The sequence below is a fragment of the Equus quagga genome, chromosome 5 (genome assembly GCF_021613505.1).
Source record: "Equus quagga isolate Etosha38 chromosome 5, UCLA_HA_Equagga_1.0, whole genome shotgun sequence".
NCBI lineage: Eukaryota > Metazoa > Chordata > Mammalia > Perissodactyla > Equidae > Equus > Equus quagga.
In genome coordinates, this window is record NC_060271.1 from 27,063,299 (window position 1) to 27,351,656 (window position 288,358).

Here is a 288,358-nt window from a genome sequence, read left to right on the forward strand (position 1 = left end):
CCAATCTTTCAAAAATAAAAAAAATTAAAAAAAAAATAAACTCCTAAAAGGGCCAGGGAGTGCATGCGGAGAGGAACACAGGTTAAGGCAAGCATGTGAAGTTCCAGCTTATTAGCTTTTAAAAAGTATATGAGCCTCTGTCCTGTTTGACTGCTGCGCTTGGGTGCGGGTGTCAGACAGCAGATCCTGACGCGGACACTCCTGCAGTGAGAGGCCAGTCGCCATTGTCCTCTGCCATCCACACCATTCCTGAGCCGTACAGCTACTTCATCTCACTGACCCTCCGAAGGAGCACATGCAGAGGAGGCCTGGGCCGCTTTCGACGCGTTGTCCCTGGCCACTTACCCATGAGTGAAGCAGAGCCAGACTGAACTCGGTCTCGAGCTTTTCTCAGTAGCTCACGCTTCTTTGCTGCATCTCATCACAGCCTGACTCTGGTTAGATCAGTGGGTTCCCAACCCTGGCTCAACATCCGGGTCATCCGGAGCAGGGCTTGTTTGTGGTTTTTGATATAGATCCTTGCCTCCTGATACATTCGGTCTGGGCTCGGGCCTAGGAATCTTTATTTTTTTGAACCCTTCCCAGCGATTCTGAGAGCAAGGCTTAGGAACCAGGGTTGGAATGGAAGCACTGTGGTGGGTTCAAGATGTGCCATCTCTGCCTGCGCCCACTCTGTTCTCTCTGGATTCTTCAGGCCCGGAGGAACCATGGTGACCTACGGGGGGATGGCCAAGCAGCCTGTCATAGCCTCTGTGGTAAGCTGGTGGGGGAGACAGGCCTGGGGACAGGGGCACGGACACCACAGTTGTCTAAACGCAGGTGGTGCCCTGTCCCTGGGAGAGAATCTGTACCTTAAGCGGTGCCTCAGAGCCCCACTATGTCCTTCCTGTATCCACAGAGCCTATTCATTTTTAAGGATGTCAAACTGCGGGGCTTTTGGTTGTCCCAGTGGAAGAAGGACCACAGTCCAGGTGAGTGGACAATGGCCTCATTGCCTAGGGTCACACAAGAGGGCAGCGGCTATGAATGGCTGCAGAAGTGACCAGCCACTCTGAGGCCTGGAGAGGTAACTGGGTCTCCAACTTCACAACAGGTTAAAGGAAAATAGCCTCCAGCCATAACTGTAATCAGCAAAGTTATCGGACTAAAGTGAGTGGGTCCCTGGGGGCACAGCATTGAACAAGGCAGCCACTGCCCCTGCCCTGAGAGCTGACAGTGGGGAAGACTGCCATGGAAGACAGCCAAGTAAAGAGAACAGACTCTGGAGCCAGCTTGCCTGGGTTCCAATCCTCCCTCCACCATTACTGGTTAGAGGTTCTGCCGAGCCTAGCTGTGAGACCTGGGCAAGGTCATAGTAGTTTAAGCTGTTGTTAGCCTTGTTTGACAGAGGAGAGACTGAGGGCCAGAGTGCTCGGGTCACTTGCCCAGAGTCGCCCACCTAGGCAGTGGTGCAGCCAGGCTGTGAACAGTTAGTCTCTCTGACTCCGAACCTGAGCCAGTACACTATTCTTCCTCTCCTGGAGGACTGGCTCCCCAGAGTGTGACCCACCCCACCAAACTGAGACTGAAGAATGACATGGAGTTATCCAACCGGAGGGGAGGACAGTCGTGGTGTGAGTAGGATGTTTCAGGCAGAAAAACTAGCATGTCCAAAGGCCCATCATAGGGAGTGGGGAGCCGGACAGATGGGCTGTGACCAGATTATGAAAGGCCTTATAAACCTTTTTAAGGAATTCAGATTCTATCTGAAAGGCAATTGGGGAGCTATTGGAGTGTTTTAAGTAGGGGATATGATTAAATTTGAATGTTGAGTGAATTTATGTCCATGAAAAAACACTTCTCAGCTAAGGCCTTCACTTCTCATTTTCCCGTACCATATTGGGTCCTTAGTGGGAGGGGCTCTGGGAGGAGATGTTGGCAGCCTCAACTCTTGGGGTTCTCAGGAGTCCTGGGCTCTCAGGGAGAGCTCCTTCCCCTGAGCTAAGCTCCTCTGTTCCGTATCAGCAGGTGTGCCAGGCACACCCACCTCCCCCCAGTGCCTCATCCGGCTTCTCTGCCTCAAAGTAACCCTGCCCCTCCCACCACTCAGGACTCCCCGTCACACCCCAGCAGGTTCTATAGGTCTAAGCCAGCATAGTGCCCCCTCTGCCTGCCCATCATCTCCTGGGGCCGCCCCCATGCTCCTCTGTCCCCACCATGGCTCTCACTGTCCTGAACACAGGCAGGGACCAGGCTGTCTCCCAGCCACCCTCCGGGCTCTTGAGGGTTTCCTGGCGCTCAGCGCCAGCTCCTGATGGCAGAGGTGGCCCGTGTGCCATCTTGCTGAGCCCTGCTGCTGCTCCCGTCTGACCTCCTTTGACCTCCCACAGAGCAGTTCCAGGGGCTGATCCTCACGCTGTGCGATCTCATCCGCCAAGGCCAGCTCATGGCCCCCATCTGCTCTGAGCTCCCGCTGCAGGACTACCAGCGTGCCTTGGAAACCGCGATGCAGCCCTTCGTATCTTCCAAGCAGATTCTCACCATGGGATAAGGCCAGAGGAGCCAGAGCCAAGTGGGTGTGAGATGGATCAGCAGGACTGGTTTCGGGCCCCTCAGTCAGGGCCCTCAGCCTTCCCCAGGCTGCTCCTCTCCTCACTGTCACTTCCGACCAGAAGAACTGTGAAGCCAGCCAAGGCTTTTCCCAGGGCCAGCCTCAGGGTATCTAATAAAGTCTGAACTTCCTAAAAACAAACAAACAAAAACCAATAGAAGTCATCCCTGTCGGAAAGAACCAGCCCTAGAAGCCCCCTCCTTGCCTCTCCTCCATTTATCCCCCAGCTAAGGCCACCCTGAAAGCAAAGCCCGGATGGGCGCTGGCAGGTACAAAAGCCAGAAAGATGCAGTCTCTGCCCTCAAGCTGTCCACGCCCACAGAGGAGTCAAAAGGAAGGTGTGACGCGTTCTCAGTGACGTGCAGCTCAATCTGGGGCAGGGAGGATGGACTGCGTGGAAGAGTGAGTGCCAGGCTGAGGAACCGAGCAAATGGGGTCTCCAGTGGCTGGACCACCTCGTGGAACGTCCATTCTAACTGAGGAGACAGACCTTACACCAGTGGTTCTCAGCCTGAGCTCACTTTTCCCCAAGGGGACATTTGACACTGTCTGGAGACATTTTTGGTTGTCATAACTGAGGGTGCTACTGGCCTCTAGTGGGTAGAGGTCAGTAATGCTGCTAAAACATCCTGTGCGCAGGGCAGCCTCCCTCAACAAAGGATTAGCCAGCCCCAGATGTCCATAGTGCCACGGCTGAGAAACCCTGCGTTAAACCAGGAATCCAGAACAGTTAGCGTAGTGAGTAGTGCGCTAAAGAAGACACGCGTGGAGTGCTGAGAGAGCGTGCCTAAGGTTTTGTCCCAGACCTGGGGTCAGGCTGCCTTCCTGAGGTGAAGCCCAGAAGCAGGCCCTGAAGACTGAGCTTTATTCAGACAAAGGAAAGAGTTTGACATTGGGTGACTTTTTGGTGTTCCCCTCATGACCCACTCACCCAAAGCAAAGGACTGGAGCTTTGTGTCTCCATGTCCTGGCCCTCTGTCATTCAGGGAGTGCCGAGTGTGTGCCGGAGGCTAGGGATGCCCTGAGGGATGTGGCCCTTAGCCTAATGCAGGGGACAGACCCATGCAGTATGCTGATGAAGCTGCTGATACGAGGTGTTCAGAGGGCCGTGGGACACAGCAGCTCTGCCTGAGGGTTTAAGGAAGGCTTTCCCGAGGAAGTGTCATCACAGCAAATCTTGAAGGCCGAGCAGAAAAAGGTGTACCAAGCAAAGCCGACAACACGAGTGCAAGTTTGCAGGCCTGAGAGCCTGGCACCGCTGCCTAAGATGTGAGGGGAGTGTGAGGACTGAGGTGGGAGCAGTGGGCAAGGTCAGAGCAGGAAGGGTCACAAAGTCAGGACTCACTCTTAAGACCTGGGGAGGCACTGAGGGCTTTTAAGCAGTGGAGTGATGTGGAAAAACTGCCTTGGAAGGCCAGGGGACACCCAGGTTTAGTTGCAGGCAGACATGTTCACGGCTCCCAGCATGATCCTCTTGCCTTTGGGAGCATATTGTGAGTCCTCTGGAGAAAAGGACTCGGCTTCAGCCTGGGGTTGCAGAAGGGCTGCAGGTGCCCGCTGAGTAAGATCTGCCATCTTGTGCACCTGGGCTCTGGATCAGCCCCAACTTGCCTAAGTTCTCTCCCAGGTCCTCTATCCTTGAGGTTAGTGGGATGGATGGTTTGCACAGATGGTCAATGTGGGCAAGTGAAAAACGCCTGCGGGGGTCAGGGAAGCTACCCAAAGGCTACAGGAGTGAAAATTGAGATTAGGTTCCTCAGGGAAGGCCCACAATGCTGGGCTTAGGGGGAGTGATGAGCCTGCGGCCATGGAGAGGGAGCAGGCCCCGGGGACCGACTCAAGAGGCCGACAGGATAACACCATGGTTAGAGACCTCGGAGAGGGGCGTGCATGATGCCCTGAGAACAATACCTCTGGGGGTCTGGAGGTGACATCTGGGCTGGGCTTTAAAGGCTGATTATCCTTCTCTCAGGCAGGAGAGGGAGACGAGCATTACAGACTTAAGGGACCAGACTAAGCAAAGTTATAGAGGCAGGACATTTAGGTTAGAATCTTCTCATTTTCCCCAAATATCCATTCTCTGCCTAAGAATTAAAACCGACAACTTTCAAGTGGGCACATGGTTGGCTGGAATAAACACTGTCCCTGCCTCCCTTGCAGCAGGCAAGGTGGTCCCTTGTGATGCAAGCAGAGGTGGCGGGTGCCAGTCTCTCCGGAGCCTCTTTAAAATATACCTGGCATCTATCCCGTACCCTCTTCCCTTTCCACCTTCCTCCTGGCTGGGATACAGCACGATTCCTGGAATTTGCACTCCCCTCTTTGACCAGGTTAAGAATGAGACAACAATAGATCAAAGGAGCCTGGGTCCCTGACACCCAGAAGCCCCGACTGCCCACCTCAGGCCTTCACAAATAAGTTTTACCTGAGAAATAAGCTCTATGTTACTTAAGCCCCTAGTATTTGGGCTTTCTCTGAACCTAATCATAATTAATACATATTCATGATTTAATTTATATTGAAATCAAGTCAATCAATCTGAAGCTGAAAAAGTGAATTGTGACAATTTGTGATTCCCAGCCAAGGAATTTGGACTTGATCCTGTTGGCAGTAAGGAACAAAAGATTTCTGAGCCAGATCAGAACTGCTTTGGAAAAATCCCTCTGGCAACAGGATGGGGGACAATTTGGAGAAGGGAAGCACAAAAGAAAAAGATAAAATCAGAAATTCCCAGGCTTCTGAATTTCAGAGATGTAAAATCCCCCTAAGTTTTAAAGACTAACATAGGGATTATCAGCATTTAAGAGACCAGCAGAGGAAAGGAGACTGAGGAAAAACCATGTCAAAGAGAATCTGACTTAAAATGGATCACCAGGTCCAGCCCCATGGTTTAAGTTCATGCACTCCACTTCGGTGGCCCAGGGTCCACAGGTTTGGATCCCAGGTGGGGACCTAGCACCACTCATCAAGCCACACTGTGGCGGCATCCCACATAAAAGAGGAAGATTGACACCAGATGTTAGCTTCCTCACCGAAAAAAAAAAAAAAATCATGGACAAGTACAGGAGATTGTTTTTAATTTTCAGGCTGAGTAATCTGTGTGTGTAGTTGGGGCAGCTCTTCTGGCCCACTAAGTAAACAATATGCTTTTTAAATGGCTAAAGGAGGAAGCTTTGGCTCCAGGAGACTAAAAGCAAACAAACAGGCACCACCTCCTAAACCAAAGCTTGGGCGCACCTGAAGCCCCAAGGCATTGTGACTCTGGCTCTCCCTGTTGTCTTCTGGGAGCATATACCCTGCAACTCCCTACAGCCACTGCCATAATATTGATGACTGTCTTGTGTCTTGGGAGATGAGATCGTTAAGCCTCCTTTCCTCAGGGAAAGACTGAGGCCCAGAAGAAAAAGGTTCTTGTGTTAACCTGTGTGTGCCAGGCATCCCTGTCCTTCTGCCTAGAAGCTCTCAGCAGCACCCACCAGCCCCATGCTTATGGCAGGTGCCTTGTCCTCAGTAGGGCACCAGGCCCAGCCACAGCAGCTGGAAATGGTGGAGAAGAGAGACAATCCTAGCACAGCATCTCCCTGGATCTGAAGGCAGGAATATCCTGAGAAGATAGCAGGGCTGACCTAAAGGTAAGTGGGAAGGAGACGGTGGCCCCCCTGAAAGGAAAGAAAGCTTTCCCTTGTCCCTAACCCTTTGCAGTGTACAAGCACTTTCACATGCATCTTCATTTGATTTTTACAACCTCTCTGTAACACTGAGATGTTGATATCACAGCTTTACAGAAGAGGAGGATGCTGAGAGAGGTGAAGTGAGTTGTTCAAGGTCACACAGCAGGCAGAAGAGCTGGCACCAGAAGCCAGGCCCCCTGACCCTGTCTAGTCACCATACCAGTCAGTCCCAATTCTTTTGGTCCCACAGTTGGCCTTCAGCTCCCTCTTTTCTCAGGACTCCTTGATTTTGTTCATTGATAATTGACATGCCAATCAGAAGAGAGTTCGAATTTCCCTGAGTCTATGTTTCATGCAGATGCATGAAAACAAAGAATCAAGAGACCATTGAAGGAATCCAGGTTGAGAGATCATTCGTTTATTCATTCAGTAAATATTCTGAACATCCACTATGTGAAAAGTACTATCGTCAGTGCTAGGGATACAGCAGGAGACAACAAACATGGCCCCTGATAAGAGGGAGCTTACATTTTGGTCGAGGAGAAAGACAGTGAACAAGTGTTTAAATAAACAAGGCAATTACAGAGTGCAATAAGTGCTGTGAAAGAAAAAATACAGTGATATCATAGTGCCAGGGGGTACCTGAGATAAGACAGGCAAGGAAGATGTGAGGCCTGAATGAGAAGGAGCCAGCCATATTCCAGGCAGAGGGAGCAGCACGTTTAAAAGCCCTGATGTGTGAACAATATGATGAGGCCTGAACTAGCTGAGTGGGAGTGAAGTGAATGGGTCTGTGAGTGCTTACAAGGAAGAACCAACAGGACAGACTGAACGTGGTGGCTGAAGGTTGAACTTCAGCACCTTGCTGGATGGAGGTACCACTCCCTGAGTTAGGGGACTCCAGGGGAGGAACAGGTTTTGGAGACAGGCATTTCCCCTGTGGGGCTCTCTTTCTCATCGGCACAATAGGTTGAGCAGATAACATGACAGGCAAGGTTGATGCTAGTTCTTAAGAATATTATGATCCTCACACCTTACTAAATTCCAAATGGATTAAAAAAAAAAAAACCTCAGAGTGAGGAAGGCCTTTCAAACTGTAACACAAAATCCAGAATCAAAGAAAAATAAAGGATGGATAAATTTGATCCCATAAATATCTAATGTTTTTATATAGCAAAAAACACTCTAGGCAAAATCAAAAGTCAACAAACTGGGACAAAATATTTGCAACTCATTTGACAGAGCTGATTTCCCTAATATATAGCGAGCTCCTATGAATCAATAAGAAAAACGGGCAAAAGATATAAAAGGACACAGAAAGTAAAATGTGTCTCTTAAACATAAAATGAGGCTCACTCCACTCAAGAAAATTGCAAAATACACTAGCGTGAGATACATTTTTCCGATACCAGATTGACAAAGATCATAAAGTTTGATAACAGTATTGATAAGGAGATGGGGAAACGGTACTTATAGAGAAGTGAGCAATATCTATCAAAACCACACATTCCCACACCCTTTGACCCAACTATCCTCCTTCTAGGAATAGATCCTACATATATGTATATACAAAGTTACTTACTGCAGCCCTTATAACAAAAGGTTTGATCCTGTCTCATGTCCTTCACTAGGTCACTGATTAAATACATTACTGTGTATAAAATGGTATATTATGAGCCATAAAAATAGTCCTGAGGCAGCTCCTTCTGTACTCTGATGGAATAATTTTCAAACTATAGTAAGTATAGAACTGTGCGTATAGTACACTACTATTTGCTTTCTATGTGTAAAATACCTCGGAAAGGACATTTAAGAAGCTGATACACTGTTTGCCTCTGAGGAGGGAAACTAGGCGACCAGAGGGCAGAGATGAGAAGTCTTTTCACCGTATATCACTTGAAGCAGTTAATGAATTATCCTTTCAAAATATAATTTAAAAAATAAGAACAGCAAAGAAACAAAACTCCTTTGTGGCTTCAAGTCAATCGGGTTACTGAGAAGGGAACCAATATTATTTATTGAGTGCCGACCCCGTTCCAAGCACTTCCACATCCACTACCCCAGTTCGTCACTGAGATGGGATGAATTACTGGATTCTAATTTTGCAAGTTAGAAAATAGGTTAGATTGGTCAAGTAATTTACTCAGTGTCACGCCTAGTCTAGCTCCAAAGCTTCAGCCTTGTCCACTTCCCACGTTGCTTGTACTGAAGCACAGTGTCCGATTTTTAAAATAATATCGGCATCACTTATTGGGCACTTGCACAAAGTACGAAGTGCTTTACGTACCTATTTTCAACTCTCAAGACAGCTCTGGCAGGTTGGAATCACTATCCCCCTTTTACAGTGAAGACAAACGAGGCTCAGAGAGGTGGCGCGTAAGGAGCCCAAGGTCAGGGAGGCACAGACGGTTAGAGCCCAGATTTAGTTCCAAAGCGGCTGCTCTAACGGCGAAACCACTCCCGGTTCAAAGGACAGAAGCACGGACGCTCGCTGGGCGGGGGAGGCGCGCGCACTTCCGGGGGGCGGGGCGAAGCCGGCGGCGGCGCAGGGCTGCCCGGGCCCGGCCACGGCGAACTCGCGAGAGGATGTGCCGAGCACCGGACGGCCCCCGCGCCGCCTGAGCCGCCTGTCGATCAGCTGGCCCCGCCCCGCGCCGGCGCGCCCCCGGGCAAGCCCCGCCCCCACCCTTGGCCGGGCGGGAAGCGAACGCGCGCTCCCTCCCGTTACCCTCCGCCTGCGGGAAGGGCGGGGGAGGCGGAGGCGCGCGCTCGTGAGCTGCGTGCTCGTGTACGTCGCCGGGGTTCGGCTGCGTCCGTCCCGCCGTCCGCCCGTTGCCGCCGCCGCCGTCGCCGTCGCCGCCGCGCTCTCGCTTCGCCGGCCGCCGCCTAAGGGGGCTGGGGCCGGGCCAAGCCGCCGTTGCCGGGATGCCGCGGGTGTACATCGGCCGCCTGAGCTACCAGGCCCGGGAGCGCGATGTGGAGCGCTTCTTTAAGGGCTACGGGAAGATCCTGGAGGTGGATCTGAAGAACGGGTGAGGAGGGCGGAAGAGGCCGGCCGGGTGGGGACAGCGCCCCGGCGGTGGCGGGGAGGCCGCGGGGACGGGAGAGGGGCGCCTGCCCCGCACGGAGCTGCACCGGCCTGCTCCGGCTCCGCCATAGTCGCGGCGCCTCGGGGGCGCGGGTAGGCCCGGTCCCCACTGCGCCTGCGCGGGTGGGGGTGGTGGAGGGATAATGGGAGCGGTGGGGAGGATCCGAGTGGGACGGGGAGAAGGAAAACCCGAGTGGGATCGGTGTTCCGGGCGGGAGGGCACAGCCCCGGGGCGCCGGGGAGGCCTGGGTTTTCCTTCTCAGGCCCCGGCAGAGGGGCCTGGTTCGTCTCCGGCTGGAGACCGACCTTTCCCGCCCTGAGGGCAGCTGGAAATAAACAGGATTTCCTGCTCCCTTTTCCCCTCTTCCCTAGTCTAATGGATCAGACGGTCACCACGCATCTTTCCCGGGGACAGGAGCTCTGGAGGGAGGCCCTTTTTTTGACTTGCCATGTGCCACCCTTTTTTTGGGCGGGAGACTCCGGTTTGAGTAGTCTAGTGACAGTTTCGAAAGTATCGTCTTGCCTTCACCCTTCCCGTTGCAAGGGTAAATTAAAGTCTTAACTCGTTATCTTTAAGACTCCGTGCAGAGTTTCCACGCTGTGGTTTCCGATCTCAGAACTTGCCAAAAAATTGCTTTGTCGTTGTAGAATGTGTTAGAGAATTGTGGCCACTCTGGCTAATATCTGCGTCGACTGGTTAACGAGACGGAGACTCACAACTCGAAATTGCTAATTTACTGCCTCCCCGGGAATGGGCTGTTACTTGTATTCCTGAGCTGCTTTGGCGACGCAGGGCCAGCAAGGGCTACATGTTTCAGGGAAAACGAAAGAGATGAGGAGTCAGGCCTGGAGAAGATACTCAACGGGGAAAACTCTGAAAACCAGGCGATGTTAGGTAGGCCTTCAAAGACATGGGTGTGAAAATTAAAAGGAGTAGGAGGGACATTTAGGGTACTAAACCTGGGATGTTAGAGGAGCTCTTGGCTTATTTAAGAAACAAGACCAACTTTGCAACAGGTCTGATACGGCTGCAGTTTACTCCCAGTGTAATACTAGCAACTAACACTTGAGAAGTTATGAAAGATATTTAAGTAGTTGCACATTTGAGAAAAATTGGTGGCTACCATATATTCAGATTGTTGGTTGGGTTAAAAAGTCATTTCAAATTGACCATTCGGAAGAATCACCTTCTTACTAAGGAAAGTGTCCTCAATAAAGTGTTATGAATACTGATTTCTTCTAGAGTAAAAGGCTTGGAAAATTACTCATTTTGTGCAATAGAGCTTTCGGTTCTTAAGGAATTTACTAGATAAAACGCGGGGGGTTGTTATTGTGATGTATACCATATATCTGAGAGATCAAGTTAAAACTCCCAATTTTCTTCAGAGCCCGACTAAGTTGTCAGAATAACTAAATTTTGTGGGGAAAGCATGGATTTTGAAGCCAGACAAGCCTGGGTCAAATCCTAACTTTTTACCACTTATTATCTGTGGGCAAGTAACTTCTTTAAGTTTCCTCATCCACAAGGAAAAGGAAGATTGGAGATAATGGCTCACGGCTATAAATGAGGGCTATAATCAGAGGGATTTGAGCGTAATCATTAGGAGACAGCTTTTGCTTGATAACATGAAGCGTATTTGATGAAGTCTGTTTTCCACAGTTACTCAAGTGATAGCAGAAGATGAAGAATTGGGGAGGAGGCAGAAAACTCTGCTCTTGAGTAAATTAAGTGTTTACGGTCATAACATGTACACTTTGAGTTAAGAAATGCTTGCTCTCTCTTTAAACTCAAACAAGTAAAACTTGGAATGGTTTGTTTGAAAAGATTTGTTTGAAATGAGCTTTGAAAAATGGATTGACTGAGGCTTGAAATGCAGAAAGAGAAGTGTTTGGGAATAGTGTATGTCATAACTGAGGAGGAGGAGGGGTCCAATAAGGGACAGTTCTGAGAAATAATAAACAATCGAGCTTGGACTGAATCTCATGAAGGATCTAGAAATTTAACAACATAAACCAGAAACAAGAAGTAGAAGATTTTACATTAAACACTCAAAATCATAGATGGGAATTCAAAGGCTCTGGGGGGAGTAATTGAGCAACCTGACAAACGATGAGATAAGAGGACAAATGCTTGCAGGACCCTAAATACCTGGGTCTCCTGTAGGGAGCTATTCATACTTTACATTTCTGCTGCTAAACCATGATATGTGTGGCATCTGTGATTGAAAGTCAAGGTTGAAATGAGGAATGGGAAGTCATTTCAGGGATTTGAAGGCAGGGATGACAGTCACCAAATGGGCACACCTCCTGGCAGCATTCAGAAATCATTGCAGAGGAAAATGACTTCTGAGCAAAGGACCAATGTATAGATGTATTTCAAGCAGGAATTGACTGAGGTAGATGCCACCAGTGTGAAGGAGTCTGAAAGGAAGGAGTTGGCACAAAAGGAAAAGATGGCATAGTTTAGCAACATGTAAGCTTATAGACCTGGAAACTAAAAGGCACAGTAGATCTCCCTGAAAAGCATTTTTGAACATATCTAGACTGTGATTATTAGTAATTGAAACTCAAAAGCAGATTTTGGACAGACACAGCTTTGAAGAATTGTTGAAGCGTTCAGATTTGTTCAAGTGAGGTGTATCAGTAGACAGATAAGCTGAAGGATTGGGAGTAAAGTTCAGGATTATTAAAATAGTCATGAGGTGCTTAGTGGTGTAATAGAAAGTTTACCAAATGAGGAAGCAGATGAGCTCTCCAAAGGAGATTTAGGGTCCAGGAGAGGATTTTATGGACCCTCTTGGTGTTTGGAGAAGACCTACGTATGTAGTAGTTCATTGCCTGCCATTTTATTGTACCCAGCGGCCCTAATCCGGATGGCCTTTGTCTTAGAGAACTCCTAGAAAGATGGTTCAGTTTGGGACCATAAACAGGATGTGGATCTCCCAGGACCATATAGACCACTCCAGATCCCCTCAGGGCCTGTTACATTTGTACCTGCCACGCTACCTCCAGCAAGAGCCCTCCAGCAAGAGCCGCTGCGGGACTAGGAGGCCCAGGGTATCAGCAGTACCTGTTGACAGCCTCGCACCTCTATGGTAACTTTGCTGCCTTTGATTGTTTGTGACTTCTCTGGGCTTTCTTTTATGTTAATAAGTCACTTTCTTCATGTAAAATGTAGACGATTTTTCATGCAGTAGTTTCTCTTACCACAAAAGCTTGTGCTTTCAGTCATGAATCTTTATATCTTAACTTTTCCGTATTTTAGTTAATAAAATTTATCAGTTATATCCTAGGATTATTTTACTTGGCTAGTAGCTGGACAGGTGAACCCCCAAATCATTGAGGGTTTTTTGGTTGGTTTTGTTTTTAGTTGGTTAAAGACATGAATTAAAACTCTGCAGGGAAACATGGCTATAAGTTTCAGAACCTGTGTTTCATATTATGGTGAAATTGTGACCAGCCAGAATTTTCAAGGGAGGTCTAGTCTGTTTAATTGGATTTTCATGATATCTAAGTATTACCAGGAAGTTTTTGTTTTCACCGTTGTTAAAAATTCCTTCGAGTAGAAGATACCTTAGTTAATTTTTTAAATATGTTACTCTCCTTGAGTCAAGTGGTTGTTTGATTTGTCCCCGATCTCTGTAGGGTATTGTCAGGCCTTAGATACTGAGATGAATCTCTGCCAACCCCAGAACATACACAGGAATTTTCTCTTTTGACTGAATCCTTCATGGGAGCTTATTTTTTTTCTTGTCTTTTCTTTTAAAAGAGCCAGGAAGGAAATATAATTAGTTTTTTGTTCCAAGTTATTGGTTTCTGGTTAATTGACTGTTAGTTTATTTATTTATTTTTTGTGTGTGAAGAAGATTCACCCTGAGGTGACATCCATTGCCAATTTTCCTCTACTTTGTGCTATGTGGGGTATGTGGGATACCTCCACAGCATGGCTGACGAGTGGAGTAGGTCCACACCTGGGATCCAAACCTGAGAACCCGGGCCCCTAAAGGGGAGCGTGCAGCACTTTAACCACTTGGCCACAGAGCCTGCCCCCTGTTAGTTTATTCTTAATCGTGTGAGAAATTCCCTTCCTCCACCACCAGACAGCAGCTAAATGCTTTATCATTTTTCTGGAATGCTACAACTAATGGACGACAGCAATGACTCTCCCTTGGAGGACCCCAGCACATTTTTGTTCATGGCCCTCAAAAATAATGTCACATTTGAACCAACCACATATACCAAGGCTTTGAATCTATGTTGGGAAAAGTAAGGCATTTGGTTCTGGGTTAATTTTATTATTTTCTAAGAAGAGATTAAAACATAGTTTTGTTTAAAGGAGCATTTGAACAATCTGTTCAGTGCATAGTTACAGACCCATTAATTCATATAACACTTCAAAATAGCGTGTATTTATTTCTGATATAAAAATTTTCTGTATTTTAAGTTTTTTTAAACATAGACGAAAGGAAATCATGCAGAGATGACACTGTCTGCATTTTGAGACTTCCTTTTTGTACACACACACGCACAAGCGCATGCACTTCTTATGCCTGCCCTGCTTAGGATCATACTGTACATTCTGTTTTGTAGCTTTGCTATTCCTGCCTGACAGCCTGGTCCTTTTCTTTGTCATGAAGTGTTCTACTGCTACCTGATTCTTGATGGCTGCGTAGTATTCCCGTGTGTAAATGCTGTTTAAGGCACATAATTAAAACTGTTGTAAGACATGTAGGTCATCTTCAGTTTTTTGTTATTTTATGCATTTATAACACCGTAACAAATATCCTTTCTGTAAATCTTTGTGGATATTTCTAATTATTACCTTAGGGCAGATTCCTGAAATTGGACTTTTGGAGTCAAAGTACTTACATGTTTTTAAGGCTTTTGCTACCTGTTGGTTTCCATAACTCTAGACAAATAGTATTTATTTATATTTTCACCTGCCATGTTTGAGTGCCTATTTTTCTGAACTCTCAGCTACCCTTTATTACATTTTTTTAATATTATATTTTTTAATTAGAATGTTTAAAATTGTTTATGAGGGAAGTTATCTTGCAGTCTTTAAGGCTCATGCATGTAGCCTACTAAGCGTAAGAGAGTCAAGAACTTTTTCAAAAAATAACTTTTTGACTGGTTAGGAAATAAATACAGGTTCATTGTAGATAATTTAGAAAACACTAAAAACCTAAAGTAGAAAAGAAGTGTCAAGAATCCTTTTAACATAGGCAAGGTCTATGCAATTTTATGTACCACTTTTTCTACTTAATTTTTCTCATGTATTTTTTCTCTCATGTTAAAATCTTTCTCATACACTTCATTTTAATGGCTGTATAAAATCCACTGTATGGCTATATTGTGATTTATGTAACCATTCCTCCCAGGTTGTCTCTAAATTCTCGCTGTTAAAAATAACCTTGTGTTGGTTTCATGTGCATAAAACTTTCGTTTTTATCATTCTTAGGACACGTTCTATGAAGTAAAATTCATGTGTCACAGCAGGAATGAACTTTTTCAGGGCTCTCAATGCATGTAGCCAAATAGCTTTCAGGAAAGCTGCACCCGTCACCCTTGTACCAGCAGTGAATGAGCCTGCTGGTCATGGCAGCCTCCCCAGCGTTGAGTGTCTCTGTTGTTTAAAAGCTTTGCTCATTTACCAGGTGAAAATGGTTTCATGGGTTTTAACCAGGAACTTTTTCTTAAACAAGTAAGAAATTGTGAGAAATAGGACTATGGGTTAAGTAGTTTTTCTATCCTTGTTTTATTAGTAGTATAACTATTACAAATGTGACCAAGGTGTTTTTCTACTGAAGTCTCTTTAAAGTCAACCTACCTCAAAAAATTTTAAGTATGTTACTTTTTTTTCCTAAGACATAGGTAATTTTTTAAATTTCTGCCGTTTGGAAAAATCAGTGAGTGCCAAGAGACAATAAAATACTGCGATTTTGAGCAGATGTTACTGGCATAAATTGCCCTGGCTTGAGACTTCCATTCCTTGGTCCTGATTTCCCAGTCAATTTGTGATTGAATAAACAATACCTGTAATTATTTGGTCAAGTCATTTTAAACCCGTGTTCCTCAGTTTAATGTCTTGCCCCTCCCTTCCTCATTGAGTTACTGTTTGAATAAAAGTGCCATGCGAAGTATTTGTTTCTTCTTAAAAGATATTCACAGGATGGAGGCTAGACAAAATATGGTTTGGGTTCCCAGTATTTTCGGCTGCTTCCAGGTAATCTAACTAGAAAATTGTACTTTGAGCTCCTCAGAAGAAAGGTGCTCCATGCATCTGAGAGAATACTTTTGGGGGTGGTATTTAGAGATTTGTAAAGACTGAAATTTTAAAACTTTGGAAAATATTGACAGTGTGCATTTGGATGATTTGTTTTTCAACTGAGTATATCAAAGTGTTGTCTCTAGTTTGTACTGATGGGGAAACTGAGGCATGGGGCGACTAAGTGACTGGCCCAAGGTTACAAAATGAGTTATGGCCAATTCCAGAAACTGAAGATCTTTGTTATTCACATGCCAGATACAGCATGAGCGGTGTCAGTCAAAGCTTCTCTCATGCTGTTTCCTTCCAGGTGGTTCAGTCTTACCCTTTTGGGACTTGCCTCCAAGGGTGAGAAGGTAGTTCAAGTCCCACGGCCTGTTCAGTCTTGAGTGTTTCTGCAGAGGCTTCCAACAAGCTGACGAGTTACTGCCAAAAGTGAGACAGGTGGTACGTTGGCCCTGAACGGAGACTGCTAGCGATTCTCCTCCTCGGGCTACTCTTTGAAGAGCTGTTAAGGTGGTGTCAGCTTTGTCACGGCTGACCAGGGTAGGATTTGTGCAAGTAAGTGATCTCTGTCCTGATATGATTGCTGGGGCTGTCTGCTCTCGGAGTACCCCCAAGGTGAGGGATCAGATTGTGCTCTGAATTTATATGCCCATACTTTGAGGAAATGCCCTACATGACCTTTCAGATGTATTGAGGTGAAAATCTAGAGGTCTCTGAGCTGCAGATGATACCTAAAGAAGCACTTAAAGGATACTGGCTATCCCTCCACCACAGCCCATGTCTTTAGGCCTGGATGCCTGAAAGGAGGGGATGGCGGGTGCTTTGTAAACAGACCTCCAAGACCTAGAGAAAGGGGTGAGACTGAAGGAGGGAGGTTTGCATTTAGCCTTCAGGAATAAAAGAAGCAAGTAGGAGGCTCAGGCCCAGGAGTCAGGAACCACAGACCGGAACCGCTGACTTTGAGAAGAGTTACTGCATGTGGATGAAATGAAGCTGTTGATTCATTAATGTTAAAAGAATTTGAATAATTTGTTAAAATATGAAGTGGCCAATTTCAAGGGAAGGGCATCCCAAGAAATAGCATAAAGAGTAGCATCTTTAACCAAAATAAAAATAAAAAAGAAACTGACTGCAGCCCACAGACTGTGGGGGGGGAGGTTATAAGGGACTTGAGAACAGCCAAGATGGCCCCAGAGGCATAACCACTAAAAGGCTTTAACACCTGCCACCCCACTGGTAGTATCATTTTAGAGGTAAGTACGAACCAGTTTTGTTTGTAGCTTTGGTGTGGAATCAGGTAGTGCTGTCTGCTGAGTGTAAACTTTTATTTCATTAAGTACGGGTAGCAGATTACGGTAATTCTATCTTATGTCCCAAGAGTTTTATTCTAAATTGGTAATATGACTTTCATCTCCTGAGTTTTTTTAATTGTTTTTAATTTGTGACTGAGTCTTCATGAACTTTACTGTGTCATCAGGGAATGGTTGACCTTCTTTTCTTGTGAGACCTTTTAATTTCATTTACCCTTAAGATTGATAAGTGTCAGAAAATTGAAATGGACACAGGTGTGATTGTGTTTGTGACCTTTAAGGAAAGAAACCTTTGGCTTTCAAATGTCAAAGTAATACATTTAGTTATGACAGGGAGGTTGTGATAGTTTGATCCACAAACTCTTTGCAAGTATATCACTTTCTGAGGGTGGTCCCATTTTGTAGGGTAGAAATAAGATGGCAGCCTAGTAAAAGTGAAATAGCTTAGCAACCTTAGTTCCTTTTTGAAACAGTTTTGGATAGTTGAAACAAATGGACATCTAGATAGGCCCATAGAACAATTACAAAGTAAGACTAAATTTGAGTTTAATACAGACTCTTCTCTATCTCCTGCTATTCTGGAGGAATTTTGTTTTATCACTTAGTTTTTAGAATAATGATTTTTTCTGTTCTATTTTCCTCACCCCAATATGTGAATGTTCCTTTAGAGATGGACTGGTATTTTCTTAATGATTTATCTTTTTCTCTTTTCCTAGACTGATGTTAAAATGTTGATAGTTAATTTATAGGGTTGGTTCCACTAATAGTTTAGAGAGTAAATGTTCACAACTTATTAATATTAGTACACATTAGATGCAGAAATGATCTTTCTTACCATTTAATATTTCTCATAAGATGTTAATATTCACGTGGGCATTTGTGTTAATGCACATAATTTGATGACACTGATTTTCTGTGCTCCTGGAGCTTATGTTTCTCAAACAGTGTTTGCTCTTACGGACCATTTCTTTCCACTGGTGTTTACGAGGCAATAGAACATGGTGGGGGAATGTGGATTTTAGGTTAGGGTTTGAAGAATCCCAAGTGTTGGGTAACCTTGGCAAGTTACTTAACTGCTCTAAATCTTAGTTTCTTCTATGAGCTAACAGTAAACCTCAGAGTTGTGAGAGTTATTGCAAAGGAATTTGAAGAAGGAAAGAATCCTGGTGGGCTAGAGTAGTCATGTTAATAGTAGTTTGGAATTAAATCAGATCTTAAATGCTTATCATCTGCAAAGTACTTTTCTGGTTGCTGCTCTAATCCTTGTATAGTTGAAAGTCTGTAAACCTTATAGTATTCTTTGATTTCTGGTCATTTTTTTCCCCCACCATCCATGCTTTTATGATCTAGTCACCATTCCTTACAAAACTAATTGAATGCATTCTTAATACATAATATTGTCAATATCCATTCATATCCACCATCTCTAGGCTCAGCTCTCCATCATCTCTATGGTAGTGTAATTTTTGCTGAGCCTTAAAAACCAAAAAAAGATTCCAGGGGTTGATATGGGACCTCCAGGATGGGGATTGCACAGAATAATCTTATTTCTCCTCTATTCTTCTAGTCTGTTATGTTCTGAACCCACACATGTTTTCGGAAGGACCAGATGGCTGACACTGGCTAATGGGAACCAAAAGACAAGAGTGAATGTAACCTGGTTGTCACATATCCCAAGCTTAGAGGTGCTTCACCCTGCCCCAAGATCAGTTTGTATTTTCTCTGGAGTCTTTACCCCACTAGATCAAAAAACTTTAGTACAACCCGGTTTTTCTGAAGTTAGATTATCAAGTCAGGCAGCAGCATTTGTTGAATGAAAAGAGTTGTCCTTGGACTATAGGAGAGAAGAAGCATCTGCCTTTACAGAGGCGGTGCGACCTTGTAGTTAAGAGCTTGTGTTTTGGAGTCAGGTGGATGTGGGATCAAATTCAGCTATACCCACTTAAGAGCTCCTTGACAGTGAGCAAGTTGCTTAGCCTCTCCAAGCCTCAGTCTTCTCATTTATAAAATGGAAATAATAATGATAATAGTACACTCTTCACATATGTTATGAGGAATAATGAAGTGTTATGGATAATTATTTGCTATGTGCCAGGCACTATGCTAATATTAGCCTTTGTTATTACTATTAAAGAGCTGATAATCAAATGAGAGAATAAACACAAAGAAAAAAGAACGTGGCTTGAAAGGCCACAAAAACATCATGAAACCATGTAATTGAGTAGAAGTGCTCAAGCTAAAAAAAATGCTAAAATGATTGGCGTCAGGCAGGTTTCTGAGACTTCGTGAGAGAGAAATCCTCAAGAATATGGAAGAAGATTGACGTGATTCACCTTGTGCATTCAAGTCATTCCAGCTTTAGAGAGTGAGACAAACAAAGAGATTTAGGAGTCATTCTAGACCTCTGAGCAAGAGAATGATAGAGCAGCGGACTTTCCCTACTACATGTAAAGAGACAGGGGGAGTAAATACAAATAGCCATATCCTAGAATTAAGTAAATTGATCAAGCAGGAGGAGCCAGCCCTGAGCCCAGCAGAATGAGAAAACTGTAGAACTAGACTGGGCAGCTAGAGTGGAATGGTCAAAGGTGGTTGGGAGTGAATTAGATGGTCAGGGATCCAGAAGAGAGAAGTCATGAGGTAGGTTTTCTTCTTTGAAGGTGGGGAAAGATCAAGTGCAGACTGAGCTGTGGCCAACGTTTGCAGACCAGGAATCCATACTAGCTCTAATCAGAGAGCTCTTGGTGTGCGGGAACTGCCAGTGTGCCGACGTGAAAAGAGCCCCAGACTGGGTACTGGTGAGCCCTGGAGTCGCACCCCAGCTCTGCCACTCAGTGAGCACGGGTAAGTCATCCACCTTCTCCGGGTGGCCTTGATGGCCCTCCCTCCTCTGAGGCTAAAGAAAGAGAGGCCAGAATGCCCAGAGCCACTCCTTCCTGTCTCAGGATAGGAAAGGGTCTCAGGAACCTACTTCACATGGTAGGAGTTCCTAGTTGTGGGTTATAAACAACCCACTGTTACTGGGAAAGTCAAATTACAACCATAATCAGTGACCCAGAGCAGTGACTGTGGCGCTGGTTAATTCTACGTGGAGGGCCAGACCACTGCCTCCCCTGGGATGTCGCAGACCTTTGGAATTGGGAGAAGTTACAGTTCTCGCTCACAAGCTTTTCTGAGTTGGCCTCACCTGAGCACTTAGAGAGTGGGTTGCGGAAGTGTCTTCCTGCAGTTTTCCAAGCACTTTATGCAGACAGCAAGAATTACTGTGTTTTATTACTATCCTGTCCTAACTTTTTTCACCTCATAACACCAAGTTGGCTGAAGCGTAGGACAAACACTGAGTGCTTTGAAAGAAAGCTGTTTGATTCCTGTTCACTGAATGCCATTTCTTTCAGGGTAGATTTAAGGGTTCTGCCCTTAAAGTACAGTGCTATTAACCCTAATTTGAGGGTTCAAGCCACCCCATGGGTTAACTTCAACAGATGAAAATTTTTCCTTGGCTACAGCAACATCCCTAATCCTGACCATCCATGGAGAGGTTCGGTTCTTACAAGGAAAATGAGTGAATGTGGGAATGGCTCACCACATTGGGAAAACAAAACTCACATCCTGCTGATGGTTGGCTGAGGACTGTCATGTCCACATTCAAAGAAAAGCATGTGGCACAGTTTTAGGACAAAGGTGAGCAGAGATCCACTGTGGAAAGGGGCAAATTTTTCTTATAGAGAGAACATCCAAGGCCTGCCCCTCGGTAAGCAGTGTTGGTGGGTGACCGCAGGCACACGCATGGAGGCTTGCTTTCCCTTGCTCCTGTATCCACTCCCCATCCGTTAGCTGGTATTGGACACCCCCTGAGCCATGCCCTGCCCAGTTAGCCACTGATCAGTATACCTCCAGAGCAGGTCGCGCTCATCGTTTTTCAGAGAGGACTTTTCTCCCGTCTCCCTGTTCAGTGAAGATGTTTGGAATGACCCTAAGCCTTTCCAAGAGGGGTAAGATAAACTCCACATCCTCTTCAGTAGAACGTCCAGAGTGGTATTTGGGACCATTGGGGTGGGTTATTAGGATGAGGGAAAGCCTATTTAGCAACAGCACAAGCTCAGATGATAATTCTTGGGGAAAAGTGTGATTAACATTTCTAAAATTGAAGTCTTGGAGTACTTTAGTTTTAAAAACATGTCATCCCCGTTCTAGCATTTCAGAGTTCTGACTGATAGTCCGAGCAGTACATGAGATGTGGAATGAGGAACCCCCAAGTGTTGGCCCTGGCGGAAGAATGGACTAAAGTTCAGAACAGCCCACATAATTCAGTGTAGCTTTTGTTTGTGGTGTCCAGTTACCTGTCTATACTTGGCAAAAGTCCACGGTACCCACCTTTTTAGGGAGAAAATGGTGGAAACTCCTCTCCCATCATTTTTTGACTAAATTGGTCAGGATAAATTGTGACCCAGAGGAAGAGAATTTAGGAAAGGGCGATAGCAGAGAAACATTGAAGAAAGTAGTTTTTCTTTTAATTGGAAAGTATTGTACGTCTAATAGTTTGGCCGTGCTTTTTATTCTTTCACATAGGCATAGGCATAGGGGAGAAGGGTTGAAAGACGTGACGTCTGGGAGTCAAGCAAGAGGGGGTATATAGGAGGGGTTTTTGTTTTTGTTGTTATCAGTCCGTGCCACAGAGGGATTTCTTAGTTTGTCTTAGATTCATTCTCCTGAATTTCTTTATCTTCTTCATTTTCATACTAGAATTACTGAAAGATGGGTGTTTTTAATAGAGTACAGGAGGAAGGGTGTCTGCAGCTAGAGTTAAGAAATTTATGTGTTGGGTTGTGTTCGTGAGGCTTTATTCACAGGTCACACAAGAGATATATACACATGCCAACACATAGCGTGTATACATGCTTGTGTGTATTTCATATCCCTCGTTAATTTGACAAAAGATTCAAAAGGAGAGTATTTTGTGGGAAAAGAGATTAGTTTCATATTATTTGCTACAAAGAGATGTTAAGATCAACTTAGAAAGATTCTCTGATGTTAGTTACTAGGAAGAGCTTTACTTTCTTGAAGGCACTAAAATTTAATTCAGAGACAGTTAAAATGTTTAAATAAAACTAAAATTGGGACCCATACAGTAGTATTTTAGATGTTAAAAATTAAAATTACCCGTGTCTGTCACTGTTGTATATCTCTGGTGCTATCGTATTGGTTTAACTTGTCCCATCATTAGGCTAGAAGAAGACTAATTTTAACATTTCTCTGTACTACTGATGTTAGGAGAAGCCTTCGAGATAGGTAGTGTAGCTTCCGCATTTCACAGATAAACTGACACCCAGAGAGATGAAGTGATTTCAATGTGCTTTTCAGAGTTGGTTTGTAACAGAACCAGGACTGCAGCCCAGACCGACTGATGCTGCTCGGATCTTAATAGTCACAAGTTTGAGTTACAAGCCAGGAGTTCTACCACTGGCTTTGAGTAACGGCTCTGCTGTTTCATTATGCAAGTTTTTAACACTGCGCCTCAGTTTCCTCATCTGTAAAATGGGGATAATAGTACCTCACTCTTGGGTATTGTGAATATTAAAGAAAATAACATTGTCTAGTATATAGAGATTACTTAATAAATGTTAAGTAACACTTTACTGTTATTGTCTGGTCTTCCTGCCTTATTTGGGGAACCCATTCACTCTACTTATTGAATGAAAGTCATTCTTTCAGTAAAACAGATCTAAATAAATAGTAATCTGGCAGAAGCGGCCACACTGATCTGGTCTGTACTTTGCTCTCAGAACAGAAGTCCCTATCAGGTGTGGTTTGTGGTGCAGAGGATATTTGATTTACTCTTCCAAACCCACCCAACATGCCAGTGGCAGAGAGAAGTGACAGTCTGGTGCCTGATTTAATCCTTGCACTGGACTTTGACGTTAAAATGTTCCAAGTAGATTTTGTGGCTTTTCACGGAGTAGTAGGCAGGATTTTTCTGTGAAATAAATTTGATCTCAACTCAACTATTTTAGTAAGTAACTTGGATATCACAAAAATGTGGCTACTAAGTGACCTGCTTGTTGGGACTTTTTAGATGTAAATATTAGGGAAGGACTGTAGGGGCCATTTCCCTCTAATAACACAAATTGGTCCCTACAACTCATGGAGGAATTTTATTGGCAAGATATACCTTGCTTCAGCCTCAGCTGCAAAGAAAGGCCGGTCTGTCTGAGCATTAATTTTTGTTTTTAAATAATTGTGCCTTCCACTTAACAGATTGGCATTACTCTCCCTCAAAGGTCAGAATGAGTTCTGCATGCAAGCCTTGGAATGGAATGAGCATGCACAGGATGATATTTGAGTCTGGGAGAATGCATTACCACAATAGGTCTGACATAAGCATCACTTGTTATTAACAGAAGTTTGGCTTTCTATTGCAGATGACTTGCAGAGCTTAGGGTCTTGCATTCTCTGACCCTCGAGTAGTTGTAAACCCTAATTATTTTGAAGAAAGCTGTTTGGATGTCCCTGTGAATTATTTGTTTAATCTTCAGGAGTCTATCTTGTCTTTCTGAAATCCCATCAGATGAGTTAGGGCCATTGAATGGTGCCGAGCCAGTGCGTAACTCTTAGAGGCAAGCGGAGGCCGTTTCATCATGCCCATGTTGAATGTTTTCTCTCATCCCTCTCTGCTTGGCATTAGGCTCTCATATGGTGCCAAGGGCAGTGATGCTATGGCAAAACAGACCTATGACCAGTCTAGACAATTAAACTAAGGCAGTTACTTTTCAGGGTGGGGGAGTATTTTATGATCTATTTAGAAAGTAGTTAGATTTAATTTTTTTATTTGCTTTTTACTTTTTTTCCTCTGAAAATGATAGTATAGCTTTCCTGATGACCCACTCTATTTAGGAGAGGAAAAAGCAGTTGCCATAAATTATCTCTTATAGATTTATAGTGACTGTAAAGCACTTTTTAACATAGTAAGTCAGTGATTTGGAGAGGCTTTGCTTGCTTTGTCTAACATGACATCATGTTCAAAATCATTCTTAGTAAGCTACTTAGCAGTTCCAGCCTATGGAAGCATGTTTTAAAGACTTCATAGTCCATAAATTGAGCCAGGTGGCTTCTGAATTGTGCTCCTGCAAAACATTTCCCATTAAACAACTGGGTGTGTCTGTGTTAGATTTTTTTAATGGAGTTGAGGTTCAGTGACTCTTAAAGTTTGAATGCCACTTATAGACATCTCAGCATAAAAAATCCTCCAAAGTTGTTAGCTGTACATTGTCACCTTGAGAGACTTTTGTTTGAAAGGAACTTAGTTTAGTAAAGAAAAAATTCTGAAATTCTGAGTTCTCACTTAATGTGTTGCTGAGCGCAGCATTACATGTTAAAGGATGGAATCGTTTTGGTCAGACTGGATGAACTTCTGGCAAGTCTCATCAGCTGTTTTTAGTTCCAGTGTGGTTAGACACAGAGGAACGCTAGTCAGTGTTGCCTGCGTACACAGCTTTGTTAGGGTTTGAAGACATTGCTTGTAACTTTCCTTTGTGATTAAGTATGATCATTAAGATGGTTTTGGTTTTTAAATACAGGCAGTGGTCACAGAGCTAGACTTTTCACAGCTGTGTTAGACCAAACTAAAAGTTTATTGATAACATAGTTTATAGGGTGTTTGTTTAACCTTGCTTATAAATATCTTACAAATTTTGCACTTTAGTTTTATAGGTTGTACGGTTTAACAGGCATTAATAGGAATTTTGGGGGATTTGTTTTCTTTCAGATATGGGTTAAACCACCAAACCTCCTTGCTGGGGAATTCCTAGCAGTATGTACAGAAGTTTGTACAGTTGTTGATAGATTTTAGGGAATTCTACCCTACCTAAAACCTCATGGAAATGAATTTGTAATATCTTGAGGAAGTAAATAGCTCCAAATTAATTTCACTGATAATTTCTAGAACAGTTAATTGACTTGTGACTAATTTGTTTAGGTAGAGAAACAGGAACTTTAAAAATTTTTTTTCTTTCACAGAGGAGATTTAAGGTACTGTGATTTTTTTTTTTTAACCTGGTATTTTATTCCAAACATTATTTAACAGTTAAGACACAGTACCTGAATGTAGGTTTATTGTTTTCTAAGATATCACTTTTGGGCTGAAATTAAAAAAGATGAGTTTTTATGTGATTCGAAAGAGCAAATATTCAATCTTGTAGGATTATATATTTTGATACCTTATACCAAGCATCCCTGTGGAGGTCTTTCCAGTTGCCACCAACTACTTAGGGAACGAAAGAAATGATCTCTATATTTAGCAAGCCTCCTACTAGAGAGACAGGAGTCGCCCTATCCTCTTGCATTACCTCTCGGCACAAAGGAAAGTGGTTTCAGCTAAAGGGAAGAGAAAGTTGACCCTTAGTTTGCACAACCCACCTAACCTTTGCTAAGCATGAACCTCATTGCTTTCTCTTTAATGTTAGTACAGCTGGATGTCAGAGTGGTGCCAACCAGGATTTGGTTTGCTCTCTCCTAGATACGGGTTTGTGGAGTTTGATGATCTGCGTGATGCAGATGATGCTGTTTATGAACTGAATGGCAAAGACCTTTGTGGTGAGCGAGTAATTGTTGAGCATGCCCGAGGCCCACGTCGAGATGGCAGTTACGGTTCTGGACGCAGTAAGCATTTAAAGGGCATTTGTATCAATGACATGCCTTTGTTATTAAATGTTAATTTTTAAAGTAACTAATTGTTACATTGAAATGTATTGATATTTAAGCCGTTTGTTTTATAAATTATGTATCTTTTTAAATGTAAAATTGCAAATATCTTTGTTTAATTTTAATTAAATTAATGACATAATTTTCTTGTTTTAATACTTTATAATTATGTTTAATGATGTGTATTTGTGTTGTTTTTTTTCCTCTGTAATGCAATTGTTTAACATAGATTTAACAAAGACCTCAATGTTTTAATTAAAAGAATCCTTTGAGGCTAAGATGACTGCCTGTTCCATTTGCTGACCTTGGGTTACCTTTCCATGCGTGGCTCTTTGAACCATTGTGGCCCTTGGCTGACCAAAAACAGGAAGCCATGTGACGACCGCAACCTTTCCCCATTAGACCTGGGTGGTGAGGATCCCAAGGGTTAGACACAGATGAGATTAAACTGAAATAGGTGCCTGAAAATCTTTTTTTCACATAAAATATTCACAAAAACTTTAATCACTGTGAGTAACACCAGTAACTGATTTAATAATTCGGTTACTTATTTCTAAATTGTTAATAGTTTTTAATTTATGCATGTTAATTTTAAATGTAAATATTAATATATATACTTACAACTTTGTAAATTAAATTTTCATGTTTAGTTGATGGCTTTTTTAAAAAAAAATCTAGAAGTAAGGGTGGGGATAGAGTTAAAATATATGTGGTATTTGGGGGGGCGGTAAATGGTATATTTAAGGGAAATGTATGCTGTATCATTTTTTCCTTTTCCTCCATTGAAATAAGCTTATCCCTTTGAACTTTCCAAAGGTGGATATGGTTATAGAAGAAGTGGCCGAGATAAATATGGCCCTCCTACCCGCACAGAATACAGACTTATTGTGGAGAATTTGTCAAGTCGGTGCAGCTGGCAAGACCTAAAGGTTTGGGCCCCATTAACCTTCTGGGATAAGGTTGGGCAGGAGTCGAGGTTGGGAAAGAAGTAATTTTATGCAGGCCCAGGCATACACGGAATGTAGTGGTATTATATGTTTGAAAGCTTTCCCAAAGTATTCAGAAATTCTCCAGTTAAAGGTTCCATAGCAGTACAGAAGGCATCACAGTCTCACTCCTGTCCATTATGGGACCATCGCTCTGAGGACAACCTATGTTATGTGACATTTTCCTCTGTAGAGAATGCTGTGGAGAGATGCCAGTGTACTTTCACCAATAAAAGGAAAGGTTGCAACCACTGTTGTTTCCTGCCACATTGGTTGTAATATGCAAGTTTTTGTTGGCTTCCAGTGTAGATACTCATTGGTGAAAATGGACTATAGGGAAGAAAAGCTAATTGTGTAGTGTCTTAACCTGGCTGGTCTTTAGGAGGACAAATGTAAAGGAAAATTCAGACTTTTCCCAGCTCACTTCTCTTTTTAGTCCGTGATTACTCAAGTCATCTCTAGCAAAATGAGTGAGTGTGTTTAGGGTCAGCAAAAAGCAGTTAGGAATCCTTTACATTCATATAGTTTTAACTTATCAAAGCATTTTTATTTCTTTTTTCTTTTTTAAAATTTACTCCAAGCAGTCTTCAGATAACAAGGTGAGATTCAGAAAAAGTTAGCTCACACAGTTCTTAAGCAGAAGAGCTGGGACTAGGGATAAGCTGGCATTTTTTCTAGTGCATTGTGTTGGTTGTCAGCACATAGCAGCCCCTTACTGAGTGTCTGCCAGCAAGATTACACTCACTGAAGGAAGGACTCCTGTATTCTGAGTCCTTTCCACCCAAATGTTGAGTAGAAACTGGAAAGACTTTGAAATTTTTGGTTAAAATGGAGCCTAGCCAGTATCCTCAGTTGGTTTTATACTTCTGTACCTTTGGTCGTTTCAGTCTTAGGAGAGCAGATTTCCCGGTAAGTCAAGGCAGCCTTAAGGGCAGGGCCCTGGAGTCCACCTGCCTGGATTGAGTCCCTGCTCAGTGATTTTACTCTGGCAAGTTACTTTCCTCTTGTGCTTCATAATCCTCAACTATAAAATGGGACTGATGATCATTTCTACTCAAGGTTATTGTGAGAACTGAATACATTTTTATTAAAAAGAAAAGCCTAGAATGGGGGCCGGCCAGGTGGCACAATGGTTAGGTTCACTTGCTCCGCTTTGGTGGCCCGGGGTTCACCAGTTCAGATCTCGGGCACAGACCTACGCACTGCTTATCAAGCCATGCTGTGGCAGGCGTCCCACATGTAAAGTAGAGGAAGATAGGCACAGATGTTAGCTCAGGGCCAATCTTCCTCAAAGAAAAAAGAAAGCCTAGAATGGTTTCTGGCACAATGAATGCTAGCTGTTAATGAAAAGAATGCAAAATAAAGCAAATTTAGGGATATTGTTAGTTTTTAACGTGTAAATTCATGACACCCAATGATGATGGCATTGAGATGAAATTTTTATAGTAGTATACCTCTGGTGGCATTGAGAATTGGTAGTTTCACCCATGGTGTGGGGTAGTATTAATAATTCAGGTTCTGAAGTCTGACTGCTTATGTTCAGACCCCAGCACGTTCACTTACTACCTGAGTGACCTTGAGCAGTTTACTTAACATCTCTGTATTTCACTTCTCTCTTCTGTAAAGTGGAGATAATGATTGTGTCTACCTTTTGTGGTTATAATTAGGACTAAATTAGTTAAATCACACCTGTCATGTAACAGACACTCAATATGTTAGCTGCTGCTGTTATTGATTTGGAAGTATGGCAGTATAAACAAAAGTGGTAACAACCAGAGTTATCATGTCTCAGCTTGCCCAGGACGGTCCCAGTCTTGGCATAACTTAATATATCCTTATTCACTCCCAAATATATCCCACTTTGGAGGATAAATTATGTGGGCTCCCTGCCTTTTACCCGGAATCCCCATTCCTGCAAATAATTCAACTGAAGTAAAGAAATTTTTGTATGAAAATATTCATTGCCGGATTGTGAATAATAGCAGAAGACCATATATAATCTGAAAGTTCCAACAATTGGGAAATCCTCAGAAAAAGTATTGGGCACACTCATTATGAAGATTATTATTTGTTAACACATGTAAACATTTTTTGATGCAATGAGCAAAGATATAGTATCAAATGGCGTATGTTCGATGTTTCTAACTTTGTAAAACGTGGGAAGGAAAGCAATAACAACAATGAACTGCTACTGAATATTCATTTAATCATTCCACAAATATGTACTGAGTGTATATCATATATTAAAGAAGTATGGAGAAATTGGCCATAAGTCTCTCTTTTAAATTTATCCAAATTGCATTTTCTTTTCAAACACTGGTCCTATCTCCTCTTCTTTCTATATCCCTTCAGTATTTATCCAGTGTGTCAGTGGTGTTCTCTCGTTGGATTGTGTTAAGTCCTCAAAGAGAGTGAGGAAAGAGGCTTATTGTAGTGATGGGACACACTTCGTCACATCACTGCAGCCAAAGCTGGACACTGCTATTCTGTTGCCTTTTTGTCTTTCATTTGTTCTGCAGAGATAATGTGAAAACAATTTTAGATAAAATTGGGCTACTAATTTCATAATCTGTCTTTGGGTTTGTTTATATTTTACCTTTGGTATTTGTCAGTATATGTTTTCAAACATGGATTTATAATGAAATCTAAAAGACCTGACTTAAATGTAGTGACGTGAGTTTCTAAAGCTTCTATAAGTAAAGAATTTGCCACTATAAAATTGAGGAAATGATAGTTAACTAAAAATTTTTATATTCACACATCACTTTAAAAGAACAGTTAAATATTCATTTGTTGTCTCTACCACCTGCTTAATGCCTGAGGCTTTAAAGAAGTGGTTGGTGTGGAGATGGAAATATTTAACAGTAGACTTCATTGTGGTGAAAGCCATCATTCTTCCTAAAGGAAAGGAAGAACTTTCATTATGATGATGGTGTCAGATATTTTAGAAGAATGTGTCTTAACTTATTTGGGGATTTTTTTTTTCTTTAGGATTATATGCGTCAGGCGGGAGAAGTGACGTATGCAGATGCTCACAAGGGTCGCAAAAATGAAGGGGTGATTGAATTTGTGTCTTATTCTGATATGAAAAGAGCTTTGGAAAAGTTAGATGGAACTGAAGTCAATGGCAGAAAAATCAGATTAGTTGAAGACAAGCCCGGTTCTAGACGACGCCGGTCCTACTCCAGGAGCCGGAGTCACTCGAGGTACTGTTGATGTCTTTGTGTGTTGGCACTCACAGTAAATTCATTAATGAATACACAGACAGTCCGTTTTCCTTCTCCTCTTGGATTCTCAGTACCATGGTTCCATCTGGTTCAACAACTTGGAACTTTGAACTGAGCATTTATTTGTAAAACTCTTGAACTCTTATGTCATAAGTACAAATAGAAGTAAAGGCCTTTCTCTGAGGCAGGTCTCAGTGACCTGCTTTTGCGTTTATTCCTGGGTCCCCCAGATCACACCGTTACTGGGGGCAAACATGGCCACTGGTCCAGCTACTCAAGAGTGGAGGTTTTGTCTTATTCGGCAGCTATTCTGCAAACTGGCCAGGCACTATGTGAACAAGACAAATATGGCCCATGCCCTCATGAAACTCAGTCTAGTGGAGGAGAAAACAGGCGCTGAGCAAATAATTACCGTTGTGTTAAGTGTGTGAAAGGAAAGGTACACAGCACAAGTAGGCTGGAGAGCTGGCAAAGGCTTCCTGAGGGACATGTCATGGAAGCTGCGCCCTCAAGGATAAGTTGGAGACAGTGGGCAGAGAATGGATAAGTACCTTTCTAGCAGAGAGAACAGCTTTTTTTGAAGGCCTCCAGGGAGGAAAGAGGGAGGCAGGAGGAGAGTGGCTTGAGATGAGGCAGAGAAGGGCTGGATCCTGCTGAGCCAAAGCCAGGGAAGGGCTTTAAGCAGTGGGAAGTCATTAGAGACTTGGAAGCATTTTAGATTTTACTGTTTTTTAACTTTTTATTCTGGAAAATTTCAAGTATATAAGCATTAGAGAAAATAGTTTAATGAACTCTGAACCCCCTCATGCCTGTCACCCCTCCAGCTTCAGTCCTTTTCATTTCGCCAGTCTTGTTTCATCACCCTTCCTGCTGCGTTGTTTTAAGGCAAGTCTGGACACCCTGTCGCTCTACCTGTAAATACTTCAGTGTGTGTCTCTAACTTTTTAAGTGACATTATGGTGCTGTTAGCAAAATTGTTGTCACAGTTCCCCAGTGGCCTCAGATGTGTACTTTTGCAGTTGGTTTGTTCATATTAGGATCCCAACTAGGTCTACACATTATGATTGGATGATTGTCTCTTAATTTTCCTTTTAATCACTGATACATCCTTCTTCACTCTTTTTATTTTCCACACATTTAGTTGTTGAAGACACAGTGATCTGTTTTGAAGATGTTTCTGTAATTGGTTTGCTGACTGCATCCCTGTGATGATGTTTAGCACACCCCTTTATCCTGTCCCCCATATTTCCTGTAAACTCATAGTCGGATGCTGAGGCATTTAGAGTAAGGGAAGTCTTTTCACAGGTCCTCTTCCTAAGTGGTACTTTGTACTTCCTGCTGCATCGCTTATGTGGTGTCTGCGTGTCCCACTTTGAGTGATGATAACATGCATCAGAGTGTTCAGGAGTTGTCAGCCTGAGTCGTCCCTTATAAAGTTCTGCATCAACATTCCACCTAATACTTTTGGCATTTGTTGGTCATCATTACCTGGAGCCATTCATTAGTGGTTGCAAAATGGTGACTTTCTAATTTTCTCATTCTTTCTGTATTTAAAGGCTGTAATTCTATAAAAGATCATTTCCTTCATCCATTCTTTGCTACCTTAAAATGTAATTTTTATAGGAAATGCAAAATAAAAATTTGATACTTTTATTACCAACTTTCAGAATATTAAGTGTGCCCTAGCAATCCCCAAAGGTGGTGATGACTCTTGGATGTTACATATGTAATGTTTGATCAATTGCAGTCATAAATTTTTTATGCTCAAATAATTGTTCTTTGGTCATTGGAAGCCCATCAGGTTGGCTCCTCTGTCTTCAAAATCTTTTGTCTTTGTTTGTTTTCTGTTTGAATGGGCTTTACTAGATATCTCGCCAGACTTTTTATTATTATCATTTTTAAACATAAAAGTAGAAGGAATAGTCCACCTGTATACCTCCTTCTAATTCAACACTTGTTAGCATTTTGCTGCCTTCTGCATCTTTTTCTATGTATGTATGTATGCATGTATATTTATACACATACCCTCTACATTTATTTTGTTGTAGCACTTAAAATGACACTTCACCCCTCAATACTTCAGCATATGTCTCCAGAAATGAGGATGAACACACTTCCATTTTCTAAACTAAGAACATTAACAGTGATTCCATGAAGTCATCTAATGTCCAGGCCATTTTCAGATTTCCCCAATTGTTCCGTGGATGTCTTTATAGCTGCATTTTTCCCCCACAGGAGCCAGTGCAGTCATGCATTGCAAGGCATTGTTAGGTCTCTTCAGTCTGAAGCAGCCCCTCCTACCCTCTTCCCTCCATGACATTTACTTTTCCTAGTTTTATTGTGTTTGGTTTTTCTTTAATATGCTCCTACATTCTGAATTTGTCTCCTCTCAGTATCATTGAACTTGTACTTCTGCTGAACTTCGTGTAAACCGGAAGTTAGATCTAGAGAGGTATGAATGAGATACAGATTAAACATTTTTGGCAAGAGTCCTTTCATAGATGATCATGCCCAGAAATCTTTGAAAGTTTCCCTCCCTCTGTCACGATGAGATGTTCTAGTCCCATCTTGTGCATTTCTTGCCCTACACCTGGAATTAGTTGTTTCCCCCAGGACCCCTGTTTGGTTTTGGTAGGAAATGATACAGAGAGTCCACAGTGTTGGCTTATTAAAGACTTTTTTAAGCTTGAAGTGTATCTTTTTAGAATGGCTGTCTGTTCACAGTGAGGTGAATAGATGAGTAAAGGGCAAAAGTGTGTGCAGGAAGGCTGGTCAGGGGGCTCTTGTGGGACCTGGAGAGAGACCCTGGTGGCTTTCTCAGGAGGGCGGCAGCAGAAACAAGCAGACGGGGAGATAAGAGGCAGAATCTGAGTGTTTAAGAGGATGAGGGAGAGAGGAGTCAAGGATGGCTGTGTTTTCTCATATGAGGAATGGGGTAAATAACAGTGGCATTGGTTGAACTAAGGAAGGAACCCAGCGAAAAGAGCTGGTCTAGGGGAAAGTGGGTCAGGACTGGAGATGCTCAGAGTCTTAGGCAAGCCATCCAGGTGGAATGTTTGCAGGTGACTGGATCTGGGCCTAGAGCACAGAGGAGAGTTCTCTTCCAACTTTGTACGTGGATGCAGCCAGCGCCCTACATATTTTTTGAATGAAAAAAAGTCTTAGTTGATTCTATTCAGCTAGCCTTTTGTCGGCAGATACTAAAGAAATATATTGTCCCCCTAGGTCTCGCTCTCGAAGCAGACATTCTCGCAAGAGCAGAAGCCGAAGCGGCAGCAGCAAAAGCAGTCATTCTAAGAGTAGATCCCGGTCCAGGTAGGTCTTCCGGGTGTAACTGAGGAGGTCGGCAGGTAACACCGTCCCATTCCCACTTTGGTTTTAATCATGTTACCAGTCTTCCCTCACCCCCGTCTTTCTGGCTCTGGACTGGAATTGTGGGGGTTCAGAAAGCAATCATTGTGCAGTGCAAGCCCTGCATTCGATTGTGGGGCAAAAGCTCCACATCCTTTGGTCATCTCATGATTAGCATGAAGTCTGAGGTCTCATGTGACGTAACGTCCCTGTCTCTCTTCAGGTCAGGCTCCCATTCCCGGAGCAAGAGCCGCAGCCGCAGCCAGAGCCGGAGCCGGAGCAAGAAGGAGAAAAGCAGGAGCCCCAGCAAGGATGACAAGAGCCGCAGCCGCAGCCGCAGCGTGGACAAGCGCCGCAGCAAGAGCAAAGACCAAGCCGAAGAGAAGGTCCAGAACAGCGACAACACTGGGAAATCCAAGAGCCGGAGTCCCAGCAGGCATAAAAGCAAGAGTAAAAGTAGAAGCAGGAGTCAGGAGAGGAGAGTGGAGGAGGAGAAGCGGGGGAGTGTGAGCAGGAGTCGGAGCAAGGAGAAGAGCCGGAGTCAGGAGAAAAGCCTGCACAAGAGCCGGAGCAGAAGCAGGAGCAAAGGCGGCAGCAGGAGCAGAAGCAGGAGTCGCAGCAAAAGCAAGGATAAGAGGAAGGGAAGGAAGAGAAGCAGGGAGGAGAGCCGCAGCCGGAGCCGCAGCCACAGCAAGAGTGAGAGGAGCAGAAAACGGGGCGGCAAGCGAGACAGCAAGTCCGGCAGCAGCAAAAAGAAGAAGAAGGAAGACACCGACCGCTCCCAGTCCCGATCGCGATCCCGCTCGGCGTCCAAGGAGCGAGAACATGCCAAGTCCGAGTCCGGCCAGAGGGAAGGCCGAGGGGAGAGCGAGGATGCTGGCGCCAATCCGGAGACCCGGTCCAGGTCGAGGTCCAATTCCAAATCAAAACCAAACCTTCCATCGGAATCACGCTCCAGGTCAAAGTCTGCTTCCAAACCCCGATCTCGGTCCAGGTCCCGATCCAGGTCTGCGTCCAGGCCGCCCTCCCGCTCCAGGTCCAGGTCCCACTCGAGGTCCTGAGTGGCCACGCGCGCAGCTGGGACTCCCGAGCAGTCTTTTGTACGTGTGTGGTAGCCGTAGCACAATGATCGAAGTAGAACATATGGCACTGCTGTACATTTTTAACTCCCCTAATGGTGTGTCTACAGTTGTTAAATCTAAGTGCTTCCTCTCCGTAAAGCCTCCTGGCACCAGGCCTTCCTGCTCGACTGAAAACAATCTTCTCTTTGAAACCCCCTTACTCATGGCCCACAGTAGAATATCCAGAATGCCTTGGCTTTCAGGCCTGGCCTTTCCTACAGGGAGCTCAGTTCCTGGACGGCTTTAAGGCTGCAATGATGACATAGGTAGGTATGGTGAGTTCAACCATTTTTGCCCTTGAATTGATGCCCTTTGATGTATGCCATTTAGTGAAAGTGCTAAGTCTTAAGTTTCCTACCACTTTGGTTTCATATTTTTGGACTTAACAAAGTTGTGAATAGCACAGTCGAGGAAAATTGATACCTGCAGTAACCCATAGGAAATAAACTGTAGAGTTCCATATTCTGGTATTGTGATTATATTGTTTTATATTAAAAAAGAAAAGAAAAGAATTTTTTTTAATTTTATTTTTCCCCGTCTTGCAAAGTATAGTGACCCCTGTTTCCATTAAATTTGAATAAAGACTATTTTTGCTTGACAAAATTTCATGGTGCTTGAATCGAAGTTGCATTTCCTGATCTATCTTGATATCTCTTTTCTTAGCATAGAAAGTTGAGTGTGTAATGACTGTTTTATTCCTTGAGGTCACCCATGGGTAGGAAGTCAACACTTTCCTAAAGGATTTTTCTCACCCAAGAGAATAAGGCAAGTTTTTAGGAATTTACAGTCCATCCTCTCAAGAAGCTTATGGCCAAGCAGATGAGAAATGAGTCACTTTCGGAACTCAGAGCATCACCAGGTGAGTTCTTCATGAACATAGTGTTCTTTCTTCTGTGCTGTCTGTTGAACTTCTTGCCATGAATCCAAGGGAGCATCCCTCATCACCTTAGGATTTGGACTAAGCAAAAGCCAGGAAGAGAAACTATGCTGGATTACCTCTGCCTCACTCCTTCCCAGCAATACTGGTCTGGCCTGCCTCTATAGGAGGCACCAGATACATGGTGGCTCAGTCTGGTCTCCACCCTTGAGGGACCATGGAGAGGCATCAAGGCAGGGAGGAAGCCGGCGGGCCTACATTACATGCTGTGGCAAGCTTGGGAGGGGAGAGAGCCACTTTCCAGACTGCTTCCTGTGCATGTACTGGGGACTGCTCCTAGATTTAAAATACTGTCCTGTCTCCTCCTATAAACCATACCTTATAGGACATATTGGGGAGACAAGATCAGAATGTTTCTTGCTCTCCTATAGTTTGCAGTCTGGTTGAAAATGATAAACACCATGAGGGTAGAGTGGGCATTGAGAGAAGGGAGTTGTAACTTTATCTGGGTTCAGAGACAGCACATAGGCTGAACCTTTGGAGATGTGGGGGTTGGGGAGGCATTCCTGTTGAAAAAAACATCTGCAAGCAAAGCCATGGAGTTGGGAAAGCACTGGGCAGGGTGCCCAGGGAACGTGGAGTTTGATAATGGGGAATAAGAGAGGCAAGTTTGGCAAGAGGGATTGGGTCATAGAGGGTTTTAAATGCCAGGAGGGGGAATTGGCCTTTGTCTTGTAAGCAGTGGGGAACACAAAATATTTGAACAGGAGGGTACGGGTCCTAGAGCTGTGCTGCTGAAGATGGATCTGACAGTAGTGGGAGAGGTCGGGTGCAGTAGGACCAGCGATTCCGGGAGTGCGACAGTGGCAGGCGATGTGGGGCTTGAACAAAGGCAGCGACAGCAAGGACAGAAGAGGGGTCGCCTGGCCTAGGGAAAGGAGCTGTCAGAGGTCACCCAAGATGGTGAGGCCTTTCCGAGGGATGAGGAAGATGAAGGTGAGTGAGCCTGGTTTTGGAAACACAGAACTTCAGGAACAGACAGCAGCTAAACCAAGGAACCTCACTCAGGCCCCTTAGATCTTTCCCTTCATTCTTGTGTCGTCTTGACAAGATGACTCCACCCAGAATTCCCACTGCCTTGGATCTCATGTCGATCTCCAGAATTCAGCATCCCCTAACTTTATCCCTGTAAGGATGGGGACATTTCTTTGGGTGTATTTTCCTTTCTTTCACAAGTTTTACATTTTTTAAGCCCCGTTTTAAAAAATTCACCTCAATTTATCTCTAACACAGCAACTTTTGTTTTACCAAATTCTCTTCCAAGCTTGTTCCTATTCATTCATATTCTAACATAGTTATGTCATGTTTATGTAATTTAATAAACTTTGTCATTTACCATGAGCATTGGAAGTTGTCACTTAAATGTTTCAGGCACATTAAAACCAAATGAATGTATTAGCACGTGTGATCCTTAAGTAGAATGGTAGGGCAATTTCATGTGTGCCTGCAAGGGATTTGCAGTCTTTTTGCAGCAGTTTTTAAATCCACTTCTATTTGCAGTCATGCATCGGGTAACAACGGATACATTCTGAGAAATGCATCATTAGGCTATTTCGTCATCATGCGAACGTCACAGAGTGTACTAACACAAACCTAGATGGTACAGCCTGTTACACACCTAGGCTATACGGTACTGATCTTAGGGGACCACAGTTGTATGTCTGGTTTGTTGTTGACCAAAATGTCCTTATGCAACTGTACTTAGATTCATAATGAAAAGGAAGAGGTAAAAAAAAAATTTAATAAGGAAAGATGAACACTCATCTGTTGAGTTCCAAATATGCACCAAGGGTTAGTGCTTTCGTATACATTTTTCATTTTGCTCTCACACCACCACCCTGGGATCAGTATCGTTAGGCTCAGTAGCAGGTAAGGAGATTGCAGCACGATATCTACCCACCCCCAACAGTGTTAGGTTAATATGTGAGCACCTTCTATAGGCCAAGCACTGTTCTAAGGCACCAGGAATAGAGTATGAGCAAGACAGACGAGGCCCGTCTTCTCATGGAACATACACGTTACTTTTAAGGCAGATTAAAGGACTTGGCCCATAAGGGTATCAGTACCAAGTGCTTGCCTTGGGCTAGATGTTGGGCTGATTGGTGTTCACTGGCAAATCACTGCAAGGAAGTCTCCTGCCGCCTTACTGTAGAAACAGGTCTTTTGGGGTTTTTTTGAGGAAGGTTAGCCCTGAGCTAACTGCTGCCAATCCTCCTCTTTTTGCTGAGGAACAGTGGCCCTGAGCTAACGTCTCTGCCCATCTTCCTCTACTTTATATGTGGGACGCCTACCACAGCATGGCTTGCCAAGCAGTGCCATGTCCACACCCGGGATCTGAACCAGTGAACCCTGGGCCGCCAAGGCAGCACATGGGCACGTAACCACTGCCCCATTGGGCCAGCCCCAAAAAGGTTTCTAAATGCAGTGCTTATTCTAGACTGCACTATTTTTCCTAGACAAGTTGAGCCAGAGGACGGCAATACCTTTGAGGCTAATGTGGAGTAATGCCTGCCCCTCCCCTCCCACCCACTGGGGCCCAATGGAGGAAGGACCTTGGGAAGCTGAAAGAGGAATGCCCTAAATCTGATTCATTTGCCTGCAGCATCTACTGAGCTAGGTGGTTTTATGTACCTTACTACACAGTCCCATTTTAAAAGATGAAGACAAGCTCAGAGAGGTGAAGTGATTTGCCCAATGTAGCACAGCTAGTGACAAAGCTAGGATTCATCTCTAGATTTCTCTGGTTCTCCTCCCTTGTAAAATATCACTTGTGATACAGTTACAGGAAAACATTTGCTGGAAATCACAACAGCTAGAGTTTGAACTCAGTTTCAAGTCAAGCAGGATTTCTACAAAACTGAATCTGCTTTCCTTAAACAAAAGTTTCTCAGTTGCTGCAGGATGATGCCACTAGCCCACTGCTCTGAATATGAATTGCTCCATCATTTGATCAAGACTCAGGCCTGCCTGGAAGAGCCCATTTGGCCAAGCCCAGTCGTCATGCCACATCCTAGATGCCAAGGAGTGAAGAGAAGGAAGATGGTTGATTTTAGCTTGTACAGTGGGAAACGGTGCATTAATGCCCACAAAAATGCACTCAATAGGGAATTTCCCAAAAATAGGAAGCAGCCAGAGATGCAAAGGTGCACTAGAATTCACCTCTTTGGATGCTCAAAGTCCACACGTACCCTCCTTTCCATACTTAACCTTCATCTCCTCCTCCTGTCAAAAAAAGTAGAAAACAGAAATGGTAAGAAAGAACAAGGGTTACGAATAGAAAACAGTAACAAATGTGATGGGTATTATTCAGACCCTATCAATAATCACTGCAAATGTCAATGATCTAAGTAATTAGACAAAGAGTGTCAGCAGATTAAAAAACAAGACCCAACTATATGTTTTTAAATATTGAGATATTAAAAGTAAAGAGGGAGACATATCGTGGTAACACTAATCAAAAGAAAGGTGAGATAGCTATATTTTTAGACAGGACAGACTTCAGAGCAAGGGAGATTATCAGGAATAAAGAGGGGCATTACATAAAGAGATCAATTCTCTGAGAAGATATAACAATCTTTAATGTGTATGCACCTAACAACAAAGTATCAAATACACGAGGCCAAAATTGATAGAACTGCAAGGAGAAAGAGGCAAAGCCACTATGAGAGTTGGAGACTTCAACAGCCCTATATCAGTAATTGACAGATCCAGCAGACAGGAAATTAGTAAGGACGTAGTTGAACCGAACAGTGCCATCAATGAACTGAATCTAATTGACATTTGTATAAAGTACTTCATCTAGCAGAATACCCATGCTTCTCAAGCTTACATGGAACATTCACCAGGACAGACCACATTCTGGGCCGTAAACACACCTTACGAAATTTAAAAGGATAGAAATGCTATGTATGCTCTCAGACCACAATAGAGTTAAACTAGAAATCAAAAACAGATAACTGGAAAATCCCAAAATACCTGGAAATTAAACAACACTTCTAAATAACACAAGTTGAGGAAATCATCTCCTCAAGAGAGACATTTTGAGCCAAATGAAAATACAACTTAAAATTTGTGGGGTACAGCAAAAGCAGTCCTTAGAGGGAAATTTATAGCATTAAAATGCATCCATTAGAAAAAAGAAAAGTCTAAAATCAATAATCTAAGCTTCTGCCTCAGGAAACTAGAAAAAGAAGAGCAAATTAAATCCAAAATAAGCAAAAGAAAAGAAATAAAAATCAGAACAGAAATCAATGAAATTGAAAACAGGAAGTCAATAGAGAAGATAATGAAACCAAAAGCTGATACTTTGAGAAAAGTTATAAACTTCTGGCTAAGCTAACCAATAAAAACAAAGAAGACACAACTTACTAATATCAGAAGTGAAAGGGGCCATCACAGTTCTCATGGACATTAAAAAGAATAATAAAGGGATATAATGAACAACTATATCCCCACAATTTGATAATTTAGATGAAATGGAATAATTCCTTGGAAAACACAATCTACCAAAACTAACAGGGAGAGAAAAGAAATCTGAATAGGCCTAAAGAAATGTAATCAATAATTAATAACCTTCAAAAACAGAAAGCACCAGGCCCAGATGTTAATTCTACCAAATATTTAAGGAAGAAATTATACCAATTCTCAATCTTCTCCAGAAAATAAAAGCAGAGGGAATACCTCCTAACTCATTTTATGAGACCAGCATTACCCCAACACCAAACCAGGCAAAGACTATGCAAGAAAGGAAAACTACAGACCAATATTCATGAACATAGATACAAAAACCCTCCCCGAAATATTAGCAAATAGAATCCAATGATGTATAAAAAGAATTATATACCACAATCAAGTGGAATTTACCCCAGGTACACAAAACTAGTTCAACATTCAAAAATCAATTAATGTAATCTATCACATGAACAGGCTAAAGAATAAAAATGACACGAGCATATCAATAGATGCAAAGAAAGCATTTAAGGAAAATCCAACACTCAATCATGATAAAAACTCTCAGCAAACTAGGAAGAGAAGGCAACTTCCTCAACTTGATAAGGAATCAACAAAAACCCACAGCTCACATCATACTTAATAGTGAGAAACTAGATGCTTTCCCCATAAGAGCAGCAGTATGGCCAAGATATCCCCTGTCACCACTCATATTCAACATCGTACTGGAAGTCCCAGCTAATGCAATAAGACAAGAAAAGGAAATAAAAGACACACAGATTGGGAAAGAAGAAATAAAACTCTATTCACAAATGACATTATCATCTTTGTGGAAAATCCCAAAGAATCAACAGAAGAACTAAAAACAGTAAGAAATTATAGCAAGTTTTCAAGATATGAATAATATACAAAAGTCAATTGCTTTTCTCTGTACAGTAATGAACATTAGAATTTGAAATTAAAAACAGTACCATTTACATTAGCACCAATAAAAATGAAATACTTAGGTATAAAAGTAACAAAATATGTACAAGACCTCTGCTGAAAGAAATCAAAGATCTACATAAATGGAGAGAGATTCCACGTTCATGATAGGAAGGCTCAACATTGTTAAAATGTCAGTTCTTTCCACCTGGAACCATAGATGCAGTGCAATCCCACCAAGTGATTTTGTGGCTGTCAACAAACTGATTTTAGAGTTTATGTAGAAAGCCAAAAAAATATCCAGTATAGCTAATACAATATTGAAAGAGAACAAAGTCAGAGGACTGACACTGCTCAACTTCAAGACTTACCATAAACTTCAGTAAAGACAGAGTCGTGTTGGCTAAAAGAATAGACAAAAGAGATCAATGGAACAAAATAGCCCAGAAATAGACCCACACAAATATAGTCAACTGACTTGCAGAGGAGCAAAGGCAATTCAATATAGAAGGGATGGTCTTTTCAACAGGTGGCACAGGAAAAAGGAATCTAGACACAGATCTTATGCCTTTCATAAATATTAACTCAAAAGGATCATAGACCTTAATGTAATACACAAAGTTACTACAAGATAAGATAGAAAATCTAGGTAACCTTGGATTTGGCAATGACTTTTTAGATATAACACCAACAGTACAATCCAGGAAAGAAAAATTGATAAGCTGGACTTTATTAAAATTAAAAACTGTGAAAGGCACTGTTAAAAAAAACAAGTGACAGAATAGGAGAAAATATTTTTAAAACATATCCAGCATAGGACTTGCATCCAAAATATACAAAGAGGTCTTAAAACTCAACAATAACAAAACAAACAACCCAATTCAAAAATAGGCAAATGATCTGAACAGACACCTCATCAAAGAAGATATACAGATGGCAAATAATCATATGAAAAGACACTCAATCTCATATGTCATTACAGAATTGCAAATTAAGAAAACAATGAGAGACCACTAAACACCTATTAGAATCACCAAAATCCAAAACACTGAGAACACCAAATGCTGGGGAGGATGTGGAACCACAGGAACTCATTCACTACCGATGGGAATGCAAAATGGTACAGCCCCTTTGGGAGACAGCTGGGTAGTTTCTTACAAAGCTAAACATTCTCTTCCCATCCAGCCATCATGTCCTTGGTATTTACTCAAATGAACTGAAAACATGTCCACACAAAAACCTGCACATGAATGTTTAATAGCAGCTTTATTCATAATTGTCGAAACTTGGAAGCAACCAAGATGTCCTTCAATAAGTGAATGGATAAATTGTGGTACAACCTCACGAGGGCATCTTACTCAGTGATAAGCAGAAATGAGTTAGCAAGCCACTAAAAGACATGGAGGAGCCTTAAAGGCATATTCCCAGCGAAAGAAGCCAATCTGAAAAGGCTACACACCTAGAGACTCCAACTGTAGGATATTCTGGAAAGGCAAAACTATGGAGACAGTAAAAAGATCAGGGGTTCAGGGGGAGGGAGCGAGGGACTGGGTGAGGCACAGGGGACCTTTAGGGCAGGGACACTATTCTGTATGATACTGTGATGGTGGATACATGACGTTATGTATTTGTCAAAACCCAGAGAACAGCACAATACAAAGTGTGAAGCCTAATGTAAACTGTGGACTTGAGTTAATACTGCATCAGTGTCCTTTCATCAGTTGTAACAAATGTCCCACAGCAACGCAAGATGCTAATCATGGGGGAAGAGGAGGTGAGGGGGTATATGGGAACTCTGTACTTTCCCTTTAAACCTGCAAAGTCTATTAATATTTTCTAAGTGCAGGGAGTCAACCTAATGTCTCCCTGGCATCTGCAAAAATCCCTCAGGTAATTTCTGATCTTCTGGTCCTTTGAGTAATGCCATCTTGACATTCTGCAACTTATATACTAAATTAGGGATCAGTAAACTCAGCCCATGGGCCAGATTCAGTCTACTGCCTTATTGTTATACTGCCCTTGAGCTAAGAATAGTTTTTACATTTTTTAATGGTTGAAAAAATAAAAAAATTTCATCATACACAAAAGTTATACAAAATTCACATTTCAGTGCCCACTCTTGGCACACAGCCATGTTCATTCTTACGGTAGCAGAGTTGACTCATTGTAACAAAAATGGAACAGCTCTCAAGTTCTAAAATACTTAACTACGTGGATGTTTTTCCGGCAGAAGAGTTGTTATAGTTGTGTGTGGCTTTTGGGGGGGCGGGGGGGGGGGGGGGGGGGGGGGGGGGGTGGGCAATGAGGAAGATTGGCCCTGAGCCAGTCCATGCCAGTCCTCCTCTATTTTGTATGTGTTTGCCGTCACAGCATGGCTTGATGAGTGGTATGCAGGTGCACACCTGGAATCCGAACTGGTGAACCCCGGACCGAAGTGGAGCCGGCAAACGTGACTTCTACGCCACCAGTCGGCCCCTGTGTGCCGTTTGTTAAAGAAAAAGACTGCCACGTCCTGTACTAAATGGTAAATTTAACCACAGCCTATATACAATAATGAGGAAAAATGAAAGGAAAAGAAAATCATTTAAAATATATCGAATGGATACATGACATATCCAGAAAGTAAACGCAGGTAGGGGCTACTGTCCTATTTTGTTATAAGAGGTCAGAAGGCCTTGCCTGACTTTATGCTTCCCTCCTCCACAGGTTAATTTTAATGACATACGTAGCTAATACCTATTGAAGCGGATTTTTAAAAAGGAGGAGAAGGTTCTGCGGGCTCCTGCTGTGGAGTAGAGAACAGTCACGCTCCTCGTGCGCGGGGACTGCCTGTCGCTCTCCGTGGAAGCTGGAGGACGGCTCGGGCAACGGGCAAGCGCCCAGGCATTTCCAGAGGGCCGGGCAGGGGCAGCGCGGCCAGGCCGGGGCAGCAGCTTCCGCCCGGCTGCAGAGGGAGGACCTAGTTCCCCGGCTCGGGCGCAGGGCACGCGGCCCTGCCTCCCCCAGATGCTCTCCAGTGAGGACGCCCCCAGCGCAGAAGCGGGAGGTGGGTGAGGGCCGTCAAACACTGACAAGTGTCTGCTACACTTTTGCAAAATATGGGGTCACGTCCTGAGCAGGATTCAGAGGTGAGCCAGACGTGGAACTTGTCTTCAGAGAGCTTTATCCTTAATGCTGAAACCCAAATAGACAAAGTAACCCATGCGTGGCGCAGGAACGTGCTATCCGAGGCAAAAGTCCGGGGTCTGCCCTGCGGCCTGTCCGTTTCAGCACGGAGGCGCCCGGCGACCCGCCGAAGAGCAGCGCCAGCGCCTGCACGACCGAGCCAGACCCACCACGAGCGCGCCGGCCGCGCCGGGCACCAAACGGCACGGCCTGGAAGGCCCTCGGCAGCCTTGTTTGTAACAGCCAGACCTAGAAACATCCCCGAAGCCTCCAGCAGTCGACCGGCTAAGTTGTGAACGGCTAAGTTGTGGCACGTTCCTGTAACCGAGTCCTCTGCAGGTGGAAGCGAACGAGCCACCGCGCCAGGAAGCCGCAGGGGGGCACCTCGCAAACATGACGCCGGACACGAAGGAGCAGAGACTCCCTCCACAATCGCACACTTTGAAAGCAGGCCACACTAAACGGCAGCTGTTGAGAGGTGCGACCCGTGTGTACTTTGGGACGGAGGGAGAGGTGGCAATGGGAAAGGCAGGCGGGCCGCTGGGGGTGCTGGCTGTGGTCTGCTCCTTGCCTGGTGGGGGTTACCTGGGAGATGGCCGAGTTGGGCCTCCGGGTTTTACGCCCTTTCCTGGAGGGGTGTTACCTTCACAGCGAAAGAGCAGTGCCAACAGGCAAGGAGATTTCACCAGATCCCATCGGGAGCAGAATTCCTTTTTTCACAGGATAGAATACTTAACCTTAATTCACACTTTCCAGGAAGCCCTGGTGTTTCTTAGAGAGTCTATTAAGAACCCCGGGATATTCCTAAAGAAATGCAAATTAGAGCCACCACCAGGTATCGCATTAACCTGGCTTCTGTTAGGAAACGCAGCGCCGCCCGGCGGTGATGCTGAACGGCGCCGCCACCAGGCCGCTCTGGCCGGAAATCACCCAGAACTGCGAGGGCGATGTGGCGCCGCCCGGCCGGGTCACCCGCTCCCAGCGTTCATCCCGAGGTGACAACCCAAACCAGGAAAAGAGCTCCGAGTTCAAAGCTGTTTATAGCGGCGTTATTTATCACAGGAAAAACGATAGACGCCATCCAAGCCAGGCTCCTGAGTCCTCTCGGGGCCGAGTGGATGCGCGATGCCCTCCTCCATTCCTGACTTTATTTCTATAAAAAATCTTATAAAGGTTTAGACACCAAATATTGCTTAGTGGATCCCCTTTACTGGGAAGACTCAAATGACTTGAGAAATGAAAAAATCACGCCCGCAGACCTCAGTGACTCTGAGGGGCTGTTCTTCCCATCGGTCAGCTACCATTCAAGCCATCGGTAGACTGTCGATCTTCTAGTCATCTTAATGTTTTCCCTCAAGCATCTCTTGGCAAGACATTTGAAAACTTTCTTGGAGCATCATCAGTAATTCTTCTAAACCAGAAATTTGTGCGGACCCAATAACGTCACTGATGCAGGGGGAGCACCCCCACGCAGGGCATCTTAGCCTAACGACTGGAGGTGCCGGTGTCCCTGGGAAGAAACTGCCAGGACCTGCAACGTCTGAGGACATTTTCTCCTCATCTCTTTGGCTGTCTCTTCTTACTAGAATATGACTGGGGACATACAGTTTCTGGAAAATATCAGTAGGAGACCAAGTGAAGTGTCCAATACTGTGTTCCCACCATGCACCAGGCAGGTGGAGGGCGCTTCACACACGTCAAGTCACCTGGTCCTCAGAACACCCTCCTAAGGTCAGCGTGTTGTCCGAACTTGACAGATGAGGAAATGAGAGATTCTAGGAAGGGTGTGACTCTCACTACCTTGCTGTGTGACCTTGGACAAGTTACTTAAACTCTGGGCCATGGTTTTCTCATCTGTAAAATGGGGATAATAATTCATACCACTACCTCCCAACTCTGTGGAGAAGTTTTGGAGTCAGACAGATCTGGCCTGGCGTCCTGACACTGCCCCACACTCTGTGTGACTTCAGGGGGGTCATTTCACCCCTGAACCTGGAAACAGGAAATAGCTCAGTACCTGCTTCACCAGCAGATGAGGGCCATGCTCACCAGGGCCTGGCTTAGACCGCCCAGCGAGCAGTGGTCCCCTCGGCGCTCCTTTCTCCACCAGGGCTGCCTCCTGGCGTCCCCGCCTCCCTGCTTGGAGCTTTGACACTGGGCGGGGGTTGGGGGGTGACACCGCATTGGGAAGCGCGCCGCAGTCTGCCTGTCCCCTGTCCACCGGTCTGTAAAAGGAGCAGCAGAGCGGCACGGAGCGGACGCCTCTGGGTCTGCAGATCTCTGCGTGTCCCAGCCTCTGGAGCGAAGGAAGGAGGAGAGGGCACTCCCCGGCCTCCTGTCGCCTTCGCAATGGCGAAACGGTCATCACAAACGTCGGAGGACAAGCGGCCTGTCTGAGAACAAGCGAACTCGCACAGGCCTGGGCCGGCGGCCCGCGCTGGGGCCGGGGAGGGGCACACAGAGCCCGGGCAGGCGAGCCGGACCCGGGTTTGGGTTCCGATCAGGCCGCCCTGGGCCAGCCCAGCTCCGCCAGCTGCCCCTGCGCGTCCCCGAGCCCGCGTCCCGTCCGCAGGGCAGGGATGCGCCAGCGCCGCCCGCCCTGGGCCGCCAGGAGGATGACAGGGGACCCGTCGGAGCAGCGCCCCCAGGGGCTCCCACGCCGCCCCCCGGCCCGGCTTCGCCCCGCGCTGCGCAGCCACGAAGTTTTGGCTCCTCCCTCCCTGCCCCGACCTCCCCGAGTGGAGTCCTTTCCGCCGCGGCCCCTGCGGTTTGCAGGGCAGCTCCCCCGTGAGCTCCGACGGCCGCTGCCCGGGGCTCCGGGGAGGCCCCACGGGGGCATCGCGTGCGGAGCGGGCGGAGAGGCGGCGTGGGCCGCTCCCCTGCGGGCGGCGGGCGGCGGGCGGCGCGCGAGGCGGGGCCCGCGGGGGCAGGTGCGCGGCCTCGCCGCCAGGGGGCGCCAACGCTCCCCCGCTCCGCCGCTGTGTCTCCCGCGTGCTTCCCGCCGCCCCCTGCCCCAGGCCTGGTACCAAGCCCCCGCACAGCTCAGAGGCAGGGGGTTACCCCTAGAACTGGAGTTCTGCCTTACCGAGGCCGGGGAGGGTGAAATGCGGTGACTTGACCCATCATCAAGCTGTGCGACTTTGGGCATGTCTCTCATCCTCTCTGGGCCTCCTTACGTCCTTGGCAGTTTACAAAGCACTTTATTCAAGATCTCTGGAAACTGGCATTTGACCCGTGTCATTGTCAGAACCGGGACCGGCCCAAGTTTGGGGGCGGGGGATTAGAAACTGGACCGCATGATGTGAGAGCCTGAGAGTTGCTCTCTGCAGGACCGATGACTGATAGGTAGATGGACAGACAGAGACCCCACAGGCCCCTGGCTTCTCTTGGCACAATCAAGGGGTAGGAGGATGGCTGCCTGGGCATGCGCCAACTCCAGGGCTCCCTTGGCCCAGGGGGCCTGCCCTGGAGGATTCTCACCTTGAATCTGAGGCTCCAGAGGGGCCAGCCTCTGCCCCCTATCCCCACCCGTGGCGTGGTGCCCAGAGCCTCATCAGCACTGTGATTTGTCACCAATGGAGGTGCCACATCCCGTGGTATTTGTGGCAAGGACTCCTGGTTGTCTCTCAGTATCCGTTTCCCAGCCTCCCTCAGAGCTCTGGTGGCTGCATGACCCGGTTCTGACCAATGGGAAAGGAGCACTCTGGGTGTGTGCATGGGCTGTTGTGCCTTTAAAAGGGGTGGGAGGAGCACTCTCCTTTCCACTCCACTCTCCCTGGCTGGTCCACAAACTCGGGGAGGGGAATAGTGAGCATCTTCAACCCCAGAGACAAGGCAGGTCCACACCTTAGGGGTGGCAGAGCCACAAGATGGAAGGAGCCTGGGTCCCTAACTCTGGGGGCCTCCCTGTTGACTCTGGACAGCTAATGCTCCACCTGTAATGAGAAGGAGAAATACAGTTCTGTCTTGCTTAAAGCCACTGCTATTATTATTAGTTTTGAGGAAGATTAGCCCTGAGCTAACATCTGCTGCCAATCCTCCTCTTTTTGCTGAGGAAGACTGGCCCTGAGCTAACATCTGTGCCCATCTTCCTCTACTTTATATGTGGGATGCCTACCACAGCATGGCGTGCCAAGCAGTGTGTAGGTCTGCACCTGGGAACTGGCAAACCCCAGGCCACTGAAGTGGAATGTGCGAACTTAACCTCTGCGCCACCAGCCAGCCCCAAAGCCACTGTTCTTAAATTCTCCTCTGGCAGCATCAGCGGAGTCCATCATTCTGTCACTGAAATAAAACAGTCATGTGATTAGCTGCAATTTAACAGGTGCTTACCACGTGCCAGGTGAGTCTGCCAGCTCTCACTGGGGCGCACTGCAGTAACAGATCACCCTATCTCAGTGGTTTACAACAAACACAGATGTCCAGCTGGTGTTACACGTTGTGCTGTGGGTTGGCCGCAGCCCTGCCCCATTCTAAGGCTCGCCTCTCCGCACAGTGGTGCAATTTTCCTGATTGACAGGGCAAGGGGAAACAGGCAGGCAGGATTTCCTCAATGGAGGTTTTCTTTCCCGTGGTTCCTGCTCTGAGCACACCCAGAGGAGTGGAGGGCAAGCAGATCTTCACAGGGAACCTCCAGCTGCAGTCCCTTGCCGGGCACACCTGGCATAGCTGAGGCCATAGGTGGCAGGCCTGTGCCCACAGTCACACTTCTGGCCAGCAGCCCTACTCCAAGCTGTTGGTGGGAGATCGCCCAGCTCCCAACATTCTGCCCCTGCCCCCAAAGCTGGCAGTCACTTGTGGGGACCTGCCGCCCTCTCCAGGGCTTCTGAGAGAATCTACATGCCCACCCCCACCCCTGTGGACCTCCTGACCCCATCCTCTCCCTCGAGTTCCCAAGCTGATTGGACCAGGGATAGCCATCTGATCCAAGCTGAGCCAATCGCAATGTCGAAGAAATTGCAAAAGGACCCAGAGATGATGGAGAAGATCAGAGCTGAGTTCACAGCAGCACAGACAACAGCGCCGACAGCGGCAGCTAAGGTTTCCTGGCAGCCTTCCAGGCGGCCCTGCGAGCTCTTCACGGGCACGGAATCCTCACGACCCTGTGAGACGGGGAATTGGCGTGTAGTCAGGTGAAGAAACCAAGGCTCAGAGAGGTGAAGTGACTGTGCTGCGATTATTTGGGCCCGCACGTGGCCGAGTATGTCCCTCGGGATTCACCCCTTGGCCAGGGTGTTCAAGACTCTTCAGGACCTGCTGCCAAGTGCTCCCCTGCCCCGTCCCCTGCCGTTCCCCCGACCTCCCTTCAAAGGACTCGTCATTCCTTCCCTTCACGCCTGCTGCCTCTGCACTTCAGCAACCTCTGCCTGAAATTCTCTTCAAACCTCCACTCAAATGCCCCCTCTTCCAGGAAGCCCTCTCTCTTCCTCTCCTCCTATACAGGTGCCCCGCCCTCAGCACTCAGCACAGCCCAGCGTGGCACTCCCTGTGTGTGTCCCTCTTCCGTGCAGATTGGCCTCCTTAAAGGTAGGACCAGCTTCAAGTGGGACCCAGGGGTCTCTGCTGAGCCCTCTCACGCGCTATTCCACTTCACGCTCCCAACACTCCTTGGAGCGGTGTCTTCCATCACATCTCCATTTTACAGAGAATGAAAGGAAGGCTCAGGAAGACACACTGATCTCTGTGGGTCACACAGCCAGTAAGTGGTCAGGCCACAATTCAAGCTTCAGTCTCTGACTCCTAAGGCTCTTATCTAAATCACTTCCTTCTCCATCTTTCCTCATTCCTGCCCCCGAAAGAAGAGTTGAGGAGGGTCCCAGGGGACGGGGGTAGGGATAAAGCAAGGGAACTGGGAAGGGTCAGGGTGGGAGGTGGCCAGAGCAGTAGGCTTCAGGGGCAGAACCAGAGGACCTGGGAGGTAGTCAACTGCTGCTTAGAGATCCTTTTTCCCGTGGCCACCAGGGGCCCCATCTCCCTCTGCAGCTGGTAAGTTTCCCCAGCCCTACCTGCCCCTGGTCCTGCCCCTGGTCGGCTTGGAGCCCCACATCGAGCACTTGCTCTCAAGTGCTCCCAGAGGAACAACTCCAGGTGCCATGCTAACAGTTTATAAAGTCCTTCCCCGGGTACATATGGATCGGGCCACTCCCCTGCTTCAAAACCTCCCATGGCTCCCAGGGGACTGAGCCCCAATCCTCAGCCTGGTGTTTGACGTGCTCTGCAATTGAGCCCTGACCCCTTTCATCTTGTCCCCTGCACCCCTCTAGCACCTGACCCCACATCCGTGCCTCCAGGCTGTCTGCATGCTGTTCCTGCTGGCTGGAACACCCTCCCCCTCTGCAGCCTGAGACCCAGCAGGAATGCCCCCTCCTCCATGAAGTCCTTCCTGCTGCCTGCCCCCTACACAGAGTCAGCTGTTGCTTCATCAGCTTTGGTGGATGGGTTGGTTCACCCCAACCCCTGAAGCATCTGGATGGGGCCCAGGGCTCGCTCCTCTCCGGTCCCCAACAGCTAGCCCAGAGGGCGTGGTTAAAGAGATACAATCATGAGCCTCAATTTCACAGTTTAGAGGCAAGGAAACTGAGAAGCAAGAACCAGCCAAAGGCCAGAAGACCCGGGCCCCACCAGGCGTCCCATCCTCATCGTGGCCCTTTGAAGTTGTGCTGCCATTGTCCCCATTCTGTGGAAGAGGAAACAGACATAAAGAGGCAAACTGACTTGCCCACAGTCCCAGGCCTAGTGGGAGGTAGCGTAGCATCGTGGCTAAAACCCGCCGCTACCCCTGGCTCTGCTGCTGACCGGCGTGTGACCACCGGCAAGCCTGACCTCGCTGAACCTGTTTTGCATGGGCGACATGGGTGACAGTGGCACCTCACTCGCAAGGTTGTTTGCACAGTTGAGAGGGTAACAGGCATGAAGGACCTGGGAGCCAGAGGGAGCTCGAAGGGCAGTGACTTCCTGTGGTCATCCCTCTGCCTGGGGATTCCGGTGGAGGCCAGCTGTGCCCTGTCCCCAGGAGGGTCTCATCTCCTTGACCTCCCCAGTGTTACCCAGCTCTGCCTCCTCCTCTTCTCTGGGCTTCGGAGAGCAGTGGCGACGGGGAACTCACTCTCCCTAAGGGCTTTGCCCGGGGCCCAGAGGCACCCGCAAGAAGCCCAGTCACTGAACTCAGAGCTTCCACGGGGTGGGAGGAGACGGATTTGGGGTTCACATCCCAGAATCCTCCAAGGGCCTGGGCCCCACGGGGCCCCTGTGACTGTGGGGCTGGAAGCCCAGCTCTGCCATTCACAAGCTGGGTCACCCTGGTCAAGTCACTGCCCCTCTCTGGGCATTGGTTTCTGCCCCTATAGAGTGGGGCACTGGGACTGGGGTTCTGGATTCCCCTTGCAGATCCCCTCTTACTGCATCGGCCCATAGTCCTTCCTGTGAAGGACACAGTACTGACAGGAGCTGCGAGGAAGCGCTGGGAGGTGCTCAAGGTCACCCAGAGAATGACTGAGCAGCAGCATCAAAGTGCCGTCTCAGAGCCACGCTCTCCCTCTGAACCAGCTCCTGGATTCGCAGGGGAGGTGTAGTCTGGCGGGCGGGAGCCGCCCTGGCACAGGGCTGTGTCCTCTGAGTGCCCCGGGGTGGCCCAGACCCAGCCAGCCCTGTTGTTCCTCAAGCAGAGAGGACAGAAGACAACGTCCCAGGCCCTGCAGTTCTGTGACCCTGGGGTGGGGCTGTGACATGCATGACAGCTACTCCCTCCCCTTGGTGGCTTCTAGAGAGGACATGGAGCCTCAAGTAGGCAGGGACCTCGGGGTCACCGTGTCCAGTTCTCAGCCTTCACAGAGAAGCCTGGGGGAGAAACATTGGCCACTCTGGTCCCCAGGAGACAGCTCATCCAGGCCCCTTCTGGTTCAGAAGTGAAGGAGTCCAGGTCACGTGGAGGCCAGCGCAGATTCCGGAGGGAATCCGTGTCCCAGTATTGAGGCCAAAGGCTGCCCACACAACCTCACACCCACAGGGCCAAACCAAGAGGGTGGAGGACATCCCCCTGTGGAGGGGGAGGGCACTAATTGGTCTGGCTGTGTGTCTATGAGCAGGTCTCTTTGCCTCTCTGAGCCACAGTTTTCTCATCTGTAAATTGGGCATAATATTGACCTTCTAGAGCTCTCAAGAGAATTAAATGGGGTCATATCCAGGAAAGGGGACCTATCTCCCCCCCAACCCACCCCACATGACCCCAGGGAAGGTTTCTACAGCCCCCAAAGCCTGCCCTCTGTGCCTGAACCCCACGGTGCGAGGAGGGGAGGGCTGCTTGGTGCGCCTTCACTTTGTGCAGATGCTGAACTCTTAAGCATTATTCCCCCTTTTTACAGATGGGAAGACTGACACAGAGAGCGACATCCTTTGTCTCCTGCATCTGTGCCGGGGCCCGGGTGGGGGACACAGAGTCCAGTCGAGGGCCAGGGCTCAGGGGTGAGCAAGACAGACGCAGTCCTCCCCTGAGTTCACCTCCGGGGTGACACAGACAGGAAATAGACTCAGTTCCCGCGAGCGCAGAGCTGCCGAGGGAGGCTCCTGTGAGGGCGTGTAACGGAGGGGCTGACCCGGCCTGGGGACAAGAAGACCCAGAGAAGGTCTGAGTGATGACCGGGAGCCAAGGGGACCACCAGGGGAGTAGGCGCTCCCGACAGGAAGGCAGGCGGGCGCCAGGCCCCGGAGGCCAGGCCGGAGCAGAAGATTTGGGGACGGAAATGAGTTCAGCCGCCCAGGAGGGAGGAGGGTGAGAGGGGTGGGGTCGGTGTGTGGAAATGAGCAGGGATTTTAAACCGCATTTGACAAGAGTGGGAGCCGCTGAGGGTTTTAAGCAGAGCGTGAGGGATGGGTTCAGGTTCAGTGTTGAAAGATGCCTGGTGTTCTGCAGAACAGCCTGGAGCAGAACAGCGGCCCTGGAGCAGGGAGAAGGCGAGGATTCGAGATCCAAAGAGCAGGGTGCACAGGGCTGGGTGGATTGGCTGGAGGGGGAGTGGAAGGAGCCGAAGGTGACCTCTGGTGTAGTCGGCCTTGGGTGGGGGGCGGGGCAGTGGGACCCTTCACAGAGCGGGGAAACCGGAGGAGGAGCAGGGCCCAGAGAGACTTCCCGGGGAGGCGTCTGGTTGCTCAAAGTGAGGTCAGGCTTGTGGGGCCAGGCAAGGGGAGCCCCAACATCTGGGGAGAACAGAGGGGCCGGGGAGGGGGAAAGCCGGGAGGGGCAGGCAGGAGGAGCAAGTGGTGGGGGCCTGCGGAGGTGGAGGAGCAAGGACAAGGACGTGGAGACTGTGCAGGCTTTGGTCTCTAGAGTTGGGGACCCCAGAAGAGCAACGAGCAGGAGAGGGACCGGTGTGGGCGGGGCGTTGAGCCAGCGGCAGGAGAGAACGCGATGAGGGCGGAGGTGGGGTCAGTGTGTGGGGAGTGGATCAAGTGTAGGGTCGATGCGGCGGCGGGGGGTTGGGAGGTTCCAGCAAAGGAGATGGGGGAAGCAGGAGCGGGTAGGAGGCAGGAAGGAGGCCGCTGCCTCAGTGGAGCGCAGAGAACAGCCCAGATGCGGAGCGAGGCTTTCTCTTCCGAGCCCAGGCCGCGGGAGCCTTCAGTCCCACGCGGGCGGCAGGAGGCGACCGTGGCCTCGCTCTCGGCCCCACCCACTGGCCTCCTCGGGGACGCCAGTATCCTCAGGGTCTACCCAGCGAAGGAAGTTCGGCCCCGGGTGGCCTTGGTTGCTCTCGAGGATGCCTGGTCTCCGGGGGCCGGGAGAGGGGCTCCCGGGGGCGCCGATGTCATCCCCAGTCTCCTGGGCCGAGCCAGAGGGCCGAGCCTGGGTTCGAGGCCGGCCTGTGCTGTGCAGCTCCGAGACCCGGCTCGGCCACGCGACGCGAGGCGGGGTGGCCCAGACCGGCGACTTCCTCGAGTTCCTCCGCCCCTCGCGGGGCGCACAGCCTGGTCTCATTACCGCCCATCCCCCTCCCCTCGCGCCCCGCGCGCCGGGGGGTCTCTGCGGCCGGGGGAGGGGCGGGGTATAATCAATCCCAGGCCGGAAATTCCTCCCGAGGGGCCCGGCTGGGCTGCGGGAGCTAGGGGCCCCGCGGAACCTGGCAATCCGCCCGCACCACCCCTCCCCCTCTGAGCCCGCCCCCCGCATCATGGAAACTGGGCCGCCAGCCGACCCCCTCGCTCCGCTCCACATTCTTGCCTCTGGGGGCGGGCGGGGCGCGGGGGCTGGGCCGCCTCACGGCCCTGGGGACCCTCCTCTAGATTTGGGACCAGCCCCGCCTCCCACTCCAGATCGGGCGCATCTCCTTAGGAGAGGTCAGGGAGCCGGGCAGAGCCCGCCACGCTGCATCTGATTCACTCTGCTCCGAGAGCCGGGCCCGGCCCTACCCCCCGCCCAGCCCTCCGGATTACTATTCATAGAGCGCTCGCCGGGTCAGCCCGGGCTGCGCCCTGTGTTGCGTGTCTTGCCCCCACGCCAGATCTTCGCCTCTCAGCATCTTGCAAGGCAGACACCATTATGCCCATTTTACAGGTGAAGGCAGTGAGGCTCAGACGGGAAGGGCTGGGGGGTCTGGCGGAGCAGAACCTGGGGCCGCCGCCTCCGAGCAGCTTCCCGGACGGCGCTGGGCATCAGGGGCTCTCGGACGCCCCCGCGAGTCCTCTGTCGGGAGCCTGGGCTGTGAGCTGGGAGAGGCGGGGCAGGGCGCGCGGCCTTCGAATCCAGTCTGCACGCGCAGGCTGCGGAGCCGGCCAGGGGCTCTCGGGCTCGGGGTCTCAGTCTCCCCAGGTGGGAAGAAGGCGCCTTCCCAGGCCTTTGCGGACGACGGAAGCCGGGGACTCGGGACCCCGGGTCCTCCGAGTCACCAGGCGCGCACGCGGCGCTTGCCTGCGCCCCTCAGATCTGAGCTGCCGCCTTCTTCCCGCGGCGGGGCCTGGCGGGGCGCGGGCCACACGGTCCCCGGGCCCCGGGAGGGCGGGGCGGCGCGGGGCGGGGCCGGGCGGGGCGGGGCCGGGGGCTGCGACTCGGTGGAGACCGCGGCAGTGCCGGGAGCCGCGGCCGGCGCGCTCGGCCCGCGACCCAACCACGCGCGGCGGCACCAGGTGAGCGGACCCGGGGCCCCGGGGCTCGCCACCCACTTTCCCCAACTTTTCGTTTGGCCCCTCCCTCAGGAAAGGCCCCGGGGGCGGGAGCCCGACCCTCTCCCTCCCGGGGACCGAAGTGTGGACGCGGGCGGAGGCGGGACGCCGGAGGGCAGGGGACCCGACCCAGAGCAGCTTCCCGCGGCCTGGGACCTTCGGACTGTCTCCAAGTTTCTGCCTCCCTGGGGTCCCCAGCGTCGACTCACGCCTTCCACGGTTTAGGGGTCTCAGAGCGTGTCCCCATTCCTCTGCCCGCCTCGGCCCCCTTCCCGCAGGGTGACCTTTCCGGAGTTGGGGCTGGGGCGCCAGCTCCGGCCTGGGGCGGGGTGGTCACTCCTCCGGTTTCGGGCTGGGGAGAAGGCTGCATACGCGGAGGCCGGGGTTGCGAGCCTCGCTTCCTCCCGGACGCTCCGTGGCGGTGCCGAGACGCGCCTGGCGCTGGGCTGGGGTCCTGGTGGAGCGCGCGCCGTGTGTGGCAGGGTGACCAGGCGGCCCCTCCGCCTCTCTGGCCGCAGCTCCCGTCTCTAACAGCCAGGCCTTGGGTGCGGTGGACGCTGCAGCTCCATCTAGGCCTCGGCCTTCACGCTCCCGTCGGAGGCAGGGATGGGGTGTCCTGCTTTGCGCCTCAGGGTGCGGATGGGAGCGAGAGGGGCAGCAGGGCCTCCTCCCTGGGGCCTCGGCGGCGGGTCCCAGCGCGGAGCTGTCTGGAAAGCAGACTGGGGGGCGAGGACGCGCCCCTGGACAGCCAGGTCCTCCCTCCTCTCCCGCGGCCCGTTTCCTCCCACACCCTCTCTTCCGTGGGGCCAACCACACGCGGCCCGGCTCCGCCCGCCTCGGCCGCGATCCGGTCCTCAGGCCGCAGGCCGGGCCGCACCAGCAGCCGGGAGGGGCCGAGCCGGGTGGCCTGAGGGGCAGGGCGGTGTGGCTTTGGCCGGGACGCGGGCCACTGGGGCCTCGGGCGGAGGAGGCCGGAAAGGAGGCCAGGCGGCGGGAAAGGGGGATGATTCATCCCGAGGAGCCCGAATTGGAAACGCTGCAACCTGCGAACAGCCTTGCCCGGGCCGACGGGAGAGCCAGGAGGCGAGTTCGCCCGGCAAGGCCCTGCGCCCAGGACTGGCAGTCCCCGGCCTCCTGCCCTGGCCACAGCCCGGCCGATGGGGGAGAGGGAGGCCTCTTCGCGGAGTTTAAAGAAATCCTGGGCAGTCTGTCTCTCTGGTCACGGTCAGAGCGGTCTTCCCGGAGTCTAGCTCAAGTCTCTCCTGCTGCAGCTTCAGGGCTGATTGAGGCGGTCTGGAAGGAGGGGCGGGCAGGAGGCGGCTGGAGTCGGTGACACCCCCTCCTTCCTACGCTGCGGTAGGTAAAGCGCAGTAGGGGGGAGGTGGGGCCCGCGAGCGACCCCAGCGGCCCCGGGCGGTCTGAGCGCCCCCCTCCCTCCTTCAGTACGGTGCAGCCACGTGCGGGGGTGAGGTCGGGCCCGGGCGGGACTTACCCTGGAGACGCCGTTGCCGGGGCCCCCGCACCTCCCGAGGCTCGGGATCCGCGGGCTGGCGAAGAGGGCGCAGGCGGCCGGAGCCCCGCAGCCGAGGATGCGCCAGGGCGCAGCCCGCGCCCCCCTCCCTCCGCTCCGCCCGCCGGCCCGGCCAACTCGGGCTTCTGCCGCGCGTCCCTGGCTCGGAGCTCCGCTGCGGAAAACCCGAGCGGGGGCGGCTCCCCGCCTCGCAGCCCGGGAAAATCCGCGGGTGGCCGCCAGGGATCTCCAAGCGTCCTGGGCGAGGCAGCTGGATCTTCCCTCCCGGATTTGGGCCCCCGACCTGGCGCTGCGACCCTAGGCCCGTCGGTTCAGCCCCTGCCTCCCATCTTCTCTCCGCAGAGCGCCCAGACGACGGCGGGATGACGGCTGGGAGCCCCGGAGACTGCGGGGAGGTGCGGAGGAGCCCCGAGGGCCGCGTCTCTCGCCTGGGCCGCCGCCTGGGCCGCCGCAGGCGCCCGCGCTCCCCGCCCGAGCCTCTGCGGGTGCGGGCGCGACTCCGGCTGCGCTCGCCGTCGGGGGCGTTCGCGGCGCTGGGCGCGCTCGTGGTCCTGGTGGGCATGGGCATCGCGGTGGCCGGCTACTGGCCGCATCGCGCCGGGGCCCCAGGGCCCAGGGCTGCCAATGCCAGCGCGCCCCCGCTGAGCGAGCAGCGGCGCGAGGGTCGCGGCGCCGGCCGGGCCCACGGCCCGCACGAGCGGCTGCGGCTCCTGGGGCCGGTGGTCATGGGCGTTGGCCTCTTCGTGTTCATCTGCGCCAACACGCTGCTCTACGAGAACCGCGACTTGGAGACGCGACGGCTTCGCCAGGGGGTGCTGCGGGCTCAGGCGCTCCGGCCCCCCGACGGCCCCGCCTGGGACTGCGCCCTCCTCCCCAGCCCCGGCCCCAGGACTCCCCGAGCCATAGGCTGCGCAGAGCCAGAAAGTTGGGATCTGTCCCCGCGTCGGGGTACCTCACCCGTCCCGTCGGTGCGGAGCCTGCGTTCAGAGCCTGCCAATCCTCGCCTGGGGTTACCTGCCCTGCTCAGCAGTTACCCGTTGAAGGGCCCGGGGCTGCCCCCGCCCTGGGGTCCACGGACCCAGACTGGCCATGTGATTATCACCGTCCAGCCCTCTGGTTCCTGCATCGAACATTCCAAGTCTCTGGATCTGGGCCTTGGGGACCTCCTGCTTGGGGCCCCAGCAGCTCGGGACTGTGCTCACAGAAGCTGGCCACGGCTGGACCGCCTCAGTCTGGGGGGTTATGCCAAGTTGGGAGGAGGAGGTGACTTGGGGGCCCGGGTTTGAGGAGCAGGGGACAGCCTGCTGTGAGGCTGCAGCATGGACCGTGGTAACAGGACCAGGAGTCCCACTGTGTAGTCGATGCTTCACTCACATCGCAGATTGAGGATGGATGCCCTGACCCCGCAGCTGCTAAGGCGTCCTGACTTGCATGTCGGCAGAGAAGTGCCAACTGCACGAGGGTTCAATAAGCTGGAGAGAATGTCTTTTAATGTGGAGTTTGGAGACCACCATGACTCGGCCTCAGGGATCCTTCAGCCTCCAAAAGTGGCCTTAACCCTGGACAGGTGCCTGAGGGGGCTGGAGGCCCAGGCCAGGGTGACTGGGAGATGCACCTGGTGTGTTGGCAAACCCCAAATGGTGGGCAAGGACCCCTAAGACTCGGAAGGTAGGTTGGGATGTGGCAGGCTGGGACAGGCTCCCTCCACGGTGGCACTGGTGATGGGGTTTGGGCCTCCGGGAAGATGGGCAAGGGGGTAGAGTTGAGACCCTCCACTGCCATCTGGGATGGGACCCAGGCTTTAACTCCCACCACCTCAGCCCCTTTCCTCTGTCAGCCACGCAGGGTACATGCCACTAGTGCTACACGACTGCCAACGCCTTCCTACTGAAGGCCGGGCCCCTCCCAAACAGGTCTGAGAAGCCCCCTTCTCCCCTTTGTTGTGGCCTGTGCTGCAGAATTGCCTTCCACTTGGCAAGAAGCATTTGCCAGTTCTCGGAAATCCTTTTATACAACGGATCCGCATTTTGGCTGATGTGGATAGCTTACTTTAGAAAATGGCTTGAATTAGGATCTCCCCTCCCTTGTTTAATTTTCCCCAGTTGCTGGTAGGGAAAGAGAACTTTAAAAGTCAATCCTCACAGATTCAGTCCATTATTTTTTTTTTAAGTTTATTGAAAAATGCAATACAAGAAGCAAGACCAACACATAACTAAACACTACAACCACTTGTCTTACTACAAAGGCCAGAACAGCAGACTAATTATTGCCTATTTAATCTAAGGATTTTGCCAATTTGATTCTGCTGCCATAATTCCTATTTTGTCAAGAGATGTAAACAACTACTTGATATGATTCATAATTTTTAAAAAATTTACAAAGCTCCTTCATTTTTGTCATCAAAATAATACATTTGAGAGATTTGTAAAAACAGCCGGCCTGGGGCTGAGGGCCTTGGTGTTGGTCAGGCCATAGCTCTGGCTCCACTTCCCAGGGTGACTGTTGTCCCCTCCCCCCCCAGCTGCCCTGCGGAACCCACGGTGGGGGGCCTGGGGAGGGGGCCGAGATGCCGGGCAGGTCCCCTGCAGCCAGGCTCTGTGGGCCCTCAGCTTACAAATGCAGGTCCTGCTGGGTGGGTGGGTGGGGGGCAGAGACCTCACGTGGCTTGGAGGAAGTCTTTCATTCTCAAGGGAAACAGAAATAAAACTGCAGCAAGAGTTGTCACTGTGGTGTGTCTGAGTCACTTTAGGAAAACTGCTGCCGAGTCCCTGACCCTGGAAATGAGACTCTCCTCCCCTCATCCCCCTTTCCACCTGGACAGTCTATTCTCACACACGCACACTCAACTGCAGGGAGAAAACATCCAAACAACCGCCACGCCGCAGATCTGTTCCCGGAGAGGGAAGACAGCGGACCAGGCCGGGAAGGGCAGCCCCTTTGCTCGCTGGTCCAGACCAGGGCTGCTCAGCGCCACGAGGTAGACGAGAGGACCTGGGGCAGTTTCCAGACAAGGCAGCAGAGAGCAGTGCACTGAGCTGGTGACAGAGCTGAGGGGGCTCAGGCCCGGGGTTTGTGGTCCTGCGCCCGGAAGCTGCCACGCCCCTCTAGCTAGCACAGAGTATGTCCGAGTTCTCCCGCACGCGCACGCGCTTGCCCTCCTCCTTTCCCCCAGCCTCTGCCCTCTGCGGGGTTCAGCTGTGGGAGCCGCAGTGGCTCTCAGCGGGACTGCTGGCCTTTGGAAAGCAAGCTCACGTTACATGCCTGTTTGATGTGAGCCTGACCTCTGACCTCACCGCCACTCCTGGCCACACAACCCAGGCCTGGGCACCACCCAGAAAGCCCCACCATTTCAGACCCTAGGCCCACAGGCCGCAAGTCCGTTCCTAAGAGAGGACAATCCCCTTTCCCCCAAGCCTGTCACAGATCCCACCTGAACTCTTCCCGTCCCTGCCTATTGGTTAGGAACAGTCTCAAGAAAGTACTAGAAGAAAAACGCACACACTTGAAATAGTTCAAACGAACGGAGTTTGTCTAAACAAAACTCAGGCAGCAGCGACTCGGGATGGGTGCCGCTGGCTCGCTGCGTGGGAGCTGGGGAGCGGAGGCTGTCGGCTTCTCTTGGTTCCCTGCCCTGAGCCCCAGCGCCAGCTGACACTGACCCACTGTCTCTCTCATGAAGTGCACTTCTGTCCTAGGAACAGGATTCTAAGAACTTCCAGGAAGATCTGTGTGAGGGCAGCAAGCTGGAGGAAGAGGGCAGCCCCACTGAATAAAAAGGGCTCCCAATCTTTACCCGGAATGGTGGGATCAGGGACAGCAGTCCTCATTTTCAAAACCAAACCAAAAAAAAAAAAAACAAAACCCAAAACCCACCACAAAAATCAAGCCTACAGAACCTGACAGACCTCCGGTGGTGAGTGGGAATGAGCAGAGCTGGTACTTGTACCCCTTGTCACGTGGGGCTTTGTGCCAAGGATGGCCCCTAAAAGCCAGCTGCCTTGCTCCAGAACGGTGTCTGTAGGCAGGTGCCGGTGAGAAGAAAGGGCGAGAACACAAGCTCCTCTCGGAACCACGTTCCCGAGCGCCCCAGGATTAAAGAAAGAGGCCCAGGGCTGGTCTCCTGGAGACACTTCTTAGCAGGATCTGACTGAGGTGAACCCCACCATCCCGTGTGAGGTGCACGTTCCCAGAACTAGAAAACCTTTTTAAAAAACTCATTAACTTTCCTTGCCCAAAATACCACTAAAAATGTGCCATTAGAGCTTTTGGCCAAAAGTGCCTATTTTCCCGTGAGTTTTGGTCTCCTGAGATGGGAGGTGGGGAGCACTCAAGAGCCTCTGCTTCCGAGGAGGTAAAGGGGAGGGCGGGCAGGACGGCGAAGGCCACCGATATGGTCAAACATTCACAGTATCAGATCTATCTGAAGCAGCTTCTTACGTCTTTGATCTCAAGAAGCTCCAGAAAGAAAGAACAGGGAGGAGGAAGGAAAAACAATACTACATTCTCAGCAGAGGTCTCTGCCTCACCAAAACCACCCTCAACAGAGGGACAGGGGCAGTTTCCTGGGGTCTGTGGGTCAGGGCAGCCGCCCTGCCTGACGTGGGAGAGTCACGTCGCTGGCTCTGAGAAAGGGCTGGTGTGAGAAGTTCTGCTTCCATCCCAAGGGCACACACAAGAGGTGGCACGGGGGAGCCTCGTTAAGCTGGCTTTGGCCCCAACCCAGCTGACAGAGTCTTGGGAGGATTTCTCGAAGAATTCTGTGGACCCTGTCAGTATCTGGGTTGGAAAGAAACGGGGAGAGGCTAGGCTGAGGAGGATACTAACCACCCGATAAAAAACAAAAAGATCTTTAAAAACTGTCCACAGAGTGAAAGGCTGAACAATTTCTGGTATCACAATATAGAAAAGGTATTCAAAAGAATCACTGATATCTAGAAGATTCTCTCAGTATAAACTCCAAATAGAAAATGAAATTAATTTCCTAGTGATTTAGAATAATCTGGAAAGTCTGAAGTCTGACTATTGCAGGTTAGCTTCTTCATCGTTTTGCTGGTTTTCTCTCGGATGGGACACAGGCGGGGAGTTGGGGGAGGATAGTTCCTAGAGGGAAGAAAGAGGCAAAAATTTTTAAATCCTGCAACAAGGACAGCTACCCAGTCCCACTGCTAAGTTCTTGTGGCCACAAGTGACAATCAGGGCCTGTGCAGTTTTACAGGGCCCAGTCCTACATGGTGACTGATGGCTTCTTCAGGTCGCTTGTGAACGACCTTCAGGCACGAATTTATCTGGATCCCTGGCTCCCAAAACGCAGCTACCCTGCTTCCAGCTCTCTACTCTGGCTCCAGAGCTGCAGCCGTTTCTCCCATCCCCCTACCCCCCATTCCCAGAGAGCCCGGCCCACTCTTGGTTTGGTCCCCCCCTCCGGCCCTCCCAGGTTCAGGTCAGAGATGCCGGTGAGGGCAGAGAGCAGAGGGAAGAGGGGGAGGGAACGTAGAGAAGCAGGAGGATGCCGGAAGATCCAGGGGGTGTGTGGGAGTTTACACCCACATTTGGGGGAAGCCCCCGACCCCCAGCGGGCACTGCAAGGGCGGGAGGACACGAGGAGACCGAGCTGCACAGTCGCAGCCAGATACTAACAACCTCCCCATCACCCGCATCAGCCTCTCCGCGCCTGCACGGTGCTGTGCCCCCAGTCTAGGCGACGGCTCCTGGAGAGGCCAGGGTCCCGTCCAGTGCTTGCTGAGGCAGGGACAGTGAGCACCCCCCACCCCGGCAGGAACAGCTCGTACCTGAGCTCACTCCTCAGAGATTTCGGTCTCCTGGTGGACGACCACCTTGGTCACTGACATGTCTGGGTGCTGCTCCTTCGCCTCCTTGATGGCCTGCACGAGGACCTGAGGAAGGCAGAAACAAAGCCCACCGGGCAAGGAAGGCGGGGGTCACAGGACATCATCTCTCTGGCAAACTCAACCCTTTGGTCTGCAGTACCAGAGCAGCACTGGGGCCAAGCGAAGCTGAATGACCTTACCCACCGTGTCCTGCCTCGGGAGGCTCCTGGGCCGGAACACAGAGACAGGGAAGGTGGGAGCTGTCTTCGAGGAATCAGAGAGGGACTTGAGGGGTGAGAGCTGCACCTGCCTGCACAGGGCTGGGAGGATTCACTCAAGAAGTGAGTCTAAAGGGCCAAGCACAATCTGTGTTCAAGAGAAGGTAACCGGGAAGTTCAGGACAGGGGAGGAGAGTAAAGCAGGGTCCTACAAAAGGAAGAGACTAAAGTAGAGACGAGAAAGGAACGAAGAGTGGGAAGACCTGTTATACACCATGCACTGGCCTGAGCACATTACCTATTATTATTCACTTAATTTTCACAACAACCCAAGGAATTAGGGTAGTATCATTATTTCCATTTTGTTTGTTTGTTTGTTTTGAGGAAGATTAGCCCTGAGCTCACATCTGCTGCCAATCCTCCTCTTTTTGCTGAGGAAGACTGGCCCTGAGCTAACATCCGTGCCCATCTTCCTCTACTTTATACGTAGGACGGCTGCCACAGCATGGCTTGCCACACGATGCTATGTCTGCACCCGAGATCCCAAATGGCAAACCCCGGGCCGCCGAAGTGGAATGTGCAAACTTAACTGCTGTGCCACCGGGCTGGCCCCCATTATTTCTGTTTTATAGACAAGGAAACTGAGGTTCAGTGGTTAAAGTGCTTAATGTTTCACAGCTAGCAGTAATGCAACAGGGATTTTCACTTAAGTCCGTCAGACTTTCCTCTTTACCACACTGTCTTTCAGTTTTGGGGGGGCATCTGTTTTAGCATCTGGAGGAGTTTTGATCATTTTAGAAAAGCAAGAGGGAGCAGAGGGAAAGTCAAAGAAGAGCAATGATACCACTACTCTCCCTGGGCTGCACATCTCTGAGCCTAAAGCTCAGAGCACCCCAAGGAGGAGAGCTCCACACAGTCTTTGGGGGATGGTGGCATGGGGCTTCTCAGAGACAGGCCCCCTATCAAGAAGGACTCTAGCTGGATCTGACCAGCTGACTGTGGACCCTGGCTCTTAAGAACCATTCCCTAGGAGGGACAAGGGAAGAAGGGAAATTCCTCTTTTGGTCTCTTGACTACGTGAAAGCCATGCTCCGTGCTCATCCTCCCTGATCCTGTGCTCAGCTCACCTGCTCACGCTTCAAGGCCCAGCCTGAGCCGCCCCTTTCGTTAATGTGGCCCACACCTCTCTCTCTCTGAAGCCTGTACCCCACTACCTCTCCTGAGCAGTCCTTCTTAAAGTGCCTCCCTCCCCATCCAGACTGCACCATATCTCATCGTTCCACGGATCCCTCCGTACCTAGGAGACCTGAGGGACACTGGAGCATCTGTCTGAGCTGTCAAGTGTGCTTGTCCCTTTGTCACAACAACTCTGAAAGAAACCTATGATTGTCTTTATTTTACAGATGGTCAAACTATAGCTCAAGAAGTAAAATAACTTGCTCAAGGGCAAGTCGCCAGCAAGTTGCAGAGTCAGGATTCAACCCCGGTCTGTCTCACTCCAAACCCAAAACCCCTTCCCAGCCCGCCGCTCTTGCCGTCCAGCACTGACAGCACACAGCAGGGGCTCTAATCACACCGCGTCGCGTGGGTGGGTGCTGGCTGGTGATGCAGCAGGACCCACTGAGCCGGGCAAACCGGCTGCAAGGGCTTCCGCCTGGTCTTCGCAGCCCTGTTGCGGGGCCCCTGAGCCGGGCATCCTCAGCTGTGAGCCTCAGCCCTGCTCCCGAGGCCCTCCCAGCACTGCAGCTTACTCTGACTTTCTTTTTTTAAGGCACTCGGCACATCAGCATAAAGGCCACAGAATTACTGCTCCAGCACTGCTGTCAATGATTCCAGAAGCATTTGCATGCAGCCTCTTCCACCCCCTCTTCTCTGCAGCCTCACTGTTCTAACCTCACCCAGCAGAGAGAGAATTGGGAACATTAATCCTGACCTTATTATTTGCTAATTGCTTGTAGCACACAATTAGCACCTAATTAATATAAAAACATAGAATTTTAGCACTCAGAAGGACCCAGCAATTATCTAGATCAACCTACTCTCTTTTCAGAGGGGAAAAAAAATTCAGAGGTAAAGTGATTTGTCCAAGGTCACACGGCAAGTTAGTGATGGATCGAGGACAGAAGTCAAGTTCCAAGTCTCCTGACTTCCACACCATCCCACTGTGCTCCGTCTAGGTGTCTCCTCAGCTCCGACAGCCCCGAGGGCAGACAGCACAGCTTCCTGTGTTTGATGTCTCCCGCTGTCTCGAGCACAGATTTACGTGCACAACAGCCCCTGCAGAGCCACAGTGCCAACCACTTGGAGCCCACCATGTGCCACACGCCGTCATCCCACATCTCACTTGATTCTCACAAAAACCTTGAGAGGAAGATGCTCTAATGCCCATCTTGTAGACAAGGAACTGGAGGCCCAGAGAGTTAAGAGCTAGTCTATGGTAAGAACGAGAATTTGAACCCAAGTCTCTGAGCCTAAAGCCCGTGTTCTTTCCATTTCATTTCCTTGCTTCCTCAGTCTGCGGCCCCCACCCCACAGGCCTCTGAGGTCTGATTCCTGTTGTCCTTCTCGATTAAGAGCTAGAGTAGCCGAGGGGGCTCTTTGGAGATGAAGCTGGCAGAGGCGTCTTGCAAGCCGACTCCTGCACCCATCAATCTTCCTGCCCACAGAGCCCTCCCGTGCCAGAGTGCCCTCAGCCTTCCCACCTGATCATGGTCGATGTCGGCATCTCCGGTGATCACAATTCTCTTTTCAATCCGGGTCTCTGAGATCCCACCTTTTACAGTCTGAAACCAAAGGGAGGGGGTCATATGAGAAAGAAAGAAAAAAAACGGGAAACAACAAGAGATTATTGTGAAAGCTCCACTCCACATTTTAATCTGCTGCTGGGTACCGGAGAGGATAGCTTTCTCACCCACTTGTCCAGTCTTGGCTGGACCTGCTAAAATGAGCATGCCTCTAGCCCCTTGGATTGCCAAGAAAATTTTTTTTTTTTTGAGGAAGATCAGCCCTGAGCTAACATCTGCTGCCAATCCTCCTCTTTTTGCTGAGGAAGACTGGCCCTGAGCCAACATCGGTGCCCATCTTCCTCTACTTTATATGTGGGACGCCTGCCACAGCATGGTTTGCCAAACGGTGCCATGTCCGCACCCAGGATCCGAACCGGTGAACCCCGGGCCACCGAGAAGCGGAACATGTACACTTAACCCCTAAAATCTTTAATAAGCTAAAACAGAAAGTCACAATTCTCTATTTATCTACTTTTCCCTTCTTCTTCCTCCCAAACACCATGGAAATTCAGTGAGTGAACAAAAGATAGGTGGGGTTTTTTTTGCCCTTTTCCTATATATTTTATTTGATTGTTTGCAAGAGGAAAACAATCAGAAGACTATGAACACAAATGTCATAGAGATTGAAATGAGGCTCTTTGTTTTAAAGCATTTTCCTATTATTGATGTCAAGAGATTGTCAAATGAGCCCCTCGGGTGGGCAGGTTTCCCTGCTTGCAGCTGAGGAAAACCACGGTCCAGACACATTAAGTAACTGACTTGCAGTCGCCTGTGTGTTGACGAAGAGCCTGGTCAGGAATCGAGATTTCTCACTTACAAGAAAACGCATTTGCCTATAGAGTTACAGCAAATATGGATTGTCCCTGATTTTCTGGGAGTAGTTCCAATTTTATATACTTTGTCCTTCTTGCTCCTATAAACAATATTCTAACAATTCCAATATTTCGGCCCCTAAACTATAGTTCCCATGGCCTTGACCCTTATGATATGACATAAAAATTCTTTGTCAGACCTTGAGTTCTGATTTTTGGCTTGGAAAATACGGTTTGATAATAATACCAACAATACCTGCCCTTAAACTGACTTTTTAAACTTACCTCCACAGCCAGATAGGGGACTCCCTGACCAGAGACTGATAACATGTAAAGAGAACAAGCACATGCGGCTTCCTGAGATGACTGAGTGGGCGGGGTCACTCCCAGGCTGACTGCTGGGGAAAGCAGCAGGGCCTTTCCAGAGGGACACTGGGACAATTTGGCTCAGAGGGATGGAGTGGAAAACCCTTGCTTATGGACTGGGGTCATTTTTGCAGAGAGGCAGCAAGCTTGGCATGCCGCTAGATTCTAGAAGGACGTTCTGGCTGGTCTGTTACCTTGGTAATTTGAGTTGTGGTGGTGCTGCTTGTGGTCTCAGATGTGATGGTCTGTGCACTCAGCAAGACTCCCGGGTCCAGGTCCCCATTGCTGTCATCAGTCTGCAGAAGGAAACACAACCCTTCATCATTTCTCTCAGGAAGCCCGTGGGCAAATGTTGCAGGATGCAACTGTGCTCTTCGGCCGTACATTCTAAAGCAAAACCTGATTCCCTTACAGGGGTCTCTTAATTAACAAATAAAACAAATCCCCTTCTAAAACAGTTGGATGGGCCCAGTTTCCTTAGCATTGGGTCAGGGATAGATGTGGACTGGAAAAAGGGGGCAGGAGAGTAGCCACAGGTTCCACAAGAGTGTCAATAACTAGGCACATGTGTACAGCATTTTATAGTTCACAAATGGCTTTCAAAACATCATCTTTTTTGATGCTCACACAAGTCCTACGAAATAAATAGGAAGGGCAGGGACTTCTTAGCACTCCTAGGTAAGACTCACGCTCAGAGAAGGTGAATGATTTGCCCAAGGACTCAAAACTAACAAGTGGGAGTTGTCCTCTCTACACGTCTGGAGCTCTTTACATATCACCCAAGGCAGGAAAGGTGTAAACTCTTAGTTGCTAAAGCACAGGTAGGTTCTGAATCATAGGGTAGAACTTTCCAGAAAGGACCAGGAAAGGTCCTTGCTGGGGCTTAAGGGGCCAAGGAATCTCAGGCTATCTTCTCTGAAGATTGAGATGGGAGACTGGAGCAGAGCAAACGAGGGAGGAAATATCCCTTTAGGGCACAGTGGAAGGAAATATATCTATCTCAATGACATTTCTGACAACAAAACTCTTATTGAAATGGATGCTCTTGATCATAGCAGGGGCTGACAAGTATTTAAAATGCCAGGCTATGCAACAAATCTGTACAGTTACAGAGAACAAGGGCTGGAGCTACTTCTTGTTTCTCTGGACTTCACCATATTAAAACAAACATATTATGACCAGGCTTAGAAATAACATTAGCAAAAGGAAAGAGAGACAGTTGGCAGGGGCCAAACTCAAACTAAGGAACACTTATCAGCAACCATGTGGGCCATCAGGAGACTCAGAGCTGCTATAACCTCAGGACCAAGGTGGGAACAAACAAGAACAGGAGGACGGATATCTCATTGTAGTTTTGATTTCTACAGGGTTCTTTATGAAAATATAATTGCAGTTCTCTAATCCCCTCTGAGTCGGTGTACAGTATCTGTGTCTACATATTACTTATACCATATTGCACTGTGCTTTTTCATTTACCAATTTATCACATAGATTATTCCCAAAAAGCTGTTTTCTGGTATTTACTTTTTTAAAAAATTATCGTATTGAGGTCATATTGGCTTGTAACGTTGTGTCCATCTCAGGCGCACATTGTTATCTTTCAGTTTCTGTGTAGACTGCATCGTGTTCACCACCAACAGTCTAGTTTCATCCGTCGCTGTTCACGTGTCTCCTTACCCCTTTTACCCTCCCCCTACTCCAGAAGCTTTTTTAATAGCTGCATAGACTTCCCTTAATTGGAGGTACCATAATTTATTTAACCTGTTCCCTCTTGATGGCCATTTAAGGCTGCTTCCATGGAAGTGACAACTTAGATTGAAATGCATGTCCTGAAATGCACATTTTATCTGCATTACTTCATTTATTCCACACAACAACCTTATTAGGTAGAACTATTATTAGGCCCATTTTACAAGTGAGGAAGCGGAGGCACAGAGCGCTTCAGGACCTTGACTGCACACTAGCAAGTGATGAAGCAGCTCCAAACCCAGGAAATCTGAGTCCGAAATCAACACTTTTCCCCACCACATACTCCACTGTCTAGCATCAAAAATAAGAAGTAATTTGTATCTTGGCGACCTGTTTAAGCCTGATTAAAATGAAACAAAGACGGATGTACAACCATATAATATACTAACAGCTACCATTTTTGAGTAGCTGCTATGTGCCAGGCAAATATTATCTTTATCTCAATACCTTTATAAATACATTTTTCAGAAGAGAAAACTAAGCCTCAAAGAGGTTACGTGACTTGCCAAAGGTCACAAACTAGCGACTACTGGGATTAAGATCCAAGTCCCCCTAACTCCAAAGCCCACAGGCTTCATCGAGCCCATTACGCTGCTTCCATCTTTCTTACATGTTAGGAGATTCAAAAATGACTGCCTCCTTTTCCCTTGTCTGTAAGGGCTACACTCAAACCACGCGGGCTTCTGCGGATAGGGCGGCCCTAATGACTTCTGTGCACATGCTGAAAAACTTCAAAATGGAGTACAGGAAATGGCAGTCTCCCGCCCACTCCTGACCACAGACCTGCAGCCCCTGTCTCCTGCATCAGAGGCCACACTGGTTTTTGTTTTCTGAGTCCCCATTCAGAGATAGTACATTCATATACAAGCTTCTGCAGACACAGCTGTACATACATCCCTCTTCCCTCCCATAAACAGTAGCATACCATTTATACCATATTGCACTGCGCTTTTTCATTTACCAGTTTATCATACAGATTATTCCCACCAGAAGCTTTTCTCAATAGCTGCACAGAATTCCCTTAATCGGATGTACCATAATTTATTTAACTTGTTCCATATCGATAGACGGGTTGTTTCCATGGTAGTGACAACTTAAAGGGTTCCCTCCCATATGCAAATAACTCTTTCCTACATCCTCTAATAGTGTGCACAATCTTAAAGCGATTTCCTCTTCCTTCTTTTTCAGGCCCCTTCACTGCCAAGTCCTGTTCATTCATTCCTGTCTCTCTTGACACAGCTCTTTTTTCTCATTTCCTCAGGCTACACTTCGGTTCTTTACAAGCATCTCCCAGACGCACTCTAGCCTTATTCTTGCCTCCAGGCATCCCCTACTTTAATGTATTCAGCACCCATCTTCCAAAATCATTGCTTTAGTTACGTCACTTTATCACCACTGCTAAAAAACTGTAAGCAACCTCTCATTATTTACTAAACTCAAATTCCACACTCTAGCGCAGCAGGGAGAGAAAGGGGAAGCATACGAACATGAACTGAATGAACGTCTGTGAAAGCGCCAAGTGCTTTACAGACATCATTTCACCGATCCTCCCCCAGATCTCGCAGTGGTGGGAGTATCATGCCCCTTTTTACAGCCGAGGACCCAGGGGCTTAGAGAGATCAGCGATTTGTTTCAACTTCTCCAGCCAGTACATGGTTGACCTAGGATACACATTTTATTGGTCTAATTGCAAAGCACATGCTTTTAACTGGCATGCTACACTATTTCCTACCGGGAGAGATCACCCAGTTAGTGGTGATGTGAGGAGCAACTGAAAGGACTCAGGTGAAATCACCCAGCCAGAGCTGCACGTGGCTGCCTCCTTCCCGTCTTGCAGGCTTCAGCCAAAACGCCATCTCCTCAGAGTGGATTTTCCTGACTATTCTAGCCCCAAGGTAGCAACCTTTCACATAATCCCATTTTGTCTAACTCTTTACCCTATTTTAGTTTCCTTTTCTGTTTTGTCTTTGTTGAGGGAAGATTTGCCCTGAGCTAACATCTGCTGCCAACATTCCTCTTTTTGTATGTGAGCTGCCACCACAGCATGGCCATTAACAGAAGAGTGATGTAGGTCTGCGCCCGGGCACCAAACCTGGGCCGCCAAAGCGGAGCGCGCCGAACTTGACCACCAGGCCACTGGGGCTGGCCCCTATTTTAGTGTCTTAGTAGCACTTACAACTCTCTGAAATGTATACATTTGTTTATGTGTTTTATGGCCCATCTCTCCCGACGAGAATGTAAGTTCCAGGGGGCAGGGCCTGTGTCTGCCTTGTACACTGCTGAGGCCAAATATATAAATACTCAACAAACACTTGTTGCAGGAATGAATTAACAGCTCAGTTTATACAGGGAAAGGTTTTCTTACTTTTGGCTTCTGTGAATAAAAAAAGAAAAAAAAAAATTCAACATAAGCAACCCCAGCTCATTCGAATTACCAACAAGAAGGAGAAATTTTACTGAAAGTGGGAGGTAAACACAAATTTTAAATCCTTGAATTCTTATGTGATTTTAAACTTAATTTAATTGTAATAAATTGATTATAATTATCACATCTGTGATTAGTTATGCTTTCGGGCATGGTGCTCAAGCTGATTCCATACAGTACTGTATCTTATATAATCTTCACAACCAAATCATGAGGTAGATACAAACATCACGTGGGGTGGAGATAGGGCATCAAGGCTCAGAGAGGTTCAATTACTGCTTAAGTTAGTAAATGGAGGAGCCAGGACCTGAACTCAGGCTTGCTTGGCCCAAAACCCATGTTCTGAATCACTATACTAGACCTAACTGAATTGGGTGGACATAAGCAATCAGATCCAAGAGAACTTTGCTCTTAATAAAGTATTCTGGGACACCCGTAAAAAGAACTGCCCCAGGAAAGCCTAGCATTATTTGCAGCAAATGATTAGAAACCTTGTGAAGAAAGGGTATTTATTGCATTTACTTCAGTCTTCGGTTCTGAAACATCAAACTGTGTCCTACCTGGGCAGCCTCGTAGGTGATGGTCTTGGTCTCAGTGTGGACAATAGGGACATCTTTGGTTGGGATTTCACTTTTCACAGCATTGGCAGTATCTGAGATGGTGACGGTCTGAGTCTTCACCAGGGGAGGCTGTGAAGCAGAAATGCAATAGAGTTACCGGAGTCTTCTGAAGGCTGTGGAGAACTAATCTGACATTGATCTGATCAAAGTGATAGCTCTAATCAAGCAAAGCCCAGCTCAATCTTTGCCCAAGACTTGGACACTATTCCAAAGCCGGACAAGGTGTCAGCTCAGGAGGGATATTAAAGCACCGCATTACTGTAATCGCTTTCATATGCTTAATGGAAAGCGAAAAGACCACACAGTTATGATCAGTGATATAAAACACTTCAGACTGACCTTCAGAATTTGCATATAAAACTACTTGCCAAATAGCAGTCATTTTTGTTTGTCCTTGTGACTGTACCAATATAATTAAGAAAATCAGCCGCATTTCCTCTACTAAGTACAAATGGTACAGGGAACAGTAGTGGCATTGGAAGGCATTACCTTGGAATTCATTAACTTCTTTCAAATCAATGTCAGAAATTCACTTTGGAGTAATTGAGAAGAAACAGTATTTGGAAAACTGGAAAGAAAATAATCAGTTCTACCACCACCTGGTGATTAATTTCAGAATGAACGTTAGTGGAATATCAAAGGCCTCTTGTCCATCAGCTCACCTTCCCCAACACTATAAAATCACCCTAAAACTACCATTTGATTGTGATAAAGTTAATGGCCATCCACCTCAGCACAGGAGATTAGTGCCTACGATTAGGCAAGCCCCGGTGAGTGGGGTCAGCGGGAGTGGTGGGCTGAACTATGTGGCTACGATACATAAAGAATTATTTGGGGCCTGAAATCTCATAAAAAAATCAGTTACCCTTTTGACTAAGCATTTGAATTGTTTGAGCACGGCCTCAGAACACTGAAGGCTTCTCAACACAGAAGTCTCAGAAACTCACCTCTTCACACAGCCCACACTTGAGCAAGGAAAAGAGGAACACACACCAGCTTTATAAAGACAAACAGCTGGAGTTTATCCCCAAGAGTTTTGTTACGTCATCAGGGGAGGAAGCATTTCTAGCCACGGAGTTAACTCCTCTGAATAAACGTCTTTGTAGTAACCCAGGGCTTCAGTTTTTATTCTGTGATTTTGAACAAAGCAGAGAGGCTACTGGCCTCACCACCACCACCACCTCCTCCACAGACCAGATTCTGGCCCTCTCCCAAAGCGAGTCAGTAGACCCATGTCACTGAATCAGTTACTACCTGGAAACTTCGAATGAGGGTGGGGAACTGGTTACCCACACGGGAGTCAAGAAACGATCCATTTTGCTTTCCAAGTGGCTCTCTTGGTGTAACATGTTCTTCACTACTCTCTGCCTTTTTTCCACCAAGTTGCCGCTGAGAGGAAGCTGGTGACACTGAGAACTCTAAGGCACTGGCCTGATCCTCTACTCCCACACATTCCCCACTGGGGCCTCTGGGTATTTCCTTAATATCAAGACAGCCAGCTGCCCCCTGCTCCTTCTCTTCTGTCTCCTTGCTGCTTATGGAGAGGGAGCCAAAGTCAAAGCTTTGTGGAGACTCCGACGGGGCGGTCATTTGGCTCTTGCTAGGAATTACTGAATGCTTGGGGCCCTCCCAGTCTGAGTCAGGGTTGGTAGATGGCCCCTTTGTCACAGCAGCCACCTCCTCTGTGTGAATGCCATTTATATTCTACAAATGAATGAACACATACAAAAGCAAGAAGATTAGGAATAAGTGGGACATATAGGGAAGTCTGAGAACAAACAATGATTTTTTTTTAAATAATTTTTTCTTTTTGAGGAAGATTAGCCCTGAGCTAACATCCGCTACCACTCCTCCTCTTTTTGCTGAGGAAGACTGGCCCTGAGCTAACATTCGTGCCCATCTTCCTCTACTTTTATATGTGAGATGCCTACCACAGCATGGCTTGCCAAGCAGTGCCATGTCCGCACCCGGGATCTGAACCGGCAAACCCTGGGCCCCGAAGCGGAATGTGCACACTTAACCGCTGTGCCACCAGGCTGGCCCCCCAACAATGATTTTTAAGAGGCCTCAAAAATATTAATACTAATATAAACCAGGAATCTTAGCTCCTAACCTGGTCAAAAGGAAGAAGTGCTGTTCACTAAACATGTTAGCAGCTTAAGCAGTTCCAACCTCCTCTTGGTCATATTGTTACAACATCGTTAATCTGAGAAATAATTTCGCTGTGCCTCACACAGTACCAAGCACTTCGTATGACTACGGTCTTCCCCATATAACACACAGTCTTCACACTTAAAGGAGTTATTTTGCCATTCCTAATACCTAACTTATTACTATGCACCGGGCACAATGCAATTTGAGTCAATCAAAACATATTCTTGAGGAAGCCTGATCAGGTTGACAAATGTTTCATTTCTCTAAGCCATATGTATCATCCTACTAGCCCCTAAGGGAGAAGCTAAAATTTAGACTTCGGTTGGTGGGGGTATAGAAGCTGAGTACATCCAGCACAGACTTAATCCAATCATTGTCGTGGAATTAAATGTAAGAGAAAAATAGTGAAACATCTCTTTGTAAACAGAATAAAAGTGATCCAGCAGCTGAGATGTATTTCTTCACAGATGAATGACATGCTATCGCCAACTCTTAACAGAAATAAATCCTGGAAATACAGACAGTTCCCTCCTGGGCTAAATGCCTCACACCACAGGAAAAACAGATCTAAAATAAGTATTTCCAAGAGAATGTGGTTGAGAGCATAATATCACAGTAGACGGACCTAAGGTGCTGTAGGCGGGAGAAGGAAGGGATTCACACTAGTAGGAAAAGAGGATGAACCATTTGAAAAATGAACAATCTAACAGAAGTCAAATGTCAAGAAAAGTAACAAGTGCATGTACTCACCAGAAAGCTGTAAATAAGCCCACTCGGGCCTGAAATTTGGGGAAGACCAATTTACCACATTACATACCACACAAGAACTTAATAACAGAAAGGGCTTCTTTTGAAAAGGTGCTCCTGGAGTAAATGACACATGCTTGGACCAGCTTACTCATTTTAGTACTCAAATCATGTTATATGTATCATATTTTTAAAAATCACAGCTGCTCCTTAACTTGTAAATCAGCCTACACTGTGATCAATCTAAACCAGTCCTCTATTAAGGCAAGAAAAGATGCACAGCACTCAAAAACTTCAGGCCAACTTTACTTCTAAGCCATCTTGAAACAGTCAACTAAAGAGCATCTCAAAGTGGCATCAGCTGAATTCAGATTAGGCAGGTCTCTCACTGATTGATTATGAAATTACTTAGGATATGAAAAAGGGAATTGAGAGATGACAACAGAAACTGTCTGCACATGTATCAGAGATACATAAAATATTCTTGCTAAGGGTATATGAATTTCTTCATATTTAAAATGAGACTAATACCTGGTTTGACTCAGGGTTCTGAAGATCAAATACAATATTATTGTAAATATAATACAGTAATTCACACTTTGTAAATTCTTAAGTACTACATGGATTCACTGAATTCAACCAACATTACGTGACCACCTATAATATGCTAGGCCTGGGGGACACCAGAATGAATCTGTTATTTATTAACACCCTGTACTACTTTGTAGGGGGCTTATTGCACCATTTCGAGTCAGACAAGCTGTTACAGAGCTGTCCAAAAATAGGTCAGCTGGTAATAAACAACTAGGCTTTCTCAGATTGTGATATGCAGCTCCAGCACTGTGAACAGCATATCCAAACCCAGTCACGTGGAGAGGAACTTCATGGCTTCTCCAAATAATTTTGTCCCAGCTGAGAAGGCTGATTAATATCCAGGAACATACCTAAGATAATCACGTAAGAGCCCATTTTATACCAGTCTGCTCAAGGGATAGGCGGTGGTCTGTCATCAAGAAACCGTTTGTGAATTACACATTGCTTAGGCCAGCATCGTCTGGCCCAAAGCTGCCTACTGCTGAGGAAAATTAGAGAGATCAATCATTTGTTTCAAAGCATGTACAGAGGAGACCAAAAGTAAAAGCTGTAGCCACAGTAATATCAATTCAACAAATACCTACTGATCACCTAATATGCGTTAGTCATTGGAAATAAAAGGAAAACTGATCACAGTTGGGTTGGATTACCATTTATAGCACTCCCACATATCAACCTCTCCAGTTGGCTCTGTTGTCCAGATCTCCTGGAAAAGACAGCCAACAACTTACTGGACATCCTCACAGGCATATGGAATGCAATATGCCCCAAACTAAACTCATCTCTGCTGCTGCCTGGACCCGCCACCGGAACTTCCTCCCTCAATTCTATTATATTGGTAAATGGCACCATCATCCACCCAGTCTTCCAAGCCAGAATCCTGAGGATCATCTTCAATGTCTTCCTTACACTCATCCATCACCCCCTGTAGATTTATATCATTAGGTCATTTCTGTTCTACTTTAATATCTCCCTTGTGTATCTGCTTGTCTCTGTTACCACATTTACTATCTTCATTCAGGCTCTTATAATGCCTTACCTAGGTTACTAATACTCTAAACAGCTTTTCTTCTTTCCTTTCTTCCTTCCGTCTCATCTCAAACCTTCCTTGAATGCATCCTCTATTCTGTTGCTAAAGTATTTCTTTTCTTTTCTTTTCTTTTTGAGGAAGATTAGCCCTGAGCTAACTGCTGCCAATCCTCCTCTTTTTCTGAGGAAGAGTGGCCCTGAGCGGACATCTGTGCCCATCTTCCTCTACTTTATATGTGGGATGCCTGCCACAGCATGGCTTGCTAAGTGGTGCCACGTATGCACCCCGGATCCAAACCAGCGAACCCCGGGCCACCAAAGCGGAACGTGTGAACTTAACTGCTGCGCCACCGGGCTGGCCCCTAAAGTATTTATTTCTAAAATGAAACACTGAAAATTCCTCTTTGCAGCTGGAAACTTCAGTGGTTCTTCATTGCCTTCTGCTTAAAGCTCAGATCCTTTAGTAACACATAGAAAATACTGTAAAATTTGACTCCTACCTCCCTCTCCAGCTTCACCCTGCTCCACCTCCACATACATCTTTCTCTTCATTAATTCAAAACTATTTGCAGTTGCTAGAACAGCGCATGCTTTCTTTTGCCTCCACACCTTTGTAAATATTGTCAATATTGCTCCTTCTGTCTGCAAGTCCATGCTCAGCTCAAGTGTCAGTTCTTCTGGAAATTTTCCCTGGCTGTCTAAAGCATGTTTAGATACCATTCCTCTTTTGTTCCCGTTGTACCCTGTTATTATTGGTTCAGTCATCTGTCTTTTCCATTAGACTATGAGTTCCTTGGGAGATAAGGACTTACCACGTGCTCGGTATCTCTCTTGTACAGTTTTTGACATGTAATAGATATTTAGTAAAAACTTGTTGAAAGTATACTAAATAAATCCAGGTGACCTGAGAACTGCTGTGCCTTGTGCTACTCACAAACTGAAAAGACATGTTTACAAAGAACATAACAAGTGGCCCACTTGACCAGATCCATCGTCTAGCCCAGCATTTTATCTCCTACAGCAGTAAGATAAGAGAAAAACGAACACTATTGCTGGTTCACCACGTGCCAGGTATCGTGCTGGTCACGTTAACATGTTTCTCATTTATTTTTTCACAACCACACTATGACGTAGTCACTATCTCTATTTTATAGATGAAGAAACAAAGAGGTTAAGCAACTTAGAGGTAGTAGGTGATGGAGTCAGGGTTTAAACTCAAGTTGGTCCCTGGTTCTAAAGCCCATTTCTTCCCACAGCAACAGAAAGTATTTCAGGTAAGATCAAAGGACATGCCCTATTATGGTTAAAAGAATATACACCAAAGCTGACTATACTTTTGAGAGGTACAAAGATTGTCCAAAATCCTCTTAGCAGAGTCTGATTTTAGTGACCAACACTATACTTTTAGAGATAAGGAGAAGGCTGTAAAGCCAGAAGAGAAAATTGAGGCAAAAAGAAGATACAAGGGGTCGGCCCAGTGGTGTAGCGGTTAAGTTCCTGCTCCACTTCAGCAGTCCGGGATTTGCGGGGTTGGATTCCAGCACAGACCTACACACAGTTCATCAAGCAGCACTGTGGCAGCGTCCCACATACAAATAGAGAAAGATTGGCACAGATGTTAGCTCAGCGACAGTTTTCCTCAAGCAAAAAGAGGAAGGTTGGCAACAGATGTTAGCTCATGGCCCCTTTTCCTCACCAAGAAAAAAAAAAAAAAAAAGAAGATATAAAATCTCCATGACTTAAAACACCAAAAATTTGGCATATAATGGCAGTGAGGAATTTTAACTGACAGTGATGTGCCTTTAGCTATGACCATCAGCAAGGGCCATTGGATTCTGTAAGACTCTGCAGAGCTGCACATACCAAACTGGCCTGGAAACTTTAAAGGGATCTTCTCAGGGATATGAATAAATATATGACTCTGTCTGAACGATCCACAGTGACAGACAAAAGTAAGACTTAATGTGATTCCAAAGTGTTAATTCAGATGTCGCTTGTGTGGACTGATGGAGCATCTATAAGGAGAAAGATGCTACAATAGAAAGACCAGTTGCCTGTATAAAGTACTGCAGGGCTATCTAGTTGGATCCAAGAATATGAGAAGAAAGAATGTTTTGGAAATATTTAATTGAGCAGGAACACTATTTGATTGAAAATTCTCAACTTTACTTAAAAAGTCAATGGTTCCTGCTAAGTATGATAATTCAGTATTTTCTTTGGGGGAGAAAACAAAGGATTTTTTTCTAAAGACTTTCTCTTGAAAACTATTTATTCAAAGGGATTATGTCACAGGGTCATCAAACTCTGTGTATGTATGTGCCTTTGTGAGTTACAAATTTCCTCTCCCTTGACTTAAGAGATTCCAGATATCATTAAGAGAAGGATATGGGTGTTTTACAGGCATTTTACTGCCACTCCCATTAAATGTAATCCAGAGTCTTTTTCTTTTCAGGTTATTTTTAAAACAGGCATTTATATATTTGAAGATACTATAAAAAGAACCACAGTTATGCTTACAAGACTATCTTATCCTATTAGCACCACAACGAAAATAAATCTTGAAAATCTTTCTAAAATGTTGCTACATAAACAAGAGCCATGTTTTCTGGAGGACATATGTAGTAATTTTCCCCACACACATTTGATCACTTGTTCCTTGCTTAGTGAAGACCAATTTTACCTCTGGGTGGCAATGGAAAAACAATTCCTTTCTCTGTTAAAAGAAAGCAAGCACTGCTATATTGTCTCACTTTATCTTTCTATATATTAAAATCCTGGGCAGGTGGATAAGGACCAGGTAAAGAACAGCAGCATCGCTGCCAACCTTCATGTGATTTCAGGGATGTACTTTCATCTCAGGACCACGATTAGATGACAGAAGGAGGGAAGAAGGCAAAAATGCTAACTTCAAAGACTAAACTCTCTTCCTGATAATGTGCTATGTTTCATTTCTTATCCATTTAAAAATTATATTTTCCTATGTGTACAATTATACACAAGCCAGCCCTGGTGCTCTAGTGGTTAAGATTCAGTGTTCTCACTGCCACTGCCCGGGCCTGTTTCTCAGTCAGGGAACCACACCACCCACTTATCGGTTGTCATACTGTGGTGGCTTCGTGTTGCTGTGATGCTGAAAGCTATGCCACCGGTATTTCAAATACCAGCAGGGTCACCCATGGTGGACAGGTTTCAGCAGAGCTTCCAGACAAGGACAGACTAGGAGGAAGGACCTGGCCACCCACTTCTAAAAAAATTGGCCATGAAAACCCTATGCATAGCAGTGGAGCATTGTCTGATACAGCGCCAGAAGGTGAGAGGTTGGCACAAAAAGACCTGGCAGGGTTCCACTCTGCTGTCCACAGCGTCGGTAGGAGTCAGGATCAACTCGATGGCACTAACAACAAAATAACCATACACATGAAAAGACCATAAGGTATACTAAAATATCAGCAGTGGTGGGATTGCAAATAATTTAATTTCTTTCTTTATGTTTTTCTGTATTTCCTAACCTTTCTAAAATGAATATGCATTACTTTTGTAATGAAAAAATGTTATTAAATTATTTTCTTATGCAAGCTTTTTTATCTGGTTTCATAATGAAATGCTCTGTAAAATCTGAAGAGTCTGGTAAATAATTTATGAAGGAAGAGCTGATAAATCCTTAATATCCTCCAAGCCTTTAAAAACAGTTAAAAATAAACCTTAATAGTTTCCTAAAAGAAAAAGTAGTTAATGATAAGAAATGTCAGTAACTGGTAAACAGTATAAAAATTGTCTTTTATAAGGAGAATATAATATAAAACCTTAATAATTTAGCAAGTGGATTTTGAAAGTCAAAGTTGATGGTGGACTTAATATATCTGGGCAGAAAAGAAATAGTTCAAATTTATAGTGTAGCTTTATTACATTTTGTTTAGTGTTTTCTGATTTAGAGATGGCAGGAATATTCTCAGGAATGTGAATAAAAATATGGTTGTATCTGTGATTTAATTCATTAGTAAATTTTCTTATTAGACACCTGCCTTTGAAACAGTAAAGACACAAAGAAAATTATCACTCTTTTGCCAAAGTCATGATAGCAACTAGGAATATAAAATATTAAAGATCAAAGTATCCCAAAACTTCATCTGAACAATACCTCTAGATTAGTGATACTTAATATAGACCAACACTATCATACTTCACATCAGAATAACAAATACATATATATATATATATTTTTTTTCTTTTTGCTGAGTGCCCTACACCTCAGACTGAGATCTTATTTTATTGAAATCAGTATAAGACATTGGAATGAAATGACCAAATTCAATAAACAGCTGTTTAATTGCCATCTCAGGAGGGAAACTTCTTTTAGGTGATTTTGGAATAAATGAAAGAAAGAAATGATCCAATCTCCAGGGTACTTAGATTTAGTTGAATGAAGATATTGACAATGATACGTACAGATGGCAGTTAAGTATGTTTACATAATAAATTCAGGGTCATATGGTGGTTGCGGCAATGGGGGAACCTTGGGGAGAAGGCAAACTTTTATCAGAGCTGGTCTCTAAGCTTAATGACAGTGTCTATTATTTTTGTGCATTCTCAGGTATTATAATGTTACACTAAGCACTGAAATAAGCCAGTCAGCAATGCTCCTGAGTCCACCACAAGCAAAATTAGACAGCTGATGGAATAATTTTGAAAGAAAGAAGAAAACAGAATCATGTCAGTTATAAAGCTAACTTCTAATGACAGCCTTGGAATCCATATGTTTAAGTTTTAACAAAAATGTTTTTCCCTCATATTCTATTCAATGTTTTCAAAGATCTATCTTTAGAATACATGTGAAAAGTTTACCTCCACATATATGCATGTTCAAACAGACATTATAGACAAATTAATAAATAAGGGTTTTCTTACTTTCTGAAATTATACAAGATGAATTTTAAGAGAGGGCCATTAACAGGCTAAGGCGACATTTTAGTCTATCAAACTGACTAAATTAAGTAGGAAACAGAAATGATGATTGCAAAAGAACTTTCATAGTCCAGCCAGGCCAAAACACAAATTCTCTCAGGAAATTGCATAAATATCCTGGCCCAACTCACTTTACCAACACCATCTTAAATAGCCTCAAAAACCCTATCCCAAATGAGCAAGAATTTCATATTTATATAAATATACTTAGGGGCTCAAGCACAGAATACCAAAAATACTTTTTTTGATGAAGAACAAATAATTATTAGAGTTACAAAATGTCATTTGGTTTGATGACGAGATGTTCTTGGTTTGTTTTCTTTCAAATACCAATCTAATTTTCTTCTGACCTTGTGCCTGAGGTTTGATTTAATTAACGGGAATTTAAACTATTGATCTATCTAAATATCCCCAATAAATACGTAAAGGAAACTACTAACTAATTTCTTCTAAAAAGTTCAGATCTTTTTATTGAATGATTTTAATACCAGGAATCAGATTATCCCTGGGGCCAAACAAAAGCCCTGAGACCTTCTGTCTCAACAAGAGGCAAGGCCTCATTTCTCATCCTCATCTTCTGGTTCCTAATGACTGAGAGAGATCCTATTTCAGGTTCTGGGGCATTCTGCATGACTCAATGTGGGATTTAAGACAAGTTAAAAGGAGCCCAGTATTAATAAATCAATTCATCAGTGGCTTTAGGATCTTAGAGAACCATTTTTAATACCTAGTTTTATAAATCATTAGGGTCTCATAAATCCCAACATTCTCTTTAGTTCACTCTGTAACTTTCACCACACTGCCATCTGGGGACTCAGTGACTCAGGAGACAGCTGTGGCATAATGGAACGTCACTGGACTGAAACATCAAAGACCTGGGTTCCAGCTCCAGTCCTCTCCCTTAAAACCTGCTAGTTCTGAGGCAGGCCTCCGAAACTCTCGGAGACTCAGTCTCACCATATAAAGCAAGAACATCACTGCCTACCTGATGTGGCTAACGTGAGGGTTAACTGTGTAGGGTGTTCAAAATGAAGTGCTAGGCAAATACCAGATATTATTTGTCTTTGTACTATATTTCTTAAACTATTACTTTTTGTAAAGAAACATGAACCAGAGCAATAAAAACCTCTAGTCCCTACATGGAAGCGTTTCTTGAGCACCTGAAGTGAGCCAACCCTATGGATTTAAGTAAGGTTGGTCTTCCTTTCAGCTTAGCAAGTTCCGGGCCAGGTCCTCATTATATTTTAGAGAACATCACCAGGGAGAACTCTGAAGAAAGAAATTGTGATAGAAGATAAGAATTAAAATAGGTACACCATGAGAATATTTAATAAATGTTCCTGAGCCAAGATCCTCATGAAGAACACTGGATAGGCCATTTTTAATAGTTTTATGTTACTACCCACAGATTTTGCTTCCTGAACTTTCTAAATTTTCTATAAAAAAGAGAGTCTGAGATTTAGCATAGTACGTCTGTAGTCACTTTACACAATGGAACCCTAAAGCCACCACATCTACTAACCTCTCATTGGTTTTCACATTCTCTTCGTTCTATTTTGCCATTCTACCAAGCAAACCGAGAGTCAGGATGTAACTTGTACATCCTTGTAAATAATACTGCCGTTACTCTATAACGTCACCATCACCATTACAATGACTCCGTGGCCCGCTGAAACGCAAATACCTCAGGGAAAGTTAATACTAATACTAACACTAATACACTAAAATGCTTTTATCAGTGTTTCTGTACGTCAGAAAAAGAGGGTTGGGAAATTCATTAGATTTTTTAATAAGATTTATATAATTAAAAAAATAAGTTTTGATAGGAAAAAGGGAGTGAACAGGAGGTAGCAGCGGGCTTGAGGGGGAGGGGTGCGCACAGACACACATACACCCACAGAGCACATTACCCTTGCTTTGCAAACCCAGTAAGAAACGCTTTGCACTGCAAATGCCCACAGAACCAGCAGGAATCGAGGTTATCTTGCTAAGCACAGAAGGAAGATGCCCAGCAGAAGAGTCCAGCTCCTGGTCCTTAACTAAAGTAAACAATAAATATTACAGTCACTTAAACTATCAACAGTGTATTTAAATAACACCCCCAAATGGTCTGCAACATGCAAACTAAAAATCCTGATAAGATCAATTAATTGCGAGTGCTTTGTTTCTACATTCTTCTCTGCTACATGGCAAGTTTATGTCTCAGCAAAGAATGGCTTTAAATGCCTTAGGGAAAAGCTCTAAAAAACAAAAGTCTTCATATGTTAATATATTATCAATATTTGTAATATTATTCCTATTTTGAAAAATTAATATCAGTGTTTCCCTTGGTTGTATAATAATGTAGGAACATTAACCTGGTGATTTTTATTTTTAATTTGTTAACACAAATGCTTTTAAATGGGCACTTGCAATAAAAGATAAATCAGATGTGGTAATGGCTTCTTTTGTAAAAGCCATGTGTAAACAGCACATAAAGATGACAAGTCAAGCAGCAGTAGCCCATTCTTCAGCCAAAAAAGGAAACAAATGAAGAAAGAACAAAAATTACCAAAAAAGAAAAACACCCCCTGCCCCCCGTCCCCAAAAACCTCATAAATAATAGTTTTGGTACACTTTGGGCGGAAAACTCAGGCCAACAGGCGGTTTGAAAAAAGACATTAGAATCACAAACACTCAAGATGGGGATAAACTAACAACAGGAAAACCATGTGGCCAGCAAAAGATGATCTAAAAATTCTATCTTTCCTATCTAGGGTGTCACTCTTTATCATGCAATACATTTCTCTTCATTCTAAGTTTTCTCTCTTGGCTATACCCCCACCTCACTTTTTCTTTCTTTTTTTTTTTTTAATAAAGTTTGTATGCTATCGGCCCCTAAGTAGAAATACATCCTGGTGGTGCTCACTAGCTTCTCCACGAAACTTGAATCATTTTCATGGTCCAGTGTTATTCTCTGGCATATAAAGATGACTTCAGGATAAAGGAGCTTTAGGAAGAGGTTGATTTTTATTAAATTATAGTTAGTAAAATTGCTTATTATAAGAAAATTACTCCATAGTGCATCCTTTCACAAATGCCAGCAAATGAAATTTGCCAAAGCAATTATCCTTCAAACATAGTTTTTATAATTTCCTAAATAGTACTGTTATTAGATTATCCCCAGAATAGGTGAATGTAAAAGCAAACAGCTTCAAAATCTGTGCCTGATGCAAAATTTTAACTATTAGGTAATAGAAAATTTTGCCTTAACACTGCACTCACCAGCAAGGACTCCACAGATGAAATGAGTGTTCTCAAACCTAAACAGAGCTATAGAGGTCAAAGTAATTGAGCAAATATTAAAGGATAACTAAACATGTCTAGGAGACAGAAGCCTTTGGCCGGTCAATTTTATTTCACTATATTAAGAAGGGTTGAGGTGGAGAGATGGAGACGAAGGAGCCATAAGCAGTACAAAAACTCTGATCATTTAGTATGGAACATAATTAAATATATTTGGCAGGACTTCCCAGAAGTCCCAATTCCAAAAATGATTAAAGCCACAATAAGCATTTAAGAAAAATATTATGCCTCCATCTGATATCTAAAAACCAGCAGCTTGATTCCACAGAACTAAATATAACAGACAACTATTATTAGATACTAAGTAACTGTCTTCTCTTCCTGAAAAATCTTGTAATAATGAAAATGGCTTTGCATGTTAACATTTTCAACATATTCCTAAAAGGAACGTGGCTTTGGAGAAAGACTCCAAAATTTTCATATTACTTAGATGTGACCACAAGGTACATACTTTGAGCTGGTAAACAGACCACTTCCAAATATGTAGTGTTGGTTTTATGTCATCACCTGGATAATACAATAGAAACTAGAACTGTGCGAGTAAGATAAGAGAGGAGGGTTACCCAAGGTGAAGTAAGAGATAAAGTGGTATACCTTCTGTGAATTCCACATTACAGGAGCAAGCTCTCCTCACACCCACATAGCCACACCCACTCCACTCTTCACTCTTCAATATGATCAGAGTGGCAACACTGGAGGGTTAATAACCACTAATTTGTAGAGTGCTTTTTTAAAAAAACAAAGCCAAAGACATATTCAGCATATTAAAAATACTTCTAACAGATGTGACAATTACATGTGTTGTAGTGACTGATTAAGTTGGTTAGAAAAAAGCTATTTTTAAAACTTGGTATAAATAAGTCAAATGAGTTCCAAGCTGATTTAAAACATTAATATTCTGAGAGCTGAACACTTGCCAATAGGTCATCTCTGTTTTAGGACTGAGCAAAAGACAATCACTGGGCCACAGAGAAGAGTGAAAACATGGAACAACAAGAGAACTTTTCTAGAAGACCGGCTGACAGTACCTCTTGTTGATCCGCTGACGCAGAGGTTCCTTTTCCTTTTTTTGGTAGTGGCTCTGTTTATGCACAACATTAGTGGCTCCTATTTCCTTAATGACTAGTATCAACCAGAATCAGATTTGCAATAAGATTTATTCATGATAAATTTACATATTAACAGAGCAAATAATATGAGAAAAATATCAAAGACAATGTTCCAAAGAGAAGTTCTTAGCAGATTTCTTTAGGCTTATACACCTTGCCGAACTGCTAATGGAAGAACAATTTATTCAACCGAGCATCAGGGCTGAAGGATCCTGGACCAGGAAACTGAAAGGAACACAGGTTTAGGGACTTACTAGAAAGCACTCCCAAAGCTATAGAGATCAAGAAATCCTTCTGAACACAGCCACATCAAGCAGGGAGCAAAGACCCTCCCAAAAGAATATAACTTTATTTTATTCTGGCTTATTGGTAAATACCACCCAAATAGGCCCTGAATTGGGGAATTCTTCTCAGACAAATCTCTATTTTGAAAGAGGAACCCTTCTAAAATGTTTTCCTTAGATACCCAACCTCAAATATATCCAACTACTGGAAACATTAAGGTGTACCAAAAGTTCAGAGTGAAAATCATTTCACTTTCTTTACCATGTTCCCTAGATAGCTCTAAAACTTGGCTAAAGAGAAGATGAATGTGGGAATTGTTTCTTTATTCCTTAGGGGAAAATGGAGGCAGACCCTTCAAAACCAAACAGAACAAAAGGGTTAGCTGGATTCATCAATGACTATGTTAGGACACAGTAAACATAGAACAATTTGGAAAACTGACGAGGGCAGGGGTGCTGTGGTGGTTACAGATACTTCAGATGTACCCTGACCGCCAGATAGCCAGAAACAAATGCCTTGTCTGTTGTTTTCCATTTCTAATCATAAACAAGACCAAAAATACTTCAACACTGAATGAAGATGCTAAGACACAGCTACAGCTCTTCAAAACAGGACAAAGGCAGAAAATGTCATCAATCAGAGCTCTGGTTCTTAGACCTATATCAGGGGTCAGCAAACTACAGCCAGCAGGCCAAATCCAGCCCTCTCCTTGTTTTCGTATGGCTATGAGCCACATTTTTAAATGGTTGGGGAAAAAAATAGAATAGTATTTAGTGACACACAAACTTATACGAAATTCAAATTCCAGTGTCCATAAATAAAGTTTAATTGGAACACATTCACGTTCATTTGTTTATTTATTGAGTATGCTGCTTTTGCTCCACAATGGCAAAGCTGAGTTATGACAGAGACTACATGGCCTGTAGAGCCTAAAATATTTATCTGGTCCTTTACAGAAAGTTTGCCAACCCCTGGTCTATCTGATACACAAAACTCTTATATCACAGGAGTTTGATAGGTCTGGTGTTTTCATATCACGTAAAACACAGGACAAATGTATCAAAGTGCTCTCTGTGTTGTACTTTAGATAAATACAAATTGTCAAATAACAGGTTCCCCTTACGATATCACACTCCAAGATGAATTTATACATACAGACAAGCACCCCAGTCTCAATAATATGTTCTACAGTGAAAATAGTTGATTATTACCTGTGGTAAATGGATAAAAGCTTTTAGTTGAACCAAATAACAAGACATTAACAAGAGAGACTGACACCTACCATAGAGTCATACACGTAGATTCTTTGAATAAACCAGGGACCATACTACAGGATTAACAAGAGAGACGGTGACTTCTGGGCCATTTTTGGGTTTTTGGGCTACCTGCAGGTACTGAGTGGGCATATGGTAATTAACTTGGCACAAATTTGTGTCCTAATACAAGAGATTGTAAGTGAAAAGTTAGAGTTTATTCATAACCATCTGTGACTAATCATTTAATTCAATTTAATAAATATTAATTATTTATTATATATCTGAGATACAAAGGTGATAGACTGGCAAACAGAGATGAGTAAAACAAGGCCTCTCACCTTTGAGAATTTCACGGTTTTGAGAAGACAGGCACAAACTAAAAGAGACGGATTACCAACATTTCAAATTTTTAATGTCACTTTTTCTGGTGGGGATCTAAAGTTTGCATAATTTTATCATATCATACCAGTATAAATCAAATCACTTGGGTATGCTAAAGTATGTAAAGGTTAGTCAGGCTATCAAAGAAGGCGAGCAAACTTAGAATGCAGGCTCTGGTGGTGTGCTTCTTCAAAATATAATAGTGATGCTACCTTGTCAACAGATTCTGGGCTACAAGAAGTTTCCAAACATACAAAACTATCCCACCCCGACTCTTTTATCTAAAAAAAAAAATTCCAAGTACCTGTGTTATCTATGAAGAAGCTGGGATTTCCAGGAATTTCAAAATGTTCTTTTAGAGAGGGTAAGTCAATGAGTAGGGACATAAAGCTGAATAAACCATAGGAAAGCAATATGGGCAATAGAGCCAGAATAAAGAAAAAGAGCTGATAAAACAAGGAAAGGTAGAAAAAGAAAGGAAGAAAGCGGAAGGATAACATGCTAGGAGGAAGACTGAGACAGATCTGAATATTAGATGATAAGGTATCTGAGGGCAAGAATTGTGACTAATTCCAACTGTGAGAATTACTTTTAACTATGTGAAGAGCTTATAATGTGGAAAATAGAAAATTCTTCAGAATGCCTTCGTTCAGGACCAAGAAGTAAAAGCTATAGGGAAACAGATTTTGACTTAATATAAGAATGATTTCTATATAAAAATCAGTGATGTCCAAAGATGAGACGTGTTGTATCTTGGGAGATATTTAATCACAGGCTGGGACACCACTTGGTCTCTAAATCTCTAACTGATACCGTACAAAAGAATCAAGCATTGGAGGGAGAGGAGTTGGATGAGGGGCCTGTCCGATTCTAAATTTCTGATAACGCTGACTCTTTGCATCGCTGTAATACAATGCCCTAGTGGGCAGTGAACAAATGAATCGATAGCAGGAACCATGTTTTTCCCTTAATTCTTATTCTGTTTTGTTGAAATAAGATCCTGCACATCTGAAGACTTTTCCTTAAAGAGACAGTAGAGGAGAAAATGAGAGACTAAACTGTATCCTTTATTGTTTTTGGGGGACCTGAAGAGATGGTTGGGACTTTCTGCCTCCCCGCCTCCTTCATCTTTGAAATGTTACATTTATTCTATTATTTACCCCAAACAGGATTTTTGACTACGATAAAGGGGGAAGCTACCCCCTAGGATATCAATCACAAAAGATTAGAAAAGCATTCCTAAAGCAGATGTTTCTTCAACAATCTGTCATCTATATATTTAGTTAGGTTATTAAAGTTATTTAGTGTTTAGCCTGTATATCTGATCTGTGGGAGTAATAAATTCCTTTGTCTTCTTTTTGCCTTTCAAGTTCTAGTATGACAGGAATTTCGTTTACAAAATGAAATAGTCCATGAATTTGTAACTGTTGATCATAGCCACCCCTCTTCCTTCCAGCCTAGCTTTATATGGGTTCCTCGCCCTAACCATACCTTCTCCACCATTCCTAGGTCTGCATCAATGTGTTTCTTTTCGTGTCATGTTCTGCTGCAGTAGAAAAGGAGATCCTGAGGCATGAGGGTAACAGCAGCAGGCATGAGAGCAGGCTCACTGATACTACCGCCCAGTGTGGAGGAGGCAGATAGAGCATCCCACAGGCCATGCATCATAGAGAAGACTAAGGAGTTGGCTCTGTTTCTGGTACCCAAATTACAACAACAGGGGTAGTTTGAGTGCAATGAAAAAAATGAAATTTCTATGTATGATAGAAATTATATAATGGTCTTTCTCAATGCAGGAGAGAATGTTGTAAAAGTCTGGAATTTTATCATGTCTGTGAAGAACAGAAGGGAAGAACTCTGTAGAGAAGTTCTATATATCTTTAATATATTCCATACCCTTGACCAAAAAAAAAGCAATAATGAGAAAGTGTCTCATATTCTTTTTGAGTTTTCTGTCTTCCTTTTGCAAATAGGTGATCACTGGGTAAAGCCCAAGCACAAATTTTGATTGGTAATGCCTTCTAAATCACAACCAAACCTCTAATGCCTAGTGTGTCCTACATGCTTATCTGTAGGAAGTTACAGAAGTGACTTAGGAATGTAGGAAAAAGTGAATCGGCTTCTACCCACAGAAATATCAGAGTAAAATTTACAATAATATTTAATAGAAAGAAATGTACTAGGATCTAGGATGACTACTGGAAATCTAACCCACAGTTAATCCCAGTCTAATTTTAGTCAACAGAGTCAAAATCTTCTCCCTTCAAAACTTTTACCAAAGATGTAAACACGTAGTAAAACTGACCTATGAAAACGGAATCTCCTTCATATTCCAAGTGTTAGCATAAGAAAATGGCTAAAAGATAGGTCCAAAATATAGATGCTGGGTTTCTTTTCAAATATGGTCCACCCTAAGTATAAGATGAATTGCTTAAGAGGATGACGAATCTGGAAAGACATTTTTTAACTTTACCAGTTTTAAGTGCTTGGTCAAAGGAGTAGATGGAAATAAACACAGCTATTTAATTGCTTACTTTCACATAAAAAATTCCAAGAAGTTAATCTGTGTTTTTTTGTTTTTTAATTTCCATCTTCCCAGTCCCCAAAGGACCAAGAATGGAATGACAGCCAGAGCTTCTGGCTCCTGGAACAGGCTACAGAGTCATTCTCACGAGGTAGGTTTGTCTCTACATTACTAGGTGGAATTCTGGGCACCAAGTAGTTAAGTGAACTTCTCAGAGAAACGACTAATAGCAAAACCAAGGCAAACACCCAAGACTTTTTACTGGTCTGTATTGATACCTGTAGAAGATATTGTTTTTTATTTATCAACCTGCCATTAAGAAGCTGAACCAGGGTAAAACCGATACACAGTTATTTGGACCTGTCTCTGGTGTTGAGAATGGAATGAGACGAGAGAAGGAAATCAAGATTATTCCAGCTTTATGTTACAGACATTGGCAGCATTAAGTTTAGGTCGTACAAAGGTATAACATCCAGTATTTTTCCACTGATAACTCTGATGGGTATATCTTTTGAGTCTGCACTGGCCCGCTTAGTCCAATACGAAGGCTTGGCCCTTTTCTTCTCAACCATTCTTACCCTATTAATAGAAAAAAGGGCCTCTCCTCTGACCATCAGTAAAGATTTCTGAGAACTCCTGCCACACTTCAGAAAACTGAAAGGATTGCTGGCTTACTCTAGACTCTTAACGGACTTGGAATAACTCTAATACAAAGGGAAACAAAATTCAAGGTGAAGTTTTACAATAATAATTAATAAAAAGCTATGTACAAGGATGAAAACTGGAAATATGACCTGAAAGTTATAAAAGTATCAATAAAATTCTAAGATTATTTCCTTTTTAGTCCCTTGAAAAAATTTTAAAAGATTCTAACCAATGCTATAGTTCTGTATTTCATAAGGAAAGCTCTTGCATCTCTATTTCATAGATAAAGGGGAGTACTTATGATGATCACTTTCTGTGTTAGAGAATAACTTTGTAATATTTCAGGTTGATTTGAGGCCTCTCTCTTCTTATTATGAGTGAATCAATAAATATGCTTAATTACAAAATATGTGTTATAAACAGACATAGCCTGTGACATGAAAGATACACAATTATACCAGATTTTAAAATTTAACCCGCTCTTTGCTTCTTTTCCCGTTTTTTTGGAAAGCCTATGATGACAGAGTAGCAGTTGTCAGGAAACACCAGAGAATTATTTCTACATGTCTCCAGAGAGAAGAGAACAATAGTGGTTGGTGTTGAAGGACAAAAGATTCTTGGCTTTACTCTTCTCTTTTTTTTTTGCTCTAAGAAGCCATCATCTTAAAAACAAAAATTCTTGTTTACAGGTTTCATCAACTGAAAAGCATTGAGAAGTAAAACAAAGTACAATAATCTCAGTTTGATAACCTTATGAACTCAGATTTCGAAACCAATATTTGAGACAACATTAACCAAATTATCCACATTGGTACATTCAAGTGCCAGAAACAGCAAGCCTCATGCAAAATTTCATTAATATTGAGGTAAGAAACAACAGATTAGGCATTCAAGTTGTGTTGTGAAGAGAGAGCACACTCATATTTACTTCACGAAGCCTTAAAAATCAACATGCAAACAGAGGACACATACTTGTCACAACAGAACTTTAGCTCACAAGGCCATGGACTAAAAACAATTGATTTCAACACAAATGTAAGGATAAACAGGTCTGAAGTCTATCAGGAAAACAAAATACATCGATACATATTTTAAGCTATTAAATGGCTAAATATTGCTTTTAGCAATATAATTACTCAAGTTATAAAGAGGTAACACAGTATTTTAATTCAGGGAAGGGGATGTTTATGTACAGATCTTGAATAACTCTGTATTCCAGGACTTTTAAAGATGGGCAGAGCAGTCTGGGAAATTCAGCCCTGGCTGGAGGCTAAGGGGCACCAGCACCATTTTACTTAAACCATCAACATTCTACCTGTGAAAAGATGGTGTTCAACCTTTGCATATCTCTTCTATACATTAGGCAGGATAAAGTTGTTTGTCCTATACATCTCAGATATACACATAAGAAGGCCACAGAAGTCAAAAGCCCTTTTCCAAAAAAGGCCTTTGTATAGACTTGTTTGATATCTCAAGAAAAGGAGTGGTTATGGATACATAGATTAAAATGTATCATTTTAAGGCTTTTGAAAGGATAGCAAGTTCAATTTTTTTCTTAAACTACAGAGCCCATGCCACACAAATGACTATAGAAGATTAGGAAAATATCCCATCAAATTTTTCTACAGAGTATCTTGCTTTGTGTGAAACATTGGAGAGGAGGGCACAGCAACAGTGAAGAATAAGAACATGCAGGATAGAAGAGTTAAAGCTTTTGGGGAAAGTACCAACCTGCCATATGCTTAAATCTAAATGCGTTAAACTTCAGCAAGGAAAGCTGGCTTGGGCAATCCATTGCTACTCCTTTGTAGCCCACGATACACATTCTACAAAGAGACATTTTATTGACAGAAAAGTGATCACAAGAGCTCCTCTAGGACAGTGAACTATCACGATCAGAGGGCATCACACAGGAGGTAACACAGCAGAAGCCAACGACAAAAGTTCAAGGGTTTTAGTCTTGACGTTTCAGATGAGCACCCTGTTTTCCGATCACAGAAAGACCAACCACCAAATAGCCAACACAAGAACCACAAGAAAAGACATCATAAAAGGAATACGAGGATATGGAAAAGTACTAGAGTAGAGGTGGCACTTTTTGAGAGACTTGTGATCCTCGGGGATTGGAATAGAAACCTTGGGAAGAATTTCTTCATTTTCTTGCTGGGGCAAGGCTCTTTCAGTAGATCTCTCTTGCCTTTTAATTTTCTCTTCATCCTGCACTAACAGAGCACGTTCCTGTGTCTGCTTTCACGGTAGAAGATCAAGAAAGACAGAGAAAGATGAACAAAATGACAGATGGAAAATGCTCAAAAATGATACTTGGGGATGTGCAAAGGATTTGGGAAGATCTTTTGGATGCTCTTTTTTTCCTTTACTTTGACAATTTATCCTGGCAAAGTTTCTGTAACACACACAGTAGAGTACTCAATGGATAATCTGTTGAATGAATGAACATTAGAAGTCCTGAAAGTTCAAGGAATCACTGGACTTCCTTAGTTACAGTATTTACTCCTCCTTCAAGTATATTCACCCATGACTTTTGGGTCATTTTTGATTGCTTCGGTGCTGCCAATTATTCTTACATCAATTGGGCAAAGCCAATAATGAAGCATTCTTCTTGCCATCAGAAAAGTTACTTTTATTACAAATAGAATGGCAGAATATAAAAAGTTACCCTAATATCTCTTCATGTAGACTTTAAAAACTGCAACAGTTCATTCAGTATGGCAATTAGCTTTTGCTCGTGGGAATAAAAATCTTAACCCTGTACATTTTAAAGATTGCAAAAGAAAAACAAAAGTATAAAAGGTTTATGTGCCACCAAGGTCTACCAAAAAAAAAACCCCAAACCCACAAATCTCAACAATAACAAACTCCTTCCCCTTCTCTCTCAGAATCACGTTTAAAAATAATAATGACCATCATAAAGGTTTTTATATCACATTAAGCAAATATTTTTGACACTTTTAAGGAAAGCTATTTTTTTTTCCAATTGTCCAATTGAGAAGCTTTTCTCCCCCCACGATTTCTGTACTCTGCCATCCAGTCATAACAGATGTTACTATGAAAGGAAAAACTTGGCTCTAAGTTCTCTCAGTTGAGCCAGCCTTCTCTGATCAGTCTGGAAGTTCAGCACTGGTTCTTTGCACACCCCTAAGTGATACGTATCAGGGAGAAAGTAGCTGGGGGACTGGTCAGCAAAAAAGAAAAAAAGGAAAAGAAAGGATGCAAAATTATAATGATTTTTAAAAGAAAATAAAAGGGAGAAGAAAGACAACATAAAAAGAATAGGGTACAATTAAATTCGTTTTCTCTCCGAATACATATTTACATCTTCATGCAGCTTTTCAACCAGCCATGCGCCGAAATAAGCAAATTGAAAGCTGCAAAAGCTGCAGCAGTGAAAATGTTCTGTGTTAGGTCAGAAGGCGGTGAGTGTGAATTTACTAGGATAGCCAAAAGAAAAAAAAAAGTACTCAGCAGCTGCTGTTCAGTTCTGGGGGTATTATCTGCTTAAGTGCCATGACAAGAGCAAATTCTGATCGAGAAGCACAAGTCATAACGGCAGCTTTACCTCTGGCCCACCAACCTTTCTTTCCGAGGGAAGGACAGAGGTTTTCTTCACCTGGTCATACACAAATTATATACAATTCAGTTGCCTTGAAATGCAAGAACAATGCTGTCAAAGGTGGAAGAGGTATCCCCAGAGAACAGAAATATTGTCCTAATTATTAAGGAAGTGAGATATGCCAGAAAGGGGAATTATCCCATATAAAAAAGTTATCACAGTATGGTTCTTACTTATCCCATCATGCATTTCGAGGGATAATACACCTAAACATAGAGCTAAAGTTGCTTAAGTACTCCCCACTGATCTAATTTAATTTATAAAAAGTCATTTCTGTAAAGTCCACAAAATGACATAGCCATTCCCCAAGCCAGCCCTGAGATGGTTTCTGAAGGGTTTCTATTAAGATATTTTCTGGAAATGGAGACCGATTCAAATTTACCAAACCTCATCCAAGAGAGTACTAAGTTACTTTTTCAAAGTAGTTGAGCATCTTTTATTATTTGCACAAAGTCAAAAAGAAAACTTCTATAAAACATGCAGGTATGGTACGCAGATAGGGTTACCGAGGAGAGGGAGCAACAAGGCATTTTCTCATGGAGCCACAAACTCACAGGAAACAGAATCACTGTCTCAGTTCAGGGTCCATTCTCTGGGTTTAGAATAGAAAACTAATGTCCATTCACAGCAGGGAATGGAGGCTGAGAAGACAGTGAGGAGGAGCAACTGCATCCTATCATCCCTGGGAACTATTTACCGCCCGTCATTCAGGAATTCTCCAGTCTCGGTAAAACTGGTTCAACTCTTATTTGGAGAATCGTTAGCCAATTTTAATCACATTTTGAAAAAATATAAAAAATACAAAAGTTTGAGAACGAACTTTTATTATCTTCTCCAGTTCCAGAAACTAAACAATAAGTTGGATAATTTACTCTGAATTCTGAATATAAAAACAAGGGTTTTTTTAACTTATTAAGACACCACTTTCCCTTTCTTAACTAGAACAGCTACTGCCTTGGGGGAAAAACAAGCATATAATTTTAAAACCAGTACAATCACTCAGTGAGTCACTGTGACTATTTATTTAAATCTTTTACGTATAGGCTAAAGATTAAGTAAATAATTTTAAAATATACGCTTAAGGTAACTTTTAATATATTCTCATTACACAGATTCATTTATTCAGGTGTAGGATTTCTAAAACAGGTAATGACAACAACAATAGAAAAAGGAGAGCCTCTGAAAGCCATCTCTGGCTTCCTCTAATTGTGACTATCTCACAAAACAGTGTATTAAAAGTTTGATGTTATTCATAAAAATAAAATAAATCATCAATACTTTTTCTAAAATTGAAATCCAATCATTAATACTTAGGGTCTTGCGTTCTCTGGCTTAGGGGCCTTCTTGGTTTATTACATAATTGTGGTCAACCATTCCAGACATTTCCAAGTCGTGCAAACGTTCAAATAAAGTTTTTAAAAAATGCTTATCCCTTTCCAATTTTGACCTTACTAAATTTAGTCAACTCTCTGGTCCTTGAAGGCACAGTTTGAACATAAAGTTCCATTGGCTTATGGTCAATTTGTAAACACACACTAGCCAGAAGCACGCAGCTGCAGACAGTTCTCAGAGTCTGGTCAGCTCTGTACCTCTGACTGGCCCCCACAATTGGAGGGGGTAGTCCATATGACTTAAAAAACGAGTGTTTGATTAGGAATGCCTTAAAGCTGCAATGAATTGGTGAGGCACTGAAGTTAAACTTCAGCTCTAAACTTTCTCTCAGATACAGAATATTAACATACAGACACATCTATTTCACACATTCTCACAACTGGTCACATGGACCAAATACTCACTCCTTCTCCTGTGGGGATTTGGCCATTGATGTTAGGTGTTCGGAATGGGGAGTGAGTGGATAAGCGTTTATCCCATTCACTAGGCCGTGGTTCTGGTACAGATTCCATGAAATTCTTTTTCAGCTCACTGATGCTGGCATGATGTTTTTTGATCTCTTCTTGACTCTTGTCTAAATCCTATAGTTGAAAGGACAAAGATGCAAAACGATAAATGCTCAGGGAAAAAAACACACCAAGGGATGCCCATCACAGACTATGGGCACTGGTAGAAAACACACCACATCCAGGATAGATATTACTAATCCATAAATTGCATTCAAGTTGTAAATATACAACATGGTATATTTGCTTGCTTTTTTTTTAAATGAGGTGCTTTTCTTGGAAGCAGTAAAGCATCATAACCCCATAGCTCTTAGCAGTTAGATGACTTACAAAGGGCTCACTCCTTAATTTTACACCTCTTCTTTCCGTTATGACGCAGCGCTAGATCTCCGGCTCCTCATCCCAAGAAGGTAGTCCCACAACACAATTAGCCTCAGCTTAATATGAACTGATTTAGGCTCAGCTCAGGCAGGATGGAGATAGCAACAGATAAGGAGAAACTGTTAAATGCAGGACACAGTGAAAGATTCAACTCCCACCACTGGCTGCTTTGGCGAGTTGCAAGTAAGGTGTCCTTCTATATCTGCTTGGATGTAGTTTTGCTTCCCTACGACTAGGTGGCTGTTGGCTTTTGGTAAACAAGAATAGCCCTTTCTTCACAAAAATTTATTTCTGAAATTCCTTGCTCAAGCCTCCGGAGCAGACTGTTACCATCTCTGAATAACTACTCAGGGGTATGTGACACAATGGCTTTTTTCGTTGCCAATACTATTCACACAAACTAAAAGTCTTACGCTTTCCAGGTTCTAACAGCTTCACTTCGTCTCTTAGTACAATTCAAAATAGGGACCTTCTGCCAGTACCCTTCAGTGCCCTGGGAGTGATTTATCAAGACTTTGTCAAATACCTTATATATCTCCTTGACAATTTAAAATAACTCAACTGTTCCAGCAGATTTGAATACTGGACAACTAAGGGTAAGCTCTTCAAGAGGATATTCCAGAGAGAAATGATCAAAACTAAGGTTAATAAAGCTAGAAACAATATGAGAAATAATATTCAGGTTCATGTAACAGGAAGCATATAACAACTTTCAAAAGGGAGACTTGGCCAGAAATAATCTGGGAACTACAACTTGAAGACAAAAACTCAAGTATTTTTTGTCCAAGATACTGCTCTGAAAAAACTCAAAAGATCTATGCTTGAGATCAAAACATGTGGGAGCTCCTCACTTGATGACTGCTAAAATTTCTGTGTTTATTATATATCAAGGCAGCTCTGTATCCAAGAAAAGCATAATACTAAATATAGCTCCAAATATGCTGTGTGAATTTTTGGACTAGCCTTTCTTTTTTTTGGCTCCATGACAAACAGCCTCATTTTGAAAAAAAAAAGTTGGAACCCCTTTAAAAAAAATAATTTGTTTAAGAAGTTTTTCCTGGTGCAATATAGGCTTCAACTAAAGAAAATTCTTCAAAAGCAATGTCCAAGGGAAAACAGCATAGGAAAAAGAATCAGTGAGGCCCATGACACAGTTTTGGTTCTGGAGATATTCATTCAGAAAATTCATTTAGGGGCCGGCCTGGTGGCGTAGCGGTTAAGTGCGCACATTCAGCTTCTCGGCAGCCCGGGGTTTGCCGGTTTGGATCCTGGGTGCAGACATGGCACCACTTGGCAAAAGCCATGCTGTGGTAGGCATCCCACATATAAAGTAGAGGAAGATGGGCACGGATGTTAGGTCAGGGCCAGTCTTCCTCAGCAAAAAGAGGGGGATTGGCAGCAGATAGCTCAGGGCTAACCTTCCTCAAAAAAAAAAAAGAAAATTCATTTAATAGTCTATTCTTTTTGTTTTTGCAAGACTGAACCACGTATATTTGCTTTGAGATCAGTCAAAGAGAAAACTAATCCCAAGAGGGCAATCCTGTAGCTCCCTCATAGGGTACCTCTTGCTTGCTAGGCTGAAATGTGAGGATAGCTCACGAGTATGGGTTTCACTATGGGGGAAATAACAGTTTGCACTTTTGTTCTAGCTGAAAACAAGAAAAGCGTGTTTACTAGCTAAAGAAAAGCATGAACAAGCTTAGTCAAAGACTCAGTAGTAGGCTGAGTAACTGACACCCACCAGGCGTGTAAGCCTTGTGACCCAGCTTCCGACAAAATTAAATCTGCTTGGGCCGAGAACAACTTAACACAGTTGGGAGAGTTAAAAGTATGAACGGAGCAAGACAAAAATGAGCAAGAGATTCTATGGTAAAACCATAACTCTCGGGGTTAGCCTCTTACTATGAGAGGCCAGTGATTTGTTACTCTTCTTGCCTAGCTTTTGATTGGCTTGGAACCTGAGAAAATAAATGTTTCAATAAAATCAGTAGCTTCTGAGGGAGCTTTCTCCATCCTTCTTAGCTGGCTCTGCTGGAAACCTGTAGGGGCACAGAGTAAAATTAAGATCTCAAAGGGACCTATTCTAAATAGAATTTGTCATAGACACTTGCTACAGGTTCTCCTTGGGAGCTAGAGGAGGAGGCGGCAGATCTAAAAATGAACTCGATCTTATTTGTGCCAGAACAAAGCATTAGTGGGGGTGGGGTAGGAGTAGAGGGAGGAAGGAATGCTTAAAAAAAAAAAAAAACCTGCTAGAGTGACAGATAATTTGAGAGAACTTCCTTAGGGGAAAAATAAAACACCTTTTTACAGTAACTAGAGAATGATGGTTAGCCAAATTGCTTTGGCTGTTTTCACGTTAGACACTTTTTGATGCCTATCATCTTATAATTTTAGCAGCAACCAAATCAAACACTTCATTAAATATAAAATATTCTCAAAAGGTAGTTAGTAGTTTTAATTTTCAAATACACGCTTATTTAGAAATCCCCTCTCATGGCTGTCAATGAAATGCTGGGAAAAAAACACATCACACACAGGGACTCTGTGAGTCTCAGAAGCCATAACACACCTCATGGAACAATGACAAATATATGATTGGTACTGCAGATTCCAGTTAAGAGGGAGCACTAAAGATGGACTGGCCAAGACATAGGCACGTTTGGAATTGGGAGATGCTACACTGCTGAGGACAAGGAGATCAACTGACATTTGTTATTCTTCCTAATCTCAGAAGCAGAAACTTTCAGGTCTAGTTTCAGTTCTGGCTAAGGCAACGAGATCTAGTTGCCAAGTGTGACATATCCTAGGGCCTAGCCTTGGAAAACTTCATGTTACAAGAGGAAAATGTATATAAAGCACTGGTATCATATCCACCACAGAGTATATGATTAATGAAGGCTGGCTATAATCTTTACTACTTTTATTAAACTACCTTATACACAGCAGGCACTCAAAATATGCGTATTGACAAAGAATAAGATGAGGTTAAGTAATTGTTAGAGGCCATTTTATTAAACCAGAGATCTATCTTAAAAAGGCTTCTTCAAACTTCCAGTTTAATAATGTTTACCACATTTAATATATGTTCACGTTTCAGGTCTCAGCTAAAATGTTACCTCTTCAGAGAGAACTTCTCTGTCTATCTTATTCAGAGTGGATCCCTTTTGTTAGCAAAGCATACTGTTTATTTCCTTCACAGCTTTTATAACAACTTGTAATCACTTTATTGCTATTTGTTTACTTATTTATTGTGTCTCTCCTCCCCACTTCCCCCACTGTAAGCTTCCTGAAGGTAAGAACCATGTTTATCACCTCCCTATATATTTATATTTCCTTTATATTTAAGTTAGATTCCTGATGTCAGAGTTTACACCCATTTCCTGTGCTCTGTCTTGGGTGGAACGGCAAAATAATTAGGTCATCAGCTTCTATATAAGAGTTCTTCTGATGTGTTAACTAACATGGACCCATATTTTCCACACAGAATAATTTCAGTTTCCTTTATTTTTCTTCATAAAGTTCCTCCAATCTTCTAATTAGATTTATCTTTACCTCTCCAATGTGGAGTCCAAAACTAGATAAAGTATAGTAATATAGGTCCAGTAAAAATCTGAACAATATTGAATATAATGGGAAAATGACCTTACAATTCCTATAGCAGACAGTATGTAGCTATTTCTAAGTGGGAAAAAAAGTTTGGGTTAATAGAGTTAGAAAGACCCTAACTCAAATCCTAGCTTTAACAATTTATCAGCTCTGTGACCATAGGGAAATTACTTAATTTCTCTAAGCCTCAACTATCTCATCTTTAAATAATAATCCCACATTCACAGGCCTGTTCTTAACGATTAAACTATCTCATATCACACTAACTACTCATTAAATGCTAGGCTCCCTTCTTTCCTACCTGTACTTACCTTTTTTTCCCCTGCCTGTTGTTCTGTCATTTTCTGGTATCCTCAAAATTTAAAGTCCATTTTGAATTGTGATCATTTCTCCTACACTCTCTTGGTTCAGAAGATGAAAAAATTGTGCAAATTTGATGTTTGGGACATATAGCAGTTTATACTCTTGGAAAATTCAAGGAACTTTTAACAGTGATGTAGAACATTCTAGAAGCGGGTAAAACAATGGAACCACGAGAGGCAGAGGCGTCCCAATCATATATTTTTTAGATAAGTATGAGAGATGGAAACTAAAAAGCGTCAGGAGAGATGGCTGCGTATCTTCATGTTTACCAACATGCAAAAGCATTTTAAACCTAAATTCTCCCATGCAATGGCATGCAAAACCAAATGCAGCATAGAAAGAAAGGAGGATCAGCAAAGAATGCAGAAGGTTACAGGCAACCAACTGAAATAAGCTTCAAGTTCATACAAACCTCCAACATTAAATTGCTATGTCTGATATAAATGTTTTCACCATCTAGTCTCTCTCTCTTTTTCTGTGAAAATGAAAGAGGGAAAAACAGAAAAGCATAAAAAATTAAAGTGTTGTTCTTGCGGGAAAAACTGCAAATTGGCAAACCAAAAAAAAAAAGAAAATTAAACGTCCACAATGCAGCATATGCCAACATAAAATGGTCACAGAACCACAAGGACACACAGAGAATACGATTACCACTAGAAAACGGATGACGTTGTTCGTGAACAACGGAGGAATGTGATGATGTTAATTAAACAGACAGTGCTCCCGGCTCCATTGGCTTCTTTCAGAACAAGCTGTTTTATGCTCATTTTTGGAATTGAGCTGTTTGAGGGTTATCTTAAAATGCATGCCTTTAAGAAGCTCTGAAACTCCATGTTCCATGGAGTAATGTTTTAAAACATTATTTAACTTTTTGGACATATTTCATACATAGTAATACTGCAGTATATATATCTCTAATACCTTTCAGAAGAAAGATCTAAGGGTTTTATACATGATCAGTCAGTAATCTATTCAGTAAGAACTGATTCATGGCACTCTATAGTTGGGAAGAATGACGCAGAGCAGCCAAATACATATAAAACATTGTCAAAGATTCCAAGAATATGGTGCCATTGTCAAATATTGTTTATAAAGTTTAAACAAAAAGGATAGATTTGGCCTTCACTAATTATTTCATGGCGTTTAAAAAGATGTTTTCCTAATGGAAAGTTTAATGACATTTTTCAATATATAGCATAGGATTATAATTTCTTTGGTATACATGTATGTGTGTATATGCATATACACATGCATACATATATATATATCTGCTACTTGAAAGTAGTCTTTGATTAAGAGAAATCAATGGACAGAATGGGTCACTGTCTTTTTAATGCACTGTAAAGGTCAGCATGGGTGATGGTGATGTAATTTTGGGAAAGGGAAAATGGCTAACCTTCCTCATTCTTATCAGATCTTCAGTTTTTTCTGCAAGCTTCTGTTTTGCCATTATTTAAAAAAGAAAGAAAAATGATAAAATATTGGCTCATTGAAGTTTGTTGGAACCTTCATTTTATAATTTTTTTTAAGGAGAGGGGAGTGGGGGAGGAGAAAAAATTGAGGCGGGGAGGGGAAAAGGAACAAGTGGTCTGTTGGCACAAACCTGTGTTTGGTCACCATTTGAGGTGGGTACTGTGACCTCGATGTGGGTTTTTTCCACCTACATTTAAGAAATAAAGTGGTAAAAACATTTTAGGTTAGTAGGTTTCTATGAATAGCTTTGTTTCCAGATAAGCCGCATCTTTAAGCTGGTTGTGAAATAAGCCGTATGTAATCATCACAATGCAGTCTTATGCGGCTATCACAGGGAAGGGGAGTACTTTCAACAGCAATCTGTTAGTTCACCATCACATTTTCAAGGCTGAAGAGGTAATATGGACAGCCGAAGGATCAAAAAAAGAAAATTAATTATTCTATTGATGGAAAAAAACATTTTCATACTTATTTATTAAAAAGTACATACTAAAAATAATTATTTAGGCTGAAGTAAGCCATATGTTTTTGTTTTGCTTTTTTTTAAATGATCTATAAGTACTTTAAATAACATTTAAAAACAAATTTACAAGTGAAGATATCAATGTTTGACATACATGATAGTTAGAAACAAAAAGAAAGGCTTTACAGTTAAAGCACACACATAATAAACCACATATGACACCAAGCAGATAAATACAAAAAATTTGTTAGTTGATCAAGATATTTAAGGAGGCAGTTTCACTCTTGAGTTTATTAGACAACAAAACATCAAAATAAACTCAATCCAAGTTGTTACTGACACATGCAATTACTTCCAAGGTTGATTTATAAATAAGCACACACAGGGTTCAGGGGCAACATTCAACACGCCGTAACCTTCTGTCTAGGGAGTTGGAGCTCATGTGTTTGGTAAACAGACTAGATTCATCCTTAATAGTAGGAAGAGAATAACTAAGCTCTCCTGGCTAGCTTTGAAATACCTGTAGTAATAGTCATTTTATGTACTCAAAATGGAGTAAGTATAAATAAAAAAATCCCAAGCAGACTATTAAAAGGAAGCATAACAGAATGAGTAATGCCTCAAGCAATGGATATTTCAAAAGTAGCAAAGTTTTTATTAAGGGTCAAATCAATCACTTTGTATCATAAATGTCTTTCCAGAAGCTCCTCAATCTGTGGTTTTGACATATTCTTTTCCATCACAGTTGGCAGCATTACCTCGGAGTACAATGTCACTGTGCTCTCTAGAGCTGAATGTAAAGAGCCAAACCAAAGATAACACCAAACTTTGTGACACCGTCAAATCATAAGCACAAGCAGCTGCAGCACTATTAACCACCAGGGGCAATTAACAGTTTGGGTCATTTCTACTCTGAATCCCATATACTTGCTGTGTGGCCACTGGCAAGTTATTTCAGCTTAAGTTTTAAGGTTTTTATTGATAAAATGGAGATAATATCTTCACAGAGTTGTGAATGCTTAGCAAATGATAGATTTTAATTATTCTGTAAAGCTTAAATTACTCGTTTAAGTGAATAATGACTTTTTGCTTTGGGTTCTTAGCAATCCAACAGCAAGAAACTGAGAGCCTCTACTTCAGTCTGAGAGTGGAGGCCAGCAGCAACAGTCACGTTGTGTACGCTGCTACAGAGAACATTACATGAGATAAAGGTGTATCTGCGGGAGAGGCGCTATCTCCACACCTGAAAAACAGATTGCTCGAATGACTCAAGACGCCATAAAACTATCTCTACTTGGGACCAAATTAGTGCTAGAAAATGAAACTTACACAGTTACGAGGCTGCTTTATCACTACTGTTGCTTTATATAACAAATATGGGTTCAGGTAAATTCCATAATTACTTTCTAACTGCTACAAATAAAATCAACTCAGCCACCCTTAATTCTGTCACTACCATTACAGTAATAAAAGGTTATTAGAGGTGGCTCTCAGTCTGACCTCAACACAAGTATCTCAAAACATACATTTATACAGAATTAATTGGCAAGAAGATCCCCTACTGGCACTTAAATGGGGAGCATATACCGGGAAGTGATCTCTCCACTCTGCCAAGGTCCCAAAAGCAAAGGGAACCTATCCTCGAACTTACTTGTGTTGGCCTTATGGGCAAAAGGACAAGTAAGTTAGCAGAAAATCAAAGGACTCATAACCACTCAATAAGATGCCTTGCCAACTCCACTAATCCAGCATTTTCCAGTTAGTATAAAAAATGGAGGGATAGTCCAGTCAGGTGAGTTTTCCCTCAGGTAAAAACTGAGGTAGTCTAACACTAAAAAGACACTGTTGATACTGCACTTATTGACCAAGGTCATACACATTTGGCTAGGTACAAAAAATGAAAACACCATTTACTCAATTTTTTCTTCTCTCTGGACTCAAGTTGGTCTCAAAGGACAGTAAAAACTGCATGTCACATTGAACCGTTTTTTTTTTTTTAATACAGTCAAAACAGAGCCAGATTGGCCACTGCTCTAGATAAACTAGATATTGAACTGGCTCCAAAGAACAGGATTAATCCATCTGCCAAGGTGAGAGCACTTTATAAGGTCTTATTTGGTTTTACATTTCTTAACAGACATATAAAAATGTAATTTTTCTTATAAAAACTGCTTCTATTAATTCCTGTTGTTAACGGTGAGACTTGTATTTGCTTCAATAAATCTGAACTAATACCTCAACTCCATCACTGCTTAAATGTGTTTAAAAAGCCTATCAACACACAAAAGATCAGTCCAGTTACTCTTACCCCTGGGAAATCTGCTTATTAAATTGGTGATTTTTCTTTTCTTTTTGAGGAAGATTAGCCCTGAGCTAACATCTGCTGCCTATCCTCCTCTTTTTGCTGAGGAAGACTGGCCCTGAGCTAACATCCATGCCTGTCTTCCTCTACTTTATATGTGGGATGCCTGCCACAGCATGGTGTGCCAAGCGGTGCCATGTCCGCACCCGGGATTCGAACTGATAAACCCCGGGCTCCAAAGCGGAACGTGTGAACTTAACCAATGCGCCACTGGGCTGGCCCCTAAACCGGTGATTTTCCAATAACATTCAGTGACTGTGGGTACAGTCAACTCAGAGCTGTAAGCAACTAAGCAGCATAACCTCTCCTACATAATGGATCTTCCCCTTTTTGTAACGCTATTTAAGATTTGAACAACCACGTAGATGTGCTTTATGTAACACTTGGATATTCTTTGAATATGTTGCACATATATTCATCTTAGGAAATCAAATTATATTTTAATCATACCAGCAGAGTTTATTGCTAAAAAGGAATGTGGAGATTCCTCCTGGATGAGTAAAAATTATTTTTAAAAGTAGGTGATCACAGAGCTGCTGTGCTGTATTAGCCTCATTTTTTCAGATATAAGTTGGGTAAAGGCGTGTGTCACCTGAAAACTTCTGGGATAGCCTACAGTCTTCATGACACAATTCTAGGACAATATTTTACAGGTTCATGGGAGATTCCTTCTTTCAGAGCGAGGAAGAAACAACTTGGTTAGGATTCTACAAGAACCAATGCTTTGAAAGCGCCCTGGTCAAAGAGTTAACGCCTCTCAATGAGAAAGTGAATTAGCTACATATCTGGACTCATGACACACCTTCTGCACTTCCGTGGGCTCCGGCTCAGCCTGCTCAGGCGGCACTTCTTCTCCTTTCACTTCAGCCTCCGCTGTTTCCTTCTGTGCTTTAGAAACCCCTGCTTTTTTGACAGGTGCACCTTCTGTGACCTGACTTTGAGCAATGGCTGGCGCAGAGGTGGGCCGGGGACTTCGGTCTGCTGAATGGACAGCTGCTGCTATGCGAGAAAGGGGAAAGGGAAGAATAAGTGAGGGCAAGGGTCACTGTACCACTTCAAAGTCACCAAGCGAACCAACTGTGAATCCAGGACACGTGCGAGTGTTCACAGTGTCCAGCGGGCTGTCACATAGAAGGCAAAAAATAAATCATTAGTGCTCTGCCAAGTAACTGATGGCAATAAGAAAGCTAAAATATCTTCAACAGAAAAGCTAAATGTGCTGACGATCACATCCCATAAGGGAGGAGGGGCATCAAAATAAGAAAAGAAATTGAAAATTCATTTTATTTAAGTTAGCAAGATTGTTTAACCTTGTAATCTGTTAGTTTCAAGAACCTGCAATGTAGTCTACAGAGAAAAAAGGAAGGGTCAATTAAATCTCATTTTTCCCATGAAGCCTTTTTGAAATAAAGATCCATTCATTTATAGGTGATTTCAGGAACCTAAAACTATATTTTAAAAAAAAGAATTAAGTTTGATTTTTTCTGTGAAGCCTCCTTGGAATGGTTACAGAATAACTTGATAAATGAATCTCCTGACAAGACACGTACGCTTTCTGATGCTTGTTTAAGGGCAAATCTTTGAACCAGACTCTTTCCTTTCCAATAAGTCATTTGATTAAAATACTATGAATTCAAAACCTTTGGTCTTTAGCTCTTAAAAAAACCAACAACCACCTTTTGAGTTCTGTCCTACCCTCTCCCAGAGTCTTATCAATTTGTATTATAGCTCCTATTCTCTAATATATTTAGGGCAGTGGTTCTCAAGCAGGGGTGATTTTGCCGCCCACAGAACATATGGCAATTTCTGGAGACATTTTTTGGTTGTCATAACCGGGAAGAGAAGTGGGAGGGGGTACTGGCATCTAGTGTGTACAGGCCAAGGTTGCTGAGGTTAGAAACTTCGATTTAGGGAAAAAGCTATATATGGACTGTTTTAGAGAGAACACACAATATAGGCTAATGGCAAAAGTGTGATGTCGTCACGGAGTTAAGAGCTGTTTTGGTTTGGACTATTGGGCACCTAAGTTTCAGATGGCTTACTTCAAAACAATCACTCATACTCTTTTTGTGATTTTTATCTTCATTCTTTCAGGGACTAAATGAAAACATCTATACATTTTGTAGTAAAACCTCACTTATCTGGTATGTATAAGAATGCAATGTGTTTCCACATGATTTAATATTTCTAATAACAGATCATTACCCTTTCATGTACTGAGACTTTAATTTTAATTATTTTGCATAGAATTCTTTACTTTTTTTTTTTGAGGAAGAGTAGCCCTGAGCTAACATCTGCCACCAATCCTCCTCTTTTTGCTGAGGAAGATTAGCACTGAGCTACCATCCGTGCCCATCTTCCTCTACTCTATATGTGGGTCGTCTGCCTCAGCATGGTTTGGTAAGTGGCACGCAGGTCCACACCTGGGATCCGAACCGGTGAGCCCTGGGCCACCAAAGCGGAACACACAAACTTAACTACTATGCCACCAGGCCGGCCCCTCTCCACAATTTTTATGACACACTTTCCTGCCTTCTTAAACTGAGTACACTGAATTTAATTTATCTGAATAAATTTAGATTAAAAAGCAGTAAGGATTAGGTAAAACAAAGGAAATCCATGAATGAGAATCCATGAATGAGATAAAAAAATTGAAATTCACAACTACTTCATACACAACACCACCAAGAAAGAAACGCTTGTTACTCTGTAACGATCTTCAGTGAAAGAAATCATTCCTCAGAGGATACATAAGAAAAACATCAGAAACACAAGAATCTACTTTATCTTTCAATGACAACTCTGTGGCCTCTTGCAAGTGCCTGCTACTCATGAGTGCTCTAGGCCAGTCAATGCAAGAACGACAGACGGCAGACCAAATCTAACACAGGAGAATGTGACAAAATATTTTGTTCACAGTTGTGTAAAAGTATCATTATACATGTCTATTCACACCTCCTCTCAAAGAATTAATTCAACTCTGCCTGCCTGGCGTCACAGAAACATAGCCCATGCTTTCACCATGTGTTATTTTGCCACTTGCATTTGGTCTTAATCCAATACTACTAATATTGCAAGCCAACGATTTATGTCTTCAGCATTCCTGCCCTGGCAATCTGTACTGCATGTGGAAAAGTAGGTATGAGTGTGGAAACCGGCGGATAGAAACAGGCAAAAAAAATTTCATCATCTGTAAAACATGGAAATATTAACTCTAAAGGATAGTTGGGGAAGGCACACTCAACAGATATAAAAATACTTTACAAACCCTAAATATTAATAACTTTTAATGTCATACCTAAGTCCTTGTATTTCTTATGTTATGGGTTAATATTATTTCAAGAGTATGTTGGGCAAAATTAATTATGCACACATTGACACGTAATTCAAGTGAAAGATGTCACCTGGGAGCTGTGGAGAGAGGCAAATGTCTTTCCTTTTCTCAATAAGAAGACAACAAACTATGGATCACAACAGAGAATCATGGTAGTGACCGTGGTGGTTGTTTTTTTAAACAGCTTTATTGAGATATAATTCACCTACTACACAATTCAACGACTTAGAGTGTATAATTCAATGCTTTTGAGTATATTCGCAGTGCTGGGGGTAGTGATTACTTTTTAAGATGTTTTGGCTCTTCAGTTTTATGAATCCATTTGTTAGCTGTTACAAGATTTGGGCACATATACAGAGAATACTCAACTTGAAAAATTCGATTATTTCCCATTTCTGAAGGTCTAGACAAAGAAAAGTGCTGGTTGTGATACTCTTATGGACCCATTAACTCCAGGATTATATTGCTCTTGTCTGAAAACAACAGAATCTTAGTTATATAGTAGAGCAGTAAAGAGTAAAACTCAAAACCATCATATTGAGTAAAAGGAGACAAATTCTAGTTCAAGGTCTTTTACTTAGTAGCACAATTTCTGCTAGTGTGGTACAGGTACAATAGGTATGTGATAGATCAGTGGTTCCATTATCAGAGGGCCCACATGAATCATCTGTGGATACTGAAAAACAAACCAACCAACCCAGCTGACGCTCGGGTCCACCACAGACAGACGAGGTCTCTAAGAGGGAGTCTTGGGCATCTGTTTTGTTTTAAAGCTCCAGAGATGATACGGAAGCATTCCCCTGGCAAAAACCACTGCAACTGCTACTCACCGAATAGAGGAACTGCCTGGTTGTGTGAATCTAGCAAGTTACATCATTTTTTTGGCGCCCCAGTTTCCTCACTAGTAAAACAAGAATTTCTAAATGCTTCTTGGTCACTAGGTTGTTGGTACTAAATAGGAATATACGGAAATGGTTTGAAAAGCAAAAAGTGCAACAAAAATAAAAGCTGAAAAATCCTTCTCATTATTATTAGCTATCCTTGTGACTTGCCACTTTATTGTATAAACTGGGATCTGAACCAGTTTTAGTTCCTCAGCTGGTAAAGCAGATGCTCTGAGCACCAGATATAACAGAAGAGAAAGAGAATGTTCATTTGCATCATTAAAGTGAGGCCCCTTATAAAGCAATTCTTGCAAAAGTTTCCCTAATACACTATCTCTAGCTTACAGCCTTATATTAATTTTTAAAAGGGGGGGGCTTAATAAGGAAAAGACTCTTTATTAAGAAGAATGGAGGGGCCGGCCTTGTGGCATAGGGGTTAAGTTCAGTGCGCTCCACTTCAGCAGCCCAGGTTCATGGGTTCGTGGGTTCATAGCCCAGGTGTGGACCTACACCACTCATCAGCCATGCTGTGGTGGCATCCCACATACAAAGTAGAGGAAGACTCCCACACATGTTAGCTCAGGGCTAATCTTCTTCAAGCAAAAAGAGAGCAAGATTGGCAACAGATCTTAGTTCAGGGTGAATCTTCCTCAGCAAAAAAAAAAAAAAAAAAGAAGAAGAAGAAGAATGGAGAAATACCTAGGAAAAGAAGAGAAAAAGTTTCCATAGACATGTTTACAATTCTTATACTGAGAATATAACAGAGAAAAAGAAGACATTTGAAAACAGAACTATAAAAAAATTTATCCTACAAAAAATTTATCCTACTCAGTTTGCATGCAATGCAGATACTTAAAAGATAATATATGTAAAATGTTTAGAACAGTGCCTGGAACATACTAACTACTCAATGAATATTGACTATTAATACTTTTATTCACCCTCTTCTGCAAAAAAAGAAGTCATCATGGAGAAGAGTAAAAACCACGGGTCTGAGAGAACAGTCCTAGATTCTCCTTCCACTTCTGTCGCTGACTAACAATGTGACCTTACGCAAGTCACTTAAATTCTAAGGTCATGTTGTAAGAAATAAATCAATTACCAATGGGTATCCATTTCAAGATATTAGAAAAAGAACAGTTCAATAAAAGCATAAAGAAAATAATAAAGATATTAGCTGGTTTAAATTTAAAAATATACAATAGGGAAAAACAACAAAACCAAAAGTTGGTTCTTTGAAAAGATTGATAAGATTAATAAACGTGTAGCAAGACTGCCCAAGAAAAAAAGCGGCACAACTTACCAATATAGGAACACAAATGGGGAAATTGCTATAGATCTTATAGATGTTAAAAAGATACCCAACTTTATGTCAATAAAGCTGAAAATTTACATGGAATGGATATTTCCTAGAAAAACACAATTACCAAAACTGAAACAAGAACTAGAACATGTTAATACTCCTTTATCCAACAAAGGCATTGAATCTGTAAGTAAAGAACCCTCCCACAAAGAGATCTCTAGGACCATATGGCTTTATTGGCGAATTCTTCCAAACATTAAGAGGAAATAATACCAATCTTATGCACTCTTCCCGAGGGCAGAGAAAGAGGAAATCCTTCTCAACTTATTTTATGAGGCCAGCATATACTTGATACCAAAACCCGACCACAGCATTACAAGAAAGGAAAATTACAGGCCTCTCTCTCCTATGGAAATAGTTGTAAAAATCCTATGATATAATAAGAAGGACATATTATGATCAAAGTGAGTTTATTCGAAAAATGCAGTTGGTTTAACAACTGAAAGTCAATCTACTTCTATACAATTAGGTGGCTGGAATAAAATACTTTCAGCTTTTTCCCAGGTCCTGTGACACTAATGGTGATGCCGCTAAAGCCCTTCTTCCTCTAGAGTTGTCTTAGATGCTTCAGCTCTGGAATCTCAAGCATTCCTACAGCATTTTGAAGAGAAATTTTGGAGATTTCCCCTCCTAGGAACATGGTCAATAGGCAGAGACATCAAGATTTTTAGAAGTCTTGAACTGGGAGGTTTCTACAGCTAGAAGAATAGAGACTGTCAAGATGTGATTTCTGTAAGTAATGTAAGTGTCTCTATAAATAAAGCTTTCTCATTTGTTCAAGGTACCAAAGCTCGTTAACACTTGAATCTTTGGTTATTTTTGTTATTAGAAAGAAAGGATCTTGGGGCCAGCCCCGTGGTCGACTGGTTAAGTTCGTGCGCTCCGCTCTGATGGCCCAGGGTTCGGAGCCTGGGCGCAGACATGGCACCGCTCATCAGGCGATGTTGAGGCGGTGTCCCATGTGCCACAACTAGAAGGACCACAACTAAAAAAATATACAATTAAATACTGGGGGGATTTGGGGAGAAAAAGCAGAGGAAAAAAAAAAAGAAAGAAAGAAAGGCTCCATCAGGCATTGTACCTGTATAATGATGAGATTCCATTTAGTGGAAAAAGCCACAGGATAGGGTATCAGACAGACCCAGGTTTTTGTCCTAGCTTTGCAACTTACTATCTGTGAGATCTTGAACAAGTCGCTTAAACTTTGCAATCTCGTTTCCTCACTGAAAAATGGGGATAAAAATAATAGCTGTCCGAGACTAAGGTAAACTGGAGGTAGGGTAACTCACTGGACGAGGAAGGAAACTCTTGATAGTGTTATATGAAGACGGCAGACATGAGGATTGAGCGGTCACACCTCAAACTTAACATGCCCAAAACAGAAGGCTTGATTTTCCATATCCCCAACTCGGCTCAATCAAGCCTAGGAATAAACTTTGTTTTCCTTTTCCTTACCATCTCCAACATTCAGTTTAGAGTAATTCTGTCAGCTCTACTTCCAAAATAGATCCCTGACCACTTTTCCTTGTTTTCATTGCCAATACTCAAGTCCAAGCTGTCGTGATCTCTTACTCAGATCCCACAACAGACTTTCCCAAGCTGGTGCTTCACTCCCCATTCAGTGGAGCAGTCACCCAGCAGCCAGGGTGATCTTTTAAAGACGGAAACCAGATTATATCACATCCTCTAATACCTTCCCCTGCAATTAAAATAAAATCTAAACTCTTTACTGTGGCCTACAAGGCCTTACACAACCTGGCCTCTGCCCGCTTCTCTGACTTCACTTATTTTTCACTCTTCTCCCCTTTATTCACTAGGACCTACACTTGTGCTGCCCCGTATGGAAGCCATTAGCCACATGTGGCTATTTAAAGTAAAAGTAAAATTTAGTTCCTCAGTTATATAACCACATTTCAAGTTCATAATGGCCACACGTGGCTACTGACTACCAAACTGGACATCACAAAATAGAAGATTTCCATCAGCACAGAAAGTTCTATGGGACGGCATTGACTAGACACATGCCAAGCTCATTCCTACTTGTAGGTCTTTGCACTTGCTATTCCCTCTTTGAAAATGCTCTTCCTCCAGCTTTTGGGATGGCTGGGACTTTCTCATAATTCAGATCTCAGTTCAAATAAAGCTCCTCAAAGGAACCTTCTAAATTTAGGCTGGACCACTCAATCTGAAAGAGCTCCCCAATCTCCGCCATCCCCAGACACTCTCTATCCCGTTACTCTGTTGTATGTTCTTCACAGCACTTACCACTATCTGAAATTGTTTTGTTTTGTTTTCTGTTTCCACCCATAGACTGTAAGCCCTGTGACGGCAGGGACCATGGTGGTATGTTCAGGGCTGTATCTCCAGTGACTAGAACAACACCCGACACAAAGCAAGTGTCAAATAAATTGCTGAACCAAATAATAAGTGAGTAAGTCTCTGAAAGAACATGAGTTTTGGAGTTAAACCAACCTGTACTCCAATCCACTTACCAGTTATCATATCTTAGGAAAAGTTATTTAGTCTCTGAGCCTAATTCCTAGTGTTGTCATGAAGACTAAATAAAACAAAAGTCTGCAATCTGCCTTGTACTGTTATTACGGAAACAGCCCCGTCTAACCCAGGACAGTAGAGACACACCAGAAAGAAAGCAGCACGACTCACAGTATGGAAGCACAAAAGCCCCACTGCTTCAATAATCCCTTTTCCAAGTGTGGTGGATCTATTTCTGACTCTTCCACTGAGCTAGGTATTTCTGACATACGCCCTTGTGACGCAACTAAACAAAATACGGCAGCATGGTTCTGGATGATACAAAACAAAGTAATAAGGCTGTAGTCAGAATATTAACAGTATCTTAATGATAGCTAATACTTTGGGGTCACTTATTAAGTACTAACTATTGTGCTAAACATCATCAACCTTGATCTAGTTACTGCTCTCTCTGAACCTCAGTTCTTCTTTCCTTAAGATGATTCCACTAAATTAGACAATTAGGAAGATCCATTTCATTTTAACACTCAGATTGTTTCATTTGGCTCTCTTATAGAAAAGCATACTTCCTTTATCTCTTTCTAAAGAGTTAGGATCACAAGAAATCAATATTCAATACAAACCTCCATCAAGGCTCCGGGATGCCCGTTTGCTTGCTGTACGCTCAAAGTGTGGGGCAGGCCTGTCAATCAGAGCACTAGCTTGCCTGGTTTGAGCCTGAGTTCGGCCACTGTATCGAAATTTGGATCCCAGTGCAAGAAATTTGCTTTTAGGAATGGTGTCTGTAGATGTCAGCCTAGGAGAAAAAAAATATATAATAATCAGATATTATATATATATTATTTCTCTCTAATGAGACCATGAGATTAAAAACAAAGAACTAAAAAATGTTTCACAATTCTTATAGTTTCCTTATAGTTACTAAAGCAGATTTCCAGTCAAGTGATCATTATTTTAATTTATGTCATTTCTCAAAGCAACATGTATAATTTACATGTGACCTATATTAATATCTTACATCTCTATAGATAGGGCCTTATGGTTTTCAAAATGCTTTTATAGCACTGTAATATTTTCACTACATCCCTGTGATATTTCCACCATTTTATAGATACAGGACACTGAACCTCAAAAAAGAAGTTACTTGCTTAAGATCACATAACTGTTAAGAGGCTGGGCAGTAACAGAGTCCAAGCCCAGAGTTCTTTTCCTCTCTACTAAAATAATAATTTTGTCAAATGCACTCCAACTCAATTAAGGCCTGGGAACCTATTTAATGGGTTATTTGGTGTATTTTCAACTCAGTTAGGGACCCCATCTTCTTTCTATGCAGTACCCTGTACTCCCTTTTGTCACAGCATTGACTACACTGAATTGAAACTATTTATGCGCTGGTCTCTACTACAAGACTCTCTAAGGGTAAAGGATAAAGACTATGACTTATTCATCTTTGTGTTTCTGCTTCTGGCACAGCGCCTGGCATGAATTTGGCACTCAATAAACGTTTGCTGAATAAATACATAAATTGCTACATCAAACGCTACCAAAAAGAGAGCATTTTTCCCTCTGGGATGGTTTATTTTAATTCAGCAAATATTTACTTTCTTTTATGTAATGAAGTATTACATGTTAATATATCCTCTTATTTTGATGCAATGGATTTAAATATGCTATGCTACAAGGAAATACATTGGCTGTAGGTGAAATCTATACCATAGAGATTAAATACTCAAAAAAACTCTTTTTCACTCTTCCTTACCCATTTTTAAAACCTGATTTTCTTGGTTTAATTTTAAGGAAGAGGATGATGAAAGCATAAAAAATTATCTTAATGCCAATAATTAAGATTCTTTAATTGAGTATAAAGTGTACCCTCATGTTTTATTTTGAAATAAGAATTGAAATGCTATCTTCCCTGACATGTCTTCCTGTTCACTGTGCTATAGTGCTAAGTATGACACGAAAATACGAATAGAAGGAAAAGATACTATGGTTCTCTCTCTTGAGAGCCACTCATAACGAGTCAAGTTTATTTATGAATGACATGACATGAGGTCTGGGATTTGCTTCAAAATAAACTAGGAAGTAGTGGGAAGGAGTGGGTGGGGATACAGATGAAACAAGATTGGCCTTGGGGTGATAATTATTGAAGCTGGGTGATAGGTACAAGGGGGATTCATCATACTAGTCTTTACTGTTGCTATGTATGCAATTTTCTATAATAAATACATTGTCTTTTTTTTGAGGAAGATTAGCCCTGAACTAACATCTGCTGCCAATCCTCCTCTTTTTGCTGAGGAAGACTGGCCCTGAGCTAACATCCGTGCCCATCTTCCTCTACTTTATATGTGGGACGCCTGCCACAGCATGGCTTGCTAAGCGGTGCCATGTCCGCACCCGAGATCAGAACCGGCGAATCCCAGGCCGTGGAAGCTGAACATGTGACCTTAACCACTGTGCCACCCATAAAGACATTTTCTTAAAAAGGCAAGTCAACAATAACTAGCTGGCTCTCCTTTTAATATAAGTAATCACTTATCTAAGGTCTGTCTTCTCTGTGAGACTGTACAGGGATTAGAACTATCTTGGGGTAGAGTCCCAAAGCCTAGTACAGTGCCTACACAAAGAGTGAGAACACAGAAAATGCTTGGTAAGTGAATACAAGGGGTTAATAAGGTGGCCTTCTGAAAGGCAGAGGAAATGAAACTTTCTTTTGTTTTCTGATCATCTGATACAACTGGGCATCAAAAATGGTCCTCTGTGTTCCCCTTCTGGGGTTGATCAGAGCCACGATGACAACCAGCTTCATATCTTTAACTTCCAGCATAAAAGCCCCAGAGAAAGTTGCTAAGCACTGCTTAGCGAAATTCCACGTGGAGGTAAGTCAGGGATCCCCCTCCTTGTAGGACTGATTTTAGCTCCAGGTAGGGCAATCACAGAGCCCCTAGGAAACACAGGTTCCTATTCCTCCTGCCTCTCTTCCTTCTACCGTACACAGAAAGGTGCTCTGGGAATGTTGAGGCACGTTTTTCAACCCAAAAGAGGAGAACCAGATTCACTGTGTCTTGCTTAAGATGATCTCACCTGAGCTAAATAAAAGACTGTCAGCCATACAAAGAAGAGAACTTCAATAACAGCCTTAAAATAGAAACATGCATAACTAATTTGTCCTTGAAAAATACTTAAGTGAGAACAATACCTGAAAAATGTGTGATGCTCTACACAGACTTTCCATAATTTCTTAGCTGCTCGGTAACTGGGAAGTTTGAATCCGATGGTACTTTCATACTGTTCTTGCTATAAAAACACAAATAAACATGGGACGTGAAGTATTATTCAACTACAGTGATACAGTACCACCGAAATATGGTGCTATAGAAGGAGCCATTGTGAATAAAAAGAATGTTACTAGTTTAAGCACATAAAATATCATTTGAAATTTCTTCCCACTTATCAAAAGAAATTTACTCACTGAAGATGGCTTTTTCCACAACAAGGAAGCCAGGGAATGCATCTTATATTATTTATGTGTCTTATTTTATTCAGAAACACACACACACTGTACATTTTTCTGAGCCACAATTAAGTCACCTTTTGATTGTCCAGACACTTCTCTTCCTTAGCCACTCTCTGCATTTGCGACACTAGACTACTCAGTGATCAGGGAATGGGATAGCAGACGATTCTTCCCACCAATCAATATTATTATGCAATCATTTTTAGTATTAGGAACTAAAGGTTTGGGCTCAAACCAGATTCTTGAATTATTAAATGTATTTTCATTTTTTTCTTTGATTGATCACTAACTTATCTATATACATCTTTGACTGAAGCAAACTACATCCTGCCAGGGCTGCTGGGAACACCGTGCTGCCAGTCTCTTGCCTCTCTGTTTCTGTCTTACGTACATTTTATAAGACGGAAAGGAAACTGACATTTATTTCTAGTGCCTATTATTGCCAATAATACTATGATTGACAGTTATCATCTATATTTTTTACAGATGAAGAAACTGAGGTCAGAGAAGTTAAGTGCTCAGTCTCACAGCTATTAAGTGGCAGAACCAGAATTTCAGTTTCCACTACATCATGCTACTTCTAAATCATCTGCCGTAGTCAGAAAACTACACACCTCAAAATCCTGTTATTCCTGACTGCTTTTTTAAATAGGAATTCTGCATTTTTAGTATATATTATATAGCTGACATTTAAAGAAACCAAGGACTCCCCATTATCATATTTATTAATATTTGCATATATATATTTCTTTTTGGCCTTCCTACATTAAAACGTAAGATTGTTGAGTGATGGCCTCTTTTCTTCACTGTTATATTCCTAGCCCCTAGAATGGTGCCCTGCACAGAGAAAGCCCTCAATAAACATTTGTTGGCTGAATGACTCTTGGATTTGAAACTCTGAGGGAAGACCGATTGCTCTGAGCTCGGCACAGGTAAATAAATAAATGCTTCATTGATAATCCTTATCCAAGATTTTTAAGGCTGCACATCCAGTATTTGCATGCTCAGATAACAAGCCATTTTTCACCAGCAGATGGTGATATATACACAAAAAAGCCACTTCCCTTTAGCGTGGTGCTTTCTTATTCAGAGCTTTCACAGCTGTCATCTCATTTAATCTTCAAATCAGTGATGACAGAGGAGGTGTTACCTCACTCGAATGATAAGGAAGCTGAGCTTAGATTTGTCCAGACTCTTCTGCTTAGTAGATGGCAGAGTAGGTGCTAGAATACTTTTTTTTTAAAAATTTAATTCCTATTTAATTTTACACTGTGCCATAACGGCTCTTTAATATACCAGTTAAATTTGGCTAGCATTAGTACATCCTGAAACTTGACCACCAACTAATCACTGAGTTATCTGGTACAAAGTTGAACATCCAACCTTATTAAAAATCTAGAAGTTGACCTTAGGACACATTCTCAGTAACTACTAGAAGTTACACATACAAATAAATTTTAATTATATTAGGTAAAAAATTGGTGGTGCAAAACATGAGTAATCCAACCCCACAATTTAAAAATCTTGTGCTATTTAATTTAAAAATATTTTTCCATCAAGATTTTACCTGAAGTCAATAAGAACAAGTTTATCAATCCAATTTTCACTTTTGGTCATTATATTTTTACTTACCTAAAAAAAAATGTCCAGAAGACCAGTAGTAAGGAATAGAAGAAGCAATCACAAGACTGATTCATTTAGAAAACAGAACTATCAGCTCCTGAATAATTAGCTACAGAGAGACCTCTTAGATGATTAACAAGGAAACAGAAAGGAAGAGATGTTTTAGATATGGTCTGTATTTGATCCAGGGGGAAAGAAACTCAATCCTGTACCTCTCCAGGCCGAATCTTGATGAAAAAGCTGCTACGTTTGTAAGAAATCTTCAGCACTTTGGGCCAAGGAAAGCGGTTAATTCTCAGCTTATCTTTGTAAACCAGAAGGCCACTAGAGCAGACACCCAGGATGATATCCACCCCCTCCAAGTCCTGAAAAAGGAAAGTGTTAGCATTTCAGTCTTGAACAAAGTACTCACCACACTGTCAACTATTATTACATAATCTGAAGATATCAACAGCCAAAAAGAACTTACAGAACACACAATGAAAAATAAAGCTTACCCTAACAATTATAACCCACGGGACTATTCAGTCTACGTAAAAATGTTCTTACTACACAACATTTAAAAAAAATCAATGCTATTACCTATCACGAATGTCTTAAAAACGTCCAAATCAGACTCAGTAATTCTATTTCTGTAATCTATTCCAAGGAAACAATTCAAATCTCAGAAAAAGCTTTATACGCGAAAATGTTCCGAGTGCTATAAGAGTGAAAAACTGGATATAACCTAAGTATCTAAGCGTTAGCATTAAATCTTTGTCCATTCATATGGTGAAATACAATGTGACCATTAAAATAGTTATAAAGAATTTGGGAGATAAATGGGAAAATAATTGTGTTGTAATATTAAATAAAATAAAGCAGGATAAAATTGCATATACAACTTAATCCCAGCAATATAAAAAATACATAAAAGATGAGTATACCAAAATGTTAATAATGGCATTCTTTAGGTGGCATAATTATGAGCAATTTTGTTTTGGTGAGGAAGATTGTTGCCAAGTTAACATCTGTTGCTAACTTCCTCTTTTTGCTTGAGGAAGATTGTTGCTGAGCTAACATCTGTGCCAATCTTCCTCTATTTTGTATGTGGGACGCTGCCACATCATGGCCTGACGAGTGGTATGTAGGTCCGTGCCCAGGATCCGAACCCACAAACACCAGGGCACCAAAGCAGAGTGCACAAACTTAACCACTATACCACCAGGCCAGCCCCAAGTAATTCTTCATTTTAGTTTTCTACATTTTCAAATTATAATAAACATGTATTATCTTTTTTAAAAAAATTTAAATATCACAAAACTAATATATATGTAAAAAATTCCAACAATACAGCAAGGATATAAAAAAAAGAGTAAAATTCTTTCTCCTCCCCCCACACTTCTTAACAGTAACCAGTAATAATTTGATAATTTCTAGATTATCCTATTTTCTAGGCACATACAAATATGTGTGGATAATATCCATATATATATATATATATATGTATCACCTTTATAATCAGGAAAACAACTATAAAAAAACTGCAATTCAGTCCTTGTGGGTGGAAACTGCATCTTAATCATTTCTATATCACCCCAAATACCATCTATTATCAACAACATGCTCTGTAAGTGCTTACATTGAGTTTGTTACCTACTCATATTATTATTCATAACTTATTATGGCAAATATCAGTAAATCCTTTGCCTCTGATTTACAAAAATCTTGATTTATGTAGCTTGATAAATTAAAGAATTTCAAGGTATTTTAGCAACAACATACATTAGGCTTAAACCTGTAACCATTACTATCAATCACTTCATTATTAGTGACTCTGAGGGAATATCTGCTTTTCTCTTGTCCAAGAAACACGGACATCCACATATCTAAGCCACTGAAGGCACCAACCGCTATAAGGAGCAATACAACCGCTACCACCACCGCCACCCCTTGAAGCCACTATAAAACGTCGCCGGGCTTGTACCTCATCTATCTTTACCACAGTCCTCCTAAAACTGAGCCTCTGCATCCTCTGAAAAGGCTTTCCTTAATAATCCAAAGAGAGACACTAATCTACTTTTACCGTGCCCATCTGTATATGAAAATTCTAGGGTAAACATTCATGTTCTCATTTTCGTCTCCAGTTCCAAAATACTCACACCTATCACTATCATAACCAGCAAACAATTACTACGGCAGCTCTGGTTTCATGTTTAAGTCAGCAGACCATATGACTTCCTGGAGGCCAGGGCTTAGGGCTCTGTATACTACCAAATGTACACGCACAATTATAATTCTTGTTTTTCTATAATAAAGTGGTCATCCCTCCAAAATTCATGATAAGTATAGAATTTGACTCTATTCCTGTATAAACTCTGTATGAGAGAATCTCAGATTCTTATAATTACTGATGTTAAGTATATTAAATTACAAATATCCCCAGATCAAGAAGGAATAGTAAGATAAAATAAAGCCATGTTTACATGCCTCTTTATTAAAGAAATTTTAAAAATTAAATATATAACATTAACCATCTATGTCTATAATTCAAGGAGAACAAGTCTCACCTGAGTTAATCTCTACAGATGACTATTTACTCAGATAAGTAATCAAAACTCAGTCCAATGCTTCTAGACTACTACTTTTCCCAAAATGAGTACAGAGAAACATATTAGTGCCTATATGTGTTATGTACAAGCACAACAGAGAAATAATTACATACAGCTCCAATTCAGTGACTGCACAATTGAGAATTTCCCAGAAGATGCCCTCTTGAGTTCTTAAAGCCTATGGGTACAGTTACATCGCTCTCTTAATTATATGTTTTGGAGAAACAATTTGCTTTACAACATTTGAGAAAGGAACATGCTGCCTGACTTCTTCATTCATTCCTGATAATTACTGAATCGACACCAGCCTCCAGCAGAAATAGAGAAGCAAGACCTAACAATTTCAGTTCTGGAAATACACCCGATCTGATCTTCCTACCATCTACTTTAGAGATTCATAGAAATTACAGTACTCAGCCCAAAACAATCCAGAGCAACATCTTAAGAAAAACCACTAACATACAATGAAATTTTATCAGAATTAATAGAGTCTAGATAGAGAAGAAACTTCAGATATCAGGTATTCAGGTTGGGAAAAGTCTGAAAGGTCATTTAAGTCCTATCACCCACAAGATGTTTGAATGTCCTTTTCTAAATTCCTACCAAGTGATTATTTTGCCTGTCCTAGAATACCTCCAGCAGAGAGCTCACCGCCTTCTCAGGTAGCCCGTCTCATCTTTGAATAGCTCTGACTATTAGACAACTTGTTGAATTGAGCTGAACAGTATTTCCCTCCACTTTCCATTTTATTGGCTCTAGTTTTATATCTTGGAGACATAGTAAAATCTCCGCTTCACATACCAATCCTTTAAATACACGAAGACAGATACTACGTTTTCCCTAAACTGTCTCTTCAGTGGGCTAAGTATCTCTGCTCCTTTGCCTGTTTCTCATGGGACGTGGTTTTGACGCCCCTCATCATGCGTCCTAGTTAAGTTCCTCTAAGTGAACCTCAGATCATCCCCTGAGCCCCTTCCCTCACAAACTCCTCAACCTCCCCAGCCATTTCAGCAGCTGAAGACGAGAGAAGTCAAGCAACTTCCCTTAAGCATTCATTCTATTAGGTGGTATTAAGCAGAACTAGGATTAAAACTCAAATTTCCAATTCCCTAACCCAGTGGTTCCCAAATGAGCCACTGCGTTTGATCCCGTGTGCATTAGAATCACCCAGAGAGCCTGTTACAACAGATGGCTGGGCTCCACCCACAGAGTTCCTGACTCAGTAAGTCTGGGATGGGGCCTGAAATGCGCATTTCTAACAAGTTCCTAGATGATGCTAAAGGCTGGTTCAGACACCACACTTTGAGAAGCACTACTTTAGGCCAATGGTTCTCAGATTCAAGCATGAATGAGAATCATCTGGGATGTTCATTAAATCTTGAGATTTACTCTCGCCTCCAAAGTAATTCAGTAAATCTGGGAGGAGCCTGGGAATCTGCATATTTAATAAACACCCAGGTGATTCCAATGCAGGTGATGTGGCTGTGAAACATGCCTTGCTGCCACTCTATACTTTCAAAAGTACCTGCATTTTAGGAAAATATCAGTTCTTTCACTCTAGGTGCTATATCTTTTGATTCTTACAGTGGCTTGGATGTGAAACTTCATTCTGATGGCAGAATTGCAAAGGGACAATTCAATTTATACACTGGATCCTCTTGATTGCGTCAATTGATCAACTTAAAATTCTTTTTTTCTCTTTAAAGATTTTTTATTTTTCCTTTTTCTCCCCAAAGCCCCCCAGTACATAGTTGTATATTTTTAGTTGTGGGTCCTTCTAGTTGCGGCATGTGGGACATCGCCTCAGCATGGCCTGATGAGCAGTGCCAAGTCCATGCCCAGCATCCGAACCAGCGAAACCCTGTGCCTCCCAAGCAGAGCGTGCCAACTTAACCACTCGGCCACAGGGCTGGTCTCTCTTTTTTTCTTTTTAAATTGGAGCAGGCAAACTGTAAATTCTTTCCCAGTTCTTTCACTTTATATTTCTTTGTCCCTACATGAGCCTTACATGCTCAGTCTTTTTTTTTTTTTTAGAAAGAGTGGCCTTGAGCTAACATATGTTGCTAATCTTCCTCTTACCCCTCAACCGCCCCACGAAACCCCAGTACATAGTTGTATATACTAGTTGTACATCCTTCTAGTTCTTCTATGTGGGATGCTGCCTCAGCATGGCTTAATGAGTGGTATGTAGGTCTGCGCCCAGAATCCACATGGGTGAACCCCAGGCTGCTGAAGCAGAGCATGTGAACTTAACCACTAGAACACCGGGCCATCCCCAGACTTAAAATTCTAACAAGAGCTACTCTCTGTTTTGAATGTTTTATAATACCCCAGATAAAGGTTGATAATAAGTATTATATGACACAGGTTCCACACATGCATATTAATAAAGGCCAAAGTTATCATTACCTTTGCTTTGTGAAGGTCAACGCCATACATAGACAACTTTTTGGCATTCTCAAGAAATTCCAGGTCGGCCTGAGCTGGAGTCATGGACCTTTGATAAAATGAAAATAAAAAACTCCTTCAGCGTCACAGTCTCAACATTTACAATAATAACATTTGTATATTAAAAGTACTTTATATAAACACATAAACATACATATACCAAAATGTATTTAGATCTATTTCATAGTCCTGAAAGTAGAATGTTACAAAGAACTCATCACTATCTGTGTCTAAATAACTGAAATACGCCTTAGAAAAGAGATTGGAGAAACAAGTCACCAAAAAGCTGTCCGAAGAAAGTTTTTAAAAAATCCCATCAGTTTCCTTAGAGCTGCCTCCTGCCGCCATCAGTTCTGCCCCTCCCACTCCCCAGCCTTTTTCTCCAACTCACATAAACTCCTCCCACTGATTCTTCTTGCCAACGAGGTGACCAGATTAAATCCTCTGGGGGCATGGTACAATTTACAATATCCCCTTAGCCGCCTTTTTCTCTCCATACCCCTGAATTGAGTTATTATGGAAATTAAACAGGAGGGCAGCTGAAGTTACTTAACTGGAGACTCTTAATGGGGGCAGGCTTGATGAAAAGAAAATCTCTGGTAACAGATGGTGTCCTGCCCACTGATCTAAATAAAATAAATTGGTTAATGGAAGCATGTAGATAATAGGGCTGCTTTCTCTGTTATTAAGATGTCTTCATTACTAGGCATATAATGAATTAGATTTGTTTGAAAACAACCAGTCTCATTGTCTAAACACTCACTGTGATGGTCTTTCCTTCTCCTTTATAACTTTCCTCTTTTGAAAAGTGCTCATGAACTGTTCTGTTAAGCTTTGAAAAAAAAGATATGACTCCTAGAGCTGCACTTATTCAGACCAATCCAATATAACTTCATAGTAACAATAATGCAGCCACACCCTCAAAGAAAATCCATGTAACTGCCTAGTTCCCGTAAGATTTTCCCGTAAGATTGCCTCAAGCTACACAAAGCAGCGGTGGCCTATTCACTTAACAGGAGGAAGTCTCTTGCAAACCCATCTGTCTTTATGCTCATTAAAAAGAACAAAGGGTTCCGTGGAACAACCACCAAAAACGAAAAAAAAAACATCTCAGGAGAGAGGCTGAAGATTTGTTAACAACTCAGTCTCCCTGAATAAACTTCTTTTCACAAGTGCTAAACCATTATAGCTGAGTTCTATTTATTAATGGATCTGAAATTGAACCCTAAAAAAAGAGAATGGAAAAATTAACACATATGCAAGTCTGCATACTCAAGTCATTAAAAACATCTCAGAAAAGTTCTGTAGTTTTTTTTCCCCATATAAGTTATACACTTTTCTAGTTAAGGTTACTCCCAGTTATTTTTTGTTTGTTGTTGTTATTATTATTGATGGCTGGAATTTTAGGATTTTGAAGCTGGAATGGAGCTTGAAGATTGCAGAGTCCAACACTCTCATTTCGCTGATGAAGAAACAGGTCATGGGCAAGTTAGGACTTCGTTTAAGGCAGCAGGCTTTAGTCGAGACTATGTCACATCACTGCAGCTGGAATCCTGGCTCCTGCCCTTAAGACCTGGTGTCTCCCTCAGTCTCCTAACTATAAAGTAAGCATCATAATAATACCCACTTCTAGATACCAGGATAGGCAATGACTTTTTTGTCTTTGCTGAATGAATGCATGTGACTAGTAGGATAAAATGAGATAACGGTTGTGAAACTGCTTTGTAAAATATAAATTTTTGTTGTTATCGCAACCTTAGGTTTCTGATGGTACAGCAGTATATCTATATGGAGCTCACAAAAGAGAAATAATTTTGATCACTTGAATTTGAAGACAAATTTTAAAACATTAAATGAAGCAATATGATAGAATCTTCCCCGGGGCCAACCCAGTGGTATAGTAGCTGAGTTTGCGTGCTCTGCTTCAGAGGCCCAGGGTTCAGAGGTTCAGATCCCGGGCCTGCACCTACGTACTGCTCATTAAGTCATGCTGTGGCAGCATCCTACATACAGAATAGAGGAAGACTGGCACAGATGTTAGCTCAAGAACAATCTTCCTCAACGAAAAAGAGGAAGATTGGCAGCAGATGTTAGCTCAGGGCCAATCTTCCTCACCAAAATGAAAAAAAACAAAACCCACCTTCCCCACACTCACTCCTCCAACTCTAAGGGACATTAATGGGGTCAATTTGAATATAGATTTACATTTCAAACTGTAGTTAAATGCTTTTCTAAGTGAGCATGCTTTAAGCATATATTAAGAAGAGATCTTTAATTTTAAAACTATGGCTTTCTTTGTTAGCTTTTTTTTTTTTTAAAGACTGGCACCTGAGCTAACAACTGTTGCCAATCTTTTTTTTTCTGCTTTATCTCCCCAAATCCCCCCTGGTACATAGTTGTATATCTTAGTTGCAGGTCCTTCTAGTTGTGGTATGTGGGCCGCTGCCTCAACACGGCCTGATGAGCACTGCCATGTCCGCACCCAGGATCCGAACTAGCGAAACCCCGGGCCGCCGCAGCAGAGTGCGTGAACTTAACCACTCGGCCACAGGGCCGGCCCCTCCTTGTTAGTCTACGATAATTTATATTTGGGGTTTAGCTGATACCTGCACTTAAAATTTTTTATATAATTTTAAAATTTTTGAAACACACAAACTTAAAAGTTACCTGCAATACAAAAATTTTTTCCTGAACCACTTGGGAGTAAATTGTCAACCTGATGACCCAGCACTTCCAAAGACTTTGGTGTGTAATTCCTACAAACAAGGACATTCTCTTACACCACCTCAATACAACTGCCAAACCAGGAGATAAGCATTCACACATTACTGTCATCTAATCCTCAGACCTCATTCAGCTTTAGCCAGTTGTTTCAAAATGTTCTGTACGGCAGAGGCACCCAGTTCAGCATCAGGATTTTCACTTAGTTCCTGTCTCTTTCGTCTTCTACAGTCTGGAACAGTTCTTTAATCTTTCTTTGACTTTCATAATCTTGACCTTTTGAAGATTACAGGCCAGTTATTCTATAGAATGTCCTTCAATCTGGGCCTGTGTGATGTTTCTCCATGAGTTACTTCAGGTTATGCACCTTTGACAGGAGTATCATAGAAGTAGCCCTGTGTTCTCCTGCGTCCTATCAGGTGGTACACGATTTCAATTTGTCCCTTCACAGATGATGTTAATTTTGATTACTGATGTCTGCCAGGCTTCTCCTCTGCGAAATTCCTCTTCACCGCTTTGTAATTAATAAACATTTTGTGGGAATGTATTTTGAAACCTTTTGAATATCCTACTCCTTGTCAAACTTTCAATTTATTCATTTATATGAGTATGGACTCATGGATTCTCATTTTGTTCAATGCAATATAATAAATTATTTTCCTTTTTTATTCTAGTGCCTAAATTGTCCCAGATTTGCTCAGTGAGGGCCTCTCCAAGCTGGATTCTGTGTCCTTCTGACCAATTCTCATCATTTTTTGACACCTCCTCTGGCACAATGTAGAATTAGAGTGTGTGAGTACGTATATATCTGTGTGCCTACCTATTTATATCTATCTATCAGAAATCACGAGTCCACACTGAAACCTCCCGTTCTGATGCAATACCACAGAGATCATTTTATTTCTCTCTCTCCTTAATTTGTATCTCCTTTTACTGACAGCGAGAAACTTGGCTCTAATTATCCTTGAAATATTGACTAATTTGATCAACTCCCTGTATATAACTCTCATCACTGCCACTGATCCCTCTCCCACGTGGATGCCCTCACCCACGTGGACTCTGAATCCCTCAGGCTGGGCTGCTCCCCACACATGGATGTCCTCCTTACCTCTCTCAGGTTCTGACTCCTGGTGTTAGGCCACCCCCTCTATGGACATCTTCTTCACCCTGCTCAGCCTTCAACACCCTGTGTCAAGTACCACCCCCTATGGGTGCCCTCTACCCTCTGCAGGCCTTACCCCAAGTGGATGCCCTTCCCACTCTGCTCTGCCTCTGATAACTACCATCACACACCCACACATGACTACCTGCTTCATCCTATCTGAGCTCTGACTCTTCATGCCAGGCTGGCCCCCCACCCATGCACACTCTCTCCACCCTCTGTAGGCCCCAGTGTCCGCTGCCAGTCTGCCCCTCTGCCGTGAATGACTATCTGGCTCTACCTCACCTAATGACTTTAGAACAAAATCGTTTCAGGAAGCTTTCTCTGATTATAGAAATCATACACATTCATTGTATAAAATTTGGAAAATATCTTTAAGAGCATAGGAAATAAAAGAAAATCTCCCATAATCCCACCACCCATAGACATTTGTGCATGTAAGTATAACATATATTTTACAAATTTAATATCACAAACTAACTTATTTTCAACTTAAATTTTAAAGATCATGGTTTTTCCTAAATTTTCCAAGACTCTTGAAAGTAATAGCAAACCAGCTGGGAAGAGATTAGATACCTCTAAACCACGAGTACTGTCTTGGATTTATTCAGTACCACCTAATAATTTACGACTTGAAAGTAGTGCAGCTTACAAAAGAACCCAGCCAGGGAGCCTCGTTGCTGGTTAACTCTTGCTCATTAAAAAGAGAAGTTATAACAAAGTTTCCCGTGTTTATTTTGAGCAAGTGGGGTCAGGATATAGATCCATTCAGTCAGTTCCAGTGTTACGTGACAGCCTTTTAATAACATTTAGTTGCATCTCCTAATTAAGGACTGTGATTTCAAATAATTAAGTGGGGGAGTACTGAAACGTTTACATACCTTCCTAGTACCCAAAAATGGAGGGCAGTTAATTTGAAAGCTTGATTTGCTAGTGTAAATGTAAAGTGTTAATTATAGCTTCAAAGTCTCTGTCTGGGCAAAGGGCCATTACTAAGGCTTCCACGTACGTAGGCCGTCTTCTGTTTATCTGAGGACCAGGGTGGTATTTGCTTGTACTTTTCAACGCAGAGTGAAACGCTTCTGCCTAAGCAGAAGTTTCTTTGGATTGGCTAACATGCCATGTTGTTGAACATAATTAAAATTTCCACGTGGCTTTCTATTTGTGTGGGTTGCCAATCTCTACAAAAAGGAGCAAGTAAATTCCAGGATGACAGACTTCTAAATTTTCTAGTCATGGAGATCCATTATTACTCAATTTCTATCCATATCCCTAACAACATCAACTGGACCATATCCCTCTGTCCTCTGAGATTGTTTCACTTATTTGGGTTTAAATTCTAAGTTCCAAAGAGTGGTTCTCTAAACCCAGACTCACATTCATCACTTGTAAAATGAGGATAAGAATTTATTTTATTTTTTTTAGTGAGGAAGATTCACCCCGAGCTAACATCCATTGCCGATCTTCCTTCATTTTTTTTTTTTTTTTTTGCCTTGAGGAAGATTAGCCCTGAGCTAACATCTGTGGCAACCTCCTCTATTTTTCGAACTAGGATGCCTCCACAGTGTGGCTGATGAGTGGAGTAGGTCTGCACCCCAGATCCAAACCCATGAATCTGGGCTGCTGAAGTGGAGCGTGTGGAACCTTAACCACTTAGCCACAGGGCCGGCCCCAAGAATTATTATTATCCTAGCAAACATCTGAATTCTCAATATATAATAATCATTGTGCTAAGCACTTTACATGAATTTTCTGATTTAACAGTCACAAAATTCACATTATCACCCTTATTTTTCAGATGAAAAAATTGAAGCTTGGAGAGCTTAAGTAATTTACTAAGAGTCATAAAGTTAATAAGGAATATCTGAATTCAAAGTAAGATAGGCTGACTCCAGAGCCTATGCCTTTGTCTTATTGCCTAGCTCACTGGTTCTTAAATTTTTCGACCTAAGGATCCCAGCACTCTTTAAAATTACTGAGGACCCCAAAGAGCTTTTCTTTATGAGGGTTTTTTTCTACCAATATTTACCATATTAGAAATTAAAACTAAGAACACTTTAAAATATTTATTAAATCCTTGAAGAATAACAATCATAAACTCATATTTTAACATGAATAACTTTTTGTGTGAAACATAATATTTTCCTAAAAGGTAGTTAAAAAGTGACATTGTTTTACAAATTTATAAATTTCTTTAATGTCTGGCTTAGAAGACAGCTGGGTTCTCCTATCTGCCGCTGCATTCGATCTGCTGTAGCACGTTGATTTGGTTGTAGTATATGAAGAAACCTGATCTCACACAGATACACAGATGGAAAGGGGAAGATGGATGATCAAAAATATTTTTCTTTGATACTACACCAAAACTCAATAATGACAGTTTCTTAAATGTTAGCTGCACTGTGAAATCTGAAAACATACCAATGAACTTTTTGTACCATGTTACATTAAAATCCATTGATCTATCTTGCGTTCTGAGTGGACCTTTTTCACCCATGCATGACTTTGTAATATCATGCATTTCACGTCTGAAAAATATTGGTTCATCGAGTAATACAAGTTTTCCAAATGTTGACACATTTCATTGTATAATAATATTTAAAAAATCATATTCATTAAAATCATCACCAACTTCATCAGAGAAGTCTTTAAGTATTTGGAACCTGTCAACATCATGACAGCAAATATAAGTCTTCCAAAATTCTAATTTTCACTTGAAAGCTTGAATTTTGTCATTAGCAACAAATACTGTCAGTTGTTTACTAACTCTAAAAGTACTGGCTCACTTCATTTTTGAGAAAACATCTGCCAAATAACCAAGTCTGAATAATCACAGTTACTCATTTTTTTCCGAGTAAAAATGGTGTTCCATAAAAAAGGTGACTAATTCAGCTCATAATTCAAAACAATTACACAAATACTTTTCCTGGAGACAACTGTTGGACTACAGTATGCAGCCAAAGGGCTTTATGTGTGCTTGCCATTTAACCACATACAATATTAAATAGATATATATTTAAGATTTAATAAAATTAACACTTTTTACTGCTTCATCAAGAAAATTTTTAAGTGAACTGGCCCTTTTAGTTTTATTTTTAATTTCAAGTTAAAAAATAAAATAAAAGTACATATTGGTAAAGAATATAATGACTACTAGTACACTTTGGTGCCATTTTCTTGATTTGTGCTCCACCCATTTCAACACAGTGAAAAAGGCAAATAATATCTTAGTATTATTATGAAAAGAATTTCAACCTCATAAACCCCTTGAAAGAATCTTGAAGACTGCCAGGGGCCTGTAAATCACTTCTGGAGAACTGCCAGCCTAACTCATAAGGGTGGTTATAAAGATTAAATGTGGTATTGTATATAAAGTGCTCAGCATAGTATCTGGCACATAATAGCAGACACACAATAATTAGCTGCTTATAATTATGATGATGATTATGTAACAATGCTACAAAGGAGAATAAGCACTGATGAGACTATAAAGCCCTCCCAAATCTGAGATTCTGCTATAATCAAATAACAAAAGAATCATCAGAAATAGATTTAAGGGATCTATGAAAATCTGACACCACTGTTTTCTGCTGTTTGGCTCCACAGCAGCAGTAAAATATTTCCTTTTATTATTTTACTATTTGCCCAAAGATTATACTACTACTAATAAAAATCATTTTTAAATTATTAGAAAGTAAAAAGAACATTCCCCTACAATCCTGACATTCTAACAAATCAAATTATTTTAATTGATTGTTTCTTCCCATTATTTGTTTTTGTATGTATATATGTATGTGAACATATATTTATTTTTTTACAAATACATAAAAACTTCTAGAATCACAATCAGAATATAAATAAAAATATTTAAAAATGTACTTAAGGACAATGCAACATCCTTAAGTTACATCAACAAGTTGAAAGTGGTGTGTTTAGTGGTCTTAGACATCCGGGCATTGGAATGTGTATGCCCAAACTTGAAAAGCAAACTTTGGCAGTTCTCCGTGGAAACAGTGTGATCCCAGGAGAGAAGACTGATTCTTATAAGACCACTGCTATGTAGATTGTAGACATTAAGGCCCTTATTATGGTTCCCACGACTGAAGCACCAGAACCTACAGGGGCAATAAGGCAGCCAGGATTGGGGCACCTTGAGTTACAGCTCCCTTATTTGAAGCACCCCAATCCATGCAATGCTAATGGGGTCACTCCAAGGAAAACGAGATGGTGCAATGGCTGGACAGAATACTTTTTACTACCACGGAAAGCCTACTAAGACCAGTCTTTGGACTTCTCTCTTAGCGGTGTGACCTCTGGAGCATTGTAACCCAACTCACGCTAACATAACTCAGGGTACTAACTCAAGGCCAAGATCAGACATTCACATTAATAAGTTAAGTCAGCTGGTAAAATTTAGCCATAACAAGTTACTTAAATAATAATGGGATATATGGTAAGAAGAAACAAATTATTCTGGCACTTCAATATTAGCTAACATTTATTGAATTTTTACTACATAAGACACTGTCAAGTCTTTCCACACATTACCTTTTATTATCCTATAAATCACCCTATTTCCCCTGAGGTAATGATCTCCATCAGACATATAAGGAACCTGAGGCTCAGAGACATTAAGTGAATTACGCAAGGTCACAAGGCCAGGACCAAGCAGAGCCAAGGTTTCAACCCAGCTCATTCTGACTACAAGCCCTTGCTCTTGATTACTGTGTTATGGTACTTTCCAACATTACCAATTATTGCCATGAAAAAAAGCAGTGAATTCAATAGACTTTAAAAAATACCTTCAGGGGTTTCATGGGCCCCCTGAAGTCTACCCACGGACGTAGATCTCAAGTTAAGAACCCCTTCTCTAAGGATGTCAAGAAACTTAATACAGAATAATAAGTTTAAAATCTGAAAAAGAGAGAAAAAGGTAAGGCAGTTATAATAATAGTTACTATTTACTGAGTACCTACTATGTGCCACACCCAGTGCTTAATGCCCTACATACATTACCTGATTTAGTTTTCATCCTACAACGCAACACCCATTACTCTGATGAGAAAACTGAGGTGCAGAGGGCTTAAATGACTTACCCAAAGAATTTGGAGGGAAACTGAGCTCACGCTGACTCTACGGCACCACGTATTGGCTAAGACAAACACGTGAATCCATCCCAGGTCAAGGGTTTAAACTTATTGCCAAAATAAACAAAGAAAACCCTGGAGACATATTTACCTGTATGACTTATGCAGTTCCATGACCTTCTCTTCAAGTTCCTTGGTCTGATTTGGGGCCAGTTTAAAATCACTGACATAATCTGCACCATGGAGTTCTGGGTCATAGTCTCCCAGCTCAGACTGGACGGTGTAAGAACCTAATAACGCTAAGGTTGCAAAGGAACAAGGCAGACGTCCTGCAACTATGTCCTGCCGAAGCTGCAGACATAAATAATATCTATAGCCAAAAGAAAGAAGATGTTACCATGTCAGCAACAACAACAATAACAAAATAGAGAGAGAGAAAAAGGAAGAACAGGGTGAGCGAGGGAGGCAAGGAGACAGAAAAAAAAAAGAGAGATTAAGTAAATATGAGATAATATTAAAAATTGTTCAGTCTAGGTAGTGGATATACAGTTGTTCGTTGAACCAGCATTTTTTTCCTTTCCATGTGTTTGAAATTTTTCCACATAAAAAGTTAAAAAAAAAAACCCTGTAACTACGGTGGACTCGTGGTTGGAAAGCAGTTTAGAAAGAAAAGAGAGGGGCCGGCCCTGTGGTGCAGCGGTTAAGTGTGCGTGTTCCGCTTCGATGGCCCGGGGTTCACCAGTTCGGACCCCGGGTGCGGACATGGCACCGCTTGGCAAGCCATGCTGTGGGAGGTGTCCCACATATAAAGTGGAGGAAGATGGGCACGGATGTTAGCTCAGGGTCAGTCTTCCTCAGCAAAAAGAGGAGGATTGGTAGCATATGTTAGCTCAGGGCTAATCTTCCTCAAAAAAAAAAAAGAAAGAAAAAGTTGGGAAAAGTAGAAGGAGGTAAAGAAACTAATATTTTGTTGAGAGCACTAAGTACCATACATATATAAATTATCTAATCGTCACACAAAAACTTGTGAGGTGGGTATCAGTGCCAGATTACAGACAAAGATGCAGCCTCAAAGGCTAGGCTTGCTCAAAGTCAGATACTAATAAAGGCTGGTTGACTCCAGAATTGGACCCTTTCTTTTCTATCACACTGCTTTGCCAAATGTGTACATACTACCCTTTATATACAAAGGTGACATTATTGACACATTTTCACTAGGATATGAACATTTTTCAGTGTGTTTTTCCTCCAAGATGGGTTAAGTTGCATGCAGCCTTCCACGTACTATCATCTTGTAAGACTGATTCCACCTGTGTGCTAAACTGTTGGGAATTCAAGTTTGGGTTAAAACAGGTCAGTTTTTAACCTGTACGTACGTAGAGTGTCCCTACATACATTAGACACTCCTCTCTGTCAGTATAATGTTCACACCTATGACTCTGACCTCCTTAGCACTCGTTCTAACTGACTGAGTTGACCACTTCAGACTTTTTACCAACCAGGAAAACTGGAAGGTTATGATTAGATTGAAATTCCTATATTAATTAGAATCATATCCTAGCTTTGACCATAATAAGATGTTGAATAACAAAGGCAACAGCAATAGCTTTTGCTCTCTAGGCTCACTACCTACGTGTTTAAAAAAAAAAAGAGCAGGGGCTGCCCCGTGTCTGAGTGGTTAAGTTGGCGCACTCCGCTTCAGCGGCCCAGGGTTTCCCGGTTCAGATCCTGGGGGCGGACATGGCACTGCTCATCAAGCCATGCTGAGGCGGCGTCCCACATAACACAACCAGAAGGACCTACAGCTAGAATATACAACTATGTACTGGGGGGCTTTGGGGAGAAGAAGAAGAAAAAAAATTAAAAAAGAAAATTGGCAACAGTTAGCTCAGGTGCCGATCTTAAAAAAAAAAAAAGAGCAATGCCAACCAAGTCACAAGAATCTTAAACTCCTCTAAAATGTAGGTAATTAGCAAAGATTTTTAGGGATTTGTTTTGTTTTACACATAATAAACCTCAGTGAAGAAAGGTGACCAAGGAGCAACTCTAAGAGACAAATATTACCTGTGAAAAAGAAATAACCAAAACAATTTTTTCAAGCAGAGATAGGGCACCTCAACTTCAAGAATGCACTAAGGATAACTAGACAAAGAATAATTTTAAAAAACAGTACTGACATTCCACAGTACTTAATCACTTTTTAAGAGTTTACTTAGGCTATTCCCTTATTTGAGAGACATGAAAACTGAGACCCAGAGATTGTATATTTGTCTGAAATCAGATAGTTGACAGCAAAATCAGAATTAGAAAGCACTTTCTCAACAACCAACAGTTCAATTCAACAAACATTTGCTGCACGCCTACTATGTAAAATGCTGCATGTAAGACACTATGGACATAAACACGTACAGTAGACCTCTTTACAATACACTGCTTTTCCAGTTCCTTTTTTTGTTAATATTTATATAGAATCCAGTAAAGGCTAGTTTCTTCAAAGAAATTAGTAAGCTGTTTTTAAAGAGCATAAAATTTATTTCATAAATTAATGGGCTCAAAAATTACTAAGATTCAGTTCATGAGAATCATGTACCTAGTCATGCACCTTAAAAGGGAGATCGAAAGAGCTAATAATAACATTGAGACTTGGCTTTTTCGATCCTTATAAAATAGATCACGGTGGGAGAAGAGTATTGGGAAAAAAAAGCAACCCACAAAGAGCAGAGCTATTTTGCCACTCTATTTGTGTCTTGCCCTTTGGAGAGTGGTGTAATTTATAGGTTCCCTGTCCATGGCCTGGCATAATATCCATGTTAGGCAAGGCTAATGCCCCTGCCAATTTCCTCCAGGCAAGCCACAGATATTTGAGGCTTTTAGCCTCACTTATTTGCAAGCTTGCCTTGAAGTGACCAGAAACTTCCTATCTTAGGTTAACAGCTCATCATTTTTCTTCAGTTCTGCATAGGGAATTCCCAGAGCTTATGATAATGAGAATAACTTACTATCTATTTAACTATTAATAAATTATTTACCTTGTTATATCTTCTGTTAACTGTGCTGGGTCAGGTGGGTAAAACTTTACATTAAATGTGAAATTCCAAGGGACACCTGTAAAAATAAACACAAAAGAAATTTATGCTTATGCCTAAGTTTCTGACTGCTAGAAGCACCTAAAAATATTCAAAATATTCTTTTTTTCCCCTGAGGTCTTTTAATATTTTCATGCTTTGTGGATAAAATATCACTTTTATTTAAAAAAGAAAAAGAAGAAAGTTATTTAGACACCATTTAAGAGTTAGAGGATTTCATTTTTTCACCCAACTTAATACAATAGTTTTGTTTACAAAGGACTAAAACTATGCAGGCAAAACACATTAAGGAAATCATCCTACAGGTCAACATGTTTGCAGCATGGTTTTCAAAATGTGATCTATATACTACTCAGGGTCCTCAGAGGTCATTCAAGTGATCCATGGATGCTCTTTTTTGGTTTGGGCATTATTTATTTGTGATATCTCTCAATATTATCTCAGATAAACACAAGCATTCTTCCTGTTAACATGGGTGAGATTAGGAGATTATTTTAGAAATAAGAAGGAAGAGGTAAGATATGTTGCTCCTAGAAACTATAGCTCTAATAAAAATATTTTACGTATGAAAAACACAAGAGTTCAATCCTAAGACTCACACAAGAGTGTCATATTTTTTATCTACAATGAAAATAAGAGATTATGAGTAAAAGTTAAATGGAATATGCATTTCAATTTTTCCAGCTAGGTGCTACCTTTAGGGTTTTTCTAACATGACTATTGTCTTCTCAAAGAGTAGGGCCTGATCTCAGGCAGAAACAAGCATGATGAGTTATGATGCTAAAAGTTGACATTTTGTTCAGTATCTATTGCATGCCAGGCATCAGGCTGGCCCTCTTACATTACAGTAACTCATTTAATCCTCACAGAAACCCCTAGGAAGTAAGTATTACTATTTATTCATTTTATAAATATATGTATCTAAACATATGCTTAAATGTGGTTGAAATGATATATGTATAAGATCTTGTTTGTAATAGCAAATGTCTGGAAACAACCTAAATATATTTATTTATTAAGAGAAGCTATATCTCCAAGATACAGTGTTAGGTGAAAAAAATCAAGGCCAAAAGTATACATATAGAAAGCAACAGTGAAAGCTGGGGGGTAGAAAAAGTACATATTACACATATGATTATACGTACATGCACAGACCATCCCTATAAGGACACAATAAACTAGTTATAGTATTTGGGAAACCAGGAAGGGGAACTCCTGGGGAAGGAAACTGAGAGGCCAGGAGGAAACGGACAAGAGGGAGACCTACCTTAACTCCAAAAAAATATGTTTTTAAAAAAGAGACGCACAAAAGATAATAGGTACTAGTATATTAAAATCATCTATCCATTAATCCAGATCCCCCAATGACCTCAAGTTATTAGACCTAATCAAATGAAAACATTAAAAAAAACCCTGTATTCCAATTGGATTTTTCTCTCCATTTAATGCAAAATAAGGAAGTTTAACTGTATTAGAAATAATTATATCTAAACAGAAATGACCCAAATATTAACTCTTTTACTTTTGTTAATAGCACTTTTAAGAAGAGGAACCCAAACTTTCCATGCAAGACATACAAGTCTGGGATACTGCTAAAGAAGATAGCAGTTTCCCTGCAAGCAAGCTCAGGGTTAAACGCAATGGAGAGTGATTGAAAGTTAATCACTTGGAATGCAAAAAATATTAAAGTCAAGCTCTAGTCAATGACCATTTTTAGAATACAATATATATAACTGTAATACTCTATAGAGAATATTTAGTGAGAGAAAAAAACGGTGGCTGGAAAAGCTCTAAAAATTTTTAATATTAAAATTTCTGCCTTCGAACTCAGCAACACTTCAATGACATTCCTGCCAAAAGTGTATAACCCGAAGACTCATGTACCACGAGGAAACATCAGACAAACTCAAAGTGCCCACTTACAAAATCACTGGTCTAGACTCTTCAAACTGTCACTGTTATAAAATACTTCAAAAACTCAGGAACTGTTCCAGATCAAAGAAAACGAAAGAGATCTGACAACTAAATGCAAAGTATCACCTTGGACTATAGAGATTAACCCAAAATGTCCATCAATAGGACTGGTTATACATATTATGTTACAACTATAGAATCATTAAAAAAGTTTTAATGAATGCAACAAATTTATATATGTTGATATGAATAATACTCCGAATTATGTTAAATAAAAAGATTGGTTGCATATTTATATTAAATACATATAAATATATCCATATTACTTATACTTATTAAATACATATTTATATTAAAATATATGTGTACATATATACTCAGAACATCTCTGGAAAGAAGACAAAAAATTAGTTAAATGACAGAGGTAGAAGGGAGATTTACCTAGTACCATATTTATCTGTATCTTTTAATTTTATACCACATATTTATATCATCTACTTAAAAATTAATTCAAAGACTACCTACAGCATAATACACAGTACAAAACAATGTATAGCATGACCGTATTTCTGAAAAGCAAATTCTATATATACCTAGAAAAAATCTTGTAGACTATACCAATTTAACAGTGATTAAATCTGAAGGACAGGATTTAGTGGCCTTTTGCTTTCTCTATGATATATTTTCATAATGTTTAAATTTTTCACAATGCGTATATATTACTTGTGTGATGAAAAACATTTTTTAAAAACTCAACCTTTGCAATAAATAAATGTCAATCTTCTCTTTGGCTTCATGAAATGTTTATATATTGATTCCCTATTAAAGTTTGTGTTAGGGACACAGTTTTTCTTTACTATGCTGAAGGAAGAGTTTTTAATATTTTGTAAAATTTTTTGTTCTTTTTATGCTGAGGAAGATTTGCCCTGAGCTAACATCTGCCAATCTTCTTCTTTTGGTATGTGAGCTACCACCACAGCATGGCCACTGACAGACAAGTGGTATAGGTCTGCACCGGGGAACCAAACCTGGGCTGCTGAAGCAGAGTGTACCAAACATAACCGTGAGGCCACTGGGGCTAGCCTTGTAAATTTTTTTTAAATGACACTTAGGTTCTTTTCGTTAGCAAGAGATTTTTTTTAATAGCCAGGAAGGTAATCTACTAGATACTCTTCTCCACTAATCATAAACTCTGGGGTTTGTTTTTTTTTCCCCAAAGATTGGCACCTGAGCTAACTGTTGCCAATCTTCTTCTTTTTTTTTTCTGCTTTTTCTCCCCAAATCCCCCCAGTACATAGTTGTATATTTTAGTTGTGGGCCCTTCTAGTTGTGGCACGTGGGACGCTGCCTCAGCATGGCCTGACGAGCAGTGCCATGTCCGCACCCAGGATCCAAACCAGCGAAACCCTGGGCCACCAAAGCGGAGCGTGTGAATTTAACTACTCAGCCACGGGGCCAGTCCCATAAACTCTGTTTTAACTTTTCTTCTTAAAGAGTCTTCCTGCATAACCATTTGTTCCTGAGTAATATTGAATATTAAAAGTATCTTCATTGAAAGGGGCTAGGAGTTCTGTTTTTCTTGTCACGTCTCAAATATTGCTGACTTGCATTTTAAAACAAGATCTTATAGGCAGGGAGCGAATGTGGAGAGTTGCCAGTCCACTGGTATATTTTGTTTCTCTATCTTAAGAAATATAAATTATAAATAGGTCTAAAGGAAAACGTTTCAACATAAAAATGTTTTCTTTTAAGGAACAAATGAAAAACAAAATTTGTTTTTAAGTGATAAAGAGTTAAAACTTACTAATCATGATGAATAACATCTCTTACAGTTCCTAGAAGTTTCCTCAAAAACAAAGTAAACTAAAAGGACATCTAGTCAAAAATGGGTGTAGGGGCCGGCCAGGTAGCGCAGTGGTTAAGTGCACATGTTCCACTCTGGTGGCCTGGGGTTCGCGGGTTCAGATCCCAGGTGTGGACATGGCACCACGTGGCAAGCCCTGCTGTGGAAGGCGTGTCACATATAAAGTAGAGGAAGATGGGCACGGATGTTAGCTCAGGGCCAGTCTTCCTCAGCAAAAAGAGGAGGATTGGCAGCAGATGTTAGCTCAGGGCTAATCTTCCTCAGAAGTCTCTATCCTTTAGCTAGCCCATTGGGCCTGGGGCTACAAAATACTAATCTACACTTTTTTCGACCTAGAAGCATTCATCCCAGGACATCAGTCTGAGCAGAGTGTACAGCAGTAGTATGTCCTAGAGGGCTGGGAGCTGGGAGAAAGCCACAATGTGAGAAGCGCCACTGGCAAAGAATCCTCATTCTTCTATTCTTTTCTACTCTTCCATAGTCTCTTACACTTCGATTTGGAAGAGGACTGTTGAAAAGGGACAAAAAGAACTATAGAGAGGAAAACATGGAGAAGCTTAGAACGCAAGAGTCCAGAACAATTTAGAAGGAACAGAATGAGGCAGCAGCCTCCTAACTGCAGGCTACTACAGTTTCAATCACTATCCTTTTGAGAACCGACTCCCATATCCTTTTCCTCTTCTCATCTTTGTTCTTTTCTACCTTCTGTTTCTCTCAACCATTCCTATCATCCCCAACTTTGCCTGGTTGTAAAAAAAAGTCATCAAGATCTGACCTACATCTCAAGAGCATCCACCTCTGCTGTATCTTTCTGTTATGGAATCTCCTTCTTCCAGGGGAAGGCTTTATCTCAGTTTCAATGCCATCTGCCATAGCCAGGATTCTAAAGTGACTCAGAGCCAGAAAATGGTTGAAAATCCTCTGACCTACTAAAAGAAAGGAAGAACTATAAAAAGAGTTATAGTCACTTACCACGAACCTGCTTTTTTATCTCTTTGGCAGGATCCAGCCATGTCTGTAAAAAGAAGAAAAGGCATTCACACAGAGCTCTAAAACACATAAACAACAGAGTCCCAAAAGTAGGATTACTGACCATCTTAAAGTAGGGCCTCCAGGTCAACCTACATTTCCAATCTTCTTTGCAATAATTTCACACAGCATAGTAATTCTGAGCACAGAAATAGGGAGCCAGAGAGCTGGGCTTGAATCCCAGCTCCTCTTCTTCCTACTGAGTGACTTTAGGCATCTCTATACCTCAGTTTCCTCATCTATTAGAGGAAATTAAAATAAGATAGTAGTAGTAGTGTCTATCTCACAGAGTTATTGTGAAGATTAACCGTGTTAATAAATGTAAAGCTCTTAGCAAACAAGAAATGCTAAAAAAGCACTTGCTATTATTATTCCGTAAAGACTAGTAGAGATCTACAACCAGGATTAACCGATATCACTCATCTTATTTTCCCTCCAGCTCTGAACTCTGGTCTCATTCAAGTTTTCTACGAGTGAATGACTGTTTTCCCTGACTCCTCTTGCCCACACTGATTTCCCCCCTCACTGTTCTCCAACCCCACTTAAAGTCGGCACACCATAGGGCAGGGCTCCTCAACCTGTGGTGGACCATGAAAATAACGGAACTTGAAAAGAGCCTCACCATTAACGTCTTTCAGGGGTCTTGAGAAATGTTTAAAGGAATAAACTTCTAAATTGAATTATTTAAAACATTTTTATTGATATAAGAGATATATAGAAAAGTACATAAAACATAAGTGTATAGATCAATAAAATATCAAAATGAACATACAAGTATAACATGACCATCACCCCAGAAGCCCCTCTTATGCCTCCACCTACCTAACCCCTCCCCATTCCTTCCTCCAAAAGGTTTAAAAATGAATTTTAGTGGTATTTAGGAAAGAGGCATAAGGTGCCCCCTCCTGACCCTCTACCAACAAGGGCAAAAAGCACAAGGTGACCGTCCATTTGCCGTACCTAAGGAATGGGCTAGAACACCACAGTCTTCTATTTGATTATACACTACTTTAACTGTTATATAAAGATAGTCACCACAGCAGACAATAAGCACAGGAGTGGGGACTAATTTCCTTTTTATCTCCCCTGCCCCTCCAATTAACACAGAAGATTAAGAAATATATGTTAGAAAATACTGCTTAATATAAAACTGTCCTTAGTATAAAAACTAAGCACACATTTGTTTAAGGCCTGTCAGAAAAGTAGTAATCTTCATCTCTCATTAAGACTAAAGAACTTCAAATTATTGCAGGTCCAGAGACAAAGAAAGACTTTAAAAGCACCAATTGATAAGTTTTCTGGAAGCTCTGAGAACCATAGTTTACACTATGCAATCCAGAACTCTTAACAAAGACTCCTTTCCACCTCTTTCGAACGAGCATCTCCCCACCACAATGAGGCAACTCTCTATTTCCCATTATTTTTTTAAGAGAAATCTCCCAAGGTAAACTGAAGCTGCCAAGTTTCTTACAGGCATTCCATAAGCCATTCTGTGACTCTGGAGCTAGAATTCCTACCAATTTGACAGAAAGAGGGCAAACAGATTTATGTCAATCACATGGGACTCCAAGGTATAAGCTACATTACAGAACAAATTATTGCTTCAACATCTAGATCTCCAAATCAAAATAAAAAACAAAAACAACGTTACAAGATAGTAAAAATCAATGTATATAAGAATAGGTACTTTTATGCTCAATTTAAATTACTCAATTCACAGCATTTTATTTGGCCAACAAATATTTGAGGAATGCGTCCATGTGCTAGGCACTGTAGTCACAAAAAAAAGATTTAAAAATACTGCCTGTCCTCAAGGAGCTGTCAGTCTAATAGAAGAGGTGAACAGTGAAAAATGAATTTGTTTGTTCTAGATGTGGTGATTACCATGACAGAAATGTGAGAAGGGGCTGGCCCTGTGACATAGTGGTTAAGTTCTTGTGCCCACTTCGGCGGCCCGGGGTTTGCGGATTTGAATCCTAGGTGTGGACCCATACACTACTCATCAAGCCATGCTGTGATGGCATCCCAGATACAAAACAGAGGAAGACTGGCACAGATGTTAGCTCAGCGACAATCTTCCTTGCCAAAAAAAAGTGTGAAATGCCACGATGGATCATAGAGAGCTCTAAAAGCACAGAGGAGGTATACCAAAATGGATTGGAGATAAGAAGCAGTTAGGCAATAGTTTCACAAAAGAACATCTGGGAGATCTAAACTGATTCTTGAAGGACAAACAAGAGTTAGCCAGGCAAAAAAGAAGACGAAGTAATTAGAAAGGCATAAAGAATAAGAGAGAACATGACACATCTGAGTCACTGCATGTAGTTGGGTACAGCTGGCGCACAGAGATAAGGAGGAGAGATATAAAATGGAAACGAATGGTAAGGGCCAGATCAGGCAGGACATGGTATTCCATGGTTAGAAACTTGGACCTTAACAAGTTCTAGGCAAGGGGGAGTCACTGAAGGATTTAAAATAAAGGAGTGGCGTGAATTAGAGGAAGCACGACTGTAGACAGGGAAACCAAATAAAAGATTGCTGTTGAGAACGGTAATTGCATCCAGAAGAGAATAATGGTTATGGGTACAGGCTTCAAAGTCAGAGTCTTGAGTTCCAGTCCTGTCTCAACCTCTCCACCATTTACTAGCTGTGTAACCTTATATAAGACAATCTTTTTGAATCTCAATTTTCTCATATATAAAATTGGGATAAAAATACCCTCCCTCACAGAGTTATTGTGGATTAAATTATTTGATGTATAAAAAGCACATAGCCAGTACTCAATAAATTGTACTGATATTGATAATCAAAAGGGCCTGATGGGATAAAGTCTATGGGACAGAGAAGACAGATATTTAGGAGCTAAAATGACTGACTAGATAGGGTATGGGGGGCGGGCTGCTGCTGATGAGAATTGGTAAGGTGTTATGGTAAGGGATAATTCCCAAGTTGCTGGCTTGGGCAGGGTGGATGTGGTACTATTCACTGAAATAGCAAATACACTGAAAAGGAATACATTTTCATGAAGAAGAAAAAAATAGCAAAAAACTGGAAACAACCAAATGTTCATCAACAGTAGAATAAATAAATTATGGTATATTTATATATGCTTAAAGTATCTTTGGAGATCCAAGTAAAATATTTCGATAGATAGTTAAACAAGCAGGCCTCGCAGTCAGAAGAGAGATTCGAACCAGAGATACAAATTTGGGCACTTTCCCCATACAGGTAGTAGATGAAACTATGAAATTAGAAAGAAATCACCCAGGGAGCAAACAGCAGAATGAAATGTAAGAAACTAAAGATAGACCCTTGGAGAACACTGACATTTAAGGGATGGAGACTGGACAAAGAGCTGAGAAGTAAACTGAGACAAAGTGACCCAAGCGGTAGGAGGAAAACAGGAGACTAGGTTCAAGGAATCCAAAGGAACAGAAAGTTTCAAGGATGCAAAGTCAAGCCCACGAACGCTGCAAAATAGGCACATAACATGAGGATGAAAAACATGAGGATCTTGGCAAGGGCAGTTTCAGTGGATTGATAAGGGCAGAAATCAGAGTGCAATGAGTTATACCAAGTGCAGGTGAAGATGTGGCACAGCTGGAACTCTCATTCACTGCTGGTGGGAGTGTAAACTGCTAACACCACTTTGGAAAACTGTTTGATAGTATCTACTAAAGCTGAACAACCCAGCGATTCCACTTCCGGGAATACACCCAATAGAAACGAATATGACAAATAAGAACTAAAAGACATGTACAAGAATGTTCCTAGCAGCAGTATTCATAAAAGCCCCAAGCTGTAAGCAAACCAAACACCCATCAACAGCAGAATGCATAAATAAAGTGTGGCATCGTCAAACAACGAACTATTACACAGCAACGGGAACGATGAACTGCGGCTACTTCCAAGAACATGGATGAATCTCAAAAATACACTATCAAACAAAAGAAGTCAGACCTAAGAGAACATATGTGCGATTTAATCTATGTAAAGTTTAAAAACAGGCAAAACTAACTGATGGTGATAGACGTCAGGAAGACAAGTGTTACCTTTGATGGGGGCGGGATAGGAGTGACAATTGTTAGGGGTTGGGGGTAGTAACTGGGAGGGGGCACAAGGGGGATTCTGGAGTCCTGGTAATGTTAATTTTTTGATCTTGGGGGTGTGTTCACTTTCTAAAAATTCTTTGAGATATACATGTATGATTTGACACATCTTCCTGTTTTATGTTATAGTAATAGGCAGTGAAGAAACAGATATTTATGTGTAAACTAATTTCTCAAAGAGCACTGGTTGTGAAGGAGAAGAGAAAGAGAGGGTTACAGCTAGGGGAAAGAGGCAGAAATTAACCTTTAAAATAACAAAATATTGAGAGGATAAAAGTTATAAAACTCTATTTTAGTAGGGATCTTAAGATGCCCCCTAAAATAGCATTTCTGGATTACCTTCTAGTTTCTAGTCGAATACTTTCAGTTGCAAGGATTCCCTTTCAAGAGTCCATTTTACCAATCATATCTTGTGAGTTAAATAAATAAACATTTTAAACAGAATTTAAATTTTGTGCTTTAAAAATAATTGCAATCCTTCTCAAGCTTAAAAAAGCTTCAAAATAATATATAGATGAAGAGCGGCAATATCCTGACATAGATCTCTGTTTGTTCAACTGAAGAATTACAGGAATCGCATGTGCTCTATTTTAAAACACCAGCTCACATGTTATTCCTTTCACTTGGAATACTCTATCCCCATTTCTTCATCTGGAAAATTCCTATCTCTTATAATTCAGATCTTAAGTTATTTTCTGCAGAAAACCCTTTCTAGGTGGATGCCCATCTACTGCTGTCCCATATTCAGTCCAGGAGCTCCCCAAGGAAAGACTATGTCTTTTATAGCTCTGCCCAACATAAGACAGATGCTATCTATTCAATAAATGTTTGATGAATGAACGAGTGAAGAACGCTACTGAAATAAACCAGAAGAGAGATGATAAAGTTTCAACTAAGCTTTTAAGGAGGTAAACCGAATAGGAACTTTTCATATCTTTTGCAGCAGTTATAACCTTAGGTCATAAAGTTCTAAAAAAGAACATTGCTTGAGCTGGCAATCAGCTACCTTTATCTGGAGGTCCTAAAACCCACTACATACACATAAGTGATTTATATAAATCCTTGTCTTTTGAGGTAAAAGATTTATCTATAAGCTCCACAGGTCTGTCTTCTTTAACTTGAGGAATAACCGTTGTTTATGCTGCTGTTGTAACCACAGGCCCACTTAGGGCCGGTTCAGACAGACCCATCTCTTCTCAACAGAGTGACTGAGAAACACTCTTTCAGAAAATTTGTAGTTATGAAGCAAAAGGATGCACAGAGGGGCTGGCCCTGTGGCCAAGTGGTTAAGTTCACGCACTCCACTGCAGGCGGCCCAGTGTTTCGTTGGTTTGAATCCTGGGTGCGGACATGGCACTGCTCATCAAACCACGCTGAGGCAGCGTCCCACATGCCACAACTAGAAGGACTCACAACGAAGAACATACAACTATGTACTGGGGGGCTTTGGGGAGAAAAAGGAAAAAAAATAAAATCTTAAAAAAAAAAAAAAAAAAAAAAGGATGCGCAGAAGAAATCCTGACCTGAAATGACCACGGAACCAAAGATTCTCCTCCCCACAGAACCAAAGGACCTGGACCTGACTGGACCTTAAAAGTCAGACTTATCAGAAGCAAGGGCTCTGTCACCCAGGAAGATCTGGTGTTAAAACTCCTTCCCCACCCTACCATAAATGTTTAGAACCTTACCATAAAGGCTTGAAGCAATCAAAACCAATCAAAACCTGTCCCGCCAGCATTTCTGTGTGCCAGCCTGTTCTCCCTAACCTCTTAAATTTCACCCCAAATCCTGAATTGGGGAGACAGATCTAAAGGCACATGCCTGCTGTCTCTCTGCAGATCAATCTCACAGAATAAAGCTGATTTCTGCTTCCAAAAGCTGATGCCATCATTAATTGGCTTGTTCATGTGCATCGCATAGGAGAACCCCACTTTTGTGCGGTAACACTGTTAGTACGTTGACTGCAAATCACTGCTCCAAGATACGTTCATAGAAACTCTCGAGCACAGGTAATTCTACGTCTCACTCCTGAAGCGCTAGAAAAGCCACATTTAAATTCACTAGAGATGTCAACCCAAATCTTCCTAGTAAAAGACAGGATCCCAAGTGCAGCCTCTCTACTGTGTAACTATGTTTACAAAATTCATTTTAGTCTTTCTAGTTTACCAGACAGTAAAGATATAACATTACTGGCACTTGCCTTCAAAGCCAGTCATGAATCAATGAAAAACAATCCATCCTTTCAGACGACTATAAACTAAATTCCTCATATTCTTGATTAAATAGTTACTCCATTGGTGTTTGCTATTTGCCTTTGCAAGATGAAAGAAAGACCCTCCTGACTATGAATGACTATCTTTCCAGAGTGGATTATCTGACTCCTAGGGTAAGATAATTCATCCTCACAGGAAATGGAAGAAAGGAGAAAGATTGTATACTATTGAATTAAATGAACCCCTAATCTAAAATTTCCACTATTTACTAGAAGAGCTCAAGTTTTTTGCTTAGAAAGAGAATCTGGGGGTGGGGGTGGAGTTGGAATTAATGTGGGTGACTTTCCTCCAAGGAAAAAGTCCTTGATCCATTCATAAATAACTAATTCTAAGCAGAAATAAAATGTAAGAAGCAACTATTTAACTCATAGAACTCTGATTCATACCGGTAACAAATCTCTCACAGGGCTATAGAAGTTTGCCTCTGACTGCTTTTCCTCTTCTCTTGCCAGACTCAGTCTGGCAACAGGCCTATTATCATGCAGTCAGTAGAGAAAGAAAGAAAGAAAGCCATTTCACGTCAGGAAAGAGTCAATTCAATTAACTTTCCTCCCTACTAGAGGCACCCAATTGTCTACAAGTAAAAGAGAGATCCAGAAGCTCTTAAGAAGAGAAGTTACACATACAAAGGACAGATCTTTACACATACAAAAGAAGACACCGGAGACTGGAAATGGAAAGAAGAAAATATTTCTCTCTCCTGGTACTGTGGTTGAAATTTTTCCTCACAACATGAGGGACTAATTCTGTAGGTAGGAAACAAAATCTGAGAAACAAAGATGAAATGTAAAAATCAAGGAAAGAGGAATAAAAAGCTGAAGAAGAAAATCACTTAGGGAGGGGCAGCAGGCAGAGAATTTCTGGAGTGAACTCACTGTGTAGCTCAGAGGAAGCCACTCTGCCTTTACACGCTTCAGTTTTCTCATCCCTAAAACGAAGGGGATGAGCCCCAAGAGCCTCTACAGCTGTAGTGCATTTTGTGTTCTTGGAATAACAGAAAACTTAGATAAATGACTAACAAAGATTAAAGTCTCTACAGATTTAATCATTTCATGCATATCTGTATACTTCTAGACAGAGTATCTGGACATCTGGCTTACTGACAGTAGATATATAAGAAAGGGTAACTAAAATGAAGCCGGATAATCTGGCTAGATACATCAATTTTAAGTTAAAGGTATTCTGTTCTCTACTATATCCTACCTGAGAAAAGATCAGGTAAATTATCCAAACTGAAGGATGCTCCACAATGCACCTCTAGATTATGACATACAAATCTAATTTTTTTAAGTAAAGGCTTTGGTTAGTCAGTAATTTCATTTTTAAAAAATACTATCATAATAACAATGAAAATACCTAATTTTTACTGAGTGCTTCCTACAAGCCAGGTACCATTTTACAGGCTTTTATATAGATGATCTCATTATCATTCTCATTTTACCAAAGAGAAAAGAAAAGCATAAGTAACTTACTTAACTCACAACTAATAAGTGGCAAAGCTGTTCCCTCAAGTATAACAGTATGTCTCACTCTTTCAACATTTATTGAATGCCTACCACACTCAAGGCAGTCAACGTGCTAGACAAGGACATTTTTTGGGAAATCAGAGTCCAGTAAAGAATATAGACATGGGCCCCAAACAATGAATGATAACCACCCCATACAAAGACACATCATACAAAGATACATCACTGCGAATCTCAGAACCCTAAAGAGAGACAGGGAGGCAGGGAGGGAGGAAGGAAGGAAGGTTCTACCCGCTTAATTCTACAAAGGGCAGAAGAGAGGGAAGGTCACACAAAGAATCAAGAACCAGAACGGCTTTGGCCTTCTCACTGGAAGATAGAAGACAATGGAGCAATGCCTTCAAAATTATGAAGGCAAATGATTTCAAGTTTCAAATTCGATACCCAACCAAACTAACAACTAAACGTGAGAGTAGAATAAAGACATTTTTCAGACATGTAATGTCTCAAAAAGATTACATCTCATGTACCGTTTCTCAGAAGGAGCATCTATCAAAAACACAAGGAAAGCTAGCATAAATGGAACAGAAGAAACACCACAGGAGAGAGGCAAAGCAAATCCCGAGGATGATGATGATGGGAAATAGCTGGCACAGCTAGACAGAAAGAGCAATCCATCCAGATGGAGCAGTATGACTCAACAGACAGCATATTGAGGAAGGACTGTCATCATCAAGGTGGCTCTTACTACTGTATTGGCCCTTTAACCTGACAATGCTAAGGAAGTCCTCCCCAGGTTCATTTTTACACAAGATTTGCTTGGGCTACATGCTAATGAAGTTCCTGCTTTCTCTTCTACGCCCTACTTCGTGGATCAGCCAAAGACACTCAATTTAACTCGAAGAAATACTCTGCTTTAACCTGTTTTTGAGAGCTGGAGTTGGCCACAATAAACTTAGAAGCAGAAAATTTAGAACAGCCCATTGCCCCCCATCATGTTCCTATTGGATATCCTGTAAGAACCTGGCCCATGCTACAGACCTGCCAGATGCCCTGACTACGCTAAGCCCTATGTTTCCCAGGACTCACTTGCCCACTGACTTCCCCAGAAGGGATGCTTATAAACTATCAGGGAAGTTGAAACTAGATTATAATTGAGACATCAACTTTTCTTTTCCAGAAATATTTTAGCCAAGAGGGACAATAATGCCCTTTTTTTGCACAGCCAGGTATGTACTTGTCTATTCAGCTTATATATTAGGCACTTTTAACATCGCTTTACAGATAAACAAATAAATAAATATAAATAAAGCAATGCAATATTTGCTCGTTAAAAAATAAATAAGATAGTAAAAACTACTACAAAGGAAATAAAACTTGTTGACAGGACAGAGTATGGATGACACCAACAATGGTTAAAAGTTTTCAATGCAACTGGAAGTTTTTGAACCAGTGTGGGCCCTGGAAACTCAACTGCAAGTGGGAAGAATTTCCTCTGCTGCATGAGTTTAGATGAACCAGCTTCTAGAAGTGCTTACATGCTTGGTTCATAGGAAAATTATTTCCTGTTATATTAAACAAGTAGGTACTCAGTAGACTTTCTGTACATGCCAAATTCAAGTACTCTCAAATATTCTCAAATCAACCTTGAAGTTTTTTCCCCCACAATATAAAAATATTCAATTTTATCTCACTGAGCTTGTATAACATAAAATACTTTTCAGAGTATTTTCCTTGATTCATGGGAGAATTTTCTAGCTCACAGCCGCAGAAAGCTTTCCATGATAGTTTTGGGGGTATTGTTTTGTTTTTTAATTACTTTCAATCTTCTCTTACAACGAAAATTAGAGGCTTCAGTACAGGCTGGTTTGAGCCTTTAAGGAGACAAATCAGAAGTTAAGTCTTAAAGAACAACATTAACCTAGCGCTGGCAAACATAGTTCTTCTGTTTGAGTCAACAGTCATTCACAGAAGGAACAAACTGTTACAAACTACAAATATTCTAGGATATTCTACAAATAGATTTTGTTTAGGCAAAGGGTAATTCCCTGTCTTCTAGTTCATATTATCTAACTCAAATAACCCAATCTATAGGATTTGCAGTTGTTAAAGGCTGCTGCCCTTCAACTTTTCTTAAACCAACTAAAATGGCTTGAACACATTGTACACAAGACTCTCTCCCTATGACCCGGCCCCTCGCATGGCTCTCCAAATTCATCTATTACTCCGTTCCTCGCGCCCTATGTTCAGTCAGGCTAGATGGCTCTTAGTTCACCACAGGCCACTCTCAACTCTAGGCCTTTCAACAAGCCCTTCTCTCTCTGCGTCACTTGTCCATTTTATCTTTCAGGTTTTAGCTTAAGCATCACCTCCTCAGAGAAGACTTCCCTCGCCATATCCTCCCACGACATCTCATATTTCCTTCTGCATGACCCTCATCATGACAAACTCTAGTCCTCTAGAGGGCAGGGACCATGTCTATCTTATTCATAGCTGTGTTCATGTCATCTAGTATACCACCTGCAAATACCTGTTAAACTGGACTCAAGTTTTCATCGTTAGATTTTAAGTTAAATACGTGTAATTTTCAGTTAATTGGACCAGGAAATAATTCAAGTTTTTTGAAGTAAATACCTGACTTTTAACCTTTCTTTCCTCCTCTAAGTTCTTACACTTTCTTTTACTTCCTTTAAAAGTTAACTACTGGTTTCCTTTTAGGCTGGAAGAAAAATTCAGATTCATTGTATGACTGCTTCAATAATATTGGGACTTTATTCTCTTTTATAATATTACTCTCAAATGATAACATAAGTATATATCATAATTATCCTATAATTGTAATATTGATAGACCATCCATTCAACAAATATTTATTATGAACCCTCTACATATTAGATACAATACTAATTGTATAATATATGAATTTATTGCTATCTTCTTGCTATTCAGAATATCATAGCTCTGTACTTTCCCTGTCATTTAAAAATACACAGTAGCTACTTTCTCTCAACAATGAAAGAACACATTTTTCTTTAAAATATTCATTCTAGAGGGAAGATCTGAGAAACAAGAATAGACAGGAATAACTCTAAGTACATCGTGTCTTGGAAAGGCAGGCATAAGTACATTCTTAACAGCAATAAAAGGACTCAAATTTTTTGTCACCTTCTTACATTACAAGCAGTCCCCTCACCTTAGAGGTTGTATTATCCCAAATGGCAAGACCAAAGTAGTCTTCTTCCAAAAGATTGAGGTGCTCACATACTCGTTTATGCAAGTCTTGTCCCTTAGCATGTTTCTGCAAAGACATACATACTTTAGTTGAGGTTTCCTCTTATTCCTGATTCATCACCAAATAAAGTGTCACTTTCCAATTTCGTCTTTTATCCTTGGTTACTAAGGCTTTCAGATGGCTATACAGTGTAAGGAAAACAATGTGAGTTATAAAATTCCTATTTCTTAATTTGTCAGCTTAAATATGCAAAACACACTTATAATGGCTTGGAAATAGTGCTCCAATTCAAAGCACAATTTTTCTTTCCCTCGATCTACCATCCCCCACCCTCCATCCTAAACATCACATTCTTTATTTTTGGTGCAATATTTCCTGAAACTTGCTATGGGCTGCTGTCAGTCACTGTGGCCACCTGAATTAACAGAATCAACTGTCGACACTGACAGTTAATAGTGGCTATGCAAATCATTAGACTCCATCATCCTCAGACCAAATGTCCCATGAGAATGAGCCTTGTCTCAACTCCCTGCACTCTCTGTCAGAAAAATGCATACGGTCTAAACTTCGAGGCACCCAACGGGATATTACCTGTTGTAGTGGTTCTTTCAGTTGTGCTACAAATCATTTTCTTAATGTGTCTTCACCGAAAAAGTCAAACCACTGTCACCTTTGGGTGCTTGTAGTCTTATTTATAAGGGAGAAATGTCTAACTTAGAGGCTGAGATTTAGAGTCAAAAAGTCCTGGTTCTTCCATTTATTAGCTAAACAACCTGAGTTGATTCAATTAATATTTCTGAACATTAGCTTTCTCATCTATACAATGATAAGAATATTTACACCTGTCCTACCTATCTATGGAATTGTTGAAAAAAATCAAACATGCTAATGCCTTCTAAGAAATATATTTTTTTAAACTTCAAAAAAATTAGAAGTCATTTTTTGGCACAGATATACTACAGGTCCTTCTCTCAATGAGCTGAGTTATTTTTTATGACAATTAGTAATTCACATAGATGTTAATTCTTTTTCAGACTTAACCCATCTACATTACATCATCTTCTTCATTTTCTTCCCTCCTATGTTTTCACTCTAAAAGACAGAGATAATTTGGGAATTCTTCATGTACAAGTCAAGTCCTTACTCCCTCATTCATAATTCCAAAATCCAGAACTTCTAAAAAGTAAAAGGTTGGTGTTTTTTGGTCACTAAAGCTCATCTGAAGGCAAATTCTGACCTGAACTGTTATGAGGCTATTTGTGATCTTTAGGTATCCACCTTAGAATGAATCTTCATATATTTTACCATAAAAATAACATACTTGATCATGTGGGCACTGCCACATACCCTACTGGGTATGTTATGAAATATGCAGAATATTACTTATTGCTCATCTAAATTCTGAATTCTGAAACACATTTACCCTCAAATGGTTCAGATATAAGGGACCTATATCTGGATCTTGGTCTGAATGGCAAGAATGAGTGTAGAATAGCTTTCCCCATCTCTAAACTAGATAATGGTAAGAAGTAGGAAGAGCAGACCCTACGTCTCCTCTGTTATCAGGTGTAGTAGCTATCTTCAAAGTACAACAGTACATTTTTCTTGACTTCCTTTCTAAAACTTGGAGAAAGAATACCTATTAATTAATATAACACATATTTTATACTATTTATTTGTGCTTTAATAGATTTGTATTTGCACATAAATAATTCAATTCAGAAATAATTTGTTACACACCTAAGATACAAGTATATGTGAATTATGTTTTATCAACAAAAGCTATTGTTAATAATAATCACAATGGATTATATATCAAGCATATCACAATTGACAATTATTGCTCCAGTTCAAAAAGGTAGTTAATAGATTTTTAAGGATTTTAACTTGTCTTGAAGGAGCAAAAAAGTAACTGAATAACTGACATTTTTATTCAATCCTGATACATTACTTATTCTTTCAGAAAATAATAGAGAATTTTAAGAAATGGCATTACTTGATTTAAATTTTTTATATACTATCTCATGGGGCTATAGAAATACATTAAGTAAACTAAAAGTTTAGATCTGGGAGAGCAGAAATGAATAGAAAGTAATTTTTTTGACAAATACAGTTATGGAGATAGATGGACCTAATAACAGAAATTGAGGCTATCCTAGGAAATTTAGTCATGGAAGGTCACTCTATAAATACACCCCCCCCTTTTTTTTTTGCTGAGGAAGATTGTCGCTGAGCTAACATCTGTGCCAGTCTTCCTCTATTTTGTACGTAGGTCACCACCACAGCATGGCTGATGAGTGGTGTAGGTCTGCACCTGGGATCCGAATTGGAAACCTGGGCCGCTGAAGCGGAGCTCACCAAACTTAACCACTACGCCACAGGGCCAGCTCCCACCCTTTTTTTTCTTTTAACAAAACTGTTTTTGATTATAAAAGTAACACATGCTCAATTCACAAGATTTGGCAGATACAGAAACACACAGAAAAGAAAATTAGACTAACTTATAATCCTTCCACACTTCCACCTCCAGAGAATCATTATTAACATCTCAGTCCACAGAAATAGTCATTATACTGGGTCTTATCTCAGGCCATGGCACCACTTGCCCAACCCTACACGAAACAATTTGTAAGAGTTCTGACTCCTGGAAATTAAAATGCACTCACCTCCACAACACATTCATAAACTGTGTCATCCAACAAAGAAACCTTGCAATGCATGTTTCTGTGTCTTCTGATTGATTTCTGGGAAGCTTTTAATTCTCTTTCTGCTTTAGATTCAGGACTTTCTTCTTTCACTTCTATTTTAGAGCACTCTTCAAGACCTTCTTCTTCCTTAGTTTCAAAGTCTGGGTCTTCTCTGCGTTCTTCCTGAGCAGGCTACATATCCATGATATCACCAAGTCAGTAATAAAGACATTTCACAAAACATGCTGTATACACTTTTACCTATGAGAATGCTACCAATAAAAGCACTAACTGAAGAAGAAAAATTGTTACAACAAATATAAGTGACATTAAGATTAAATAATTATTTTTCTGTAAAAGATATTATGATCTCCCAAATGATCTACAGACCGCTATTCTCAAAGCTTCTCAGATAGAATCTTATCTTTCAAATCAATAAATGAAGGTTACAGGTAAACTAAGGGGACCCCAGTCTATTGCTCTCAGCATTATATTTTCTTCCTGACTATCCATTATACATTAAAGTCCATCAAAACTTTCACATCTCTGCCCCAGGTGCCTCAATTTTAGCAAGGAAGTTTTATGAATTTCAAAGCGAGATGTGATTTGTCACATATTCTAAATTTTATGAATGACTAAGAGGGGTTCTTGGGACCAATTTTAGAGCCTAAAGCAACTTACGTAGTAAGCTAACAACTGTAACTACCAGTTAACTCCTTTCCACCAGGTAGCAATCATGCTAAATGGAAAAACTCAAAGAAACAAGAGATGGACGGAAATCTGGGTCTCCTGGGATAATCACTAAATTATCCCAAAGTAATACAGATAAGTGGGACAACATTTTGGCACATACTTTCTTACTTCCAACACAATAAAACTGATGAACAATTCTTAATTAAACCTCACCAATTCCTGTATTTCAAAAGAATACATGGTTGACGTCTAGGAAAAGGGATTTAAAGATGTATTTGGTTCCTGCAACAGAAATCAGAGGTGGTCTAAACGGCTCCTCCCTGCCCTTTACGATCCTCTTCACTGCAATCTCTTCGTCGAGGCCTTCACTGGCTACCCTATCTACCCTATCCCCACTCTACTATTCTTCACGTCAGTACCCTGTTTATTGCCTCCGTAACATTTATTACAATAATAAGTTATTTTTTATTTACTACTTTTTTGTCTCCTCCATTAGACTATAAAGTCCACAAGAGCAGAGATCATGTTTTTTAATAATAATAATCATAATAATAGCAAACATATATACAGCTATTCCAATAGCCATTCCAGTTACTGTTCTATGAGCATTACTTATATGAATTCATTTTATCCTCATAATAACCCTATGGGGAAGGTACTATTACTATCCCCACTTGACAGATGAGAAACGGAGGCCAGAGAAGTTGAAGTAACTTGCCCAGGGTCATACAGTTAATAAGTCACACACCAGTCCGGCTCCACAACCTACGATCTTAAACCTCTTTGCCATATTGTAGTTTTCATTAACTACTGTATATCCAGCTTAGGGCCTGGCACACATGGTAGGTTGTCAATAAATATTTGCTGAATGAATAAAGAAACATTAAAAACTGACATATGGCTTCCAAAAATTCCAAGGTACCCTAGATGACAACTGAAGGTGTAGACCTATAACGCAAACTCGCTTTAAAAAATCCTGGATAGAAAATGAAATTCTACTACAAATACAGAAATATGGTTAACCAAATAAACCTTTATCCACAATGTTTTGTGCCACGAGGTTTTGACTGTAAATAATAGATTGCAAAAGGCCTAAAATACTTTGCTCCTTTAAACAACATCCCCTTGAAATTTAACAGTACTAATTTGTTTCTTTTTCGTCATATGTAGACAAACACCTGCATACAATTTATCTCAATTCGGAATTAATGAAGTATCAGTGAATGAGACTTTAGTTCAATCTAAAATTAACTTTGTGTGTCATCTGCTTTAACTTCACTACAAATGATATGTTCTTTAGACAAAAGAGACAAGCTCTGATTCAAACGTTAACTAATACAAGAAATGGATTTTTCCTACATAAAGCAGAGGAGGAAAAAAGCAGTTAAAAACCTTGAAAGTACCAAAGTTCCTAAAAGACAATATACTTTAACTCTCTTGGTATTCCTAAAATAAAATTAATGATATTAAGATATGTAGAGATTCTTTGCTTTTACTGTTCAGGTTTATTAACTGAGTAATAATAACTAATATTTATTGAGTGCTTATTATATTCCAGGCAATGTCTTACGAGCTTTACATGTTCATCTTTTAATCCTCATAATAGCCAAATAAGGTAGATATTATTATCCTCATTGTACAGAGGAAGAAACTGATAAAGCAAAAAGAGTCACTTCTCTATGATTTGAACCACCTGGTCTGATTCCATAGCCTGCTTTTTTTTTTTTTTTTTTTGCCAAGGAAGATTTGCCCTGAGCTAACATCTATTGCCAATCTTCCTCTTTTTGCTGAGAAGATTCGCCCTGAGCTAATATCTGTTGCCAATCTTTCTCTCTTTTTTTTTTTGTATGTGGGCTGCCATGACAGCAGAGCCACTGACAGATGAGTGGTGTAGGTCCATGCCCAGGAACCAAACCTGGGCTGCCAAAACAGAGTGTGCTGAACTTAACAACTAGGCCACTGGGGCTAGCCCTCATAACCTACATTTTTAACTATTACATTATATAGTTAATCTTGTTTACAACCTTGATTCACTAATAGCAAGTGCATAATTATGACTTCACCCTAAATTTTACTTTAGCACTTTTAATATACAAGTAATATTTCTAGAAATACATGTAATTTTAGAAAATTCTAATAAAACTGTATAGCCCAAATCTGAGATGGGACTTATACTTTTAACAATGCAGATTCAGAAATGAAAAGACTTTGAAGATAACTCTCAATTTGTAGATATTAAGGCTGAAAACAAACGAGATTCCTAGAAAACAGTTTGAGTTACAGTACTAATATTTCCCATGTTTTTTGGATACATGAACAAATTCATAACTCATGTTAACTTTACCTACACTGTGACACAATTAAGGCCCCAAACTACTATATATTACACAGGTGGTATAAAGAGCTAGACTTCCGCATCTATATCTTACACCCTGTGGTCTAGTTGGCAAATATGATCTAGTTAGAGAAAACAACAAAAATAAGGCAGGCATGGCTCAAACTTATCACACACCTCTGGATGGCTTGAATCTATCACATGGCTTTTATGCAGATTCCCATAAAAGAACATGTTTGCTGATAACTATCCCATTCCTAACAATTCCACCAAAATGAACTCTAAACCACCTCAATTCCTCAATTCTTTTTCCCCTTTTATTAAAAATCTTGGACTTGTTCTATTATTACAGCAAAATGATATCTAGACTGAATAGACTCATTTAAGAAATTCTTTTCTTTCATTTTGTTTTCTTTGATTTATACAATATAAGTATCTTTTTAAAAACCAAGTTTCCATTGACTGTATTAATTTCTTTAGAGCAGAAACTCCAAAGCTTCACGATACTTATTACTGTCAATGCCTAAGTCAACTGGCTAGTAAGAAAGAAAACCAAATGTTCTTAAGCGGAAAATACCGCGTATATCCCACCTTCATTGCACCCACCTCCCCCACGTTAGCACATCCTTACCTGTGTTTCTGCACTGCTTAATGAATGAAGATCCAAGGACGGGTCGGTTTTGAGTTCAGGTTCAGGAGCTGCAATTGGGGCCTTCAAAATGATCTCTTCATCAAGACTGGTTCCAAATTCTCTCTCTCTCTGACCTCCTTCACCTTTCTCTGTACCAGACTCTACTTCTTTGCCTTCTTCCTCAGAGACCTGAGATTTAGGCCTTTTGAGAAGTGAGGAGAACAGCCGTGACAGGCCCCTGTTTTCTGATGTCCGCTCCTTGTTCTTGGTCAAGTCTTCATGTGTCGGAGTGTCTCCATTAGATGTTTTCAGCTTCTGCTCACACTGATTATCTCCCTCAGCGGCCGCTTGAGAAGTCTCTTCCAGCCGAGTTTCTTGTTGGCCTGAGTTTGTGGCCCCCTCTCCCTCTTCGTTCTGTTCTTGGTGCTGTGAATTTTCAGCTTCAGCCACTAAACTCTTTTCTGTTGTCATGACGTTGCTATTAAAAAGAAGATGGAAAAGGGAGGCTCTTAGAAGCAAAACACATTACTGTAGGCAAAACCCTAAATCAGGTCAAGTGTGCCAAAATTAATACATTTAGGTTTTTAATCTCCAACAGACAGTACTCCAGTCCATTAAAAAGGAGACTGTCCATTAAAGTACAAAAATATCTTACCTATACATCCTGAATAAATTATTAATGCCTTGACTTGCTAAAGATATGCACATAGAGAAATTAGCTTAAAATAGTACCCCCCTGAAGGCATCTTGGTGAAATGCATCATATTTAAAATTCAATGTTCAGAACTGCATATAGCAAATACAGTTTTATCCTTCCTAAAAAAGGATCTTATTTGTATACTGTTCTTTGAGGATATCAGTCTGAAGGTGCAAGGTTTGCAGGAATTATTCTTTGCAAAATTCTCTACATCCCAAGAGCTGATGAGATTAAAAGTTCCTCAACTCTTTCTTCTTCTTCATATTTCTTAGAATGCATAGACTTCTCTATCAAGAACAGTAAAGGCAGAATTCTGATCATTTATCAGATTTGACAACAGCAGTATACGATTAAAATAATCGCTGAAGAATTCCTTAGGTTTTCATGTTACAATACTAAATTACAAGCTCTTGCAGAGGCCTTGCAGTTTAAGTTCTTTAAGACGTTTTTCCTTCTGACAAATACAATTTTGAATGTTCAGTATTTTTAAGAGTAGGCAGTGAAACTATTACAATAAAGAAAAATAGACAAATCATAGAGAAAAATAAAATAGAGAAGAAAATTTTAGAAAGCAGACATTAATTCAATTATGGTTGAGAAGATAGGCTGTATACCTCACATATTTCAAACTTACTGGTTTCTAGCCTCTTGATCTCAAAATCCCAGTGTTATTAGTCAAGTCTCACAAGAACAGACAAAGAGCATTGTCACATCTAGTTTACTAAAGAATAACCAACATACAAGAGGACTTTTGAGACACTCGGCCATGAAGTTGCCTATTGATCTCACACTTTGATTCACTGCTATACCGGGGCGGCTCCTGTAGGGGAGCCACGGTGTAACGGTGAATCACTGCTACACCTAAAAGTACTCCACTCAAAATGCAGCATTTGGGCCAGCCCAGTGGCACAGCAGTTAAGTTCGCACATTCCACTTTGGCGGCCTGGGGTTCACTGGTTTGAATCCCGGGTGCAGACATGGCATCGCTTGGCAAGCCATGCTGTGGTAGGCATCCCACATAGAAAGTAGAGGAAGATGGGCATGGATGTTAGCTCAGGGCCAATCTTCCTCAGCAAAAAGAGGAGGATTGGCAGCAGATGTTAGCTCAGGGCTAATCTTCCTCAAAAAAAAAAAAAAAAAAAGCAGATTTACATTGTCTTCGCATCTGCTCCATATTATTTAGATAAAGTAATTTTATTTGGATATTAACAATTGGAATTAAGGAACTCTATTTAGCTCATTCCCTCCTCAGGCCCTTCACACTTGCTGTTCTCTCTACCTATGACGTTCTTCTACTGGATATTAGAAGGCTATCATTACTGTCTCAGCTCAGATGTCACCTCTTTAGAGAGGTGTCCCCATACACTGTATCTAAAGTAGTGGCCCTCACTCCTCTAGACGGCCTGACAGCACTACTGCCCTCATTATTATCTACAATCACCCTGTTAACTTACTTATGTACTGGTTTATTGTTCTTCTCTCCTCTTCCCTCCCGCCAGCTAAAATGTAAGTTTCATGAGGACAGAATAGTACCTGGCATATTATAGGTACTAATAAAAGCTTGTTGGGGGCCAGCCTGATTGCATAGAGGTTAAGTTCGGCACACACCACTTTGGTGGGCTGGTTCATTGCTTCTGATCCCAGGCATGGACCTACACCACTCATCAAGCCATGCTGTGGTGGCATCCCACACACAAAATAGAGGAAGATGGGCACAGATGTTAGCTCAGGGCCAATCTTCCTCACCAGGAAAAAAGTGTGTTGAATGAATTAATTTCAACTGAATATATATGACAAATATAAACTGCAAAGGTGTTGTCTAAATTTATTCACATAAATTTACTTCAAATGCATAATATTCCTTCATTCACTCAACAAATACTAATCAAGCACCCAGCACAGGTCCTAGGTGCTAGGGATACATCAGTAAATAAAACAAAATGACAAGGTCTAATGCCATCATAGAGCTTATATTCTTGATTCCACTTGAACTAGTATAAAGAAAGAAAAATTCAAGAGAACTCTTATTTATGACATGAGTTAAATCTAGATAGTGTATAAATGGAACAAAGCAGTGAAAGAGAAGGAAGCCAATGGTACTGAGCACATTTCTGTGTCAGGCCCCATGTCAGTAGCATCATCTACATTATCTCAATTAAGCCTTTCAACAACCCTGCAAGGGAAAGAGGAATCACCTAATCTTATAATGAGGAGATTGAAACTCAGGAAGTAACTTGCCCAAGGTCACACTGCTAGTAGGTGGCAAACCCCTATAAGTGGTATTGAAATAAAGGCATATTAATAAAAGGAAAAGTCTTTATGCAGACTCTTACTGTTGATCTACTCAAATTATTTTATTTTAAGCCTTAAAACTATTTTAAGCAATAAAAATATTTAAAGAAGCACATTTTCCAAGTCATCAAAATTACTCTGTGCTAATAAAATACGCAATTCAATCTTTATAAACACTACTTAAAACACTTACCAACCAATATATATTCTTAATTTGTTACCCCTGGGTGAGATACATTTGTACTTAAATAAAAGAAATAAAATTGTCTTTAATTCTTCCTCGTAATAGGAGTAGGCAATTGATTTTTCCAAAATTATTTTTCTTGGGGCCAGCCCCACGGCCGAGTGGTTCAATTTCCATATGCTCCACTTCGGCAGCCCAGGTTCACAGGTTCGGATCCCGGGTGCGGACCTACTCCATTTATCAGCCATGCTGTGGAGGCATCCCACACACAAAGTAGAGGAAGACTGGCACAGGTGTGAGCTCAGGCTAATCTTCCCCAAGCACAAAGAAGAGGAGGATTGGCAAAGGATGTCAGCTCAGGGCAAATCTTCCTCAGAAAACAAACAACAACAAAAAAACAAAAACAAAACTATTTTTCTTTAATCACTAAGTAATCAAACTTGACCCAGAATGAAAATCTGGATATCAAACCACAAGTTATTCTAAAGAGTAATGATTGGATTTGAGAGTACCAGTTTACTTCATACTTCCTTTGCAAAAGCAAACTGAGGACAGGCTGAGGGTTTAGCACTATTTTCCATGGATTTCAGATATGACTTTACCATTCACCTTACTGAAAAGGAACAGAAACCACATCCACATTAAAATTTCCCTACACAAGGTACTTTACAACAAGGTCTCTCATAAAGATCCATAAAAACAATTACAAACCTTTTGTGAAAGTTTTAGCAGACACGAAAATTACTTAAACCCTATTTCTAACAGTCTTTTACTTGTATCTTTCAATGAAAAAGAGTATTTATTCTTCTGTTTTACAATTTCCCCCTTACAGTTTTAAAAATAGAAAAGATCTTCTAAGGATATTCCTATAATTCCTTTCATATGAAAGGGTGTCATCTCTAAGAAAGTAGCTGAATGAGTGTAAGTACTGAAATGTTAAAAAACAAAAACACAAACACACAGATGGTAACAATCCATATGCTATAAGTGTGCTTGTTAAACTTTAATGTGCACTGAGTCAACTAGCAATCTTGTTAAAATACAGGTTCTGATGTAGCATGTCTGGAAGGGGCCTGAGACTCTACATTCATAACAAGCTCCCAGATGGCGCCAATGCTGCTGGCCCACTGACCACACTTTGAGTAGCGAGGCACAGAAAACCACTATGACTTTGGGAACATAGTCAAAATGCCTAAGAAACACAGATGGCAAAAAGCTACTTTTAGAAAGTGGAATATGAATAGTGAGAAATACTTGACACAATAAATGTTCAACAAATGCTTGCTGAATTAATGAATGAAGCAAAGAATGCAACACATTATTAAACATGGAAGCTGAACCATTAACATTTTTCAGAATTCTTTTTGGCATTTAATCAAAAGTTAATTGAAAATTTTAACCATAGAGCCGTGGCAATTTTAAGTTATCCATGTAGCTGTGACACTTGCCCAGAATCAGTATTCTGGGTATCTCCACTCATATGATCTCTTTGCCACATTTAGAAAGGCACGATCAAGACATATGAATAAAGAATTAGAGAATAACATCTATCAGTGCAAAACTAATACATTTTGCCACATAACTGGACATAAGTAAAGAACAGATGAGAACACAATATAAGGAACAGGCACACAAGCAAAGGGGTGAAAGAATTCTACTGGAACATACTAAAACCAACTTTAAGTAACATGACATATTAAATATAAGAAAACAATCAGGAAATCAGATAATGCAGTATTCAGTAAAGAGGCTACAATTCAGTGTACTCAAGGAAAAATAGATTAAAATGAATTATTAAGGACAGTTTTCATGCATGTTCTTTCCAGCCATGCACACACAGGTAGCAATGCTATTAGTAAGAGCCACAAGAGCAAAGGGGAGTGAGGGTAGGGAGAGAATATAAAATGAAACCAATGAACCAGGCAAGTACCTCCAGTTAGCTCTGAGGCTGATTAGAATTAAACAAATAAAATATAAATAGCAAAAAGAAAAAATCCTATGGAACACTTACTAAAAACTCAAATAAACTCATTCTGGAAAATCTGTTATACATGCAGCCAAGTTCTTCACATTACAAAAGACAGACTAGATAACCAAAGGAAAAGATACAAAGAAGTCAAGCAGCAAAGACAGGATAAATGCTCTACAAACAGGCCCTTCCTATGTAAATGATACTCTTTCATTCTGGATACAAAATCCAAAAGGAGGTATCTGTTTACTACTTACTGTCAGAAAGAGGTCTTTTGATTATAAAAAACAATCAGCACAGCACTGAAGACAAAGTGATGAGTTCCCATTCCTTCTTAATCCTAATCCTCCAAACCCTAGGAATTATACTCCATCTGGCATCAAAGGTACACTTGTTTTAACAGTGTGCATCTGTTGACTTGAGGAAAATTAGATCTTTAAAACCCTGATACTGAGTAGATTGCAATGGCCAGACAATATCTTTCACCTCTTTTTTTTTTTTTTTAAAGATTGGCACCTGAGCTAACAAATGTTGCCAATCTTCTTTTTTGTTTTTTCTTCCTGCTTTTTTCTCCCCCAAATCCCCCCAGTACATAGTTGTATATATTTTAGTTGTGGGTCCTTCTAGTTGTGGCATGTGGGACACCGCCTGAACATGGCTTAATGAGCGGTGCCATGTCCAGGCCTGGGATCCGAACCCTGGGCCGCCGAAGCGGAATGCGCGGACTTAACCACTCGGCAACGGGGCTAGCCCCTCTTTCATCCCTTTTGTATCTCTTTCTAGCATTAGTACAGTCAGTGCTTCATTAATGCTTCTTGGGTGGAAAACTTGGTAAAAACACTACAGTTTGGCACCATTAAGAAAATTTCCTGGGGCTGACCTGGTGGCATAGTGATTGGGTTCACGCACTCTGCTTTGGCAGCCCAGGGTTTGCCAGTTCAGATCCTGGGCGCGGACCTACATACCACTCATCAAGCCATGCTGTGGTGGCGTGCCATACAGAAGAACTAGAAGGACTTACAGCTAGGATATACAACTACGTACTGGGGCTTTGGGGAGAATTAAAAAAAAGGGGAAATTGGCAGCAGATGTTAGCTCAGGCCAATCTTCCTCACCAAAAAAGCATCCCTTAAAAAATAAAAGAAAGAGGGGCTGGCCCCGTGGCCGAGTGGTTAAGTTCGCGCGCTCCGCTGCAGGCGGCCCAGTGTTTCGTCGGTTCGAATCCTGGGCGCGGACATGGCACTGCTCGTCAGACCACGCTGAGGCAGCATCCCACATGCCACAACTAGAGGAACCCACAACGAAGAATACACAACTATGTACTGGGGGGGCTTTGGGAGAAAAAGGAAAAAATAAAATCTAAAAAAAAAAAAAGAGAAGAAAGAAAATTTCCCTTACAATCACCATTTAGGGATGAACTTTAATGATTTATTGGTAGTACTCTTCATATTAGCTCACTGAACATCTCCCAATGTTTACTGAGTGCTAATCATCTGTAAGGTTTGGGCTCAGCTCTTTGAGAAGGACCAAAAAAGGATAATACACAATTCTTAAGGAGATAAGACATATACACAAATTACTAAAACACAAGGCAGTACCTAGTGCTTAATCAGCAGGGCCTCATGACTGGAACCAATTAAGCATTACAGAAGTATAAAGTGAGAACTTTCAACTAGAGTGATCACAAAAGCTTATGTGGAAAAGGTAGTTTTCAAGTCAGGCTTTGAAGGATGAGTACAAGATGTCAATAGAAAGAAACTTGAAGTGCAAAGGGCAAATAGAATGCCAGTCAAGGGAACTGGCATTGGTGACAATATTGTAGCTATTTGGGAACTAGTAAGGAGTACAGACTGGTTGGAATATGGGTATAAAAGGGAAGTAGAAAGAGGTAAGGCTAAAATAGATTTAACATTTAAAATTAATTCTAATTGAAATAATAATAATAGTAGCTACCATTTATTGAGTACCTACTAAACACCATATTATTCTACATAATTTACCATGTTATCTTACAACTATTCCATAAGGTAGGTGTTTTCATTTCCTAGATAAATAAACAGGCCCTGGGAGGTTAAAAAACTTGCCTCAGATCATACAACTAAGCCACGCTTTAATGAGACTATTAATATGCTACAAGGTTAGTGATTCAATAAATTCCCAGAATGGTATCTGTCTTTGTAAAACTTGGTACTTCAGATGCTTCTACCCCACTGTTCTTTGCTAAAGAAGTCCTTATCTGTTGAGAATTTATGGACTATTCAGCTTGGCCAAGACCATCTCCATTCCCACCAGTTTCAAGTCCCCCACTCACTTACATATTTCTCTTCCCATAGAGTGTATGTGAAGGTGGAATGGGGAGAAAGGGAAGGACTGGCAAAGAAGACAGATTAGGCAAGAACTTGAAAAACATGCTAAATAGTTCAGACTTAATCCTGAAGGCAGTGGAGAACCATAGAAGGTTTTTAAACAGGGAAGTGGGTAAACAGAGTAGAAGCAAGAGAGGCTAGAGGCAGAGAGAAACTCAACAATGATTGGGTAAATTCAGGTTATCAGTGAGTAAATTCACAATGGGAATCCCTAGGGAAGCTGAAACCAATACTGGGCAAAGAAACTTGAAAAGCTTTGCAACTAAGGCTTAAGAACTACCGTCGCCTTTAGTTTCCCTAGCTTATTCTGTTTAGCATTAACCCAGGCAGTTTCATGTCTGAGCCTGAAGGCATTTCTATAACACATCTTCCTTGGACCACTCTGATAAATGGCTTAATAAGACAGGTCGAGCAACAGAACCAAAATAGAAAAGAGAGAGGAAGAGAGATGGATATCTCACAGGCATCTCAATAAAACATGTTCAAAATGAAATTCTTGATTCTTTTTCCTATCCCAGCAAATGGCTCAATCATACCACCCAGGAGCTCACACCAGAAACCTGAGCGCCATTCTTGTCTCAGCCTTCTTCATTTTCCCCTCCAATCAAACCCATCGGTTAGTCTTATAGAGTTTACCTCCAAAATACATTCAGACTCAACGCACTTTTCACCTTCTCTAACTACAACCATACTTGTGCAAGCCTCCTTCACGTGTCACCTGAACTCCAGGTTCTTGAACAATCTCACCAAACTCACCTTGTGCCACTTTCCTCCTAGCCTCTCTACTCTAGTCACACTAGCCAAGTGCTTTCCTGGCTCAAGACATCTGTGCATTGCCATTTCCTTGAACCGGAAAGCACTCCATTGCCTGTAACGTCTGGTTTCTTATACTTCAAGTTTCAGCTTGAATAATTCCTCTCCAAAAAAACCTTCCTTGATGCCCTATATCTACTTGAGTCTCCCCAGAAGTCCCCTCCCCAGTTCTCTATCCCAGAACCTATTTGCTTCCTTCACAGAACTTCTCTCAACGTATAAGACATACTTGTCTACCAGTTTAATGTCTGTCTTTCTCACTTCATCACCACCAATTACATTGTAATATCCATGACAGAAGGGCTGTTTTCCCTTCCACAGTCTACCTAGTACTCAGCACAGAACTTGTGCTACCTAGCACAGAACCTACCACTAACATGGAACACTGTAGGTACTCAATAAATATTTGTTTAGTAAATGAATAAATACAAGGAAAAAGAATAACTTAGCTTTAATTATATCAACTAGACATATACAGGATGGAGGTTATCCAATGTGATAAGTTCATAAGAAAAGGATGTTAAGGTCTTAACTGAACATGATCCAAAAGAGACAAAATTGTAAAACAGCTAGGAATCTTTAGCTGCATTTCTAGATTTATAGTGACCAGAGTACTCATTTGACTCTTCAACATATATTTTCTGAGAACGTTGTCATGTTCTAGGAGTAAGGTAAGAAGTGGGGCTACAACAGTGAGAAGAACATAGTCCCTGATCTCTTAGGCTTCACTCTCCATGCAGAAGATCAGGGAAAGTAACAACCCCTCAGTTCTCACTATTTATATTACATCTTAAATTTTATATTCAGTTCTAGACAGTTTATTTTAAACCAGAATCTTCCCAAAGAAGAGACAGAAGATGATGGAATTTGAAAACATCATAAGGCAAATAATTGAAGGATATTGGGATGCTTAGCCTAAAGAAAGAGAATCTAAAGCAGAGAGATGATTGTTACCTTCACAAATTTCAGGAGCTGCCAAATTCTATGTGATGCCTAAGGGCAAAACTCAGAGTAGTCCATGGAAATTACACAGTGTTCATCTCACTGAAGTAAAAAGAAAAAATCACTAATGATCAGAGATATTTAATAATTAAATGGGCTGCTTAGGAATAGTGAGCTTACTATCACTGGAAATATTCACTCAGAAGCTGAATGACCATCTATCATGGATGTCAGAGAAACGGTTTTTCCATTAAGTGGGTCCTTATATTAATTGACTGACCTAGGATCCACCCAATGCGAAGATTTCACAGATAGGAAGGAAGGTTAAGGAAGAAAACAAAAGGGACATTAGAATAGTGATGTCATTGGGTTATTTTTTAAAGGCTATATTTTAAAGTCAGAGATACCATTTGGGTTAGAAGAGTCAGGGGGAAAAAGTAACATAAAATAAAACATAAAAGACCCTTTTATTTCTCTAACCAGACGACAGAATCCAGTGGTATTCTTTTAGACAGAACAAAAAAAAATGTTCAAGTATTGAAGTTTCAAAAAATATGCTGGAAAATAGTTTGTTTCCCCAGAAAATCAATCCCCTCAAAACCACAGTAAGTGTCCTTATAATTCAATTTAAGTATGCTAATTAGCACCTCTAGAAAAACAGGATGACCTATGTGGTTGTCAGATAAAAATCATAATTTAAAGTATACAAAAGAGTTTCTCCATGATTCTCCCTCCATCCTCCCGGAATTATCTGGACCTTCAACCATCCCATATGTAGACTTTTAAAGAATATTTTACATACTGAGTGAATCAGGACTGTCACTCAGCAAGAACATGCTGTTTTCAACAACTTGGTTTTTAATTTAAGTCATTTCTATGGTGACTAGCACCACTGAATCACCTCATTCAAAGATATTTTTAAAGAAACAAACTCTTACTCCTCTCCTTCGAAGACCAAAAAATGTTCTTTACTTCTCCATAGAATTCAAGCATGTACTTAGACAATGTCTAGATATATTCTAAAAGCACACCACCTGGGCCCTCCCAGACAACACACGACCTCCGTAATTACTAGGCATCCCTGAGGAAGACGGGAGGCCAAAAAATTCATTTTCTATAGAACTGAGTTTTACTCTAAGTGACAAAATATGTTAGTTTAGCCATTCAGAATAGAAATCTTTATAAAATGAATTATATGCTTCCTTTTTCATTTAAAAAATCTATAGAACACAATCAAGTCTTTATTGAATTAGTCACCATTATGTACCTCAATTACTGTGCAGTGCTAATGTCCTCAAGGGCGACTAAAGTCTGTAGGGACGGTGAACTCTGTCACAAGGATATCTGAGTGCTGTGCTTTTTTATTTTTTATCACCTGCCTTTAACAGTTTTCCTGTTTGTTCATTTGCAGCATTAACTCACAGTTCTTGCAGGTCAAGGCGGCCTGCCAATAAGTAGCTTCCAACATCTCTTCTTCTAATCTGCTATTTGCTAATCTACCATTGACCAGGAAACCAAATAGCCAAGTGTGTTAAAATTGTGTCTAAAATAAGAGTAAGTGCTAAGGAAGAGCAAGACTGAGGCTTCACATTACTGGAATAACTTCAACACAGGGATTTAATGAAATCTACTTTAGCCCTTCAAATACCTACTTTGAGGTTCCTGTTTTACTGCGACTACTTGCCCTGTTAAGTGGCCTTCAGATCAATCACACCAATATAACCACCGTTCTCCTTCTTTACAAGGAGAGACTAAAAGTCTTTACTGCTGTTATCTACGTAAGGTGTTTTATTCACATAAACTCTTCTGGAAAACAAAAATCAAAGGAATAGTTTAGTCTGAAAATGGAATAGAAAGGGAGGAGAACCACTTAATAGCATCAAAATTCCCATGGTAAACACAAGCAAAACCTGAAAATTTCTAGCTGTGAAGGGGTTTTAGCTAAGACTATGTAACTTTTCTTTTTTTTTTTTTTTTTTAAGATTTTATTTTTCCTTTTTCTCCCCAAAGCCCTCTGGTACATAGTTGTATATTTTAGTTGTAGGTCCTTCCAGTTGTGGAATGTGGGACACTGCCTCAGCATGGCCTGATGAGCGGTGCCATGTCCACGCCCAGGATCCAAACCAGCAAAACCCTGGGCCACCGAAGTGGAGTGCACGAACTTAACCACTCGGCCACGGGGCCGGCCTCTATGTAACTTTTCTTAGACTCTTAGAGCCTATTCAATCTAGCGATACTTATTAATTTCTAAGCTTAATAAATTCCCTAAGATTTATATTTGTAAATTTCACCTTAAACAGAAAAAATGACAGTAAATGAACTGAATATCCAATGTCGTGTGATTAGAATACAAGTATGAATCAGAAACTTGCATTGGATCATGGCTTGTTTTAGCAGATATTCTAAAGATTGGAATAGATGCTGTGGTTGTCTCCTACCACTGATAAGGTGAAAAATATACTATAGACTACCAGAAGATAGAATGCTTTCTTACCCAGCTTTAACACTGGCACAAAGACAAGATTTAATAATGGTGGAGTATTTCAAATAACCTGCTATTTGCTAAAAGCATTCAATAAAATTATTGACTAAGGTTGATGATGTTTTCCTCTCTCAAAAGGGAAGGCTTCTATTACTGTGTACTTAAATCTGAGCAATAAAGAATAATTTGTTGGTCACACGAACATATCAGGAACCTAGGCAAAAAAATAATAATTTCACAAAATTTTTATACTGAAAAAAGAGGTACATCATAGTCAAATATGTAACCCTATTATAAACAAATTTTTTAAATACTTAAAGAAAAGTAAGGCATGAATGCATGGTCAAGGAGTCTACAAGAATATAGAACTTGTAAGGATAAGGCAATCCTAGAAAGCGAAGTTCATTCACTACATTTCAGTGATATATATTAAGTGCCAGGTTCTTTTCCAGGCATACAGCAGTAAAATTTTCTCTATATAACCATAAATTCTTAGATAATATGAGGAAAGTATTATAGATACAGTCATGAACAGCTTGGAGAACATGGGGACATATGCACAATAATAAAGTTCTAAAAATATCATTGCAAAGGAATACTGACAAAAATAATGGCCAAAAGGCTAAGGCCCACTAAAAGATGGGGCTAAAACAAAAAAAGGCAAAAAACTTCTAAAAAGGCAAAAAAGAAAGAGGAGGGAAGAAAGGGAGAAAGAAAGGAAGGTCAAATTCAGACAACAGCTTGAGAGAATAGTGTTAACATGTGTCAAGGACAAAATTACCTGTGCTCTTTCAAACCCAACAATATAAAGAAGGATTTACAATCAAAGATAGTTCAGGGTAGTAAAGGTAACCTTGCACGTTAAAATGTGTTTAGTTCTCCAATCCCCGAGAAATTATATTTCAAAGTTCAGAAGTAACTTGCAAAATTTGATCTCAGATTCACTAACATATCATGGGTCTATGTATATACATATATATATACATATATATATATACATATACACACACACATATATATATGGCCAGCCCTGGTGGTCTAGTGGTTAAGATTCGGCACTCTCATCACCACAGCCTGGGTTCTTTCCTAGTCAGGGAACCACACCACCTGTCTGCTGGTTGTCATACTGTGGCAGCTCTGTGTTGCTATGATGCTGAAAGCTATGCCACTGATATTTCAAATACCAGCAATTTTACCCATGGTGGACAGGATTCAGTGGAGCTTCCAGACTAAGAGAGACCAGGAAGAAGGACCTGGCCATCCACTTCTGAAAAAACTGGCCATGAAAACCCTATGAATAGCAGCAGAGCATTGTCTGATATAGAGAGGGAAGGTGAGAGGATGGCACAAAAAAAATGGGCAGGGTTCCTGGATAAAATGTGGTATACATTTGCAATGGAATATCATCAACCTTAAAAAAGAATGAAATTCTGATACATCCTACAACATGGATGAACCTTGAAAATATTATGCTAAGTCAAATAAGAACAAACATTGTTTGATTTCACTTATATGAGGTACCTAGAATAGTCAAGGGGCTGGAGGAATGGGGGAATGGGAAGTTATTGTTTAATGGGTAGAGTTTCAGTTTTGGATAATAAAAAAGTTCTGGAGATGGATGGTGGTGATGGTTGCACAACAATGTGAATGTACTTAATGTCACTGAACTGTACATTTAAAAATGGTTAAGATGGTAAATTTTAAGTATGTATATTTTACCACAATTTTTGAAAAAAGGAAAGAGTAAGTTTCCTTTGACTTTCCAAATCCTTGCTAAGTATCCCTCCTGGGTACTCCTGCAGTTTGGTATATTTTCATGTTTATTACATTGTACTGTATTATAATTGCTTGCTTAAAATGTTCTACAAAGGCAACAACTAGATCTGTCTTGTTAATCTTTACATCCTTTGCATTTATCACAATGATTGACACGACTATTTGTTGAATAAATAAAAACACTTTCTAGATAATTTAGGGGATACAAAAATGAATAAGACATAATTCTTGCCTTCAAGGAGTTTAAATGACAGTGTTAAAATGACTATCCCTTCATTCTGGTTAGTTTGGTATCACTATTAAAACTATGTACATCTACAACTGAAAAAGACCTTAATTATCAACTATTTAGCTCATTCAAATACAAGGTCACTAAGGTTCAGAGAAGAAAAGTGAAGTCATTTGCCTAAGATCACTCAGCTAATAATGACATTAATAACTAATAACTTACCAACTATTAACTTACTAATAACTAAGTGAGGGTGGTAGGAACATGGGCATTATGAACCTCAGGCCATTGCTACCTCCATTATTACGTTATCATAAGGCCTTATCCCTATGGACCAAATCAGAGTTCCAACAGAGCTAGGGGTAACAGTGCATAAGACAGAGTTAAGGAAAACAAGTCCCCTTCCTACCTACAAGCTAGTAGATCTCAAGCTAATACCAAATCTCCTAAAACATGCTTCCAATTCCAAAGCCACAGTCTACCCAAACGGAATGGGAAATCCCAGCCATAGGTCTCATCCTTTTATATGTCCCATAATACAATTCTCCAAGCACCATCTAATTAATTGTTACAGCCATAGTTGGGCTGTCAAGTATCTCATATGTAAGAAGTGTCCTTTGCTACTTACTCTGCTGAACTGAAAGCTTTTAATACGTAATCACCTATATTTGAGAGGAAAGTTGATAGTGGGTGTACGTATATGTAATAAGATATTTATAACACTAGTCTAACTTCCTGACAGTTGGCATCATATAAATCAGTTCCAATCCTAGGAATTCCCAACTTGATACATTTTCCATTAAGCATGCAAGTGCACGTGTGCACACACACAACCGATTAATATTTCAACATGATCTCCAAATATCTTTCTTTCCTTCTTCCCAGTGAAGAGCTACATGGGAACCTAGCAACACAAAAAAGCTGAAGATATAAAGACATTTCAACCATGGATATTCAAAATTACTAGAACTTGCTTTCTTCCAATCAACTTACAGGACTGTATAAGGACAAAAACCTAGATTCTCCATCATAGAACCACAGGAACTAGGTAAATGACTGCAGATGGCTTCACAGAGTCTTTACAGTCCTAAAATACAAGAGCAAGTTAGAAAAATCTACTCCAAGTTCTTTGAACTATATCCCTTAACCATAAGGGGTTTCATTTGACATGGTTATATCCTCCACTTATCAACTCCCAATGTATTTATTATATTGCCCAGACACAATTTTCCACACCAATGTCTTCAAATGAGTTTGCACACACAGAAAGAGATGACTTAATCTTTGTTCTGGAAATACATAACAAGTCCATATTTCCTAGGTCATGGGATACAGATGAAACTGAAATTATTAAGTTTATTTCTAAAGATGTGGATCTATCACCTTGAGTCCAACACTGAAACACAGGTAGGAAAGAAAACATGACACCACATTTCAGCATGTCTAAAAACATGCTATTCCTTTTAGGGGAGGGGCAAAAAAATCTTTTCATTCCTTTCTCTCTAAATCCCTTAAATATAATTCTCCCTACAGATACTGTTTTCTAGTACAGCATCATGAAATCTCAGACCAACATAATGGCCCAGTAGCCATCATTAGGAAGGAATATAAGTTATAATGGTATCTGTATTAAAAATATGAGAAAAAAATTAAAAAAATAAAAATATGAGAAAACATAGTTTTCAAGTATAGAAAAAACAGCACAGGGAAACAATGGATAATGTGGTATGAGAGATACTTGAAAACAAAGGACCTGAAATTCTCTCTATAAATGTAATTCAACCACCTGAAAAAGAGCTCATTGTGTAGCTAAAGATCACATACTATAAAAACCAGGTTCAAATCATTTTTAAATTGTTTATAAACAGAAACTAAACCATTTGTGTTTAAAATAATAATTTTCCTACAATAACCGGAACAGCTCTTTAAGCAGTTAGAAGAAATAGCTAAATAGTCTTTATACCAAATATTCATTACACCTTCAATTTACAGCAACAGGGGGAGAGGAGGAAGCAACTCTCCAAAAAAATTACTCATTTGCTGAAGAAAAAAGAAAAGAATATCTCTGAGATAAAAATTTCTCAATCCTTTTCATGATCACAACTAAATAGCCTTATTTTTTTATCATATTACGTGAAGATTATAGACTCTTAACATGGAAAGGGCTCAGTAAGTTACCTAGTCTACCTTCTCACTCAATGCAGGAATCCTCTCTGACGTACTGTTAACCAGAGGTAGGCAATCTAGCCCTTGTTTAAACACTTCTTTTTTTAAAGATTTTATTTCTCCTTTTTCTCCCCAAAGCCCCCTGATACATAGTTGTGTATTTTTAGTTGTGAGTCCTTCTAGTTGTGGCATGTGGGACGCTGCCTCAACGTGGCTTGATGAGTGGCGCCATGTCTGCGCCCAGGATCCGAACCGGCGAAACCCTGGGCCGCTGCAGCAGAGCACGCCAACTTAACCACTTGGCCATGGGGCTGGCCCCCTGTTTAAACACTTCTGATGGCAGGGATGCTTACTATAACCCATTCCGTTGTTGGCTAACTTACTGTACACATTGAACCTCAATCTGCCTCTCTATAATTTACACACACTGGTTCTAGTTTGAGCCACGAGATCATGCAAAATAAGTCTCCTTCTGCTTCCATATGGATAGCTACTCAAATCTTTGAAGACAGTATTAGTTTGAACCAGATGAAATTGTTGATATTCGATCATTTTTTACCTTAAAAAAAAACCACAGCAATTTCCTATTGTTCAATCTGATATATTGTTTTTCACCCCTCACGCTGCTCCCCTCTCCTTTGGTCTTCTCTTTCTAAGGCTAAATATCTCCAGATCCTTAAACTGTTCCTCGCATGGGATAGTTTACCAGTTCCTCACTATCCTGGTCAAACTCCTCCAAAGAGATTCCAGAGCATCAGTAACTTTCTTCCAAATATAGTACTCAGAACCAAACACATATTCCTAAATGACTGAAATCAGAGAAGTTCTGATATTAATTCCAATTTTATAACCTGATTGTGAACTGAAAAGTGAACCATCAATTCTCAATAGAGGAACTTGAATGATCCTGCTAAAACTTAAGTCAGCCCATTCCACTGCCCAAAAACCGTCCAACGACATTTCACACCATTCAGAATAAGAGCCAAAGTCTTTTCCACCCCTCTCCTGCTCCAGCCACATCGGTCTCCTCACTGCTCCTTAGTTATCTAGGCACACTCCCAGTCTGGGCCTTCGTATTTGCTGTTCCCTCTGGCTGGAAAGGTGTTTCCCAGACAGCCACACAGCTTGCTCCCTCTGGGTCTTTACTCAAATTAGCACTTTCTCAGAGAGGCTTTACTCAGACATCTTACCCAATTGGAGCCCTGACTGTACTTCTTTTCCTTTTCCTGCTTTAGTTTTCTCTGCAGCACTTATTAATCTTTAATGACTACTATAGAGTTTTCACCTATTTATTTTGTTTATTGTCTGTTTACCCCACTAGAATGTAAACTCCATTGGAGCAAAGGATTTTGCTTGTTTTGTTCATTGCTGCACTCCTGGTACCTAGAATGCTGCACAAATAAATATCAGTTGAACAAATAAATGAGCAAATGAACGAAAGAAACTGATCTTGATATGCTTAAAGGCCAAAAACTATTTTCCTTATGATAACAGATGTACACGAGTCACTTGGTGAAGGGTGAAGAAATAAACAGACTCCAGACATACTGAAGAACACACAAGGCTCACTTACACATCCAAGGTACTCAGACAGTTCAGATGTAGATATGCTAACTCCTTCTTTTAGAACAAACTGATGATGGGTAACAATCAATATCGGCAAATTTGTATTACTCTTCTAAAGCTTTTTTTTTACTTATAAATACTATTTTAAAGAAAAACACTAGCTATAGGAGAATGCTTTCATAATTCAATTACAAAACAATTAGCTAAATTATTGTGTTACCTAGCAGCAAAAGTAAATTAATATGGCAAGACCTTGAAAATGTTCAAGTTTATTCCAAATATTTACTTGTGTGGTCCAGACAGTCTCTAACAAAGGTACACTCAAAGGACATCAGAGTGATGAGGATCTACGCACATGGCAATGACCTCAGATTCCCTTGGGGGATACAGTTCTGGGGCAGCTCCCAGGAGTCTGAGTCCAGTGAGAAGCAGGCCTAGCCATTCCTCCCTAACCTCTAGGTCATTCTTCATTTATATGTGCTCTGAAAAAATGAGGTTGCTTCAGGGCTGCCAAGAGGATCATGAACCAAATTAGATATCCAACAACGCTGTTAACTCATTCTTTATCCACATCTGATTCATTCATCTTCTCTCTGATACAGTCTCCAGACTAACACCTGTTCTTTCAGGTAATATTACCCTATAAGAAATCCTTCCCTGGATTATTTAGGTTCTATGAAAATGTTAAAACAGTATAATAAAATCCTCATTGGAAGCCAACAAGAATTACAATATCAAAAACAGCCTTTTTTCCATAATTAAATGACTACATATTTTTCTTTTTTCTCTTTTGAGGAAAAAGAAAATTAAAGTTTTACCATAATTACAAGCAATATAAAAAAGCCCATTTACTAATTCAAACAAACCCATGAACTAATTCAATAAACATTTACTGAACCTATCCTAATATTCTAGGCACCATGCTGAGAGCCTAGATGTGGCTCCTACCCTCAGAGTACACAATCTATTAAAAAAGACAGGCAAGAGCAAGCATTTTTGTAGTAATATATGCAGAAAGTAAGCAGAGCACAGAGAAGAAGCATTTAAACCAGCCATCAGGAAAGTCCTTTTGGAGACAACCTGTGTCAAGTCTTAAAGAATGAACAGGAGTGAGATGAAGAAAGGAGGAAAAAGCATGACCGTGTCACAATCGTGTGGATGAGCACCAAGAAAGAGCATGAACACCTGAATGGGAAACAAGCAGTTCCCTACACTGGAGTATAAAATATAGGATGACAGAAAGCAATAGAGGATGAGACAGGCTTGGGACTAGGTAGGGGTAGATTGGGGAAGACCTCCGTTTGTGACATGCAAGAATTTATATCTTACCCTCTGTAAAAGAGGGAGCCATTAAAAGATTTGAAACACGGAAGTACCACAGTAAAATCTGCTTTAAGAGAATTTGCTTTGGTGAGTGGGTACAGGAGTTGGGAGGAAATGGAAACAGAGAGACTACATAGTAGGAAGCTCCCACAGCAGGCTTGATGAACGATCATTAGAGCCCGAACCAAGGTTGTTGAGATAGAAGGAAAGAAGACAGATTCCACAACTACTGAGGAAAGACAGTTTGACAGAGTAGATTACACCACCAGCTTCAGAGTCAGAAAAACCGCTTACTGGCAATACTACCTTTGGCCAATTCCTTAACTTTTATAAGCCTCATTTTCTCCATATGTAAAATCTTCCCTACTTTATGGTGTTTTTGCAAGGATTAAATGAGAGAATGTAAATCACTTAACACAGTAATTGGTGTTTGGTAAATACTCATTTTATGGTAGCAATTATTATTCATACAGTAAAGTGACCAGACCTCAGTGATTGAATGTAAGGCATGAGAGAAAGGAAATCAGGGCTGACTCGCACATTTTTACTAAAGTAATAGATGGTTAACTGCAATTTAAAAGAAGAAATAGGTTTAAAGTAGAGGATGATATTCCGTTTTTAGACATGTTAAAGAGACTACAGGATATCCAAAATAGTTTAAAGCTGCTAAAAGTCATTCTGAGTTTTCAAAAACAATGTCGAGTGTAAACACAACAGGTTTACATACTTAACCCTGGGCATATAAACTGATCTAACCAGAGTTATAATGAAGCATCGGAGAATGCTAAACCTCAGTCAAAATTCATCAACCATCTAGTTGAGTGGTTCTTCATCTTTTTGCTGTCATGAACCATCAGAGAATCTGATGAAAACTACAGACCTTCTCCTCAGAAATCTTCAAGAATAAAATTTTGCAACAATGGGTTAAGAACTCCCTGATCCATTCCCCTCAAAGGGCACTGAGATACAATTAGGCTGGTTACTGCTAATTAGAGGCAAAGCGAAAACCACACCCAGGCTCTCAATTCCATGCTTTTTCTCCATTATTACCAGCAACTTGATTCTTTCACACTTATATTTTATTTAGTCAGTCATGCAAGGTTAAAATCTCACACACACACTTCAGATTTTACTGACTGCAGCTTGTAGCCCTGATCAGGCTTTCTAGATCCAATGGCATTTCCCAAAAGTCAACTGTTTGCCACTTATGCTAAGAGAATTAGCACTCGGAATAAGTAGAAGCATTGGTTCTGGGTTCTTTTCATTTCTTTGTTTTTATTTTCCTTTTTTAAAATAAAAAGTTGTTTACCTTTTTAAAAACTTTTCTTCCTAATGAGAACTGGTCTCTTAAAATGTAAAGAATGCTATACAATTTAATTCAATAGATGCTCCTGCCACCTACCAAGGACAAGGCACGAAGAATGCAAAGATGTGTAAGAATCCCAAGGTCATCCATTAAAAGTAAAACAAATAAATGCCTCAAACTTTAAGCAAAAGAATAGAAAACACCTTTATTTGTGCCACTCATTTAATTTTACCTAATTAAAAAACCCAAAAGAATCTGTGGCAAAAGAGAGACACAGACCCAACTATTGACAGTTCAACACAGACTGTGAGCAAGACATGCTCTTGCAGTTCCACAAACAAAAAGATATGAGGACCTCGACTGAAGAGCAATGAGCTTTGGATTCTGACAGACCTGAGTTCTAATCCCAGCTCTGCTTCTTCTAAACTGGGAACTTGGGTAAATCATTTAACTTCTTGAAACCTCTGTCTTCTCATTTGAAAAACAGTAATGTACCTTAGAAGACTGTTGTTGGAATTAAATGAGAAAATACATATAAGTGTCAGCTACCAATCTGACAGAAAAATTAAATTGAATTTTACATATTACATTTGTAAATTACATAAGTGACAAGCATACTATATTAGCTAGTAAATTCATTCTGCTTCATTAAAGTGGAATCTGCTTCTATATCTATACTATATTATCTATTATCTTCTTTTTTTTTTTTTGAGGAAGTTAGCCCTGAGCTAACATCTGCCGCCAATCTTCCTCTTTTTGCTGAGGAAGACTGGCCCTGAGCTCACATCCGTGCCCATCTTCCTCTACATTATATCTGGATGCCTGCCACAGCGTGACTTGACAAGCGGTGCATAGGTTTGCACCCGGGATCCAAACTGGTGAACCCCAGGCTGCCAAAATGGAACGCGCGAACTTAACTAATGTGCCACAGGGCTGGCCCCTCTTTTTTTTTTTTTTTTTTTAATTTTATTTTTTGTTTTTCATTTTTCCTTCTTCTCCCCAAAGCCCCCCCATACACAGTTGTATATTTGAGTTGTGGGTCCTTCTAGTTGTGGCATGTGGGACCCTGCCTCAGCATGGTTTGATGAGCAGCGCTAGGTCTGCACCCAAGATCTGAACTGGCGAAACCCTGGGCTGCTGAAGCAGAGTGCGCAAACTTAACCACTCGGCCACGGGGCCGACCCATGGAAGTTAATACATCTATAGTAAACAGGTTTATGGTATTGACAAAAGTATACTTTTTCTTAAAAATGTATTGCTTCAAAATTCAGTACACCTTAATATGGGCTAGTATAAACAGATTAAGCAGATGTCAAAATAATATAAAAACATTTAATACCAGATAAAAAGAGATAAAGTTTCAAAAGACATTATCAATTCTCATTATTAACAAACATAGCATAATATCTGTATTTGGAGTTTAACAATGACATGCCAGTGGAACAGTATGGGCTTAATTCTCTCAGGACTAGTCGATACACTTTATTATGGATCAGCAACATGTCATTCTTCCCTTTTAATGAAAATGCAAAAGAGAGATTTACCATCTGCCTTTGGCTGATCATTTATGTCAAATAAAAATTGGATTTAAAAATATCTCAGTATTACCGATAGAGAGAAAAGCTGAAGAGAAGTTAATGGCATACAAAAGTAAATAGCTATTTTTCTTACAGCACATTTCTGGTAGTATCTTAGAGTTTTTAAAATATGTGATTCCTATATGTTTAGTGATAGAATTACTGCCACAAGAACAATATCAGGATATTCACATGCAAAAGAATGAATCTAGCCCTACCTCACACCATATACAAAAATTAACTCAAAATGCATCAAATCCGGGGCCAGCCTGGTGGTGCAGCAGTTAAGTTTGCATGTTCCGCTTCTCGGTGGCCCAGGGTTCACTGGTTCAGATCCCGGATGCAGACATGGCACTGCTTAGCATGCCATGTTGTGATAGGCGTCCCACATACAAAGTAGAGGAAGATGGGCACAGATGATAGCTCAGGGCCAGGCTTCCTCAGCAAAAAAAGAGGAGGACTGGCAGTAGTTAGCTCAGGGCTAATCTTCCTCAAAAAAAAAAATGCATCAAATCCTAATACAGAAACTAAAACTATAAAACTCTTAGAAGAAAACACAGGTATAAATATTCATGACCTTGGATTAGGCAAGGGTTTCTTAGATATGACACCTAAAGCACAAGTAACCAAGGAGAAAATAGATAAATTAGACTTCCTCAAAATTTTTACTTTTGTGCTTCCAAGAACACCATCAAGAAAGTGAAAAGACAACCCACAAAATGAGAAAAAATATTTGCAAATTATGTATCTGATAAAGTCTAGTCTCCAGAATATATAAAGAACTTTCACAGCTCAACAATGAAAACACAAATAACCCAATTTTAAAATGGGCAAAGGATTTGAATAGACATTTCGTCAAAGAAGATACACAAATGGCCAATAAGCACATGAAAAGATGCTCAATATCACTAGTCATTAAGGGAATGCAACTCAAAACCACAATGAGATACCACTTCACACCCACCAGGATGGATATAATAAAAATAAATAGCTTAGATACATAGACGCATAGAAAGAAAATAAGTGTTGATGAGGATGTGGAGAAACTGGTACAGCCATTCCACTCCTGGGTATATATCCAAGAGAATTCAAAACATATCCACACAAAAACTTGTACATGAATGTTCATAGCAGCATTATTCATGATAACCAAAAAGTAGAAGCCAAATGTCTATCAATTGAAGAAAGGGTCAACAAAACATGGTATGTATTTATACAATGGAATATTATTGAGCAATACAAAGAAATGAAGTACTGATACACGCTACCACATGAGTGAGCCTTGAAAACATCATGCTAAGTGAAAGAAACCAGACACAAAAAGCCACATACTATATTATTCTATTTACATGAAATGTCCAGAATACACAAATCCATAGAGAAAGAAAGTAGATTAGTGGTTGCCAGAGGCTGGAGGGAGCGGAGAATAGAGTGACTGCTAATGTGTAAGAGGTCTCTTGTGGTGATGAAAATTTGCTGTAATTAGGTAGTAGTGATGGTTGTACAACTTTTGAAGATACTAAAAACCACAAATTATACCCCTCAGCATACAATCAGTGTATAATTTATGGTATGTGAATTAAACCTCAATAAAAAACAAAAACAAACCAAAAAACCCTACTAATATCAACTGGAGAAGTCTGCTTAAGAATACAAGCAAAAACCAACTTAAAATTTATCTGCAGGTCTGGGAACTAGAATAACATGTACATTAAAGTCACCACTGCCAAAAAAGCTATAAACCCATGATAGGTTTCTATGTGGAGGTGGAACCAGTCTGTTCTCCAAACAAAAGAAGAGCAAATGGATGGGAGTTTCCTCTAAAGATTTAAAACTCACTCTAAAAATTTACTGCACCTCTGATCTGGATCTGGAAAGGTAGAATCATACTTGAGTTATGATAGTAATTTGCACTAGTATGTATAAAAAGTTGAATTTTTCATTTTTCCTTTGTGAAAGTATGTGAGTCATGAGATAAGTGTTAATATACATATTCTTGAGAAATGTATTACATATCAACGCGTACGTGGAAGGACACAACCTAGTCAACAGTGTTACCTCACTTCGTCCATATAAAGTAGACGGAACAGATATTATCCCCATTTTATCAAAAAAGATAATCTCAGAGGAGTAACATGACCTATTCAAGATCCTGGGATGGCAGAGCTAGACTCTAAACCAGGTGCTCTGATTCCAAGCCTGGTTTTCTTGCATTAAATCAATGCTCTAGCTTTGGTTTGCTATTTTCTCCTTCGTTCAAGTCTGTCACTCAACCAACCACTTTCAAACACTGTTTATGGGAAAACAAAATCAATCTCCAAATTATGGTTTTATTAATCCTCACTAAAGTATAACCTATTTATAAACCAGGGTACTGTGTAAATGTGAAAAATTCTTGAAGCACATTTAACACCTTATTCATCTAAGGTTATTCATCTTAAAACCTCAAACATTACAGGAGTTAAAATAAACAGCACCATAAGACACATACTCATCATAGAGGAAAGCCTCTTTCTGCCCTCACTCAGAGTCCACTTACCTTTATTTTAACCCTAATTCTAATGTTTGTTTGTCTAATTTATCAGATAAATTAAAAGTAGAAGAGGTTATAATTCTACTAGATGCACATACTGAGAGTAAAGTAGGGAGGAGGAAGGAGACACACAAAAACCCAAAGGTCTGGGGCTGGGCCAGTGGCATAGTAGTTCAGTTCAGTGCACTCCACTTTGGTGACCCAGGTTTGTGGGTTCGGATCCTGGGGACGGACCTACACCACTCATCAAGCCATGCTGTGGAGGCATCCCACATACAAAATAGAGGAAGATGGGCACAGATGTTAGCTCAAAGCCACTCTTCCTCAAGCAAAAAGAGGAGGATTGGCAATAGGTGTTAGCATAGGGCCAATCTTCCTCACCAAAAAAACTAATAATAATAATAATCCAAAGGTCTAAGAATCCTGACCATTTGTAGAGGTAATAAATCCTACATAGCTCAAGGTCTTTATTATTGTTCATAATAATCCACAATCACCAATAAAAGGATGAGTCAATTCCATATACTTTATTCAAGAAGGCAGGGAAGAACGTAGCTCCTATTTTCTCAAACTCAAAACTTTGGATTCCTAGTCCCGTTTTTGTTCCCAATTAAATCCAATCAGTTGCCAAGTCCTATGGATTCTCTCTCTGCATCTAATTACTTGTTTCCATTTTTACTGTTCCTGCTCTAATTCACTTAAGAATACCAGAAATAATCTGCCACTATTTCCAGTCCCTCCTGCTACAAAAGTTATCTTCCTAAAACAAAGATTTAATCATGTCACTCTTTTATTCATTCAGTTAACAAATATTTATTGAAAGATCAAACTTTTAAAGGCTCTGTAGTTGCTATGGTATAAAATCCAGACTCCTTTTCCACAGCACCTCAGCCTCATGTGATCTGCCCTCCCCCTACCATTCTACTAGTCTCTTGTCCCACTGGTCCCACCTGGTACTACTTGCCATTTCCTAAAGCAGCCTGCACTCCCCTGCTGCTGCCTCTTATCTCTCTGTAATAACACCCTATGCCTGCATCTCCACCAACTGAAATTCTAATCCTCCTTCAAGGCCCAGCCCAAATGCCATGTTTTCCATGAAACTCTCTAGTCCTTCCGGTCATAATGGATCCCCTCACCTAAGTGTCTTTATTTACTTAAGATATATTGGACATTTTTTCCATAAATATCCAGCTCATTATTTTTAATAGTTGCATAGTATACCACTGTATAAATGTCACAGGTTTTATTCAAAAGTGACATACAATTTTTTAAAGTATTAATTTTGTAACATAGAGAAAATAAAAATAATTCTATAATCCTACTGACCAGTTAATACCTGTTGATACATTTAAAAAAAAATAATATATGCTCATGGTTAGAAAATCAAACAGTACAGAAAGGCATTTGCTAGAATTATAATAGTAACTTCAACTAAGTAAAAGGTAAAGAGAATCAAACTAGAGGAATATAAAGAGGGTATGAGGACCTGAGGGAGCAGCACAGGCTCACCTAACCGTAAACACTCACTAAAACGGATTCTTTTTCCCCCAAAGCAGAAAGGGTCTTTTTAAAGACTCATTCTTAAAAATACTGACCTCTTATAAAAATGTTCTTGCTGTGTTTCTGTCAGGCAGGTTAAGCATTCTTTCCAGTTTTTTTCTTTCTTTTTATTTTGACAGTCTCTCCATATAGGGGAGGGAATATGGATTTTCCAGAAGCAGTCAGTCATTAGCAAAATCAATGTGCATACCCGTGAAGATGTCTACAAACTATTTCCAATGTTCTCTGACTTCCCCTGCATAGTGTCCCTAGTGGAGAAGGCTTTTACTACTTGGAGTGGCTCTATCCTGTCAAAACCAGATCTGGCAGATCCAAGCCGGACCTCTAGGATACACTGCGTACAGCAAGTCAAGGTTTACTGCAAAGCCTCCTAAGAGGCTGACTTACTCCGGATTCAAACAATTCCTATCCACTCTTCACACTACATACAATCTAGTCTTTCTTAAGCAATGCTTTCTTCATGTCCTGCCTATAGAATTCTTACTGCTATTTCAAGGCCAAGCTCAAGTTGCAGCTCTTCTAGGAAGCCTTTCCTAAATGCAAGCGCTCAGTAATCTCTCTTGCTCTCCTTGGAATTTAGAGAGAGTGTTTATACCACATTATCCAGCCTTTCACTAAATTCTACTTTGTCCTCTCTTATTTCACATACATTACTAAACTGCAAGCTCCTTGATAGCAGGGTTTATATCCCAATGTCTGTATATTCCACAGTACCTAATCAGAGGAATTACACAGTAGGTGCTCAATAAGTAATATTTGTAGATGACTCTTGCTGTGACTTAGCTCACAGTAATGTAAATACTAAACCCTTACACGTAGTTCTCTAAGTGTGGAATTCCAAAAGTTTATTTGTGGTTATGTGTTACATGAAGGCAATATTAGTAATATTGTTTGCAACCCAACACAAAGATTAATCTGTCAAGCAACTTTCCAAGAGACAAATAAGCTCAATCTGTGACAGTTCTCTAGTTTCAAGAAGGTCTTGTTCTTAGAGATCTGTAGTGTAGATCTGCTGAATGAGCCGGCAGTTATTTACTTCCAATTCTTCAAAACTAATTTTTCCATACAGCTGTGTTTACTCACACCATATCTCATTTATGCGAGAGGTGTAAAACAGCAAAGCCCGGATCTCTCCCTCTCCTCCTCTCTATATTTTCCCTCGCCTTTGTTATTTGCCTCTCTGCAGCTTGCTAGCCAAAGCCATAATTAGTACCCCACAGGGATCTATACTTTTCTAATAAAGAACAGCCTACAGCACAATGACATGTATACACGCACAGCCATGTGTGTTCCTAACAAATTAGGAATATTTTACACATGCAAGCCTTCAAGAGCTGAATGGGAGCACTTTACACGCAGCTGCAACTGACTCACGACACGGACGGCAGACGGACTCGTCCCTTCTCTCCCCGCACACACATCCAACTTCAAGGAGGGAAACTATTTTCGCCTGACTGAAATGATGAATAGAGGCCCTAAAGCACACCTTAGTGAGTAAACCACATTTATTAAGGAAATACTTTTCTCAGATGACTACAAAAGTACTAGTGTCTGTTACCTAACAGTCTACTGTGATTTTTCTGTAAAGTCAGTTTTCAAACTGATTAACTAGTGCCTCTTAAGACAGTTAAAACAACTAACACACACTTGCCGGCCCGGATCCTGCTTTACACTCCCTTCACCGTCCAGTCTCCTCCCACTCCCACCCAGTGTCACCTTTCACTCAGTCTTCTCCAGTTTGTCACTAACCTTGTCAAGTTCCCACTCGTACCTGTTCAGTAAATGGAGGGGAGCCAAACAGAAGAATAAATCAACAGATTATAAAGAGAAATCCAACGACTCACTCCTTAAACATTCAATTTACAAGTATCACTCAAGTAGAAGAAAAGATTTGCCCCCTCCTCACTACAGCAATATGAATGAAAATTCCTTCATTCTTGGACAAATACCCATTTAACTGGCCTACGTGCTTGCAGCAGCAAGTGTTATCAGTAGAAACAATAGCAACCAAATTACTTCATTGAAAGGAAAGACCATGCACCCCTAGAGGCTTTGGAGTTTATAACAAGTTCAAAAGCCCTATACACCAATACTGCCTACAGACTAAATAATGGCTCCCATAGATACTACTATTTTCCAAATGTATACAGGTGCTGTCATGATTAATAAAATCAAAATACATTTAAAAGATTTACTGATTTATAATAGCTTTGTCATGTATTTTGTTAATAATTTCTAAAATTATAGCTACTATCACATGGAGATCCACTAAAATATTTACCTAAAAAGAAGTCTAAATAATTAATGGTATTAATTGAGGTTGAAAATTAAGATTGAAAATCTTAATCTTAAGGTTGAGATCATCCATGAGTCTGGGCTCCCTGAATCGGAACTGTGTATAATTCATTTCTGTTGCTGGTGACACACGAGTTAATAAATGTGCTTCTGAACTAAACTGAACGTGGCCTTAAACACAGGGACTCTGAATCACCCTTCTGCATGTCTTTTCAAGTTAGTAAAAGATTTTTAAACCCTAACACTGGGAGATCTGTGAAGTGTAAAGCAGAAATATTAATAGGTTGTATGAAGTTAGAACCTTTCCTTAGAAAACATTACTCAAGAACTAAAATTTTCTTATCACACTGACTGGCAAGTTTAATCTGTAAATGTGATTGGAATGTCATCACTCATAACTGATTTACACACACATTGGTTAATGGAAAGTTCAGGATCTAATACTAAACAAAAGGGTTCCCAGCTTTGAGGTCCCTCAGACCAAACTATTTTCAACCTTCCTTTGGGAAATATTAATTATCTTGAAACAGCAGTTATGCTTTGCAGCAAGCAAGAGCATTAACACTGATTTGTGGAGGACAGGTGCCAGCAGCTCGTTGCTGTTTAGCACTTTTCTTTTACTTCACCTGCTACAACGATGAGAAATAGCACAGTATAAAACAATGAATCCTCCCTGAGCATTTGCCTCATTTATAACAATATCAAAAGCCTATAACATTTTAAAATGGAAAATGAATGAACATTTCTTTGAAAATTATAGAAAATATGGAAGGTTAAACTATAAACAACAGCAGCAATTCTCAATCTAGGGTACACATCACAATCACTGTGAAACATGTTAAAAATATAGATGCTCAGGCCTCAGTCTTGCATCTTCAAGAGAGTTTAAAAAAAAAAGAACCTCCAAAGGTGATTCTAATGCAAACCACTGGTTAAACTTGAGCCTAAAGGTTCTCAAGCTGTGGTCCCCTGACCAGTACCACCAACATCACCTGGAAACTTGTTAGAAATGCAAATTCTGACACTCCACCTGACATACTGAATCAGACACCCTGGGGATGACGCCCAGCAATCTGTTTTCCCATGCCCTCCAAGTGATTCTGATGCATGCTAAAGTTTGAGATTCTGCTTTAGACCATGTCATCCACTCATTCTTCATTAACTCTATAAGACGAAAAAGAGATTTAATTAATACAAATATACTTAAGGCATTTTTTTCTAATTATTTTAATTTTGTCTTAACAAATCATTAAATTAACACCAATGTGACCTACACTGGAAAAAGTTTCAATTCATCAAGTCCTTGGATCAGGCTTCCTGTTTTAAATACAAATGTGCCCAGTATTAGACAAGAGATCCAAAGTCAGCACGCCATTTTGTCTATTCTTCATCTGGTCCCTGGGCAGCAGAAGTTTCTGAAATCATCTGATTAACTGCAACTCTTGAGATGGGGAAAAAACCCACATGGTTTTTCCTTCTTAAGATTAAATGATGTCTAAAATCAACCATCATTTTATAGGAAATATAAAGAACAAAGAAACTTGTTAAACTCTATCATAGAATTGAAATTGGCAACATCCAGACTGAGTAGAAATGATACAGGATAACTGACCTGATTTCTTTAAAAAAAAAAGAAAAAATTGTAAAAAAGAGAGAGAGATAAGGGGTAACCTATAGATTAAAAGAAATATATCAGGGCTGGCCCCCTGGCCGAGTGGTTAAGATCACACGCTCCGCTGCAGGCAGCCCAGTGTTTCATTGGTTCGAATCCTGGACGCGGACATGGCACTGCTCATCAAACCACGCTGAGGCGGCGTCCCACATGCCACAACCAGAAGGACCCACAACGAAGAATATACAACTATGTACTGGGGGGCTTTGGGGAGAAAAAGGAAAAAAATAAAATCTTTTAAAAAAAAAAAAGAAAAAAAGAAATATATCAGGGGGCCGGCCCCGTGGCCAAGTGGTAAAGTTCACACGCTCTGCTGCGGCCACCCAGGGTTTCGCTGGTCTGGATCCTAGGCACGGACATGGCACCGCTCATAAGGCCACTTTGAGGCAACATCCCACATGCCACAACTAAAAGGACCCACATCTAAAATATACAACCATGTACTGGGGGGATTTGGGGAGGAAAAAACAGGAAAAAAAAAAAAAAAAAGGAGATTGGCAACAGTTGTTAGCTCAGGCACCAATCTTTAAAAAAAAAAGAAATATATCAATCACCTGCAATGGATTCTAACTCAAACAAATTACAAAAAAATTATATTTCAGACAGCTAGAAATTTAAACACTAAATGGATATTTGATATAACATAATTATTGCTAATTTTTTTGTGCAATAATGATATTATGGTTATTTTTTCATGCAACCTATCTTTAAAGAAATATCAAATTATTACAGATAAGCTATGTCTTGGATTTGCTTCAAAATAACACAGGAGGAAGAAAAGCGGGTGGATGATAGACATGAAATAAGATTAGCCATGAGTTGATAATTGCTGAAACTGGGTAATGGGTACCTGGGGTTCATTATACTATACTGTCAACTATTCTTTTATATTATGTTTACCCAAAAGTTTTAAACTAATGAAGTTAAAAGAGATTGGTAAACCTGTGACAGTAACATCTGTCCCATGTATTACCTGAAATATTGAAATCAGGAAAAGAGGGGCTGGCCCCGTGGCCGAGTGGTTAAGTTCAGGTGCTCCGCTGCAGTCGGCCCAGTGTTTTCATTGGTTCGAATCCTGGGCGTGGACATGGCACTGCTCATCAAACCACGCTGAGGCAGTGTCCCACATGCCACAACCAGAAGGACCCACAACGAAGAATATACAACTATGTACCAGGGGGCTTTGGGGAGCAAAAGGAAAAATTAAAATCTTTAAAAAAAAAAAAGAAATCAGGAAAAGATTCAAAATAAGTCTATTTAGGAATTTCAGAGTGTAAAAAAACAAATCTAAACAGTGTGTTTTGCAATTTAAAGAAAGAGATGGCTAAAGTACATTCTTGGGAGCTGCTCAGCTTTCCTAAGACTTTTTAATTCTCTAAGAAAACTACTATACGACCAGTATTTCACCATTCTAGTGTTTAGGTCCATACAGATAATTATGTTGATGACCTCAGCTGCCCAAGGCCTTATTAAATGGTTATAGTGTCTATACATATGGTCATTCTTCCCTTGAGCCACTCTATCAACTTCTTCCTAAATGGGGTGCTGGAGAAACCACAGCTGAGGTCCTGCCTGAAATCTGTCACATTGTTTCCAAGAAAAGACAAGCTACATGTTTATCTTCATCCTGATTTGCACAAGAAATTTATAAAAAAGAAAAGGGCAAAAGAAGAGAAAAAGTTTTAGATAGCAGCCCTTGTCGAGAAATAGTTATCTTCCAAAATGCACATAATATACATAATTGATAAGTTATCACCATCATTATGGATATAGTATGTTTAAAAATACACAACTGAGGAAATATTCCAAAGATTCCGTGGAGGGATGTTTTCCTTTCCCCTTTTCTGTATGTTCCAGATTTACCACAATGAGAGCATGTATCACTTGGATAACTGCAAAAAAAACATATATTCCTCCACTCCAGGACAAAAGAAAATTTGTTTTACCACATCATGTAGCAAATTATAGTTCCCCTTACACAGTTTGGCCCAACTTAACACAGGCTATGATTTTGTTTTCCTCTAGCCCTATGCTTGCTGGTATCCCCAAGATGAACTAGTCCTCCTCATGAGTGAGGAGACAAGGTCACCTCTGTCTGTTTCTTCATAGGTTAACTCCAAACGGTAGGCAACACTAATCTTCAAGCCACCTCCTACTTTCTTAACAATAGTACCCTCTAGATCTCCTAATTTCAAGAAATAGTCACAAACTAGCGTCTTTTTCCTAGACAACTTCTGCCTGCCTAGGCCAAATTCCCTTAGTATAAGCCGTCCTCTCATTTCAAGCCTTTTCTACCTGATTTGTTTCTGCTCTATTACTGCACTCCTTTCAGTCTCCTGCTTCAATTCCTCCAACATAGGTCAAATCACTTCATTTTTTGAGTATGTTTTTTGCTCACTACCTGCCCTACTTCTCAGCACCAATACATTGAGATAATGTAAAAATAAATTAAAATTTCCTACGGTTCAACCTGATATCAGGTTCAACCTGATTATTAATTACACGTACAGGCAGGTTTTTATAAATACATTTTCTCAATAATTAAAAACCAACAACTACAACACCATCCTTAGTAAACTGAAGAGAGTTGTATTTCTTCATCTGGACTTGAGATACATGTGTAGAAACTGCTAGGTGCCTATCCAAGATGTCTCTATTTCCTATTAACAAAATTCCCATATAATTAAGGGCAGAATGTGCCCAACTAAAAGGCTACGTTTCCCAGCTCTCCTTACAGATAGAGGCGCCAGTAGGATATAAATAGAAGTCATTGCCCTTTGGCCTTCTACCCCTCCCCCTACCGCCTTCTGGCCCAGAATGCACAGATGGCCGGCTGAGGTGTAAGCAGCCATCTTACAACCTTCAGAATGGAAGCCATATGTTAAGGCTGGCAGCGCATAAATTTAGAAGGAGACTAGGTCCTTAACTTCATGGGACCAAGAAAGTTTTTCGTTTAATATACATATAGATTTTACCTACTAAAACAGATCTATAACTTAAACATTCACACTGAAAAGCATCCCAGTTATACTATATCTAAAACCTGCTTACAGACACTTACCACAGAAAGGGAAAACAATCTACTGATCTAGAGTCTGGTTCTAAAGTTAGACAAATATGAGCCTAAACCTGTTCAGCTACTTGCAACCTATGTGGCTTCTGGGATACATAACATCTCTAAGCCACAGTTTACTAAACTGTTGAGAGTCAAGCAGTTTTGACTACTAAATACTAACGCTTAGTACCATACCCGGTATTACCCTGTAGGGCTGAACATGTATACTCTATGACCCAGCGATTCTACTCCTGAGTATCTACCCTAGAGAAACTCTGAGGTGCTTATATACGCCTACACAACCAACACACACACACACACACATACAAGGCGACATCTCACACACACACAAGTAGTCATGTACAAGAATGTTCACTGCAGCAATGCAATGTCTGTCATCAGGAAAATGAACACATTAATTGTGGAATAGTTATACAATGGAATACTATACCACAATCAAAGTGAATCAGTTACAATTACATGCAGCAACAGAAAGAAATCTCTTAAAAACAATGTAGAGTGAAAAAAGCAAATAGAAGAATTCAAAACATATCATTTTCATAAGGCTCAGACAAGCAAAACTAAACGGTAGATTTTTAAGGATGTCTATACAGTAAAATTATTTTTTAAATGAAGGTAAAATACACAATGCACAGCAGCAGTTCTGTCTGAGGGGAAGGCAGGAGGACGGCCGGGGAGGGGAAGATTGGTACACTCCAATAGTTGCTGCTTCAGAGTTTTCATAACCAATTCTCACCACTTAGCACAAGTAAATATTGTACCGTCCTTAGCAGCCTTCCAAGAACTGTCGATTTGCTTTGTTTTCTCTCAGAGGACATGTCAAATTTTTCTTAAAGAAACAAAATTTCCACATGATTTGAGACATATAAAATAAAATTCTGACAATACGAATAGCAAAAAAGGCTAAGATGTGACAACTTCCACAAGCGTGTTTTATAACAAATCAGGGGAATGTTGAAAGAAAACATGAAAAAAACACATTTGTAATTGTTAAATAACTTCAACTTGTGGCATACCAAAATGCATTCTAATCAGTATGCTAAAATAATTGACACAATTTAGCTAGTTAACAAGAATTGATATGAAATATTCTAAAATTAAACATTAAGATGTCCAGCCTATTCTGTGGAATATCTGAAATAGCTCTATTTTTAATGGCATCCAAACAGTGGAAGAATCTCTAGTTGTATCTAACAAAAAGAAAGCCATTCATCCTGAGCGTTTAACAGGATTATTTACAATTCATAATTAAGCAAAGAATTTAAAGTTACACTTATCTATCCATTTGGCCTTCCTTTTGCACACACTCGCAGCTGCCCGCTCCCAGTCCTGAATAGTTACGCACCCTCCCGTCTCACTTTTGGTTGTTCCACCCCACTCTGCACATTCTCTCCACACACAGGATCTTTCCATTCAGTCATGATGTCAGCTTCTCCACCTCTTTCGTTTGTATGGGTTTACTTCATTCCACATTAAAAATATAAATACCTGAAGTAGTCACTAACACTCTGTTTGCCCTTATAAATGTCCTTAATACATCAAAGAGCATGAACCAGGCCAGCGAACCCTAGGACTCTAGGACAGTCCTTTGAGATTTAAACCAACCAACCAATCTTCTTCATTACTTGATTTTTATTGATGAAAGTTACATGCTGGATATTGAGGAGAGGGGGCAGTACAAGCATGAAACAAAATGCAGTTGTTACTTTAATGATATGAAAAGTGGAGTCTCTACAGCAGGTAAAATTCTAATCGGGTATTATTCAAGTTGCAATTATTTACACATTACACAAACCCACAAATCTCATCTAGCGGAAATCAACAAACCAAAATAAAAAGTGGGCTCTAAAATATCAAATATCCAAAATTTTCACATCGTGTCTAGCGATCTTAAATTGTTTATGTCCACATTTTGCCAAGTTCCAATCCCAGTGGCTATGGATAAGTGAGATAGCAGAGGAGATTCCTGTTTTGAGTAAGAAGCCGAAATAGACAAACTTTAAGGGTTCTCTTCAAGCATAGAAGTATTATACCTCTTAGTAAAAAGTAACAAATATTTACTAAAGGAATAAAATATTTATACATTATCACAACCTAAATCTGTGTCAGTGCCATTTTTATTCTTAATAAAAATTCATTCATAATATCTATTTGAAAGATATAAACTCATCTTCTTCAAAGATAGATTTTCAATACACCATACCACATCCATCCTCCTGTCACAGTTGGGACATTCTGACTGATTCACAAGTATAACAGCCGCCTGAGGCCATCTTGCAAAGGAGACTCTATTAATCAGCACTACTACAACATCTCTGACAAAGCTGGACTAGTTTCTGATGTCACCCTAATTCAGCCAGGCCAATAAGACTTGTGTCATCGAAAGCAAATTTATTTTCTAATTTTTGTTGCCAAATCTATTTAAGGAACCCCAGTAAAACAGAAAATAATTAAAATGGGTAATATTCAGCTGTTAACATATAGTATTCTAGCAATAACCTCACAACGTACATCAGTTCAATAACTTCAGCCCATTTTCTAACTTAAAGAGAACAAAAGAAAACTAGAACATTATATACTTATACCTGATACAGTCTACTGGTCCACAATATCTTTCTTCCTTTAGAGTTACGAAACTCCTTTTTTTCCTTTAGAGTGATGTTATGTTACAGTGAAAAACATACCTTCTTAGATCTATTCTCAATTACAATATTTTGGGTTGCTGATATAGCTCCTTTAAAAACCATCCCAGTTTAAAAATTCTAAACTGCAAACACCAAGTAGTCATTATCATAAACAAACATCAACTGAACTCCTATTATGTGACAAGCACATCCTTAGAGGGACATACACAACATCTTTATCAGTATGATAAAAAAAAAAAAGAAAGAAAAAGACAACAAAGACTTATATCCCAGGTACAGTTCTTCTCAGGAACACATATTATCCAAGAATGTCTGCATGTGATTATAACCAGGTAACTACCAAGTAACACGGGGCATTGCGTGGCCATAAAGTCAATTACGACATAATCAGAGCCAATTTAGTTCATATCATCACTAGTAGGAATTCTTTTTTTACCTCAAGATTTACAGATTTATAAATAGAATTATATTCTGGTTTTTCAAATTAGTTGGAAATCTTGATTTTCTTCCTTAGAATCAAAGGAACCATTATCATCCAAAGTTTTTACAAAACTAGTATCAGATTTTGTTTGTTTAATGTCCCACTGACCAGGGTTGAAACCTATACTCCTAATACGTAAGTGGAGGAGGAACTTTTTCTTTTTTCTTCCTATAAACTGAATTTCCTATTATTATGCCTATTAGAATTAAAAGAATAAAGTCAGATTTCCCAATGGAATCAGAGTGGGAGCTGTTGGGGGCATGAAATCCTTAAACTTCCATATTACCTCGTCAAATGAAAAATATAAAAGGTCAGAAAGAAATACCATCAAAATGTTTATAGTCTTATTGTTATTTGATAAGATTATGGGTACTTTTTAGTTTTGTCTTTATACTTTTCGTTATTGCTCGAATTTTCTAAAACTCCACAATTAATGCTTTTAAAATTAGGGGGAAAGGCATCTTATTTATTTCTATGGATGTCCTCTGCAGAAAAACTCTCTGTTGATAAATTAATACCACAGCTTAGGTAACTTTTGACCAATATCTCCTATAATTCGGTATAGACTCATTAAAAATAGTTCTTCCTCCAAAGGACAGTCATGTCCTAAAACCTGCCTGTAACTCCTATAACCACCTACAGCTCATTCTTCCTCCTCATTTGACTCCACACTGGATGTTACGATAATCTGGTATTCTGTCAAATGCTGTGGAACATGTTCTGAAAGCCAAAGTCACCATCTAATGATTTTCTGTGTGCTTTTCATACCCCATCTCTCAGGATAATGAAAAGTCCCCAGTAAGAAAAGTAAATGTCATGCTTTCATTTTGTTATCAAGCAACACATTGAATATCCTAATACATATTTCTTGGCATGTCACAAGTCAGACAGTTGTAAACATTTTCTTTTGGTTATACAACATATGGCCAATCTCTGGATATTTTGGTTTCCCTACTTAGGACTAGAATAACTCATCTCAAAATTAAACATAATTGCAACCAGACTAGAACAGCTTCCCCAACAGACTTGATTTTCCAAAAAATACTGATCTTTGAACCAATCATACCTAACATCAAAACTGGTTAATTTAAGTCAATTCCCAAGAAATATTTTACCATCTGATTTCAGGTGATATATTTTACGATCAGTTACCTAAGTTTCACCACGGCACTTCCAATAATTATTAGGAAAGTATTATTATTTCCAAAACAGGAAAGAGCAGTTTAAATTCAAGATTTAAGCTCTCCAACAAATTTAACATTTGTTTAAGAGCTAGAGTAATTTGGCTACAAAAACAGCTACCAACTACTACTCCCATAAAGTCTTAGAGCCTCAAAAGGAGGCCCTGTCTTCCCAGCTGGCCTCCAGATGACTGAACCATCCCAGTTGTGGCACCAGATATGAAAGTAAAGCCATCTTGCATCCTCCAGCCCCAGCCCGGCCATTGCTACTCACACCACATGAAACAGAGACAAGCTGCCTTAGCCCATACCACATGGAGCAGAAACAAGCCACTTTCACAGAGACCTGCTCAAAATCCTAACCCACAGAATCATAAACTATCAAATAGTTATCTTAAGTCACTAACTTTTGAGGTGATTAATTGTGTAGCAATAGATAACTGATTCTAGGCCTCCTGATTCAAAAGTATTTTTAAAAATTAAGGTTTTAAAAAGCATTTACAGCACAATCCATGAAAGAAAGAACTGATAAACTGAACTTGACTAAAACTAAAATTTTCTGCTCTGTGAAAGACACCATCAAGAGAACAAAAAGATAAGCCACAGGCTGGGAGAAAATATTTGCAAGACATATCTGATAAAAGATTGTTATCCAAAATCTACAAAGAACTCTTAAAACTCAACGATAAGAAAACAAACAGGGGCCGGCCCCATGGCTGAGTGATTAAGCTCAGTGCTCCGCTTTGGCAGGACAAATCCAAGACACATTAAAATGAAAGACATAACAGAACTTGATGACAAAGAGAATATGATGGATGAAGGATATAAAGAAGTGAAATATTAAACCAAGTTTTCAAGTCTGGGAAAAGGAAAAATCTTGTTGCCATTATAAAAAACAACGAAACAGGAAAGATAAGACTGGAAAAGTAAAGCTGGCATAGAAATGCCTACCGAATATCTCCCTGCTCCTCCTCTCCATTAAACACGCTCCTCCTCCTATATTTAACCGACACTGGTTAACAGCAGCACCATTCATTTCCTCATTCATCCATTCACTCAGTGTATCAGGCAATAAACTGGTCACTAAGGATTTTTAAATGAGGAAACAGCTATGGTCTTGCCCTCATAGTCTTATAGTCTAGTAGAGAACAGAGAAATTATACAAGAAATTACAAAGGTGCTGAGTCTTACAGAGAAGTGCAGAATGCTAAGGTCATGTAACAAGCAAACCCAATCATAAGCCCTGTCCCTAAAACAAAAACCCTGGGTGTCCTTACCTCACACAATCAATGCATCCTCAGGTGAAATTTAACCTAGCTCCTAAAACTCTCTTACGTCTTGTCACTTCCACTGTCACTGTCTAGGCTCCGGCCCCAATATTCTTTGTTCTAACTTAACATAGTAGCCTTTTATTTAGCTTCCTGCTTTCAGTTCCAGTTCTCTTCCCATTCATCCACCAGAGCCACCAGAATAATCTTTCAATAATATAATCTGCTCATAGCTCACCGTATGTTTCAAAGTAAAGTTTAAACCCCTTAATAATGGCATCCATGATACTTTATGATCTGACTTCTCACTACGTCACCTCTCTCCACATCATGGACTCTAGGGCAGAGCGTTACTCAAAATGCTCCTAACATGTTTCTCCTTTTCACGCCTTTATGCTTACAGTTCCCTCTGTCTGAAAAGCTCTTCACACACACTCCTTTCCAATCGGATTGGCTAATTCCCACGTTTCCTTCAAGAATCCACTCAAGAGTCACTTCCTCTTGGAAGGGCTTCCCTTGCCCCTCGTAGAATCTGCTTCCTTTCCTTGGTGTTTCTTCTCTGTAATCCCAGAATACCCTGTGCATATCTCCTTACAGAGTTATTCCCACTTTGGCTGGTGGTTTACTTGAGGGTAGGAACTGTGTCTTGTTCATCTCTGAAATCTTTATTTCCAGTACAGTGACTAGCAAAGAATAAGATACTGGATAGATGAATGGTGGGCAGAAGTGATGACATAAATATCCAAATGGCGTTACCCCACAGACACTGAAAAGACAGAACTGGAACATGAGTGTCAGGGTTGGAAAATGTAAATCTTACTTGCTTCAAGTAGTAGTAGAATCTCAAAGAATAGATAAAATTTTAGAGAAAGAAAAGATGAAATACAGACAAAAAGGCAAAGAGTTTCTCAATGCGTAAAAGGGTTACGTTTTACACACTGAGGTAAAACCAGTCTGTCTTGGTCACAATTTTACCACAGATCGTTATTTCTGATGAGAATCAGTATCTATCATTTGTCATACCTGCTTTTCTAGATGGTTAGAAAAAAATAGAAGAGAAATCTAAATAAGAAATCATTTGGATTTTTTTTCTTTTGAGGAAGATTAGTCCTGAGCTAACATCTGCTGCCAATTCTCCTCTTTTTGCTGAGGAAGACTGGACCTGAGCTAACATCCTTGCCCATCTTTCTCTACTTTCTATGTGGGATGCCTATCACAGCATGGCTTGACAAGCGGTGTGTAGGTCTGCACCCGAGATCCAAACCAGCAAACCCCAGGCTGCTGAAGGAGAACGTGCAAACTTAACCACTGCAGCACTGGCCAGCCCCCCTGGATATTTTAAGTTTAGTAATAAGGGGAGCAAGAGAAACAAAAATAAACCAAAAAAGGACCTTCCTTTAATCAATTAGTCATATGTATTGACTATGTCTAAGATTTCTAGGTGCTATAAGAATACAACAAAGTATAAGACTAATCCCCACACTTAAATTTACAAACTAGTTGGAAAGATGGTACATACAGGTAAAATGACACAAGGCAGCATAAGATATGTCACATACAAGTGCAAAAGTTTTCAGAAGAAAATACAAGGAATTCTTTTTTGCTGAGGAAGACTAGCCCTGAGCTAACATCTGTTGCCAATCCTCCTCTTTCTTTTGCTTGAGGAAGATTAGCCTTGAGCTAACATCTGTGCCAGTTTTCCTCTACTTTATCTGTGGGCTGCTGCCACAGCATGACTGACAAGTGGTATAGATCCCCACCCGGGATCCGAGCCCATGAACCTGGGCCACCAAAGCGAAGCACACGGAACTTAACCACTATGCCATGGACTGGTCCCTAGGAATCCTTTTTTGGTAAGAATCAACTTTCCCTCATTTATTTTTTTAAAAATTTGGATTTTCATAAATAGAGCTTTCCTAAAAAGAGATTCAGTATGTTTATAATGTAATTACATAAAAATCAGAACAGTGATTGCCTCCTGAAGCGGGTGGGTAGGCAGGAGTAACTGCAAATGGATGTGAGGGAACTCGCTGAGATTAAAACAATGTTCTCTGTCAGTGGTTCTCAAATCCCCAGGCCAGCATCATGGGCATCACTGGGGACTTGTCAGTAATGCAAATTCTCAAGCCCCACTTCAGACCTAACGAATCAGAAACTCTGAGAATGGGGCCAATAATTGGTTTTTAAAAGCCCTCCAAATATAGAAAATTACCATTCGAATATCACAGTAAAAACCACTGCAGACAAGATCCCTGACGAAAACAAAAATTAGTCTGCAAAACTTTAAAGAGAAACATGATATCTGCACGGCTTCAATGTATCTCCCCCAAATATTTATTAATTACTGTGGTGATTTTAACATATATGCATAAATTCTTTCATACTATCCCCTCCAGGAGATGGGGCTTGATCCCCTTCATCTTGAATGTAGGCTGGACTTAATGACTCAATTCTTAGGACAAGAGTATGGAAATGAAAAAAAAAAAGTAATTTTACAGAGGAGAAACCTGCAGACACTACCTCAACCAGTAATAACTGATATAATAGTAACAATTTATATAACCAGTAATAATAATAATTATTGATATCATCTATCCTGACACGTGATGAGGACACATCACCTCTGTGGTATTCTTCCCAAAAATGTACAACCTATCAAATCATGAAAAAATCAGACAAACTCACATAGAGGGACACTCTACAAAATACCTGGCCAGGACTCTAAAGTGTCAAAGTCATGAAAGGGAAGGAGAGACTGATACACTGTCACAAATTAAGACTAGGGAAGACATGACCACTAAATTCAATGCGGTAGCTTAGATTAAATCTTAGAACAGAAGAAAAGACAATAGCAGAAAAGTGAGGGAAACTGAAATAGTGTCTATAGTTGTTAACAGTATTGTACCAATGTTAATTTCTTACTTTTGATAAATGTACCAAGGTTATGAAAGACGTTAACATTATGGGAAACTGGTAATGGGTATGAGAACTCTCTGTACCATCTTTGCAAGGCTTCTGTACAAGGTGATTCTAATGCACACGAGTTTGAGAACCACTGGTCTGTATCTTGATAGGGATGTGGGTTACACAGGTCTGTGCACTTGCCAAATAAGATTTGTGCATTTTACCATATGTACCTCAAAATTAAATAACTGTAAAAATCTAAGCACAAAGTGTTTCCCCTCCCCTTGCCCCAACACATAAAATTTTCAGAACTACATTGCTACTTAATAATGGAAATGATTCCCTCTAGAACTGTCAAAGGAATGCACATGTTAGTCAAGTATTTCAACACACAAAAGATACTAACTCATGAAGAAAAGAGTCAGTTCTGTACATCAAGAGTTTCATAATTAGGTTAAGATGAACTCTTTAAAGTTTATCCCAAAAAGTAAATCAATCATGAAAATCTCAATGAAAAGCATTCAAAGCAGGGTCTGGCCCATTGTAGGAATGACCTCAGCCCTTGATTCCTCTTTATCGTAAGACTGCATCTACTTCTCAAGGATACATAATAACAAAATGCACCAATACCTAGTAATATCAAAGGAAACTTATCAATAGACTTTCAGGGCCATCTTTACCAAAATTTATGAAAAAAACCATGCTTCATGTGTCTATTCTATAGCTGGATTCTCACTCTTCCTTTCTATCAGTTTAAAGCAGAGACAATTGTTCTCTCGCTTTACAGGCCCTTGCTACTCGAAGTGTGGCCCAGAGCAGCAGAACAGGCATCTTCTAGGACATGTCACATGGCAGAATCCCAGGCCCCAGCCCAGACCTACCGTATCAGAATCTGCATTTTAACAAGATCCTCAGGTGATTTGTATGCACATTAAGGTTTAAGAAATACTAGGGCCGGCCCATCCCCGAGCAGTTAAGTTGGCGCAGCGGTTAAGTTGGCGCGTTCCACTTCGGCGGCCCAGGGTTTCACAAGTTCGGATCCTGGGTGCAGACATGGCACTGCTCATCAAGCCATGCTGAGGTGGCATCCCCCATGCCACCACTAGAAGGACCCACAACTAAAAATATACAACTTTGTACTAGGGGGCTTTGGGGAGAAAAAGGAAAAATAAAATCTTAAAAAAAAATTACTACTGAAATAGGGCATAATTATCTTTAGTATGACTTCACAAAAATGTTGCATAAGAACACGATATTAAAAGTTCAATAATTTAGATTACAATAAATTACGACTGTGAAAATCTGAATAGGATGGAAGGAAAGTTTGCCACTGCCCCACCCATAATAGAAGAGAGTACTAAATCTAATCATCATGCTGTAGACCAGTTTTAGAGTCAGCTAAACCTGGGGTTAAGTCTTAGCACTCCATTTATTAGCTGCGTGACCTTTATACAAGTTACTTCACCTCTCCTAGCCTCAGTTTACTAATTTATAAAAGGAAAACACCACCACCTGACTCATGGGATTGCTATAAGAATATTAAAGTACTTAAGCACAAGGATACTCAATAAATCTTATTTCCCTCTTCCCTCCTTTCTGCTTTTTGAACAGAAGGCAAATATTGCCATCTATTCATCCTCTAAGCATAATAAATACAGCAAATATGTTTTGATCCAAAATGCTTTTCTGGTCCTGCCTTTTAATGATTCAAGCCCAAATGTTAAAAAAAAAATAAAGAAGAGAAAATTCAAACTTTCAACTGGGACACATACAGACATTTTCAACATGATTTAGAAATCATTTTCTTCTTTAAAATTTTAAATTTAATTTTTAAAATATGGTATATTATGCAAAATAATGCACTAAGAAGTAAATTACCAGACCTATAATTAAATTCGGATTGGAAGACGTAGTGGTGCTTCAAAAGCAAAAAGATAAATAAATAAATACACAACTATATACAAACTAAACATACTCAGCTCAAAATCTAACTGTATTGTGCTCTCAATATTTAAACTGTCAAATGACGTATTTAAAAACCTAACAAAATGTTTAGACTTTTATTTATAAAACAAGAGTCTGTGCCTTGGAAAAACGGTTTAGTTCTTCTGTCACTAACTTCTCATCTTTCTCTGTCCTATTTGTCAACGCTTTACCTCCAGAAAGTCATCCCCAAAAAACTGTAAATGACCAACAATATTAATGATAAGATACCAAGGCTATACTATCACGGAGCAAGTTTACTTCTAAGTGATTTGCAGAGCATAAGGTCTTTTAACACTGTTCTTGAATTACACTAATACCAAAAGGAGAGATAAATAGAATAAAAAGCTGACATGAAAGAGTAAATAAAAAAAAAAAAGAGTAAATGTACTAAGAGCCAGAAGAAATAAACTATTTAGTCTGAAAGTGATAGAGCAGACATCTCAGGTTGAAAAATATACCTACATCCAACTCATGCACAGCCTGTTTTTTATCCCCATCCTAATACTAACGCAAACTATTCAGGAAAGAAAGGTATCTGCATTTGGAATGGGGAGAGGTGTTTTAAAAAAAACCCTTTTGCAGTCAAGGATGACTAGTCAGTACTGCGCACGCCTGGAAGAAAAGATGTTACGGAAGGGTACATAAATGGATAAGTGACCATTAAATCCAGGAAAGAAGGAGTCACAAGAAGTTATAATAAACAACTGCAATCAACGACTGGAACAAATAGGTATCACAACCACTTGGTTAATATCTTAAGATTAGTTACTACGCAGAGGTAGATTTACTGTGAAACAAAAGAAGCCTAAGCTTCAGGGCTCTCATTTGTAGTGGTCCCTGCCAAGGCCATGTGGTAGAGGAAAGACTGAATTATTTTTCTATCGTCTCTAGAGAACATGATATCACAAAGGTATAATATGAAAATCTTTAGAGTATGAAAACAAAAAATACAGGAAAAAAATTATAGCAGTCTATCAGGCAATTAATAAAAAATGTTATGCTATTTTTCTGAATTTTGTGTTTGTGCTTTTTCCTTTTTAAAAAATTTTATTTTTCCTTTTTCTCCCCAAAGCCCCCTAGTACACAGTTGTATATTTTTAGTTGCGGTTCCTTCTAGTGGTGGCATGTGGGATGCCGCCTCAGCATGGCTTGATGAGCAGTGCCATGTCCGCACCCAGCTGAACTGGAGAAACCCTGGGCCACCGGAGCGGAGCGTGCAAACTTAACCACTCGGCCACGGGCCTGGCCCCTCAGCTTTTTAAAACATGTAATCTGTTGTGATTATTTCTCATTCTAAATAAGCATTTGTTTTCATTTCTAATTTTGTATTCATAATTTTGTACTATTTTTCTTTAAAAAGCCGCTGTCGTTAAGCATTTTGAATACTGATGGAATAATTAACCTGCCTCATGCTTTTAGTATCATTGTATTAAAAACCTCTCCTCCTATCATAGATCTTGGTTATCATTCATCACCAGGTACAAGATACCAAGAGCATGGATCAAATTTCAGTGGAATTTTATTTAAAACTTTTATTTCTTAAAACCATATTCAGCCAGAGAGAAATAACAGGTAAAAAAGGTGATGAAACGGAAAAGAATATCTCATGGATAGGTCATACTATAGAAAAACAGATTAATTTGCAATGACATTATCTATTTAAGCAAGATGGGATAGAGCTAAACAATAAGAAGGTTCAGCAAGCTATCAGTAACTAACAGTGAAGATGGCTGACAGAAAACAGGAGACCATGCAATCAAAGAGAAAAAATGGTTAAAAAAGTCAAGTACAATTGCTCAAAAATGTTAACAGAGGGTTACCATTTGACCCAGCAACTCCACTTCTAGGTATACACTCCAGAAAAATGAAAATATATGTCCACAGAAAAACTTATGCGTGAATGTTCACAGCAACATCATTCATAATGGTCAAAAAGTGAAAGCAATCCAAACATCCATCAGCTGATGAATGAATAAATAAAATGTATACATCCACTATAATGGAATATTATTCAGCAACCTTTTTAAGGAATACCTTTTTAAGGAATGAGCTATCAATACATGCTATCACATGGATGGACCCTGAAAAAGATATGTGAAGTGAAAGAAGCCAGTCACAAAAGGCCACATATTGTTTTCATCTCTAATTTTGTTAGAGATGATGCCTAATTATATTGTATGTTACATTTATATGAAAGGTCCAGCACAGGCAAATCTATAGAGACAAAAGTGGTTACTGGTTGCCTACTCTGCAGTTGCAAGGTGGGGAGTGAGGATTGACTGCTAATGGGTATGGGGTTTCTTCTGGGGCAAGATAAAAATGTTCTAAAATTTAATTGAGAGGATGGCTGCACAACCCTGTGAACATACTAGAAAACACTGAATTGTATACTGTAAGTGGTAAGTTGTACAGCACGTTAATTATATCTCAGTAAATCTGTCAAAAAAAAAAAAAAGCCAAGGTCAGAACATATATAAGTACAAGCTAGATTTAAAGGAATGTCATTTAAAATAATAATAATAATTAGTTCCTATTCATTAATTACCCACTATGTGCTTGCACCATGTCACATTACAAATAATATTACATATTATTTCCAATCTTTTCGGCAGTTCTAAAACGTAGGCATATCATGTTAAATGTTACATAAATTTAACAAATGAAGAAACTGAGAAACAGGAAGGATAAGTAACTTGCCCAAAAGCACACAGCTAATCAGTTTCAGAGCCAGGATTCTAAATCAGGTCTGTGACTCCAAAGGTCTTTGACTCTATTACACTTCCTATCTTAACAATAAGCCCAGGAACCTTGTATCGATAGCCTTGTTCTATCCCCTTTCAGAATTAACAGTCTGTCATACAAAAGACACCTCCTTTAACATTTAAACTTAGCCTGCTCATGGCACCAGGTGTTTCATTTTAGTCACACCAAGCTATGTCTATCACTGCTGTCCTCAGCCAAACTTTGGACCTAATTAAGTTCTAGGATCTCCTCAAACAAAACTGAGATAAAATTACAACAAACTAAAGGGTAGCTGCTAGGGTATCAAATGGTGTTAAGAATCAAAAAATCAAAGAAAGGGAAGGGAATATTTATTGAGAACTATTTAGTGCTACAATACTGAGCTATGATCAGAGATTATATAATCTGGGGTAGATGGTTAAAAGGAATTGCCCCTCCCACTCTGCCCCAAACCCCTCTCCTGTTTTTGTTTCTCTTTTGTGAATGGGAATTAAGATAGTCTAGGGGTGACTGTGGTCTCTCTTAAAGGTTGTATAGACCTAGTGTTGATTACAAGGAAGAAATGGGTCCTCTCTCAAATATAACCACAGGTTGGCAAGATAGAGAATCCCTTTTTTTTCTAGGCCTTCTTCTCTGGATTAAGAGCAATCTGGACATGCTGTAGGGACTCCCAGGTAGAAGATTGAGAGATGGTTCCTGCCACTGGAAGGCAGATCTATATGTTGCAGTCAAGAAGGGAGGTATCCCAAGAGAAGACCACAATTGAAGAGGACTTTTATCTTGTGAGCCAGATTATGCAGAAGCATACTAGTAACTGTGCTTAAACGTTGCAGCCTGGTCTCAGCTGTATACTACAGGAGTATTAAGAGAAGACTCACCTCTGGGACAGAAAATTAAAGAGAAAACAACACTCCCTGAGGCCAGCAAGGGATTCTCCAGGGAAAGGGGAATCTTTGGGAACAAAAGTCCTTGCTGTGAGCTCCAATTATTCCACTCCATGTGCAGAATCTCCTTCTAAAGCCAACTCTGGAGGATCCTGGCTTTTATTTACCAAGACAGAAAGCAGTTTTTTCCTATCAGAAACAACCTTACTGTAAACCCAGGTCTATCCGATTCCAAAATCCATATCCTTATTGGCTGCTACATGACACTGCCTCTGAAATACTCTGAATAGAAACTGTTGAGCAAAAGTATGGGAGAGAATCATTTAAGAGGAGAAAGAGGAGGAAGAAAGAGAGGGAGGGATGGAGAAGGAAGGAGAAGGGAAAGAGGGAGGGATTTCACCAAAGCAATAAAAACTCACTGTGGATTGAATGTCAAAGAAGGAAATATTTAAATTGAATATATGCACTTAGTGAGTAGTACGTGATATACGGCTAGCATTAGATGTGTGTTAATGCCTTTTCTTAGGAGCAAAGACAAGAGCCAAGTAGAAAAATGATATCTTAAGTTCCGGCTTTTGAAGAAGCTCAAGCGTAACGATGCTAGAAGAGATATACAACAACAACACACTCTCTATTTCCTTACTGAAAACTTATTCCACAGGAAAAAAGAACACGGAATTGGGGTGATTATAAAGTTATATACATCAGTTCTCCGTTTCGAACAAAAAGAGGAACAACTATCTCACTTCTCCAATATATTTAAAAGCAAAAATATATGCCAATTCATGAATTCATTAAACTGCAAAATCATTTGCTTTTTTATTTACTTCACAACAATAAGGTCTAATATCTTTTTGTGTCTGCTAAAAGTCACAAAGATTCAAGGCACTTCAGATTTCAGGTGGCTTGTGTACAAGTTTCCCCGCAAAAACACCCTCGCAACGAACATCAGCCAAACCCCTTCCTGTTTTTCAACCTCGTATGTTTACTTTCACATCTGCTGCAAAAGATAAAAGCACAATGGGGACATCAACCACATGACCATGTACCAACCCGGAAATGAAGCTATGAAGCCTGACTTGCTGTGAAATGGGTCTTTAGAATACTCACACTCAGGCTTAAAAATGCTACAGTGAAAGTCTGAATCAAATCCAGAGATCACCACTAGACAAAACCATACATATTTCTATATAGTTATATATTTATTTATTTATATATAATAATCATATAGACACATAGATACCCAACTTAAGTAGAAAAAAGGCATGGGTCAAGATGCACAGGCACACTGCAAGGTTTGTTTTCGTTTGTTATTACTATGTATTCTATGTAATGTGAATATTATCCTCATTTTACAGAAGAGGAAACTGAGGCATTGAAACGTACTTTCACAAAATCACAATCATTAAGAAATCATGAGCTTTGATGGAAACCTGCATTCAAATCTCTCCTTCCCCACTTGCTCATGGACATATTGCGTAAGTAAAGGTGCATCACTTTGAAGCCAATTTTCACATGCTAGTTGTGTAACTTTGGAGAAGTTACTTTACTTTTAACCTGCTACTTAAAATGCAAAATGGGATTAATCACACCTACTTCCCATAGGGTGAGGCTTAAATGCAAAAATAATGGCTAGCATTTACCTGGTGCCAGGCACTGTTCTAAATACTTCACGTATATTAACTCATCATCATAACAATCTTAAAAGGTAAGTATTTTTATCATCTCCATGTTATATAATGAGTAAACTGATGTACCGAAGTTAAGTAACTTGCCCACGGTCACCAGCTAAAGAGTGACACAACTAAAATTTAAAACCAGGCATTCTAGCCCTGGAGCCTACACTCTTCAATACCCCTGTCATACCTATAAAGCACACAGCACAGAGCTTGGCTCATAGTAAGTCATCAATAAATACTGCCATTATCATTTTACCTGGCATATAATACCACCCAGTCAATAGTGGCTGAAACGTGTTAAACCAACTTGAAGAGTCAGAATTTTAACGCAGGTTTTACTCTCTGCTTTTCCCATAACCACGTCTTTCCATGACACAGCGCCCCTATTCCTAAGTTTTTTGGTGCATGCCCAGTCATTTTTACTAATACTAGATCATTAAACTTCCTTAGGACAGGGGTCATGTCTTCTACATTTCTGTGGTCACAAACACCCACAGGGTCCTGCTCTTTGTGGATGATCATGCCATTCCTCTGCTCAAAATCCTCCTAAGAATTCCTGTCTCAGAAAAAATTGCAAAGTCCACAGCATAGGCAACAGACTCTACATGATCTGCTCTTTCTCCTACTTGCAACCTCTCTAAACTCCTACAACCTCTCTGAACGCAACTCCTATCACTTTCCCCCGGATCATTTTGATCCCGCCAGGCTGGCTTCCTTAATGTTTCTCAAACACACCAAATATGCTTAACCTTTGTGCCTGGAATGCTCTTCTCCAGATACCACTCAGGACTCTGCTCAAAAGTCACTTTATCAGAGAGGTCTCTGACCAATCTAAAATATCCACCCCACCTCCCTCACTCTTTGTTCCCTTATCCTGCTTTCCCTGACCCTCACTAAAATCCCTGATTTGTAGACTTATTATTTGTCCCCTCCCACTAAAATGCAAGCTCCACAAGAGCAGACACTTCTATTCTACTTTATTCACTGTACATCCCAATGCACTTAGGACACTGCCTGGTAAATAGGAGATGATCAATAAATATTTATTAAATTGGAGACCGGCCCCATGGCCGAGTGGTTAAGTTCGCACACTCTGCTTCGGTGGCCCAGGGTTTCGCTGGTTCAAATCCTGGATACAGGCATGGCACCACTCGTCAAGCCATGCTGAGGCGGTGTCCCACATGCCACAACTAAAAGCATCCACAACTAAAAATATACAACTGCGTACTAGGGGGCTCTGGGAGAAAAGGGAAAAATAAAATCTGCAAAAGATATATATTTATTAAATTAATAAATGGTAGATGTATTTGTTGATTGCCATACAAGAAATTACCCCCTTAAACTCAGTGGCTTAAAACAACTAACATTTATTATCTCAGCTTCTGTGAGTCAAGAATTTAGGCATGACTTAGCTGAGTGCCTCTGGCTCAGGGTCTCTCACGAAGTTTCAGGCAAGCACTCATCTCAAGGCTCAACTCTGCCTGAAGAATCTGCTTCCAAGCTCACTCACATGGCTGCTGTCAGGCCTCAGAAGATCTGCTTCCAAGCTCACTTACATAGCTGCTGACAGACTTGGTTTCTCACCACGTGGGCCTCTATATAGGCTGCCTGAATGTTCTTAGGATATCGCGGCAGGTGATCCGAGTGACAGGAAGAGAGCCAGAGAGTGCCCAAGATGACAGTGCCCAAGACAGAAGCCAGAGCCTTTTGTAACCTAATCTTGGAAGTGACTCCCACCACCTGTGCTGTATTCTATTCATCAGAAGTAAGTCACCAGGTCCAGGTCACACAAGGGGAAGGGATTACACAAGGGCATGAATACCAGGAGGCAGGGATCACTGGAGACCATCCTAAAGGCTGCCTACCAAAGTAGGCATAATAAAAATCTAAAACCAAAATCAAACAAAATCACCTTGCCCTTTGGCCACTGGACAAATTCTTTAGTATATTTATTTAAATATGATGCTATGATCATTATGCAGTCATTCATTCCACTGCTAGTCTTTTCAATCTTACAAAAGACCAAAGGGAGTACATTAACTATTGAACATTTCCTGTTAACCAGTGTTCATTCAAAGTCATGTCAGAGACAATACAACTAGCAAGCATAAGTCGACAAAAACAGCATCTGGAGAAAAAAGAATTATTGGGTGAATCTTACTAAGTAGATGACACCAATCTTTTTTAAATATGGATTGAATATTGGTTGATATTATGGAAATATTGTCAATTTTCTTAGGTATAATGGTATTTGTGGTTATGTAGGATGTCTTTATTCTTCGCAGATGCATACTGAAGTGTTTTAGAAGTAAAGTGTCATGATATCTGCATGACTTACTATCCAAGAAAATATGATACACACACATACACATACAGAGAGAGGCAATGAGAAGCAGTGAGAATTGTAACCTAGGTCTTAAATCTTAATTATCCTGCATTTCAAATTCTCACTACACCTCTGTATGTCTAGTGTGTCCCGTTACGTATCGAGCTACTGTACGAAGCAATATCTGTGTTTGGGGCGATGGAGAGAGCAATGAAAGACATGGTATCAACCCTCTGCCCCCTAGAAGCTGACAATCTCTTTGGGGAATAACAGTTTTATATGAAATATAAAACAACACATGACAAATCTGGTATACAACAAATAAATGGTGCAAGAGTTCAGAAAAGGATACCAATAAACCTTCAGAGAATAAAATATCTTTGAAACCTTTTTCCTCTAACAGGTTTCTTACTCTTGGCATCCTTTCTCTTAAGAACTTCTCCTTTACTTTATCTACTTGGCAACAAACTGACTATTTCCTATCTAACAAAATTATCTGGAGACTATGTAAACATAAAATACATGTTTTGCCTGTTTGGAACACAGGATATGATTTTAAAAATAAAATACTATTTACATTTTCACTGGAAAAAAACCACTAAATATACTACGTGGATTTTCTTGCCTTCAAAAGCAATTGTGTTATTTCAAGTGTTGAGGATGCCAGAAAGCTTGAAGATTTAAAAATAACCTCACAAAGAGCTCATTTCCAACGCCAGATGGAAAGAAATTACTCTAAAGACACACGTGTGGGAGGACATATATACAACATCATATGACACCACGCAAAAGGCTTATATAATTACATAATTCCATCAAGATTAGCAGGACTCTGCAGGTAGTAAGTCAGCAACAGTGTCGATCCTCTGAGTCATTAAAAGGATAAAAGGGCAAGAAAGAGCTAGTGGGTGGTAGCAAAAAAAAGCCTTTACTTTAAGCTGCCTTCCATGTGTCCCTATTACATGCTGAAATGGTTGGCAGGTAAAACTTGAGGGTTTAAATCCTTGGAGCTCTTGACAGTAGTACTGCCTGTGTCCATATGGCCAAAACTAGGTGGGGGAAATGAATTTCAACCATCTCTTCCAAGTGTATTATCAAGGTGAAACAGTTCACTTGCATATATGTAGAACTTCAAATTGCTAAATTAAAATACATGCTTGACATATAAATTAAAAGAGCATATCTTTATAAGATGATGTACTCAGAGATATACTGCTAAGATCTCATTGTGTTAAAATTATTCTAATAGGGTTACTTAATTTATGTACTCATTAAGCAATAGCTGAATAGCAATCGCAACTAAACCTTGGCACAATACTATATATTCATAAATTACCAAAAGTATACACTTTGATCACACTTGTGGGTCACAAGCTTAAATTTAACCAATTCAAAATAACCTTATGCTTTAATGTTGTTAAATCACTAAAAGTTTCTCACTCAAAACTTTTATGTCATAACTGTTTTATGGTTTAATGCAGATATTATCAAACATAATACAAAAGTTTTCTAAGTGAATATTAATGTAGAAAGTATGTAAACATCATTCTATGTGGTGTCCAGTGCTACAATTCAGACCTATAGAAGGCCTACCAACAGTTTATTCAGATTAGGCTGATTTTTGTAGAGGATGGAAGCACAAGGAGCAGGCAGGTTGCATTTATAAATTACAATTAACTACAGGAGTATGTATTATATCCTATCTTATTTTATCTTATCTTATTATTTCTACCTATTTCCAAAAAGAAATGGAGGTATTCCTGTCCCTATTAGTAGATAATATTCTTAGATAACATAAGAGAATTATAGATATACATATATAGATAGAATTAGATGATAATATTAAAACAGCATCCACTGCTTCTTTCAATTTTATTTATCAATATCAATAGTTAGTCATAGTTGCTATCCATTCTACCAGACAATCTTGCTTCTTCCAAACCACTCTGCCAAGATTACTTTAACCCTTCCCAAGCTCCACTCCACATTAACTTAGAAACCATCTTAATAGAGACTGCCCTGAGAGTTGACAATGACAGAAGACGGCCTACAGTAATGTGGGTGGAAGTGACCCAGGGATCTCAGCCGTGGAAGGAGAGAGCAGCAATTCAATCACAATCACAGTTGAATTCATACGGATTTATCTTGGAGATAAGAGGTAACTGCAAAATGAGAACTGGTCTTAATAAATGCAATAATGAAATAATAAATAATAAACATGATGCCAGGATGGCTCTGGAATTTCTATATAGAAGGGACTTTTAGGGGTAGCATATTTCCTTAGGGTGACTTTGGAGAAAGCTGATGAAGATTGGAGGTTGGGTATATTAAAGCCTCTCCATGTCACTCCTTGACTTGTGTTGGCCACACCAAGGTATATTGCTTTTCTTTAAAGTTCACAGAGCTAGCCAATTTATTTTCGAAGACTTCAAGGTGGGTACAATCCCCTCTGAGTAAAAACAATTAGCAAAAGTAAGTGTAAACAGACTTTCATCATAATCAGATTGTCCCACTAAACTTCCCTAAAACCAGCAGTTGAAGTAGTCTCAGTGAGGCAGTTAATTCTAAATAAGATCAGCCCTCAAAATAAAATAACAAAGTTCTTCTTTCCAATGCCTCCATTTCTGAACACTGTTCATTGCTATAGCTTTTTTCTTTATCCTTCTCAATGTGTATTCATTAAATAGCAGCAGAGTAAATCAAAATAATAATCTAACCCAGTGTGTATACAAGAGTATTTGTTGCACTGCATTTTACTGAACACACAGGAACCCACTCATAAAAAGGACACACAGTAAGCCACTAGTGACATATCAACAAATTTAAACAAATAAAAAAAATTAACACATATATTTAGAATCTGGCTCTTCTCTAACTAAAAGCTTCTTATAAATGCAAAGAGTCAATAACCTTCCAATAATTCCAGATTTGTTACATAAATAAGGCCCTTAATTGATCAATTCAGAGGCCTCTTTTAAAAGTTTCATCTTTAGGGGTGTTATTCAGAGAAAAAAGCAAAGTTATTCATAAGAAAAAAGCTAGAATTGTTATTGTTTAGCTCACAAATAAAATAAGGTGGTTCCATGTTCAAGCAACAGGGGAAAAAAACAAGTCCTTTAGAGACAGCGATGAATCTGTATCTGGATATGCATGTGACCAATCACGAATCTGATGAGACTCTTGGAAAAATACTCTGGCAGCAGTGGGGCTGGCCTGCTTCTTAGATTACAAGGAAACAGATTGTGGTCTAAATAACATACCCTCCTCTTGATTGCAGAACCAAACGCAGCCCCTGACAGCCATTGATATGCTAAAGTCATAAAATCAGATCAGCAAATTAAATTGGATTTGGACATTCAGAAAACAATATAAGCAAGGCCACTCACTCACATCACAAATTACAGACCACGTATTTTAAATTACAGTCTACAGGTAAGCATGTCAAAGCACCTGCAGAGAATTCAAGAACCCTGTGACTTTTAGGCAACACTTCTGACAAGCTTAACTCCAAAGCTTTCTTAGGAACAGGAGGAAGGAAAGCAAACAGTACTAGAAGCACATTATCTCCCATAATATGAATTTGTTTAAAATTAAGATCATAAACTAAGGAATGAAATGGAAGACAAGCTCTGTAATTTCCAAAAATGTTCAACTCAAGCTGCACACCAGAAAACATCACACAGGTGAACTTTAAATGTGGGGCACAAACCTGACAAAAGAGAGTAACAGGAAAAAGATATAGGTCATATCTGAACAAAATGCCACAACCATTTTTTTCAGAAGAGGCAGGACCATTTTAAATTATTTGTTAACTTAGATATTACCTTAGAAGTGTTTCTTAAGGAGATAAGATGAAAGTACTTTTAAACACTCAAAGAGGAAGACCTGTGTATTATTTGGTTAATATTACATAAATTATTATTTCATGTTATTTTACATATTATATTGAGGATAAGCCTACTTTAAAACATATGCGAGATATCTACTACTTGAATATAATAAATATGATTTGAGTGTTTAACAAACATTAAGGAAATGTTGGCCCTTAGACCACAAAGAAAGAGAAGAGATGCAGAAAGCAAGCAGCGAGATCCACCTAAAAGATAAAACTTTCTTGAACTAGCTTAGTGTATTGGCTGACAGCCAGAGTCTCTAAGCAGTAAACTTGTCAGTTGGTGGAGTTCTTGGCTCTAAGTAGAATGGAAGGGAGTCTAAGAGGTTTTCTTAATTTACCATCAGCCATCATCTACCACTAAGGGCTAACATTGATGGGGCACTTAGGACCGAAATCCTTTTAACGAATCCTAGTTAAAGAAAATTCAACTGGCTGGCCACACTAATGAAGCTCAAATAAAATTCAAAACAAAACCAAAAATCCCCTCAATTTCCTTCCACATAGAGAACTGTTCCCCACACTTCAAATTACTAGTATATGGAACATTTTTAATGTGAGAGAACTGAAAACAGTCAGGAGGAATATATACGACAAACATAGATGGAACCACATGGCCAAAGGTACAGAGATGGGACGGCACGGGTTACTACTGAGCAGTTCTTTTTGGTTGGAAAACACAAGTACATAAAAAGGAGAATAAAGGTGGAAATGTAGATCGGGGTCATTTTGTGCAAGAACTTACCTATAAGATATTTGATATAAAACACTGGTATAAATGTTGAGAGAATTTGGGTGAGGCCTAAAGATTAAGAACATTTGCTTCTAAGCCTGAATTCAATTATACAAGGAAAAAAGAGTAGTTTTGTTTCTAGAAGCAAGAGGAATCAGAAAGTTAGCAGGCTGAGCTTGGGTCTGCCAGTGAGTCCACTTCAACAGTGGCAAAGATATACCAGACTTCAATTTCCCCAGGGATCCGAATAACACCTATCTGTACCTTAACTATAACCGTCCTGCAGAAAGCACTCTGACTTAGCACTTTGATTCCAAGGCAATCTGATGTTCAGTTATTACATCCATTTTTTAATGTCATTTATTGAGTGCTTACTGTGTGCCAGATATTCTGCTAGGTACTCTACAGAGATTATATTAATAACACCCCAAGAAACTATTTTATAAAACCAAAAATTGTACAGCTGGCAAAGAACTTATTATGTTTCCCTTTTTACAGAAAAGGAAAATGAAGAGTACATCAAGTTTCCATAAAAAGTCAGGGTGAAGGCTACACTAACAAAATTAAGATAAGAAGAATTATATAAAGGAGAGATATATTTATCTGCTTGATTAAAAAAGGGTCAAACCAACTAGAATTTTTGCCAGGACTGAGAATACAGAAATGAGAAATACAGACTGAGGAAACAGTAACGAGCAACAGCCCTGAGTACATTATAACCTTAAGAGAGTATAAACCCACTATAATAATATCCAAGACACAAGACAACCATTTCTTGCAATTTTCCCTGAAAACAGAAAGAACAAAATAGCAGCTGTGAAATCACCCACACTACTAAAAAAAGCTCGACATCTCTTAAAAAAAGAAAAACAAAAAACTATCTCCTAATCAGCAATACAGGCCAAAAAAAAAAACGACAAGTCTCCCCAGACTAGTATTTCTGGTAGAGTGCAGTTCGAGAAACAACAGGATGACAGTCCTATCATGTGGCCAGAAACCAATCCGTCAGCAATTTGTTTCACGTGAGATCACTTTCTCCTTCCAGAGGATGCCCGTTCCTGGGAAGAATAACCCTGTTTTGGTACCACCGCCCCACTCCCGCCCCCGCCACAGGAAGAAGGGCCGGGTGATGAATCTCGGAGGGCGAGCCCAGATCCAGCCCCTCCGCAGGTACAAGCAGCCCAGCCAGCAGGAGGAAATACTTCCAAGCCGACAGATGCGCGAACTGAAAAAGGAGGTCACGATGATGAAAGAATAGATTTAACCCTTTGGTCGCTGGGAACCGTGAAGCCCAAGGGGGAGCGCCTTTGCGCCCCGGGGTTGGGAATTTTCTCAATGATGCGAGTGTCAATGGCGGGAAGGCCTTCAAGTCCTCGCGGGGTTCCCTGCACCGCCCCCCCCCCCCCCCCCCCCCAGATCGAGGCTGACTTCCCCGGGCAGCCCCGCTGCCTCGTCACGAAGAAACCGCTCTGCGGCTGCACCCAACACCTTCACCGCCCGAAACCTGCAAATCTCCCCCATAGGGGTTCCTCCCGAGGATCCTGCCCACTCTCCAGTGATTGACAGACCAGACAGAGCCGAGTTCCCCTCGTCAAAAGCCGACCCCCAGCCTAACTTTGAGCCGCTCCCCAGCGAACCCCCGCCTCCCTCCTCAGGCCGGCCGCGTCCCGGTTCCGGCCCCCCAGCCTCCGGCGTGCAGAAGCCGGAGAGCCCGCGCCCCCGGCCCCGGGCCTGCGGGGGGCTGCAGACAAAGAGGCTGCGGCGCCGCCGCGGCCGCCAGGACCGTTCCCTCGGGGACAGCTCCGAGCCCGCCGCCGCCTCGCCTCACCGGTGGCTCTGGGGCCCGGGCTCCCGCGCCCGCCGCTGCAGCCGCCCGACGAACAATGGCTGGAAGAGGCGCCGGCGTCCGCGGCTCGGGCCCTCTGCGGCTCGCGGGCCCGCCGGCTGCTGGCGGACTGACGGACTGACTAACCCACCGGCGGAGGGAGGGAGCGAGCGAGCGAGGGAGCGAGCAGGCGGCCCCGGCGCGCGCCCTCCCGCCTTCCCTCCTCGAGGCGAGGCCGGCCCGGCCCGCAGCCAGCCCGCCCGCGCGCGCCCCTCCTCCTCGGTCGCCACAACATTGTAGTAAATTTCTATTGGACGGCGCGGGAGGGAAGGAGGGGGCCGGGCCCGCGGCCCGTCAGCCCATTGGCTGAGGCCAAGTTCGGGCGCCCCCTGCTGCCCCCCTCCCCTAGGCCGGTAAGGAGAGGGGAGGGGCGGGAAAAAGGGGGAACGGCAAGGGGCCGGCAGCGTGTGCGCACGCGCAAGTCGAACCCGCTCTGGAGTCCCGGTGTTCCTGGCCCCTGCAGCACCCACGTGGGGAGTGAGGCCTCTAGTGTCCCGGACCAAGGTGAGGCCCTTTCCGGCCGGAGGAGGGCCAGGTGGGAGACCGAGATTTGGAAGCCTCAGGGAAAGCCGAGGTTGCTGCCAGGCTGCCCCAGCTGACTGCCCCCTAATGCACCCAGTGACCTTGGGTAAGTCACTCAGGTTTTCTGGGCCTCAGTTTCTCCATCTACTAACTTGACCGTCTCGAGGCGCTATTCCAACCTGACATTCGATGAGAATTTACCTCTCCTGGCAGCTGTGTAAGGCCTGAAATGGAAGCTGTGTTGTGGCCACGCCAAGATTTCAGCTGTCTTCTGCATTTATGGGTCTCCTAATTTCGCCCTGGCACCCACAAAATAATAAAAACCTAGCTTCAAGGCCTAGTCTCCAGCCGAACTTTGGGTTGCTCTGACAACTGCCTGATGTGCCCTTATTTCCTTTCAGAAGTTTCAGAGGCCCCTTGACCCTTCTCACTCCATGCCAGGCTGATCTCTGAACAGGCTGGCAGAAAGAAGCCTTTGTTTTAAGCATGGTCCCTATAAGGTCAGATAGTTTCTGGTATTCCCATGTTTGAGATGAAGAAGAGAGGCTTAGACCTACCAGGACAAGAAGCCAGGCAATCTGACATCAGAGCCTGTATACGCCAGCTAGACTGTCTCCTGGTCTCCATCTAATCACAGCCCCCTCACATCTCAGCTCAGCCCCTAGGAAGACCACCTGGGTTCAGTTCTCAGCCTCCAGCCTTCCCTAATTGTTTGGCCTTCTCTGTGCCTGTTTCTGACCCCATAAAAGGGGATAACAGTTCCTACCTCATAAGAGTTATTGTAAGAATTAAACGAGTTAAAATATCTACAAGGCTTAAAACAGTGTCTAAATGTAAGATCTACGTAAGTGTTAATTATTACTGCTATTTGGAGACTAAATTATGGACTGAGAGGTGTGGAGCAGGTTGACATAATATTTGTTAAGCACTCAATTGTTGTCAGCACTGAACTGAGCACAGTATGTGAATTACCTGTTTGAAACATGTAAGAACCCCTTGAGGACCACCTGACACCCCTATCGAAAACAGCCTCCACTCACACACGCGTGCCCTGCTTTAATTTTGCTTCATGGCACTCACTCTTACCTGACTTTCTACTATAGATTTATTTGTTTATTGTCCCTCTCAATAAATTGCTGCAGTTTAGACCCACATGACTGCAAACGCCAGGAGGGCAGGGAATTTGTCCCTCTTGTTCATCTCCTGGAACAGTGCACACTCAATAAATATTTGTTGGACGAGTAAATGAATTATCCCTATTTTATATATAAGGAAGCTGAGGCTCAGGAAAGTCAAGTGACTTGGCCAAGGTCATTCTGTGTACCAGGGTGAGACACCTGTTCTTGACTACTCTGGTCTCCTGCCTCAGGTTCAGCTGTGCTTTTGGTTTGGGGAGCTTTTGCCCTACCTCCCCTGTGCCTCAGACCTGGAAATCTGGTACCAGGAAGGATGAATCTTGAAGATCGATCACCAGCCAGCTCACCACCACCACCACATTATCCAGCAAATTCAGGTTCATGAGAACCAGTATTCTCTATGCCATAAAGTGCTAACCAATGACACATCCTACTTAAAGAGGTTCAGTTGGATGCACGGAGTGTGTAGTATTTAATAATCATCACCCTGAAGAAAGTAGCGCTCTCGGGCTAGCAGAAAACAGCTAGACAGATGGCAGGCATGAACCACTCTCCAATTCTGAGCGCCATGCAACACCACACCAAACACTGGTGACACAGGCTTTAGAATCTGAAAGACCTGAACTCCAGTCCTGGTTTTTAATTCTTAGCCTGGAGATGAAAGGGCTTCATAAACTGTAAAGTGCTATCCGTGTGTTGAGGGATTTTTGTTATTAATTAGGTGCACACCATCACTTGCTAGGCCGAGTACCCAATGCCTGAGGGTAGCTGGGCTCACCACCGAGTAGGGGGTGGGGAGATGAGCAGTGCCCAATCTGAAGACAGAGAACCGACCCTTACTCCATCTGACCTCTCAGAAGAGGCCTCTGCAAACCGGACATTCCACTCCAGCTTCCCCTGTAGAGGCTGCTATTGGGTACCAAGGGTAAAGTTCCCAAGCACCATCTCTGAAGCTAATTTCCTAGGCAGAAACTCAGCTCCTGCCCTGCCTGCTCCATGCTCACATCTGGGTGGCGGCTGTGCCGTGCTCCAAGCCCCAGGATGCGGTCTCTAGGGGCCATCTCAATCCCGCCTGCCAGCTGAGCCCGCCAATGCCTCCCCCACCACCCCTCCTGTTCCTTCCTAGGGAATACAGGCCCTGCTAGCTGCCTGTCAGCCCCTGGAGCGGTCAAGGGCACTGAGGAAAAAAACAAAAAGAAAAAAGACGGCATGAAAGGGTCCTAATCCTTCCCCATCGCAAACTGAGCTCCAGCAAAAGCAAACACCAGCTGTACAGCAGAGGGTGAAATTAGATGGTGAAATTAGGTGCTGACCAGTGGGGAAGCCCAGGGACAGTAGATGGGACCTCCGATGACCTGGAAGAGATGAGATTGGAAGAACGTGGGGGTAGAGGGGGGGAACAGTTGGAGTCTGAACCATTCCCAAATCTGGGACATGGGCGGATTAGGGACACAGCTGGCCTGAAGCCCCAGTGATAGGGCTCATGGAAAACACTTGTCTGTTGTAGGGGGTGGCAAGAGATGAAGAGGGCTTTGAAAAGCTGGGCCCACCAGCAAAGTGTTCTGAGCAGTCACTACTGAATAAAAACCAATCCTAGTACCAAAAGTACACGAAGAGTAGAGCTTTCCATCCTGCCCATGGCCGTAAAATTGCAGTCATTTTAAACCTTTTAAACACAAATGATAAATCAAACACACTGCAGTGGGGCAGGAGAATTACCGTTCATACAGTGGATGCCTTTCTGGGGATCATTTTTAGTAGTGATACTTGAATTGTTCATAGAAAATGTAGTTAAGTAAGAAGGAAAAAATTTAACTCACCATAAAGCCATCAATCAGAAATAACCACCATCACTATTCTGGTAGAAGGCTTCTCTTCTAGTACCTTTTCTTATACGTGTACGTTTTTTGTTTAGATTAAGTCATATGAAACTGCTGATTTTATAGGTTAAAAATGGTCAAATATCAGCCATTGCATACGGTTCAACCTAATGGTTTTTAAAAATTTAGTCCATATTGTTTGGGAACTGACTTTTTTCACCTAACAATATATTGTGAACAACTGAGTCATCATTTTTCACAGTGCTCTCAAGTGGATATACCATAATTTAGTTAAACCTGTTGTTGGACATTTAGACAATTTCCCATTTTTCTCTCTTATATGATACTTAACAAACATCCTTTTATCTAAATCATACCCATGACTATTTTTTTAGGATGCATTGACTGCAGCATATTTTTTAAATTATAGCACACAAGGCTGCCTGTTCTGGTCATTCCAGAGATAAAAGCAAAAGAAATCAGCAGATGCAGTACTTTTATACAATAGCTTGCCTTTCATATTTGAAAACACAGAGCATGGTTTGACCTCTTTGATCCAGTGCACTGTGCTTACAAAAATTGCATTAAGCAAATTGCATTGCAAAAAGTTTTCTGTGCACATTAAAAGCAAAAAACTAAATGTGATTAAAATACATACGCTGGAGTTGGCAAGTTACATCCTTTCTGCTGTGAACACACCCCAAGAAATAAGGGCAGAGGGGAAAAAAGTTGAAATTGTAAAAAAGGACCCGGTGGATGGCTGCTCAGGTGTTCCTTTAGGCCCCTCGATTCACAAGATGTTAGAACTGGATGAGCCCTCAGCGATCACCAAGCCCATGCTGCTAACTTTAAGCAGATGGGGAAATGAGTCCGGAAACTAGAAAGGACTTGCCCAAGGTCACATAGCATAGGGGTGGCAGAGCCCAGACTTGAACCCAAGTCTTCCAACCTCCACGACAGGACTCTGTTCACTGCCTTCTTCCAACTCCAGCGACATTTCCCGTGCAAAGCTGGAGGCCAAGCTAAATTCTACAGTCATAAAACCCAGGAAGGTCTGAGCTGGAAGGGACCTTAGGGATAATTTATCATTAAAATAACACGACAGGGGCCGGCCTGGTGGTGCAGTGGTTAAGTGCGGACGTTCCCCTCCGGCAGCCTGGGGCTCGCCAGTTTGGATCCCGGGTGTGGACATGGCACCGCTTGGCAAGCCACGCTGAGGTAGGCGTCCCACATAGAAAGTAGAGGAAGACGGGCACGGATCTCAGCTCAGGGCCACTCTTCCTCAGCAAAAAGAGGAGGATTGGCAGCAGATGTTAGCTCAGGGCTAATGTTCCTCAAAAAATAAATTAATTAAATAAATCAATAAACCTTAAAAAATAAAATAATAAAATAACAACAACTACATGTACTAGGTATTTACTATGTGCTGGGCGGGTACTAAGTACTTGATATGTATCACTGCATTCAGCCTCACAGCAAGCCTGCAAAGTATTATCAGCCTCAATTACAGTCGAAGAAACTACAGCCTAGAAAGCTTAGCTGATTTGCCCAACATCACCCAGCTTAAACGAGGTCTGTCTGATGCCACTGTCTTCTGCACCATGCTGCTTTCATATCACTCTCAGGAAAGCAGTTTGGAAATGATATGAATGAACAACACCAACATCCGTCCCAGGACCCCAGGGAAAGGCTGTTGTGCCTGTTTCTGATTGTAGCCCTGGGACATTCCAGGGGGGACCCAAGGATCTGGCCCCCCATGGCCTTCCCCAAATCCCCTCTCTCACCAGCTGGAGTGAGCCTAACGACCCTAATCCAGCAAAGCTCACTCAAGTTTAACCCACTAATTCTCTCTCCCCAGGGCAGGGAACCCTGGAGGCCTAGAGGGTTTTCCAAAAGACACAGTGCCTCCAGCTAGCTGAGCCCCTTCTAAGACTGGTGAAGGCAACCTGGCCCAACCCTCACCTGGGAGAGGGCTGAGGAGGGGCTATAGGGAAGCAGGGGGCCTGGACACCCAGAGATAGCTGGGTGTGACTCGCTCCAAGATCCTCCAAAGCTGCTGTGGGAGGACAGTCCCTTAGCTGTTTGTCTAGCATTAAACTAGTCTCAATTTCTTAGCCTTCAGTGACTGGGAGTGTTTCCATGGGGAAGAAAGAGAGAAATGGCTACAAACAAGTTCTAGGCTTAGCTCTGCCATAAATTCACTATGTGGCTGGGTAAGTCACTTGCTCTCTATCTTAGCTCAGGCTGCCATAACAAAGTACCGATGACTGGGAAGCTTAAACAACAGACATTTATTTTCTCACAGTTCTGAAGGCTGGGAGTCCAAGGTAAAGTGCCAGGGGATCACAGAATGAATGAGATGAGTCCAGTAACAATAGGAACCATCATCAGCATCCCATCCCTGGCTGATGGCAAGATTCTGGTGAGAGCTCTCTTCCTGGCTTGCAGGCAGCCACCTTCTTGCTCTGTCCTCACGTGGCAGAGAAAGAAGGAGCTCTCTGGTGTCTCTTCTTATAAGGGCACTAATCCCACCATGAGGGCCCCTCTCCCAGGATCTTATCTTACCCTAATTGCCTCCCAAAGGCCCCATCTCCAAATACTACCACATTGGGGTTTAAGGCGTCAACAGATGAGTTTTGAGGGGACACAACATCCAATCCATAACACTCTCTCTGGGCTCCCATTTCCTTACCAGTCCCATGGAGGTGGCAGTGCCTTCCCAGGATGTCTCGCACTTAGCCAAAGGGATCAAATTATGTACAGAAGGGTTCTGCAGATTACAAAGCCCATACCTGCCCTGAGCATGATTTTTATTTCAAATCTGCTGTCAACCAAGCAGAAAAAATCCTCAGCCCCCCAAAAAATCGTCCCTGGAAGTGAGGACACGCTGGTCCCTCCTTTTTTCATCCCACAAGCATTTATGGCGTACCTCCCCTGTGTGGGCACTGGGGATCATGGAACGAATGAGTCCAGCAACAGTAAGAACAATCACCATCATCCCATACATGCGTGAAGGCAAAAAGAGGTAAACAGAATGTGGGCTTTCCAGGCAGGCAGACCGGGGTTCAGATCAAAGCTCCACCACTGAGATGCTCTGTGAGCTCAGGCGAGTCACTTCTTCTCTCTTCCTTATCTATAAAATGGGCCAACCACTGTTCCAAGTACTTTATATGTCATATGTCTCTGAACCTTCAAGACAGCACCTTGAGGCAGGTCTGATTATAATTCCCATTTTACAGATGAGGAAGTAGAGTCTCAGAGAAGTAAAAAACCAAGAACACCCAGCTAGTAAGTGTCAGAGTTGGGATTCAAACCAACATCTACCTGCTTTAGTGCTGGGACTCTTCTGACAGTTTATACATGGCCTGCATTTCCATGACGATCATTATAATAATACCAGCAAAGATGGATAGTGTGCACGTTATGTCCCTAGGTACTTCACTTGCGTTCTCTTATTTCGTTCTCATGACAATCCTATGGAGTGGGTACTATTTTAATCCCATTTTATAGTTTTGGGAACTGAAGTCACAGAGGTGAGGCAATTTGCTGAATGTCACACAGCTAGGAAGGGGCATAGTTGGGAAGCCAGGTGTGCCTGACTCCAGAACCCTATCCTTTGCCTGCTACACTTTCCTGTCTCTCTTCCCCCGTGAGGCCAAGCAGGTGTCTTGATCTCTGTCTGACAGATGAGAAAGCTGAGGCCCGAGAGGTAGTGATGTGCGTAAGGTGACCCAGCAACCAAGCAGCTAAGCAGGGACTTGAACCTGGGTTCCTGAGTCTTAAAGCCAGGGTTATTTTCTCCAACCATAATACTGAAGCCTGAGCATCAGAAAATGCCCCGTCCACTGGACATTTTGAAACTTATACCTAGCTCCCCCAGGGAGATGGGGAACCTCCTCTCTACTGGGCCAGGCTGGAGAGCTGAGGGTGTGGAGGAGAAACTTGGCAGGATGCTGCCTGGGGAAGACAGCAGTTGAGCTGGTTACCCGGGTGCCCCTAGCGTTGGGCACCTCTGCCTTGGCCTGCCTCAGCCAGGGACCCGCAGCTGGGAAGTGGGGAGTTGCAGAGGAAGCTGCTCTAGGCCTGGCCCCCACTGGCTGGCACACTCTCTGCTGTGATTTCTGCTGAAAAACAAAAAGCTCGATCCTCTGGGCCTAACTGCTAATTACGAAGAATGACATAATAACTACTGTGGGCCCAACAGCCAAACAGCCCCAACTAGAAATTCTGCATAGCGCAGGCTCAGGAACAAAAGATTTGGGCACTCCAACCGAAACTGATGCCCTGGCAGAAAATGCTAGAAGCAAAAGGGCTTCAGGGTTGACTCAGCCAAAGTATTATCTGGCAAATGGAGAGGATGATGACCACTCATACAGTTATTTATCAAGAATCTACTATGTGCTCAGCACAGTGCTACCCAGAAAGAAAAGGCTTCATTTATTCGTTAATTCACTCCACAAATATTCATTGAGCACCTACTATGAGCCACACACTCTTCTAGGTACAGGGGACATAACCCTGAACAAGACAGAAAAAGATCACCGTCATCCTTGAGCTTTACATTCCAATAGGGGGAGACAAACAACAAAAAAGTATTCAATAAAATATAGTACGTCAGAGAGTGATAAGTGCTACGGAGAAAAATAAGCTGTGAAGGAGGATAGGGACTGTGGGTGTTGTGGCGGGAAAGGGTATTAGAATTTTAAATGGGATAGTCAGGAAAGACCTTACTGAGAAGCTGACATTTAAACAAAACAAAAAAAAATTAAGGACACAAGAGGACAAGTCATGAAAGTGTTCAGGGGTAGAGTGTTCCAGGCCAAAGGACCAGCAAGTGCAAAGACCCTGGGGTGGAAGCAGGCCTAGTATATTCAAGGACTTGCCTGAGATCATAGATTCAGTCATTAACAGAGCTGGAAGAGGAAAGGAATCAGACACAAACTGATCGCCCACTGTGTATTTGAACACTGTTAAGCCTTAGGACAACTCTGGAGATAAGGATTATGCTCCCTATTCTCACCATTTGACAGATGAGGGGGTGAGACCCAAAGAAGAAAAGTAACTGATCCCACATCACACAGCTAGAATGGGTGGGGCTTTTTGAGCCCAGCTTTCTGGTGCCTCCCTGCTCCTCTTCTCTATGTCCTGTCTATGCAAATCCTAAATATTTGTTCAGTGAATGAATGAATCCTGTATATTTCTTAAGCCCTGCCCTCTCAATGAACTGTTTTCTGACCGGCCTTGACTGATTTCTTCTTGTTTCTACTAATCGTAGACTAACAACAGCAATAATTCCAACGTGCAGGCTATCGACGGAGCATTTTACCAAATTATCTCATTTAGCCCTTAAGTCATCCTATGAGAAAAGGCTAATATATTTCCCACTTTATAAGGGAAAAAACTGAAGCTCACTGAGGTTAAACAACTTGCTAGAGGTCCCACAGCTGGTAAGTGGTGAAGCTGAGATTTAAACCGAGGTCTGTTGGCTCCCAAATCCTTCCTTTAATCCTATAATATTAGTAGAAACCTCTGACATCGGTGCATCCCCTTCCTTTTGTAAGTCAGAAAATGGGAGGCTCAGAGAGGGCAAGTGATTTGCCCAAACTCTACCAGCGTGAAGAGCAGGGAGGGACGCAGCCCTCCGGCCCCAGTCTGGTATTCCTTCTACTCTACCACATTTTGGGCTGTGGACCAGGTTTTCTCCTCTAGGCCTATTTCCTGGCCTCTGCAAAAGTCTTAGTGTTGTCCTAGCTCCCTGAGGACAGTTCCAGGGAGCTCACAGTCCCCATCTGTCCCCTCAGCCTCTGCCTGGGTAACGCAGGACCCTTCTGACCCTCCATGTTGCCAAAGTGCCTGCAGTGGCATTTGATCAGAGGAGGCTGCAGAAGGGCAACCCTGCCCTCGTGGGGCTCCTGGAAGAGAGACCATGCAGGCTTGGCACCAGGAGGGCAGAGATGGGCTGGGGGCAGGGGCCAAAACCAGGCCGAGGGTGAGGCCAGAGTGTTCCAGCCAAGTAGGAGAAGGGAAGTGGGGGGTGGGGTAAAAGATGCTGAGCCTCTGGCTTTAAAACTGGTTTAAGAGGTGTCATTTGTTCAACAAGATACCGTATCAAATACTCCAAGTTCCTAGACTAGAAAGAGGTAGAGCGGAAGGTTCTTAGATGCAGCAGTTATAATAGCAAGAACAGTAGCAGGGCCACCTCATGGCACAGTGGTTAAGTTCGCACGTTCCGCTTCAGCAGCCCAGGGTTCACTGATCCAGATCCCCGGCATAGACCTACGCACCACGTATCAAGCCATGCTGTGGCAGGCGTCCTACATATAAAGTAGAGGAAGATGGGCACGAATGTTAGCTCAGGGCCAGTCTTCCTCAGCAAAAAGAGGAGGATTGGCAGCGGATGTTAGCTCAGGGCTAATCTTCCTCAAAAAAAAAAAAAAAGAACAGTAGCTACCTACCATTGAGGACTCGGAGTGCTGAGCACGGACTAAGTGCTTTATCTACACTATTGCCAATCCTCACAGTAAAATTAACCCCCTTCTACAGCAGGGGAAACTGAGGGTCAGAGAAGATAAGTGACAGCCAAGGTCACCACATCACAAACATTCATAGGACAGTTCAAACAGGGACTGGAGACCTGGGCTCCTGCTGCGTGACCTTGCACCATCAGCCGCCTGCTCTGATTTGAGGTTCCCACATCTATAGCAAAAGGGACTTGGTCACTAGCCTCTATTGTAAAATCCAGGAGGCTCAGGGATCCAGTTCTGCCCAGACTATGGGGCCTCCCACAGAGACAGGACATCACACTCTTATCCCAGTCACTCAGAAAAAAAGGACTGATTATCAGCTTCCGGGGGGGAAAAAATAAAGCCACATATTTTCAAAATATATATCCCTGTTTCAAAGCTGCTGCTGGCTTTGGGCTCCAGCTAGGGAGGGGCCCCTGGGGTGAGGAGTTGGGGGGAGCCCAGCCCAGCCCCACTCAAGGCTGAGTGTCATTGGGCCTGAGGCCAAGGTGGGCAAGGGGCAGGAGGGAGCAAGCTCGGCAGTGGGCCAGGACCCCTCTGGAGATTTGGGCTTAGTTCTTAATCCTTTCCTTCCTTTGTTGGCCAGAGCGGGCTGCCAGGAGAGGCAGGGGAAGCGAGTGGGTGGGACCAAGGAGACCAAGAAGTCCAAATAGTGATGATGTAATTGGAGCTCCCTTTTATGGGTGCCCATGACATGTGGACATTGGGCAAGGCCATTTGTGGGGATTAGCTCACTGAAGACTCCGCCTTCCCTGTGAGGAAGGCCTGCTGTCCCCTTTTTACTGAGGTGGAAACTGAGGTGCAGAGAGGGCAGGTGACTGAAGGCCACACAACTTACAAGTGGCAGAGCTGGCAGGAAACCCAGGCTACAGACTCCTGAGAGAGGCAGCCACTGGGTCGGACGAGGGTTGGGGTGAGAAGGGAACAAGGAGGGAAGGTGGGAGAGGAGCAGGGTGGAAAGGGCCCAAGCGGTCTCCATGAGGAGAACACGCAGCTCTGAGGGTGCAGGAAGGAGAAGGTAGCAAGTGATCATCTCCAAAGTGACTGTCCCCAAAGCCCTGCATGTTCTGGGCACCCCCTCTCTGTCCAGCCTCATCTCCCATCACTGCCTTCCTCTCCCTTTATGCTCCAGCCACACCAAACTACAGTACTTCATACTCTGAACACATTATATAGGTCCAGGCCTTCACACATGCTGTTCCCTATGCCTAGAAATTTATTCCCTCCACTGCTCATCTAGAGAGTTCTTATTTATCCTTCAAATCCCAGCTTAGCTATCTTTTTCCCTGATGCCTAGAAAGGGTTAACTGCTTGCTAGGCTGGGCTCACTCTGAAGTGCTTCATGCTTCCTGAGGGGTAGGAACCCTGTCTGAGTCATCTTTGTGCCCCTAGAACCTAGTACACAGTCAGCGCTCAGTAAATATTTATTGTCTCCAATTGCATTTGATCACTCAATCTTTGAGGCAGGCAAAATAGGTTTTCTCATCCTCATTCTCAAGGCGAGGAAAAGGAGGGCAAGAGAGAGGAAGTGACTTCCAGAAGCCAGTGACACTGGGAGGGCTAGAACCCAGGGCTTCTCTGTACCACACAGCCCTCGCCTGGCTCTTATCCCTGCCAGACCCAGCCAGGGTCACAAGGGACCCCCAAGACAAGAGTGGGGGGCATGGGCCCTGGTGGCCAGAGGCCTTGTCTCAGTGTCCTGCTCAGACACAGCTGCTGCCTGGGGCAGCTGAGGCCGAAGGTTGGTGGCTTTTAGCTCCCAACCCAGCTCTGGTTCCTCCTCTCAGATATGTCCCTCGGCCAGAGACCCCGGCAGGCCACAGCCCCTCCAGCCCCCAAGACCTCACTCTCACCTCTTTCGTCTCCTGCCAGCCCAGTCCAGTCCATTGGCACAGTCGGCTGCCTCTGCCTCCTAAATGAACCTCCCTCCCACCGCTGCCCACCCCGGGCACCCTGGGATGGCTCGGTCCCAGGCCCCACATCTAGCATCTCTCACCTAGAGAGTTGACCTTAGCCCTCCACACCATGGGGTTCCCCCAAAATACAAGGCTGACCATGTCATCCCCCTGCTTCATATCTGACGGCTCCCCACAGCCCCGGGTCAGGTCCCCCTAACTCTCCTGAGCCTGTCTCCCCAGCCGCTTTCCCCCAAGTGCAGGTCGTGGCTCTGCACCTTGGCAAAGCAGTTCCTTCCACAGGAATTCCCTTCCTCCTGGTCTTTGCCTGAGAAGATAGTCACAGTTCACACTTCAGTGCATCGATCAAAGGTGGAGTGGGTGGTTTCTGTGTCCTCCCCAAATAGACTGAGTTCCCAGAAGGGGCGGGGGCAGAGACCACACAGATTCATCTCTGTGCCCCAGGCCCAGCATGGGGCCTGGCACAGAGTGGGTATGCAGGAAAGCAGATGACTAGGAAAGGGAGGTACATCCTTACTTCTGATATGCCTCCTCCCTCCCGTCACCCTACGGGTGCCTTTCCGAACCTGTCAGACTAGGTTGCTACTCGCCTGTCCTCAGCTGGCCTCTCCTAGACCTGGTCTCCACTGTCCCAAGAGGGATATCTTTGTAATCCCAAAATACTACTCACAATTATAATAATAACAATAATAATTACTGTCACTGAGTCCTCACCATGTGCCTCATATGCATTATTTAACCCTCACAAGAACTCTAGGAGCCACATAGGTTCTTTCATTATCCCCCTTTTACACGTAGGGAAACTGAGGCTCCAAGAGGTTAAATATCTTGCCCAAGGTCACACAACTCGTAAGCAATAGATACGGGATTCAAAGCCAGGTCTGTCTGACTCTCAACCACTGTGCTGGCCTTCTCCTGCTTTCTATTGTCTCCTCTCTTCAAGCCTCTTAGAGCACCAGGCCTGGGTGGGAGTGCAGTGTGTGTGTGTGTGTGTGTGTGTGTGTATTCAGCAAACAGTCCAGTAGTCCCCACCAGCCCTGTGCCTGGTGTTGGAGATGGACGGAGAAGACTCGGACACAGTCTCTGTCTTGTTGAGGGAGAGAAGAGAGTTTCACACTAGGACTTTGGGCCCTGGGGTGAGCAGACTTGGGTCTGAGTCCCAGCTCCACTCCTAAGTAACTATATGACTCTGGGTAACTCACTTGATTTACTCAGCACCGGTCCCTGCATCCATAAAGCAGGGGCCATAATGCCGGGGTCACTGGGAGGACCAGATGAGATAATGCATTTAAAATAGCATATAAAAACCAGCCCAGCATATAAGAAACATCCCATAAATGGCAATAATACATATGATGACCAGAAACTCTCAGGATCTCTAGGCCGAGATGAGATGTAATTCCCCAGGGCCCTCCCTGAGCCTCCTCAGCCAGACCCAAATAGTAATGGCGATAATAATGCCTAATCCACCCATTTGCGCACTAAACAACTCTTCAAAAGTGTCCTTTGTTAACCCTGTTTTACAGGTGAGGCAATGGAGGCCCAGAGAAGGTGGGTTCCTGAATCAAGTCACACAGCAAAAGAATGGCCAAGCTGGGACCTCCACTGAACCACTTCCACACTGGGCAGAGCCCAGCCCTGTGCCAGAGCCCTGGCCAGCCCACTGGGGAGTCTGCGGCTCCTGACTTCTGGATTCAAGTCCTAGCTGGATGTGAAGTTAAAAGCAGGAGAAAGGAGCCAAAAAGATGGACACTTTACCCTCTCAGAATGAGCCCAGGACTAGGAGGAAACCAACAATTACCACGCAGGGCCCTCTGCTGGGCACTTCCTATGGGCTCTTTCCCTCGCCCGTGTGGGGGAAGTATTATCATATGCATGTGGCAGATGAGGTCTCCAAGACTCAGAGAAGTAAATGACTTGTCCAAAGTCACACAGCTAGGAAAGTGGCAGTACTGGGAGGCAGATCCCTCTTCACCCCGCCCCGCCATCAGCCCTGGGGCCTCCCCAGCAGCCCCTTCCTTCCATGGAACCTAGAGGCTCTGCCACACCCTCCCAGTTCTAAGCAGAGGCCTGGAGTCCAGTTGCCTGGGCCCCTCTCTCTGCTGATTGATGGGGTTGGTACGTGGCCCCGCCCACAGTTCAGAGGGCCCAGAGCTCACTGAACAGAGCCCTGGCCCCCAAGGCACTCACAGTCCAGCGAGCAAAGAGGGAATTCACGTCTGCTGAACCCCCACGATGCTGGGCACTTTATATCCATTAGCCATTTAATCCACTATAAAGCACACTCATGGGGCAGAGTGGCACTGAATGAATAAAGACGTCCATTCATCCAGACATATTCACTGAGCACCTACTACGTGCCACTACACCCCTGGTGCTGGGCACACAGCAGTAAACAGATGAACAAAAATCCTTGCCCTCGTGGGGCTTACGTGAAGAAAAGCGCGAACATACCTGTGTCAGGCAGGTGTTAACACTCTCATTTTACAGATGCGAAACTGAGATGCAAAGAGTAACCGGCTCCAAGTGGCAGAATAAGCATTCTATTCCGGACCAGTCTGGCCCCAAAGACTTTTGCCTTGTATCACGTGACCCAAAAATCACCACATCAGTGTATTAAGTGGCTGGAGAGAGGTCAGCTGGTTGTGGTAGGATCCTAACTTCAGAGTGCCCTCCCTCCCTTCTTCCACCCCCACCCCGGGCCTCCCTTACACCTCCTAGTGGCCTCAGAGCCAAAGGATATGCATGAGAATCGAGCCCCTGCCTCAGTCATTTAGCCAAACCGGTACTCACCCAGGAGCAGCCGTCGGGATCACGCAGCCAGTAAGAGGGAAGCCGTGGAGCCATCGCCACAGTGGCACATGGAAGCAAAGGACAGCAGTGAGACACAAGCACAATCAACAAACAGCTCTTTGGGGTCCCTCTTTGGCCTGAGCCTGGCCTAGCCGGGAAAAGCTGCCCTCCCTCTGTCCCTGGGGCTCTGCTAGGGCAGATACCCTCTTAATCAGCAGTCTGATAATCTGATAATCCACCCTGAGCTCAGCAGGCCTCCCAGGGCCCAGCCCACCGTGGACTAATATTAACTGAGTGCCTGCTCTGTGCCTGGTATCGGGGACACGGTCTGAAGAAGACAGACATGGCCCCTGCCCTCATGGAGCCTACAGTGCAGTGAGCAGGCAATCATATAAATAATAACCGACAACTGTGATGAGCGCTTCAAGGAGGAGATTTAAGAACTTGGTTCAAACCCCAGCTCTACCACTCACTAGCTTACTGACACTGGGCCCGTTTCTTAACTTCTCTGTGCCTCAATTACTCATCTGTAAAATGGGGATAGCATTAGTACCCACCTCCAGGGTTGTTGTGAGGATTAAATGAGTTAATATATGTAAAACATTTTGCACAATGCTTGACAAACAGTAAACTGTGCGTAAGGGTTAGCTACCATTATTACAGGGGGCTGTAGGCATGGGTTCTGGAGGGACCCAGTGTGGGTCAGGCCACCACGTACCTGACAAAGTAGGGATTAAAGGAGACAATGAGAGGTGAAGCTCTGAGCCCAGTGCCTGGGGCATAGTAATTACTCAATAAATGGTGGTGCTGTTCATAGGGCTGTTCTCCAGCACACCCCATGGTAGAGCATCTGAGCCGAGGGACTGTCAGGAAGTGCCCTCTCCCACAAACACACACCCAGAACTGTGGCTTTGGACTGAAAAATAACTAGCACCCACATTCACACCTGCTTCCACAAGTGCCTCATCTCCTTCGCCCTTCATAATAACCCCGGAAGTGGACAAAGGCAAAATGATTACTATTCCCATTTCACAGCTGAGGACAGTGAGGCGAAGGGACTTCTTGGCTGTGTCACTTCCTATCTCCAGGCCTAGTTAAGTGGTCCAGCCAGGATTCCAACTGGCGTCCACCTGTGTTTTGGTCTCCAGGTCTTCTCTTACTTTTTTCCCTTCAGTCTCTACAGTACTCGTTGCACAGCCCCAGACAAGCCTTTGGACCTCTCCAATCTCAGGCCCTTCATCTGAAATAGTGGTCAAACAGCCAGCCCAGGATCCGAGCTGTCCCTGACCCAAACTCTTCCTCCCCAGGCTTGGCCCCTGCTCCCTGACCCCGCCTCTAACCTTTTACCTCATCGCCAACTTCAGCCACAAAACTACAGGCCAAGGAATGTCTGCACTCAACTGCTAGAACCCATGTCTTACAGATGGAGAAACGGAGGTCCAAAGTTGCCTTTCAGTGCCCAGCTCTTGCACCTTTCCCCCATCCTGGGCCCAGTGGGCACCCACACAGCCTGTCCCCCCGCTCCCCAGCCTGAATATCCCCGAGCTCAGGGCTCACCCAGCAGGGGTCAGGCAGGTTCCACAGTGGGTGCACAGCACCTGCAGGGTGGAAGCTCCCCTTTTAGCTGAGTTTGGGCTTTGGGGTCAGTCAGACCCAGGTTCCAATCCCAGCCCAGCCACTTCCTAGCTGTGTGGCTTTGGTCAAGTCGATTCACCTCCCTGAACTCCTGTGAAATAGGGACAATACAGTTCCCTCGGGAGGTTTTAGGGACTACGTTAGTCAATGCTGCATATTAAAGGCTTAGCACAGAGCACTGTGCACAGTAGGTGCAGCTCTAATTGTGATTAGAAAACACAGGCCACGAACAGCCCTTGGGGGCCCGTCACTTCAGCCTTGCCCTTGCTCCCTTCTCTCCCCTCCCAGTCATATGGGGTGAGGGTAGGAGGTGGACTAAGTCCCAAACCAGGTCCTGGAGGCTATAGTAACAGGGGCTGGAAGACCTTCAGAGACTCTAGGCTCCTCTCCCCTTCTCGCTTCACAGAAGGAGAACCTGAGACCCAGGGAGAAAAGTGACTGGCCAGTGGACAAAAAGGGAGTGGAATCCTGCCCCCTTTAATAAACATGGAATTTCAGGCCCTGGAGAAATTCTGAATGCCCCACCCCCCAGAGGACTATCATAAAGATCCACTCTGCAAACCCCCAACAAATCTCAGGCCACCATGACCTCTATGGTGAGCCTTTCGTGGGTATCCTATTTAGCTCATTGGCTAGCAAACCTGTATATGGCACACAGTAGGTGCTCAGGAAGGGTTTGGGGTATAACCCCATGAAATTCCGCTCTGGTTCCACAGCTTTGATTAGGCTCCACCCCCAGGGGTCTCTCCTTGCATCTCCCTTCCTCCCAGCCCTCCCCCCCCCCCCCCCCCCGCCCCCATTTCACCCTGCAGCCCAGGTCCCATCAGCTGAGCCCGACTCTAGCCAGCAGAGCTCTGGGCCTCCAGAGGCCTATACAGCGTCAGCATCTTCCCAGCCAGGCGGGGATGTTCCTGCCCAGCACAGCCAGCCAGGCTCCTGGCCAGGGTCCACTCTGCAGAGGGGGTGCTGGCCCTGCCCTGCCCTGCCAGGGGCCCCACCCCCACTTGCCTCAGGAGTGAGGCAGCCCAGGAGCCCTGGGAGCTTCTATTGGCATCAGGGGCCTACAGGAGGGAGGCCAGCCTGGTCTAGATAATGCAGGGATGGGCCGATCAGGAGACAGATGGCTGTGGGGCCTCCTCACCTCACTGAGTGTCACCCACACACCCAGATACTCCACCTGCATCCCACATTACTGGGATCTGGCAGGCCCTGCCTGACTCTCCTATATACACAGAGGGAACCTCAGGGCTTCCCCACTCCATTCCCTTCTTGAAACATCCTCCACTGGCCTGCTCCCAGACCAGCTATCATTCTGGTCACTGCACTCTCATTACCTCATTTGATTCTGCTAATGTCTGTAAGGTCAGGTTTATTGACTAAGGAACCGGGGACTCAGAGAGATGAAGTAACTCATGCAAGGTCACACAGTAAGGAAGTGGCAGGGCCAGGATTCAAACCCAGTCCTGCTGCATGCAAAGCCTACAGGGCACCGATATCCCCTTCCCTCCCTCCTCTCCTCCTCTCCCTGCAGCTTCTGGGTCCCCTTCTTCCCAAGCCTTCCAGTTCCCTCTGCAAAGTCTCTCCTCCCCCATCCCTAGTCAGAATAATTCCCACCTCAGGGCTGCTAACACCTTGTTTACATGTACCCGACAGCAGCAGGGGACAGGAGTTATTTCTGAGGTGTCTGTCTCTCCGATACTCAGAAGGGCCTTGAAGGCAGGGAGTGACCCCAGTAGGTGCTGCTTAGACTTGACAGTCTGTCACTTCTATCTCCGCTCCCCCACCCCCCTGGCAAAAGTCCTCTGGCCTCCTCCTGGTGATCCCCTCTCCACCCTCAGCCTCCTGCCAAGACCAGCCCTGGTGCCTGTAACTGGGGTGAAGGTGGGGAGCTTGCTGAAACCTCTGGGGCTCTGCCAGTGCGCTGGCCCCTCCCTCTCCCCTTCAGTAGCTGAGGATCTGACCCTGACCTGCCACTAGGCAGTTCTCACAGAGACGCCCCGCTGCGCTAAGCATCAGCCCCAGCCAGGCTCTCCCCAAGCCTCCTCCTTCTGGAGAAAGGGCTCCAGAAGCAGAGAAGAGGCTGCCTTCAGCCCGAGTCCAGGAACTCGAGGGATCACATTCGGCCATTCCCTCCCCAAGGGAAGCTGTAGGCCTTGGAATAACCTCCCCCAACCCTACCAGGATAGTCCTCCCCTCCTCGCTTCCGGGGCAAGCTTGGGCTGGGGTCTGTCTGGACAAGTCCCCACCTCCAATTTGCTGGAGGGAAGAACTCCCGTCCTACTCCAAAAAGGTGGGGTCTGCCGGAAAGTGTCGGTGAAGGCGAGAAAACTCTTGGAGAAAAACAGAGGACAGGGACAGGGAAAGACTGGGCCACACAGAGACGAGATATGAAAGACAGGGAATCCGGGGGATGAGAGCAAGAAGGAACTCGACACCGTCGGAGAGACCCGGGAGACCAGAGACAGATGGAAGTCCCCAGACCAAGCCTGGAAGGGAGCGTGTGGGGCTGGGGCGGCGACGGGAGGGCCACCCCGGGGGACAAAGCCGGCGCCCCAGCTCGTGGGTCCCTTGGTCCGGAAGCTCAAAGTCAGTTACGTAAGGGCCAGAGCGGGGCGCGGGGCTCAGGGCCCGGGGAACACCTCCCGCTGCGCGCCGCCCGCCTGCCCCGGCCGGCGCTGCGGCGGCCCGGCAGGAGCATGCGGGGCCGACAGGGCGGGGCTGGGGGCCCTTCGGCTGCACCACTCCGCAGAGACCCGCCCGTGGGACCCGAACCCGGGACCCCCGCCCCACACAGGCCGGGGGCCGGCTGGCGCCACCAGCGGCAAGAGTCCAGCTCGGGACCAGCTCCGGACCCGAGCTCCTGGACCTCGTCTCCTGTCGCCGGTGCCCCTCCCTGCACCCTGAACTTCGAGACACCCAGGCCCGTCTGGACCCCTGGTTCGGACTTTGGAACCCGGGACCCCAAACACCCCCTTCCCTGACCCTTAGACCTTGGTCTCTCCACTACCGGGACGGCCCGGGCCTTTGGGAGTGGGTCCATCTGTCGCCCAACCCGTCCCTCCCGGGCACTCGGGGTCGCCCCCTAGGCGGTCCAGGCTCACCTGGGCCGGACCCGGAGGGGACCTGGCCGGGCCGGGCCGGGCCGCGTCCTCGCGCTCCGCCGCTCTCGCCCTTTAAGAGGTTCCTGCCACTTTGCCCGGCCGGGGGCCTCCACCTGCACTGACAGGGCAACTCCGGCGTGAGGCCCCGCCCCCGACCCGGGCGGCCTTCTGATTGGTGTAGGCAACTGCCAATCGGCAGGGCGGGTTGGGGGAGGACAGAGACCAGAAGTGAGAGCGTCGCAACCGGGAAGGGGCGGGGGCTGCAGGTGAGGCCTGATTTGGAAGCCTAACACTGGGCAGCCTGGTGCCGACCTGAGGGGTCAAGGGAAGGTTGGGCAGGAGTTCCTGGATTGGCTGGTGTGGTCTCTGACGTCATGTGGCAGAAGTATGATGCAATTTGCCACGTGGTGCTGCCCCTAAGGTCAGGAAGGGAGGTAGGAAGGGAGTTGGTTGTAGTGGACCCAGGGAAGTGACTCTGAACAAGTCACTTCGCTGAATCCAAGTCTCCTCAACTATAAATCTTACAATGTTTTCCTGAGAATTAGCGATATGTGTTAAGTGCCAAGCACAGGTCTGGCACACAGTAGGTGGCATTCAGTGAATGTAACTTCTGGTTTCTCTCATCCCCCTCTTGCCACTCTTCTCCCAGACTTAGCCTTTCCTGATGGTCCATCCCATCAGGAGGGGGCTTACATGGTCCTGGTCCATGTCCCCTCCTCACTCTACCTCATTTCAGACCTGTGCTTGCATACCTCTAATGACAGGAAACTCACCACCTCACAGGCTGACCTCTTGAAGTCCTGAGACTTCAAAAGCTCCTCCTAAAATAAAGGCCAAATCTGCCCTCTAGGATTTCTGCCCACACAGAGGGCAGATCTCAAGCAAAGGAATCACAGAACCATAGGATCATAGGATATTTCAGGTTGGAGAGCCATGGAAGCTAATCCATTTGGGGGGCAAAAAGGGGAAACAGGCCCACTGAGGGCAACTGACTTCTGATGAGTTCAGTCTGGGGTCTCCCCAGTGCTGCCACTTACTGGCTGTGTGTTCCTTTGTGGGAGCCACTAACCCTCTCCAAGCCAGTTTCCTCCTCTGTAAAATGGGGTTAATAAAAGTATTTTCCTCAAAGGTTGTTGTGAGAATTAAGTGAAATCTATGTAAAGTACTAAGAAGAGTGCCAGTCTCAGGGGAAGCATCCAAAAAGTGTTAGATTTTATTACGATTATTGATGCTAAAGTTATATCAAGGTCCTAAATTCATGGATTGCCCCCAAATTCACAGAAGACTCCTCTGAGTCAGGTCTTGTTTTAGGCTTCAGGGCCTGGTGCCTGCCTTCAGGAAGCTCACAGTCTAGCACAGAAGGTTCTGACTGAGCCCCTAGATCTGGGGGATGCTTTCTGACACAGGTGGGCAGGCTCCAACACTTCAGAGAAGCTTTATTTCCTTTAACCAGAAATCAGGACCCTTGAGACCCTTTCAATCCTGTGGACCCCCCACGCAGAAAGCTGACCTGCCCACTGAGGGTCCCAAGCACAGTGGCGCACTTTTCACTTGCCCACATTCTCACCTGTCCACCAGGTGGTATTGCCCAGTGGTTGAGAGCTTGGGATTCGAAGGCAATTGAATCTGGGCTGTGCATTTTCCCAGCTTTGTACCTTTGGGCAAATCACTTTCCCTCTGGGGTAAAACGAGATTAATAATAGCCCCAACTTTATAAAGAGCTGTTGCGAAAATTAAATGAAAGTATGTGAAAATACATATGCAAATACCCAGTAATAGATCTAGTATTAGTTTTTCATTGCTCCCACATGTCTTCATGCACCCAGGAGAGAGCAGGCTGTGAATGCCTTGATGTAGCCTCTGCAAAAGGGGTTTCCTCTCCCCATCCCCCTCCCTCCTCAGCCGAAGGGGCGGGGCGAGGAGAAGCCCCGCAGCGGCCCAGCCTCTGCTATTCCAGAACTGCCGCAGGCCCCGCCCCTCCCTGGCGGGGGCGGGCGCCCGGCTCCGGCTCTGTTGGGCCGCGCCGCCTGTGGGTGAGTCAGCAGCGCCAGCGCCTGCCCCGGCCTGATAAGTGTGTGTGCCTGTGAATGTGTGCGTGTTGGGGGTGGCCAGGGAGGGCTCTGTGTTTGTGAGTTTTGTGCGTAGGGAGTACATATGGTGGTGTTTTTGTGATCTTGGCCTTGTTTGTGTCTCTCATTTTTGTGTATTGGGGGGCGGGCATGTGTGAGTTTGACGGTGTGCCTGTGTTGGTGAGTTTGCTTAAAGGGTGTGACTGTGTTTGTGTCTCTCTGTGTCTTCTAAACAGGTTGCCCTCCCCCTCGGGGCTCTGGGGACCTAGAGAGCCCTGCCCTGCCCTGCCCTGGGGGCTTCTCCGTCTAGCAACCTGTGTGTGTTTCTAGCTGAGGCGACTTGTGCACTTGTGTGGGTGAACGTGGTCTAGTCGGTCACTGATGGGGGCTCGTGCTCTCACTGCCTGGGCTGCAGGGCCCCTGCCCCCTGCCACTGCCTGTGAAGTCTGCTCCTCCCTCCCCAGTCTGCCGCCTGAGATGCCCTTGTGAGGGGAGACTCCGCGGAAGGCAGCTTCTGCTTAGCGATCACTACTGTTTTACCTGCCTTCTCTCATTGATCTCACTGGATCCTTACAGCCAAAAACGCTCTGAAGAGAGCCTGAGACTCAGAGAAGGGAGGTGACAGCCCAAGGTCACACGGCTCTCAAGTCCTGGAGGGCTTGATGGTGACAGGCAGGGGGCAGATCTCGCCTCTAGGCTGAGCACCCAGTTTGCCTGGGGCCTGTGGGGAGCTGATAAGCTCAGGGGGCAGGGGAGGGAAGCTGTTTGTGTCTCCCCCTCCTCCTCTGAGTCCTCCTGGGCCTCCAGCCAACTGCTTATCCTTCCAGAGGCTAGACACTGCCACCAGCTTCCACTGGGTGATTGGTCTTGAGTTGGGTGATAAAGAGGCCAGGGGACCTGTTGCGGGGGGGAGGGGGAGAACCAATATGGGAACATCTGTTCCTTCAACATAACTTTGTTGAGCACACTGTTAAAAACTGAGCAATACCCTGCGCAGTCTCAGAGGGGAAGAGAGCCACAAGGAATGGTGGAGACAGAGTGGGAAGCTGAGGCCTGAGACAGGGCTGTGGCTGGAATCTGTTGCAGGTTGGAATCCTGACTCCATTTACAGGGTGGGTGTGTGACTTGGCCAGTCATATTTCTCTCCTAGCCTGTCTCCTCATCAGTCAAATGAGGTAATGGCACTTATCCTACCTGCCTCTCCCGGCTCCAGGATACTGCAAGGCAGAGCCACTACTTGTAAACTGAGAGTTGCTGTCCATACATAATGGACATTCCTGATCTCCTATGAGAAAGACGCTAAAGCAGCTTATACCCAGAGCCCAGAGAGGGGAAAGGATCCCATCTGAGGGATTAGGGAATACTGCCTGGAGGAGGTGACCTTCCAGCTCAACTTTTAAGGATGAGTTCACTATATGGAAATGGAAGAGGGCATTCTAGGTGGAGGAACAGTCTGTACAAGGGCCTGGCAGTAGAATAGTGAACATGTGCTCAGGGAACAGAAAATGGGCCGGTATATTTGGAGCACGGAGTGAATCATGAGACCAAATTCTGGAAGGCCTTGAATGCCAGGTTAAGACTGGGGCAGGTGGGTGAGAGGAGATACTGACATTTGGGGATTGCAGGGAGTCTTTTTGGTGGAGACAGCCACATTCTAGCTGGAGTGTGGCAGTCACGTTGGGGGTTGAGACGGTGGGGGGAATTGGTGGTCAGTGGTTCAGGGACCCCTCCCCAGAAGGAGCCATTTGAAACCTGAGGCAGATCCTCAACATGACATCAAGGTGAGCAAGAGGCTGCAGAGCCCCCTCCGAGGGAAGGATGGGCGTCAGCAGGGATGGAGAAAAAGCCCAGTCAGATGCCCCAGTCCAGGAAAGGACCCATGCATAGGCACAGAAGGTGCCCACCGATGAATATGTAAGGTCCCTGAGTTTGCTGCAGTGTGGGGAGGGGGCCAGTCCCACCAGAAGAACTCGTTCCCAGAGAAGGCGTCATCTCCAGAACCCCCTGTTGAAACAGCAGTGGCACCAGTGATTGCCAGGGTCTTCACTAACCTGTTCCCATGAGATAGCCCTATTTTATGGATGAGTAAAATGAGGCTGCGAGAGGTGAAGTGGTCTGCTGGCGATCACACAGCCAGTCAACGGCAAGGCTAAGGCTTGAAGGCAGCGTTCCCTGTTTCCTCTGAGGGCAGGAAGGAGGCTGTGGAAGTGTTTGGGGAAGGCTAAGATTCTGGACCAGAGAACCGTGGAGGAGCAGGTGCCTGGAGAGGAAATATGGTGTCTGCCGCCACCTCGCGGTCACAGAGCTTCTGGAGGGAAGGTGCGGAGCCCGGCCATCCCGGCTTCCCTAGGGCTTAACCCGCGAAAGGGGGCTTTGGGTGCACAAGTGTTAGCTCTGAGGCAAGGGGTTGTGGTGAAAGGCGGTCTTTCAAGTGAGACTATCCTGGATTGCAACCGCAGCCCACGATGACTTGCTTTGGGACCCCAGGCACGTCCCATCCTTGCTCCTCGTCTCTTCTGTCAGTGCCTTTGAGAGGATTAGAAGAGGTTATCTTTACTCTTGTGAAGACCTTCCCAGCCTTTTCTTCGTCTTTGTGTTGGGAAAAGCCAGGACCCAGGGGGCAGATCCAGGACTGTAAGTCCTCAAGCTTTTTTGGGGGCCTCTTTAAGAAAAAGAATGCAAAGTTAAGAATACAAAATGCATGTAGCCACTGAAGGCAGGAGGACACAAGTGGGAAGGAGAAGTCAGAGTGGAAAGTGACGGTGGTCTTAACCAATTGAAGTTAATGTATTTTACTTATGCAAATTTTACAGAAACATATGACCTTGTGAACACAAGGTCAAGGTCCCTCCTAGGACCTATGCAAGTGTGAGGCCTTGCCGGACACATAATCCTCAAGGTAAGTCCACTCCTAGGCCTGGCAGGGTCAAGTACGAGGTTTCCCACAGGAAATTTGGGAATTCTGAAGCCAAGCAGGATCTGGGTTCATGTCTCCCAGCCCCCGGCCCCAAGCAGGCCTTTCACCCAGATCTTCCAGAGCTTTCTACCTGGAACTGAGTACATACCCCTCGCACCTTCCATGTGGCCACATCCTCACAGTTGCCTTGCTGCAGCCAGGATGCTCAGGGATCCTCTGTTCTGTCCAGTTGAATCCTCCTTTGCTCTCCAGGCTTGGAGGTCCAACCCCATAAACCCCAGGAAGCCTTCTCTGCCTGCCCTTGCCTCTCAAGACAGAGCCAGCACTGTGGTCAGTACAGAGCTGTTGTCTCAGTTCCTATCAGTTTGCGGCGGCCCACATGTGGTCAGTCCAGATTGACACATCCTGAGCCCTTCCTCTTGCAGCCAGACATGGGGGATGCGGGTTGGGAGACAGAGAGAGGACTCAGACCCAGTCCCAGCCCTCCTCCAGCTTATAATCTGGTGGTCAAGTAAGACATGGACTGAGTCTTAAAACTTTCAGGCCTGAGAATAACTTAGAGATCAACTAGTCCAAGTGACCATCAGAGTGATTTAGCCACAGAAGCCCAGTGTGGGAAACACTGTGGGAAGCAGGGCTGTTCTGAGGGCAGCAGTGAGTGTGGAGGGGTTAGGGGGGTGGTCCATGTGCTTGGCTCCCCCTGTCCTACCACCTGCTTGGCCTCTCCCAGCCCTTCTAAGGAGCTATGAGTTAGAAACACTGTTCGAGTTCAAGCCCTTTGCTTTAACAGAGGCCCAGCAAGGGTAAGAGACATGGCCAAGGTCACATAACAAGTTAGTGGCCGAGGCTGGATCCAAATCTCATTCTGCTTGATTCCAGGTTTGACCTCTCTTTGCTCAACCTCAATACTGGACACTTGGGGTTGAACCATCCCTTCCCACCCCTGACCCATATCTCCCTGCTCTCACTCTGGATCCTCCATCCACTCAGCACAGCTGGGATGGTGAAGAGAAGCTCAGAGGGGTCCCAGGGGCCCATGGGAGTGGGACAGCAAGGAAGGGGCCCTTTTGGAGCCTCCACACCAAATGAGGGCAGAGGCTGGACTTTTGTCTGTTCATTCACTGCCTTTCCTCAGTCTGAGCACAGAGCCTGCCCCACCGTGAGCAAAAAGTGTTAGTTGAATGAATGAACTGAAGCAGCAGCTCAGGGTAGGGGAACCTTCCTGGGTGGGAAATCATTTCTCCAGGTTGACCTCATCCACCTCTGGGTGCTTCTTCTGGTCCTATGGGCATGGGCATCTGGGCTGGGCTTCTTGTGGGTCTTAGTAAATATTTTCCGCTGTGCTGTATCTTCCTCCTTCTCTTTCTCTTCAGAGCAACCTCCTATCAGAGGAGGCTGTTGTGTGACTGGGCAAGTCACTTCCCCTCTCTGAGCCTCCATCTCCTCATTTATTAAAAATATTCACTTTAGGGGCCAGCCCGGTGGCATGGTGGCTAAGTTTGCACACTCCGCTTCAGTGGCCCAGGGTTCACAGGTTCAGATCATGGGTGTGACCTACACACCACTCATCAAGCCATGCTGTGGTGGTGTCCCACATACAAAACAGGAAGATTGGCACAGATGTTAGCTCAGGGCCAATCTTCCTCACCAAAAAATATACATATATTCACTTTAAAGTGTTTTTAATCTCTCAATTGAAATAATTATTATGACTTTTCATGTGCCAGGCACTGAGTAAGGTACATAGATTGAGAAAATAAGTGAGATAAGAACTGTACAGGACAGCGGTGCCTGACACATCATGGGTGGTCAGCCAGTGACAGTTCTCCACCCTGCCCAGCCCACGCTCACCCAGTGTCTCCCAACAGAATGCCTCCCCCATTCAAGACCCCCCTTTCAGGAACCAGTTCCAGTCCCCAGCTTCCGGGATGAGGAGAGCAGGGGCAGGTGGGTGAGCTGTGGACCACAGGACCAGAGAAAGGAGTAGGAAAGAAATAAGGGTGCCGATGCCAGGCATGGCCAGGAGGTGGCAGCAACGTCTGTGAAATGAACCTGTGCTGTGGCAACCTCGTCTAAATTTCTCGCAGGCCAGGCTGTTGGGCTGTGATTGAGTGTGCGAACACAGTAGTGTGCCCCGGTGGAAGGTTTGTGTACAAAGAAGTGCGTATGCATGCCTGTGGTATGAACACACGTGTGCATGTGTATGTGAGCAATATGTATACAGGTGCCAGGAGTGAGTCTGGGTGAGAGAACAGAATGCACCCAAGAGTGTGAAGGAGTGTGTGTGGGGAGGACGTCTGTGCACACAGTCAGGTGTGTATATGTGTGGGCTCCGGGTCAGTGCGGGTCTGTTTGCATGTGACTGTGTGGTGCATGTGGACCCCCCAGCACAGCACCTCTTAACCTTTTGGATCCTGGGCCCCTGAAGCATCCAGTGAATCCTGCAGCAAGGCGCAGTGACACACAGTGCATACCCCATCTCAGAGAGCTCTAGGATCACCTGTGGACCCCGGGGTCCCCTGGATAAGGAAGGATACTCAAATGTTAATGGGGAACTCTGGGGGATGTTTTTACCCCTTCTTTTCTAGCTTATCGGGTTTCTCAGTTTCTATAATGCGCATTCTATAGTAACCACAAATGTTATTGAAGACAAAAAAGTGTTCCTTTCCCTAGGTCTTTCCTTTTCCCCTCAGAGCAGGGTTCTCATGTCTGCTGATCCCATTTGAAGGGGCCCAGCAGCCTGCTGAGAAAGAGGAGGTCTTGCCCAGCGTGGGGGCGCCCTGATAGCAGCTGGAGGAGGTCCAAGCAGGGCAAAGGGTCAGTACAGAGCAATCAGAGAAGGCTTCCTGGAGGCAGAGGAAGTGGCGCTGACCCAGAGGGTGATGAAGTCAGCGCATGACAAGTCCGCCCTGCCTACTCCATTTCTCTGAAAACTGCCTGCCCTTGGGCTGGGTCACAGCAGGCCTCTTCCCGTGAAGGGTCCCCTTCTCCCTCCAAGGGAGTTTGAGGTTGCAGACAGGCAAGATTGAACTTAGATTCCTAGAATCCCCCATTTGGAAGAGGCATGAGAGATCATCTGGATTTTTCAGGCAACTGGGAGCTATTGAAGGTTAAAGGCAGAGTGTATTTCCCCATCAATGATAATGTGTGCTAGTTACCATGCACAGCTGTTCTCTTGTTGGGCCCTCAGGAAAGTCCTGGTAAGTTGGTTATAATAACTGTTACCCTATTTTACAAAGAGGAAAGTGAGGCCCAGAGTGGTCATACAGATATGCTTTTCCTCAGGGCCTATGCGGAGGTGAATAGCAATTCTCTACTGTGCACACATACAGAAACACCCAGGTGCTCTCGCACATGCTGTGCAAACACTCTCACCTCCAGAGCTGTCCCCAGCCTCACCGGGAGCTGGCCCTGGGCAGAGCTGCCAGGCCCCTGTGAAGTCTCCTTGACCTGAGTCCCTCTCTGTGAGGAGGGTGAGGCCAAGCAGTCAAGCCCCTCCCCCACCCAGCAGCCTGGTAGCCCTGCCCGTGCCCCTGCCCACAGTCTGCAGCTGAGAGGGTTGGGATCCCAGATGGGGTCAGAGCAGCCCCCCGTGGAGCCGCATGCGTTGGTGCTCATCCCCTTGACACAGCAGGCCCCGGGGTGGGCAGCCCCGGGTCGAGGCTCTGGGTCTCTGACGGGAAGAGGGGCTCCAGGCCCTGGGCCTTGTCAAGGACCTGGTCACACGTGGTAGGAAGGCAGATCCTGGTCGGGAAGTTTCCCTTCCAGAGAGTGACTGATTAACCCTCGGGGCCAGCAGCTCCTCGAGGAGGAGACCACTGAGGACGTGGAGAAGGCCGCTGCCTCCCTCAGGGCTGCCTTGAACACACACAGAGAGGTCTGGGGCTTCTGTGGCCAAAGCTAGGGTCACCGGGGGGCAGGGGAGGGAAAGGAGGTGGGGGGGGTACTTAGTGGGAGCCCCAAGAGGCATGTGGGGTGGGCAGGGCTCTGGAGGAAGAGGGACATAGATTAGCAGGGTGGGTCCCAGGGAAGAAGGAGGAGCCAGTTAGGAGGGTGGGGGAGGGGAGGGAGGTCGAGAGGCCTGCTCTGGTTTGCAGCCTGCTCTAGGAAGTGGCTCCAGCTCCGTGTGCATCTGTCTCGCCCATCAGATGGGGTTCCATTTTTTTTTTTAAAGATTGGCACCTGAGCTAACAACTGTTGCCAATCTTTTTTTTTCTTTTTTTCTGCTTTTTGTCCCCAAATCCCCCAAGTACATAGTTGTATATTTTAGTTGTGGGTCTCTCTAGTTGTGGCATGTGGGACACCGCCTCAACATGGCCTAATGAGTGGTGCCATGTCTGCGCCCAGGATCCGAACCGGCGAAACCCTGGGCCACCAAAGCGGAGCGCGTGAACTTAACCACTGAGCCACAGGGCCAGCCCCGAGATGGGGTTCTTAAGGACAGCGTTGCGTCTCCATCTGAGCCAGGTCCTGAGGGTAGGGCTACACTTTCCACTCAGTGTGAGCAGACAGGTCTACGTCACCCCCCAGACTGGGGCCCCTCTCATGAGGGGACCAAAGAAGGTGAGCAAAAGAAACAGCCAGAGATGTGGACACTGAGAATAGTGCTCACTTTATTGGGAAAACAGAAGGTTGGGTCCTTGGTACCAAGACGAGACCTGGGATAAGCAAAAAGCCAGGTGTTTGAGTCAGGTGTGTTTGGTTTTGACATGCCTGCCTCCCGCACCCCAAAGTGGGGCAGCTCCAATTACAAACAACGGACCCCTAGGCATCCTTTTTCCTACCTCTGGGCAAATGCCCAGTGGATGTTTCCAGTGGATGTCTGTTTCCAAGATCAAGGAACACGAGGGAAATGTCTTTCTCTCTCAGGATGGCAGAGCCCTCAGAACCCATCAACTCCTACCTCTGTCCCTCCATTGTGCAGAGACCCAGAGAGGGACAGAGACCTGCCCAAAGTCACACAGCAAGGAAGTGGAGGACAAAGAGTCAAACCCACATTCCCTGCCTCCTGACTTGGGACACATTCCTAGAGGAGGTTCTAGAAGATAAGCCCCATCAGATGGGTGTCACCTGCACCAACCCCCGTCAAGGGAATCCATCTCCATGCTTCAAATGTTCACGCCATAAGGCCCAGGCCAGTGCCACCCAGAGACCTTTCTTCCCTCCCAGGCTGTGCCCCCTTCTTGAGTCCCTGGGAGGGCAGTCCTCGTGAGGACAAAAGGGGACAGCCATGTATAAGGTACTTGGGGAGAAGACATCCTCTTGAAAATTGCTTCTCCAATGCAGGCTATCCCACCTTCTGAAACTCAAGGAGATGGTTAAAAGAGAAAGTCCTTTGCTCCTGAACTGCCTACAGCAGGAAGAGACGTGGGTCAGCACAGGCACAACCCAAAACGTTAGATAGTATTAAAAAGCTCCATGTGTTGAGTGCTTACTCTGCACCAGGCACTTCACTCATCCACTAGGCAGAATACCTACTGGGCGCCAGCTGCAGTGCCAGCTGCTAGGGACACTTGTGTGACCAAACAGACACCTTTACTCACAGCCTCTTTCTAAATCTTCACATCTTCTTGCCAGGGAAGGTTGTTATCCATCATTGAGGAGGTGGGCTCAAAGAGTGAGGTGACTTGCCCAAGGTCACACAGCAAAGACACAGCAGGCAGCCAAAAATTACAGAGCAAACAGGTCGTCAGAGTGGGGAGGGAATGGGTGGGGAGAGGGACCTGTCAAGGTCACAGCAGTTTCTTGCGTGGCTGGTCCAGGCTTCTGCTGCCAAGGTGATGAGGCCCAGAACCTGGCACCAGGAATGCTCAGTCCATGACCATGAGCTGGACACAAGGTCTCCATAATGCCTCTGTGTAATCATGGCGTTTCCTCTTGGGAGACGGAAGGAGGAAAGCAGAGGAAGTGGACTTGACAGACCTAGGATGGGATGCCAGCTGGCCCAACCATCGAGAAGCTGTGTGGCCTTGGGCAAGTCATTCCCCTCACTGAGCCTCAGTTTCCTCATCTGTAAAATAGGGGTAGTAATAATAATGCCTACTTCATAGTCATGCTGTGAAGATTAAACGCCACCCCATGTCAAGTGCTAAAACAGTGACAGGCACTAAGTGCCACGTATTACCTGCTGTTATCATCACGCTGGCCTCTCCCCGAGGCTCTGCATCTGGGAAGGGCTGTGCACCAGGTGGGGCTCATGGCCAGCGGTGGTGACGGAGCTAGAACCTGAGCGACCCCCACTAGCGCTCTATGACATCAGGATGTCCATCTTAAAGGCCCTCACCAGTGCCTCTCTGGACTCCATTTTGAATTGTCAAGCTGCCTGCCTCCAGAACCACACAGCCCGCTGTCCTGGTCCCCAGTGTCCCCACATCTGCAAGCTCAGAGTTGGGGGGACCAGGCCCTGACTCTCTCCAGTCACTCCCCCCAGCTCCCAGCACCACGTGCTCGGTGCCCAGAAGAGAAAGAAAGGAATAAATCCTAATGAGTGGATAAATGATGAGAGAGAGGTGTGTGGATGTGTTTTGTGGGGCCACGATCTGGGGCTCACTTCCTAGGGGCGTTGGAGCCTCCGAGCCTGGACCTGCAGTAGTTGCCAGGTGGGGAAGGCAGCCAGGGGCCAGGTGAGGGATCTGTGGCTGAAAGCAGAGGGGCTGGCGTTTGTGAGGAGACCTAGCAGGGGCCCAGCCTAGGCTGTTGCTCCTCCAAGTCCTCGCAGGACGCTGGGGGCCCCTCTCCACCTAGAGGAGTGCTTCAGATTCCCAGCCAAGCAAACCTCCTTAAACAGCCGCCTCTAGTACCCCCACAATTATTACAGGATAACCCTGTCTTGGGGACCTACTGTGTGCCAGGCACTTGGGTAGGCACCTCACTCACAGCACCTCCAGCCTTCAGAGGGGGCTCTTGGAAGTGAAGTGACTTGCCTGAGATCACAGTTAGCAAGTGGCCAAGAATCTAGCAAAATCAGGACTCTTATTAGGGACTGAGCATCCTATTAGAGACTGACCCATTCCCTCCTCTTAAATCCAGGAGGAAACAGAAGCTCAGAGAGGGCAAATCCCTTGCCTCGGTCACACAGCCAGTCAGCTTCAGCGCTGAGATTGAATCCAGATTTGGGGCTTCCCAGGCCATGTAGGAGACTGAACTTGACGGCTCTGGTTTACTCCCATCACCCTCCTGCCCTCCCCACCCCCAACCTCTCTTATATGACACTTGACATTATCCATCACTCCTTCCCCCTGGGAACGCCCTCCTCCTCCAGTTTCCATGGCAGCACATTCTCCCCATCCTCCTCCTGCTTCAGCGGCAGCTTCTCATTCTCCAGGGTGGCTCCTGAGCCCAGAAAGCAGGGGGGATCCCCAGGCTGGGTCCCCAGTCTCTTCTCTCTCTTCCTCACTCCCCCTGAACGCTCATCTGCTTTTCCCTCCGCATCTTGAGCTCTGATCTTGCACTGCAGCTCCAATTCTAAGTCATGACAGCTACTTACCATGTGCTGAGAGCTTCCTTCTGTCCTGGGCCCTGCACATCCCCTAACTCATTAAATCCTCACAACCACCCCATGAAGAAAGTCTATTCTACAGATGAGGAAACTGAGGCACAGAGAGGGAAAGCCGAGCCTGACTCCAGCCTCATCACTACTCCTATTACAACAAGAAGAGATATGAAACTACAGGACATTTTGAAACCGGAGGCAAAAACTTCCCTCCCACCACCTGAAGAGAGAATGGAAATTTGGGGGGAAACCAGACCCGCTCTACAGTGTTGGGAGCCCTGTGATGATCTAGAATTACGCTGTCAATTTGGAGCTTTAAAATACATCGTGCACAGCATATTTTGAAATGTGAAGATTGGGAGAGCTTCAAGAGGAATGAAGGTTCATGGAAAATTGCCCTTTTCCTTCAGATTTTTCCATTTGGTTTTAAGTCTTCAAAACTCTCATCCCAGGATTCCAGCTACTAATGCTCTTCTTCTTTAGTGATGCCTGGAATTCACTGGAAACTTGGAGTTCCGCTGACCTGAATTCTGTTCCCACTAACAGGTGGTATGACTTAGGAGTGAGTGGTCAAGCCTTACTTGTCGAAAGTAAGGGTAATACTACTTCCCCTGCTGAGTTGTCATGCAGATCTGGGGGATAATGTGCATACAGCACTTGGCACGGAGCCTGGCACACAGAAGCGCTCAGTGGGGCCCCATGCTCCAGCTGCACACAACTTCTCAGGTTTGCTAAGCACATTTCCATGGTTTTGCACACGCTGTTCCCTCTTCTTGGTGGCCAACTCCTACTCATCCTTTAAGGCCCTCTGACTTTTTCCACCTCTTCTACACTTACTACAAATATGTGTTCCAGTAAAACACTAGAAAAGGCACTTCCCTGTGACACCCTCCCTAGGGCTCCCTGTCACTGCATGTCACTGCACCGAGATGCAGTGATCTGTTTATGCTTTGGTCCCAACAGGGGCTTGAACTTCCTGAGGGCAAGGTCATATCTGATTAATTTCTGAGTCCCAGTGGCCAGCATGCACAGCCTGGCATGAAGTAGATTTCAACACAAGTTTGCTTTACCTTAAATGCACGTGGTCTGGATCCAGCCCCTGCTGCCCCAGGACAAATTTATGTCTAAGAAATGGTCAAAAGCAGCCAGATCTGTTACAGCCACTGGAAGTGGCAGTGAGTGGACCCAGAGCAGCCTTGAGACAGGCCTGTCCTGGGAGAAGTTGAAGGGGACATAGTCCTTGCAAGCGAATAAACAGCCTTGGTTTCAATGTCACCTCCTTCAGGAGTCTTCCTTGGGTCCTAAATTGTCCCCTTTCTCTGAGATCTCCCCAAGGCATTAGCAGAAGGGGTCCCAAGTGATGACGAGTGTCCCGGAGTGTCCCCTGCCTTGCTGAAACTCCCCCACCCCCCCACATTCAGACACAGGTCCCTATAGTCTCCATAGGTCATAGGCTCCATTTGGAGGGTGAAGGTGATGTAGGTGGGCTGGGACTCCAGGCCTAGGTAGCCTGGCAGGATGGCTCAGTGCTGGGCACTGCCCCACATCTTCCAGGGTGCCCGTGGAGCCTTTCCTAGAGGAAGGAAATTCCCAAGTCTGGGGCTTCAGGGGACCTCAACCTGAGAAGGGGGCTGTGCTTTGCCCCCTAAGGGCATGCCTACCCCCAGTGTGCCCAAAGCCCATCTTGGTGCCTAAGCCCCGCCCCCCCCATGCTGGAGTGACAGCCTCTCAGACGGGAAAGGCTTTTGTTCCCAAAAAATGACTGTCAAAGGGAGAAGAGGTATATTGTTTCTTTTTTTTTGTTTGAGACAAAGACGTCAATTTCTTTCCATCTGTCCCAAAAAGGGAAGAAAATTAAATTTGTTTTTACAAGGATGTCAGCACACTGCTTCAACAGGGATTCAGGGGTGCGGGCCCCAGGCAGTGTCTGGGGGGGTTGGGGGGAAGGTGGGGGGAGAGGAGATGAAGCATGGAGGAGGCACAGGGAACAAGGACAGGCCCTGATATAGGGGGAAGCAAAGACCGGGGAAAACCTGAATAAAATGCCAAACGAATGAAGAGAAAAACTTCTATGCCCAGCTCCGGGTGGACCCTGCCCTCAGCAGCTTGAAAGGGGCAGCTAGAGCAGCTGAGGGACCTGGGGGTCCCTGGGGTAAGGGGAGAGGGGAGCACACACTGACACTAGCATCACAGTCATAAATGCCTTCTTCCCGCCAGTTCCTTCAAAGTCAAGGCTCTGGGCAGGCAGTTCCAGTTCACCAGAAACACTGGACTCCCTGGGGGCAGCCAGCTGTTGGGAGAAGGGAGAGAGGATTTCTTGGAGATTCTTCTCAGGGGCCCAAGAGCCAGAGGCTGAGAGGAGGAAAAGTCCATACGGGTCTTCAGACGCCCCCACCAGTCCAGGTGCACTCACCATCCACAGACTCTAACCAGAGTGGTCCTCATCCTCCAGCACCTGGGCCAGAGAAAGCAGGGCGCTGAGGACCCCTAAACGGTCTACCCTCTAGCTGGAGGACCTAACCTCAGAGCAGAAGCCCCCTCCTCCTCGGCCCCTCACCCCCACCCCTGGTACAGAGGCCGACTTCCAGCTCCAGTTTTGGAGCCAAGGGACCTCCTCACTCTTTCCAAGTCCTGTTAGAACTCAGGGCTGGGGATCCTAGCCCAACTGAGGCTTTGTCCCACTATCCTATCCTGGAGCCACTGGCCCTGCTCCACTGTCCTGTCCCAAACCCCACTGGGATGCAGTGCTGGAGAAATTACTTGGATGCTGAGGTACCCCTGCCCATTCCAAGGAAATGACTGTCAAGGAGAGAAAAGGTATATTGTTTCTCTCTCTCACTCTCTCTCTCTATTTATAAAGATGTCAAGTTGGACCTGGACCTTGGGGAGGCCAGTCTCTTGCTGGAACTCGGGGCTGGGACTCTATCCCAAAGTTGAGGCCTCCGTCCGCTGCACCCAGGCCCTATCTTGAGCTGTAGCCACACTTCACTGTCCTGCCCTTCTGTCCTGCCCAACAAGAGGCCCCTCCCCACTACACAGAGACCAATCTTGCAGCTCAATTCTCAAGTGACCATCCCCACCACTGCCCTTCCTGGGTCCTGGGTCCTGGATCTTCAGGTCTCAGGCTAGATCCCCACTCCTGCAAGCCTGCTCTGGGTTAGAACTCAAGGTTGTCCCAAGGTTGAGGCCCATCCCATTGCAGAGGCCCTGTTCGGCGGCCCAGTTCTGGAGCCACAGGTCCCACTCCCCTGGAGTCCCTAGCTTCCCACCACCCTCCAACCCAACCCAGAGCCCCCGACCACGCCCTCAGCCCAGAGGCCCTGCCCCACCGTCCTGCCCTCTGCCCCGCCCCAGACCAGAGGTCCACCCCACTGCAGGGACCCCATCTCTTGGCCCCTGCCTGGTCTCAAGCTGGCCCCCTTCTCCAAAAGAGGCCTCTTCTGCCCCTTTCCGCGCTGTGGCCCCCAGTGTGACGGCCAGGTCACTCCGGAGGGGCGCGCGGCGGGCCGGCCCAGCCTGGTCAGGCGGCGGCGCCACCACCGGGCCCGTCGGACGGGGTGCAGGCGGTGACCCGCTCGCGGGCCGTGGCTTCGCGGGCGCGGCCGAAGCTGCCGGGCTCGGGGCGGCCGCAGGGCGTGCGGCAGAGCTGGCGGAAGCAGCGCTTGAAGTTTTCGTCGAGGAAGGCGTAGAGCACTGGGTTGAGGCTGCTGTTGGCGTAGCCGAGCGCGATGCACAGGTGCAGCGCGGCCACCACGAGCGGGTCGCGGCGGTCGATGTCCACCAGCGTCCAGACGATGACGAAGATGTGGATGGGCGCCCAGCATACCACGAAGGCGCCCACCACCACCAGCACCATGCGCGTGATGCGCCGCAGGCTGCGGTCCTTCTCCTTGGAGCCCGACAGCAGGCGCACGCTGCGCAGGCGCAGCAGCATGAGGCCGTAGCACACGGTGATGATGAGGATGGGCACAACGAAGGCGAAGAGAAACACGCAGATCTTGGTCACCGTGTCCCAGTACCAGCTGGGGCTGGGGAACTGGAGCATGCACACCACTGCCCCGTCTGGTCGGGAAAACAGGGAAAGACAGACAGGGGGTGAGGGGCTTGTGGGCCTAAGGGACCCTACCTGCCTGCTCGCCCACCCTTTTCGGCTTGGTCAAGTCACACTGCCTCCTCCTGGCCTTTGCTCAAGGCGATTCTTCTACCTGGAATGTCCTCCGTCACTTCTGCACTTGGTGAACTCTTACTCATCCTTCAAGATCCCAGCAGGATTGGCTCTAATCCAGTGGGTCTCCTTTCCATATTCCTCCCCAGTCCTTTATAAGCCTCTATGTCCATGGGCAGCTGTAATGACAGAATTTAGCCCAAGCCCACCAAATGTGGGTCATTATGATAAGTCAACACTCCACACATTTCCAAAGTAGTTCTAGTGAGGACACTACTGCTAAGACTGATGCAGAGGGCCTGACTAAGAGCAGGACTCAGGCCCTACTAACTGCGTGCTGCGGCCTTGGGCAAATTATTCAACCTCTACAAGAGCTAACATAAGGTGGGACTGACAGCAGTACCTGAACCTCACAGGGCCCTTGTGGGGATTAAATAGGCCAAGGCATGCAAAGCATTTAGCACCGAGGGGTTCAAGCTCTTGGTGCACTCACAGGGCAGGGGGGCAGGCACACGTGGGAGTCCAGAGGTCACGACCAGGGCCAGGGAGGCAGACCTCAGCTTAATGTCAAGAACTTTCTGACTGCCAGACTCGTCCAGAGATAAGAGGGCCCCCCAGGATTCAATGAGCGCCCTGTTCCTGGAGCGTGGGCTTGGGCTGGATGAGCACTTTTGGGGATGTTGTGGGATTCAGGCACAGGGCTGAAGCTAGCCCAGGGGACTCCCCAGATATCTTGGAATTCTGGAATTTGAGGAGCCATACAGAGGAGCCTGAGAGTTGTGAGAAGAGGGCAGAGGAGCCACAGACAGAGTGGATCCACAGGACCTTGGGCTGGCAGGACCCCTCAGGGACGACTGAGTCCAAAGACTTCATTGTACAGATGGCAGAACAGGCCCAGGGGAACAGCTCTTGTCCAAGTTCACACAGCAAGTGGTATACAGAACCACGTGCTGATGGCACACACTGGGTGTGTTTGTGTGTGTCTGTGTGTGAGTGTGTGGAGTGAGGAGGCCCATCTGGCCCGGCCCCCAGAAGGACTGCAGTCAATGGACCGTAAACTGAAGGCTGACAGTGAGGAGCGGGGCCCAGCTGCTGAGCCAAGCCCAATCACTGAGAGGGCGTATAAACACACTGGGGGCTCCACCCTTGTTAGAGTCAAGGGCAGCCAAGAGACCTCCCACCACGCCTGTTCCCCTCTCCCACCGCAGCAGCGACAATCTGCACATCTTCATCCCAGCGGCCAAAAAGAGCAAGAAAAATAGGAGCAGGAGCTTTGGGTTCTAGGCCAAAGTCCACCAAATGTCTGGCTGTGTGACTCTAAGTAAACCACTGACCTGTCCGATTCTCAGTTGCCTTACGGTCAAATGGACGTAGGAGTCCTTGTCTTGTCTATCTCACAGGCTGAAACGTTCTAATTGCTCCTTTTTATTGGGCCTTGGCAATGAGCCAGGCCTTGTCCTGAGTGTGTGGCTCACAAGGCCAGTGACCAGTGTCTTTGGCGCCCTGCTAAACCACTTTTCCCACTTCCTTACATCAAGTTGGGGCACGTGAGCAGCTCTCACTAGGAAGAGATGGGCCATGACATTTGAAAGTGGTGGTGCTTTCTCACCACTCCCTCTCCACCTTCATCTGCTGGCCAGATGCCTGCAGGGGAGGATTCCCAAACCAACATCTGGAACCTGGGTCCCTGAATGACTGTGTGGAATGGAGCCCCTCCTCCTCTTACTCATACTGGACTGGGATGTGAGTGAGAAATAAACTTCTACTGGGTTAAGCCACTGAGCTCTGGAGATCGTTACAGCAGCTGCCCAGACTGGTACAGGTAGTTACTGTGCTAATTACCATTTTACTCTGGGGAAATGCACCTGTTTGTCATTCTCTGAAAGCCATTCTCTAGGCCTTGCTTTGGTCATCTGAGGCAATGGTTTTCAAATTGGGGTGGGACTGCAGATCTTGTGGCCTCCACTGCTCACTGGTCCAGGGACACCCTCACTCCATTGGCCATCCATCCATCTCCCTATAGGTTAGTCATCTACACACTTCTGGCCAGCTGCCACAGGCATATAAATCAGCTATCCATAAGCCTATTCATAAGTTTCCTTTGGCCAGCAACCTATGTGACCACTGACCAGTCATTCATCCTCACAACAGTCAACCATTCCCATTCCTCATTGGCCAACCATTCCCATACCCATTGGTTGACTATCCACACTGCCACTGGCCAGCCATCCACACCTGTCATTGATCAGCAATCCACACCTCCACTGATGAACCACTGACACTCACCCTGGTAAGTGGCCTGCAAACCCACAGAGGCCCGTGTGCTGCCTCCTGTGGTCAGTAGCCTGCACCACAGCTCCCTCACTCACTCACCCCGGGGGCGGGTCACAGCCATGACCATGATGGGTACACCAACACCTGAGGCCAGGACCCAGATGCAGATGTTGATCAGCTTGGCCTTGGCGGGTGTGCGGAAGTCCAGGGCCTTGACAGGGTGGCAGACAGCAATATAGCGGTCGACACTCATCATAGTGAGTGTGAAGATGCTGGTGAACATATTGTAGTAGTCAATGGAGAGCACAACCTTGCAGAGCAGTTCCCCGAAGGGCCAGGTTTCCATCAGGTACTTGGCGCTCTGGAAGGGCAGCGTGCTGGTGGCCAATGCGTCTGCCAAGGCCAGGTTGAAGATGTAGATGTTGGTGGCTGTCTTCATCTTAGTGTACCTTAAAAGAAAGTGCATGTATAACTGTTCCATTTCACAGATTTCAGTTTCCCGTGAGACTCAGGGAGGTGAAGCGACTTGCCCAAGGTACAGACTTGCCCAAAAGTCAGGGGCAGAGGAGGAACTAGAACCCAGAATGATCTGATTCAGCATCACTCCTTTCCACTCTAATGGATGAAAAGGATTTCTCTGGCTGTGTGTGACTTGAGCAGAAGCTTATCTTCTGAGGGGTGCTAAGCGATATGGATAAACATAAAACTGGAATCCAGAGGGAAATAGCTCTGGATTCTACTCCTGCCTCTACCATTTATTAGCTGAGGGACTCTGGGCTAGTACTTTGAACTTCCTAAGCCTCAATGTCTGTGACTGCAAAGAGATGGGTGATGCATTTACCAACCTCATAGGGTTGTTCTGAAATGTAATGAGATGATACATCACTTAGCGCTGAGCCCACAGCACAGTAAGTGCTCGGATGTGAAACCTGTTACTATTCTTCATATATACAGAATGAAGCTGGGGGCTAGACCAGAGTGACCTGACCCTCTGGCCTCTACCACTGGCCTAGTCTTTTGAGAATATGATTGGCCAGCTCTGAGGAAGGCACTCTGCCTACCAGGCTACCTGGGGCCTTAGACATCTTGGGGTGTCCTCTGTGGCAGACCAGAGCTCCAAGTCCTTCCTGTGGTCCCATCCAGACCATCTTACCTCCATGCAGCTGGACTCACCCAGCAGTGGGGAAGGGAAGCAGGTGACCGTGTCACACATCTGACCCAGGGCATGAGCCGAGGTGTCCAAGCCAGAGGTCTGCAGCCAAGCCCTGTCCCCAAAACTCCCCAACATCCCTCCATGCTCTATGCTGCCAGATGGCTGCGTGCACTGCAGCTGGCCCCTGAATGGCCAACATTTACAGTCATGGCCCCTTCTGTGCCAGGGCCTAGGCTGGGCACCAGGCACCACTGGAGGAGGCCGCATACACTGAGATGGACTGTCCCAGTGCTGTGTGATCACCGCAGAAACACACAGGTACCCAGGGGTAAGGCCTGCTTTCATGCCCTTGGAATGATCTGAGAAACCCAGAGAAGGGATGCATGGGCAACTCCTCAAATTTCAGAGCAGGAAGAGGCCTGAGAGATTGAGGAGAAGTGATTTCATTAAAGTGTGGTCCAAGGACTCCCTTCAGAATTACTGGAAGCACATGTGAGAAACGCAGATTCTTGGGCCCCACCCCAGACCTGCTAAATCTTAATCTTTGGAAATCAGACCTGGCAATCTTCATCTTTAACAAGCACCCCCTCCCTGAAGTGATTCTGATGGACTCTAAAGGTCGAGAAACACTATGCAGCCTAAAGCCCATAGTGGGGAGAGACAGGGAAACTGAAGCCCAGGGAGGTGGCATGACTCACCCAAGGCCACATTGTGATGGTGGCACAGCCAAGCAAGAACTTAGACCTCAGGACTCCCAAACCAGTGCTCTCTCTTCACTCTACCCCACGGGTGGAACCACACTGCGTGCCTCTACTCCTCTAGAATCCCCCTGATACCATGTGCAGCCCTGGGCCCCCAGGATGCTGCAGGGGTCCCGTGAGAGCTGATGGGGGCACACGGAGCGCGCTCAATGTGTTCTGAATGACTGAACGAATTCCTATCAGCTGTGGCTGTTCCTTCATGGAGTGACTGATTTTTTTGGTTTAAAAAGAAAATTGACTCATTCATTGTCCTCCAGGGCCAGCATCTGTCCCACTCCCTCCCGAAATAGCTGTCATTTGCCCTGGAACGGGGGAAGTAAAAAGTTTCGCTGGGAGACAGCAGAACGGCAAGTCTCGGAAGTCTGCCTGGAGCGGGTGCGGGATCACAGCTGTGTGGGAGGCGGGCTCAACCCCACAGCTGACTTGCCTAATTTCGCTGCTTTTACGCAGAACAATTAGAGGCTGTTCTTTGCCTGCTATTTTGATTTGTGAAGGATCCTTCCATTCCCAGGGGGGCTGGGATGCTGGGAAGTAGGTGATGAAGCTGCTGTAGCTGGTCCAGGCAGGCCTGAGAGGCACAGGGCTGACTCTGCCAGGCAGAGCCCTAGGAGCTCCTCTCTGAACAGGCCTCCCCTGCACAGCTAACCGGCTGCCAGGCCCCGTCCTATGGGCCTCCTCGGACACATCATGCCGCTCTCCTGCCCTCAGCCCCCCTGTGGCTCCCCAAAGTTCTCTCCACGTTCCACAAACTGGCCCCAACCACCGCTCGGCCTCAGCTCCCAGAACATTCCCCTTGACGGATGTGCCCTACCCCCACCCCCTCCGCCTCTTTGCTGTTCCTCAGACACATCAAACCCTGGGGTGCTGTTCCCTCTGCCTGGAACCCCAAATTTTGCATGGGTTGCTCCTTCACTTAATACAGGACTCGATTCAAATGTCATTCTTCAGAGGCCACCACAACCATCCCTTTCCCCACTATCACTCTCTATCTCCTTATATTGCTCCACTTTTCTTTATAGCGTAAACCACTGCCTGACATATTTATCTTCTCTTCTTTCCGTCTGCCTCTTGAGCCCGTGTAAGCTCCCTGAAGGCTTTGTCCATTTTGTTCTCTGCTGTGTCGTCAGGCCTGCGAATGGTGCCTGGCCAATAGCAGGCTCTCGATAGGCATTTGTCACATGGATGTCTTGGTCCAGGCCTTGTCAGCCCTCCTGGGGACTACTGCAGCAGGCTCCCTCCCCCAGAGTTCATCATCCACAGAAGTCAGGGCACTCATTACAAAAGACAGACTTGCTCAGGACACTCTCCTGCCTACAGCTCTTCCACGGCTCACCACCGCCATGTGGACGAAAGCCACACTCCTCAGACTGGCATTCCGTCTGGGCAGACTCCTTCTCAAAGTACCTTCCCGTCACATCCAGCCACATTTATAGCGCCCCAGACGCTCGGTCTAGCACGCGCTCCCTCCTAAGAGACAGCCAGTGTAATGGTTTGCGGGCATCCCTCCAGATCACATAGATGTATATAGTTTTTTATAAAATTTTATTTCTGCCAATTTAATTCAATTATATAGTCTAAAAAAAATCCTATAGTACTATAATGAAAACAGTCCTCCTGTTGCCCCACCCTTCCTTGCTCCTCTGTCCTGCTCCCCAGAGGCAACCACTTTTAATGTTTTTAGTTATTCTTCCAGTGATTATCTCCATAATTCTAAATAATGTGCTTAAATGGCTATTTTCTTGATTTATCAATTTTAGACAGTATGTGTCAAAGTTTGTATTGGGTTAAGCCAGGCTATGCAGCAGTAACAAATAATCCCAACATCTCCGTGGCTTAAGACAATAAAAGTATATGTCTCATCTTTGCAGAGTCCCTTCAGTGTCTCCAGGACCGTTATATTCCATGTGGCAATTCCAGCCTGTTTCAATCTGGTGGCTCTGCCATCTTACCCTAAGGCCTCCTTGATCTCCACAGAGGGAGAGGAGACAGCGGCAGGGTCATCTAAGCTCCATTCTAGCTGCAACACAGCACTTCCACCTGACATGGACTGGCCAGAACTAGTCATATGGCCCCACTCAACTGCAAGGGGCGAAGAAGTAGTCTTCTGTGTGCCCAGAAGCGGGGAGAACCACATGTTAGTGGGCACCAGTAATGTCCTCCACAACTCCCTAAGATGGTAGAGGAGGATTAACTCTCCTACGCTACCCAACTCCACCTCCTCTCTCCATCCTTTCAACACAGTTTTATCACAACTTTTAAATTTTTAGCTAAATTAATATTCAGGGTTTACATTCTTTTTTTTTTATAGGGTTTGCATTCTTATGGCTTTGTAGACATTGTCCACTGCGGAGCCAAATGGTCTATTATAATTACATTTGTTTTCCAGTACAGATTTTTGTTTTTCCTGGAGTTAATAATTGCCTCTCTTTTTCATTTGCTTAGTTCTGTGTATATATTGCTAAATCTCCTCAAACATTCCAGCAGACCTTTGAAATGCCTCGTCTATATGGTCACATAATCTGTCAGTCCCTCCTGTCTTCCTAGTGATCCACCTCCTGAAGCCTTCCTCCTCCCCTTTCAATCTGGGGCTGGTCGCTTTCTACACCAGCAGCACACCTGTCCTCCTGTATTAGAGAACACGTGTCCCGGTTTGGAAGTCTTTTCCATCTTGGTTTATGCCCTCATCTTAGTGGGGAACATTCTCTAGTCATTTCCTAACAAAGAACACATAGGAAGTAAAATTTTAACACCTTTGCATGTCTTAAAAATGTATTTGTTCTATCCTCACTTCTGATTTCTTTGACTGTAGACAGAATAATAGGTTGGAAATAAATTTCCATCAGAATTTTGAGAGCACGGCCCCCTCATCTTCTAGCTTCCAGTGTTGCCACTAAGGTACCTGGAACCCTTCTGATTCCTGGTGACTTGTATGTAATCTGTCCTCCCCACCTCCAAAACTTTTAGGAGCTTCTCTTTATCCCTGGTTTTATGACATTTTGTGATGATATGCCTTTGGGTGGCTCTTTTTCATTTGTATTGGGCCCTCTCATTCTGAAGATTTATGTCCTTCAGTATGAAATATCTTCATTTCTTTGATAATTTACTTCTCTCTGCTTTCTCTTGAATCCTTGAAAAATCTGTTAGTCAGATATTGGGCCTCCTGGATTGATCCTCTAATTTTCTTTTCTTTTCTTTTCTTTTTTTGAGGAAGATTAGCCCTGAGCTAACATCCACCACCAATCCTCCTCTTTTTGCTGAGGAAGATTGGCCCTGAGCTAACATCCGTGCCCATCTTCCTCTACTTTATATGTGAGATGCCTCCACTGCATGGCTTGATACGGTACATAGGTTCGGGCACAGGATCCAAACTAGCATACCCTGGGCTGCCGAAGCAGAGTGCGCAAACTTAACCACTAAGCCACCAGGCTGGCCTCTCTAATTTTCTTATCTTTTCTATTTTCCACCTCTTTGTCTTTTTGGTACATCTTCTGGGAAATTCCCTTTTTATTATCCCTCAACCTTCGTATTGACTTTTTGGTTTATTTTTTTTTTTTAAGATTTTATTTTTTCCTTTTTCTCCCCAAAGCCCTCCGGTACATAGTTGTATATTCTTAGTTGCGGGTCCTTCTAGTTGTGGTACGTGGGATGCCGCCTCAGCATGGCTTGATGAGCAGTGCCATGTCCACACCCAGGATTCGAACTGGCAAAACCCTGGGCTGTTGAAGCAGAGTGCGCGAACTTAACCACTCGGCCACAGGGCCAGCCCCCTGTATTGACTTTTAATTTTATTTTGGCTCTCATGTTTTATTTTCCCAGTATTGTTTCTTTTTGTCTTATTATTCTCTCTCTCTCTCTCTTTTTTTTTGGTGAGGAGGATTGGCCCTGAGCCTACATCTGTTGCCAATCTTCCTCTTCATTATTTTTTTCCTCTCCAAAGCCCCAGCACATAGTTGTATATCCTAATTGTAAGTCATTCTAGTTCTTCTATGTGGGATGCCACCACAGCATGGCTCAATGAGCAGCACATAGATCCACACCCAGGATAGTAACCAGCGAACCCCAGGCCACCAAAGCAGAGTGCACAAACTTAACCACTCAGCCACTGGCCGGCCCTTTATTATTCCTTTTTTATATAGCAGTTATAACATCTTATTTCATGGACACAATATTTTGTCTTATCTCTCTGAGGATACTAATAATTTTTGTTTTGTATTTCCTTCTGCTCTTTGCATTGTCTGTTTACTTCAAACATTTCTGTTTACTTGTCTGCTTTGTCCTCCCTCTTTTGTCCTGGAGACATCTTTCAAATATCTGGTGATACATGACTAAAGGTTAATCTTTGAGTGAAGCACCAAATAACCAATTGGCAGTTGTGTGTGTGTGTGCGTGTGTGTGTGTGTGTGTGTGTGTCAGTGCAGGGGCCCTGTCACCCAGCAGGCTTCACTATAGGGGGACCGAGCGAAGACCTAGCTTTTACGCTAGGGGACATCTAAAGATCACTGTCTGTAGGTCTCTTCTCCGGGTCTCGTCTCTCTTTCAGAGAAGGATCCTCCCCCGTCCTGCCTAGGGAGCACACTTCTGGCTGCCAGGATTCTAGCAGCAGAGCTGGAGACAGGGTCTGGGGATGCCCCCGTTTTCCATTTGGTATCTCACTCTGACCTTTTCTGTATCTGCAGGGCTTGAGTTCAGAGTTCCTCCAGGTTAACTCCCCTAGGGAAAAATCCTTGACCTCCTGCAGTGTGGAGGGGTGCTCACCGGGTTGTGCAGGTACAAGAGTGGGGGTCCTCAGGGGATAACCAATCCCATGGCCCCATTTTCAGTCCCACACCTCACCCCTGCTCGGCCTGTTACTCCTCTTCCAACTGCTTTTCATCATCCAAATATGTGCTGATATCGCTTAGGGAACATAAACTGAGGCACAAGAGGTGAACTCACCTGCCCAAGGTCACGTGGCAGGTAAGTGGCAGGGCCGGTGTGTAACTCAGGCTGTCTAGTGCCAACATGCAGTAATGACTGTGTCATACTGTCCCTCAGTGCTTGTTACCCTCCTCCCTGCCCCGCCTCTCACAGTTAGTGAAAAAGTCAAGGAATGGGATTTATTATAAGCTGAGGTTTGTTCACTCATCCAACAGGTATTAACTGAGCACCTGGTACGTGCCAAGCACTGAGCAAGGGATACAGGAGTGAAGACATTGTAGCTTCTTGAAATTTCTGGTCTCAGGGAGGGAGCAGACATCGAACACATTGCTGCACGAATTAAGGTATAGATACTCACTATTACCACTCTACCATGAAGGGTAGGAACAGGGTATAGTGATGGACACTACCCAGGGGGAGTGTGGGAGGGTTTGTGGAAGGACCTTGGCTCAGACTGGGGGGTCAACGATGGCTTCTCTGAGATGTGCCATGAACTGGATTGTATCCCCCTCAAATTCCTGTTGAAGCTCTAACCCCCAATGTGAATGTTTGGAGATGGGGCCTTTGGGAGACAGGTGTAGATGAGGTCATGAGGGTGGGACCCTCTTGATGGGATTAGCGCCCTTATAAGAAGAAACACCTGAGAGCTCATGTGCATGCACGCTCTCTCTCACTCTCTCTCTTTCAATCTTTCTCTCTCTCTCTCCTTGCCATGTGAGGACACAGCAAGAAGGCAGCCATTTACAAGCCAGGAAGAGAGCTCTCACCAGAAACCAACTATGAACCTTGATCTTGGATTTTTAGGCCCCAGAGCTGTGAGAAAATAAATTTCCACTGTTTAAGCCACCCAGTCTAGGCTATTTTGTTATGGCAGTTCGATTGACTAAGACAAGGTGACATTTCTACCAGGTTGGGAAGAATGAGAAGGAGTCAGCTATGTGAAGATAAGGGGGTAGGTTGTTTCAGAATAGCATGTGCAAAGACCCTGGGGCAGGAAAGAGCTTGACAAGCTATAGGAATGGTCAGAAATCAGGTGTGACTAAAGGGCAGTGAGCCAGAGAGGAAGCAACAGGAGATGCAGCAGAAGTGAGCAGGGGTCAAATCACACAGAGCCTTTGAGCCAAAGCAAGAAGTTTGGATCTTATTCTGAGCACAATGGGAAGTCCCCAGAGAGTTTAAGCAGGGAGTGATGTGGTTTCCTTTATGTGTGTTTCTTGAAAGATCATTCGGACTGTGGTGTGGGGGTTAGATGGAGGGGAGAGCAACAGTGGGCAAGAGACTGAACTTTCTAGAAAGATAAGATAAATAGTTTATTTCCCCACCCTTCAAAACCCTACCGTTGGTCTCTATTCTTCTTTTTTTTCTATTTCAAAAAGTTGTAGATATGACATTAGACCCTTACCTTACACCATGTAAAAAAAATTAACTCAAAATGGATGAAAGATCTAAATGTAAGAGCTAAAAATATAAAACTCCTAGAAGAAAACATAAGGGGAAGCCTTCATGACACTGGATTTGGCAACGATTTCTTGGATATGATACCAAAAGCACAGGCAACAAAAGAAAAAATAGATAAACAGGACTACATCAAAATTGAAAATTTTTGTGCATCAAAGGACACTATTGACAGAGTGAAAAGGCCACCGACAGAATGGGAGAAAATATTTGCAAGTCATATATCTGATAAGGGGTTAATATCCAGAATATATAAAGAACTCCTGGAATTCAACAATAAAAAAAGCAAGCAACCAGATTAAAAAAGGGGGAAAAGACTTGAATAGATATTTCTCTAAAGATATACAAATGGCCAATAAGCATGTGAAAAGATGCTCAACATCATTAATCGTTAGGGAAATGCAAATCAAAAACACAAGGAGATACCACTTTGCCTCTATTAGAATGGCTACTATCAAAAAACCAGAAAATAACAGGTGTGGACGAGGATGTGGAGAAACTGGAACCCTTGGACGTTATTGGTGGGAATGTAAAATGGTGCAGCTGCTGTGGAAAATAGCATGGCAACGCCTCAAAAAATTGAAAATAGAATTGCCATATGATCCAACAATTCCACTTCTGGGTATATACCCAAGAGAATTAAAATCAGGGTCTTAAAGAAATATCTGTACACCGATATTCACAGCCACACTATCCACAATAGCCAAAAGGTAAAAGCAACGCAAGTGTCCATCGATGAATGAAGGGAGAAACAAAATATGGGATCAACATACCATGGAATACTATGCAGCCTTAAAAAGGAAGGAAATTCTGACACCTGCTACAACATGAATGAACCTTGAGGACATTGTGCCAAGTGAAATAAGCCAGTCACAAAAGGACAAAAACCTCTATGATTCCACTCGTATGAGGTACTTAGAGGAGTCAGATTCATAGAGACAGAAAGTAGACTGGTGGCTTCCAGGGGCTGGGGAAAGGCGAAAGGGGTGGCAAGCTATTATTTAATGGGTACAGAGTTTCAGTTTGGGAAGATGAATGAAGTTCTGGAGACAGATGGTGGTGATAGTTGCACAAGAATGTGAATGTGCTTAATGTCAGTGAACTGTGCACTTAAAATGCTTAAAATGATCAATTTTATGTTACGTGTATTTTTTTTTTTACTTTTTTTTTAAAAAAGATTGTCACCTGAGCTAACAACTGTTGCCAGTCTTCTTTTTTTTTTTCCCTGCTTTTTTCTCCCCAAATCCCCCCAGTACATAGTGGTATATTTTAGTTGTGGGTCCTTCTAGTTGTGGCATGTGGGACACTGCCTCAGCATGGCCTGATGAGCGGTGCCATGTCTGCACCCAGGATCCGAACCCTGGCCCGCCAAAGCAGAGCGCACGAACTTAACCACTCAGCCACAGGGCTGACCCCATTATGTGTATTTTACCACACTAAAAAAAGAAGTTGTAGATAATCAAGTGCTGTCTCTGTGTCTATTTTCTAAGCTAGTGAGTGCCATGAGGGAATCCTTGAGAGCCAGTCAGATCTTGGCTCCTCAACAGACTTAGCTGTGTGATCTTGGATAAATTACTTCACCTCTCTGAAACTGTTTCCTCATTGGTAATTTCAGAATAATCACGCTTCTTTAGGAGCCAACACATACGAAAGCGTCTAGCTTGCTGGCCAGCACATAGACAAGAACCGGCAGCCCTTTGGGGACTTTTTCTCCTGATATTTTTCGGCTTTTTTCTCAGAGGGTTCAGTCCTCACCACTGGACCCCACCCTGGAGGGGAGGACAGTAAGCTCTGGCTGAACCTCTGTTGACTCTGAGATGCCTTGAGAAACCCTTTGATTTATTTCTAAGTCAAAATCCCCATTGGCTCATCTTGAATTACGCAGCTGTCGGCGAATTTGCTCCCAACCATCCTTCTCAGTCCCCCGTGAGCTTCCTTTATCACGAAGCACCGAGCGGCTGAGCACATTCCTTTCAGAGCCCTAAACCCATTCCATCGTCTGTCAAACAAGCCCCACTGGCGGGGAAGGGCACCAGCACCTCTATTAATTTTCTTCCAATCTGATGGCGTTGGGGCGTGCTCTGTGACTGAAGCATGGCCAAGGCCACGTTAAATCCACACACACTCCTGGGCCTCTGGAGAGCTGGGCTTCCCGGCTGACAAGGAAGCTCCTGGTAAGAATTTTCTCCCCCAGGCGAACCCAGGGCAGCTGGTACACGGGCTGACATCCTAATGCCCGGCCCCCAGAAGAAGGCTAAACCGTTCCCTCCTTTGAACATGGCCTCGATGGGACTGGCCTGACAGCTTTGCGTGGGTTGTTCGTTTTCTTTAAGCAAATTGTCTGAGTGTCTTTTCTTTCATGGGCCAGGCACTATGCCCAAAGCAGCAAATGCGTGATTTCATTTCATCCTCGCTGTAACCCTGAGTGCTAATACCATCTGTAGAAGGTCCCCATTTTTAGATGGCTCACCCAAAGACATGCAGCCAGGAAGTGACAGTGACAGGATTCAAACTTAGATCCAGTTCCCAGAGTCCACCCTCATAACCACTCAGGTCTGGCCTTCGCTGTTCACTGTCCCCCAGCCTCCTTGCCACTTGCACTAGCTTATCAAACACGGGCCGTGTGGAGGGGCCCAGTCTGGAGGCCAGGCCCAAATGGAGTCGACCAGTCCAGAGGCGGCTGGCTCCAAGGCATTCATCTGTTTCTGACATTTCTCATCCTGCTATGGTCCGGCGGTTTGGAGACCATCTGCTCACAGTCCAGGTGGGGTCGGGGAGAGCAGACTTATAAACACGAGAACAATGTCCAGGCACAAGGATGGAGCCCAGAAGAGAAAGGAAGGGGGAGAGGTGGGTTCAGAACAAAACATACACCTGTGGTCACAAGGGGGCGGTACCAGTAAATGGACAACACCTATGTGCCAGGTCTAGCTCAGGCTTGACTAAATATCCCTTACACAGGTGTTTGGTTTGTTTTTTAATAGATAATAAACATTTGTTGCACAGTGACTATGTGCCAGGCACTGGGAAAGCATTTTACATCATTTAATCCTCCCAACACCTCTAGAAGATGGATAGATTTATTACTCCCAACGTATAGAGAGCAGCAAAGCAACTTCCCAAGGTTGCAGAGTCAGAAAGAGGCTGAGCGGAGATGCCCTCCTCTTGACTTCGGTTTCAGCTTCTCTCCCGTGGACCCAAAGTACTCCGTGCACCCCTCACATATTCTCTTTGAGGATTAAAATACAAACTCCCCGAAGGCATGGCGTTCGTCTTGGTCACCACTATGTGACTAGAACCTACAGCAGCGCCTAGCACAAAGCAGGTGCTGAAAACATTTGGCGAATGCATGAAGGTTGACGTGTCTATCTTCCACGCTAGACTGGGACATCCTTCAGTCAGGAACCTTGTCCCTTCATGCCCTACAGAGGGGACACAGCGTTCACAGGAGGACTCCCTGTGGGACAGAGTCAAGTGCCCTGGTCCTTGGAAGTTACCAGCCACAAAGCAAAGAGCTCAGATGGGACTCCTCCTGCCTCCCTCCCTCTCTCCTCTCTTCCTTCCTCTCCTCCTCCCTTCTATCCTCAACCCGGACCAACCCAGGTCCCCTGAAGGACACTTGGGCTTGACCCTGTTTGCCCTGAATCTGAAGGGACTCACTCTGCGTGGTAAAGGGAAATGTTGTCAGATTATTTATCCAAAGTAGTTAATTTGTTTTTAACTAAACTGAGCAGGTTCTTTTCCCCACTTACGCACAACAGCCCCTGGAGATCCAAGCAGGGCAAGAGACCTGCAAACAAAAACCACAGCAACAAGGAAAGAGCACCAAGCCTCAGACTGATGGGTCTTGTGGCACCTCAGGAGCCAAATCAAACAAAATGGCTTCAGCCTAGATCAAAACTCATTTGGTCTTGCAACTTAATAGCAAAACAAGCAATCCAATTAAAACACGGGCACAGGACTTGAACAGACATTTTTCCTAAGAAGATATACAGATGGCACATGAAAGATACTCAGCATCACTAATCATCAGGGAAATGCAAATCAAAACCACAATGAGATACCACCTCACACTGTCAGAACGGCTATTATCAAAAAGACAAGAGATAACAAGTGGAAAGTGGTGAGGATGTGGAGAAAAGGGAACCCTCGTGCGCTGTTGGTGGGAATGTAAATTGGTGCAGCCACTGTGGAAAACAGTAGGAAGCTTCCTCAAAAAGTTATAAATAGAGCTACCATTTGATCCATCAATTCCTCTTCTGGGAACATATCCAAAGGAAATGAAAACACTAACTCGAAAAGCTGCCTGTATCCCCATGTTCATCGCAGCACTATTTACAAGGGCCAAGATACGGAAACAACCTAAGTGGCCATCGATGGATGAATGGATTAAGAAATAAGATGTGGTGTATATATATATACAACATGGAGGGGTATCATGCTAAGTGAAACAGGTCAGACAGAGAAAGACAAATGTCGCGTGATTTCACCTATGTGTAGAATCTAAAAAGCAAAACAAATAACAAAAACTAAACAAAACCCAGACTCAGAGATACAGAGAACAGATCGGTGACTGCCAGAGGGGAGGGGCGGTTAGGGGAGAGGCAAATGGTTGAAGGGGATTCAGAGGTACAAACTTCCAATCACAAAATAAATGTCATGGGGATATAAAGTACAGCGCGGGGAATGCAGTCAATAATACTGTATTAACTTTGTCAGGTGACAGACTTATTGTAGTGACCATTTCACAATGTACACAAATGTTGAACCACTGTTGTACACTTGAAACTAATATACAACTGTGTGTCATTTGTACCTCATTAAAAAAGAAAACTCAGGGGCTGGCCCCGTGGCCAAGTGGTTAAGTCCGCGCGCTCCGCTGCAGGCGGCCCAGTGTTTCGTTGGTTCGAATCCTGGGCACGGACATGGCACTGCTCATCAAACCACGCTGAGGCAGTGTCCCACATGCCACAACTAGAAGGACCCACAACGAAGAATATACAACTATGTACCGGGGAGCTTTGGGGAGAAAAAGGAAAAAATAAAATCTTTAAAAAAAAAAAAAAACTCATTTGGTCCCAAACAGTGTGGATTGCTGGAGTATTTAGAATTAATTTTATTCCCAAATGCTTTTTGAGATCTCAAAAATGACAGCTGCTCACTATAAAATGTTCAAACAATACAAATCATTTAATAAAGTTTAAAAGCCACCATTAATGTTACAGACCTTCATTTTAGATGACATGCAAATGCACGTACCCTGTTTTATATACAGAAATGAGATCTTGCTCTAAAACTTATATAACCTGTTTCTTTCTCTCAAAAATATGCTGTGACCATCATTCTATATCCATAGACACAATTAATATAATTTTTGGTGACTGATTGTTATTCTAGTCCAAAGCGCAACAAACTTTCTGTAAAGAGCCAGAGAGTAAATATTTCAGGCCTCCTAGGTCTCAGAAGGTCTCTGTCATATATTCTCGGGGTTTTTTTCCACCCTTTAAAAGTATAAAAACTATTTTTAGCTCAAGGACCACACAAGAACAGACTGTAGGCTGGATCCAGTCTCCAGGATACTAAAGCGCCTTAGTAAATCCCCTATTGAAAGACATGGAGGTTGTTTCTGCTTTTTGTTATTATAAATAATGCTGTGATAAACATCTTTGTGCACACAGCTACCTGATGGTCACCTTAGGAGAAATTCCTAGAATCTCAGAGCTAGAAGGAAGCTTCACGGTGAGGGCATTCCCTCTATGGCACTCCAGACAAATGGCTTTGCAGTCTCTGCTTGAGTATGTCCAGAGACAGGGAAGTCACCACCTGCGGGCACAATCCATCCCGCTGTTGCGACAACGCACAGAGTAAGGAAATGTTTTTTTTTTTTTTTTAGCTAAAGACTGCCTCCTTCTCACTAGGCACTTTTTTCCTGGTTCTGCTCACGGAATCACAGAATCCAAACCTAACCCTTTTTCCTTCTATGTGTTGGAAAGTGCAGATATTAACAGTACACCCCTCATCCAGCTGTGGTGAGACCTGCATTAATACAAGAAAGTGCTCAGCATGTGTTAGCTGTTATGGCTGGTTGCTCAGCTGCCTTCATAGCACCACGTGGCCATTCCTTGGAGCACCCATCTCAGTCTGTCCTCATGCATTCATGAATGTGATTATCTGAGACAAGATGATACCACCCTCTTAGGTTAATGGAGGGCCCCAGATGACACAGGTAAATCACGTCGCAGGCACACACGTGGTCCTCAGGCCTGGCCTTCTGCCATCTCTCCAGACAAGTAAGCAAGGCCAAATCCATCTTCTATGGGATCTATAACCTCGAATCCATTAATGAGGACATATGCCACTACAGGAAGGGCTGGCCTCCGTGGGCAAGTTTCCAGGTTTCTGGCCTGCGGTGGCTGCATCCACCCACACCCAGATGTAGTTCTCACGTATTTCTTACTTCGGTGGCATCACTGCTGGTGGGACATCAGCTTAAGCCACCTCCCTGTCACACAAGCCCCCCAGATTGGGCTCCCCAGCTCACAACTTTGTTCATCTCCTTCTACTTCTAAACCTCTCCAGAAATTCCCTGCTCCGTGCACCTCCACATCGTGGGCCAGGGACTCAGCAGGTGCTGTCACCAAGGCTTTAACAACTGCAGTGGGTTGAATGGCGGCCCCTAAAAAGACAAGTCCACTTCTCAACCCCCAGTACCTGTGAATATGGCCTTATTTGGCAAAAAGGGATTTATGGATGTAATTAAGCTAAGGATCTCCAGATGAGACCATCTGGGGTTATCTGGGTGGACCCTAACTCCAATGACAAGTGTCCTTGTCAGAGACACACAGGGAGAAGAGGAGAAGGCTGTGTGAAGATGGAAGCAGAGATTGGAGCGATGCAGCCACAAGCCAAGGCATGGCTGGAATTCCAGAAGCTGGAAGAGGCAAGGAAGGATTCCCCCCAAGAGCCTTCAGAGGGAGTGCAGCCCTGCAGACACTTTTTGGACTTCCGGCCTCCAGACCTGTGAAAGAATAAATTGCTGTTGTTCTAAGCCCTCAGGTTTGTGGCGATGGGTTACCAGCCCTAGCAAACCGATACAGTGAAAGTGCAGCCCAGGGAGAACCACGCGCTTTGGCTCCAGGCACACCTAGATGTAAGCCCCGGCTCGGCCTCTAACTACCTGTATGGCCCTGAGTGAGTTCTAACTTCTCTGAGCCTCAGCTTGCTCCTCTGCGAACTGGTATAATGTTCCTACCTCTTGAAGGTGTGGTGAATATCGAGTTCACACCTATAAAGTCCCCAGCACACTGCCTGACACACTCATATCATAGCAGCTTCTTTTCTTGTCCAGATGAGGAAAACGGGCCCAGAAGGACACCTGGTGAGCTGCCCTGGGAGTCCCAGGCTCCTGACTCCCTTGCTGGCCCTGGGTAACCTGCCACCTTTGGGGTGCAACTTCAGCACTGGGAGAGGCTCTGATCTGTAACACCGAGTTCAAACCTCCTCTCCCACTTTGTAGATGGGGAAACTAAGGCCTGGAGAGGGAAAGGCAGTTGCACGAGGTTACACAGAATATCAATTCTCCGGACTTCTGGGAGACCAAGTTCTTTCTACTTCTCCAAGCCGCCCTCCCAGGAGCTAAGCTTCAGCGGAGGGTTCAAGGTGGCTGAGGTCAAAGGGGAACGGGCGCTCTTGTCCAAGGCTTCAGAATTCCTGGGCTCTTAGTAGATGCCTACGTTCTAGGTCCCTGTGTCCAGTGATTAACCAATGTACTGTGGGTCCATGGATGGAACCGTCCCCATCACTGTCATCATCTTCACCACCATCTCTATCACGGCAGACACACTGACTCAGTGCTTATGTGGGCCTGACATAGTCCATTGAATTCTATCATGACATTGACATAGATTAGCTCACTTAATCTCTCTGACAACCCTATGAAATTGCTACTATCACCATCCTCATACAGAGGAGGAATGTGAGCCTTGGAGAATGTTGGGTCGAATAGGTACCCCCAAATTCATGTCCACCTGGAACCCCAGAATGTGATCTTATTTGGAAATAGTGTCTTTGTAGATATAATTCATTAAGAGGAGGTCATACTAGATTCGGGTGGGCCCTAAATCCAATATGACTAGTGTTCTTATAAGAAGGGACACAGAGACAGACACAGAGGGAACACAGCCATGTGCAAACAGAGGCAAAAATTGGAGGGATGCAGCTGCAAGCCCCAGGTATGCCAAGGATGGCCGGCAACCGCCAGGAGGCACGCAAAGAAGGATTCCTCCAGAGGGAGCGCGGCCCTGCTTGACTGCGGACTCTCGCCCCCGGCACTGTGAAGGATCTGTTTCTGTTGTCTTAAATCACCCAGGTTATGGTCATTTGTTACGGCAGCCCTGGGAAACGAATACAGAGGGGTGAATAGTCTCACCAGCCATGGCCTAAACCGTAGAAGCAATGTCTGTTAAAATTGCTCCACTCCCCAGCTCTCCCACCAAAAGGACTTTTTTCATCAGGAAGATAGAATGTTAGCACTGGAAGGAAAGATGGCTGGCGAGAGGATTCACTGAGCTCTCACTGTGTGCCAGCTGCCTGCTAAGTACGTGCCACGTGTGTGTTCACTGTTCCACTGAACCTGTGCAACCACCACTGGAGGTGAGCATGATCATCCCCATTTCACAGGTGAGGAATGTTGAGGTTCAGACGGGTGAAGCAACTCACCAAAAGTCCCACAGCTAGGAGTGTCAGGGCCTGAGTCAGACCGTAGGTCCCTCTGACTCCAGAACCCACATGCCTAACCTCTACCCCGTCTTCTTCTCCCTGTGTGCCAAGTTCAATCCCTTTGTTTTACAAATGAGGAAACCAAGACACAGCTATAGCAGTGATCACAAAGGCTCTGCCCACTGTGGGGAACAAACAGCTTGAATAAAGCAACTGCCAGCCAGCCGGGGTCCAGCTGGGGCTCCCTCTATTTGCAGACAAAGGGTGGTTGCTCTTCCAGCTGGGCAGCAAGGGCTGTGACCAGCGTCCCTGCCCAGCATTTAACAGCAATGGTGAGGGGCCAGAAATTAATTAGCTGTCTCAGTTTTGGCAAAGCCTGAGAAAGGAAAGTGGTTAATTATAACGAGGCCCAGTGAGCATGTCACAGGAGAAGATGAAGGACTGGAACATGGAACCGTAGGGCCCCTGAGTTGAACGCGAGTGGGGAGGCTGGCCAGGTCGTGCTCAGCAATAAACAGGGCAGATGCCTCGTTCAGTCCAGTTCAAGAACCGCAATATGCTCACAGAAGCCAAGGAAGAGAAGCTCTTCTGCATCACCCTGGCTCTGCTTCTGGCTTAAAGATGGCTGACCAGGAATGGGGCAGCCAGACACAACAGAGGCCCCAAGAAAGCGGAGTTCCTCAAGTGTGGCGTGTCAGCCCATGGGTCTCTGGAAATAGGACACGTCCCTCCTATAAACACCCCCTGACACACGCCTGAGTATCAGACCCAAGGCTGGAGCTCCAGCTATGAACAAAGGGCACTCCCCACACCCCACATCCCCTCTTTCAGGGAGAGAGAGAAATGAGCGATCAGATGAAAAAGTGTATGGCCCCTGCTCTGATGGGGGACACCCAGGACACTGTGGGAACACAGAGTATCCACTGGCCTGGGGGCATCAGAGAAGGCTGCCTGGAGGAAAGGTTTACTAAGCTGAAGGGCAAGGGGTTCCTCTAAGGGAACAGAGGCCTCAGGTTCCTGCACATCTTATCTCCCTCTTGTCTCATAGTCGGGGGATTTTTATCATAGACCCCAACTCCACAGAGAGAATCTCATCAACAAAGTGCCAACTAGACATTTAAGAAATACTTAGTGATGCCTCCTTAGAGTCAAGGATTGAGCCAAGGATAGAAGATGAATGGGACACCACTCCTGCCCTCCGGGAGCAACCAGCACAAAAAAGAAGCAAAAAAGAAGGCAAACCCAGGAACAAGCAATTACACTACGATTAGAAAACACTGCTTCATGACCAGCTATTTTTGGGTGTGTCTCCCCTCTCTCTATGTGACAGGCACTAGATTTACATCACTGCATTGAATTCTCACAACAAATGACTGTGGTAAGCACTAGCACAGCATTTGGCAGGCGAGGGGGCCGAGGCTCAGAGAGGCAGAGAAACTTGCCTAAGGTCACACAGCCTATAGATTGTAGTACCAGGACTCAAGCCTGGGTCTGTCTCACCCCATGATGGTTAGTTTCATGTGTCAGCTTGGCTAGGCTCTACCCAGTCATTTAATCAAACGGTAATCTAGGTGTCGCTGTGAAGGGATTTTGTAGAGGTGGTTAACACCCACAACCAGTTGACTTTAAGTAAAGGAGACTATCCTTGACAATGAGGGTCAGTCTTAAAAGCAGAACTGAGGTCTCCCAGAGGAAGAAGAAACGTGAACTGGAGCATCAGCTCCCGCCTGAGAGTTCCCAGCCTGCCGTGGAAATTTCAGACTCGCTGAGCCAGACCCACAACCGCATGAGCCAATTCCTCGAAATATGTCCTACTGGTTCTTTTTTCCGGCAGCACTCTCACTGATACAGACTCGAAAGCCTGTGTTCCAGGCTAAGGTTGGTGCCAGGGAGCCACACGGTCTCCTCACCCAGAAAAGGGCAACGACAACCACCACGTTGGGTTGTTGCAGGGCTCAAACGTGACGAGAGGCAGCGTGATGAATGGAGAGGGGGCAGGCCCTGCAGTCACACACTCACTAACCTTGGCAAAGTCTTACATCTCTGAGCCTCAGCTTCTTCATCTGTAAAACAGGTTCATTGAATTGTTCGTTCCTACCTCCTGGAAGTGTTGCAGAGATGAAGTGATTCTGTATGTCAGGTCTCCTGTATGAAGCTGTGTAATAATACCAAGGCACACGCTCTTTTTCCTGTGTGTGTGAGGAAGATTGTCTCTGAGCTAACATCCGTTGCCAATCTTCCTCTACTTTGCATATGGGACGCTGCCACAGCATGGCTTGATGAGTGGTGTGTAGGTCTGCACTCGGGATTCGAACCTGTGAAACCCGGGCTGCAGGAGCCAAGCAGGTGAATTCAACCACTGGGTCAGCCCTGGCACATGCTCATTTTTGCCACAGTTGCAATTGGCAGATTCTTGATTATTTTGAGTCCCTACCATCGCCAAGTAAATACTACAATCCCACAATTCCATGTAAAACTATTGCCCAGAAGTTTATCATTCCTAGTGACCACTGTGTGGATGCCACACAGTTTGCCTAACCTGTCCCCCTGCCGAGGGACACTCTTTGAGGACAATGGGCAAGGCAGGCCCCGTGCAGAGCATTCGCACACATTCTCTCTTTTGGCTCACACCCACCCCGGGAAGTGGGTATCAACAGATTGCCATTGTGTCCACAGAAGGAAACCGTAACGCAAAGAGAAGAGTGTTTGTCCAGGAGTGCAGCGTGGACAGAGGCTCGACCCAAAGTCAGGAGTTCTGAACAGCCACGCTTCCCAGCTCCAGGCCGTCCGCCATGCTGTATTACTTGTTACATCTCCCTCTGCCTGACACACAGCAGAGTTTCACCTTTGTTTTCTTCTGCTTTTTTTTCCTTCTCCCCAAAGCCCCCCAGTACACAGTTGTGTATTTTTAGTTGTGGATCCTTCTAGTTGTGGCATGTGGGATGCCACCTCAGCATGGCCTGATAAGCGGTGCCATGTCCACAGCCAGGATTCGAACCATTTGGGCCGCCAAAGCGGAGCGCATGAACTTAACCACTCAGCCACGGGGCTGGCACCTCACTTTTGTTTTATTTATTAATAATTTATTATTTTAATAACTTTACAAATCAATCTCCCAATCCCTGGCTTACAGAAGTCATTTCTCCACAGTTGAAACCGGGGGGATCACGCGTTCGACCTTTTCACGGACATTGCTTCATGGACACTTGGCACACGTGGGCTCTGGGAGTCAAGGGGGCCTCGGTTCAATGGCCATTTACCAACTGTGGCTTTGGGCAAGTGAATTATCATCTCCGAGCCTCAGTGTCCTCATCTGTCAAGTGCAGAGAAATGTGATACCAACCTCACAGAGTTGGGAGAATTAAACGAGATCATACACGTGAGGTGCTCGGCACACAGCTGGCCACCTTGTCAGCACTCAAGAAAGGTCAGTGGTTCTATTTTTGGTGTGAAGTCCTGCGGAGCCAATCCGCTGTGCTTTGCTGTTGAACCCTTTCTCATCTGGGATGACAAGGCCTGAGCAAGTAGAGGGAGCGTCTTGTGCTACCTGCTCCTCCCAGCAGGACAGCCCTCTGGCCACATGTGGGGCTCTGCTCCCTCCCCCAGGGAGGAATGGAAAATCATTACATGCATTTCCTAGCACTTCTGGAGGATGAGCTTTTGTAATTAAGAGAAACAGATTATGTCCGTCTGTCCTGCAGGGGCCTCTGGGCTGCCCGGGAGAAGCAGTTTGTCTCCCTTGGCATAATTCCTGCGGCTGGTGCCCAAGCGCTGGGCAACCAGCCAAAAGGCATCATGATCACCAACGACTTCCTGTGTGGGCCAGGCCCTGCGCTGAGGCCGTCTGTCATCTCCCGTCACCTTTGCCCTCACTGCTCCCTCCGCCTACAACACTTCCACCCAGGAACAGACCTCTGCTTAGTTGTCTCCTCCTCCCTGACCTCCCCAGACACAACTGCAGCCCCACCACCGTCTCTCAGGCCTGTTTTAGTTCACTTCACGGCCAGAGCCCCGGCTTTACCTCTCTTTGTTATCGGCTGTCTTCTTCCCTCTAGACTGTCAGCTCCGTGAGGGCAGGCACTGTGTCGTGGTTGCTGTTGCAGGCCTTGCCCCTAGAACTGCGTCTTAGGAGGGGCTGCTGAATGTATGTTTGTCACAACTCTGCCATGGAGGTGTTTTTCTATCATCCCCATTTCACAGATGGGAACACTGACTTGGTGGGGTGAGCCGGGGTGGAGGGCCAGCAAGAAGCAGACCTGGATTTGAACTCCCATCTCTCTGCCCCGAAGGACGTGGCTGCCTCGACAGCTGCTGGCGCCCCCCCAGGAAACTTGGGGTTCTTCGGGCCTGTTAGGTGTGGTCAGCGGCCCCTAGGCCTGGCTGCCCTGTACAGGAACCCACTTCTCACGCTCCCATGGACTGCTATTTCCAGCCACCAGCTCTCCCTTAGCCCAGGTAATCCCAAGCGTGGAAAGAGACGCAAGAAGAGGAGGTAAGGGGTTAGGAAAGGCAAGCTCCAGTCCTGCCTTGGCCACTAACTCAAAAGACACAGAACCTCTCCAGGCCTCAGTTTCCTCACTTGTAAATCAGAGGGGCTGAACTTGACATAGAGGGTCGCAGAGGACAGGGCAATGGTTGAGAGTGCGGGCTCTGAGATCAGAACGACCTGATTTTAGTCAGACTCCAGGACTCCGAGGATGCCTGATCACTTCTCTGTGCCTCAGGTTTCCTCATCTACAAAATGGGGGCCACAACACTCACATCCCATGGGTCTGTGAGGATTAAACAGGATGATATATGTATCCATCTCTAAGCAGAGAGCCTGCAACAAAACTAGGGTTCGGTAAAGAATCATCATCCATGATCCAAAATTCCACGCCTCGGTGAAAAGGTCCCTCCAGCAGGGGAGGCAGGCAGTCTGTTTCCGCCTCTCACTGTGTTGTGTTTATTGAATGGAGCTCTCTGACCTCACAGGACTTTGAAGTTGGAGATCTTTCCACTTATCAAGAAAGACTCCGAAAGCTACAAAAGCCGCGATTCTTTCTGCACACATCCACCCCCGCCAGAGACAAAGGGGCTGATTTCTGAAGCTGCACTGGGAGCTATAAATCAGTAGGACACGACCCAGGCACCCCATCCACCCCATGTCCCCCAGCTAGTAATGGGGCTGCTGCAGCCCGCACGATGGTAAACTGCTAATTTAGGCCAGGCTCTCTGCTCTCTCCCGCCATCATCCCTCTTCCTGTGCATGCTATGATGTCTGGGTAACCAATTGGATTTAGAGGTCCCAGGAAGCCGAGGTTAATGAAATCAGGCCTTGCCCTTGCACGGCCCCGCTTCCTCTCGGAGTCCAGGCACCATCCGCCAGGAAGGGGAGAAGGGGAATCTGAGATCATAGCGTCTGAGAAGCATTTTTCTTCAAATCTCAGCTGCAGCGAGAGGGGCCTGAAATTGTGTTTGTTTTAATTTTTCTCCACCCGAATCTCCAGTGCCAAACCTCCACCCAGTGCTTTTCCAGTGTCCTCTCGCAGACCCTCAGTGATGGGAAGCTCCCTACATTACACAGCAGCCCATACCTTCTTGGAGAGCTTTGACTGGCGGGAAATTCCTTATAGAAACAATAGGAGATGGGCACAAACATAAGTGTTCAAGAATGTTCACAGATGCATTATTTAGATTGGCATAATATGGGAAATACCATAAGTCTCCCCAAAAGAGAACACATTCATGCCCTGCAGCCATCAAAAAATCATGTTTTAAAAGAATGTTTGATAATATGAGAACACGCTAATGATACAATGTTATGTGAAAAGGCATCTTACAAAATAGTATACATAATGCGATCATTTTTCAATATAGAGTGATCGTGATGTCATTAAAACACACACACACACATATATACACAGAAAGAGACAGAGAGAGGCGTAGAAAGAGATGGGAAGAAAATAGACCAAAATGACAAAGCTTTTCTCTTTGTGGTGGGATTATGGGTAATGTCTGTCTCTGCTTAAACTTCTCCATATTGTCTGAAATAACTACTGTATTAACTTTATTGTAAAAGGAAATTTCTAATATTGAGCTGATAAAGCTTCCCTATAGCATCCACCCAATAACTCTAGTTCCTTTGGGGCTCAATAAATGTGGTTCGAATGAATGAGAAGCAAGTCTCTTCCCTCTTCTAAATAGTCACAACGATAGAAAACCTTTACTGAGTACGTACCAAATGCCTGGTTCTACGCTGACGTCCTTCATGTCACGGGCCATGACCTTCTCATAAGCACCCTAGGAGGGTCTAATGCTACTCCCATCTCACAGATGAGAAGACTGAGGCTCAGAGAGGTTGTGCACGTATTACCCAGGCTCACTCTCTCAGTAAAAGGCTCAGCTAGGATGTGACCCCAGGGCAGTCCAGCTCTGTCATCGGGGCTCTCAACTGCTGTCACCCCACACAGAGGCCTCAGGGGTTTGCTCACAGCAACCTGCCCTCCTCCCCAGCTCTGTTCGTCTCTTCTCTAGCTCGACATCCCCAGCGCTCGCCCCTACTCCCCACGGGCCTTGTGGACAGAGTGGCAGAGCCGGCACAGAGTGCTTCTGGAGTCAGAAAGACCTGGATTTGTACCTTTCTAGAGGGGAGAGGCTCCTCTGTCTGTCTGAGGCGGAGCCTTCCCATCCTCATCCATAAACGAGAATCTACAGCCGCCACTACAGGGCTGTCCGGCGGCTCGGAGAAGCCTCTGGGACATGGCCGAAGCTCAGGACAGCCTCCTTAGTGCCCTCAGTGACTCCTCTGGACTCACCCCCGTGTGTCTGTGAGTCACACGCACTCCCCAGGGAATGAACCCGAGACCTGGGAAGTGGTAGGCTCTGGGGCGAGGCCAGGAGGTGCGGCAGGAACTCCAGCCAGGCTGTGACTTGCTCTCCCTGCTCAGCCTCCCCAGAGGTCATGGGGCGCAGCCTCCTGCCTCCTTGTAGGTCCAACAGCACTCTATTTTGGAAAGGGGACAACTGAGGCCAGAGTTTCAGAGACCCATCCAAGGTCACATGGCTCTCTTCCATTGCCCCAAACTGGCCTCTCTGGTTTCCCACACTGAGGCCCTTCCCCTCCACCCCCGATCCCACCCCACCCCCACTGACACCAAATTCCTCCTCTTGAACACCATTCCGCACAGATTGCTCCAAAGTCCTCTTCCCCATGGTGACCCAAAACTCCCTCATTTCCCAGCACGGCTGTCGTACCTTACCCGGGACCCGAGAGCCTGTGCGGCCTCAGCTCCCACTGTCCAGACTTGCGACTCAAGCCTCACCGTGAGGGGCCTCTGGCCCCTGACACAGCCATGCGGGCCTGTCTCCAGGCCCCTCCTCAGTCCTCCCTCTCCCCACTCCCCACCAGAACGACTCCTTCCAATTGCCTGGGGCTGGTCCGTGGAGGTCCCCTAACGCTTGCACCTCACCGAGAGTTCTGGAAGGCACAGACTGTAGTCGGTGGATTCATCACTGGCTCCAGGGCCTAGCCAAAGCCTGCACACAGCAGGCACCCTGGCAACCCTGCTGAGGAGGACACCTGCCTCCAGGGCCTATCCTGCTTTTGTCCCTGCAGCCTCTCCATCCTCACAGCCACCCAGCCCCTGGCACTCTCAGCTCAGCCATGGTGAACTTCCCTCTCCTCTGCGGCTCTCCATCGTCCGCTGCACCTTTCTCTGCTCATGCTGTTCCCTCTGCCTGGAATGCTCTGCCCCCACCTCTCCATGTAGCCAACTGCTGCTCCCCTGTCACGACTCAGCCCAGGTGTCACCTCCTCTGACTCGGTCTGGTGCCTCCCCTGGACGCCCACGGCTCCAGGAAGCTGCAATTGTCCTTGGAGCTGTAACTAACCAGGGGGTCCTAAGGGGCATGGCTGCCTTAGGAGCCAGAGGCCATGCTGAGGCTTACGCTGAGGGTCTGGGCAGTGGGAACTGAGGCCGGATGGGTCTGGCAGAGGTCAGCCTCAGCAAATGCTTGTCGAATGAGCAAATGTGCAGATGATGCAGGAAGCGGGAAAGGGCCCAAGGTGGAAAATGCAGACAGTCAGGCCTCAGCCACCCGCTCTGCCGCCTGGAGCAGCTTCAGGGGTGCTGGTAAATCACAGTGTGTATTGAGGCCTCCTACGCATGGCCTCATTTGATCCTCTCAGTAACCTGTCCTGATCACCCCAACTTTACAAATGCAGAAATGAGGCTCAGGGAAGTCAAGCTGTTTGCCCAAAGCCACCATAAGATGTGATCGAGCCAGGATGGAGACCTGGCGCTGCCTGACTCCCAGCGGTGACCTTTACCACTGCACTGTGTCACCTCACTGGGACCTCTCCTGACCTAGGGGCCCTGGGTCCGTGGGCCCCAAGAGAGGGAAGGGAGGCAAAAGACACGGCGCTCATGTTGGGCCTCTGAAATCAAGAGGGGGACTCAGAGCTCCCAATCCTGCAAAGTCGACATGTGAGCGCCTGTTCCAGTGACCCCTGGCACCTCAGCAGTTGACAGAGGGGCAGCCAGAACCCCTCATCCACCTGTTGTGACCCGCCCCAGTGCATGCTCTCTGGCTCAACCTCCCCTCCTGCTCTGTGCTGCAGTCACCTGGGATGGGAGGGCGCGCGATGCTTTACCAACATCCTCTTATCCAATCTTTAGGGCAAGGCTGCCTATGAGGCAGGTACTATGATCCACCTAGTACAGACGAAGAAACTGAGGTGCAGAGTGGCGACCCAACTTGCTAAAGATCTTAGGAGGCGGCAGAGGCAGCATTTGATCCAAGGAGCAGAGTCAGAAGAGACATGGGCAGAGAGAGAAACCAAGGCGCAGAGCAGCACACAGCCTGAAAGAGAGTCATGAAGAGGCAGGGGGCGGGGGGGGGGGGGGGGGGGGGGGGGGCGGGGGTAAAAGACGCAGCAGAGTATGAACCTGCTGGAACCCGGATCAGGGAGAGGTGGAGGCAGGGAGACAGGGCAGGTTGTGGAACAGACAAGAGGTCAGGTGGAAGAGCATCGACTCCATTCTCCTACCTGGATTCTGGGGCAGGCAAACCAGTTCTAGGCCATGGAGAGCAAAGATGGGGTCACCTATCAGAGATGGCGGGGTCTGCTAAGCCCTTCGCACTCCAACCTGCCTAGAGGGCTCCAATGGGAACTCTGAGATGCCCTGCTCAGGGCACAACTCCACCCAGGAGGATAGATTGTCCAGCTCTGAGGACCCCCCCAAGTCACGACGCTGGCGGAACTCACACTGCAAGAGTAGGAAGTGATGCTCTGCCTGGGGACCAGATGTCCCGAAAAATCCTGCTCACACTTCATGGAAGCTTCTGGAATCACAGGCTGTTTGCTAAGAGTACAATATCCAGCAGCCCCTCTCAAGCATCCAGAAGGATGAGTGGGCTTCTCAGGCGGGTCCATGGAGTGGGAGAGGGTCAGAGTGCGGGGGAGGAGAGAACGGAGAGTGTTTCATGATCTGGGATTCTGAGATGCCTGAGTTGTTTTTTTCAGCCTCTCCTGTGTCACGCTTCTCATCGCAGACTCGTCAGCTTTTTACTTAGTTACCCCCTCCTCATCCTTCAGCTCCTCAGAGGCCTCCTTGAACTCCCTGACCACCTGAGGCCCTCCCCGAATCATGGGATCCGAAAGCCCTCATACACTCTGCGAAAGCCCTCAGCACAACTACAAACTGAAGTTTGTTGGGTGACCAGCTGATGAATGTCTACTTCTCCCACCAGACCCTAAGCCCCACAAGGGCAGGGATGGTGCATTTTCCTCCTCACCATTTCCTCATGTCAGCATCTAGCACAGTGCACCCATAGAATCTTCCTGAATGAGCTAATTCTTTTCATTCCTTCACACAGAGACCCTCCCTGTTCTCAAAGGACTTAAAAGGCTCAGATACAACGCACTATCTCATTTAATCCCACAACCCCAGATGCACTGTTGTTCTTCCCACTTTACGGATGGAGAAAGGAGCTTCAGAGAGGTAAAGGCACCAGCTCAAATACACAGCAAAGAAGTGGCTTTGAACTCAGGATTTGAACTGGGATGTGACTTCAGAGTGCCAGTTCTGCCACTATATGCCCCATTTACCTGCCACGAGGGTCCTCTGGATCTTCCCTGGCAAACCTTTCCCTGCCCCCAAACTGCCTAAGCTCAGGACCCACAGGCGGCACTCCTTCATTCATTCAGTCAGTCAGCCATTCAACCAATCAACTGACTCACTTATTGGTTGTGCCAGGCCTCGCACAGGGTGCCAGAGAACTAGCTAGACCAGGGGCTTTTCTCCATCCTGGGCTCCCCTCTCCCCACTGCCCTGGGGACTTTGCCAGCAGAAGCTGAGCCCCAGCAGCTGCCCTGTCCTTAGCCTCCCTGTCAGTGGGGAACCAGCCCCCCTCATTGCCCCTTCCCCAAGGACAGCAGCCTAAACTACATGGGCCGAGGAACGTGTAGGGTCCATGTCTCCATCATTCTCTGAGGATTCTAGGACAAGAGGACAGACAGGATTCCGCCCGCTCCCTCCATGCAATCCTGTGACTGTCCCCTACCCCAGGCAGCCCTGGAAAAAGTTCTGGATTTGGAGTCACAAGACCAGGCATCTAGCTCCGGGTCTAGGGCTAGTCGTGGGACCTTAGGAGAACCAGTCACCTTGCCTCTCTCTCAGAACTACAGATTCCTCACCTGTAAACAGAGGTGATGATGCTGAGGATTCTCGTGCCCATCCCACGGGGCTGTAGACAAGGATTAAATCACTGAGACCCAGACATACAGTTATCACCCAGATGGTTGGCCCAGGAAATGTCTTAGCAGTGTGGGGACCTCAGGGGCTCCCAGGGCTTCCCTCGAGAGCACAGTGCCAGGAAGCTGGACCTCTCAGAGCTGCTCTCAGGCCCCCCTTAGGACAAGCGCTTCCCTCACTCCCTTCTTTAATAGGCACTGGATTCTGAAGGATCTGGAGAATTCCTCCTCTTCATCACACAGGCAGCTTCCATTTATTGGGTCCAGGCACCAGGTCAGCTGCATTAGATATGCTCACTCATTGACACCTCTCAAAAACCCTGTTGAAGAAGGTTCTATTAGTACCCCATTCTACAGAGGAAGAGACTGAGGCTCAGAGAGGCTAAGGGATTCACCCAAGTCCAGGAGCCAGTTCGCGGCAGAGCTGGGACTGATACTCAGATCGGCCCGACTCTAAAGCCTGCACTACGTCCGAAGGCAGAGTGGAGAGAGTCATTGACAAAAACGCGAAGCAAAGATCCACCCTGCCTGCGCCCAGGGACATCTTCCCGCTGCAGCTGGTGATGAGTCACTGAAGGCGCAGAAATTCTCATGCCCTCCACTCCTCCTGGAGGAGAAAAGGTCTCCGCAGAGATCGTCGAAGCCAAAGCTCCCTCAACACCCACACACCCCCTCCAACGCTCTAATGCGCTACTCTCTGCCCTGCAGAGACCTCATCCTCTGGAATTCATACTCCCGATTGAGACTGTGTCTCTATTCTTCAGACAGGGAAACTGAGGTAGATGGGGGGGGGGCAGGAGGAATGGGGCCCCTGGTGTGACGGGCATCAGGGACAGGGCTGAGACCACAGTTCACATCTCCAACCTCTGAGTCCACAATCTGCCCTCTGCCCTGCCTGGTGGCACCACAGCCCAGAGAGGTTAAGGACTGTGCTCGCAGTAAACCAGCATGGATGACTCATTTCCAAGTAACAGTAAACATCAACATCTTTGTTATCATAGGATACAAGTTTCCTTTCAATTCTTTTTGCCCATGTCTGAGCTGGCAGAGCTGGTCAGGAAGGCTGCCTCGGGGCAAGCTGATGATGTGTTAGACCCTCTGAGAAGGTCCCAGCACTGTGCACAGAGATCAAGAAGAGAACTTCACTTCCTAAGGTGAAAGCATAAACTCCACTCCAGCCCAAAGGAACCACTGCTGCCTTTGGCAGAAAAAAGGACTGTGAGAGGAGAGGAGGAGAAAATGAGGGGGCATTTGTGAGGAGGATCAAGGCCTCTCTGAATCACATCTAGAGCTCAGGACCAGATGGCCCCTAGGGAAGGAAGCAGAGAGCTGGCCCGCCCACAGCCATTGCCCACTGTACCCAGGAACCATGAGCTCTCCATTAGCAAACGCACACACAGGTGCACGGACACCAGTGTCCAAAGCCACTCTGGATGGTCTCCTCCCCCTAGGGGTTCTGGGGTTTGACAATAACGTGGTCACATTGTCACGTTCTCCGAGAGAATCACAAACTGACAGTGTGGGACAAGCACACATCAACATAGGGACCCCGACAGATGATCACCAAATGTGACTTGGTAAGTGCCCCCACAGCATGGTGCAGACACACACACTCTCCTGTGCCGGCACCTGCATAGACAGCCCACAGGCAGCCATCTCCCCAGAGGCCCGTGGCACCTCGGGCATCAATGCCCACCCCTACGAGGTCTTCAGAAGTCTAAACATGCATTAGTACTGTCACAAACAGAATCACCCACTCACAAACTGTGACAGACATGCAAACTGTCGCCAAACTGTCCCACACAGCCTGATGCAGAAACAAGGGGATGACAACAGATGATCAAATGTTAACTAAAACACACACACACATACACACACTCACACTCACACACACACACACACACATTCCAGTCCTCCTCTCAAGGGAAGTGGTCTCCCGGCTGGGTCCCCGGCGTCTCCTGCACGAGGTGCCGAGGCCCGGGGAGTCCAGGGTCCGACCGAGGTCAGCGTCCCAAGTCCTCGGTCCCCACGCTCACTCCGCAGCCCAGGCCCGTGGCGCCAGCCCGCAGCGGACTCACCGGACGATGCCGAACATGACAAGCACGTTGCCCAGCAGCCCCACGGCGCACACGGCCGAATAGAGCGCAGTGATGGCGATGGCCAGGGCGAGGGACGAGGCGCTCCGTGCGCCCGGCGGCCCCGACGCATTGGCGCCCGCGCTGGGGAAGACGCTGGGGAAGGCGTCCGAGGCGTTGGCGAGGAGCGGGGGCTGCAGCTCGGCATCAGTGGAGGGGACCGACTCCATGGTGGCCAGGGGCGTCCCTCCCCACCGTGCGCCCTGGGCGCAGAGACCTGGTGCGAACGGCGCGCCGAGGCCCGAGGCCGTGGCCCCGACGCCGCCAACTGCAGCCCCCGGCTGCCGCGCTTCCCCCGCGCCGCCTTCGCCTGCCTCGCCGCCCGCCCCGGCCCCGCGCCCGGCGCCCGCCCGCTCTCCTGCCCCGGAGCGCTCTGAGCCGGGAGCCGCTGCGGGCTCCTCGGACGCGCCCGCCGCGCGCACCACGTGGCCCGGAGGCGGCCGCCAGTCTGCGCCCGCTACCGGGGGCGGGCGCTGCACCACCGGCTCGGAGCTGGGCCGGAGGCTTCCCTCTCCCTCCGAGGGATGCTCCGCAGGCTCGGGTGCACCCCCACCCTACCCCGGCCGCGACTCGCCTCCCCACCTCTTGGCCGCTCTGGAGTGACAAGGATCTGGATGGGAATCCTGCCTCTCGCCTCTGCGCTAACGAACAGATGACCTTGAGCAGGTCCCTTAACCTCTCTCAACTTCATTTTCCTCTTCTGTAAAAGGAGGATAATGGCACCACCTCCCTCACAGGGTTGTTGGGGAGATTAAATAAAAAGATGCGAGTGAAGAACGTAGCTCAGGGCTGGGCACACAGTAAAGTGCTCCGAAAATAACCGTTATTATCCATAGTTTTCTTGCGCCCCACTCATTCACTCAGTAGATATTTTTTGGGTACCAAAGAGAAGAGCCAGGTACTCCTGGGGATCCGCTAGTGCACAGAGCTGGATGCAGCCCCTGCTTCCTGGGGCTTTCAGCCCCGTGGAGGAGAGACATCTGTCCTAAGACCACACTCATGAAGGCAGAGTTACACACCGAGGAGAGCGAAGGAAAGCGAGGCACTCCTGGGCAGGGCCTGCACAACTCGGAGGTCAGGACGGCTTCCCTGAGGAAATGATACTTAAGGTGAGAGGTGAAGTTTGGGGAGGAACTAACTCAGGGAAGAAACAAGAAAAGAGCATTCCAAAGGAACCACATGTGCGAAGACTTTGTGGTCAGAGGGACTAAAGGGAGGCCGGGAAGACGAGAAGCAGGAAGCAGTGTGGGAAGAATGGGATGAGGGGGCCGGCAGGGTCTCAGAGACCACCTTAAGGATCACTCTGGCTGCCTAGGAGCAGATGGAAGGGGAGCACTTCCCACACCCTCTCCCGAGCCTGACCAGCCCAGACCAAGAGCCATCCTCCATCCTGGGGCTCCTGTCCTTCCCAGAAAACTCTCTCTACCAACCCTTACTCTGCTGCAGGCGCTGTGATAACTGCTTTATCCCGGCGTCAACACTTTGGAGCACGTTCTATTGTCAGTATCCCCGTTTTACAGACGAGAAGACTCGGCTAGGCGCTAAATTATCCCAGATGGAAATTATTTCTATCTGAGGTTGTTTCCTCCCTGGGGAGGCCAGGCCTGGTTGCCCCCTGCACCTGGTAGGGGGCTGGGGTCACAGTGGGCGCTCAGGAAATACTGGTTGGATAAATAAAGGCCCCAGGGGAGAATGGAATGGACCAGCACTGGGGTTCCCGAGCTCTAGGCTCTGGGGTGATGCTCTTGGCCTTGAGCATGGCTGGGCAAGGACCCCTCCCTCATATCACTCTCTGACTTGAGTCCTCCATCTATGTGCAAGGCTCATACACTTTCCCGGAAAGAACAAAGCCGGATTTCCCAAGTTCACCTACCTCCCCATTCTCTTTGCCCCTCCCAGCTTCTATCCAAGCCCCTTTACCAGCTATAGCAGACTCCCCACCCCAAGGCTTTCCCACTCAGCCATCTAAGGACTCATCAGACAGGCGACTTTTGCTCTGTGGTCACATGTGATGCCAAAGCACTCTCTCCTGTCCCAAAGGGCCTATTCAGAGATTTTTCTGGTGCAGGGGTGGGGGTGGGGAGGAATTGGACAGGAAGCAGGGCTACTTTATTAGAGTTCAGACCCCCTCCAACAACCCTATTTTTTTCCTACCTCAGGACACTTGCACACTCTCTTCCACTTAGAAGGCTCAGCCACTTCCCCAGGCTCAATGCTATTCATCCTTCAAGTTTCAGCTTAAATAGCACTTCCTCCATGAAACCTTCACTGACTGCCCCTCCCTCCACCAACTGGACCAGATGCCCCTGTTATTTGTTCTGATAGCGTCATGTACCACTTCTTTACAGAATTCCTCATGTATTTATTTGTGTAATCCCTGGGTTTTTGTGCATCACCTTTGCAATAGGTCTTGTGCACTTCTATACCCCTTGTGCACTTGTCCCCCCGCTTACCACAGTCCATGATGCTCAATGAGTGATGGAAAAAGAGGCTCAATTCCAACTTAGGAGAGCTCCCATTTTGAAGAAGGAAACAGAGCAGATATTGATTAGTAAAGAACCCAGGGATTCTTTTAAGCACCTAAAACCTTTTTGCATAAACTCTGTAATCACATCTTATTTGGAACTGAAATACTAGTTCCCAGCTCCACCCCCACCCTTTTGGCTTTTGGCTGTCACCAAGCAAGTCTACCCTCTCTCCTCGGCGGTGCATTTGGGGCTCTCCCCAATCTGGTCCCAACCAGGAGTTATGGCTGCCTTCTTCCTTCTCCATCCCCTCTCCTCACCCCAGTCACGTCCTCCAGTCATACTGGGCAGAAGGGAACTTTTAAAAATTGCAATCCATGATGTTTCTGGAGTTCCTCCTGGGTATGGAAAGGATTGGTGGAAAGTCATAGCTATAGTGGAGGCAAAAGACAGAAAAAGAGATCCTCAACTTCTCTGAGCCTTAGTTTTCTCATCTCTAAAGTGGAGAGGTGCAGGGTTGGTGCAGCTGAGAAAGGCTGCACGAGCATGAGTTACCGAACCACGAGACTGAGTAAGACCATTGCTCTCTTAAAGGAGCTCACAATCAAGCAGCTGGAGAAGACGTGTAGATGACCAAGTCCATGAGTGAGATCGTTGCTAAGAAAATGTACATGCTGTCATTATAGACTGCCCCTTGTAAGAGTTTGCTTGCTGTCTCTGCTCTGTCACGTGAGAAGGCAACAAGAAGGTAGTGGTCAGCAACAGGGAAGAGGGTCCTCACCAGAACCTGACCATGCTGCCCTGATCTCAGACTTCCAGCCACAGAACTGGGAGGAATAAATTTCTGTTGTTTATAAGCCACTCAGTCTAGGGGACTTTGTTATGGCTGTCCAAACTGACTAAGACACATGCCAAGTGCATGTGAATTGCCTTCCTTGAGGACATTGGAAGAATGCATGGAAACTTGAAAGGCATCTAAAAGGGTTTCCCCAGTGGCCTCTCACAGTGAGTACTTTGAAGAGATCTACTCTTACTTGGATGGGAGCATTCTAGTCTATTTGTCTTTAAAAGTCAGTCTGATTTCTAAGGTGACAACTCATAAACAATCCCGTTGGCTGCCATTTACAGCGAGCTTGCTCTGGGCCAAGCGCTTCGTGCATGATCTCATCTAATCTTCAGCAGCTGCACAGGCCTGAGGTTCTACTGCTATTATTCCATTCTGCAGAGATTGGTTCAGCTGCCCGAGACAGAGCTGGGATGCCAAGCCAGGTCCCTGCGACTAGAAAAGCCAGTCTCCTGACTACCACACTATGCTGCCTCTCAGAGCAAAACCCAGAAAGTCACCCCCAAAACACAAGAACCCATGGCTCTTGTCTCTGCTCAGCAGTTTCCCCACTTTGGAGGGCGATGAGTTCCTGGGAGCTCGGGGGATTCTTGAGTCCATCCCTGCTCTTGATGGAGCAGAGTAGACACAGCCCTCCATGCCTGGGTTTGGTTTTGCTTGGGGCTTGTCCCCATCCTTGACTTCAGGTTAAAAAAAAAACAAAAACAAAAACCGCTGGGAAATCCTGAGCCGACCCAGGGCATCCGCAGGCGTCAGCAGTGGAGAAACATAAATCGCTGAAGGAGTCAGAGCAGAAAGGAACTCCCTGGGGAAGCTATTAACAATTTAGTACGTGGGTATGTGGCTCCCACCTGCCACCGAGACAGATCTGCCTGATGGAAAATACTGCGACTGCCTCCGAGGGAGCGGGCAGCCTTTCAGTCTGGCTCCATCTGCAAGCCCCAGGAGGGGGAGGACCTTACTGATAACCATAGACAACCATAAAATAATAAACACTTGCATTTGCAAAGTACTTTTGACTTTCCGAAGCACTTCCAGATTGATGACTTCATCTTATCTTGACACCATCAGATACATGGGGAGGTCAGGTTTCATTATCTTCATTTTATAGCCAGGAAGACAGACAGCTAGAGAACCTGGGCGAGATCCCCAAGGATATACAGCAAATCAGTGAAAGAAATAGGGTTGGGACCATTGGTCTAGTTTCCCAAGCCAGAAACCTGAGAGTCGTTCTTGACTCCTCCCTCTTTCTCGCAAATTCTCCATCTCTCAGCAACTGCCAAGTCCTGGCCATTCTTCCTGGAGAACCCCTGAGTCCTGCCATTGTTCTTCATTCTTACCACCATCTTCCTAGCCTGACATCATTTCTGAAACCACTGAAACAGGCTCTGAAATGATCTCCCCACATCCAGACTCGCTGCCTCCAAGCAGTCACATGGCTGTGGGATGCTCTGCGCTGTCTCTCCCTCGCTAGCCTCTTGTTGTACCGCCTTCCCCTTCACATGCTACGTTCCAGCCAAAATAAACTGCTTGTGGTTCTCCAAAAGCCCTGCTCCTCTCAGCTCCGGGTTAGTCTAAGTGGTGAAGATCGAGCCTTTGGCGTCAGACTGCTTAGATTTGAAATCACAGCTCAGCCACTTACTGGTTGCATGACCTCGGGCAAGTTACTGAACTTCTGTAAGTTTCATAAAGTGGGGACGACAGAAGTGCCTGCTTCACAGTACCTGGCATGTAGGCAGGGCTCAGGATGTGTCAGCTATCGCTGTGATGATGCTCCCTCTGCCTGGAACACTGTACCGCAGGCTCCCCAGCCCCTGGGTCGCCCATCGCACTCCTACACCTCTGTCGAGACTCGGCTGAGAAGTTGCTTCCTCCCCTGCTCCCTAGATTAGTTTATGTTACACATTATCTGATCCCTTGGGACCCGGCTTCCTCCTGGAAGCGCAGCGAGGTTCTGGGTTCCTAGGAGACCATCCCGCCCAGAGGTTGCTGGGCAGGCCTGGGTCTGTCAGGAGGAGGAGGGCATAGGGTTGAAGAGATGGGGTGCCCCAGTCAGCAAAGAGTTGGATTCCCTGCGAAGGGGAGGACAAAGGAGGTTGTAGGTCCTTGAGTGAAGACTTTGATGGGTGGTGAGAGCCCAGAAAATTTCTGCAACAAGTTCAGGGTCAAGGGAAAGGAGATAGAATCTCCTACTTTCTAATGGACCCCTGAGGCTTGGACAAAAGTACCTCAGAGGTAACCTGGATGGACCAAATTCCAAAAATCTTTGCTGCAGGCTTCCTGGACCTCGCATGCCTCAGGGAGGAGAGGGGAACAGACCCCGCCGCTGCCCCACCCTCCAATGACCGACACTGG

The 288,358-nt window shown here is 44.0% G+C and overlaps 5 protein-coding genes across 21 annotated transcripts in view; 3 read left to right on the plus strand and 2 right to left on the minus strand.

Moving 5' to 3' along the window:
- MECR (mitochondrial trans-2-enoyl-CoA reductase) overlaps positions 1-2,731 on the plus strand; it is a 27,758-nt gene extending 25,027 nt beyond the window's left edge. The window contains exons 8-10 of the mRNA XM_046663304.1: positions 695-755; positions 899-971; positions 2,370-2,731. Coding sequence (XP_046519260.1) covers positions 695-755; positions 899-971; positions 2,370-2,530 — 295 coding nt within the window. The 3' untranslated portion in view covers positions 2,531-2,731. The remainder of the gene's footprint in view (positions 1-694; positions 756-898; positions 972-2,369) is intronic.
- A 6,309-nt stretch (positions 2,732-9,040) lies between these two features.
- Positions 9,041-34,910, plus strand: SRSF4 (serine and arginine rich splicing factor 4). The gene is made up of 6 exons (XM_046663303.1): positions 9,041-9,290; positions 25,443-25,585; positions 26,444-26,556; positions 29,605-29,819; positions 33,066-33,155; positions 33,415-34,910. Exons 1-6 carry the CDS (start codon positions 9,184-9,186, stop codon positions 34,250-34,252), a joined length of 1,506 nt encoding a protein of 501 aa, XP_046519259.1. The 5' UTR covers positions 9,041-9,183; the 3' UTR covers positions 34,253-34,910.
- A 19,216-nt stretch (positions 34,911-54,126) lies between these two features.
- Positions 54,127-57,752, plus strand: TMEM200B (transmembrane protein 200B). 4 transcript variants are annotated; one of them, XM_046661594.1, is made up of 3 exons: positions 54,793-54,899; positions 56,207-56,291; positions 56,809-57,752. In XM_046661594.1, the coding sequence occupies exon 3, from the start codon at positions 56,829-56,831 to the stop codon at positions 57,750-57,752; it is 924 nt and encodes a 307-aa protein (XP_046517550.1). In that variant the 5' UTR covers positions 54,793-54,899; positions 56,207-56,291; positions 56,809-56,828. The 4 variants fall into 4 exon arrangements, with proteins under 4 accessions (XP_046517552.1, XP_046517553.1, XP_046517550.1 ...); XM_046661596.1 differs by lacking the exons at positions 54,793-54,899; positions 56,207-56,291 and adding an exon at positions 54,127-54,330; XM_046661597.1 differs by lacking the exon at positions 56,207-56,291 and having other exon boundaries at positions 54,787-54,899.
- Positions 57,753-61,432: 3,680 nt separating this feature from the next.
- On the minus strand, positions 61,433-234,042 carry EPB41 (erythrocyte membrane protein band 4.1). 14 transcript variants are annotated; one of them, XM_046661588.1, is made up of 20 exons: positions 233,901-234,042; positions 157,024-157,484; positions 153,344-153,556; positions 150,639-150,743; positions 139,541-139,583; positions 134,734-134,809; positions 131,856-132,074; positions 122,696-122,783; positions 117,908-118,060; positions 115,755-115,852; positions 113,179-113,351; positions 105,284-105,480; positions 100,596-100,658; positions 95,729-95,905; positions 72,525-72,974; positions 71,211-71,339; positions 66,671-66,772; positions 65,215-65,295; positions 62,256-62,360; positions 61,433-61,566 (listed from the first exon to the last, which is right to left on the minus strand). In XM_046661588.1, exons 3-19 carry the CDS (start codon positions 153,395-153,397, stop codon positions 62,262-62,264), a joined length of 2,307 nt encoding a protein of 768 aa, XP_046517544.1. In that variant the 5' UTR covers positions 153,398-153,556; positions 157,024-157,484; positions 233,901-234,042; the 3' UTR covers positions 61,433-61,566; positions 62,256-62,261. The 14 variants fall into 14 exon arrangements, with proteins under 14 accessions (XP_046517544.1, XP_046517536.1, XP_046517535.1 ...); XM_046661580.1 differs by lacking the exon at positions 233,901-234,042 and adding an exon at positions 214,397-214,611 and having other exon boundaries at positions 72,564-72,974; positions 157,024-157,501; XM_046661579.1 differs by lacking the exon at positions 233,901-234,042 and adding an exon at positions 214,397-214,610 and having other exon boundaries at positions 105,284-105,477; positions 157,024-157,501.
- A 15,856-nt stretch (positions 234,043-249,898) lies between these two features.
- On the minus strand, positions 249,899-282,864 carry OPRD1 (opioid receptor delta 1). The gene is made up of 3 exons (XM_046662593.1): positions 282,638-282,864; positions 252,917-253,266; positions 249,899-250,440 (listed from the first exon to the last, which is right to left on the minus strand). The coding sequence occupies exons 1-3, from the start codon at positions 282,862-282,864 to the stop codon at positions 249,899-249,901; spliced, it is 1,119 nt and encodes a 372-aa protein (XP_046518549.1).
- Between the last annotated feature and the right edge of the window lie 5,494 nt (positions 282,865-288,358).

Bases quoted from the DNA above. Each gene is read 5' to 3' on its own strand.
- SRSF4 (XM_046663303.1), top strand. From the start codon at position 9,184: ATGCCGCGGGTGTACATCGGCCGCCTGAGCTACCAGGCCCGGGAGCGC. The intron at 9,291-25,442 runs GTGAGGAGGGCG...GCTCTCTCCTAG, and splicing joins GAGGTGGATCTGAAGAACGG to ATACGGGTTTGTGGAGTTTG. The intron at 25,586-26,443 runs GTAAGCATTTAA...AACTTTCCAAAG, and splicing joins CAGTTACGGTTCTGGACGCA to GTGGATATGGTTATAGAAGA.
- TMEM200B (XM_046661596.1), top strand. From the start codon at position 56,829: ATGACGGCTGGGAGCCCCGGAGACTGCGGGGAGGTGCGGAGGAGCCCC.
- EPB41 (XM_046661578.1), bottom strand. From the start codon at position 157,494: ATGACAACAGAAAAGAGTTTAGTGGCTGAAGCTGAAAATTCACAGCAC. The intron at 134,810-139,540 runs GTAAGTGACTAT...TTATTTTTACAG, and splicing joins GATAAAAAAGCAGGTTCGTG to GTGTCCCTTGGAATTTCACA. The intron at 118,061-122,695 runs GTAATGATAACT...TTCCTTTTTCAG, and splicing joins TTGACCTTCACAAAGCAAAG to GACTTGGAGGGGGTGGATAT.
- OPRD1 (XM_046662593.1), bottom strand. From the start codon at position 282,864: ATGGAGTCGGTCCCCTCCACTGATGCCGAGCTGCAGCCCCCGCTCCTC. The intron at 253,267-282,637 runs GTGAGTCCGCTG...CTTTCTTTTAAG, and splicing joins GTCATGTTCGGCATCGTCCG to GTACACTAAGATGAAGACAG. The intron at 250,441-252,916 runs GTGAGTGAGTGA...TTTCCCGACCAG, and splicing joins GGCTGTGACCCGCCCCCGGG to ACGGGGCAGTGGTGTGCATG.